This window comes from Schistocerca americana, chromosome 11 (genome assembly GCF_021461395.2).
Source record: "Schistocerca americana isolate TAMUIC-IGC-003095 chromosome 11, iqSchAmer2.1, whole genome shotgun sequence".
NCBI classification, from domain to species: Eukaryota; Metazoa; Arthropoda; class Insecta; order Orthoptera; family Acrididae; genus Schistocerca; species Schistocerca americana.
In genome coordinates this window covers 170,763,877-171,052,234 of record NC_060129.1, presented here as the reverse complement: position 1 = coordinate 171,052,234, position 288,358 = coordinate 170,763,877, and the positions used below count along the sequence as shown (strand labels likewise).

Genomic DNA, 288,358 nt, shown 5'->3' with positions numbered 1-288,358 from the left:
TTAAAATTCGGAGGAAATAAATACGTAAAGATAAATGAGGGTAGTGGGTCGAAGGATCAAAGAATGTTAGACATAAAGAAAATCAGCACCTCGAGAAAGAAATTGCAGTCTCTTCATGGCATTTCCTCTCAGTGAGCTATTGGAGATGAATATCCATTTGGAAATATTACGGTGAACCATGGCATGCTCTGTGATTTCATTTTCTAAAGTACTGTATGCAGAATATATGGTGGTGACATATCTTTGAGTGAGAATCAGCGTAAAGGGATTGTGTCAAACGTGACATTGAGTTGTGCAAAATGTGGTGCAGTTGCAACAACAATGACATCAAAAATGGCAAATAATAATTTATATGAGAACAACATAAGGCTAGTTCATGGTATCAGATCTATTGGTAAAGGAATGGAGGCAGGCAAACTCTTATGTGCATTACTTGACATTCCAAATCCTCCTGCAAAATTTATGACTTACAACAATGTTATTGGTACTGCTGTTGCTGAAGTTTGTGATATTTCAATGAAGGAAGCAGCTGAAAAAGCACTCAAGGACAGTGATGACAGTGAAAGTGGTGATATTTGTGCATGTTTTTGTGTCAACTGGCAGAAACGTAAACACACTTCATCAAATAGTGTCATGACAGCTACAATAATTTGATACTGGCAAGTTAATTGATGTAGAGATTGTAAGCAAGTACTGTAAAACTTGGGGCAGTGGAACTGAGAAAGAGGATGAACATTACTGTCATATTAATTATACTGGTCCAAGTGGTGGAATGGAAGTAGCAGGAGTTCTCAGGATTTTTAATCGTTCAGTGGCAAACAGAGGAGTCAGATACACATTTTAGGGGATGGTGACAGCAAGGCTTATGACTGTGTATGTGCATAACAACCCTATGGTTCAAATGTCTCAATTTCTAAATTGGAGTGCATTGGGCATGTCCAGAAGAGAATGGGGTCCAGGTTGAGAAGATAATTGAAAGAAAAGTAAAAAATAGTATTGGAAGATGGTAAGAAGATCGGCGGTAAACGTCGCCTATCAAATGCTGAAATAGATAGATTACAGAATTATTATGGCTTGGCCATAAGACGAAATGTAGGGCATTAAGAAAACATGAAAAAAGCTGTATGGGCTACCTTTTTCCACATTTTTCCGCAAATGAAAATCCAGTGCACGATCTTTGTCCGAATTATTCTGACACTTAGTGCAAGTACAGGAGAAGTGCCAGATATAACCACAAACATTCTTTACCTGCATCAGTAATGAATGAAATTAAACCCATATTTAGAGACGTTTGTAAAGATACCTTCTTGAAGAAATGTCTTCATGGGAAAATCCAAAATTTAAATTAATATGTGAATTCTGGCATTTGGAACTGGTTACCAAAAACTGTATTTGTTCAATTTACAGCCATCAGATTTGGTGTTTATGATGGTATTTTATGCTTCAATGATGGTGTAATTAGGAAACTGGGTGTTTTGGAATTGTTGGGCATAAAATCTAGTGGATATACTGCAAAATCCTTGGTGCAAATAGATAAAGAGAGAATCTACAAAGGAGATATTGCTAATTTAAAATGAACAAAAGAAGCCAGATGGAAAAAAGGGACCAAGAGAGGAAAAGATCAGTATGATTCAGATGATGCTCATTATGGTGCAGGAAAATATTAGCGGTAAGTAATTCTCATCAATAACTATACTAGAATTGCAATATTAAACTTTAAATGGATTTTTCTCAAAACTACATTTTTTTTACTTTCAGGTACCATTATTTGATAAACTAATGGGGTTAGAAACATCGAATTTGGCCAATTTGTACTGGAGATGTTAGTAAGTTATTAAAAGTAAATTGAGAACCGCTGAACAATCTGAAACTGTTTTATAATAATTACTGTACAAAAAAAGTTAAATTTTACTAGTAAATGAATTTTTTTTCTTCAAAACCATAAGAGGTATTATGTTTATTTTACTTGTAACTTGAGGTATGTATGTTACATATATGCAGTAAAAATGTCATTGTTTTATGACTTATAGTTCTTTTGAAAAATATACCTATTCAAAGGGTAAAATAGGGAAAAGGATAAAATGGGGATAAAATTGCCTTCTGTCTCCCCTTGATAACAGGTTAATCTACTTTTTATATTTTTCACATTCAATTATAGATTGTGGTTTCGTGTTTTTTAAATTGATATCTTAATTGTTCCTTTATCTTTCTATTTCGTTTAGGTGATTTAATAACCTCTGAGTCATATTTTTTAACATTTAATAGCGATAAATCATCAATAATTTGTTTTTTAACATGTTATGTTTAACAATAATATTGCTCTTAAAAGTTAAAGACAATTTAAAATTACTTAAAAATTATAAGTAAAATGCAATTGGTCTTGTGAATACAAAATGCAAATAGATAATGATGTTAAGGTATATGGGCATGAAACCCCAAATTATAGGATTACTGTAGAAAAAGTTATGACCAAAAACTTTAATAATGTGAAATAAGACATTTTAACAAAAATGACAAATTTTCAAGCTTTCACTTCTGGTTGGACATTAAAAACAATTTATGGAATACAGTTATCAATAAATGGTTATATTCGTTATGAGGTTCATCTTATGTCAAATTACGAGAAAAATCTATGCTCTTGAAGATTTTCCTGTTCAATAAAGAATGTAGTCACTCTGTGTAGTGTAGTTTTCACACCAACTCGTTTTGATCCACAAGCAGTCAAATAAAGTGTGCTCACAAATATCTACATTGTTTGAAGACTTGGAAGGTTAACTAGGGAGATGAACTGTGTGGCTTATGTGCATATGCAAATAAAACTCTTGTCAGGCACTGTCATTCCCAGACACTAAGGAGTCGAGCAACACAATTTTTACTTACTGCAATTGGCCTCCAACCTGCTGTCAGCTGCCTTTGTTTTCTTATCTAGCTAGTGGGTGTGGAGGCATGCTATCACCATATGTGTGTAATGACTGATAGGTGAAATGGCTACAGGAGGCAGGAACATCCGCATTTTGGGCTGTCTTACCTGATATACCTGTTTTGTAATTTCCTTTAAATTGTAATAGGTTATTTGTCAAGTTAACCAATTTATTCTCTACAAACTCATAATGTGCAGTTCTGACATACAGATGATTGTGGCTCAGTATATATAGGTTATACTTTTACATACATATATGCACAAAACTCTTCACATATCTGAGGGAATAACGATGTAGCCTGCATAGTACATCCAAAAGAAACACAATGCAGTGCATAATCATATTAGCCCCCCCCATACACACACTATATATATATATATATATATATATATATATATATATGTGTGTGTGTGTGTGTGTGTGTGTGTGTGTATTTTCATTTTAATTGAAAACTTGAAATATCTCGAAAACAACAAATTAAATTAAAAATAGCTATAGTTCCAAATGTTTGTGTTGGAGGGGGACATCCAACAAGACAACACTGACCTGTGACTCAACGTTGTGCGCGGGTGGTGAGGGCAACATTGAAATCTCCAATGGGAACCACTATTTTTTATTGCAGATTACGATGCTATGGCAAAATCTACATATGTTTTTTTTCTGACACATTTTCTGTATTTCACCAGGGATGGCACTGTAATTGGAGTAATAGAAATGGGTGTACAACTGTAATTTACACTATACTATGGAATGACCCACGAATATCCTATGGCTTATGGGACCCTGTCCCCAAACTGTGAGGATATGATAGGTCAGTATTTTATAATTTATAATTGAAATTCCATCAATATATTGAACAGGTGTCTACTCGATGCACCATTGTGGATGTGGCTCGAGGCGAATGCTACTGTCGTTTTCCGTTTAGAATAAGTGTTCAAACATAGTACTGCCAACTTCAATACACTTAGTGATTCATTTTTCAAATAGCTGTACACAGGACAGAAGCATATCCGCGGGAATGTCAGCACAGGCGTTTCTGATGCGGTCGGTCATGTCTAACTTGCTAGTACACCTTATCTTTCAAATATCCCCACAGAAAGAAATCTGACGACGTGAAATCCGGCGACCTAGCGGGTGAGTTAATAGGACCACCTATGCCGATCCTTCGACCAGTGTAAACTCGGTCTAATACCTCCCATATTTCAGTGCGACACCTATAATATTCTACACTGGCTGTGCCAGAGAACTATCTTCCCTTTCCGCAGACGTTTATCTTACATCGCAGGAGCAATGAAGGGTACGTAGCGACTAGAAAACAGAGCAGGTCGTATACAAGAACGGTTGCAGAACAGATCCACATAATTATAGTCTTGTGCCGTTGAGGTCAGTTGTTATAGATTATGTTTTGTTGTGGGGAACTAAATTCTTCTCCATAAAAGTGAACATGGATTCCGCAAACAGAGATCTTGCGAAATTCAATTCACTCTGTTCCTGCAGGAGATCCACAGCGCTGTACACAACGGCTCTCAGGCTGATGCCGTGTTCGCTGACTTCAGGAAGGTATTTGACGCCATCCTGCACTGCTGTTTGGTGAAAAAATACGAGTATACCGAGTACTGCACCAGATTTGCGATTGGATACAGTACTTCCTAACATACAGAACTCAACATGGTTCAGGGACAGGACTATTATTGCTTAAAGCGTTTATCTAGTAGAAACAATCGGAAGCTGATCAAGAATGTTTGCAGATGATATAGTTCTCCATAAGAAAGTAGCAACAGAAGAAGACAGTATCGATTTGCAGAGTGACCTGCAGAGGATTTATGAATGGCGCTTTCTCTGGTAGCTGACCATGAACGTAGGTAAATGTAAGATATTGTTCCATACATAGAAAAAGAAATCCACTACTGTACAAATATACTATTGATGTCTAATTGCTCTAATCGCTGGAAACAGTTTGCACCATAAAATATCTAGGAGTAACTATCGAGAGCAACCTTAGGTGTAATGACCACATAAAACAAGTAGTAGGAAAAGCAGATACCAAACGAAGATTCCGAGCAAGGATCTTAACAAAATATAAGGAAGTGGATTACAACGCGTTTGTTCCACCGATTCTTGAGTACTGTTCATCACTCTGGGATCTTTTCCACTTAGCACTGATAGAGAAGATTCACTGCAGAGCGACGCGTTTCGGCGCAATATCCTTCAGTCCATGGGAGAGCGTTACAGAGACACTCAACAAACTCCATTGTCAGACGCAACAAGAGAGGCGTTGTGCGTTAGGGGGAGGTTTTCTGCTGAAATTTCGAGAGACCACTTTCCGTGAAGAGTCTAAAAACATATTAGTTCCTCCCACATACGTCTCGGTAAATGACGAGGAATTTCGAGAGATTGGAGCTGAGGCAGCGACTCACCGACAATCATTCTTCCCACACGCCGTTCGCGAACTGAAAGGAGAAGGAAGGAAGGGAGGAAGGAGGTACGTTACTGGTAGTAACCGGAAGTAACCTCCACCACACACTGTTAGATGGTTCCAGGAGTATGATGTAGATGCAGACGAAGAGCAGAGGTATTTGAGCTCGAAGGAGGCATATAGACAGTAGTTTGTCCCTCGCTCTCTTTTTTAGTGGAACGGGATGGGGAATGCATAACAATGGAATTCTCCGCCCAGCAGCGTATAGCTGCTTGCGGATGTTTAAATAGATGTTGATCTAGAGCGAGAAACGCATTTGTAACAAATTATGGAAAGTGCATATTGCGCGTCTTTTGTTACAAACACACTGCTACGGGGCAGCGAAATTTGCGTTGCAGCAATTCATCCCCTGGGACTGGTGCCGAAACATTCGTAGTAGAGGTACAGCTATGCAGAGTCTGCTGGCAAGTGTCCAGCTGCCCCTTGAGGCGAGCGCTGGTGCCTCAGTAGGGAGCGTACTTCTCTTGGGAGGCAGTCTGGTCAGGTTTATGTTCTTCCTTCACTCACATGTTCGACTTGTCACAAGTGATCATATACAGCACTCAAAGGAAAGCGTTGCCGGAAAAGTCATCGAAAGGGTCGTCTGTGATACAGGTTACATAACCAGGAGGTTCAGCATGGTAATCTGTATGCAGATTCAGAAGATGGTTACCTACCAAAGACATCGCAATTTACTGCGAATGAATACACTGGCGGAAATGGAAGATGTAGCACCACAGAGCACCACTTTTGAGGAAACGTCCGTCATATAGCCAATATTAAAAGACTGCACTTTCATTCCATTTACAACTAACACCCATCCTCAACAACAGTGTCAGGTATGATCCCATTAGACACGAATATAATCTTGCATTCATTGCGACATGGAAACAAGAAGCCTCCGATTATCATCCCTAGGGATTTTTGCTGCGTCTAAAACTCATTCTATGTCAGTTTTTGAAGACTGTTGTCTGGAAGCTGTTGCGAAACTTCACATCTTCTAATCACACGCCAGACATATCCTCTGTGTGATACATAAGGGGAACCTGCAGGCAAGACAGAGATTGCCTGTTCCTCAATGTATGTATGATTTGAAGTGAAGTGTGAGGATTTGGATTATTCAGTTGGAATTTACATTTTTTTGGCCAGCTCGTGAGGGGTTCAACAACGAGGTTTGCAAGTCTTGCCAGACTTGCAAGCATCTGTCCTCCCTTCAGCAAATTACCAAATTGCTGTTGTTACCATACACAATAGCACCTCACGCCACGGGCATGCATGTCGAAAACCGCTGAAGAGGAGCAGAAATGATTAGCGAACAGTAAATGGAAGATATATTTCTCCAAGCGAAGGTAGACTCACTACTAATAATGTAACAGGAAACAGTCCAGCTCTCACAGTGTCAACCAAGATGAGGCAGAGGTGAAGGTATCGAAGCATAATGGAAGTGCAAGTGGGCGCTCGTGGTACAGAGCCTCTGGACGTGTGGCTTAGTGGATGTATGCCGCTGAGTCTGCCAGGTGCAGAGCGACTGCTATCAGTGTCTGACGGAAACTTGCAGTTCCGTTACCAACATCGCAGTGCCTGTGGGGTGGTACTGATACGTGATACCACACAGTCACACTCAATATCTCAGCTGACTCTATTCCTCCACCATGCTGGTGTCTGCGGTATGGTGACAGAGGTAAATCACGCAAGGCATTTCAAAATAACGCATCTTCCACTAATTTGTTCCCGACCGTTTGGTGCGAATACTTTTCTTGTATCCTCCACCTGAATTTCATCTTTAGTTATAGCTATATTTGTCAAATCTCTTAGGACATTCCTACAAAGCTGTCTTCATGTACTCCTGCTGGAAGGGAAGTTACTGCACTACAGCCGACTGTGCGGTCTGTCGCTATGATGTTCCTGTGTCCTTTCTACTCAAGTTGCTATAGTTGCCGACAGGCTGCACATCCATGTCCACTGACCATGCAGTGTTATGCCATCCCTGTGGAAAGTTCCAGTAATATTGCACGCTCCCATTCTGTACTGAAAAACTGAAATTACACTGCAGCGACGAAAGTTTGGGGATACTTCCTAAAGTCGTGTTGGGCCCCCTTTTGCCTGTTGCAATGCAGCAACTCGACGTGGCATGGACTGAACAAGTCTTTGAAAGTCCCCTACAGGAATATTGAGTCACGCTGCCTCTATATCCGTGTTGCCAGAGCAGGATTTGTGCACTAAATGACCTCTAGAATATGCCCCACAAAAGTCCGATGGGATTCATGTGGCGCAAAGTGCGTGACCCAACCATTGGCTCGAATTCTCCAGAATGTTATTCGGACAATCACAAACAATTGTGGCCTAGTGACATAGCGCATTATTATCCAGGGAAATTCCATCGTCGTTTGGGAAGATATAGTCCATTAACGGCTTCAGGTAGCCCGACAGAAGCATTTCCAGTCAATGATCGGTTCAGTTGGACCAGAGGATGTAGTCCATTTCACGTAAACACAGGCCACCATAATTATCACGCCGACACCAGCTTTCAGAGTGCCTTGTTGACAGCTTGGCTCCATGGCTTCGTGGGGTCTGCACCACACTCGAACTCCACCATCAGTTCTTACCTACTGAAACTGGGACTCAGTTGAAGAGGCCACGGTTTTCCAGTCGCCTGCAATCCAACCGATATGATCACGGGATCACGAGAGGCGCTACGGACGATGTCTTGCTGTTGGCAAAGCCACTCGCGTCGGTCGTCTGCTGCCATAGCACACTAAAGCCAAATTTCGCCGCGCCGATCTAATGGATACGTTCGTCATACGCCCCGCACTGATTTCTGCCGTTATTTCACGCAGTGCTGGTTGTCTGTTAGCAGTGACAGCTGTAATCAAACGCCGCTGCTCTCGATCGTCAAGTGAAGGGTGTCAGCCACTGCATTGTTCGTGGTGAGAGGAAATCCCTGAAATTTGCTGTTCTCGGCACAGTCTTTATACTGTAGGCAGCAGGATACTGAATTCTCTGACGATTCCCGAAATGGAATTGCCCGTGCATCTAGCTCCAACTACTATTCCGCGTACAAAGCGTGTTAATTGCCGTGGTGCGATCATAACCACGTCAGACACGAATCACCCGAGTACAGTTGGCAGCTGCGCCAATGCTCTGCCCTTCCACGCCTTGTGCACGCGACATTACCACCGTCAGTAAGTGAGCACATCGTTACCCCGTGCCTTGTCATCTCAGTGTAATTTCGCAGAAGGAGCAGGAATACTGGAGTGTGAGGCAGGTAGTGGTTGGTCAAGAAGTCCACGGTGAATAAGCTTAAGTTTGCGCCCATTAAATTCTTCATGTACGGATAGACATTCTCCAAGTTATTTCTGAACGATGAAGCCTTTAAAAAATCAACATAGGCTGTGAAATTCTATTACGCAAGGTGATCTTTATAGCAGACCGTAATCCCTGACCCCTCTCTCCCGCGTATTACCTACAGAGTAATAGACTCCAAATAAGCAGATTCTCAGATAGTGAGATAAAGGACGGTTTAGTAACATCTGGACCATTGCCTAAGAAATATGTGGCCATCAGGCTTAGGCTTCTACCGTACGATCTGACAGGAAGTTTTCCATCTGCTTTAGGGAGTTACGAGAAACTACGAACAAGAAAGATACGGATGATTTTCTTTCCTATCCTTAACCGTTCCGACTGTGCTTGCTTTGCCTAATAACCGCACAAGGTAGAGGGGGTCAGATCTCTTGCAGTGAGTTAACATTGCAGTCAGAGCGGCGGAAATAGCGACAGTGTGAGCCACGTAAGCCAGTAAACAGACTAAGAGGACTGACCACGTACTCGTGGCTGGGTGTATCACTTTCTCATCCCGCGTACTTATAACGTATCTCAAAAGACGGAAAGAAACTCCACTTACCATGTGCTCGAAAGCGAGGGGGACGAGCAGCTGAGAGAAATGTTTCACACGCAGTGAGAGCAGCTGCGCCGAGTCACTCCAGTAGTCAGAGAGGTGCTCCAGGAAGACCGGTATCTCGGCCTGGAATTCTGGACAAGAAGACAGACGACAAATTGGTGAAGAGGTCACTGAATCAGATTTCTATGCGAGCACAACATTCACTTTCTGCATTCACAAGGATACAAAGGGTATGAAAGTAAAATTTACTAAATATGTATACACTGTCAGACTACAGTCACACTACAGTATGGACACCTTTTTCGAACCGAAGCGATACACGAGTAGTATATATGTGCCTGTGACATATGTTGATGGAAATGGCATCTCTATGTAAGCTTACTTTTAGCATTTTAAACACTGGCGTCACCAGAACTAAATTCCAGGGGGGGAGGGGTAGTGGGGTGGGGAGGAAGGGGGACCAAATAGATAGGGTTACATCAGAAAAGATTTTAAATGCGAGATATCCTTGAAGAAAGTACAAAAATTAGGAGCTAAAATCACTTTTTGGAGCGTTGGTAAGGTCTCAGACCATATAAACTGAAGAAAAAAAAACGCAACACCAAGAAAGATTTGTGTGACATAAACGAAAGTAGGAGTGTTTCTATATCTTAATGAGGGCGCCTATTTCAATTTCGCGCCAGTCGCCTATGACGATACAAATTACATTTATTTAAATACACACTGTAACGGTTGTGATGGTCAGTTACCTTTGATACTGGATGTGGCAGATTGACGTTAGTCAAGAATATCTTTAAGGCGACAGACACGCTATTATCAACACCTCACTGAGTTTGTAATACGGCTATGGGAACCTGGATGTTCCTTTGTGATATTGCAGAAAGACTTGACAGGTAGGTAGGTAGCCACTGTACGTGACTGCTGGCCACGGTGGTCTCGAGACTGCACGGTCGCAAGAAGACTGGGTCCTGGTCGACCACGTGGCTCTATGGAGAGGGAAAACCATCGTGTTCAGCAGATGGCTGAAGGAATGTGAGCAGCAGTTGGAACAACGGAAACTCAATGACCTGTTACAAACTGGTTACTTCAAGGACAGCTCCGAGCAAAACTCCCTGTACTGTGTGCATTCTCCTCACCCCAAACCACCGCCATTTGCGACTTCAGTGCTGTCAAGAGAGAGCTCGCTGGGGGCAGGGTGGAGATCTGTCGTGTTTTCTGATGAGAGTTGGTTCTGCCGCGGTGCCAGTGACGGCCATGTGTCAGTCAGGAGGAGCCCAGAGGCCTGCAGCCAGCTTGTCTGTGTGCTAGACACATTCAGCCTACATCTGGTGTTATGGTAGGAGGTGCGATTTCGTATAGTAGCAGGAACACCCTCGTGGTTATCACATGCCTCTGACGCAAATTTGTACGTCAGTCTGATGACTCGACCTATTGAGCTGCCATTCACGAACAGCGTCCTAAGGAGTGTTTTCCAACAGGATAACGCTCGCTGTAGTGGCCGCAACATGCTCTACATAGTGTCGACATGTTGCCTTGGGCTGTTCGACCATCAGATTTCCGATCGAGCGCGTATGAGACATCATCACACCACGATTCCAGCGTCATCCTTACCAAGCTTTAACCATCCCTGCATTCAGTGAGCACGTGCAACAGGCACGAAACTCCATCCGACAAACTGAAATCTGGCACCTCTACAACACAATGGATGCTCGTTTGCATGCCTGCATTCTAAATTCCGGCAGTTACACGTTTATTAATGTACCAGCATTTCACATTTGGAATGGCTTTCGCCATGCTTACATTGAGCTGTTATCTACCAGCGCTAATCATCTAAATATGGTACCTAGACATGTATATTCCCGAAATTTAGTTATTCTACATTAAATAGGTTTTTGTGTTGCAATTTTTTCCGTCACTCTTATTCAGTAGCTTTTTAAACTTCTACAGCTTTCGAATTTAAGCCCAGATTAAAACTTGTTTTGTTATTACCTAGTACAAAAACATATATGATATTAACATATGCACTATCGAGGGTATGTGCATGATTAAAGTGTATTGCGTCCTAAACAAACATGGAAACCATTTCGAACTTCAAAATTTTTCAAAGCAAATAAAAGATTCGTCCATCCAAGATTTCGTCTCAGTCGCTTGAGTATAAAAAAAAGAGGCGGAGATCACATTTTTAAATATTGTATTAGTTTCATTATTAAAACCAGCTTCAGAAAGTGAAAATAACCCGTTACAAAACACAATGTACTTCATAGTTTCAAGTACAGACCTGCTGTTTACATATGCTTGTGTACATATCTCTGCATTTGAATACGTGTGCCGGCCGGGGTGGCCGAGCGGTTCTAGGCGCTAGCCGGCCGGAGTGGCCGTGCGGTTCTGGGCGCTACAGTCTGGAGCCGAGAGCCGAGCGGCCGCTACGGTCGCAGGTTCGAATCCTGCCTCAGGCATGGATGTGTGTGATGTCCTTAGGTTAGTTAGGTTTAATTAGTTCTACGTTCTAGGCGACTGATGACCTCAGAAGATAAGTCGCATAGTGCTCAGAGCCATTTGAACCATTTCTAGGCGCTACAGTCAGGAACCGCGTGACCGGTACGGTCGCAGGTTCGAATCCTGCCTCGGGCATGGATGTGTGTGATGTCCTTAGGTTTCTTAGGTTTAAGTAGTTCTAAGTTCTAGGGGACTGATGACCTCAGCAGTTAAGTCCCATAGTGCTCAGAGCCATTTGAACCATTTTTGAATACGTGTGCCTATACCAGTTTCTTTGGCGCTTCAGTGTAGTTCATAATAAGTTGAGCTACCCTATAATAGAATTAAAAATATCAGGAGCCCTTGTGTACTGAACATAAAAATTCAATCTGTACATCTAGTTTCATGTAAACAGAGAGAAAAGCTTAGGCAAGTGTTACTCAAGCATAACACTGCGTTTTCAAATGTATGGAAACATATTACTAATGCATTTTAAATGTAAGACTTTGGAAATATTTTTCAAGTACTATATCCAATGATGACCAGTTGCCAAGAACCTATTAAGAAACGATTCAACGAACGTTAGATTCGGGGATATTGTAACACGCAATACATATTTTTAAAAATCCACTGGCGGTAGCACTGAATTGTTATAGAATTGTAAGGCTGGTACTAGATGCTCATACTTTAAACAAAATTTAATGAGGGACAGCGCACAAAATATACAAAGTTATTGCAATAATTCAGAGGAGCTACTTGTTTCACATGAATCGTTCGATATAATTTGTGGTTACTCGAATTTTCCATTGGCAAAAGACTGAAGAAAATATGTGTTCCGTATATATAATGGATTTTCTCGTGGGTATGGAGTATTTCCGTCTGTCTTTAATACAGGGTGATTCAAAAAGAATACCACAACTTTAAAAATGTGTATTTAATGAAAGAAACATAATATAACCTTCTGTTATACATCATTACAAAGAGTATTTAAAAAGGTTTTTTTTTCACTCAAAAACAAGTTCAGAGATGTTCAATATGGCCCCCTCCAGACACTCGAGCAATATCAACCCGATACTCCAACTCGTTCCACACTCTCTGTAGCATATCAGGCGTAACAGTTTGGATAGCTGCGGTTATTTCTCGTTTCAAATCATCAATGGTGGCTGGGAGAGGTGGCCAAAACACCATATCCTTAACATACCCCCATAAGAAAAAATCGCAGGGGGTAAGATCAGGGCTTCTTGGAGGCCAGTGATGAAGTGCTCTGTCACGGGCTGCCTGGCGGCCGATCCATCGCCTTGGGTAGTTGACGTTCAGGTAGTTACGGACAGATAAGCGCCAATGTGGTGGCGCTCCATCTTGCTGAAATATGAATTGTTGTGCTTCTTGTTCGAGCTGAGGGAACAGCCAATTCTCTAACATCTCCAGATACTGTAGTCCAGTTACAGTAGCACCTTCGAAGAAAAAGGGACCAAAAACTTTATTGGGTGAAATGGCACAGAAAACGTTCACCTTAGGCGAGTCACGTTCATACTGAGTTGTTTCCCGCGGATTCTCAGTGCCCCATACTTCGTTCGAAATGCACTGTCGATTCACTTCTGCTGTACTCAATAACACAAAAAGCTTTCTGTTGAGCGGTCGCCATCTTAGCATCAACTGACGCTGACGCCTAGTCAACAGCGCCTCAAGCGAACAAATGTACAACTAAATGAAACTTTATAGCTCCCTTAATTCGCCGACAGATAGTGCTTAGCTCTGCCTTTTGTCGTTGCAGAGTTTTAAATTCCTAAAGTTGTGGTATTCTTTTTGAATCACCCTGTATATCGGTCTTTGCCATTTTAAGAGATATGGCGCTGTTACAGGGGCAGGAACCATTAGGGCAAGTGACATTTTACGTAGACAACATGAAGTTGCATGTCCTACTTGGGAAGAGTATTTTAGTTTTCTGGACAACGTATGAGATGAAGTAGGAAAAGGTGGCACAAAACTGAATTAAGAAAGTATGGCATGCACTAAGAATCAATTGAATTTCTTGCTCCATGTGTTTAGCAGAGAACGTATTTTAGCGAAACCATCCACGTTCTCAGTGACTGGGCTGTTTGAAACGTCAAAGAAAAAGCAACAACGTAAAGCCATGTTTGGCCTGTTTACGTCTGATCGGCGTTTTGTGGAAGGAGTCATTCTACGCTCCTTACACACATCAGTTGTTAAAAGAGGATAGCCCCTGGGTTCAGACTGAAGGATATCAGCCCACATTTCGAAAGCTGATAAATTGTTTCTTAAATAACCCGCTGCTGAATCACTCAGATTTTGAGAAGACTTCTTTTATTTTAGTGAGCTCTGATGCATATGGTATAAGAGTGTAGGTGTTTAAAATAAAAAAGAAGGGGATATTGAAGTGCATAAGATGATTGTTTTTACGACTTAATCAGGACAATCAGTGGAGCATAATAACGGGTATCAGATCTAGACGCAGTGGCCATCGTATTTGGAATGCAGAAATTTGAGCATTCTTTGTTGAGTCACCAAGTAAAAATATGCAGTGGTCTTAAAGCATTAACATTTTTGTAAACTTGTAAGTTGAAACATGCAAGGTGAGCAATGTTCCTGCAACAGTTCGATCATGAAATTAAAAACATATGAAGGAAGTGTACTTTGGCGTCCCACAGGTTGCCTAGAAATGCTGAGCTATATAAGGCGTCTGAAATTACATTAACTGAAAACGATTCGGTACTCACTTTAGCTATAAATTAAATCAAGGTGGAAAATGCTTTGAACAAAATATGTCAGTACTCTGAAAGAGAACAGAATAGGGTGATCATCGGAGATTAAAAAACGTCATTTGCGAGACCCTAATTATCTCATGGTAACACAATATTACATCCATCAAGGAATTTGGTTCAGGAGAACGAACATGGATTTGCCAGAACGGCTACTATGCTTCCCCTCCAAAAATCTGCGCTTTTAATAGACTATGTGAATTTACAGTAAGAGCATTAAAGGACTAAGAAATGTATTGCAAACTTCAGTGACACAGTAACTTTTGAAAATATGCGTTTTGAGTTAGAGACTAGTAAGTAGCATTGTGCAAAGGAATATGCAATCCCTTTAACACAGTGGAATTATTAGCATAGATCATTTTCGACCTACACGTAGTTCTAGAGGAGGGTGTTTTGGTCTACGTCAGGGGATTCAGTAAATACATTAAGCTATTTCCAGACAGAAGAGCTAATGCCACAACACCTACAGAAAAGTTGGGTAACAACAATTTTGTTGATTTAGGTATGCCTGAGAGTATTATGTTGAATAATGGTAAACAGTTTCGTGCTAAAAAATTTATGAAATGTTGTCGGGACACGATACATAATTATCTTAGGGGTTTCCTTTGGATAAATATGAGCGGTAGGGTTACAGGGGACTTTGCAGGAGATGTAGAGGAAACATTCCACATGGCGTAATAATATTAGGTATTTAGAAGGCATCCTTAACAACCACAAGCATGATGCAACAGTATTTGCACCACGCGAATTGACGCATGGTGCAGGGAATGGCAGTTGAATCTCAATAAGTGTAATGTGCTGCGTATACATAGAAAGAAAGATCCCATATCATTTAGCTACAATATAGCAGTTAATTCCATAAATTATCTGGGAGTACGCATTACGAGTGATTTAAAAAGGAATGATCATATAAAGTTGATCGTCGGTAAAGCAGATGCCAGACTGAGATTCATTGGAAGAATCCTAAGGAAATGCAATCCGAAAACAAAGGAAGTAGGTTACAGTACGCTTGTTCGCCCACTGCTTGAATACTGCTCAGCAGTGTGGGATCCGTACCAGATAGGGTTGATAGAAGAGATAGAGAAGATCCAACGGAGAGCAGCGCGCTTCGTTACAGGATCATTTAGTAATCGCGAAAGCGTTACGGAGATGATAGATAGACTCCAGTGGAAGACTCTGCAGGAGAGACGCTCAGTAGCTCGGTACGGGCATTTTTGGAAGTTTCGAGGACATACCTTCACCGAGGAGTCAAGCAGTATATTGCTCCCTCCTACGTATATCTCGCGAAGAGACCATGAGGATAAAATCAGAGAGATTAGAGCCCGCACAGAGGCATACCGACAATCCTTCTTTCCACGAACAATACGAGACTGGAACAGAAGGGAGAACCGATAGAGGTACTCAAGGTAGCCTCCGCCTCACACCGTCAGGTGGCTTGCGGGGTATGGATGTAGATGTGAATGCAAATTAATATGTAACCATGAACCAGAGCTGACTGACTTTTCTTGTTTTAATCGATATCTCATTAGGCAACAATCAAGCACAAGAAAGAGTAAATATAGGGGAAAGAGTGTTAGATGCGAAATGGTGATATGATGTAAAATCTATCACCTACCTCTAGTTTCAAAGTAGGACAACTGGTACTAGTAATGAAAAACGCAGAATGGCACAAACTAAAATGGATAAGCAGGTATATCAGCAACCATTCAGAATTGTACGAAACCCCACATGAATGTCTCTCGAATATCAGAAAATTTGGAAGGAATTGAAACTCGGGAACATTATAACCCTGAAAAAAATTATAAGTAACAGTAACTAAGAGTTTGTTGGGAAGGTGCTTCTACATGGTAGTTAACAGTTTGGCGACCAGTGAGATCTGATATAGATGGAACTTTATTTCCAAATTCAAGTTTCATACTTCCATTCATCTTTCGTTCTTGTTAATTACGCGTTATTTGTCTTTGTTTTTGACTATATTGACTAGAATGGCGCAGCTGAAACAGTTACCTGATACTGACCACTCTGATTCAAGACAGAAATCAGAAAAGAGAGTTTGCATCTGAGAACTACGTAAACAAATATACAAGTTGCAACAATAAAGTAATGTTACTGATGTGAAAAAAATGTTGCGTACCGTTTTAGTCAAGTTTAGTGTTGTCTCCTTCAAAGTAGTTCCAATCTGATTGCACACACTTTTTCCAGCGCTTCTGCCATTGATGGTAACATTTCTCGAACTCATCTTCTGTAATATTCTCCAAGACCCTCGTCACAGCTTTTTGACGGCTTGTTTTGTTTGAAAATGGTGTACCTCGACCGCCGTTTTGACTCTTGGAAATAGAAAAAAGTCGCACGGAGCGATATCTGGTGTCTGTGGTAGTACTGAAATTTGTTTTGAGGATAAAAATTGCTGTACTGACGGAGCAGTATGGGATGGCGCATTGTCGTGATGCAGCACCCAATTATTAGCAATGTTGGCACGGACACGAACAACTCTTTTGCAAAGTCTTTCTAAAATTTCTTTGTAGTAATATCGGTTAACTGTTTGTCCAGGAAGCACTCACTCTTTATGAACAGTTCCCTTGGAATCAAAGAAGCACACAAGCGTGCATTTCACTTTTGACTTTGACATGCGAGCTTTCTTGGTCTGAGTGATCCCTTTGAGCACCATTGCGAACTTTGGCCTTTTGTCTCTGGATCGTACTGAAAAAACCAACTTTCGTCACCAGTGATAACACGGCCCAACAATTCTGGATTCATTTCTGTTTGCTCTAACAGATTGGCTGCCACATTTTTCCATGTTTCTCGGTGTTGTGGTGTGAGATTTTTGGGGACCAATTTTGCAGGAATTTTTCTCATACCAAGATCTTCAGTTATTACTAGACGAACCGTTTCTCGATTGATGTTCAGTTCTTCTGCAATCATTTTCACAGATAATCTTCGATCAGATCGTACGAGTTCACGCACCTTGGCCAAGTTGACACACGTCCTTGAGGTTGATGGTCGTCCATTGCAGTCTTCATCTTCAACATTGGTTCTGCCTTCACTCAACATTTTTTGCCAACGAAAAACTTGAGCTCTTGACATAACCTCCTCTCTAAAAGCCTTCTGAAGCTTACCGTAAGTTGTCGACGCGTTCCCACCCAATTTCATGCAAAAAGAAATGACATACCGTTGCGCAATATTATCTGGTTCCATTTCCGTGACGAGAGACGCAAACACCTGTTAACTTATTACAGCACAACTCACGACTGAGCAGTTGCATCGATGTGCCACTTGGACTAGAAACATAGACCAAAGTCAAAGATACTGCAGGGTTGCCACATCTTGCAAAGAAAATCAGTCTCATTGCTTTATTGTCGCATCTCAGATATACATTTATATCTTATGTAGATAGTAGAGAATATGACGTGTATGGAGGCACAGACCCATATTAAATCAGATCTATGTTCGTTGCATTGAAGATGACGCTAATAAAAGCCTGAAGATGCCACTAAGTGTAGATATTAGGTATTACTTAAAAGAACTGAAGATGTGGCATGAAGTAGACGCCCCTCTACGTTGAAAGGGGTCAGTATAATGAAGAAGTATGGAGATATATTGGATAAAAATAGTATAAAACGTAGTGTATATTGAGGAGAAAAAGAGGTTTGGGGCAGTAGGGAGAAGTTTCCTCGGAAATGACTCAGGAAAACGCAGATAACTGCGGTGCGGCAAGAAGTGGTAGAGACAAATAAAGGGCAAGTACAACCAGAAGTAATGTCTCAGTTATATAAGGGACGATCAAAAAGTTTCCACCTGAAAGCTCTTGCTACAGGATATCTGCAGTGTAGCATGACTCTGACGCGGGTATAGAAGCACCCACATGTAGGCAAGGGACTAGTGTGCCATTTGTGTCTCTTCGAGGAGTGTGCGGTAAACACAGCCCCATAATCTATGTGTTCTCTGTCTTAGACAAGATTTACTTCCTAACATAACTTAAAGGGTACATTCCGCTTCATTTAACAATTATCTTAGCACCCACTGCTTCTCTTGTGTGGAGTGTATGGTCTAAACAGATTATTTCTTTATCGAATTCCTACGTCGTTCAGAAATCGCTACATCTTCTAAAGTTTTCACGCTAATTAAGGCCGTAGAAGTATGGTCTTTTCCGAATGCACTTCCGACCAGAAATCAATTCTGGTAGCTGGAGTCAGAGATCCTCGTTAATCCACCATTGTGAGTTCTTGTGGTGACATTTACTTTCATCAAAACTTTCATTGCCTAACGCATATTGCCTTACAAGTCAAATACCAATTTTATAGATTAAACTTGAAATATGTTTTAATATAAAGAATTTTTTTATAAAACTTTCGTCCCTTATTTCACCCCCTTAGAGGTTGCATTTCCAGAAAGCGTTTAAACATGAATTTCTTTACGTCTAACCAAGAAGCCAAATACAAATTTTGAGACATTTTATTTGAAAAATTCCTTCGTAATCAAATATTTCCAGAACCATTTTTATTCCCAATTTCGCCTCCTTATCGGCTGAATTTCCACAAACACCGAAACAAATTTTTTTTTAATTTCCAACCAAGAACGCAAATACAAATTTTCTTAAACTTAGCTTCAAAAAGGATTACTTAATGAAATACTTTCATAAAAATTTACATCGTCTGTTTCACCCCTTTAGGGACTGAATTTCCAAAAAACACCAAAAGACGTATTTCTTGTTTCTAACCGAGAATCCAAATACAAATTTTCATTAATTTAGATTAAAAATGCTTTCATAATGAAATAAATTCATAAAACATTTCACCGCCTATTTCACCCCCTTAGGCGTTGAATTTCCAAATACGTTGAAAACCGTATTTCTTTTTATTTCTAAGCAAAAATTCAACTAACATAGATGTAGCTTCAATAATTACTTCAATAGTTCTTTAATAACGATTGGTTTTTTTAAAAAGACAGTCACACACTATTTCTCCCCCCCCCCCCCCCCCCCCACAGGAGTTCAATTCCCAAAAGTGCTGAAACACTGTTTCTTTACCCTCTCCGAATTTCGAATTTCTGTCCATGGTGGTTAAGGCTGGGTCGTGACGAGTCAGTCACTCAGGACATGGCCCTTCATATACAGAGACAACAAACTTTCAAAGGAGATACTCACCAGTTTTGCTGAGGTTCTGGTCATTATGAAGAAATTCCCAATTGTAATCCAAGACAAGGCGATTCCTGTGGTTTATGGCTCTTGTGATCTGCTGTACAGCGTGCAGTAACTTTGTGAGGGTCGCACTCCTCAGCCGATCCGTTTGCAGTGTCTCCAGGTTCCATTCCATGTTATCCAACCTTGAACAATGAAATGCGGTCACCTGATGTAACAAGTGACATTTTGGTACTAGACCGTCTTTTCTTCAACAGAGCAATGAAACCAAACTCAGGCAGCCACTTCTCAAGTTTTTAGGTCGCCCTTCGACACTGACATCCAGGTCATTAGGTATGAATCAAGATATTAGACTGACTTATTCCAGCGTGAATTGTGAATGGTATGCGAGTCTGTTGACACGTTATGGTAAAGTGGGCGGTCTTTGTTGAAATACAAGAATACTTAGCCAGGCGAAGTGGCCGTGCGGTTAAAGGCGCTGCAGTCTGGAACCGCAAGACCGCTACGGTCGCAGGTTCGAATCCTGTCTCGCGCATGGTTGTTTGTGATGTCCTTAGGTTAGTTAGGTTTAACTAGTTCTAAGTTCTAGGGGACTAATGACCTCAGCAGTTGAGTCCCATACTGCTCAGAGCCATTTTTTGAACAAGAATACTTGTGCACAAATTCATCCAATACTATGATAGAACAAGTACAAACTCTAGTACAGATAGATCATTACTAACGTACTCCTTATAGAACATACAAACATATACATTATGTTGATTGGTGAATGTTCAAATTTCATAATCAGATCATAGCACTTGACGCAAGTCTTTCAGGCTAAGATTCGAAACATGCCGTTGACAGTTCTCTACAAGTGTCTGTTCCTGCACAGCACAGCCACATGCAACACTTTTACTATAAAGCCACCACTTCATCAAGAGGTGGCCATATCTCCCTTGCACCGCTCGGATGCAGCTGAGTCATGACCATTCACCACAACGAAGATCAGACTCTGCATGCTTCACCGTTGGTTTCTGAATAAGCTGCGCCTTTTGGGTGGATGTTCATTCCCACATTCTTTCTACATCTCGGTGACATCGAAGATAAATACGCAAATAAACACAAAGGGGCGTGTGTGACTTTCTTCAGGTGTGCAGTCAGTGGATTTATGGAATACGGTATTTAGAACTGAGTTCATACAGGGCTTCAAAAATTTGCACCTCGGTCGCTTTACATATCAGGTAAGCAGGAGCAATGTGGGATAGGACAGGCAACCATTGAGTGGCACTTGATCTGGCAGTGCCATTAACGGTTCTCAAGGCCTCATTGTGCATAATCGTCACTACATTTTCATGCTGTGGCATTTAATCCCCAGTCGTTTCCAGAAAATTGGTTTACTGTTGACCCAAACTTTGTCAGGTTCGTTAAGTGCAGCACAAATGACACAGATAGATAAAAGAAGACACCTACAGTAGGTGTTGCGGGAAGCAGTTAAAGGAGACTTTTATTTAATTTAGTAGCATCTGGAACTTGCCGCGTACCTCTTTATTGTGCAGATGTAACGCTATGATCTTTATTTTGTTTGGGTTTGGACAGGGTCAGCGCACTGGTCAACCACAGCACTGTGACCACCAAATTACTATCGATATGAAACTGTCCAGACTGTAGCAGCTTTACCTGGCGAGGAACGTGTGCTAGTCACACACACACACACACCATGCGGTATCAGTGGGCGAGCTGTCTGTGTGTAGAATGGGAAGGCACGCAGTCCATCTGAGTTCCTCCAAGGGCGGATTGTGATGGCCCAGAGGCTCGGCACGAGCATTTCAGAAACTGCACGACTCGACGGATGTTCCGGGAGTACTGCGGGAGTGTCTTCAATGCGAGGCGACGCTAAGGCGGAACCACATCCTGACATCCTACAACTCCAGCGCCTGATCAAACCAGAGCAACTCCCTACAGATCATCTTACCGCCCTCAATTAAACGGGAAAGCATAAAATTAAAAAGACTGAAAATCGAACGAGATATGAATAATGAAACAGACGTCTTTGCCACACCAAGAAATGGAGGAACACAGGCCTGATGGCCTGGATGATATCTGCAATATAGGAATAAAGCATTTTGGTACTACAGCATTGAAATGTAATGTACGGTTAATAAATAGCTGTATCACTAGCATGCACATTCCGAAACTCTAGAGGAAAGCCAGAGTGGTAGCCCTGCTAAAAACCCTACAGATACTCAAACTTCTCGCCTTTCTCACATTCGTGTCATCTCTATGGGGCCATTGAAAGAATACTTTTTGAAAGACTTTTTGTAGCATTAGAGACCAAATTCATACCAGAACCAGTAGGATTTATGCCTGGTGTTTGTGGTAAAATAGTCTCATTCAACATATAGAGGACGGCCTCCAACAGGAACAGATAATGGGACTTGCTTTTACAGATCTGTCGGCTGGCTATGATACTGTCAGTCACCAACGGCTGCTCATTAAGTTTTATAACAAGGACTTCCGAATGACAAAATTAGGGGAACGTCTATTTCAAAATAGACTTTTTATGTGACGCTACAAACAAGAAATAGGCACAGGAGAAGGCGAAAAAATGACACAAACACAAAATTGGCTCAAATGGCTCAGAGCATTATGGGACTTAACTTCTGAGGTCATCAGTCCCCTAGAACTCACAACAACTTAAATCTAACTAACCTGAGGACATCACACACATCCATGCCCGAGGCAGGATTCGAACCTGCGACCGTAGCAGTCGTTCGGTTCCAAACTGTAGCGCGAAGAACGGCTCGACCACTTCGGCTGGTCTACACACACACACACACACACACACACACACACACACACACACACACATATATATATATATATCGACGATATTGCCATGGGCTCACAAGGAAAATTGTTTGTGGTGTGAATTCTCAAAGACATACTATGGAGAATACTTCCGCACATCAAATCCCAGTAGAACTCTGATGTGTGACTTTCACTTTAAAAATAAAGACGCACGTACACAATTTAAAGTGGCGAGGCTGTGTCAAGAACTGAACCAGATGAACCGCTGAAATATTTGGGTCTCCAACTTAACAACAATGTGACATTTTGGACGTTAAGGGAAAAGTGTGTACGAATAATAACATCATCCAAAAATTCAGCGGCACGAAATGGGGAGTTAATCCTCAAATTCTGAGAACATCGACTCTCGTCTTATGTTTCTCTGCAGCTGAGAATGCGACAAATGCCTGGTACCACTCTGCAGTTGCCACATATGCCGAGGTGGCAAACAATGAGAAAGAGCGCGTAGTGTCTGTCTCCTAAAAACAAAGCTAGTTCGGCAAATTTAGCTAACTTTCGACATAGCTCGACCCATGAACAGAAGGTAAGTTGCAGTCCGATTATCACCGGCACCATTTATACGGTTACCAAATACAGCACAGGCTACTGATATCCCAGTGGAGTTTAATGCGAAGGACTAATTCTGTAAACGAGCCTCCTGAAATAGGATGAAAAATTTATTGCAAAACTGTACTGATCAGATGCTCATAAAGCCTGAAGAACCACTGGCTGCTGCGAATAATCTGTTGTTTCCGACATGGCAGGTGCTTCACCACTTAAGAACTACCATCACACCCTGCAATACCAAGCTGAGAAAATGGAGATTTAAGAAGAACAACTCCCGTGAATGTGCTACAACACAAGACTTAACGATATGTCCAAAAACAGGCAAAACGATCACAGTGGCATACATTATGATGGCAAATGACAAAGCCACCCATGTGTCTCAGTACTGGAAATTCATTTATCAGCCGGAACATTATGACTACCTGCCTTATAGCCTGTATGTTCACGTTTGGCATGGATAATAGTGGAGCCTTATCATGGTATGGAAGCAGTGAGGCCTTTGTAGGCCGCTGAACGGTTGAAACTACATCTGCACACACAAATCCCCAATTCCCGTAAATTCCGGGGAGGAGGCCCATGAGCTGCGACGCCACGTTGAATCGCATCCCAGATGTGTTCGACCAGGTTCAGATCTGGTGAGCTGGAGGGCCAGCAAACCAATTGGGACTTGTCACTGTGTTGCTTGAACCATTCCGTCACTATCCTGGCCATGTGACATAGTGCATTATCTAGCTGAAAAAAAAAAGCTGTCAGAAACATGGTCGTCATGCAGGGGTGTATGTGGTCTGCAAACCAGTGTACTATCCTCCTCGGCCGTCATGGTGCCTTACATGAGCTCCATTGGACTCACGGATATCCATGTAAGTGTTCCCTGGAGCATTATGGAGCCGCCACCAGTCTGTCTCCACCCCACAGTACACGTGAAGGAACTGTTCCCCTGGAAGACGACGGATTGGGGCCCTTCCAGCGGAGTGATGAAGAAGGTATCGGGATTCACAGATCATGCCACAATATACCACTGCGCCAAGTTCCAGAGTCGATGGTAGTGTGCCCATTTCAGTCGGAGTTGCTGACGTCGTTAACATTTGCAGGCACATATGCCCTCAGCTGTGGTGGCCTGTCACTAGAAGTGTTTGGTGCACTGTGTGTCTAGACACACTTGAAATCTGGCCAGCACTAAAGTTGGATGTTAGTTCCCCCACTGTCCGCTGCCTGTCCTGGTTCACCAGTCTGCACAGCCTACGACGTACGACATCTGTCATGATGGGTGGCCACCCAACCCCACGACGTGTGGACGTGCTTCCACCACGGTGTCGCCACATGTTGAACACACTCACCACTGCAGTCCCAGAACACCCGACAAGTCGTGCAGTTTCCGTGCTGAACCTCTGGGCCATCACACTCTGTCCTCGGTCACACTCAGGTATATCACGTGCCTTCCACATTATAAACATGCACAGAATACTCACTGATACTAGAGATGCACCGTGCATGTGTCGACTGGCAATTATTCCTCACAGGGTGACAGTTCCGTCGCCTGGGTGGGTTTATATCACTGGTAGGTCGGTGGTCATAATGTTCTGGCTGATCGGGTCTCTAGTACTGTTACCAATCTGCACACATAAGGTAAGTAAGTATTGACATAGAGCCTGATGTTATTGTAACTATGCTCCCAGGTCGTTGATACCAAACATGAACAACAAGGGCCCTAACACGATTCTGTGGGACACATTGCTAGTGACTCTTGGCATGCTGTCTGCAAACTGGCCGATTCATCGTTGCCCAGGCCTACCACACTCTTCCATGGAGCCATTCCTGACACCATCGAATGAGTACGGAGAGAGTTCTCATGATGGTGGACCCACACTTTTACCATATCTAATGCATGCTCAACCTGGTTCATGTAACAGCTGGAATGGTTGTTTTATTCCTGTGTGGATCAATATTTTAAGGATATTGTACATGTCGTTGTTTTACAGCTTGAAGACAACAAACATAATTCTTACGATTCTTATGGACAAACATTTCGATATTTGCACATCTATTTTGACAAGAAGGGGCAGTTAGACAGCAGGGGCCTCATAGCAGAAACCATATGGGCATTTGCCTGAAGTGATTTAGGGAAAACAGAATACTGAAGTCAGAATATCTGGCTGGTGAATAGAGCAGACTCGTGGTGTACTGTCTGTTCATCTCTTAGTGACAGACCTGCATACTCGACCAACACAATATCAACTGCTATCAACACTATGACGATGATGTTAGGTTTTAATTTCATGTACTATAACTTCCCATCAGCTTGCTGGAAAATATTGAGCTAACATCCCTCCACAATGAGTGAGCTGTTGGGCTCTGAGAGATGTCAGTATTTTTGGGTAAAGAACACTGAGATGAAGTTTTACATAAAAACAAAATGCAGATAGAAAGTTTGCTGTGACATGACTGTGGTGTACTATTATTATTTACTTTTGTCTCCTTAAGCAATCTATTGAACGTTTTTATTCCTCTGTACATACCCATGTTCATGAACACAGCAATTCCTGCTCTAATTAACTGACTGATAAATGTACTCACTACTGTTCTTGCTTCATGTTGATGATATGTTATTTTACTTGCAGCAGCAGACAGAATTAGTGATTTTGACAGATGATACACGTATTATTGTGAACGCTAGTAAAAAATCATGAGCAGAAAAAATAGTAAATTGTGCTTTTGGAAAAGTTACTGAGTTGTGGCCTCTAATGGGCTGCCTTTAAAATTTGAAAACACACTCACACACACACTTACCAACTAGTTTTGTACTGTAAAAAGCATCCTACCACTGATTAACCGAGAATACAGACCAGAAATAATTAACAGTCTAGAAGTTTTAATTTGTTAAGTGCCCATACTGATAAAAAGTTGAATGGGAAAACCCGTTGAGTAGACTTTAATGTTTAGGTTTACTGTTGCAATGAGAATAATTTCTAACTCTGGGGATATAGAAATCAGTAAGTTGAAATACTTTCCATATTTTCATTCAATGATGTCTTAATGGAAAATATTCGTGGCTAACTCCTCACAGGGGCAACAAGTTGTTCATTTCCCCAAAGAAAATAATTACAATTGTATGAGTGGTCCTCACACATACGTCCAGCAAGTATCCCTTTAATAATCTGAGAATATTAATCACAGCCTCATATTCATTTATGAACTTTAAAACTTGTTACATTAAAATGAATCCGAGTTTGAAAGTAACAGAGATATTCATAACACTAGGAGGATTTGCTTTGCCCTTCATGCAACCTTGGCACAGAAAAACTGAAATATACACCATCTGAAAAAATTTCATATCAGAGAAGAGTTTTTCAATGTAGATTCAAGATGTGTCTCCTTAACAACTCCTTTTATCCCATAGAGGAATTCTTCAATTGAGTAGCCCATAGTCATGTGAATATTTTGGTTCAAAAATTGTGTCCTATTTTGTGAGATGGTTCGCATCATCAAAACGTTTATTTATTTATTTATCGTGACTATGATGTATGGAACACGTCACTAAGTAACTTGACATGCTAGAGCCGTTTCTTTTTCTAATATATCTTAATGACAACTTAACAACTGCAGCAGATGACTCTGGAGACGTTTTTCTTGTGGATGGGATAGACACTATCTTTACACACTCGAATTAGGAACTGAATAATATAGTATACTATATTCAGGAGGAAGTAGCTTTTGGTTCATAGCGAACAGGCTGATAAAATAAAAGCAGGTACATGCACTTTCTTGTGAATGAACATGTATTTTCTGGTATTCAACTCCTACAATGGTGGTGTGAGTAATGCATCAGGACACAGTGTGTTCTCGTGTCTGGTGGTATACTATATTCTTAAACGACAGGCACTTTTTTTTAAGCCACCAGGTTTCTGACTAGTTTGGTGCAACTCACCATGAATTCCTCTCCTGTGCTAATCTCTCCATTTCAGAGTAGCACTTCCAACATTTGTCTTCAATTATTCGCTGGATATACTCCAATCTCTGTTTATCTTTGTAGTTTCTACCCTCGACAGCTCCCTCTAGTACCATAGAAGCTATTCCCCAATAACTTAAAAGATGTCCTACAGTCTTGTCTCCTCTTCTTGTCAGTGCTCGAATATATTCCTTCCCTCGCTGACTCACCCGAGAACCACCTCATTCCTTACCTCATCAGTCAGCCTAATTTTCAGCATTATTCTGTAGCACCACATCTCAAATGATTCGATACTCTTCTTGTCCGGTTTTCCGAAAGTCCATGTCTCACTTACCATACAATCCTATGCTCCAAACGTACATTTTCAGAAATTTCTTTCACAAATTAGGGCCTATGTCTGATACTGACACACTCCTCTTGGCCAGAAATGCTCTTTTCGCCAACACTAGTCTGCATTTGTTGTCCTTCTTTGCTGCGTCTCTCATGGGTCATTTTGCTGCCTAGGTAACAGAATTCCTTAATTTCATCTACTTCGTGACCACCAATTTGATGTTAAGTTCGTCGCTGTTCTCATTTCTGCTACTTTCGTCTTTCTTCAGTTTACTCCCAGTCCATATACTGCACTCATTAGACTGTTTATTCCACTCAGAAAATCCAGTAATTCTTGATCACTTTCATTGAAGACAGCAAGGTCATCAGCGAACGTTATCATTGATGTCCTTTCACCGTGAACTTTAATACCACTCTTGAACATTTCTTTTTTTACCATCATTCCTTTTACGAAGAATAGATTGAGCAGTAGGGCCGAAAGAGTACATCCCTTTCTTACATCTTTTTAATCCAAACACTTCACTCTTGGTCTTCCACTCTCATTGTACCCTGTTGATTCTTGTACATGTTGTACACTACCCAATCTTTACTATAGCTTACCCATATTTTATTCAGAATTTCGGACATCTTGCACCATTTGACCTCGTCGAACGCTTTTTCCAGATCAATAAATCCTATGAAAGTGTCTTGATTTTTTTCTTCCTTGCTTCGATTATCAACCGCAACGTCAGAATTGCCTCTCTGGTGGTTTACCTTCCCTAAAGCCAAGGTGACAGTCATATAATGGATTCTGCATTTTATTTTGTTTCTTCTGAATATTATTCTTGTCAGAAATTTGGATACATCAGATGTTAAGCTGATTGTGTGACAATTCTCGCTCTTGTCGGGTCTTGCAATCTTCAGAATTGTGTTGATGATGTTTGTTCAGAAGTCAGATGGAATGTCCTCAGACTCATAAATTCTACACAACAACGTGAATGATGGTTTACTTACGACTTCCCCAATGATTTTAAAAATTTCGATGGAATATTATCTATCTCTTTTGCTTTATTTGGTCTTAAGTCTTCCAAAGCTCTTTAAATTCCGATAGTAATACTGGATCCCTTATCTCTTCTATATCGATTTCTGTTTCTTCTTTTTTAGGTTAGAGGGTCTTTTTTAGGTTAGAGGGTCTCAGGAAACCACAGAAAAACATGTCTACAAGGGGGCAGGCAAAACACAGTAAGGCAGTTGTAGAAACAAGCGGTATTGTTGTTGTAAATTGTCGTAGCTGTTTGGGAAAGAACCAGAAGCTCAAATAGTTATAGGTACGGAAAGCTGGCTAAACCTGGAAATAAGTTCAGCCGAAATTTTTTCTAACGATCTTTCAGAAAGGATAGGTTAAGCACAGTTGTAGTTGAGTATTTATTGCTATCAGAAGTAGACCCCCCCTACTCAGAAGATATGTTGCTAAACAGTTCAAAGAAAACTTGACTCTCATTTCAAATAGGTACCCCACTCATGCAATCGTTGATGACTTCAATCTACCCACGATATGCTGGAAAATTTATACGTTTAAACCCGGCGGCAGGCATAAAACGTCATCCGAAATTTTACTGAATACTTTCTCAGAAAATTATTTTGAACACTAACTCAATGAGACCACTCGAAGCCTAAATGGTCGCGAAAACATACTTGACCTCTTAGCAACAATAGTCCTGGACAAATTGGGAGTATCATGACGGATACGGGGATCAGCGACCAAAAGGCAGTTTCTGCTAGGCTGAATACCGTGACACCTACAACCATCAAAAAGAAACGCAGAGTGTATCTATTTAAAAAAGCTGATAAAGAAGCTCTTAACGCCTTTTTAAGAGACAGCCTCCACTCTTTCCCATCTGGTCATGTAATCGTAGAAAAGATGTGGAATGATTTCAGAGAGACAGTATCGACGGCACTTGAGAGATATATACCACACAAATTAGTAAGTGATGGTACTGTTCCCCGTTGGTACACAAAACGCGCCATATCACTGTCGCAGAAGCAACGAAAAAAAGAACGCAAAATCCCCAAGACTGGCAAAGTTTTGGAGAAGTTCGAAATATAGCGCATACTTCAATGCGAGACGCTTTTAATAATTTCGACAACGAAACTCTGTCTCGGAATCCGGCAGAAAACCCGAAGAGATTCTGGTCATACATAAAGCACATCAGTGGCAAGACGCTATCAATACCTTCACTGCGCGATAACAACGGTGAAGTCACTGATGACAGTGCTGCTAAATCAGAGCTATTAAACACGGGTTTCCGAAACTCCTTCACCAAAGAAGACGAACTAAATATTCCTGAATTACAATCAAGAACAACTGCCGAAATGAGAAACATAGAAGTAGATATCCTCGGTGTTACGAAGCAGCTTAACTCACTTAAAAAAGGCAAGGCCTCCAGTCCAGACTGAATACCAGTCAGGTTCCTTTTGGAGTAAGCTGATACAATAGCCCCACATTTAGCTCACAGAAGGATCCGTACCTAAAGACTGCAAAATTGCTCAAGTCGCAGCAATACCCAAAAAGGGAAATAGGAGTAATCATCTCAGTTGCAGGCCCTTATCACTAACGTCGATTTGAAGTAGGGTTTTGGAACATATACTACACTAGAACATTGCGAATTATCTCGAAAAACAATATTTATTGACACATAGTCAGCACGGCTTCAGAAAATATCGTTCTTGTGAAACACAACTGGATTCGTGATTTCCTGTCAGAAAGGTCAGTTAGTAGTAACACAGAAGTAATATCCGGCGTTCCCCAAGTAAGTGTTACAGGCCCTCCACTGATCAATATTAACGAGATAGGAGAGAATCTGAGGAACAGTTGACCCCGAATAAAAAAAAGTGTGGAGTTATTCAAACGAGTAATAAAAGAAATCGGCTAAATTTCGATTACGCGATAAATCACACAAGTTCATTCAAGTAAATACTTAAGGATTACAATTGCAAATGACCTAAACTGGAACGATCACATAGATAATGTTGTGGGTAGAACAAACCAAAGACTGCGATTCATTGGCAGAACGCTTAGAAGGTGCGACAGGTCTACTAAAGAGACTGCTTACACCACGCTTGTCAGCCCTGTTCTGGAGTACTGCTGTGCGGTGTGGGGTCCTCATCAATTGGGACTGACGGATGACATCGAAATCGTTCAAAGAAGGGCACCTCGTATTATGTCGAAATTGAGGAGATAGTACCACAGACATGATACGCGAAATGGAGTGGCAATCATTAAAACAAAGGCGTCCTTCGATGCGACAGGACCTTCTCCTGAAATTTCAATGAACAGTTCCCTCCGTCGACTGTGGAAACATTCTGTTGTCACCCACCTACATAGGGAGAAATGATCTTCACGATAAGATAAGAGAAATCAGGTATCGCACAGAAAAATTTAAGTGCTCGTTTTCCTAGCGCGCCATTCGAGAATGGGACGGTACAGAGAGATAGCTTGAAGGTGGTTCGTTGAACCCTCTGCCCGGCACGTTATTGTGAATAGCAGAGTAATCACGTAGATGTAGATCTACCTCTTCCGAGCTCAGTAATTTTGCTGTCCATGTATCAGAACTCATCAGCTACTTCTAGTGACTCATTTCCTAATTTAGTTACACCTTTACATTTCACAGTTCAGACTGATTTGTTCACTTAATAACCTAAGGACAGGTAACTCTGTTTTCTACGATTTAATATCGTTGAGATATAAGACCATTTGAAAGAAAAGAAAATGAATTAACTTAACGGTACTCCGTGTTTGACAGAACATGACAGGAAAATCGTACTGCAAACACTTTCTTGGTGTTTGTTTAATCACAATGCGGCTCTCAGTTTGTAGGTCAGCGTCACGTTGACACTTGACGATGAGTTAAGGAGCTGAAAGCCAGTTTGTGATTAAGCGAATAACAGCCGCCGAACATCAGGAAGGTGTTTCCTTTATGATTTTAAAGCAAAGTTATGTCCGAATGAGGAACTAAGGCACGAGATTTATAAATATTCGGTGAAAAGTTGTCGTAGCCTCACTCATATACGAATGTCACTAGCAGTAAGAATAAACTTACGCTAACAAACTCTGCGCTCTTGTCCTGGCGCCCCAGGGGCGACAGAGCGGTCGCCGCGTCATCTTCCGCCAGTGGCGTCGTGGGAGGGGCATGGAGGAGTGTGCGACCGCCACACCGCTCTCCAGCACACTGTCGACATCCAGGACCTGGAGCCGGACTTTCGGACGCAATCATCTCGTGAAATGACATCACCAGGCTGAGGACACCCCATTCCATTCCTCCGAGGCAAAATACTTCGCAGTACTTGGAACCGAACACAGACCCCTTCTATACCAGGTCTGCAAACTGAGCATTGATTTGCTTTGGTCTTTGTAGAAAGACATTAACCTGTTGATAACTTTTCTGAGTGAAATTAAAAACAAAGTGGGCAATCACTTCTTGATTTCCAACATGATGCTCACTATTAGCCAAAGTAGGTGTACTCAAAAATTTTGCAAGCCTCATACAATTTGGAAAACGTGACATAAACCCACCAGACAAAATGTTGTTTACCAGCTTAACTGAGCACACGTGTCGCTTTGGAGTGCTACAGATGTTGCAGGACTGGTACCATGCAGTCACGTGACCCCCGCCACTGACTTCAGCCACAACACTGGGGTGGTAATCGCGGTGTGCTCGTGCAGGTCGCTTGTGACAGATCTGTAAATTAAGGCGGGTCGACGTGTAGGTCTTACGGAATGGCAAAAGTGATCTATCATTTTTGGACAAGCACATGAACAGACCATGAATGAAGTTACCCAAGGTACTGGTTTGTCAACGCTCACTGTGCATGTGTCTGGAGGGAACGGTGTACCAGTCATAGCGACAAAAGTCAGCGTAACAGTACTGTTCTTAAAGAGACTCTAACCGCCAGGACTGAGAACGACTGTCACTCTGAGTGAATGATGAGTCGTCTCACACCTTACACCAACTGCTGCTGTCAGTGAATGTGAGACGTGTGATATGTCATCTTACTACACACGTTCTATTCACAGTGATTAAGTTTGCAAATTAAAATATTGGTTAAGAGTAGGTAGCAGAGGAAACCTATACTATATGATCAAAAGCATTCGGACACCTGGCTGAAAATGACATACAAGTTCGTGGCGCCCTCCACCAGTAATGCTGGAATTCAATATGGTGTTACCCCAACCTTAGCCCTGATGACAGCTTCCACTCTCGCAGGTATACGATCAATCAGGTGCTGGAAGGTTTCTTTGGGAATGGCAGCCCATTCTTCACGGAGTGCTGCTCTCAGAGAGGTATCGATGTCGGTCGGTGAGGCCTGGGACGAAGTCGGCGTTCCAAAACATCCGAAAAGTGTTCTGTAGGATTCAGATCAGGATTCTGTGCAGACCAGTCCATTACAGGGATGTTATTGTCGTTTAACCACTCCGCCACAGGCCGTGCACTATGAACAGATGCTCGATCGTGTTGAAAGATGCAGTAGCCATCACCGAATTGCTCTTCAACAGTGGGAAGCAGGAAGGTGCTTAAAACATCAGGTGCTTAAAACATCAGTGTACGCCTGTGTTGTGATTGTGCCAAGCAAAACACCAACGCCTCCGAATTTTACTGTTCGCACTACACACGCTGGCAGATGACGTTCACTGGGCATTCGCCATACCATACACTGCCATCGGATCGCCATATTGTGTACCGTGGTTTGTCACTTCCACTGTTTAACTGTCCAATGTTTACGCTCTTGACACGAAGCGAGGCGTCGTTTGGCATTTACTGGAGTGATGTGTGGCTTATGAGCAGTCTCTCGACAATGAAATCCAAGTTTTCTCACCTCCTGCCAAACTGTCATAGTACTTGCAGTGGATCCTGATGCAGTTTGGAATTCCTGTGTGATGGTCTGGATAGATGTCTGCCTATTACACACTACGATCCTCTTCAACTGTCGGCAGTCTCTGTCAGTCAGAAGAAGAGGTCGGCCTGTACGCTTTCGTGCTGTACGTGCCCCTTCACATTCCCACTTCACTATCAAATTGTAAACAGTGGTCCTAGAGATGTAAAGGAGTGTGGAAATCTCGCGTACAGACATATGACACAAGTGATACCCAACGACCTGACCAAGTTCCAAATCCGTGAGTTCCACAGAGCGCTCCATTCTGCTCTCTCACGCTGTCTAATTACTACTGAGTTTGCTGATATGGAGTACCTGGCAGTAGGTGGCAACATAATGCACCTAACATGAAAAACGTTTGTTTTTGGGGGTGTCCAGATACATTTGATCACATACTGTATGTAGATGGATGTAAACCTTTATCAAAGAGAGGTTAGCGAAAACTACATCATGATCCAAACCTGGAATCAAAAGGGATTAGAATTTTGTTTCTAACTGCCTGATTTTCAGAATATGACAGCTACAAGAAATCATTGAAGCGCAGGAGGAAGACAGTGCCCACAAAAATCCCAAGTCATCGTGGCAGTAGTTTGGCTTGTCGTGTCAGGAGAAAAAATACTGTGTAGTTTGCAGAGACAGATACCCCCTGAGGTGCTAACAGGTGAAACAGTCACAGGCAGTGTAGAACTGAAAGGAAAAATAGTCCCTCCCACGTTGTCAGCGTTGGGAGGTACAAAAAATTATGTAATGGATGGTCAGGAGAGTGTTTCAGTGGGGCCATCGAATTAGGCCATTATAGTATGAAAAGCGTTATTTGTCCTACGGTGGACTGTCTGACGTCGCTGCTGCCAAAAAATGTGAGCAGAGAGGATGGCAACCAGCTCTTCAGTGAGAACGCGGCTGGTGTTGGAAGAAACTGGACAGGCGAATAATTGGTGCTTCACCTCTATGGCATAACAAACTTTTCTTGCTCATTCCCAGTTAACAAACCGCCATGAAACACAGTTTCATAGGAAGTGAGTCTGTTTGATATTGGTGAAGTATATTTTGTTTTGTGACAATCTACACAGACTTAAAAGATGAGACATAATGAGCAAAGCTAACGCAGTGCAATACACCACCACCCCAACTCGAAATGGTAAGTGGGACGATGTAGGGTGCCAAGTTGTCGACAGGTTGAATGTTGTGACTATATCATCGTGCGTGGCCTCTTGGTCATGATGACAGGCTTAAATCAGTTTGTGTCATGTTATTACTTGCCAGCAGATCCAAAATCATGTCGACTTTGTGGACTTAAGTCCCATTCGGTGGACCACTCAGTACAGAAGTATTGTTGCAAGATAGAACTGTAAATAAATCTGCACACATATGACTACCACTGTATGTGATGGGAGAAGCAATCCGTGAGTGCTGGTGGTAAGGAGGAGGGTGGAGAAGGAGGAAGTATAGCAAGGAAGCGGTGGGGAAGGGTGCAGTGTTGCTTGTGGGAACACGCAGAAATATGATGGGGACATGACAAAAAACAAGCTGTCAGTCTGCATGACAAACTGTGACCAAGAGGCAGCTGGACACCCAGTTGCTGATTACGCTGCCCAATACATTGGACCTCAATTCAGTGACTGCTTGACAGCCTGGGCCATCCGGATCCTTACTAACAGCACCAGCTTTTCCCTAACTGAGCAGGAGGGAACTCTCCTGCTGTTTATCTTACCTTCCCATAAGCCCCCTGGCCGAGCCTTTGCTATTCCTTTTGCTCCACACTCGCACCCCCTTCCTGCTCCCACTCCAGCTCTACACAGCCTTCTATTTCATCAATGCCTTCACTACTCTTTTTCCTCTCATCTCCCTTTGCCATTCCCCTTTCCCACCTGCTCAACTGGTAAATTTAAGGGAAGTTCAGCTCCATATGACAAACCTGAAGAGTCTTATGAACTCCAGAGGTCATTATCAATTTCTCAGGCGGTGTCACAAGGTGGTTACCTTGATGTCTCCTAGATGACCAAAGTTTCGTCTCGTCTACTGACTAATATTAGTGTCGGAAAATAGAGGTAGTAAAGGTAGCTTAGAAAACAAATATGAGAACTGGAGAAGAGGATTACACGTGCGACTATGGGTTGGTTCTTTCAGTGGCGTACGTACCCTTGTACGGAGCAAGAGCGAATGCAGTCGGCAGCGACGCCGCGGATGAGGCCCCTGGTGAGTTCCCTGGAGCTGTCCTCCTTGAGATGGCGAACCTCCGCGAGGGCGCGGCCGCACTCCTCGTCCTCCGCGGGCGGCGGCTCGTGGCCTCTGCGCGGCACCAGCCGTGTGGCGGCCGGCACCGCGACGGACGGCGCCTCCAGGTTCTCGCACGTTTCGAACAGATAATAATTTCCTGCGAAACGATTTTCAGTACCCATTAGGCTGGCACACTGACTGATCAGACAGGTTCTTGTTGACTACTACTGTGTAGACGGTCACTAGCAGCCATTGAAATTGCAACACAAAAATTCGACTCCACCGAGACCGAAGGTTGCCAGGTTGAACTGGTCGCTCTCATATATGCCTGGCACCTGGCGTCATCGTACGCGGAGCCATTTGCTACACAGTAAATGGCTGGCAAGTTTGACAACAATCGTTAAATTTCTGACATGTTAAGACCGGTCAGTGTTCTCTATCTTCGAGATCTCCATCATTCTGTCTTCAACAAAATATTAAGTTCCTGGCAGATGAAAATCGTGTGCCGGACGGAGACTCGAACTCGGGACCTTTGAATTCGCGGGCAAGTCCTCGATTGGTAGAGCAGTTGCCCACGAAAGCCAAAGGTCCCGAGTTCGAGTCCCAGTCCGGCACACCGATTTTATCTGCAAGGAAGTTTCAGGTCCAGAGTTCGAGTCTCCGTCAGGCACACAGTTTTAATCTGCCAGGAAGTTTCATATCAGAGTACGCTCGACTTGCAGAGTGAAAATCTCATTCTATGGTTCCCATGCTGTCCCAACGTACATCAATACAGAGAGTGTTGGGCTGTTATGTCCAGCACGTCCTTGCAGACCTCTCACCCGTTGAAAGCACCTTGTCTCGTGTTGCTAAGAAACAGGCATGTCAAAACTCACCAGCCATTGAGCTCTGGTACAGAGTTGAAGAAGGGTAGAATGTAACTATACCTGTCATCTAAGCTTTAGTTCGACTCAGTGTTCAGTCAGATCACAGCCACTGTTGATGGCACAACTGGAGGCTCTGTGTGCTACAGCTTGTATAGTCATCAGTCAGCTAACAACGTAATCATATAATCTGCCCGTATTCAGAATACACACAGAAAGTACAATTTAGTTATTTTCTGTACCTTCTGCTGTTACGATTCTAGTAACCAAATGTGGGCTTCTACATCCATAATTTAGCGACGACTTTGATGTACAGCAAACCAGCTACTTGGAACTTCCTGAAGGAATGATACTGCGAGCCGGACCGGGACTCGAACTCGGGAACTTTACTTTTTGCTCTCCGGGCTGAGCCACCCAAGCATGACTCGCGACCCCTCCTCACAGCTTTGCCTCCGCCAGTACTTCATAGAAGTTTTGCTGCTAAATTTACGGGCTTAGCACTCCTGCTTCATCCAGTTTTTCTGATTTTGCAAATTTTCTGCAGTTTTTGAGGTGTGACATGAATTACTCGTCTTTTTTAAACAAAAATCTTGTTCAATACTGCAGCATTTTCAAGAACAGTCTCAAATGTCATCATTCGTTAAAACACTTCAGCGTCGATTCTAATGATACTTTCAGTACCATACCTTTTATCTCCGACACATAACGCTTCAGCTTAGTGGAGCACTGTACACTTAAGCGCCAAAGAAACTGGTATAGGTATGTGTATTCAAATGCAGAGATATGTAAACAGGCAGAATACGGCGCTGTTGTCGGCAAGGCCTATATAAACAAAAAGTGTCTCGCGCAGTTGTTAGGTCGGTTACTGCCGCTACAATGTCAGTTAATCAAGACGAGTTTGAATGTGGCGTTCCTGTCGGCGCGCGAGCGATGGGACACAGCATCTCCGAGATAGCGATGAAGTGGGGATTTTTCCGTACGACCATTTCACGAGTGTACCGTGAATATCTGGAATCTGGTAAAAGTCAAATCTCCGACACCGCTGCGAACGGAAAAAGATCCTGGAAGAACGGGACCAACGACGACTGAAGAGAATAGCTCAACGTGACAGAAGCCCCACCGTTCTGCAAATTGCTGCAGATTTCAATTCTGCGCCATCGACAGTGTGCGAATCATTCAACGAAACGTCATCGGTATGGGCATTCGGAGCAGAGCGCCCATTCGTATACGCTTGTGACTGCACGATACAAAACTTGACGCCTCGCCTGGTCCTGTCACACCTACACTGAACTGTTGATGACTGGGAACATGTTGGCTGGTCCGAAGAGTCTCGTCTCAAATTGTATCGAGCGGATGGACGTGTGAGGGTGTGGAGACAACCTCATGAATCTATGGACCTTTGCTTGTCAGTAGGGGACTGTTCAAGCTGTTGGAGAATGTCTGTAACGTAGGGCGTGTGCAGTTGGAGTGATATGTGGCCCCTCATACGTCTAGATACTAGATACGACTGCTGTTGAGAAGAGATCTTCATGCTGTAGTACTCTTTCGGATTTATGGACAGCCCTGCAGGATTCATGGTGTCAGTTCCCTTCAGCACACCTTCAGACATCAGTTGAGTCCATACGACGTCATGTTGCGGCAGTTCTTTGTGCTCGCGTGGGCCTTACACGATATTAGGCAGGTGTACCAGTTTCTTTGGTTCTTAAGTGTAAAAGAAATGAGATGTTGTGGTTGGCATTGTTGTGGATAGGGAACTGTTTTCTAGGTTCATTTTCGCAACGTCTTTTTGTAATCTACATTGTTTTATGTGTGGTTAGCTAACATTTTGGGAGAGAGAACCTATATCCATGTTGAAACAGTAACGAAAGAACTGATCAGTGAAATACCTAGAAGTAGCGCTGCAAAGCGATGGGCAATGGAGCGAGCTCGCAAGGACGGTAACAGGTAGTAAGGCGAATGGTCGACTTCGGTTACAGGGAAGTGTAGCTCATCTGCAAAGCAGGCCGCGTATAGAAGAATTGTGCGGTCCATTCTTGAGTACTGGTCGTGTGTGTGGTACGTCCGCCAAGTCGAACTGTAGGAAGATATCGAGGCAAATCAGAGGAGTACTCCTGGAGTTGTTACCGGTAGGTTCGATAGACACGCGAGTGTTACTAAGATGCTTGGTGACCTCAAATAGGAACTCTTAGAGGGAAGACGATGTTCTGTTCGCGAAAACCTGCTGATAAAATTTACGAGTGGATCGGAAATGGCTAGTAGTGGCGGCCTGAACCCTCCTGCATTCGCCATGCGGTGGCCTGGCCAGTATCTATGTAGATGTAGATGAAATTCTTGTTACAGGCTACTTTCCCTTGAACTACACACGAGGAGTTCCTCCCTGCTTTGCGTATTCTACACGGGAAGAATGAAATACGTATGTGGCTCTAATTTAATTTCTGATTCCCAACTTTTTCACTGGATCGTCACCCTATATAGGCTTTCGAGTAATAGCTGAGACTAGTTTGGCCTTTACAGCGTTCCCCTGATTGTCTTACGCTACCCAGAGAAGACTGTGGCCATTGGAACTGCTCTCTTCGTTGTTGTTGTTTTCTTCAGTCCAAAGACTGGTTCGATGCAGCTCTCCATGCTACTCTATCCTGTGCAAACCTCTTCATCTCCGAGTAACTACTGCAACCTACATCCCTCTGCATCTGCTTACTGTATTCATCCGTTGGTCTCCCTCTACAGTTTTTACACCACACGATACATGATCCATCCATCTAATCTTGAGCATTCTTCTGTAGCACCACATTTCAAAAGCTTCTATTCCTTTCTTGTCTAAACTATTTACCAGCCATTTTTCTCTTGCATACATGGCTACACTCCACACAAATGCTTTCAGAAAGGACTTCCTGACACTTAAATCTATACTCGACGTTAACAAATTTCTCTTCTTCAGAAACGCTTGTCTTGCCATTGACAGTCTGCATTTCATATCCTCCCTACTTCGACCATCATCAGTTATTTTGCTCGCAATTAGCGAAACTCATCTACTACTTTAAGTGTCTCATTTCCTAATCTAATTTCCTCAGCGTCACCTGATTGAATTCGACTGCATTCCATTACGCTCATTTTGCTTTTGTTGATGTTCGTCTAATATCCTCCTTTGCTCTCTTCGCATGCCTTCGGTATCGCAACTTAGAGCTTATCGGTATGTATCTCATACATTTGACCAGTAAGCTGGGATGGGCTGTACGACAATTTTGTAAGGAAGCTCTTGAACAGACTAATTATTCGTTAGACACAGCTGTAGTCCCATACCAGTGGTTATGTAACGGAGCAGCATACGGACTTAATAGTTCGGCCCTCGGTGCATGAACAGGATGAATCACTTCTTTGTAATCTCGTCCTAGTATTTTCTCCAATGCAGTTTTTAAATTTGTAATTAGCAACATTCACTTTTTTCCACGCCTTGGATATATTTATCCCTACAGGCTGCTTCATTGATTCCATTCCCCGTTATCTCTCTCTGTAGGGACTCATGCTGATGGTTATGTGGAGCACGCAAAGAGGCAATTACGGTAAATTTGACCTTGAATCGTAAGAGTAGATGAAATCCCGGCATTTTTACCTCAGTACCCATAGCAAATGAAGTCATCTCAAAGCTGCATTGTATTTCCCAATTATATTTTAACAACACAACGATTCATTACATTCCGTCAAAAATGCAGTTTTTAGAGGTTCCTCTGGCTTTCCTAGGAATTTAAGTGAGGTTTCGTCACCAGAGCAAAACAGACCAACCATTTCTTCCTACGATTTCAACTCGTTACGATGTTTACATTTTTGATCTATCCTCCCTGAGATGACTAATCGACGATTAACGTAGTCAGTTAAATGATTCATAATTAAATGCAGCCTCACTAAAAGCTTCCAACATTCTGCATGTAAGGGTATGCTCTGTTTCTTGCACAGCATATAGATGACGCCGTCGCTCAGAGTGTTCAGGCGTCTCGGAAGCTGCAAGACACCTGCGACACTCAGTGTCTAAAATGCAGCGTGTCAGTGACTGGTCTGTCTCTGCAGCTGTTGCTGCCGCGTGACGTTCTGCGTGTAAGGTCCGGCGGCTCTGAGACTGCTCCGAGGCTTGTTGAGTTCGAGAAACTTTCGCAGACAGAGCTATCTTAGAAAAATACTCTAAATCAGACTTACGTTTACGAAGCATAGCATGAAATAAACGATAATCGGTGTGCATCTGGCAACACACGAACCTAATATATTCCAAAACTTAGAGATTAAAAGACATCCTACTAGTAGACGCAAAATACGCACCTCCAATCCGGTTTGCGACGAAAACATAATTCTTAAAGTGACGAACAAGCAGTAATATGCTGAAAGTGTCTCCGTTAACATCTGGGAACCTCATGTTGTAAGACCAAAGCAAATGAAAATACATTTCCTCCTAAAAATCAGGTCTGAAGGCGATACTCAGTTTTGCGTTATTTCAGTTTCACATACACTATGTGATCAAAAGTATCCAGACACGTGGTTGAAAAAGACTTACAAGTTCGTCGCGCCCTCAATCGGTAATGCTGGAATTCAATATGGTATCGGCCCACCCTTAGCCTTGATGACAGATCCCACTCTCGCACACATATGTTTAATCAGGGGCATTGGGGAATGGCAGCCCATTCTTCACGGAGTGCTGCTCTGAGGAGATGTATTAATGTCGGTCGGTGAGGTCTGGCACGAAGTCGGCGTCCCAAAACATCCCAAAGGTATTCTATGGGATTCAGGTCAGGACTCTCTGCAGACCAGTCCATTACAGGGATGGTATTGTCGTGTAACCACTCTGCCACAGGCCGTGAATTATGAACAAACCTCGATCGTGTTGAAAGATGCAATCGCCATCCCCGAGCCTACATCAGTGTAGGCCTGTGCTGTGATAGTGCCACGCAAAACAACAAGGGGTGCAAGCCTCCTCCATGAAAAACACTACACCATAGCACCACCACCTCCGAATTTTACTGTTGGCACTACACACGCTGGCAGATGACGTTCACCGGACATTCGCCACACCCACACCCTGCCGTCGGATCGCCACATTGTGTACTGTGGTGCATCACTCAACACAACATTTTTCCACTGTTCAATCGTCCAATGTTACACTCCTTTGGCATTTACTGGCGGGATGTGTGGCTTATGAGCGGCCGCTCGATCATGAAATCTAAGTTTTCTCACCTCCCGCCTAACTGTCATAGTTCTTACAGTGGATCCTGGTGCAGTTTGTAATCCCTATGTAAGGGTCTGGATAGATGTCTGCCCATTACACATTACGACTCTCTTCAACTATCAGCGGTCTCTGTCAGTCAACAGACGAGGTCGGCATGTACGCTTTTGTGCTGTGCGTGCCCCTTCACGTTACCACTTTACTGTCGCATCGGAAACAGTGGACCTAGGGATGTTAGGAGTGTGGAAATCTCGCGTACAGATCTATGACATAAGAAACACCCAATCACCTGATCACGTTCGAAGTCCGTGAGTTCCGCGAAGCGCCCCATTCTTCTCTCTCACGATGTCTAATCACTAATGAGGTCGCTGATATGTAGTACCTGCCAGTAGATGGCAGCACAATGCACCTAATATGAAATACATATGGTTTTGGGTTGTCTGGATAGTTTTGATCACCTAGTGTAAGTAAACTATCTATATTTTATTGGCCAATAACTTCCTTTTCATATAAGTTATATGCCCTGCTGCAGCAGGGAAAGGAAAGAAAACAACTGAGAAATGTTTGTATCGGACAGAAAAAAATGCGAATATGCCCCTGTTTAATTAAAAGACTCTTGACTGAAAACTAAATGCTATCTGCCCCACTCTACGTTCCTCAGCACCTCTAAAGATTTTGGCATGCATACATACTCACGCTCTTTTAAGCTGCGAGAGAAGAAGAGAGTGGCAGTGGCGAAGAGACAGAAAAGTAATAAATACTGAAAGATGGTAGAAAGTGGTTGTGCTATAGAAAATTCAAACGAGACAGTGGCAGTGTGGGGGGAACAGAGAAGCTCAGAGCCAGTGGAGCAGAAATGAGATTGACAGAACAGTTCTTTGAAACGAGTGAAGGAGACATTCCCATGGTGGGGGGCCGGGGGGGGGGGGGGTAAGTGGATGAGAGCCAGCGATATTAAGAGACAGAGTGAATGAAGTGTATGACAATGACAACAAAGAAGAGACACAATCAGTGGGGAGGAAGAAATAGTATATTAGCAATAAGAAAGAGCAAGAGGGAGACAGAGACAGTGACAGAAGGGTGTAGTAGTAGGACAGAATGAATGGGAGTGTGGCTGAGAGACAGGAGAGAATGACAGAGATACACAAAGTTATAATATCGATGATGGGCTGAATGGGTGGGTGACGAAGGGCATCTGGAAGTGGATGAGTATTAGCCGTTTGCAGGGGTGGACTACTGGATGTGAGCGAGTTGCAGGTAGTGGAACTTTTGGAAGTCTGAATGTCAAACAAAAAGAGCGAATATGTTCTCATGCCTATATTTTTGAGTAAAATTTTACAGGTGCAGAGGAAAGTAGCTGCTAACCCACTTTTGAGTGAGAGTGTATTAAGGAAAGCATATTTTGTGCTCCGATAGTAGCGATTTTTCCACTGCTAGTGGTATATTTCTTATAGCTTTCCCAGCGTAATAGCCGGCCGGTGTGGCTGAGCGGTTCTAGGCGCTTCAGTCTGGAACCTCGCGACCGCTACGGTCGCGGGTTCGAATCCTGCCTCGGGCATGGATGTGTGTGATGTCCTTAGGTTAGTTAGGTTTAAGTAGTTCTACGTCTAGGGGACTGATGACCTCAGATGTTAAGTTCTATAGCGCTCAGAGCCATTTGAACCATATGAGCCTGAGTAATAGTTTTAAACACGGTTCTCGGGCCTACCTTAGCATTTTATCATTGCGTCTCCACAATATTACGTCGTAAAAGTCGTACGGCTTAACCAGGTGGTGTAGCAGTTATTTTTAAAACTGCAGAAACCACACATACGAGTAGACCTCGGTTTCGCACTGTAACGGTTTAATCTGTAAACACTTGTAGTCGTCGACATCTGCTGGGGTGTCGTCTGCGTGATACTCACGTATACCATGTTTAAAAATGTGCATAATACTGCTAAAGATAATACAACTACCCAGCTTAAGAAAAAGATCGAAAAGATGTTTTACAAATACGAGTAGATAATATTGAAAACATTTTAGAAGCCGAAAAAAAGATAGTGTTAGAGAGACAAGGAAACAAGAAACATTAAGTGCTGAACAGCTACACAATTTAATAGGATTTTTTCCTTCTTCTTCTTCCCTGAGTTGACCACGTTCTCCTTCGACGTCCAAGCTATCTCCATACCAGATTTTATCCAAATTAGTTCAGCGATTTATTCATGACAATGTAACACACAGAGTTACTTTCACATTTGTAATATTTTTATGGGTTGTACGTTCCCTGTACTGTACCAGTTACATCTACATCTACATCTACATCTATACTCCGCGAGCCACCTTACGGTGTGTGGCGGAGGGTACTTGTTGTACCACTATCTGATCCCCCCTTCCCTGTTCCATTCACGAATTGTGCGTGGGAAGAACGACTGCTTGTAAGTCTCCGTATTTGCTCTAATTTCTCGGATCTTTTCGTTGTGATCATTACGCGAGAAATATGTGGGCGGTAGTAATATGTTGCCCATCTCTTCCCTGAATGTGCTCTCTCGTAATTTCGATAATAAGCCTCTCCGTATTGCGTAACGCCTTTCTTGAAGTGTCCGCCACTGGAGCTTGTTCAGCATCTCCGTAACGCTCTCGCGCTGACTAAATGTCCCCATGACGAATCGCGCTGCTTTTCGCTGGATCATGTCTATCTCTTCTATTAATCCAACCTGGTAAGGGTCCCATACTGATGAGCAATACTCAAGAATCGGACGAACAAGCGTTTTGTAAGCTACTTCTTTCGTCGATGAGTCACATTTTCTTAGAATTCTTCCTATAAATCTCAACCTGGCGCCTGCTTTTCCCACTATTTGTTTTATGTGATCATTCCACTTCAGATCGCTCCGGATAGTAACTCCTAAGTATTTTACGGTCGTTACCGCTTCCAATGATTTACCACCTATGGCATAATCGTACTGGAATGGATTTCTGCCCCTATGTATGCGCATTATATTACATTTATCTACGTTTAGGGAAAGCTGCCAGCTGTCGCACCATGCATTAATCCTCTGCAGGTCCTCCTGGAGTACGTACGAGTCTTCTGATGTTGCTACTTTCTTGTAGGCAACCGTGTCATCTGCAAATAGCCTCACGGAGCTACCGATGTTGTCAACTAAGTCATTTATGTATATTGTAAACAATAAAGGTCCTATCACGCTTCCCTGCGGTACTCCCGAAATTACCTCTACATCTGCAGATTTTGAACCGTTAAGAATGACATGTTGTGTTCTTTCTTCTAGGAAATCCTGAATCCAATCACAAACCTGGTCCGATATTCCGTAAGCTGGTATTTTTTTCACTAAACGTAAGTGCGGAACCGTATCAAATGCCTTCCTGAAGTCCAGGAATACGGCATCAATCTGCTCGCCAGTGTCTACGGCACTGTGAATTTCTTGGGCAAATAGGGCGAGCTGAGTTGTCCACCACCGCGTTGGCGTACGACTGAGCACATGTGATCATTCCGATATGTTTACAAGTTGTGACACCCAGGCATTTCTACGAGATGAGTGATTCCTATGTGTGAAGTGCGCGATCTTATACTTCTGAACATTTAATGTAAGTTGCCATTCTTTGTGCCAGTTTGAAATCATATCGATTTTCAACATATGGTTAGTTGTTTGTGCCGGTTCTTTCGGGTAGCACTTCATTATAGATAACTGCGTCATGTGAGGTTATTATCAATATTTTCCACTGCGTAATCAATATTCAATACGAACATAAATTTCTCAAAGTACAATCTAACACAAAGAAGAAACGACGCACCACGAAGAAATTATCCGAATCGGTAGATGTGGTGGACAGATATAAACAAACAAGTGATGACAAGCGAAGAAAAAAAAATAGATAGTTTTTTCAAGAGAAAGAGCTTCACAAACTGAGCAAGTCAGTAACGTGCTGTACACCCCTGGTCCTCATGCTGGCAGTTATTCGGCTTAGCATTGACTGACAGAGTTGTTGGATGACCTGCTGAGGGACATCGTGTGAAATTCTGCTCAGCTGGCAAATTAGATCGCCAAAGCCGCGAGACGGTGGGAGGGCTCTTTCCACAATGCTCCTTACGTTCTTTATTGGGGAGAGATCCGGCGACATTGCTGCCCAAGGTAGAGTTTGGCAAGCAGGAATACGAGCAGTAGAAATCCTCGCCGTCTGCGGGAGAGCATTATCGTGCTGAAATATAAGCCCAGGATGGTCTGCCATGAAAGGCGACAAAAGTGGGCGTAGGAAATCGTCGACGTACTACTGTGCAGTAAAGGCGGTGCAGATGGCTACCAAAGAGTTCCTGCTACGAAGAGAAAAGAAACGTCGCCCCAGACCACTCCTGGGTGCCGCGCCACGTGGCGGGCGACATTCTGGTTGGTGTCCCGCCATTGTGCGGCACGTCTGTAGACACGTCTTTGGTCTGAAAGCTCAGTGACAGGAGTAGAATCGTCTTCATTGATGAATTCTGCTTCGAACTGAGCCCCGATGGCCAGTGGAGAGGTGTCTGGAGGCGCCGCAGACAGTGGTAAGGTGAGTCAAACAACTGCTTGCATAAGGCCAGAGGTTGATCAACGTGTTACAGACTTGCTCAACTTGTGAAGTATTTTTTTTCAATAAATCATCCAATTTTCCTTAAACTGCAATTACATGTTTGTCTTTCTATATTCATCACATCTACCGTCCCATTCACATAATTCTTGGTGCGTCGTATTTATTTTGTAGTGTACTTCGCTATGATTACCTCTGCATCTGTCGAACTAGTCTCAGACCTAGCTGCGTTATTGCAGCCTGAATGATACCCCATCACAGTACTCTTTCTAGTAAATTTTGGTTTGATGACTACTCAAATTTATTTTAAGATAAGTAAACACCCTACCTGATATCCTGAGTCGTAGCCTTTGAGTTGACACATATATAAAGATATAGTCTGTTCATGCATGTCCCACATATTTCAGATTCTTTGCTGGTTGACGTAAAGAAATTCACTATGTTCATAAACAGAATGATCTTTAGGGAACATTACCACGAGCCTTACTGTACAAACTATGTGTTGATTACCCATTAGAAAATATTAACAGTCTTCTCACTGGTTTGATACAGCCCGCCACGAATTTCTCTGCTGTGCTAACTTCTTGATCTCAGAGTAGCACTTGAAACCTATGTCCTCAGTTATTTGCTGTCTTCCTATACACTTTTTGTCTTCTACAGCTCCTCTAGTACAATAGAAGTCATTCCCTCATGTCTTAACAGGTGTCCTATCATCCTGTTCCTTCTCTTTACCACTTTTTCCCCACATATTCCTTTCCGATTCAGCACAGAAGTTCCTCATTCCTCACCTTATCTGTCCACCTAATTTTCAACATTCGTCTGTAGCACCACATCTCAAATGCTTCAATTCTCTTATGTTCCTGTTTTCCCACAGTCCATGTTTCACTACCATACAGCGCTATACTCCAGACGTATATTCTCAGAAATTTCTTACTCAAATTAAGGCCGATATTTGATATTAAGAGACTTCTGTTGGCCAGGGATACCCTTTTTGCCATTACTAGTCTGCTTTTGATGTTCTCCTTGCTCCATCCGCCAACCGTTATTTTACTGCTTAGGTAGCAGAATTCCTTAACTGCATCTGCTTCGTGACCATCAATCCTGATGTTAAGTTTCTCACTGTTCTCATTTCTACTACTTCTCATTACCTCCGTCTTTCTTCGATTTACTCTCAATCCATACTCTGTACTCATCACACCATTCCATTCAGCAGATTGTGTAATTCTTCTTCACATTCACACAGTATAGCAATGTCATCAGCGAATCGCATCATTGATATGCTTTCACCTTGAATTTTAATTCCACTCCTGAACCTTATTTCCATCATTGATACCTCGAGGTACAGATTGAACAGTAGGGGTGCAAGACTACATCCTTGTCTTACACCCTTTTTAATAAGAGCCCTTCGTTTTTGGTCGTCCACTCTTATTATTCCCTTTTAGCTGTTGTACGTATTGTACACTCCTGGAAATGGAAAAAAGAACACATTGACACCGGTGTGTCAGACCCACCATACTTGCTCCGGACACTGCGAGAGGGCTGTACAAGCAATGATCACACGCACGGCACAGCGGACACACCAGGAACCGCGGTGTTGGCCGTCGAATGGCGCTAGCTGCGCAGCATTTGTGCACCGCCGCCGTCAGTGTCAGCCAGTTTGCCGTGGCATACGGAGCTCCATTGCAGTCTTTAACACTGGTAGCATGCCGCGACAGCGTGGACGTGAACCGTATGTGCAGTTGACGGACTTTGAGCGAGGGCGTATAGTGGGCATGCGGGAGGCCGGGTGGACGTACCACCGAATTGCTCAACACGTGGGGCGTGAGGTCTCCACAGTACATCGATGTTGTCGCCAGTGGTCGGCGGAAGGTGCACGTGCCCGTCGACCTGGGACCGGACCGCAGCGACGCACGGATGCACGCCAAGACCGTAGGATCCTACGCAGTGCCGTAGGGGACCGCACCGCCACTTCCCAGCAAATTAGGGACGCTGTTGCTCCTGGGGTATCGGCGAGGACCATTCGCAACCGTCTCCATGAAGCTGGGCTACGGTCCCGCACACCGTTAGGCCGTCTTCCGCTCACGCCCCAACATCGTGCAGCCCGCCTCCAGTGGTGTCGCGACAGGCGTGAATGGAGGGACGAATGGAGACGTGTCGTCTTCAGCGATGAGAGTCGCTTCTGCCTTGGTGCCAATGATGGTCGTATGCGTGTTTGGCGCCGGGCAGGTGAGCGCCACAGTCAGGACTGCATACGACCGAGGCACACAGGGCCAACACCCGGCATCATGGTGTGGGGAGCGATCTCCTACACTGGCCGTACACCACTGGTGATCGTCGAGGGGACACTGAATAGTGCACGGTACATCCAAACCGTCATCGAACCCATCGTTCTACCATTCCTAGACCGGCAAGGGAACTTGCTGTTCCAACAGGACAATGCACGTCCGCATGTATCCCGTGCCACCCAACGTGCTCTAGAAGGTGTAAGTCAACTACCCTGGCCAGCAAGATCTCCGGATGTGTCCCCCATTGAGCATGTTTGGGACTGGATGAAGCGTCGTCTCACGCGGTCTGCACGTCCAGCACGAACGCTGGTCCAACTGAGGCGCCAGGTGGAAATGGCATGGCAAGCCGTTCCACAGGACTACATCCAGCATCTCTACGATCGTCTCCATGGGAGAATAGCAGCCTGCATTGCTGCGAAAGGTGGATATACACTGTACTAGTGCCGACATTGTGCATGCTCTGATGCCTGTGTCTATGTGCCTGTGGTTCTGTCAGTGTGATCATGTGATGTATCTGACCCCAGGAATGTGTCAGTAAAGTTTCCCTTTCCTGGGACAATGAATTCACGGTGTTCTTATTTCAATTTCCAGGAGTGTATATGACCCGTGTCTCCCTATAGCTTACCCCTATTTTTCTCAGAATTTCGAACATCTTGCACCATTTTCCACTGTCGAACGCTTTCTCCAGGTCGACAAATCCTGTGAACGTGTCTTGATTTATCTTTAGTCTTGCTTCCACTATTAACCGTAACTTCAGAATTGCCTCTCTCGCGCCTTTACCTTTTCTAAAGCCAACCTGATCGTCATCTAACGCATTCTCAATTTTCTTTTCCACTCATCTGTATATTATCCTTGTTACCAAGTTGGATCCATGAGTTGTTAAGCTGATTGTGCGATAATTCTCGCTGTTGTCAGCTCTTGCCGTCTTCGGAATTGTGTGGATTATGTTTTTTCGAAAGTCAGATGGTATATCGCCAACCTCTACATTCTACACACCAACGTAAATAGTCGTTTTGTTGCCACTTCCCCCATCGTTTTTAAAAATTCTGATGAGATTTTATCTAGCCCTTCTGCCTTATTTGATCTTAAGTCCTCCAAAGCTCTTTTAAATTCTGACTCTAATACCGGGTCCCCTAACTCTTCTAAATCGACTCCTGTTTCTTCTTCTATCATATCAGACAATTCCTCCTCACAGAGACTTTCATTGTATTCTTTCCGCCTATCCGCTCTCTCCTCTGCCTTTAACAGTGGAATTCCCGTTGCACTCTTAATGTTATCACCCTTGCTTTTAACGTCACCGAAGATTGTTTTGACTTTCTTGTATGCTGAGTCAGTCCTGCCAACAATCATTTCTTCTTTGATCCTTCCACATTTTTCATGCAGCCATTTCGTCTTAGCTTCCCTGCACTTCTTATTTATTTCGATCCTCAGCGACTTGTATTTCTGTATTCCTGAGTTTCCCAGAACATTTTTCTGTTTCCTTCTTTCATAGATCAATTGATATATTTTTTTCTGTTACCCTTGGTTTCTTCGCAGTTACCTTATTTGTACCTGTGCTTTCCTTCCTAACCTTTGTTATCGCCCTTTTTAGGGATGTCCATCCCTCTTCAACTGTACTGCCCACTGAGATATTCCTTGTTGCTGTATCTATATGTTTTCTACCCAACATGGAAGTTTGACGCTAGTTCCGCCACAGTTCGCTGCCCGGCCTACGATGTCCGACACCCGTAATGAGGGGTGGCTGCCCAACCTCTGCACGTGGTTCCACTCTGGTTTCGCCGCGTTCTGAAGACACTCACCACAGGACTCCTCTAACACCCGACAAGACGTGCCGTTTCCGAAATGCTGGTGCTCGGCTTGTAGGCCATCACAGGCTGCCCTCGGTCAGACCCAGATAGATCGCACGTCTTCCCCATTCCACACGTGGACAGCAGACTCATTCATACTACATGCACTGTGCATGTGTCTGACCACCAGGTGGCGCTGTTGTCGCCTGGACGGCGTTACATCGATAGCAGATCGGTGGTCACAATGTGTTGGCCGATCAGTATATGACGAAGTGCTACTGGAAAAATATCTGCAGGAGTATGAAGGCAGGCTGACAACACGCTTTAAATGTTGATAGATGTTTCGACACAGTATGTACTAAATACAGGACAGTGTTAAACAGATAATTTTAATAGCCACTCACGTAGTGGATTCAGATCGCACGGAACAGGAGTATTTCGACTGGCTGTCTATACACGATAATATGGTGTCTATCAGTTAGAATTCCAGCGTTACCCGAAATATCTCGTACTAGAGCAGTATCTAATGCGAGCACAGAGCGTGTTGTCCAAATCGAAAACGTAGCTATTGTTCAGTGATTTGACTGGCAATTTGGAGAATTCGAGCTGGCTAGGCAGATGCATGCGAACGCCGATGGGAAACTTTTCAGAACGACAGAGATGAGATACCGGTACGTCAGTGGGCGAGAGGTCTGTTCAAGGCTTCATGAGAAACACCGGACTGCACCTGTGGCACCTGAACTGCCGCTCGCAGGAGCCCCAAGACTTGGCTCGTCTGTACGCTGGCGGCCAGCGGGGGTGGGTGCTGCCGACTCCAGAGCTTCAGTCCGGCCTGCTCTGCAGACTTGCAGCCTTTCCCGTCGACTTCCCGCCTGCCTTCCAACACGCTCTCACCTCCCGGAATGACACCCTCTTTACATCCCTCACCATGGCCTGTCTGCCCACATTCATACAGGAAAACAAAAATCCTCATCATTATAATGGACATACGAGGCGTGTTCAGTAAGTAACGCAACACTTTCTCTCTGCCAACAGTTATGTTTTATTCAGGGTACCAAGACACCATACTATTCCCCAGTTCTCTGGCTCCTAAACTCTATTTTTGAACATAACGTCGGTTCAGTGCGACACCCTTACGCCGCCTCATTGGGAGGGCCTCATGGCACCACTCTACTGGGTGATGACGGAGCCAGCCTCCTGCTGCATCGATAATCTCCCCATCATCCACGCACTGCTTCCTGCAGTGGTTATCCTTCATTGGCCCAAACAGATGGCAATCGGAATGTGTGAGTTCCGTGACGTAGTATGCACGAGGAAGAACAGTCCCATGAAGGTCTGTCAGCTCCTCTCTGGTGTGTAGACTTGTCTTACACAATCATGGATAACAACGGTGGAGTGTTTGTTGCTGTCACAAGTAGTTCAACTTTCCGCGAAATTGAAGTAGATGCTTCCAGTGAGCTAGTGTGGGCGGAGGTCATTGTTGGTAACCGGAATAAAATAATAACTGGATCCTTTTACCGACCTTCCAATTCAGATGATACAGTTGCTGAAAGGTACAAAGAAAACTTGAGTTTGATTTCAAACACCAACCCGACTCATACGATTATAGTTGGTGGTGACTTTAATTTAGCCTCGATATGTTGGCGAAAATACATGTTTAATTCCGGAGGTACGCATAAAACATCATCGGCAATTGTGCTAAACGCATTCCCTGAAAACTATTTCGAGCAGTTAGTTCATGAGCCCACACGAATACTAAACGGTTGTGAAAACACACTTGATCTCTTAGCAGCAAATAATCCTGAGTTAATAACGAGCATCAAAACGGACACACGGATTAGTGAACACAGGGTTGTCGTAGCGAGACTGAATATTGTAACACCCACGTCTTCCAAATATAAACGAAAAATATACCTATTCAAAAAAGCAGATAAACATTCATTTGACGCCTTCCTCACAGGCAATATCCACTCATTCCAAATTAATAATATCAGCGTACACCAGATGTGGCTTGAATTCAAAGAAATAGTATCGGCAGCAACTGAGAGATTTATACCAAGTAAATTAACAAACGACGGAGCTGATCCTCCTTGGTACACAAAACAGGTGAGAACACTGTTGCAGAAACAACGAGACAAACATGCAAAATTTAAACAGACGCAAAATCACCAAGATTGGCTATCTTTTACAGAAGCTCGAAATTAAGCGCGGACTTCAATGCGAGATACTTGCAATAGTTTCCACAACGAAACCTTGTCTCGAAACCTGGCAGAAGATCCAAAGAGATTCTGGTCGTATGTGAATTATGTTGCCGGCCGATGTGGCCGTACGGTTCTAGGCGCGTCAGTCTGGAACCGTGACACCGCTACGGTCGCAGGTTCTAATCCTGCCTTGGGCATGGATGTGTGTGATGTCCTTAGGTTAGTTAGGTTTAAGTAGTTCTAAGTTCTAGGGGACTGATGACCTCAGCTGTTAAGTCCCATAGTGCTCAGAGCCATTTGAACCATTTTTTTGAATTATGTTAATGGCAAGAAACAATCAATGTGTGCTCTGCGTGATAGCAACGGAGATACTATCGAAGGCAGTGATGCCAAAGCAGAGCTACTAAACGTAGTCTTCCGAAATACCTTCACAAAAGAAGACGAAGTAAATATCGCTGAATTCGAATCAAGAACAGTTGCCAACATGAGTAACGTAGAAGTAAATATCCTCGGAGTAATAAAGCAACTTGAATCACTTAATAAAAGCAAGTCTTCTGGTCCAGGCTGTATACCAGTTTGGTTCCTTTCGGAGTATGCTGATGCATTAGCTCCCAGCTTAACAATCACATACAACCGTTTGCTCGACGAATGATCCGTACCCAAAGATTGCAAAGTCGCACAGGTCACACCAATGTTAAAGAAAGGTAGTAGGAGTAATCCACTAAATTACAGGCCCATATCGTTAACGTCGATATGGAGCAGGATTTTGGAACATATAGCTTATTGAGTTCGAACATTATGAATTACCTCGAAGAAAACGGCCTATTGACACACAGTCGACATGGACTTAGAAAAGATCGTTCTTGTGAAACACAATTAGATGTTTACTCGCCCGAAATGTTGAGTGCTATTGACAAGGTATTTCAGATTGATTCCGTATTTCTGGATTTCCGAAAGGCTTTTGACACTGTACCACATAAGCGGCTTGTAGTGAAATTGCGTGCCTATGGAATATCATCCCAGTTATGTAACTGGATTCATGATTTCATGTCAAAGAGGTAACAGTAATTGACGGAAAGTCATCGAGTAAAACAGAAGTGATTTCTGGCGTTCCCAAGGTAGTGTTATATCTATATAAACGATTAGGGAGACAATATGAGCAGCCGTCTTAGGTTGTTTGCAGATGTCGCTGTCGTTTATCGACTAATAAAGTCATCAGAAGATCAAGACAAATTGCAAAACGATTTAGAAAAGATATCTGAATGGTACGAAAATTAGTAGTTGACCCTAAATAACGAAAAGCGTGAGGTCACCCACGTGAGTACTGAAAGGAATCCGTTAAATTTCGGTTACGCGATAAATCAGTCAAATCTAAAGGCCGTAAATTCAACTAAATACCTAGGAATTACAATTACGAAGAACTTGAATTGTAAGAAACACATAGAAAATGTCGTGGGGGAAGTCCAAACAAAGACAGCGATTCGTTGGCAGGTCACAAAAGAAAATGTAACAGATCTTCTAAGGAGACTGCCTACACTACGCTTGTCCGTCCTCTTTTGGAATACTGCTGCGCGGTCTGGGATCCTTACCAGATAGAATTGGCGGAGTGCATCGAAGAAGTTGAAAAAAGGACAGCACGTTGTTTATTACCGCGAAATATGGGAAAGTGTTACTGAAATGGTACAGGATTTGGGCTGGACATCATTAAAAGAAAGTCGTTTTCCGTTCCGACGGAGTCTTCTCACGAAATTTCAGTCACCAACTTTCTCTTCCGAATGCGAAAATATTTTATTGAGACCGACCTACATAAGAAGAAACGGTCACCACGACAAAATAAGGGAAATCAGACCTCATACGGAAAGATATAGGTGTTCGTACTTTTCGCGCGCTACACGAGATTGGAATAATAGAGAATTGTGTAGGTGCTTCGATGACCCCTCTGCCAGGCACTTAAATGTGATCTGCAGAGGATCCATGTAGATGTAGATGTAGATTTTTGTGACGGCAAACATGCAGAAGTCGTTTCTTCAGTTCACTGAATGTAGCGCAGTACGCTTCAGATTTGACCTTCGCCCCACGAGGGAGGAGATCAAACAGAATAACCCCTTCAGAATCCGACAAGACGGACGCCGTTACTTTACCAACTGACGGTATGGCTTTCAGTTTTTTCTTCAGAAGTGGGGTTGTGTGGCGCCACTCCATGGATTGCCGTTTTTTCTTCGTTTCGAAGTGATGAATCCAAGTTTCATAGCATGTGCCGATGTCCGACAAAAAATTGTAACTATCAGTTACGTAATGTGCAAGCATTTCCGCACAGACGGTCCTTCCATGAAGTTAAAATCTTCTGGGCTATTAGGCCACTTCATATTTCCTCTAAAATAATCGACGTTTCGACCCCTCTGCTGGGATCTTCTTCAGGATCTTCCCGTGTCCACTGCTGCTAGAACACTCTTTCTGTTAGGCGACGAGGAAGCCAGGAGGCGCACATCTTTGAGTAGTTCACCTGGTGGACGAGTGTGTCAGCGCTAACAACAGGGACGTCCAGTTCTGCAGCGAGATGTCTGAGTGTGATCCGTCCATCATCTCGAATGAGAGTGTCCGCACGTTCCAACACTGCAGGAGTCACAGCTGTGTGTGGACGGCCGGCACGCGGCAGATCCGAAGGTCTTGTGCGACCTTGTTGCGATGACGTTAGATGCCTCGCCCAACGACTCACCGTGCTTTCGTTCACTTGTAAGAGGTCCACGATTAAGGAATTTGTTGCTGGCGCACTCGAGCAGATGTAATTTCGATGGATTGCTCGCGGTGCCTGCGATATGTAAGCTATAGGAGAATCTCAGACCAAAGAGCAGTGTTGACTGCAGTAGGAACTGTGTAGCAGTAGGAGTAAGTAGTTGCTAGCGAGCAGTCTGGTCTGGTGTATCGTGTTGGCTGGGCCGGTCGTGGTGGAGCGATGGCGGAGCGTTGTAGTATAAGGTAAAAGCAGCCTCGCGCATTTGTAGTATTGTTATATCAAGTCCCATGTAAATGTTTAAAAAAAATCTCTTAATAATAATCTTTCTCATAAAAAGTAACTTTGACAATCATTCATTTCAATTTAAAGAATTTACTAATTTCTCCAATCCTTGGTCATCCCGATTATTGAAAAGAAAAATCATTTGTTTCTTTTTATACGTGACAAATCTATCGGCCAGAACTGCACTTGGCTGCGCCAGAAAAATTTCTTATAGGACCAGATATATACGCGTTATCCGGCGACCTAATTAAGGTAAGATTTTTCAATTTATTCAGAATGAATTTTCAGGGCCATGACGCAGCACTGCTGACGTCCAAAATTTACCAGTTTAAATTCACAGTCATTATTGAAAGGTTATAAATGAGCGACAATTTTATTGAGAGATTAGTCACATTTTTATTATTGTTAGGTTACGGAATTTATGTGTTGGTAGGTTACGCTAAATGTCAATGTTATGGTTACATTTTTTACTGTTGCGAGGTTTCGGAACTTTTACTGTTGAGAGGTTACACTAAATGTGAATCTTATTCATATTATTCTACTGTGGGGAGGTTACACACTGCCACATCACCGTAGACATTCTGCCCGCGCCTATGAGTATCTGCGACGCTCTGGTGTTCCGCCAATAGAAATGAGAAATTCTCACTGCTTGGAACGCACCTCTGTTACAGACGCCATTTTAAAGGCTACGTATTGTCCCCCACCACCTATCGGAGCTCCATGAGACAATCGGCGGGAATATTCCAATATGTACCATACAAAATTCCGTATTTTTTCAATCAAAATTTTCCGAGAAAAAGTGTGTTGCATTACTTATTGAACGCTTCTAGTGTAGTGGTTTTAATTTCTGTGATGCGCCTCTGAGCTGCATACGTTGAATATCTAGTCAGGTATATTTACCTGACGCACTGCGCCATTCCTTGTTTTTTACTCGTGTAAGAGAGTCACAGTGTTACAGTGTTTTTCCACGTAGACTTACACAGTCGACAGTAAGCTAATGCGATAGCTGATTTCTCAACAGTCTTCGGATCGGTTGAAACAATAATCCAGCAGGATCTGCCTTTATGTGTAGTAGTGTGGCTGACAAATGAGTACACGCCGGAAATGAAGCAGCAGTCAGAGCACTGAATGGCAGCAAGTGGACCCACAGTAAATAAAAAAAAAGAAAAAAATTATATTCAGCTGCCTAAAAATTTATGGTCAGATTATTCTAGCACGCAAAAGACATTATCCCCGCTAGTTGGGCTACGAAGGATACGAGAATATTTTAAAAGGGCGACTCAAGTACTCTTTAGAAAAGCACCAACAAAGAGCAATAAGAGCCCTAGACTGCAACGCTAACAAATACAGGAGAAGATTCAGTGTCTCTGGAAGCAAACAACGCTGAGCCCGTGAGAAGCGACCTCGGAGCCATCCGATAAAGCTTATCTCGGTTGAGAGATAATCTCGCGAGAGAACATTTAAGCTGTTTCGTACCTGCTCCGTGTTACTGTTCGTTGTGGTGATCCTCGCAGTCAGTAGCACTGCCGTGAAGTAAACTCACGAAGCGAGGCCCCTGATAGGCAGCTATCATCAACAGCCGAAACATTGGGATGCCATCGTAGTGTGTACTTTGCAGATAATCAGTGCGAGCTTTACAGTAATGTTCATGAGATATTAGTAAACTTGTAAATGCAGAAAGCTTCGAGGTCCTAATCGACACACAGATCTTGGCTGCATTGTGTCCAAGAGCCAGCGAACTCACTTCGCACGCAGCACAGCCCACTGCGTAGTTTGGTACGACTGCGTGGCCTCTCGTCTCATCACTGTCCTCGTCATTTGTTTGGAGAAGGCTGGAAGTTTACTGGATCGGAGTACCGTCGCAGTGGCTGAAAGACATTGCCTGACATTTTTTACAACATAATTAATCATTAATACTTGTAAGTAAGTAATTCCCGACGTTGCCCAAAATGTTTAATATCTGTCAAGAAATTGATTGGCCCTGTGACTTGTTGATACCCACAGCGAAATCAACCCGCTTGGGAAACAGCAAACAACTTTTTTTCTTCCTTACTGTTGCTTCCCCCTCCTCCCCCCCCCCTGCCCCCACCACCCGCCAACGTATGGGCTTTGGTTGGATCGTCAGGGGATACTATTTGCCGTGCTTCAGTCACATGAGAGGAAAAATTTTAGAAAAGTATTATAAAAGCTGGACATGTCAGTTGCCAAAAAAATTTACGTTTTGTACAATAAAAGACAGATCGACACTTATGCAAGTCAAAATACAAGAAGTTGATTTAGTAATTAATTAAATTACAGATACAGATGAATGGAAAATGAGAGTCGCATACGAATGTACAGGGTGAGTCACCAACTATTGCCACCAAGAGTAACTCCGAAAGTATGATAGGAGCTTAAAAGTTTGTGGGAGAAATGTTGCATGGGACAACGGTGGTCCTAATATGACGTTGGTTGTTTGTTACTAGGTGGTGTTGTGTCAGAGATATAAAGGTCAAATTCGTTTTCTTAAGTGGCATGCTATAGTTGTTACTTATTAGCTGACAGCGGCTATCGAGACGAATCGAATGACGTGTAACAGTAAGGTCTTTGAAGATCAACGAAGGTCAAAAACGCGGAATGAACGTCCATGTACAGAAGGTGTTCGAACTGATGACCATTGGTATCAAGTCAGTGGTGCAATCTTCTTATCATGGATTGAGTGGTATTCCTTCTCACTTCGGCACTTGTCGAACCACATGGTCTGACAATTCTCTCTCGCATATCTTCAGGTGTAGTAGGAACGTCTTTATAAACAATGTCCTTTATGAATCCCCACAAGAAAAACTCCAGATGTGTCGAGTCTGGCGAACGAGCCGGCCGCGACTCGTCTCCTCCGCGTCCAATCCAACCATCTGGGAATTGTCTCTGCAACTCGTTTCTGGCCATCAGCGAAAAATGTGTCGGACACGCAAAGTGTCGATACTACATTCTGTTCCTAAAGGTATTTCTTCCAATAACAGACCTAATGTTTCTTGCAGTAACGCGGTGTACTTCCTAACATTAGGATCTCATTCGATGAAATAGGGCCCTGTAATTCTGTCCAGAATCCCACACCGTACAGTCACCGACCACGGTTTTTGGTGTGCAACTTGCCGCAGCCAACATGGATTTTCAGTTGCCCAGTAATGTATGTTATGCCAATTAATCAATTTGCGCATACAATTCTTCATTTGAGGAAGAGAACCAGATTTGTAACTTTTTTATATCGTAAGATGGCATGCTGTTGTATATGCGTATAAATCAGTTCAAATGATACTTTCTTAAACTTTCCGTGTGACTTGATTATTTAATTGTTCAAATGGCTCAGAACACTATGGGACTTAACTTCTGAGGTCATCAGTCCCCTAGAACTTGCAACTGCTTAAACCTAACCAACCTAAGCACATCACACACATCCATGCCCGAGGTAGGATTCGAACCTGCGACCGTAGCGGTCGCGCGGTTCCAGACTGTAGCGCCTAGAACCGCTCGGCAACTCCGGCCGGCGATTATTTAATATTAAACTAAAAGTAAAGGTAGCTCAAGATAGCTTTAGCGCCCCTCCTTGAGGTTTTTCTGTATCCGCCACTGCTCGTGTGTAGGTATGTGTACAAGTTTCTGAAAAGAGCCACAGGTCGCAGTTGGTATTATGTATCTACAGGTTTCGCTCTCCAAATGACAATACCAGCTCTTGCTAAAAGTATATGTAGCTTACGTCCTCCCAAAGGTTCACTATGGGATCATGTAGAAATTTGAAGTAAATCGGCGAAGAACTTTTAGAGTTATTTCGCAAAAACCTTTCCTCTATATATACCACATACACAAGTATTTAAATCCAGATTACGAAATATTATGCAGACAGTGACCTTCCTCTTCCCTTGAAGGTAAAGTGTGCAAAATTTCATGAAGATCGGAATAATACAGTAGATTTGTGTGAATTACAATGAAACGAACACTATACACCGTGTATCATAATTAATTGTATAAACGCATACAGTTGAAAGTACACGATACTAGAAGCAAAAAAGTCTCAGGAAACATGGGGTCGATAATGGATATCTTAAGAACTACGAGCAGTTTTTCATCTTCGATACTATGAAGCAAACTTCTTCTACTGCAAGCTCTTTGCTTTCCACATTTTGGGAAGTAGTAGTACGGACCAAACCAAGAAAAGATGTCCAGAAAACATTGGCTCTAAAATGTACACCTTAAGAGCTATGAGCACGTGCTCATCTTCGCTACTTGGAAACACAACTCTTCTAATGAACAATTGCTTATAACTTTACAGGTTTGCATTTTATAGCCAATGTTACTGGACATACTTCCCAAAATGTGGAAAGCAAAGAGCCTGCAGTAGGTGAGACCTGCTTCACAGTATCGAAGATGAAGAATTGCTCGTAGCTCTTAAGGTATGCATTTACGACGCTATGTTTACTGAGACTTTTTTGCTTCTAGTATCGTGTACTTTGAACTACATGCGTTTACACTAGTAATTATGATCCACAATATATACACTCCTGGAAATGGAAAAAGAACATATTGACACCGGTGTGTCAGACCCACCATACTCGCTCCGGACACTGCGAGAGGGCTGTACAAGCAATGATCACACGCACGGCACAGCGGACACACCAGGAACCGCGGTGTTGGCCGTCGAATGGCGCTAGCTGCGCAGCATTTGTGCACCGCCGCCGTCAGTGTCAGCCAGTTTGCCGTGGCATACGGAGCTCCATCGCAGTCTTTAACACTGGTAGCATGCCGCGACAGCGTGGACGTGAACCGTATGTGCAGTTGACAGACTTTGAGCGAGGGCGTATAGTGGGCATGCGGGAGGCCGGGTGGACGTACCGCCGAATTGCTCAACACGTGGGGCGTGAGGTCTCCACAGTACATCGATGTTGTCGCCAGTGGTCGGCGGAAGGTGCACGTGCCCGTCGACCTGGGACCGGACCGCAGCGACGCACGGATGCACGCCAAGACCGTAGGATCCTACGCAGTGCCGTAGGGGACCGCACCGCCACATCCCAGCAAATTAGGGACACTGTTGCTCCTGGGGTATCGGCGAGGACCATTCGCAACCGTCTCCATGAAGCTGGGCTACGGTCCCGCACACCGTTAGGCCGTCTTCCGCTCACGCCCCAACATCGTGCAGCCCGCCTCCAGTGGTGTCGCGACAGGCGTGAATGGAGGGACGAATGGGGACGTGTCGTCTTCAGGGATGAGAGTCGCTTCTGCCTTGGTGCCAATGATGGTCGTATGCGTGTTTGGCGCCGTGCAGGTGAGCGCCACAATCAGGACTGCATACGACCGAGGCACACAGGGCCAACACCCGGCATCATGGTGTGGGGAGCGATCTCCTACACTGGCCGTACACCACTGGTGATCGTCCAGGGGACACTGAATAGTGCACGGTACATCCAAACCGTCATCGAACCCATCGTTCTACCATTCCTAGACCGGCAAGGGAACTTGCTGTTCCAACAGGACAATGCACGTCCGCATGTATCCCGTGCCACCCAACGTGCTCTAGAAGGTGTAAGTCAACTACCCTGGCCAGCAAGATCTCCGGATCTGTTCCCCATTGAGCATGTTTGGGACTGGATGAAGCGTCGTCTCACGCGGTCTGCACGTCCAGCACGAACGCTGGTCCAACTGAGGCGCCAGGGGAAATGGCATGGCAAGCCGTTCCACAGGACTACATCCAGCATCTCTACGATCGTCTCCATGGGAGAATAGCAGCCTGCATTGCTGCGAAAGGTGGATATACACTGTACTAGTGCCGACATTGTGCATGCTCTGTTGCCTGTGTCTATGTGCCTGTGGTTCTGTCAGTGTGATCATGTGATGTATCTGACCCCAGGAATGTGTCAATAAAGTTTCCCCTTCCTGGGACAATGAATTCACGGTGTTCTTATTTCAATTTCCAGGAGTATATATATATATATATATATATATATGTGTGTGTGTGTGTGTGTGTGTGTGTGTGTGTGTATGTGTGTATGTGTGTGTGTGTAGATTATTATAACTATGAAGATGTTTGGCGTCCCTTCTGTGGGTGATCCGCGATCTACATGACCGTATGCAGGCAGGAAGTCTTCTCAAGTACCGTTCCACCCCTCACAACTACGGCCTGCTGTAAGCACCACGCAGTCTGGCTCGCCATGTCAGCTAAGCACGTTCACCGGCCATTGGAAAACACTGGTAGCACTACAAACCACTGCTCGAAATAGCAGAGGGCACTGGAAAACTAATATAGCGACTGGAAACGGATGTAGCTGTTCAATGCACTGCAGTACATACCGACAGGAACTGAAAAGAATATACACTTGAGCGCCAAAGAAAGTGGTGTGGACAACACCGACATTGGGCCGTTGATGCCTGGAAACGTGTTTTCTGGTCGGGCGACTCTCGTTTCAAATTGTATCGAGTGGATGGACGTGTACGAGTATGGAGACAACCTCACGGATCCATGGATCCTGTACGTCAGCAGTGGACTGTTCAAGCTGGTGGAGGCCCTCTAACGACGTGGACCATGTGCAGTTGGAATGATATGGGACCACTGGTGCGTCTAGACACGACTCTGACAAGTGACACGCACGTAAGGATCCTGTGTGATCACCCACATCCATTCACGTCCATTGTGCGTTCCGACGGACTTGAAAATTCCAGCAGGGCAATGTGACACCCTCGCGTCCAGTATTGTTACAGAGCGGCTCCAGGAACAGTCTTATGAGTTTAAAATCTTCCGCTGGCCACCAAACTCTTCAGACATGAACATTACTGAGCATATCTGGGATGGCTTGCAACGTGCTGTTCGGAAGAGACCTCCGTCCCGTAGTACACTTACGGATTTACGGAGAGCCCTGCAGGGTTCACGGTGTCAGTTCCCTGCAGCACTGCTTCAGATACTAGTCGAGTCGACGCCACGCCGTGTTGCGGCATTTGTGCTTGCTTGCTGGGGCCCTACACGATATTTGGCAGGCGTACCATTTCTTTGGCTTTTCAGTGTAAAAGACATCAAAAAGGTGTTCATGCTCAACAGGTGTTCTGTGGGGGTTTCATGGAGAACACATTAGCGATAATCTGCTTTGCGCCGGTCGGTTGTTCTTTCTTTGTACGAACGTTCTGTCCCTTCAGTCTGCCGATGCCGCCTGAGAACGCTCGTACTGTCGGCATTAGGAGGCGCTTAACTGAGTCGCTGATGATACCTGCTCAGTACTGTCATGACAGACAGATCAATTGTAACACGCAGAATGCCGTTCGCCATTTTCGCTTATGACACGGAAATTTACATTTGGCCATCACTGCGCATGCACCGAATTCCGATGCCTTGCCCCTGCAAAAAGATCGCAATCTTCAACTACCTTCTCCAATTTCTTTCGTTCTGATTGATCTACACGGGTAATTTGCAGACTTTCCCAATTATACTTCAAGATATCGTCTCGCCTGAAAAACAGATTAGGCAAAGTCCATAGATCTGTAGACTTGAAACTGAGGTGTCGGTTTCGTCTAAAAAACTCAGTCCTAATAAACGTAGTCCTTCAAAGGAAACTTGAGTCTCATTTCAAACAGGCACCCCATACGTTCAACGTAGCCCATGTTCTCGATTGGTGTTAGTCTGCGCGTTGTCGTTGTTCCGGAAATTATAGGTGATGGTGACTTCGGTCTACCCTCGATACGTTGGAAAAAAATGTATGTTTACAGTCGGTGGCATGCAAGAAACTTATTTCGAAATACCACTGAATGCTTTCTTAGAAAACTATTTCCAACTGTTAGTTCAGGAGCGCACTCGAGGTGTCAATGGTTGTGAAACTATATTTTAACTCTTAGCAACAAATAATGGTGAGCCAATAGAGAGCACAATGGCGGATACACAGATTAGTGACTACAAGGTTGTTGTAGCGAGACTGAATACCGTGGCAGCCTATTCTTCACGGAGTGCTGCATTAAGGAAAGGTATCGATGTCAGTCGGTGAGGCTGGGCACGAAGTCGGTGTTCCAAAACATCCCAAAGGTATTCTGTAGGATTCAGGACATGACTCTGTGCAGCCCAGTCCATTACAAGGATGTTATTGTCGTGTAGCCACTCCGCCACAGGCCGTGCATTATGAACAGGTGCTCGATCGTGTTTTAAGCGTAAATCGCCATCCCCGAACTGCTCTTCAACAGTGGGAAGTACAAAGATGCTTAAAGCCGGCCGGAGGGGCCGAGCGGTTCTAGGCGCTACAGTCTGGAACCGCGCGACGGCTACGGTCGCAGGTTCGAATCCTGCCTCGGGTGTGGATGTGTGCGATATCCTTAGGTTAGTTAGGTTTAAGTAGTTCTAAGTTCTTGGGGACTGATGAACTCAGGAGTTAAGTCCAGTAGTGCTCAGAGCCATTTGAACCATTTTTGAAGATGCTTAAAACATGAGTGTTGGCGTGTGCTGTGACAGTGCCACGCAAAACAACAAGGAGTGCAAGCCCGCTTCACGAATAACACGACCACACAATAACACCACCGCCTCCGAATTTTACTGTTGGCACTACACACGCTGGCAGATGACGTTCACCGGGCGTTCGCCATACCCACACCCTGCCATAGGATCGCCACATTGTGTACCGTGATTCGTCACTCCACACAACGTTTTCCCACTGTTCAATCGTCCAATCTTTACGCTCCTTACACCAAGCGACGCGTCGTTTGGTATTTACCGGCGTGATGTGTGCCTTATGAGCTGCCGCTCGAGTACGAACTCCAAGTTTTCGCACCTCCCGCCGAACTGCCACAGTACCTGCAGTGGATCCTGATGCAGTTTGGAATTCCTGTGTGATGGTTGGATAGATGTCTGGCCATTACACGTTACGACCCTCTTCAACTGTCAGGGGTCTCTGCCAGTCAACAGACGAGATCGGGCTGTACGCTTTTGTACTGTGCGTGCCCCTTCACGTTTCCACTTGACTATCGCATCGGAAACAGTGGACCTAGGGACGTTTAGGAGTGTGGAAATGTCGCGTACAGACGTATGACACAAGTGACACCCAATCACCTGACCACGTTTAAGGTCGGTGAGTTTCGCAAGGCGCCCCATTCTGCTCTCTCACGATGTCCAATGACTACTGAGGTCGCTGATGTGGAGTACCTGGCAGTAGGTGGCAGCACAATGCGTCAAATATGAAACACGTATGTTTTTAGGGATGTCCGGATACTTCTGAGCACATAGTGCACATGCAAAATACATCTACTTAAAGAAGCAGATAAAAGTCCGCTTCACGCAGTCTCCACTCTTTTCGATCTCAATATCTAAATACAGACAAGACGGGGTTTGAATGCTAGGAAATGGCATGGACCGCAGTTGAGCGATGCTTATCAAACAGTTTCCCCATGATACACAAAACATATCAGAACGGTGTAGCAGAAGCAACAGAAAAAAACCACGCAAATTTTTAAAAGAAGGAAAGAACACCTAGATCGTCAAAGTTTTACAGAAGCTCGAAATTTAGCGGGAACCTCGATGGGATATGTCTTGAATAGTTTTCTCAAAATCTGAAAGAAAACAGAGAGATTCCGGTCATATGTAAAGTACAGCAGCAGCAAGACGCAATCAATACCTTCACTGCGCGTTAACAATGGTGGTGTTACTGATGACAGTGCCAGTAAATAAGAGTTACTAAACATCGTTTTCCGACATTCGTTCACTGAAGAAGTCGAGGTAAATATACCAGAATTCGAATAAAGAACAACTGTCAACATGAGTAACTTAGAAGTAGTTATCCTCGGTGTAGCGAAGCAGCTCAAATCTTTTAATAAAGGGAACTCTTCCAGTCCCGACTGTATACCAGTCAGGTTCCTTCCAGGCTACGCTGATGCAACAGTTCGGAACTTAGAAGTCGCATACAACCGCTCTCTCCACCGAAGATTCGTACTCGAAGACTGGAAAGTTGCACGAGTCACACCAAGACTAAGAACGGAAACAGGAGTAACCCTGTGCATTACAGATCCACATCAGTAACGACGATTTGCGGAATGATTTTGAAGATGCACTGTGTTCGAACATTATGAATCACCTGGAAAAAGGCGTTTTATCGAGAGATAACTAACACATATTCAGTAAATATCGTTCTTGTGAAGAAACAACACGCTCTTTATCCTCACGAAGTAATAACTGCTATCGAAAGGGGATGTCAAATTGATTTAATATTTTTATATTTTCAGAACGCTTTAGACACTGTTCCTCACAGGCGGAATATTATCAAATTACGTGTGTATGGATTATCGTCTCAGTTGTGCGAGTGGATTCGTGATTTCATGTCGGAAAGGTCATAGTTCGTAGTAATCGACGGAAACTCTTCGAGTAATTCCAAAGGAATATTTACAGGACCTCTGCTGTTCCTCATCTACATGAATCATTTAGGAGACAATCTGAACAGTCTACAAAGATTTTTTTCATCTGTATCTACATCTACACGGGTAAATCACATTTAAGTGCTTGGCAGAAGGTTCATCGAACCACTTTCACAATAATTCTCTATTATTCCAATCTCGTACAGCGCGGAGGAAACGCACACCTATATCTTTCAGTGCGAACTCTGATTTCCCTTATTTTATTATGGTTTTCGTAGATCAGCGTAAGCAAAATATTTTCACATTCGGAGGAGAAAGTTGCTGATTGAAATCTCGTGAGATGGTTCCGTAGCAACGAAAAACGCCTTTGTTTTAATGATTTCCAGCCCAAATCCTGTATCACTTCAGTGACACTCTCTCCCATATTTCGCAATTATACAGAACGTGCTGCCCTTCTTTGAACTTTTTTTATGTACTCTGTCAATCCCATCTGGTCCTTAGATCCCACACCGTGCAGCAGTATCCTAAAAGACGACGGACAAACGTAGTGTAGGCAGTCTTTTGAGTAGACCTGTTATTTGTTCTAAGTGTGTTGCCAACGAAATGCAGTCTTCGGTTAGCCTTCTTCACAACATTTTCTGTGTGTTCCTTCCAATTTAAAATGTTGGTTATTCTGATTCCTGGCTATATAGTTAAACTTAACGGTGCTTAGATTTGACTGATTTATCGTGTAACCGAAGTTTAACGAATTCCTTTTAGCACTCATGTGGATGATCTCACACTTTTCATTATTTAGCGACAATTACCAATTTTCCTACTATACAGATATTTTTTCTAAATCGTTTTACAATTCGTTTGGATCCTCTGATAACCTCATTAGTCGATAAACATCATCTGCAAGGCGGCTGCTCAGACTGTGGCTCTGAGCACTATGCGACTTAACTTCTGAGGTCATCAGTCGCCTAGAACTTAGAACTACTTAAACCTAACTAACCTAAGGACATCACACACATCCATGCACGAGGCAGGATTCGAACCTGCGACCGTAGCGGTCACGCAGTTCCAGACTGAAGCGCCTAGAACCGGACGGCCGCACGGGCCGGCGCTCAGACTGTGTCCCAAATAGTTTACGTATATGAGGAACAACAAAGGTCCGATAACACTACGTAGGGGAACGCTAGAAATCACTTCATTTTACTCGATGACTTTCCGTCAGTTACTACGAATTGCGACCTCTCTGACAGGAAATCACGAATCCAGTCGCATAATTGAAACGATATTCCGTCAGCACGCTGTTTCACTACAAGCCACTTGCTGCTGATGCTGTAATTTACTATTGTCGTAAAGTCATCAGATGATCAAAAACAATTTCAAAGTAATTTAGACAAGATATTTGTATGATTTCAAAAGTGGCAATTGACTCCAAATAATGGAAAGTGTGACGTCATTAACATGAGTAGTGAAATATGTCCGCGAAATTTCAGGAACACGATAAATTGCGGAAATCTAATTGAGTTAAACAATTAGAGATTAGGATTACGAGTAAATGAAATTGGAAATGTCACATAGGTAATGTGTGTGGGAAGGCTACCCAAAGGCGTCGATTTATTGGCAGAAGATTATAAAACTGCAACAGGTCTACTAAAGAAACTGGCTACACTACGCTTGTCCGCCCTGTTCCGGAATATTGCTGTATTGAGTGGGATTCTTACCAGGTAGGATTGACGGACATCGTAAATGTCCAAAGAAGGGCACTCGTTCTGTATTACCATGAAATAGGGGAGGGTGTGCAACGGATATAATAGCCGGCCGGGGTGGCCGAGCGGTTCTAGGCGCTACAGTCCGGAACAGCGCGACCGCTACGGTCGCAGGTTCGAATCCTGCCTCGTGCATGGATGTGTGTGATGTCCTTAGGTTAGTTAGGTTTAAGTAGTTCTATGTTCTAGGGGACTGATGACCTCAGAAGTTAAGTCCCATAGTGCTCAGAGCCATTTGAACTGATATAATACAGGAATTGGGGTGGCTGTCATGAAAAAAAAAATACGTTTCACGTTAAGACGGGTTCTTCTCATGAAACTGCAATCACCATCTTCCTCCTCCGAGTGTGGGAATATCTTTTTTGGCGCCCACCTACACAGAGAAGACGAGGAGAAATCAGGGTTCTCATGGAAAGATTTAAATGTTCATTTCTCCCGCCGGCTGTTCGAGAGTGGAACACTAGCCACGTAACTTGAGGGGACAATGTAGTTCGATGAACTGCTTAAATGTGAATTGCAGAGTGATCATACAGATGTAGACGTATGATGTACTCCTTCGCTGGTGGGCTGCGAACGTTTGACAGCACTACGTGTAAGTCAAACAGCCTGTTTGCAGATAATAACTGTGTACTGCGTAACGTCGAGTGAGTCGACGCTGTACGAAGATGTACTCACCGAGGTCTTGGCAGTACGTCTCCCACATCAGTCCATCGCCGTAGCTTATTTCGTCGGTGACGCTGGCGACGTGGTTGCAGACACAGTCGAGTATCGAGGTGTTGTTTGCTGCCAGCAAAACCAGCAGCGACGTAGCTACGCCCGCTGCGTCCATTGTCAGCTACTCACGCTGAGGTGGCAACGAACACACGCGGTGCGTACCGCAGGGAGCACTGACTGAGTGTGCGCTACGTGCAGCGGAAGAGTTTCCGCAGGAAGGTTAAACCGCAGGAAGCGTGACGTCTCCCACCCGTGACTCGCTCATTTTTCCCTTTACTTTATCAGTCATCAACTGTGGACACGCATTCGTCACAAAAGAGTATTTGTTTCACAAATACGCCTGCAACGTGGACTTAGGACGACATCGTGTTACACTAAGAGACTTGTAGCAGATGTCCAGGCGTACTGGTTTACTATTCCGACACAAAAATCTCATGACGTGCCAGTCTTTAATAATGAATTGGCAACTGATGCACATTCAAGTGCCAAAGAAACTGGTACACCTGCCTAACCATGTAAGGCACCAGCGAACACACAGAAGTGCCGCATGCACTCGACTAATGTCTGAAGAAGTGCTGGAAGGTATGAACACCATAAATCCGCAAGAGGGAGTGGAGATATCTTCTGGGTAGCACGTTGCAGCACATACCAGATGTGGTCAGTGATGTTCATGTCTGGGGAGTTTGGTGGCCAGCGGAGGTGTTTAAACCCATAAATGTGTTCCCTGTAGTAATTCACGACGTGTGGGACGTCGGTCGCATTGTCCTGCTGGAATTGCCCGAGTCCGTCGGAATGGAAAATGGACATGAATGGATGCAGGTCATCAAGCAGGGTGCTTACGTACGTGTCACCTGTCAGTGTCGTATATAGACGTATCAGAGGTCCCATATCACTCCAAGTACACATGCACCACATCCTTACAGAGCCTCCAGCAGCTTGAACCCTCGCTACTGACATGCAGGGATTTATGAGGTTGTCTCCATACCTGCACACATCCATCCGCTCGCTAGAATTCGAAACGACCCTCGTCAGACCGGGTAAAATGTTTCCAGCCATCAACAGCCCAACGTCGGTGTTGACGGGTCCTGGCGAGGCGTTAAGCTTTGTGTTGTGTCGTCACCAAGGGTAGACGAGTGGGCCTTTGGTTCCAAAAGCCCATATCGATCATGTTTTGTTGAATGGTTCGCACACCGATACTTGTTGATGGTGCAGCACTGAAATCTGCAGCAATTTGCATAAGTGTAGCACTTCCGTCACGTTAAACTATTCTCTTCAGTCGTCGTTGGTATCGTTCTTGCAGATGTTTTTCCGGTCGCAGCAATGTGGGAGATTTGATGTTTTACCCGATTCCTGATATTCACGGTACGCTCGCGATATGATCGTACGGGGAAAACTCCCCACTTCATATCTACCTAGAAGATGCTGTGTCCCATCGCTCGTGCGCCGACTATAGCACCACGTACAAACTCACTTAAATGTCGATAAGCTGCCACTGTAGCTGCAATAACCAATTTAATGGTTGTGCCAGACACTTGTTGTCTTATATAGGCGCTGCCGACCGCAGCGCCGTGTTCTGCTTATTTACATATCTATGTATTTGAATATACATGCCTATACCAGTTTCTTTCGCGCTTCATTGTAGATCTGCAAAGGGCGTTCAAAAAGTTTTGCACAGTGGTCGCTAATTTTTTTATTTTTTGCAGGAGGAGAATTAAATTTTTTGTGAACATACTTGGAACATTCAGCTATAAGTTGGTGTATAAAAGTATTTCCTTTTATTTACAGGTGAGCCATAATGGACCGTGAAGTAGATGTCAGGTGGCGACAACGGTCGATGATGGAGTTCCCCTTCCATACAGGCGATGACTCTGCCACATTGATTCACAAGATGTTGCTCCCTGTTAATGGGGAGGACAGTGTGAATCGCAGCAGTATCCAGAGGTGGTTGCAGAGGTTTAAAGAAGTTGATTTCTCTCTACTGGACAATCCACGATGCGGTAGACCATCGACGGCAGTGAGTGACGTGAATAAGGAGACCATTGATCAAATCATCCAAAATGACAGATGTGTGACGACACGACGCGTGACTCGTTTGTCATTGGGTAGTGTGGTATCACTGGTACAGTCACTAGGGTACAGAAAAGTCTCTGCACGTTGGGTGCCCAGATTACTGACAAGCGAAATGAAAACGATGAGGAAGAATGTGTGGTAGGGTCTCATGAAGACCTTCACTGAAGAGTGGAAACAGTGTCTTGACGGCGTCATTACACAGGATGAAACATGGTTGTTTTTGTCCGAACCTGAGAGCAAAGTCCAATCCGTGGGGCGGCGCATCCAGGTTCCCCTCGGAAGTAGAAACAGAGACTTTCACGAACAGCAGGGTGAAAGGTGATGGCCTCGTTCTTCTGGGATCAGTGTGGTGTCGTTTTCATCGACTTTTTGGAACCTAGCTCCACAGTTAATCGGGACCATTACTGTTTGTCAATGGTCAAGCTGCAACGTGCCATCAAGACCCACAGACCACAGCTTCAGCGTCAGTTCTTCAGACTACACCGTGACAATGCCAAACCCCATACAGTTCTTATGCCTCAGAAAAACATCAGGACAATGGGTTGGAAAATTGTTCCTCATCCTCCGTACGGTGCGGACTTGGCTCCATCTGGTTTTTACCTCTTTGAAGGCCCGCCTGCGCGGTAAAACATTTGATAGTGGGACTTATTTCCTGTGTCACGCGATGGTTAAAAGTCAATCCCCAGAATTTTACCAAAGTGCATTTACGTCATGGAAAGAACGTTGGGCCAGATGCGTCACAGCTGATGGAAGCTACATAGTGTAGGCTCAATGTAGAGCTAAATGTTCCAAGTATGTTCACAAAAAATTTCATTCTCCTCCTTCAAAAAATGAAAAAATTAGAGACGACTGTGCAAAACTTTTTGAACGCTCTTTGTGTATTAAATATATATTCGAAATTGCGAACATGGACAACCATAAGCTGTGGAGTGGAATGACGACAGTGAAAGTTTGTGCCGGACCGGGACTCGAACCCGGACGTCCCACTCGTCGCGAGTGGCCGCCTTACCATTAGGCTATCCGAGCGGCACCCGCGGCCAGCCGCAAACACCTGTTTGTTGTCAACCATGTGTCTGCAAGCTGTACTCTTACCTCCATCATATGTATTCCAACACAGGGGAGACGTTTCTGTATAAAGTCGCCTGCCTACAGTCGGAGGATGAATACGCCATTGCAGAGCCTGTGTTATTCCGACTTACGATGCAGGCACGTCGAAACGAGCTTCACGTCGTAATTCGGAATAACACAGGCACTGCAATATCGTATCGTTATATAAACCCGTCGATAACTGCGTTTGTATCAAAAATAAATTTGTTGATCAAAATCACTGTCGATCGATACGTTATGCAGGAAATACGCTAATGAGCGAACACATGACCACGATGGCAGTCCGGGAAGTTGAATGCCGCCAGGTACCGCTTAGTGTGTGTATATATTGTAGTAAGTGTGAGGTGTCGAGATGGCTACTATTGGCGAGAAAACTGCGCTACTAGGATATTAGTTGAAAAGACAAAGGCACCACATCAGCTGGGGGGGGGGGGGGGGGAGAGTAGGTGGTGGTTGTGAGGGGAGGGGTGGAGAGGGGGGGATTCCTTCGAAATGGAGAAAGCTGCACCCCTATAGTCGGATCTGAAAATCGCAACACCAAGGAGCAGTTCTGCAACTGAAACGTAAGTTTGGAGGCGTCTTTCTGCTTCAGTATGATGATGTCTGATGATGTCTATGCAGATTTAAGAGCAGTGCCAGTCGCACAAGAGTGTGGCTAGCAGCGCCACTATGGGGATGCAAATCAGGTTTCCTTTATATACTTTCTGCAACGTTCGTGAGCGTTAATTACCTTTGAAACTGTCTGCCCCCGGTAGCTGAGTGGTCAGTGCGACAGAATGTCAATCCTACGGACCCGGGTTCGATTCCTGGCTGGGTCGGACATTTTCTCCCCTCAGGGACTGGGTGCTGTGTTGTCCTAATTATCATCATTTCATCCGCATCGACGCGCAAGTCGCGAAAGTGGCGTCAAATAGAAAAACTTGCACCAGGCGAACGGTCTACCCGACGGGAGGCCCTAGTCACACGACATTTCATTTATCTTTGAAGTTGGACTTTGCCATTTGATGTTTGTCACTGGGGCTGAAAGAGGTTGTGTATTAGGGCTACAAGAAGGTCCATGTTCCTTTTGCAACATTACAGAAAAACTTGCCCCGAATGTTGCCACTGTACATCATTGTTGCCAGAAACGGTCACGACAATGTACTGCGGAGCCAATAAGATTGGACTCCAAACGGCCACGTGGAACTACAGAGAGGAAAAACAATTGTGTTTGGCGTATGGCTCTGGCGTACCGTACTGCATCTGCAGCGGCAGCTTGGGTGGTAGTTGGATACGTTATGGATGCCTTGTAGCGTGCATTCTACTACCTACAGACCAGCGACATTGCAGAGTTGAGTGGTGTCAAGCGAGAACTCAGTGGAGCGCAGCAGGGTGGAGGTGTCGTGTGTTTCCTGGTGGAGGCTGGTTCCACCTCGGTGCCAGTGATGGCTGGGAGTCGACTAGGAGGAGGCGACTTGAGAGCCTGCAGCCGACCCGCCTGCCTCCCAGACACCCGGGATTACGGTCTGCAGTGGGGCTTCGTGTGAAGGCTGGATCACTCTCGTGGTTACTCCATGCACCCTGACTGCTAAGTTGTACGTCAGTCTGGCGATTCGACCCGTTGTCCTCAGAAGCGGCCTCCGAGTTCTGCTTTGCTGCCGTGAGGCGATATGCGAATGAACTATTTACTGAACTTTGCATTCCGTTATAAATTCCCCAACGTTATTCTTATGCACTTAATGATACCAAGGTAATGCTGATCCTTATCTATATAAACGATTTCGGAGGCAATTGATGAATCGTCTGAGGTTGTTTGTAGATGGGCTCTGAGCACTATGGGACTTAACTTCAGACGTCATCAGTCCCCTAGAACTTGGAACTGCTTAAACCTAACTAACCTAAGGACATCACACACATCCATGCCAGAGGCAGGATTCGAACCTGCGACCGTAGCGCTCGTGCGCTTCCAGACTGAAGCGCCTAGAACCTCTCTGCCACTCCGGCCGGCTTGTTTGTAAATGATGCTGTCATTTACCATCTAGTAAAGTCATTAGAATATCAAAACCAATTTGCAAAACGATTAGAAAAGATATCTGTATGTTGCGAAAATTGGCAGTTGACCCTAAATAATGAAAAGTGTGAGGTTCTCCACATGAGTGCTAAACGGAATCGGTGAAACTTCGGTTAGACGATAAATCAGTCAAATTTAAAGGCTGTAAATTCAACTAAACACCTAAGAATCACAATTAAGAACAACATTAATTGGGAAGCACACATAGGAAATGTTGTGGGTAGGTGAGCCAAAGACTGCGTTTCATTGGCTGAAGATGCCACAGATCTACTAGAGAGACTGCCTACACCACGCTTGTCCGTCCTCTTCTGGAGCGCTGCTGTACAGTGTGGGATCCCTACCATTCAGAATAAACGGACTACATCGAGAGTGTTCAAAGAAGAGCAGCACATTTTGCATTATCGAGAAATGGAGGAGACAGTGTCACTGACACGATACAAGATTTGGGGCGGACATCATTAAAACATAGGCGTTTTTCGTTGCGGCAGAAATTTATCACGAAATTTCGATCACCAGCTTTCGCCTCAGAATGCGAAAATATTTTTTGACGCCGACCTACACGGGAAGAAACTATCATCATCATAAAATGAGGAGATCAGAGCTCGCTCAGAAGGATATAGGTGTTCGTTTTTTCCGCACGCTGTTTGAGACTGGAATAATAGAGGATTATCGTGAAAGTGGTTCGATAAACCGTTTGCCAGGCACGTAAATGTAATTTGCAAAGTATCCCTGTAGGTGTAAATATAGATTAAGGGTCTACTGCGAGTGATATTACGGACTTAAAAGGCCGTCTATGGTTCTTACACTTGCTTGCATAAACTGTGAGAGTAATGAATTTAATGCATGAAACTTCCTTGCACTTTAAAACTGTGTGCCGGACCGAGACTCGAACTCGGGACCTTTGCCTTTCGCGGGCAAGTGCTCTACCAACTGAGCTACCCAAGCACGACTCACGCCCCCTCCTCACAGCTGTACTTCTGCCAGTACCTCGTCTCCTACCTCCCAAACTTTACAGAAGCTCTCCTGCAAATACAGGAAGTTTGGAAGGTAGGAGACGAGGTACTGGCAGAAGTAAAGCTGTGAGTACCGGGCGTGAGTCGTGCTTGGGTAGCTCAGTCGGTGGAGCACTTGCCCGCGAAAGGCAAAGGTCCCGAGTTCACTCATCAAACAACAGCGGACAAGTGATACACTCGTTAATATTTCTGTCAAACTGATTTCATGCCTAGTGCATGTCCCACTAAGGTCTCGTTTTCAAGACCCAACGTAAAATGCCTCCCCCTTGTTTTCTAACACAAGATTTACTAAGAAGGTAGTAATAACTCAACATTATTGTAAAATGAATAGAGCACATCCACAACTCAAAATATCTACAAAAATAATAAAAATAATAATAATACCATAACTAGTAATAAGTAAAATTTCCACAAAATAACTTTTTTCTACTAATTTTCTCTGAAAATAACTAGATCGTACAATCAATGCTTATTCCCAATCCATTCTGCCACACGTACAGATGTAGTGAACAAAGACTCAGAAAAAGCTAAACTGCAACAGTAAACAGTGCAAGAAACAACTAACGAAATGTGACTGACAGACTCTCGAAAAATATATATAAAAAAAAGCACCAAATGAAATAATTACCTGGACAGTACAGTAACAGAAAAATAAAAGCAAAGAATGGATTGTCTCGTCTTTACAAGTAAAACGCAAACTGTAATTGTAAAAGGAAAATTGTTATTTTGTAAGGAAAAGTCTATATACGTTCAAAAAAAAAGTTCGAGTCTCGGTCCGGTACAAAGTTTTAATCTGCCAGGAAGTTTCATATCAGGCCACACTCCGTTGCAGAGTGAAAATCTCATTGTGGAATTATTTTATGCCTGTTTGTTTTTAATGTTGTTACTTTCTTTTTTATTACCACAATTTCTTTGCGATATAACTTGTGGCTATTTAATTCTCGTGAGCTGCTATGAAATTTTATTGTATGTATGTCTACTATCTTTCTTTTCTGCGATACATTCTTTGCTTTAGGAATAAACCTCATTGCCTTCAGATGTAGCGTCTGTGACTTAGATATGACGTCGGTCCAAGCCATAGAGTAGAAAAATCTCTGGAGTGTGCACTGCGTGATGCTCACGTTGTCAACATTAAGCAGAAATTATCACGTGATCTCGGCATGACTCTTTTTAAGAACAGTTCATCTTGCCCATCGAGTCCCGTCAAAACGTTCCACAATGCATTTCAAATGGCGGCATTCAGTCAAGCCGTCAACAGACCGTAACGTCTCGTCACGTCACGGCAGGTCAAGGTTTCCCGGGAAGGAAATGTCGACAGTATCATCGTCTGCTAACGTCGTAAGTTAACCTATTTTGCCGCATTCACGTGTATTATGGTAGTGGATATTGTGCTTTTGTATCTACTTAATCTTTATTTTTATTATTGTGCTTTATTTTCGTGGCAAATTGTAAATGTTTCATGCTGACTTGCAGGTTTTTTGCATTGGATGTTTTTACACAAGCAGTGTGAGATATCCGAAAGCGACAAACTTATTTAGGTTTGACAGTAACAGAACAGATGCCCACTATCCCACAGCGCAGAAATGTCGACGTTTTGAAATGTTGTTTCACGTCTTAGCACAAACGAAACTGATCAAGAACATGCCTTATGAGGTTTGCTTTGGCCATTAACAACCTTGTTTCCTCAGTGGCAATACTATACTCTCACACAGACTAAGGGAACTGACGCTACATGACGTGACAGACAGTGTGAACACACGCTGACGTGACGGTGCAGTGAGACGACGCCCGCTCATTTTACTCATCAAAGCTGAGAGAACAATTTAATCCTGGTATCGAATGCAAATTGCTAAGGTGTCTACAAAACACCTGTCCCAAATACGCACCACATACGAAGGGTCTCTGTCGGTACTAAGGATATGGCGGCATTCCAACTTTGTGGGACGTTTTACGGACAGACATACGCCGCCCCGAAAATCAAATCCGTCCATCCGAATGTTCACTCTGTGGTCAAAGCCGAGGGTGAAACGGGGCACTAGAATTCATTCACTGCTTTTTTACCGTTTGTGTATCATTAAATGAGGCGTCTTCGTCGTCCTTGCGCCAATGATATTCGTATCCTTAACACCAGTGCAATGCTGGCACGTTATGTTGGCTTCTCATCTCCCTAGAACTGAAATAGTAGAGGCTGCACGAATTCGAGCTGCTGATACGTTGATTCGTTTCGCTGTCGTCTTTGGCAAAGGCAAATTCTCGTAATTTTCTGTAGTATGGTATGTATGACACATGGACATGTTTCTCATTTAAACCTGTGTATGATGTGGGTATTCCTTTCGGCATGGTGTCACATTTTCATGCTATGAAGTGCTGTTTACACCTTGTAGACACAGAAAACACTGATCTTCCAAAGATGTATTTGTAAGTGTATTCACAGAAAACATAGTTCTTCCAAAGATGTATGATTTTATGTACCTATGATCTTCCTGTGAGCATGTGTTACGGTACAGGGGCATACAACCTATGCTATTCATCTTTGGGCGTTAGTCAATCAGTATCTTCCATAGTATATTTTCAGACCAAATTCACTACACATGTAACTACTGTACTAATGTTCATTCTGTGGCTCAATTATTTAATGACTGGAAAACATATTTGCTACCTGTTTGTCATATATTTAGACGATTTTGGATTTTCTGCATGCTGCACAACCATTTCAATAGATCTTAACGATGACTTCACTTAACAATGTCTAATTATACCGAATGAACGTGGTAATGACTTAAGAACAAAACCATGATATTAATATAGGACATGGAAGTCTGTACAGTCAGAAGGCGGAAGTATCATTCAAGAGCTGTGGTCGTCATTGCTTAATGCTGTGTTTCATTTCGGTGATATGTAAAGTACAGCAGTGAGCATCACTTACCTGTGACCTCTTACACAGTTGTGCATCGTGTTATCTGATAGGTTCGCCGACGACGAGTTCATCTAGCAGCCTACACATGAGCAATATCTCGCTGGCAATGTTACCAGCAGTTGTTGCTAGTAATTGGTCACAAAACACACAAGCGATTTATATAGCAATTTTAATCAGTAATTCGAACGCCACTACGTCTGGAACACCTGCTAACGGAAATTATCTGCAGTGATTAGCAAAACGTCGTATGTGGATTAATACTCGCAGAAAAACAAGAGTTGAAATTTATTAACGTTGTTTTGGGATGTTACCGACTGGAAATTGTAACATGTCAACTAAAATGGCGTTCAGACTTAAACTATCTGCTCTTCTTCCTTTCCCATTATTTTGGTATTTCTAACAAGGCGTCAGGATTAACACATTGCAGCTTATAAGTGTTATGGATATTTTATGCTGTACTACATTGTTGTCAGTTAATTTTTCTCAAAATTTCCCTGGAAAGAACTACTCACGACAAATCAAACCTATTCGTGAAAAATGCGTGTTTCTCCTAACTCATACACATTTTTAAGGCATAATATCCAGGAACCCATAACAGAGAGAAAAAAATCGTAGATGCAAGTCTGGAGAAAAATGCTCTTCAAAATCTATTGACACTGCTTTTACCGAAATTTCCACTGGAAATTAGATATATAGGGAAAAAGTTTCTGTCGCGATTTCGGCTGGTTTTTCGAATGTGACCACATGCACACGTCCGCTCTAATGTCGAGACCTTAGATTTTACAGCAGGGGTAAGTTAATATAACATACTAAAAATCTGGAACTACCGGAATAAATGCGATCGCGGATAATGGCATTGAGCTACAGGTTGTTCGGAATTTCCCGTTACAAACTTCTAATACTTGTAGAGGGGAGTAGGTACATAATATTTTGAACAAAAACCCATGGCCGAAAACGTACGGTTTGTTTTCAGCTGTTGAATTCATCCACTTCTACTTGAGGAATTGTATTATGCGTTGTTGTTGTGGTCTTCAGTCCAGAGACTTGTTTGATGCAGCTCTCCATGCAGCTATCCTGTGCAAGCTTCCTCATCTCCCAGTACCTACTGCAACCTACATCCTTCTGAATCTCCTTAGTGTATTCATATCTTCGTCTCCCTCTACGACTTTTACCCACCGCGCTGCCCTCCAATACTAAATTAGTGATCCCTTGATGCCTCAGAACATGTCCTACCAACCGATTCCTTATTCCAGTCAAGTTGTGCCACAAATTTCTCTTCTCCACAATTCTGTTCAGTACCTCCTCATTACTTATGTGATCTACACATCTGATCTTCAGCATTCTTCTGTAACACCACATTCTGAAAGCTTCTATTCTCTTCTTGTCTTAACTATTTATTGTCCATGTTTCACTTCCATACATGGCTACACTCCATACAAATACTTGCACAAACGACTTCCTGACACTTAAATCAATACTCGATGTCAACAAATTTCTCTTCTTCAGAAACGCTTTCCTTGCCATTGCCAGTCTACTTTTTATACCCTCGCTACTTCGATCATCATCAATTATTTTGCTCCCCAGATAGCAAAAGTCATTTACTACTTCAAGTGTCTCATTTCCTAATCTAATTCCCTCAGCATCACATGATTTAATTCGACTACATTCCATTATCCTCGTTTTGCTTTTGTTGGTGTTCATCTTATATCCTCCTTTCAAGACACTGTCCATACCGCTCAAATGCTCTTCCAGGTCCTTTGCTGTCTCTGACAGAATTACGATGTCATCGGAAAACCTCAAAGTTTTTATTTCTTCTCCATGGACTTTAATTCCTACACCAAATTTTTCTTTTGTTTCCTTTACTGCTTGCTCAATATACAGATTGAATAACATCAGGGATAAGCTACAATCCTGTCTCTTTCCCTTTACACCCACTGCTTCCCTTTCATGCCCCATAACTCTTATAACTGCCATCTGGCTTCTGTACAAACTGTAAATAGCATTTCGCTTCCTGTATTTGACCCCTGCCACCTTCAGAATTTGAAAGAGAATATTCCAATCAACATAGTCAAAAGCTTTCACTATGTCTACAAATGCTAGAAACGTAGGTTTGCCTTTTCTTAATCTATCTTCTCAGGTAAGTCGTAGGGTCAGAATTGCCTCACGTGTTCCAACATTTCTATGGAATCCAAACTGATCTTCCCCGAGGTCAGCTCCTACCAGTTTTTCCATTCGTCTGTAAAGAATTCGTGTTAGTATTTTGCAGCCATGACTTATTAAGCTGATCGATCGGTAATTTTCACATCTGACAACACATTCTTTCTTTGGGATTGGAATTATTATATTTTTCTTGAAGTGTGAAGTCTTGAAGGCCTGTCTCATACATCTTGATCACCAGATGGTAGAGTTTTGTCAGAGCTTGCTCTCCCAAGGCCGTCAATAGTTCAAATGGAATGTTGTCTACTCCCAGGCCTTGTTTCGACTTAGGTCTTTTAGTTCTCTGTCAAACTCTTCACGCAGTATCATGTCTCCCTTTCCATCTTCAACTACGACCTTTTCCATTTCCGTAATATTGTCCTCAAGTACATCACCCTTGTATTGACCCTCTATATACTCCTTCCACCTTTCTGCATCCCCTTCTTTGCTTAGAACTGGTTTTCGATCTGAGCTCTTGATATTCATACAAGTGGTTCTCTTTTCTCCAAAGTTCTCTTTAATTTTACTGTAGGTAGTATCTATCTTCCCCTCAGTGAGATAAGCCTCTACATCCTTACATTTGTCCTCTAGCCATACCTGCTTAGCCATTTTGCACTTCCTGTCGATCTCATTTTTGAGACGTTTGTATTTCTTTTTGCCTGTTTCATTTACTGTATTTTTATATTTTCTCCTTTCATCAATTAAATTCACTATATTTTCTGTTACCCAAGGATCTCTACTAGCCCTCGTCTTTTTATCTACTTGATCCTCTGCTGCCTTTACTATTTCAACTCTCAAAGCTACCCATTCTTCTTCTACTGTATTTCTTTCTCCCATTGTTGTCAATTATTACCTAACGCTCTCTCTGAAACCCTCTATAACCTCTGATTCTTTCAGGTTATCCAGGTCCCATCTCCTTAAATGCCCACCCTTTTGCAGTTTGTTTAGTTTTAATCTACAGTTCATAACCAATAGATTGTGGTCAGAGTTCACATCTGCCCCTGGAAATGTCTTACAATTTAAAACCTGGTTCCTAAATCTCTGTCTTGCCATCATATAATCTACCTGAAGCAGTCCAGTGTCTCCAGGCCTGTTCCATGTATACAACTTTCTTTCACGATTCTTGAACCAAGTGTTAGCTATGATTAAGTTATGATCTGTGCGAAATTCTACCAGGTGGGGTCCTCTTTCATTCCTTACCCCCATTCCATATTCACCTACTACTTACCCTTCTCTTCCTTTTCCTACTATCGAATTCCAGTAACCTATGACTATTAAATTTTCGTCTCCCTTCACTATCTGAATAATTTCTTCTATCTCATCATACATTTCATCAATCTCTTCGTCATCTTCGGAGCTAGTCGGCATATAAACTTGTACTACTGTGGTAGGCGTGGGCTTAGTGTCTATCTTTGTTACAATAATGTGCTCACTGTACTGTTTGTAGTAGCTTACCCGCGCTCCTATTTTTTTTATTCATTATCAAACCTGCTCCCTATTTGATTTTGTATTTATAACCCTGTATTCACCTGACCTGAAGTCTTGTTCCTCCTGCCACCGAATTTCACTAATTCCCACTATATTTAACTTTAACTTATCCATTTACCTTTTTAAATTGTCTAACCTACCCGCTCGATTGAGACGTAACACATTACAATTATTGGGTAACAGTTCGAAAGGAAGCATAACGAAACATCCACTTATCACTATAATACATTAGTTTGTATCAACACACTACGCCCTTCCTTACACGTCGGTGATTACATACAAGCATCGGAGTCATGCTGGCTTTCATATTCTTTGCAGCAACACCCTCATACTGAAATTTTTAGATCGCTATTTACAGCTCCTCTCAAAATACGGAAAGTAAAGAGCTGGCCGTAGAAGCGATTTGCTTCACGGTATCGAAGATGAAGAAGAGGTCACAGCTCTTAAGGTAAGTGCTTTAGAGCACACGTTTGCTAAGGCTTTTTTGTTTCGAGTGATTGCCGCTGGAATATCCGCGAATATCGAAGGTCCCTGCTGAGACACCTTCTGCATTTGTGTCTGTCAGGTATATTGTAGCGCTAACAGTAGCCCGGCAGTCATTTCAGGCTTCACAATATAGTTGGCGGCACTGCTGCACCAACTGGTTGTCACCAACCCGACACCACAGCACCACAGCTATCGATTCGTTCAGTACAGCGTTTTCGAATTCAGATCATTCGTGTGCCGCGCAAGGTATGATGAAGATAAAAATGTCGTCAGCGTCAAAGTAGGGGCCATCAAATTCGTAACACGTATTTCCTGATTCGCATATCGGAAAAACCCAAGCCACAAAAGGCATTCGATATGACCAGAAAGGCATGCTGTTATGGCATTGACGACAACACATCAAAGTTTTCTATTTGTTGTGAAAGACAATCAATAGTTACTGTATCGGTTCTGCCTATGAAGGTTGTAATGTATACTGACTATTGTGGAACAGGGAGAAACAGAGAGAGAGAGAGAGAGACAAAACGCTAAAAACTATCTGCTTTTCGAGCACATATGTGATTTATACATGTTAAATGGCGTAAGACAAATGTCACGAACTACATACGAACATTTCAGCTCATTTCCCACCTGATCTGGAGGCGAGTAACTCACACCGCAAAAATTCGCAACTGCGACTGGTTACCATCACAGCTGTCTCCGCTCTCCTGCTGACTGGTGAATTATTCTTACCTTTGCGCCGAGAAAACTTCCTTGTCCACACTGAGAACTGAAATTCAAATCTCGTGTTACCGATTTCTTTAAAAGAAAACTAGTAACTTCGAATTCTCTTTTTATGCAGGTGTCTATTACAGAACAACCATGACTAAAGCCGAAAAGGAGTAAATAAGATTTTAGAGCCGCGTTTGTCGACCTTTTCGACTCTTTGGCACACCAACTTACGTGACACCCCTGCATCTGACCATTTTTCGTAGATGCAGAAAAGCGAACACATTATGTTCATACAATACATCTTTTTTATTATTATGCGTGTAATAATGATGAGTGATTTCTCTCGAATTCAGCTATTCCAAGAAATGGTTTGGCGATAAATTTTTTGTGGTCAAGATGTTTTATCTGCGGACCACGGGAACAAAAAGGACTCCGCCCGAACACGCTTTGAAGGCACAACGGTTCCGACCAGCCGCCGTGTCATCCGAGGCTCACAGGCATTACTGGATGCAGGTACGGATGGGCATGTGGAGAGTACACCGCTCTCCAGGCTGTTGCCAGTTCTGGTGACCTGTGTCGCTGCTTCTCACTCGAGTAGCTCCTCAGTTTGCCTCACGAGGGCTGAGTGCGCCCCGCCTGCCAACAGCACTCTGCAGACCCGGACAGTGACCCACCCAGGTGCCAGCCAAGCCCGACCGCTTAACTCAGGTGATCAGATGGGAACCGGTGTTACCACTTCGGCGAGGCCGTTTGCTGGAAGATCAGAAGGCACTGAGGATCGTACGACACACCTGACGTGTATTTGTGTATATCGCGTCGCAGCGGCCGAGTGTTGTCTAACCGCAGTCTGGACTAACAGGTTACTCTCACCACACTGGTGCCCGTTTTCCTTATGCACAGCGACGGCAGCGCCCCAAGCGGACAGTAACCAGCACTCCTGAAGACGATAGGGGATGAGAGCCGGCAGTAGTGTGTGTGTGATGACTTACAACACAGTTTTCACAAGAGGCAGCGCGTGTAGTGCAGTAAAAATTAGCATCAACTAAAAAACTACGCCGTATTTGTCTCTCTTTAGTTTGCTAAAGACCTCGGGAGGTACAGAGTGGTACATTGAGCGGGGTTTACACGGGCACGTATCGGTCACGCACGTCGACTTACACATGTAAAGGTGCACGTGTGGACACCTAAAATAGCACGTCGTAGCAACTGGCGCACGTAGAAATGAAAACTGAAACCAGGTGTACCTAGTATCTTGGCTCGTTTTGACTTTAGCCATTTACCTACCTTCGTGCAAAATTTGAACCTATTTATACCAGTTAAAAGTACAGAAGCTGCACGTTTCAAAAAATTCCCGGATAAACGTGTTTTCTGCATGTTATTGCACACAAAGTGCTATCGGTGCAACTACAAATGGCACCATTAGCTGTGCACTAGTTTCATCCCAATTAAAATCTTCTGCAAAACGAATTAATAGCATTGCACAACTTGCCTGGGCGCCAGCTCGGGGTCGTCGTTCGCACCTCTCTTAATACAGTACACTGTAACGTAGCTGCAGTAAGACAGATGTCGAATGGCTACGCAAATGGCCGCCGGTTCCAAGTAATCCAAAGGCAGTTAACCCTATGCAGCCAGCTCAGACAGGAACCGAGCACCAACACCTCCCTCCCTCCCTCCCCCCACCCAGACACACTGTTACAGTGCTCCTGCGCTGTAACGATAAGTAGCCCGGGACGGGAGAAACAGTCTCGTAGCGAACGTAATTCAATGATTACTGTCAGTCATAACAAAAAAGTTAAGCGAACTGTCGATTTGAGAACAACTACGGCGATGGTACTAGTCGCACGTTACCCAGTATACGTATTGGCAAAAATGTTACTCCAATTCTATCCAGTTAATGAATTTTTCGCCCCTGTATTTTGCACGGCGCGTCTTTTTCAGTAAGCCAAAATTAAACCTCCTGGGAGATTAAAACTGTGCGCCGAGACTCGAACTCGGTCCGGCACACAGTTTTAGTCTGCCAGGAAGTTTCATATCAGCGCTGATTCCACTGCAGAGTGAAAATCTCATTCTGGAAGCCAAAATTAGACGCACCTGTGCAAATGTGTTTTGTTAGTTTGCTGAGGATGACAACCAGATTCGCAGTGTGTCTCAAACTAACCGGTGCTCTTTCACCCTGCACTCAACACAGAGCATTTTCATAGAGCAGGGTTGCCCAATCTGTGGCCTGTGGAACATTGATGCTCCGCGAGGACAGAATATGTGCTCCACGAAAAAATGTTTATAACATGGCCTTTTTTTCATGGACACCTTGACGATATTAATTTTTATTTCATTTTATTATGATTACTGTGTTATTAGTCATGAGTTAAATTGAAGTAATCACTGAATGAAACTAATCCTTCTCATTTTTTAAAGTTTCATTAACATTCAAAACAAAAAAGGCGTTCCGTTTAAAGTACCAGCATTCTCGAAGAGTTCCGTCAGAGGAAACGTTTGGAAACCCCTGTGTTAGATGGGTACTTGATATTACGTTGCAGTGTTTGTGCCACGCCTTGTCCGTCTCTGTGCTATATTCGGAGTAGATAAAAGTGAGGCAAAGTACCTTAGGTTTCAGAGCAGTGTGTTCTGTACGAAGCTTAACAGAGCGGCACTACGAATGTAACCCTACACGAAATGGGCAGTGGCGAAATACTCCGTGTTGGTGAAAGAGATGTAGGAGAGACGAGCACTACCGCAAAACACAAGGACAACAGACTCTTTCTCTCTCAGGAGTTTTCCATCTTCAAGATGTCCTCTATGAAAATGGGTAGGTCGTAGATTTGTGTTTACAGACAGGAAAAGTAATATCGTTGAGTTTACTGGATTACAGCGAACGACATTCTGTGCTCCTTCTTCTACATTCGAGGCATACGAGGGTTTGTAAGGGTGAGTGATGCGTGTAAGTAGAGTGCACAACACGAGGACATTAAGACAAGAAATGGAGAACGAAGCAGCCGGCTGCGGCAGCCCTCGAACTGGCAGGTTTGGACCGAAGTTCGCCTCGTGCGCAGCTGTGCGCCGCCGGTGTAGTGCGCTGCTTCGTGAGGAAAGCCTTCGTAGGGCGAGCACGGCGTGGCTGAGTCCGCGGGGGGCGCAGCCGGGAAGCTGCTCCAGCGGCAGGGGGGGGGGGGGGGGCTTACGTTCGGAGCAAGGTGCGGAAGCTTAGGGACGGTACGTTTTTGTAGTACACTCCGCAAACGAAAGTAAAGTAGAATAATACACATTACTTTGTTGTACCAACCAACTAGGAAAGTGTTTTCAAGGCCGTTCCGCTCCCCACACAGGGTGGAATGGACCTCGACCTTTTCTTTCTTTTTCTTTTTTTTTTAAGTTTCTTCGATGACACGTCTTAGAGGTGAGCTGGGATCCACCGTCCTCGCTGCCTGTGCCAGCACACGAGTCACCAGCCCACTGTTTGCTCTTCTGTCGGGCAATCCGTCCCTCAGTTGGAGTCCAGTACAATTCCTTGCGATATGTTCGCGCCGCATCTTCGCCGTCTTCGGATGTTTCATTTTCTGTAGAGTCAATTTGTTTTTCTTTTGTGTTCCTCTCCTGTAGGGGAAGATATGTTTCTTCTCCTTTCTTCTTCTCTTCTCCAGCCAGCAGCCTGATCTCTGCTCTATTCTGTTCAGATTCTTTAGTTTAAGTGGTTTCTTGGTCGCTTGTTGTACCTCATTCTCGTAGGCAGATGATGTGACAATAGCGGTTCGACCTGTCTTTCTCGTCACTCTCAGCTGCTCTGGATACTGGCGTGACATTTTCCGGGGTAAAACCAGGGACGGTTGACCCAGTGGAGTTACTTATGGACGAATTTGGAGCGTCAGGCGTCAAAGAACACTGACGTCTTTGCTCCAGCTCAGTATTTTGTAATCTGGCGCTGTAGTCACATTGCGCGAGTCCACGAGCTGCGTCTGGGGAGTCAGCGGGAGCGTCAGTGCGTGGGTTTTGCTGAACGGTCGGCTGAAGGCTTCTGGCTGGCGGCGGAATACCAGTCGTAGCGGCTGGTGGCAAGTCACCGCCTGAAAAGGCGTCAAGGTTCGTTGGCCAAACACCAGTCTTATGAAATCATTTCATTGCAGTTCTCATGTTGGCAGCAAACACGTAGGATGAGATTTGCCGCAACATACGTATTTCCCCGGGTTCTATCTTAACCACCACCTCAGTTGGTCATCATAATATGGGCATTTGGAGCCGAAGGCCCACAAACCTTTACGCCTGGCCTGGGCCCGTCAACACCGACATTGGACTGCTGATGACTCGAAACATGTTGCCTGGTGCGACGAGTCTCCATTAAATTGATCGAGCGGACTGACGTGTACAGCTATGGACGCTGCGTGTCAGCAGTGGACTATTGAAGCTGGTGGAGGCTCTGCAAAGGTGTGGGGCGTGTGCAGCTGGAGTAACGTGGAACCGCTGATACCTGTACATACGACTCTGACAGGTGACACATACATAAGCGTCCTGCCTTGTCGCCTGCATCCATTCATATCCATTGTGCATTTCGACGGACTTGGGCAATTCCAGCAGGACAGTGCGGCACCCCTCACGTCCAATATCGCTACAGAGCGGTTGCAGGAACACTTTTCTGAGTCCAAGCACTTCCGCTGAGCGCCAAACGCCCCTTAGTGAGCATATCTGGGGTGCCTTGCAACGTGCTGTTCAGAAGAGATCTCCACCCCCTCGTACTCTAACGGGTTTATGGACAGCAGTGCAGGATCCATGGTGTCAGGTCCCTCCAGTACTACTCCAGTCATTACTGGAGCCCATGCCACGTCATGTTGCGGCACTTCTGCGTGCTCGCAGGGGCCCTACACGCCATTGGGCAGGCGTACCAGTTTCTTTGGCTGTTGGGTGCATTATATTCTGCTACCTCAAATGCTCTCTACTGATTCATATATGAGATGTAGTAACAGAGTTGTCCTCCAGTGATTTACCACAGCAGGTTACCAAGCGTCTTCTGGCTGCCGCCATTTACTCTCCCATCGGCTGCTTTTTGTCTGCAAACAGAACATGCGATACTCGAAAGCTGGCTTCTAGAGGTAGAGAAATGAGAACTTCTTTCTTTCATTTGATAAAAAAGATATCTACAGATTCCTATAAGAAATGTAGTACATCTGCATAGGTACCCCTGAAGCCACCGTATGGTGCGTGGCAGAGGATACCCTGTACCACTACTTGTCATTTGCTTTCCTGTTCTACTTGCAAACAGAGCGAGGCAAAAACGACTCTCCATATACCTATTTATAAGCCCTAATTTCTCGTATCTTCTCTTCGTGGACGTTACGCACAATGCATGTTGGTGGCACTAGAATCGTTCGGCTGTCACCGTCAAATGCCTGTTTTCTAAATTTTCTCAGTAGTGTTTCTCCAAAAGAACTATTATATCGAGTACATTTTATTTCGAAAGTGAACATGCCCTACTCAAAAGATAGCTTTGGGAGGTAGGGAAATGAGTACTTCCTTGATTCGTGTGGTAAGTAATAACGTCTGGTTAGCATTTATAAAATTGCGTTAATGCACTCTACAGATTCCTGTACGAAACGTTGCAATAGGGTTGTTCTCCTCTTCTTTATCAGCAGGTTAACGACCTCCTTTTGACTGCCAATATTTACTCAGCAATCGACAGCCTTTTTCTTGCGTAGAAAAATGAGTACTTCCTTCTATCGGATGTTAAGTAATTAGATCTGGTTAAAATTTTTAATATTACATTCTGCTACGTCAAATAATATCTACAGATTGCTATGTGGAATGTAATTTTGAAAGTTTCCTTTAAAACAATTCCTTTCATTTTATTTGAGATTTCGTACTAGTTTCCTGTTGTTTAGCCTTCGCTGCATTTCCAACAGCGACAGAAACGTAATATAATTGCCTTGCAGAATGCGACATGTTGCATAATCGTTCTGAACATGTGAACTCTATTATTAATCTCTTTAATTAAATAAAGTTGTTCCTGTGCGTTAATGATCTGCCAAATAATGCTGTTCATGAAATGGTCTCTGTGCTCTGATAATTTTCGTAGCGAACAAACAGATCGTGAAATGAAAATATCTCACCTGGTAATTTAACCGCTTGGAAACGCAGTGCTTGGTGCTCTCTGCAAGCCAGTTGCGAATTTCTGACTACAGTTGCTGAGAGCCCAGTGCAATGCTCCAGACAGCAAGTACACTATTTCACACACATCACTGAGTGAGGCAGTCCTTAAATGAAAACGACTTGGATCGAGGTTGTGGACAATGCTCGTAGATGAAATGTCTCTTTAACCACCTTTTTTAAAAATTATCTGATGTATTATTACTCGTACGCAGTTCATATTACAAATTTATTGACGCTGACAAAGGACGAAACCGATACCAAACTCTCACTCTCATAAACGTTAGACAGATAATCAATAAACATGAAAAATACCTCACAGTGAAAATTACAGAATCTTTAATGAAAAATCTGAAGTTCCCTGATGTGGATGTCTCATTCAACGTGCGACTGCGGTGTCACTAAATAAGGAATGTTGCCTTCATTCCACCTCATACTCTTCCCTGATCTCATTTCATTCCAAATCACTGGTCAAGTCTTCCCCCCCCTCCCTGTCTCACAATATTCAGACACAGTTCACTTTAACTCAGACGCACCCACGCCCACCTCCACGGCTGCTCTGCCACGAGTCACCTGCTCGGCGCCTGCCTCGCTACCCCTCTGACGTCACAACTCCCGCGCTCCTCGCTGCCACGCAGACTCTGGCCAAAGACTGCCCGTGAAGAATAAGACACTCAAGATTGTCGTTTGGCGTCTCAGACACACATAGTACGTATAAAGTACTGAAAGGCAAATGAAAAACTCACAGAAGGTCGGAAGAAGAGTTTTAAGGAAAATACTGGGAGCTAAAAGAGATGATAATGCTGAATATACGTTAAGACCAGAGTGCTGTACTTGAAAACTGAAAAACTAAGTGATGTAATGTAGAAGAGAAGACTACAGTTTTTTGGAGGTATATTCGGAATGGACAACAACAGACTAACCAAACGTATATTCACATTACACTATAGCTACAAATCCTAGCCCACATGGTTCATAGAGAGTGGAAAGGACATGGAAAACGCTGGAATTACAATACACACAACAGAAAACAGAATACATTTCAGAAAGTCAGTACAAAAGGCAGAATTTCAGGAGGAAAAGAAAACAACTAGACGAGAGTGGACTCAACAAGAAAGGGAACAACACTCTAAAAGGAGGATGGAAATCTGGAAACTAAGGAAATCTAATACAATGAAGAGTAGCCAAAGTTGATTCATCGTACCCTCCAAATAGGTTATTTGAAAGAAGAAGAAGAAGGAGAAGAAGAAACTTACAGTAGACCTATTTCACAATCTATTTCGCTATCCCACAGCCTCTCCAGCCAGAATTTTGCTCGAGGATGTTTACACATGTCAACGATGGTACTGAAAAATTCGTCTGCGTAATATTACACGAAAATAGTAGTAAGCTAGGAAGTGGTATAGTATACTATAAATAAATATGTAGAGATAACAGAATATGCAATATATACATGTTAAGTGCGTATATATGCACTATAAAGAAGTTTTGTAAGTAGCAGTCGCTCATAAATTAATTTGCAAAAATCATCGCACATTTCGCGCTCAGCTGCACTCCAAATATAATGCTGATTACACTGGTGCTCAGGTGTATTTAGAATGCGCTACATTCCGTTTGAAGGCAGTGTGCACAAGTTAAAGAAAATTGTCCACTACATTTGTGTGCCCTAGTTATGAAGTCATTAATTGTGGGAAAAAATGACACTGACGGCATTTTTATTTGTCGTTATTCTGCGCAAAATGTCGTGAGACTGGCTGTGATTACGTCGTCTGCTTGTCGTAGCAAATGTGTATCGAAGCAATGTCTTTTCGTGGTTTTCGTACACGAAGCTGCTGGCTCGAGTGTACGCAGTACGCTGTGCAGACCACGCCGGAGTGTCTTCCTGCACTCACAGCGCTGTGGCGTCTGACCAGGTGAGAGCGTCGTACCCTGACTGCGTGGGAGGCGGCCGAGGGCGGACTCGGTGGGTGCTGCGCCTGTCCACAATGAACCCAGAGACCACCCAGAGCCAGACCGCTCACAACAGGTACCTCCACGTCACTTCGACAAAATGTCTGTGAAGCCACCTAAAATCACGGTAATCGATGTGGCATGCCGTCGTAAGGAAAACGTCCATAATACGTCCAACTGTCTCACTGTGCAGAGAATATCGCTACTCGAGTCCATCAATGTGCTGGTTTCACATATATTGTTACAATACAGTGAAAGAAAATAAATCTTTTACATTTATCTAAAACTCCATAAATTATGGTGAATTCTCAGATTAAAAAACAAAGAATAACAATCATTTCTTACGAATATTCAAATCATAATATACACTGCTGTGTCGGCAGTGACATGTCAGACAGAATAATCATAATCAAAATCGGTTTCACGCTGTGAGAGAAAAGAAACATTAAAATACAGTAACCACTACATGTACAATGCGTTGTCAGAGTATCAGTAGGCAAACATTGCCGTCTGTCTTCTTACTTTTCACACGAGCATGCATCTGCCACTCGTGTTGTTATGCAAGCGTACAATAATGATTTCTGCACCGTGTATGTTTTTACATACTCGAGTAGGTGCCCATACGGATACAGGCTAAACGGAAGGAAAGGAATGAAATGTGAACAATATTTCACTGCTGTAGAGAAAAAAAAAGAAATTATTACATCTGTCTTTTGCCTCTGAGTCACAAAACATAAAGCAAATGAAAATGTGTTCACAAAACCTATGCACGTGCCAATTACTTATAATTACCCCAAATGCAAAATTTTAGTGTTATCAAGACGACTACTTAATATCTATGAACAAGTAAAGTCAACGTGCACAATAAAAATAATTAAGAAATTATCTCTTTCCGATAAAGTCGATTAACTATAGACGAAAAATTATGTTATCCTGTGAACGAGAAGAAAATCCATTAGCGCAAGCAAAGTCACAAATTCATCAAACTACGTAAATGACAATCCTTCACGTTGCTGTTCACAGACAAAAAAATGTATATTTTTGAAAGGAAGTGTTTATCTTCCTGCAAATCTATAGCTTTGTATTATCGTTTTGCAACACCTTTTCTCAAACGATTACTACATTTCTTTTACGTTACATTTGTGGTTTTCCATCGATCCCTTGGAAAGGAGTCTCTTGGATGTGGAAAGAGTCAAATTTTTTTCTCACTCAGATACATGGATATTTCACAATTCTAATGAAGACAGAGTTATGAGCTATAATCCTTGTGAAGATGTTCATCGATGGAGTAGAAGGTGTTGGCCAACAGGAAGTTCTGTTGAAGAAATACTACTCGTCAGAGATACACACCAAAACACAATCAACAAAGAATGCAACTAGGGTAAAATCATCACGTAGTCCCTGAAAATCCCTAACATTGATATGCCACATCATATCATAAATAATAAACGTCTGGATAATAATCATAAAAAATTCGCTATTCTCACTTCATATTATCTCATCATAAAAATCCATAAATCATTGCTACACATACTTCATCTATAATTAAGCCTCAAGTCTTCACTTCACATACGACACCTACAATAAAATTCTTGCAGTCAGTGAAGAAACCCTGGTTATATCTCGGGGTTTGAGTATCTCAGTGCAAGACGCTGAAATTGAATATCTCCTCCGATTACTGACGGTACGTGTTATACCTGTGAAAAAATATATACTCTACCTGTTTTATCAGTACTGTCTGGAATCCGTTGTTGCATACTTCTGTACGTTACCCTGTAAGAGAAAATGCATTATGACGCGCAAAATTCGGTGTTATTCTTTCTCATGTTGCTTTTATATTTCGTGATGCCTTTGTCTTTGGCGAAAAAATCGTTTCTGTCTTCTTTTACGAAACGTCTTTGGTTTTAAAATGATGTATGCTAAATATCGGGGTCCGTTATGTTAGAACATGACATGGCACATGATCTGTAACAATCATTGTATCCATTACATGAAAGTCATGAGACAGTGAAAATAAACACGCAAAATGGCTTGTACTTATAGTACAGTATGAGAAAAAAATGTTATTCTCATTTACAAATACATGTGAATAAAAGGAAACCTGTAGGAAAAGCCTAGCTACTACGTACAAACGGTTGACGTCATAAGAAAATGAAGTAAGTCTTGCCAGAACGTAACTGTTATATATCGGTATGGAGGTGTCAGCATTAACGACTACAAAATAAAATAGTTGTTCAATGAAAGGTTTTATATTGGTGAGGTGATGCAAACTGTCGAAACTGTCATTCTGAGTATTTCGAGATGTAGTTCGGGATCCGTCGAGTCCGAAATGGTCCGCTATACAGGAATACAAATTTCTGACACCTGTTGTTTGATTTACAAGACAATGGGTGTGCTCCAACTAAAACTTTTTGTCCAGCTTCGAATTTTATACTGTGACTTACCTTGTTTTGTAGCATGTTCTTTTTCTCAACTGCCTTTTTTGTATTGGTAACTGCAGTGTCAGTCAGTTCACGAGGAAGTAAGCACTGTGACTTGGGGGATGAAACAAGATCTTTTACTTTGTCTGGCGGATTTTTGTTCTTCGAAACTAAATGTGCCGAGAGCGACGCTGAATCATTAGGAAATGAATTGATGGTGTGCTGAAATATCTGTCCCATTCAGTGCGTTGTTTGGTTCGTCTGTTGCTGCTTCACAAGTGTCTACCTTGGCTTCGATTCTTCATCTCCATTGTCGGTAGCAAAAGACGTGTCAGTGAAAAATTGTGTATTGTTTGTGTGTGGAAAAAGCTCTAATAAGTTAATTTCCTGTTCGTCCATTGAAATGATCTGCTGAAACTGTAATGCAACTTGCTCGTTATTGTTGCGTAGTGCAATAGAAGAGTCTTTAAAATCGAAAATCGCTTCATGTTCTGTCAAGAAAACCAAACCGAGCATAAATTCCGTTATTAAATGTGGGATGATCAAAAACCCTGCATAAAATGTGTGGCCATGAAGAGTAAATTTCAAGTGTCCTCTTAACTTTAGTCCTTTGTAACGGGATCGTAGAGCAAGAATTACTGGCATTGCGTTTATTACATGCTGCATCACAAAACAGTGTAACTGGAGAGCCGCAGTCAGCTGCTGCGGTGAAATTATGTGAGTCAGTTGGTACGTTTATAACCGGACGGTACACATTCATTTGTTGCTGTTTCTTTGTCCTGCAATAGCGTGTGTCTCATGTCTGCCAACGATATGATACGCTCTGTTACTGTGTTCATTTTGTGAAAATGTGCAAACTCGTTAAATCCTGAACTTTACTGTTAATCTCTTGAATTAAACAAAGTTGTCCCTGTGCTTCAGTGGTCTGCCAAATAATGTTGTACATGAAATGGTACCTATGCGCTGATCATTTTCGTAGCAAACAGATCGTGAAATGGAAATGTCTCACCTCGTAATGTAGTTGCTTGGAAACGCAGTACTTGCTGCTCTGCGCACGCCAGTTGCGAATTTCTGACTTCAGCTGCTGAGAGCTGACTGCCGATGCTCCAGCCAGCAAGTAAACTGTGTTGTACACACCACTGAGTGAGAGACTCCTTTAAACAAAAATGACTTGGACCGAGGATGTGGACAATGCTCTTAGGTGAAATATTCGTTTAGCAAACTGTTTTTACGTTATCTGATGTATTATTAATTGTATGAAATTGATGTTACAGCATGCATTGACATTGAAAAAGGACAACATTTATGTCAAATGCTTAGTCTCACAATTGTTAGAAAAATAATTGACAGACATGAAAATACCCTTACAGTGAAAATTAAACAATCTTTAATGAAAAATCTCAATTCCCCTCATATGGCTGTCTGATTCAACAATGAATCTAACTACGCGCGACTGCAGTGTCACAAAATAAAAAAATGTTTCCTTCATCCCAGCAGCGATGACCAACACGAGCACACCTTCCAGCGACACAGTTGCCCTGAGGAAAGACTGCGAGCGAATAATAAGCGACTCAGAAGTGTCTCTCAGCGTCTGAGACACACGTAGTACGTACAAAATCCAGAAGTGCAAATAACAGACTCCCAGCAGACCTGTCCAGTGACAGGTTTGTCCTCCTGCTCTTTCTCGGCAGGTTAAGCTGTGTGTTCTGGCTGCCTCCGTTTACTCTGCCACCTGCTGGGCTTTAACTCCAAATAAAGATGAGCTACTGGAAAACTGGTGTTGACATATGGCCAAATAAGTACTTCAGTCTTTCATCTGGTAAGCGATTACATCTTATTAACGATTTTAATATTACATCCTGGAACCTCGAATGCTGTCTACAGATTCCTGTATGAAATGTAGCAATGGGTTTGTTCGCCTTCTCTTTATCAGCAGGTTAATGAGCATCTTATGCGTGCCGCCACTTACTCTGCCATCGACTGCGTTTTGTTTGCAAAGCTGACTTTCAAATGTAGAGAAATGATTACGTCCTTCTTTACTCTGGTAAGTAATTACATCTGGCTACATTTTTAACATTACATTCTGCTATCTCAAATGCTGTCTACAGATTCCCTTATGAACTGCACTAATAGCATTGTTCTCCTGTTGTTTTTCAGCACATTTATGAATTTATTCTGGCTGCCACTATTTTTTCTGTCAACAATTGTGTTTCATTTGCAAAATGAAGATGCTCTGTCCGAAAGAACGCTTTTAAACACACACAAATCAGTACCTCCGTCTTTCACTTGGTAAGTAATTACATCTGGTTAACATTTTTACTATTACGTTCTATATACTAAAAGCATCACCTCGGTTCCGAGACTTCCGGAAAATTAATAGAAGCAAATTTCTCCACAGAACTGACAGAAATAGCTTCATTAAGACATTAATGGTTGATTGCTAATAAAGTGGAAATAATATAAAATCAGAAAATTGAAACTACTAACTTATTTTGGTCTTTCATTATTATGAGAATGTATATTAATTCACTTGATGGCTGCCAGACACAGAAATCCGTTTCGTTTTCATTTGATGTGGAAGCTGTAAAGCAAGAGAGACCGGCAATATCACGAAACATACACACAGGTCACGTGGAGAATGACCCCGCACTGTAACTCAGCTTGCTCTGCGCATGCGCGAATCTGGCAGCTTGGGCGCGCCAGGAAAATTTTTCTGGGTAGCATCTGGCTACTCGCTGCTGCTGCTGCTCATACGGCAAAAAGCCGCGTCTCAAGTGGCCAGGAGCGGGAGAAGGCACTGCTCATACGCGAATTCAGCTCTGCGCATGCGCACCAACGCGCTGGCAACTGCTCACAGGAACCTCGGGCTTCCAACGCAGTCGCGGCCGCGCGTGCGCAGTTGACTCCTGTTTCCTGGCGCTCCCTGGCAGCTGCTCACAAGGGAGCCTCCCCATCGCACCCCCCTCAGATACAGTTATAAGTTGGCACAGTGGATAGGCCTTGAAAAACTGAACACGGATCAAGCGAGAAAACAGTGATTATCACATCCACAAGAAAACCTAAATGGGGCAACGTAGAAGAATCTTTTTACCCATTCGCCAAGTGTGCAAGTTAGGTGGGTCAACAACATACTCCTGTCATGTGACGCACATGCCGCCACCAGTGTCGTATAGAATATATCAGACGTGTTTTCCTGTGGAGGAATCGGTTGACCTATGACCTTGCGATCAAATGTTTTCGGTTCCCATTGGAGAGGCACGTCCTTTCGTCTACTAATGGCACGGTTTTGCGGCGCGGTAGCCAAACACAGACACTAAACTTATTACAGTGAACAGAGACGTCAATGAACGAACGGACAGATCATAACTTTGCGAAAATAAAGAAAGTAAGATTTTCAGTCGATGGAAGACTTGAACCAAGGGCCTCTCGTTCAGCAGCTGCTCACGCTAACCACGGGACCACGGCGTATCTTGTATCCCATTCACCTTGATGTCGTGTGTGTTTCGCATAGACTACTATGTTTGTATATTTTACTAATTTTGTTCATAGTTCCACACAACTTCTTCCTGTTTTCTCGATTGATCTGTGTTCAGTTTTTCGAGGCCTATCCACTGTGACAAGTTATAACTACATCTGAGGGGGGTGCGATGGGGAGGTTCCCTTGTCAGACGGACGTAAGCAGCCGTAGCAAGACGAAAGGCCCCAAAAAATTGTCGCCAGAAATAGAAAATACTTTTTTCGTTACAGGCTGAACTTGATTCAATTTTTATGAGCGTATGACGCGGAATGTACAAAGTAGCTGTTTAGCGGAAGAGTGGAACTGTTTTCTGGCAACACGTCGATGGTTAATTCTGGTTGTGAATGGCGGTAGCTTTTTAGTTTCATTCCGTTCAGCTGAACACAAATCTAGAAAGAAGAGGAATTTGCTTCCTGAAAGCGGAAGAAAAGCGTGACGCATTACAACTGTAAGAGCACTTACGTTCCCATTTTTCCAGATGCCGATGAGTCTATCACTACTTTGTGTGTGGGTGACGTTGACCTTTCCACAAGTCCTGCACTTTCCAGCCGATTGACACAGGTAACAATGGACATTGAGCCATCCAGAGTGATAATGTGTATTACCCTGTATAGAAATGTGGGTGCAGATACTGACTCAAAATCCGCCTCTTTACGCCTCTCAATGAAAGCGTCCTTTTATCGCAAATTCAGAGACTGGTTTCATTGTTCACGGTAGAGTCACTGTGAACAGCGGTCCTATTCTTTACATATCAGACAAAACGTACCAACACCGAAATTTGAATTATACAGTTTTAAGACCTTCTTCTCGGTACCTTCTTTATTATCTTTCTAGACGTGAATTTCTGCGATGTTTTGGATGCGGGTAGTCCAACTTCGTCAAGCACAAATTCTTTCGCTCCTTATATCATTAGCAATATCAGAAACCATGTCATGCAAGATGTTGTTTCTGTCACTGACTGACTTTTCTATTGCTTCATCGGAATAGGTCCAAAGTGTGTACATTAAACGTCGCGACTATTGACGACCGGAGTTCACGTTATTCTGCATCTCCCTATTCATCGGATTGCTTTCCATCATGGCTACCAACATGTAAGCATTCCTTACCACACACTTCTCAGCACATTCTTTCATTCCATACACCAACGCTTTCCGTACTTGCGGCATGGAAATTTTAACTCTTAAATTTATTTCGGAAACATTTGCTGGTCATCTACGTCACTATCGTTGGCCGTTTCTTTAGGAGAGTAACTGCCTACGATTTCTTCACTTCGGAGAACCAGCAGTCGGTTTTATCGAGCATTTCATTCCCAACGAACCACATGCTGCACTATTCAAACGCTCATCTGAATGGTTAACAACAATTTTGTTCTTGACACAGTCCTTACAGGTGTTTGCCTTTGATGCGTGTTTCATTTTGATGCATTCAGTTGGCGCCAATCCTAAATCTCCGTAGCGAGCTGCGAAACATTCACGGCACTCCCTATGACCTGTGTGGCGAGACTGAATGCGAAGAATTTTTTGAGCAGGAATTACGCTCATGAGGTGATGGTAAGGATTTATTCTCTGCTGGGCGTAGTGTAGCTGTGGCTGTGGATAAATGACGAAACGTGTAAGCAGTGGGCGTGGCGCGAATTGTGTACGACGTGAGATCGACTTAACGGGAGTACTTTCAGTTCTGGAGGACACGGTGTGTGTTTTGCCGTAACCTCTCACACCTCGCTACAGCCGGCAGCTGGGTACAGGAGTGCGCTGTGTCGCCTCCACACAGGGTGTCCAGCACCACGGCGACGGTGTGGAAGATTGCGTGCGACGTGGTACGAAATGCTTAATGCAGTTACTACCGCAATACTGGGTATAAATAGCAGAGGACGCGAAAGAACAAGACTAAAGCCAACAGGCGCTCGCCATCCAGAGTAGCTTAACTAGGGTCGGCGGACGAGAATCGGTGTATTCAAAGAGGTACGGCCGCGTGGGCGTCTCTCCACACATACAGAATTCACAACTGTCGGCCGAAACGGGGCAATATTTTATCCAAGGATGGCCTTCCTGCAGTGTGTAGGATGCGGCAATGAAATTACGTGTGTGAGTGGTGGTGAAGTGTTGGTCTGTCTCTGCTGTACTCCACTCCGTTCCACCCTCGACTGGATTCAGGAGATGATGCTGCCGCTAAACTGGACGCTCACGCTTTTTGGAAAATGCCCATAATGCAGAAATATCTCGTGTTGGCACTTGAATGAGAAATGGAAACGGGGTGTCCTATTTGCTGTGTCAATTTCCTAGAAGTCTGGGCCACAAATCTGAATGAAGTTGTGAATTCGACAAATGCACTCAACTTCTGTAGTATCGGTACAACCATATTCGTTGTAGGTCTGTTGCCGACACCACGGGTGTTGCTTCCTTTCACGGCAGTGGCAGGCAGTGTGTGTGTCGGGCGGTCTGGCTGTGTACTCGGCCTGCCGTGTGCTGGAGACAGCGTTAGATCAGGGGGACTTTGTACCGACATACGTCGAGTAATGGAAACATGTCCGTATTTCACATACTTGTAACTGTGTAGTTTGTTATTGTTATGACACTGCGTACGGCTGACGTTTGCACAAGAAATTTCATATTGCAACGTAACGTTTTGTCTCGTAAGTGAAACAACTGTTGTCGAAATAGTGTTTAGTGTTAGTGCACCGTATACGGCCATTAGGTAGATGTAAGGTGCTGAGATACAACTACGAAATTAGTGGTAGATCGGGAGAAAACATCTTTGTAATATCGTGACATTAACTGCCAGCCGGAGGCTGGTGTCTGCAATCACGGCTGAATTTTGAATTGTTGAGTAGAACTGGAGCTCGAATCGCCAAACAGTGTTGCAGATTTTATATGCTAAGTGATAATCCCGATTTAGTTTCGGCCTCCCCGTCGCGTGGCCGGTCTTCTCTCTCTCTCTCTCCTTCTCTCTGCTCGCAGCGCCCCTACCGCCTGTTCCCGCCCCACCCGCCGCTTCTGCGCATGCGCGGCCGGATTCGCTGCCCGCATTCCGCGTCGCGCCCCCACCTACGACTTTCCCCGCGGCGTAAATGTCGCCCCCTGAAGCTACTTGTACGTGGATAAAAGTGCCGTAAGCATTTTGGCCTAAACTACCAGACCGAATGTTTACGCAGGTTTTCGTCACGTAGAGAGTAACGCAGCATGTCACAGGTGTGGATCGCTTCCCACAAAGAACTCTTTCTTTGGCTCGAGTGCCATTGTTGACATTCGGATCTCTGACATTTCTGTAGACTCTTCTCTCGTGTTCTGGCGTGCGCCGAGGCGCACTTGTATGGAAATCAGTGCCTTAAACTCATCGCTGTGATCCTGCAGTGTACTGCACGATGCTCTTCAACTCCTCCCACTGACACCCACGCTGTTTGTGCTGCAGAGGAAATTTTGGTGCTGACTGCTCAGGTAGTCTGAGGCCTGTTTCTCGTCGCTCTTGCTAGGCAGAACGACCTTCCCACCTTTCTTTGTATTCCTGTTTACTGTCGTCTTCAGAGATGCTGTAACGGCCTTGTGATCGCCGATTCCCAGTTCTACACCAACACATTCGAAAAGTTCGGGTCTCTCTGTTACCGGCAGGCCTAAGATGTTATCTTCACCAGTCGGTTCTCAGATTAATGGCTCGAGGTAGTTTTTGGGTAAAGCACTTGGATTAATTTATTATGATTTTCTGGCCCTACCACCAGTTTTAGCCACCTGAGTCTCCTTGTATACATGGCAACATTAAGTTTCCACCTAAAACTGTAACATGGCCAGCAAATTCACGAGAAATATTCTCCAGGTTCCCCTCAAACTGTTGCGCCGCTGTTGCTGCTGAGTCTATAGAAGCGTCCGATCACCACGTTTGATCCAGGTTTAATGCTTGTCTTGACGCAAATCATTTTACATTCGGGATCTCCACTGATCTCTCTAATGTAATCCTACTTCTCACTGCTTTAAGCACCAGCGGTCGACCTCTCTTTACGACCTACGTTGCGACCGGAATTTAGAACCTCGTTGCTACTGACTTGGCGTTTCACCCAGCTTTCCGTCCCTACTGCTGTGTGACCACTGTTACCGCTTATAAGTGAGATTAGTTCTGAGAACTTTCCACAGACGCTCCTGCACTTAACTAATACCGTGTTGAGACAGTGAGAACAATTCAAGGCCAAGTTCTCCAGATTATAGCGTGCTGCATGCGTGACGGCGCTGGATCGGTTGTAATAAACACGTCACGAGTTGAGTGGATTCTGGGAGCAATGGCCACCCAACGTCGGTCTGTCGCCAAAGGACGAAAAACCAGACAGAGCTCTTAACAGGCGAGTAGTCCGAAGATATTTCTCGCACCGTCCCTGAGGACTAACCTGCCACAGCATTTCACTTACCAAATATTCTACAGTCATCCGTTCCGAATCATTGATACATGGGAAGCATGTCAGTACAAACGGCAGAATTTCAGCTCCGTTCTCGTTTGGTTCCTGAGTTACAGTAAGCCTAGCGTGAGAATGAACCTTCTGAACTACAGTTGTGAAGGAGATTTTAGGAAAAGGAGGACAATGCAATTTCGTAATCTCAATACAGTTCAACAGAACTGTATAAAAATTAAATTTTGAACGGAAGTACGTGAAGGATACGCTCGGCACGTCTGCTAATCGTAATGGGAACTGATACTTTGAGCTAAAACTTATGACAGCTGTTAACTCTTGTGGGCGTAAAGTTTTTCAGTCGATTTCAAACTTTTTGATGAGAGTACAATACATTGGCGACTGCAACAGGAAAAGGCTGAAACACCTGTGGTACTCAGACTATCCTCCGCCACACACCAGAATGCATCTGTGAAGATATCGTATCATTTCAGACGTTTCTGATCGGTAAATTCTTTCAGAAAGGTGTTATTTGTCAATCAATTTTTAAGCAGTGACACAAACTCAGATGCGTTAGATATTATGTTCATTTGCATTATAAATACAAAAGCAGTTCTGGTGCAGCCATTGTTTCCATGTCTTAAGATAAGGATTAACAGTATCCAGGGCCAACATTTTAATCTGAGTCATTAGTTTTGTAGACAAGTTGCGTATATAAATGACATTCAAAACGGCCTGCTCTCTCGCAGGCAAATTGTTTGATGAACTGGCTAGAGGGGATTTCGCATCGTGTAGCGTGTCCTTCACATACATTTTTATACAGTTCTGCTGCACTGTATTGAGATTTACGCATTTCGGTATCAAATTTCAACAATTTCTCAGACACCAGACAGACACTTTCAACAACCAGTTTAAATAAATACGAACACGTTTCAAAAGATATCACTGTAGTTTCATCGCCAGATGTATGCTGTGAATGCCGTTGAGTTTGGTGATGGAAAGAACGCAAATGGAGTTCTGGGCTGTTTCCCCTCTGCTGAAGCGTGCCGTACCGTTGCAGTGCGCCGTAATACCAGAGAACAACAGACGAAGGCCGTTAAAGGAGCGTTCCGAATTTTCGGCAGTCGCCGTTCTTCAGCGCGCTCTAGCGCCGTCACCGCTCGCTGTCACAAAATCAAACCTGATTGGTGCGTTTTGTAGAAGAGTTTGGCTACTGTAATTTTGTTCAGGGTTTTCAACTCCGAGAAACGCATAGTCTTCGTGAAACGAACGAAAATCTGAGAAGAGAGTGAAAATTTTGACGCTTTCTTGATCTCTCGTTGTGAAGCCAGTCTGCTACAAGGCAGCAACCACGAAATTATTATTTAGTAGGCCAAAACACGTCATTAAAAGATCTTCCGCAGTTTCGTTATGGGACAACAACCAGTTGACTGGGCTACATTCAGTTGCAGAGGTGAAAGCAGACATACATAACGTTTTATTTTAAGAATCTGCCAAAGGAAAGAGGTCGAAAACTAAACTTTGGAATATTTGTAGTTATTTAGCTCCATTACTTTGTAGATTTTTCCATTTTCTTCGTTGGCGGTGCGATCAACACCGATTATGTTTATTTTTCCACTTCAGCTCTAAGACATTTTTTGCACAATTGGATATCCGTTGCGTCATTTGAAATACACTACATTTTCGAAATTACGGTTGAACCTTTCTTCACCTGATTGTTCTCTAGTCTCCTACAGATTGTCGCTACCTGTAAGAACTGTTCTATAACTGGAGATGCGAGAAAAACAAAGTATTTTTCCTAATATCAGCCTTTACTGTGCAGCTGTAAGTAAACATATACAGGGCTGATAATATTTCGTAATGATTTTCTCATGTACGGTCTGGGCCGTGCAGCACTGCATTCAGACTCAGTTCCGGAGAAATATTGTGCTGGAACAGCTGGAGGCTGTCAACTACAGACATATCAGTAAAAACACGAAATGTAGAAATTACCCAAAAACTAATAACGTAACACAAAATATTTCAAATATGAAACGATGTAAACAATCATGGTGCCAAGGTGGGCAATGTGTTTTGCCTTATAGCACAGCACTGTAGCTATCAACGCAGCGTGCGAAATCACAATAAATTCTTCAGTTCCTGCGTGGTGAGTCGTTTTAAGTATTTTACTCGTAGTGTGTAGGCGCGTCGCACCAGGGAGTGTGCTGACATGTGTGGTTGTGAGTAATTCACGGAAGGGTGTGTTGCTGTTGTGGATTAGTGAAGCATAGTTATACTTGGAACCTTCCTCTCATTTGTCAGTCGTTAACTTCAGTTCCTCTTTTTTGGTTTTTGACAGTTCTGTCATTATACACTCCTGGAAATGGAAAAAAGAACACATTGACACCGGTGTGTCAGACCCACCATACTTGCTCCGGACACTGCGAGAGGGCTGTACAAGCAATGATCACACGCACGGCACAGCGGACACACCAGGAACCGCGGTGTTGGCCGTCGAATGGCGCTAGCTGCGCAGCATTTGTGCACCGCCGCCGTCAGTGTCAGCCAGTTTGCCGTGGCATACGGAGCTCCATCGCAGTCTTTAACACTGGTAGCATGCCGCGACAGCGTGGACGTGAACCGTATGTGCAGTTGACGGACTTTGAGCGAGGGCGTATAGTGGGCATGCGGGAGGCCGGGTGGACGTACCGCCGAATTGCTCAACACGTGGGGCGTGAGGTCTCCACAGTACATCGATGTTGCCGCCAGTGGTCGGCGAAAGGTGCACGTGCCCGTCGACCTGGGACCGGACCGCAGCGACGCACGGATGCACGCCAAGACCGTAGGATCCTACGCAGTGCCGTAGGGGACCGCACCGCCACTTGCCAGCAAATTAGGGACACTGTTGCTCCTGGGGTATCGGCGAGGACCATTCGCAACCGTCTCCATGAAGCTGGGCTACGGTCCCGCACACCGTTAGGCCGTCTTCCGCTCACGCCCCAACATCGTGCAGCCCGCCTCCAGTGGTGTCGCGACAGGAGTGAATGGAGGAACGAATGGGGACGTGTCGTCTTCAGCGATGAGAGTCGCTTCTGCCTTGGTGCCAATGATGGTCGTATGCGTGTTTGGCGCCGTGCAGGTGAGCGCCACAATCAGGACTGCATACGACCGAGGCACACAGGGCCAACACCCGGCATCATGGTGTGGGGAGCGATCTCCTACACTGGCCGTACACCACTGGTGATCGTCGAGGGGACACTGAATAGTGCACGGTACATCCAAACCGTCATCGAACCCATCGTTCTACCATTCCTAGACCGGCAAGGGAACTTGCTGTTCCAACAGGACAATGCACGTCCGCATGTATCCCGTGCCACCCAACGTGCTCTAGAAGGTGTAAGTCAACTACCCTGGCCAGCAAGATCTCCGGATCTGTCCCCCATTGAGCATGTTTGGGACTGGATGAAGCGTCGTCTCACGCGGTCTGCACGTCCAGCACGAACGCTGGTCCAACTGAGGCGCCAGGTGGAAATGGCATGGCAAGCCGTTCCACAGGACTACATCCAGCATCTCTACGATCGTCTCCATGGGAGAATAGCAGCCTGCATTGCTGCGAAACGTGGATATACACTGTACTAGTGCCGACATTGTGCATGCTCTGTTGCCTGTGTCTATGTGCCTGTGGTTCTGTTAGTGTGATCATGTGATGTATCTGACCCCAGGAATGTGTCAATAAAGTTTCCCCTTCCTGGGACAATGAATTCACGGTGTTCTTATTTCAATTTCCAGGAGTGTATTAATAGTAAATAGGTTGCAGAAGAAACGAACCTTCCGTTCTCAGAGGTAGGCCAACATCTCTAATTACCATTGCCCACTGTCAGATAGTGTAATTGTCGGGATATATCTGTGAACGTACGTCACTTCAGAGGTTTCAAATCGGTAGATGATCTGAGACAGGTGTTACCTTGTGAGTTTTGAAACAGTTTTAATACAAAGTTGGATGCGTAAAATTTTGTGTTCATTTGCTCTGTAATTACCGTAAAACTGCTGGTACAGTGATTCTTTGCGAGGCTGAAGATAAACATTAACAACATTCAGGGCCAACGATTTAAACCTGTGTCATTTGTTTGCAATCAAATAGCACTTGTAAGTTTCATCGAAAACGCCACGCTCTCTCGCAGGCGAATTGTTTGACGTGGTGGCTAGACTGGATGTCGCATCGTGTGGCGTGTGCTTCACATACTTCCGATCAAAATTTAATTTTAAAACAGTTTTGCTGCCCTGGTCTGAGATTAACCTATTTACATATCAACATAAATTTTACCAGTTTCTCAGATACGAACCAGACATTTACATACACGAGTTTAAACAGGAACACGTTTCAGACTATTTGGCGTCCGGTTATTGAGCGATATGAGCAGTAAATTGCCGCGTGTTGGACGATGCGAGGAAAGGGGACGGAGTTCTGGGCTGTTTCCCCTCTGCTGTGGCGTGCTGTGCCGTTCCAGTGAGCCGCAGTAGCAGGCAGCACCAGGTGGACGGCGTCAGGGGCGTCCCGAACTTTCGGCGAGATGCATAACTTGGCTCTCTGTTACCTCCACAAAGTGTTTAATATCGCGGCGGAGGTGTGTAAGATTGTGTCTCATACGGAAGTCATAGCTGCACACACAGCAACGAAACGCCAGCTTACATGTGCCACATGTGGGGAAGATGCGGCAAAAAGAAGCACTCGAGTTAAATGTGATACTTCCCCATGACGTTTCTCCTCTGTCTCCAGTACAACTGCTGTTTCTAAGTAACTCATTTAAAATGAAAGTGGCAGCTATAGAAAGTTTTAAAAGAAAATATCGGCAACGAGAGGGTCTGTGTGGGTAGGTGCCACGCATCCATTTGCCGAGAATTGGCCAGGATTACAATGGGCGGTTGAACTTGCTAATAACCTGGACTGCGGGAGCAACACATTGAACTAAGGAGCATTCAGAAGTATTTGAAATTACTGGCTGCAATACACACACGTAAAGTTGTACTTCCAACTGGAGAAACATATGTTTCAAGTAGTATGAACAACAGTCTCGCGGAAGAATTAAATCAGCTGAGAAATGTTGAGATACTATTTACGCAGAAAGTTGCGAAGTAGCAGAAAATATTGGAATGTCACCTGAACTGAATGTAATGATTGATGACGGAGAGAAACGGCAAGGCAGAAGGAAACGCTTTGTTGATGAAGCATCAGGGGACGATTTAAACCATAGCTCGAGGAACAGTTTTCAGCTAAATGTTTGCCACGTTATTACACAGCTGTAGGGAACTTGACTGTACCGCGTGCAGCCACACGCAACACGGAGACATTTCGGTTCCCGTCGGACTATGTAAGCGAACACGATTCTCCGGTCCAAGAGCTTGTGGGAAACGACGAATCTTGCTGCAGTGTAGACGTTAATATCGAGGGTCTCGGAGAAGAAATTTTACTGTTGAAAAGATTCGTGAAGGCAATGTTGTGTCTGAGCATTTCTTCTGCGCCTTGTCAGTACCCTTTGTGAGTGAAGTGTGAGTGACGGCCTCACGGACTGTTGTGCCGTTTGGCTGCTGGCGCCTCACAAGCAGAGGGGCGGCTGACAGCTGTGGCAGGAGTCACGGAGTGGCGGGGAGCGGCGAGCTGCGTCAGCTGCGGCGCAGGGAGTGAAGTGAGGTGACAGCAACTGAGTTGACAGGCGTGCACACTCTCCACTACACTTACTTACTCGATGTATTGTATGACTCAAGGTAAGTGTAATTTTCTTACCTGTAGCTCCATGACTTGCGTTACCGTCTCAGCTGTCGCGTTGTGACCGATGAGTGTGGAGACTCGTGTGCGTCGTTGGGAAATTGCTTTCGTGTGCTGAAACTCGGGCCCCGGTGTTCTGTCTCCAATACAACTAGGATTGCTTTGCTCGTTGCAATCTTTTACGTCAAGTAGAGACAACAGTACCAGATAGAGAGGATTTCCTTCACATTTTGTATGCGTGTCACGTTGTGGTCTCATTGTGTTTAGTTAAACGTAGACTGACTGTATGGTTCCAGATGATGGTCGCATAATGTGTTGTGAATACTGCTACTAATATCTCATTGTTATTAAACACAACAGGTACGGTAGAGTAGAATGTTTGCTGAATATGGAGAAGTAAATTGAGTCTGATATCAGGAGCGAAAATTCTGGTGATAGAAGTGATACAGCGTTAATCTCGGTATGTTGCAAATTAGAATAGTCTGATGTAGCACCTTGCTGACTGGTGTGAAATACTTTTCAGCGATCAGATGTTATAGAGCAGTTGTGTTTGTTCACAATGAACTGTTGACTTTTGCCATGTTTAGTCTGGATGTGTACTCTTGAGATTTTCCTTGAGAGGAGGATTGTCCGTTGTTACCTGAATTATTTTGCTGTTATTTGGCGTTGTCTCAGTTTTGCTACAGCATTGCTTAGAGTATTTGTGTGGTGTATGCTACTGGAGGAGGGCTGAAATTAGTGAGTCACAATAGGATTGAGTTTTTTGGATCTTTATTTAAAAAATTACGAATATTGCTCTCGTACAAACTCTTTCAGTTCCTGTTTTTTTTGCACAGAGTTCGCTGGACTGTCTGCCTCATGACAGCATCTCCACCAGCCGCCTCCTGTTCCACTGCCTGGCGAGGTCCAGCGCTGTCTGCCCACCATCACCAGCTGTGGCCCCCCTGTCGGCCCCCGCGACGAGCAGCGCAGCCGCCACTTCTGCGCGGCCATTCGCTGCCGCGTAATGCAGCGGCGTCCACCCACCGTCACTCCTGGCGTCCACCGCCGCCCCCGCCCCCACCAGCAGCCTCGCCGCCTCGACGCCTCCCCTGGCTGCTGTCCAGTGCAGGGCGGTCCACCCACCCCCGCCCCTCGCCCCCACGTCGGCCCCTGCGGCGATCAGCGCCCTCAGCTCCCCCACTGCCCCGCGCTCAGCCGCCTGGAGCAGCCTCCTGCCCCTCTCCTCTGCAGAGAGGCTCCTGCACAAAACACACAAACTGCCACTCTCTGCTACAAACACACAACACACAGAATGCGGAAAACAGCCACACGAGGAAACAACTGTTGCGAATACAAATCTGTCCTGAAACAAATCTACCGTATTCCCCCTCCCACAGTACAAAACAGTGCGCAATTGTGTGGATGTATTAAATTACAGCAAATCTGTTCTACCCCCCTCATAAGAAAATGTTCATTCATCGTCCATTACAAATAGCATTATACAACCTCTGAAAGAATTTCATTACCACATTTTGTCACACTCATTCCTGCAAGTTGAAAGGTGGCTACACTGAGCCACAGCGCCAGAGATTGCGCCAAAGAGTTTTATTCCGCCGCCTCCACTGGCAGTTCTTGTCGAGATGTGGCAGTAGTCAGTGCTTGCTGAGATGTCGTAGTAAAGAGTTCTTGTCGAGAGGTCGTGCTGGAGTGTGCTTGTTGAGATGTGGTAGTAGCGAGTCGGTGTTGAGATGTTTTAGTAGGGAGTGCTTGTTCCATGTTTTATGCAGTTGTTTGATGGGCTAGACAGCAGATGTTGTTCTAATGGAGATATTGTAATGATTAGAGTGCTTTTCATCAATATATATGAAGGTAACAAAACTCGCTTTTTTTCTCATTATTTCAATGTCTTGAATAATGCGTCATTACAGGTTCAGTCAACAAAGCATCTGGCTTGTCTTCTTGTATTAGAGTGTAATTCTGGTTTTCTTGCGTAATTATAGTATTTCTATTTTCTTTAATTACTTCAGTATGAATGACATTTAAAATTTCTTGTCTTATTGAAGAAGAACTGTGCCAGATGTGTACGTTGAATCACACTTCCACACACAGAACAGCTACACTTGTGCTTTGTTGGCTTCGTAGATTTTATAGTTGCTGGAGACTTAATTAATTGTGTTAACGGAAATTTTCTTTCATTCTTTGTTGTTGTTCTATGCAGTCTTTGCCTGTACAAAATGTTCACTACATGAGCCCACAAGAGAAAACTGCTCTGTGTCATTATCGGTTTACATGCAAACTGACACTTCGATAATGCAAATACCAGGAATCGTGTTATTGTACATTACGCTTACATATTCAAATTTATTGTAATAAATCAAACCTCAGAAAGCAGCATCCTCCTTTAAATGACACGACAAAAGTTTTCTCACTTCGCTACTATCTGGGAATGCAATCCAGCAAGTAAAGACGAAATATCTCAAGTATGGTTTCAGTCACAAGTAACAAAGAGTCTGCAAGTTTTTTTTTATTTTTAGCACTTGATCTGAAAGACCATGTTTGCACACAAACTAACTCAGCTGAGAGCGACGCCTTCCAACTTCTGTGTTCACGATGGTTTGCTTTCCGATTTATTTCTCAACATCTTGTAACTCGGCCAATGCCTCAGTTCCCGAGGCTCGTTTGGCAAGTTTGTCTTCTGCCACCCCTGAGTACTGCACGCGCTGGAAGCTCCGTGCTGCGATTCCTGATACAGCGGGTGACGATGAGTGTAACGCAGAACAGCAGAAATCAGCGCAGTCGCTTCTGGACAAAAGGAGTTTCGACATACGGAACGAAGTGAAATAAAGTGTACTAAAAAGTACGACGTGTTCTGTCGTGAGGACCAGCTTTTCCTCCGACATTCCTTCAACACAAAATAGAGTGCTTCTGACCTATGTATTTTAAATTAGATTTCTGTTTCCTTAAAAATAAATAAGTCAGTAAGAAACACCGTTTAACACAAAAGAGCTTAAGGACGATACATTATGTTGTTCTTGCGTTACGCCTTTTTCTATTCAGTTTGCACACTGTTTCACGTAACTGTATGCACTGAAACATGTTGCGAAGTTCCTCTCGCAGTTTCCCGCCTCAGCGACGCACGCGCCGCCCCGCGGCCCGCTTGTGGCCGGCGTGCGTGCGGCGACCCACCCAGCGCCCGCCCGCCTCGCTTCCCTCTGCTGGCAGGTGGTGCGTTGTCTGTCCTCTTAGCCAGTTTACAGCATTCCTTTATTCACACGGCACGTCGCTACGATTCAAAAAAATTGGAAGGCAAAGTATTGGGAGTGGAGTTCGTGCTATTGTGGCTAACAATTGTCTGATAACTCACCAGATGTCCTTCACTTGAGCGCGTACGAACCTCGCCTGCTATCAGGTCGTAATTCTCTCACGTGCTGCCGACCACCCAGGTGGACTGCCTCAAGTTTCGCTTTGGTTGCTACTTTCCTGTTTACTGCCCTCTACCGAGTAGTTTTCACACTTGTTGGTAGGTGAGGGGTGCCGATGTTTGTCCAGATGGCCCTCCAGCCGTAGTGTGGCTACTTTTGTACAGTCACGTTTCCGCTTTTGCTTCTCATTAATTCCACGCACATGTTCTTGACTTTTACCATATTCGACGGCCAACTCTGGTTTGAGTATAACTGAGTTGGAATCAAAATTGTTCAAAATGATAAAAGCCATTGGCGACGTGCCGTACATCTGTGGGTGGATTCGAAGCAGTGGGAGTAATTTCGTCTGGTAAGTGCGGCGTGAGGGCCGCGTGTGTCTTCTTCCGCATGTCGTGTGTGGAACACACGAATATAGTTTCTGACTTTCTCCCAAAGTCGGTGAGGTTTCATCCCCCCCGTTTCCGCCTGAGATGGTAAACGTGTCAAACTTTATCTTAAAAATATTACCACAAGTTAGAAAATGACTCGCAGCTGACAGAAATCTTGCTGCTGTTTCACCTGTTATGGGTAAAACTTGTGCCACACAGTTGACTTTAGAGACCATGTACATATGTGCAAAGTGTGGCCTTTGGATGTCGTCAACTCTTCTCGCCCTATGTTCTTTGACTCCAACTGGCACGCTGGCAAGCACTTTCTTAGGGTTTGCAGCTGCAGTACGATTTACGTTAGACCTGTAGTCCAGAGCCAGAACTTGGACTGAGGTCTCGCGTGTTTCGCAAAGATATTCCGCACCCCACATTCATGATGTGTGCTTTAGTGTTGCTTAGCTTTGAACCTGACGCAAGTTGGTATTTGTTGGTGACCTGCAGTGCCTTCTGCGACTCGCTCTCGCCGGAGATCACGACACCCCGTCACCTGTGTACGCCCTACACACGATATTCTGGCGACATGTGTGTGTGTGTGTGTGTGTGTGTGTGTGTGTGTGTGTGTGTGTGTGTGTGTGTGTGTGTGTGTGTGCGTGCGTGCAGCCCTCGTAGCTGTTTCTGCAGAGCGGCTAGCAGGGCCTCAGCGGCAGTGGCGAACGAGGCCCTCCACACAGGACCACCTCGGCGCACACAACTCTTGAGTGCGAGCTGCCTGGTTAGCCGACCACTCACTGATCATGACTTGCAAACTGCTGTTCTTCAACATTATACCAATTACCTTGACAAAATATTGCAGAAAATCCAGTACGGTCATTGTTTCACGAAGGCACTGGTGACTCACCCTACCGAAAGCATTCCCGAAATCGAGCGACATTACGGCGCACTCGAGCGTGACAACATGTGCCGCAGCTACCATGTCGCTATATTCACGGACAGTTTGAATACTTTATCTGCCTCTACCCACCGTAGTTCGATACGGGCCAGTCACCTCATGCATTATCATTTTCACTCTCCAGCAAGAACGCGCACCATTAATTTTGTAACCACCATTCAGGACAATAACTCATCTCAAGAGTCCCTTTAGTCAGCCATAGTGCCAGCAGTGCTAGTGTTTTCAATACAGTCCTTAGACAGGTAGTGCTTTTTTATTGTTTTCTACAAGAAGTGTCTGGTAACCACAGTTTAGTCAGTTATCAGCCGCCTTTACTGGATTAGCAGTCTAGTTAAAAGTTGATTAACTCTCTACAGTAAATTGATTCCTTAGGACGGATAGGATGTGTGACCGCTGTGTACGGACGCAGGGGGAGCTGGCCACTGCCCTGGAACAGCTGAGCGTGTTGATGGCCGCGGTCAGCCGTCTTCAGGCTGCTGCCTCGGAGTGTAGCGGCAGTGGGGAGTCCGGTGTGTCGCAAGGTACACCCCAGGTGTTACACATGCGTCACCCACTGTCCCTGCTGTCGAGACATCTTCGCGGGTACCGGGCGCGGTTGGGCCACCCTCTCCCCGAGGGGAGTGGCGGGTTCAGCGGCGTTCGCGGCGCACGAGGCGGAGGGTCAATGTGGAGGCTGGCCGTGTGGCATCGCCCGCTCTGCCTGTGAGTGGACATGTGGCCGCTCCTTCAGCAAGGTCCGAGCAGGCGCACGGGGGGAGGGGTTTATTAGTTATTGGGAGCTCCAACGTTAGGCTTCGGGAAAAAGCGGAAAGGTCTGGGAAATAGGCCAGTGTTCACTCTGTCTGCTTGCCGGGGGGTCTCACCCGAGATGTGGAGGAGGCCCTGCCGGCGGCGATAGAGAACGCTGGGTGCACCCGACTGCAAACTGTTGCTCATATCGGCACCAATGACTCCTGCCGTCTGGGTCCAGAGGTCATCCTCAGTTCGTACAGGCGGTTGACAGAGTTGGTGAAGGCAGAAAGCCTCGCTCGCGGGGTGGAATCTAAGCCAACTATTTGTAGTATCGTTCCCAGAACCGATCGCGGTCCTCTGGTTTGGAGCCGAGTGGAAGGCTTAAACCAGAGGCTCAGACGATTCTGCGGAGATCTGGGGTGCAAATTTCCCGACCTCCGCTATCGGGTGGAGAAATGTAGGGTCCCCCTGAATAGGTCAGGCGTGCACTACACGCCGGAAGCGGCTACAAGGGTAGCGGAGTACGTGTGGAGTGCACATGGTGTTTTTTTTTAGGTTAGAGAATCCCCTCCCTAGGCCCGACAACACGCCTCCTGAGACGCAGCAAGGTAGGAGTAGGCAAAATGCAACAGGGAATAACAATATTAATGTGCTAATAGTAAACTCCAGGAGCGTCTACAGAAAGGTCCCAGAACTGCTCTCATTAATAAACCGTCACAACGCTCATATAGTACTAGGGACAGAAAGTTGGCTGAAACCGACGTATATAGTAATGAAATCCTAAATTCAGATTGTAATGTATACCGCAGAGACAGGCTGGACAGTGAAGGGGGAGGCGTGTTTATAGCCATAAGAAGTGCAATAGTATCGAAGGAAATTGACGGAGATCCGAAATGCGAAATAATTTGGGTGAAGGTCACGGTTAATGCAGGCTCAGACATGGTAATTGGATGTCTCTATAGGCCCCCTGGCTCAGCAGCTGTTGTGGCTGAGCACCTGAAGGATAATTTGGAAAATATTTCGAGTAGATTTCCCCACCATGTTTTAGTTCTGGGTGGAAATTTTAATTTGCCGGATATAGACTGGGAGACTGAAATGTTCATAACGGGTGGCACGGACAAAGAATCCAGTGAAATTTTTTCAAGTGCTTTATCTGAAAAGTATCTTGAGCAGTTAAACAGAGAATCGACTCGTGGCGATAACATATTGGACCTTCTGGTGACAAACAGACCCGAACTATTTGAAACAGTTAACGCAGAACAGGGAATCAACTATCATAAACTGGTTACTGCATCGATGATTTCAGCCGTAAATAGAAATATTAAAAAAGGTAGGAAGATTTTTCTGTTTAGCAAAAGTGACAAAAAGCAGATTTCAGAGTACCTGACGGCTCAACACAAAACTTTTGATTTAAGTACAGACAGTGTTGAGGATCAGTGGACAAAGTTCAAAACCATCGTACAACATGCGTTAGATGAGTATGTGCCAAGCAAGATCGTAACAGATGGGAAAGAGCCACCGCGGTACAACAACCGAGTTAGAAAACTGCTGCGGAAACAAAGGGAACTTCACAGCAAACACAAACATAGCCAACGCCTTGCAGACAAACAAAAATTACGCGAAGCGAAATGTAATGTGAGGAGGGCCATGCGAGAGGCGTTCAATGAATTCGAAAGTAAAGTTCTATGTACTGACTTGGCAGAAAATCCTAAGAAATTTTGGTCTTGTGTCAAAGCGGTAGGTGGATCAAAACAAAATGTCCAGACACTCTGCGACCAAAATGGTTCTGAAACAGAGGATGGCAGACTAAAGGCCGAAATACTAAATCTCTTTTTCCAAACCTGTTTCACAAAGGAAGAATGCACTGTAGTTCCTTCTCTAGATTGTCGCACAGATGACAAAATGGTAGATATCGAAATAAACGACAGAGGGATAGAGAAACAATTGAAATCGCTCAAAAGAGGAAAGGCCGCTGGACCTGATGGGATACCAGTTCGATTTTACACAGAGTACGCGAAGGAACTTGCCCCCCTTCTTGCAGCGGTGTACCGTAGGTCTCTAGAAGAGCGGAGCGTTCCAAAGGATTGGAAAAGGGCACACGTCATCCCCGTTTTCAAGAAGGGACGTCGAACAGATGTGCAGAACTATAGACCTATATCTCTAACGTCGATCAGCTGTAGAATTTTGGATCACGTATTATGTTCGAGTATAATGACTTTCTGGAGACTAGAAATCTGTGTAGGAATCAGCACGGGTTTCGAAAAAGACGATCGTGTGAAACCCAGCTCGCGCCATTAGTCCACGAGACTCAGAGGGCCATAGACACGGGTTCCCGGGTAGGTGCCGTGTTTCTTGACTTACGCAAGGCGTTCGATACAGTTCTCCACAGTCGTTTAATGAACAAAGTAAGAGCATATGGACTATCAGACCAATTGTGTGACTGGATTGAAGAGTTCCTAGGTAACAGAACGCAGCATGTCGTTCTCAATGGAGAGAAGTCTTCCGAAGTAAGAGTGATTTCAGGTGTGCCGCAGGGGAGTGTCGTAGGACCGTTGCTGTTCACAATATACTTAAATGACCTTGTGGATGACATCCGAAGTTCACTGAGGCTTTTTGAGAATGATGCTGTGGTATATCGAGAGGCTGGAACGACGGAAAATTGTACTGAAATGCAGGAGGATCTGCAGCGAATTGATGCATGGTGTAGGGAATGGCAATCTTATCTCAATGTAGACAAGTGTAATGTGCTGCTAATACACAGAAAGAAAAATCCCATATTATTTAGCTACAATATAGCAACTCAGGAACTGGAACCAGTTAATTCCGTAAATTATCTGGGAGTACGCATTAGGAGTGATTTAAAATGGAATAATCATATAAAGTTGATGGTCGGTAAAGCAGATGCCAGACAGATTCATTGGAAGAATCCTAAGGAAACGCAATCCGAAAACAAAGGAAGTAGGTTACAGTACGCTTGTTCGCCCACTGCTCGAATACTGGTCAGCAGTGTGGGATCCGTACCAGATAGGGTTGATAGAAGAGAGAGAGAAGATCCAACGGAGAGCAGCGCGCTTCGTTACAGGGTCATTTAGTAATCGCGAAAGCGTTACGGAGATGATAGATAAACTCCAGTGGAACACTCTGCAGCAGAGACGCTCAGTAGCTCGGTACGGGCTTTTGTTGTAGTTTCGAGAACATACCTTCACCGAGGAGTCAAACAGCATATTGCTCCCTCCTACGTCTCGTGAAGAGACGGTGAGGATAAAATCAGAGAGATTAGAGCCCACACAGAGACATACCGACAATCCTCCTTTCCACGAACAATACGAGACTGGAATAGAAGGGAGAACCGATAGAGGTACTCACGGTACCCTCCGCCACATCATCTAACTTGAAACTAACTTACGCTAAGGTCGACACACACGCCCATACCAGAGGGAGGACTCGAACCTCCGACGGGGGCAGCAGCGCAGACCGCGCGGCGAACGGTGGAAAGTATCAACACCAAGGCATCAGACGTGACGAAAAGGGAGATCCGAGTTCGAATCTCAGTCCAGCACCGATATTTTGCACATCTCATGCCGAAATAAAATAAGATTCAGCTGCCCAGTGATCTTGCACGATGAGTGGCACATTCATCAAAAAACACTCTCGCGTAAGAAAGGTTACTGGTGACTGACTTTCAACCTGGCATGGTTAGGTCTCTGTCATGGCCCACCCTAGAAGGACTCTCGCGCAACAAGTAGCAAAGTGACGTCTCGTATGTCCGTTTGGAAATTTCGACGTGTTATTCCGATCCGAGGTTAAACACGTCGACTGAAGAAGTTGCTGGCTCATCTGGAATAGGAGAAGAAATTCCTGAAGAGTCCGTTCATAGTGACCTATCAAAATTACGATTGAAGGGCGCAGTGGTGTATTATGAAAAGCTGTTGACGGAAAATATTTTAATTGCATCGACATCTTCGGAAGAAATCTCTCACGATGCTATGTTATTGGCCGCAGAACTTTATAATAATACACTGGAACTTTTGGGCGCAGAAACATTCGTAACTGAAGAGGAATTAATTGACGCTCATGAGGATTGCGAAGAATGTGAGGAGAACGACGAACAGTTCGAAGTGCCACAAAATGATTCGTCTCCAGACGAATATAAACAGTCACCGAAAAGATTTAAAGGTAACATGATTCCCTTTGCCTACAAAGTCAAAGTCGTGAATATTGCTAAGGCGCACCTCACGTGGTCCTTGGCGACATTGCAAAAAAAGCCAATTGATGCGAAAAGAATATCTTTCACAATGGAAGACAAATTTATCCATTCGCGTACCACCACTTTTAAAATCTGAGGCGATAGATTCGTGGACCTACGACCGTTTTGTGGAAGCAAGACAGCAACATCAGCAAGTTGCGACAATGGACATTGGCTGCGGCTGCACAATTCGTCGATTTCAAATTCAAGGCGTCTGATCGATAGGTCACGGCATTTAAACAGAAGCACAGAATTTCACAACGCAAGCTCACGAAACTGGTTTCGAAAAAAGAAGCGGCGTCAATGGAGGCCATCCAGGCGTCTGCGGATGCCTTTCGTCGGCAGACGTGCCGGTTAATCCCTCAATACCACGACGAGGATTATGCGATAAATACTGACCAAACAGGTAAGAACATGTTTTGTGCGTACAAAATGTTTTTACCGATGTAAAATATATCAATTCAAATTTAATTATAGAAAAATATATTTACATACACATTCGAATATTGTTTAATATTAAAAATACTATTGTTTTAGGATACCAATATCAATCTCACTGAAAAAGTAAGTAAAACAGTTTTCGTGAAAAAGTCGGATTTGAATAAAGTGACGCATTCGTACACCGCACAATATTCAATAACATTATCCGGAAAACTGCTCCCACATGTCTTCATATGCTTACAAGAAGCGACCGGTCATTTCGGACCTCGTATTCACTAATTAATAGATGGCTATGGCAATACTTATACGAACGTCATCGTAACATCATCGCAGTCCGGAAAAGGAACAACAGTTTTATACATGGATTTTCTCCGCAAATGTTTAAAATCTTTCGTCGGGGAGAGTAAATATTTACTTCTCATTGACTCTTGGGGAGGTCAAACGATTCCGGAGACATATGATGCAATTTTTCAAGATGACGGAAATATGCCAACTTGGTCTCTGAAAGTCATACCTCAAAAATGCACTTCTTTGGTGCAACCTTGTGATGTTTACTTTTACAGGCAAGTTAAAAATTTCGTAAACCGCTTGCAAAATTGCAGCGCATTGTAACAGGAGAATCGTGAAATTAATTCCCGGGAAGATTGCATCAAAATTCATTCTATAATTTTCCATCAATCATCGTCACCAATATTCCGAGACATGATTCAGTATGACTGGTTTGCCTCAAAATTATCAGAAACTAGAAACATTTTCGTAAATATTAATGGGGCATGTTTTTGTACAGATTTATTGCGAACGCCCGTTTTTATATGTTGCGCAAGATGTCGCAAAATTACTGCTTTGTTTGTTTTTACGATAATTACCACTGTGGTTCTTGTTTATCATTATTATATGTATAAAAATTGAATTGAATTTTTCCCACTCGACTTTGTTATTCTGATTAAAAAACCAATGTTTCTCCTCATATACTTTACAATGGAAAACCCGCTGCCATGATTTGTGTTGTTAGACAAAATGAAAGAAATGACATAAATGAGGTGGCAGATAATTGCAGTCATAAATTGCAGTGTTCACAGAATGAGTCTTTAGCAGTAGCACAAATTAGCACCTTCACTGTTACCTTCAACCGGTGGCAGTTCAGCACACACATTTTCCTCTTCTGCAGCCTGAAGTTCATCATCATTTCCCAGACCCAAATTAATCATTCAGTAAATCCTTGACGTGTGTTCCTTCCAGGGTAAATTACGTGGACAGAGGAGCAGTCCCGAACAGCGACATCGCAAAGTCCTTCACTGCCTTGTTATGTTTGTCAGTTCCAGCCTTCTAAACGCATCCTTGGGGAGTTCAAGATCTTCCTTTATATCAGACACCAGATGTTTGCCGTCATATTCTTGTATCTGCTGTACTACTGATTTATTTTTCATGTGCGACTTGCAGGTGAGGTTGGGGTCGGGAACCCAACCCATTCCCTCTCTACTAGGAATCCAGTTCCTAACCAATACCCATTCTTTTGAAGACAATTCGGAGCATGTTGCCACATTTCTTATAGTGATTCTGATATTTAAGTATTTTCTCGAATTCATTTTCCGTATTTTCATGCTTCCGTCTTTCAGCTAAAATCACCTTTGCTGTAACTTTTTTGGAGTTTAAAAGCTTTTTGCTGAGATAACTTAGTTCAATATTATACTCCCGAATGTGTTTTAGCTTAAAACTTATTTTTTGTATATTTATCGGCGGCTCTACACTTTCTGGCCTGACAATGTCATAGTTTCGCTGTAGTGCACCCTGGATCGTTACACATTATGCCCCATGTTCGTTTAACATACAATGCCATCGCTTTAAACTTTATGTCAGACCCATTACTCCATTGCTTGGATCCAAAACTGCTGTCTTCACCGGCACTCGAAACAATTCCCCTATCCACAAGAACTTTGCTAAAGTGCACATGATCGCCTTCTCCACCATTGATGGAATGGGGAGAACCTGTGCTATGTAGTAGGCATTGGATAAAATATACGTGTTGATAAACAGTATTCTCTTGAACTGGTCTATGCTACGTTGACAGTTTTCAATCAAAGCTCCCTTGATTTTTCTTGCCACCTCCCGCCAACTTATTGCGATCATTTTTAAAAGGGAAGTTGTCAATGCTATTCCAAGGGCTTTGCTTTCATTAACATGGTTCGCCCACTCAATGCGCAAGTTAGCAAGCCGCTTTATATCTAGAAATTTATTTTTGTTTCAATTTACCCTCGGCACCTGATGCGGAACAGTATTTTGCAAGTACCATCTCTAGTTGCGTCACATCTGTTTGGTCTCTGATGATTACGCCTGCATCGTCAGCGTAAGCGCCTACCACGGTCATGGTAATGCCTGTCAGCCTGTGCTGTGGCTGTCTCAAGAAAGGTTCCAGCGATATAACGAACAGGAGCATGGATAAGGGGCTTCCTTGGGTAACACCCCTTTTTATTTCAATTTTTTTTGTCACTTGACAGCTAACAGAGATTTGTGCAGTAACGCCCATAGCCACGTTCTCGGGGATGTCGATGGTTTTTGGCAGGAAGTCCATTCGACGCATTGTCTCTATCAGGTATTTGTGATTAATTTGATCAAACGCCTTATGGACGTCTATGAAAAGCAGTCCACATTTTATGTTACTTGCCTGCGCTAGCGCAATGGCATCGCGACACAAAGCCGCAGTTTGTAAAATCGTCCTTCTGAAAGCACAAGTCTGCTGTTGGCCTATGATGTCGGCGGTGCATGGTGTAAAGTGCTTGTTAATTACTCGAGCTATAATTCTATAATCCGAATTTAAAAGCGAAATCGGCCGTAGGTTACTTATTTTTTTGCAGCCTGTGTTCTTCGGGATCAACACGATTTTGCATTGTTTCAACTCTGCAGGCACTGGCTTCCCCTATAAGACTTCATTGACAATTTCGGTGAACTTTCTCCTATTAGGGTCCAAAATCGTTTATAGAATTCAATGGGCAGTCTGTCAGCTCCTGGAGATTTCCTAGCGGGGGAGCTGTACACGATTTCCAATACATCTTCCTTGGTGATGTCCGAAGAAATGTTATCATCATCTCCTCGCGATATTCGTGGAAGATATGCACCAAAGAGCTCATCGTATTCTTCTTCGTTTGTTTCCCCTGACGCATACATACGTTCATAATACACTGAGATATCTCTATTTCCTTCTGGGTGGTGAATATGGTACCATCATCGATCTGAAGTTCATCCACGAAACTACTACTATTCTTGGCGTGTCTGACAAGGTGGTACAGTGCAGCAGTCTCATCTTCAGTGACTGACTCTGCTTTGCTTTTCATTTCAAGTCCCTCCAGTTACTTACGTTTCAGACTTGATAATTTTGCTTTTATTTGCTTGATGTCTTTTAATCTTGTAGGAATTGCATCTGTCTGATCGTAGAGTTCCCTTAGCACGCTGTAGTAGAATTCTACAGTCTGTTTCCTTTCTGTGGCCATATCTATACTGAAAGATATTAAAACTTTCCTTAACTTCGGTTTCGCTCGTTGGGTCCACCATTCTATCACACTTGGAAAGTTGGTCAGTGAACGGAGACATATTTCCCAAGCTCTGGTCAGGGCATCTTCTAAGTCTTCTTCTGATAATAACGAAATATTTAGATTCCACTGGCTTCTTACTCTTCTGGTAGGTTGTGGTGTTAAATTTACGCAGGTCAACAACACACTGTCATCGGAAAAACTAACGGGAACAGCTTCTGTTTTCAGTACTTTATCTGCTAAATTTTCCGTTACGTAAATTCTGTCAATTCTACTACATTAATTCGCAACAATGAGTGAAGTTCACCATTGTTGGTTATTTTATTTCCCACGCATATTTTAAATCAACAACGAGATGTCTCAAGTCTCGTGAGTAATTGAAGTTGGGGATTTGATCCTTTCGACTCAATACACAATTAAAATTTCCCCCTATTAAGTTGGAGGGGGTGTTTCCTCAGTAAAGAAATGACGCTTTCAATAAAGAATGTGGCTCTTGCAGCTTTATTACTGCTGCCAGAAGGAGCATATGAACTGACCATAGTGACTCCTGCTACGTTTATTCCAATACCTCATCCCGATTCTAATTTATCAACGTTATGTACGGGGATGCCTTCTCTAACTAAAATGGCCGTGCAACACTCGTTTCAGTGGAAATATTGTAAAAATCGACGTAACTGGACAAATTTAATTGTGGGAATACCACTTCCTGTAGGAGAGCAATATCCGTCGCTGACTCATACAGAAACTGTTTCAGAGCAGCTATTTTAACATCCGACTGTATCCTATTAATGTTTAGCGTGGTAATCATATATGACTAACTTAGGGGAGTGACCTCTTTTCCCGCTAGTCTATCATTTGATGCCACTCCATGCCGGATACTTCCTGAGAATCTGACTGGAGACCACCGTCCCGGTTTGCATTACAACCTTTCTTTATACTTTTCTTGCGATTTGCATTGAGTCTGGCCTTCACCGAATGTCTGCTCCGCCCACCCCCTGAGCAGTTTTCCACTGAGGGCAGTGTCGGTGGATCTGAGGGGCAGTCGTGTGCCACCATCTCGTCTCGTCTGCCAAAGGCGGCGCACACGCAGTTTGCGAACGTTCTTCCAACGCCCCGTCACTTCTATGATCACTTTCGTTTGCTGTTTGTGTGTTATTGCTGTAAAACTCCGCTTCTTCGCCTTGGGATTTGGGCTGTGACGTCGCCTGTTGTTGACAATCACTCGCTACCTCGTCACGTTTGGTTTCAGTTGCATCTGCGAGTGAATCTGTCTGCGCTGGTCGACGTACGGCTACTGCAGCGCGGGGCTGTGGCGTCACCGAGACGAGCGCATTGCCATCTACCGGCGCGCCCAGCGCTACAGAGTGGGGCTGTAGTGTCACTTTGACCTGTTCCGGTGATGGTGGCGGGTTCGATTTGTCTACTGATGCACTTGACTCAAGAGTTTGAATCTATGCTGACAATATTGTCTGAAACAGTAGTTCCCAGTACTGTTTTCTGAACGTCACCTACAGCTTTCAGCGACAGGCTGATACCTTCTTCATCTGTGCTACTGCCGTTAAAAGTTAGACGTCTCTTGTTAGTGGCTATACTACTTTTTCCAGCCGGATTGTCTGCAGTGTCTTTCCTGAGTGAAGGTGGAAATGCTTCAAGAGTATTTTGTGGCCTTTCGTCCACATTTCCCGTAATGCTGGAAAGGTGACCGCCCGTCATTCATTTTCGGTCACAAGATCAGCCAGTGATAACCTTTTACGCTGTAGTAAATTGTTCTGCAATACAAACACTTTTTTTGGACAGTTTTGCCGGAGATGCCCACTTTCATATGTGACAAATCAAAGTCTGTCCATTGTATATAACGTGCGCTCTGTAGCCACAAACCAAAATATGAGATGGAATGTTCTGTTTGACATGCATATCGACAGAACAAATCTATGCTGGCTTGACCATCGTTCATTACAAATTTGCCTGATGTCACCTTATTTAGATAATACGTCTTTTAAGTAGCAGTTTTCTACCTCAGGGGGCAAATTAAATTCTCTGACTTGTTTATAATCAACATCAGCATTTGAAATGGTAACTCTACTCACCGAATTATCGCGATGGCGGAATTCGGCTATTCCTTCAAATTTCTGCAAAATCCGTTCCAGCACCAACGAGGAAAGCAGCTTCACAAAAAAGCAGTATTGCTCCAAGTTATAATAAGCAGTGTGCGTCTGGTCCGAAGTAACGCCAATAACGTCAACGATCCAGTCACGAGTTTCCAGTTAACTTGGCTGAACATTACGGCCTGCTTTGTCAAATCCAAATCTTGGGGTAAGCTTTCTGGGAAACGTGGTTGCCATGTCAGCAGTTAACAGCTCGGGAAAACAAGGAAACTAAAATGCTGCATCACCAGAATCAGTTTTACACAACACTGTAACGCGGAGACTGAACGTAAAGTCGTAAAACCCAAACAGAAGCGCCACAGCGCGCCCGCTCAGGACGGCCGCAAAAGCCGCTATTCTGCTATTCTGGTCCCAGACAAACGAAACTTTTGTGTAATTGCTTGTCGAAAGGCTATGAACGATAATGGATACCGCCCAAAGTACAACTGTCCGTATCCAAATATATTTTTAAATTATTTAGCAGTGCGAACCAAACTGCGATCTCTGTTTACGTTGCTACGCAGAGATACGATCTACGATACAGGGGTTCACTGATGTCGCTTTGAGTACTAAAAACTCAACGGAATTGCCCATTGCTCTGCTTCTTTCGATGCGTTGTATTTACATTTGACTTTTTTTCCTGGAAGGGTAATCGGAAGTTTGCGTCAATGACAGAGTTACCGCCACAATCTTATCTTTACGGATACGCACTAACATTGAATTTACTTGCGTTATTGCAGTGCCTGTGGTATTCAGAATTACGATGCAAAGTTCCTGTGCACCTCCGAAGGAACGGGCGAAGCGGCGACTACAGGTGCTATGAAATACGAGAAACGCTTCCGCAGTCGCGAATACGGACAACCGTCAGATGTACAGTGGAATGACGACAGTGAAAGTTTGTGTCGGACCGGGACTCGAAGCCGTGTTTCCCGCTTATCGCGACCGGTCGCAATATCGTATTTATTCGCCGACATCAGGCAAACGACTTGCAGGTAAAATGCCTCACTTGTACAGATGTACGAGCACACGCTGTAGCCGCCGTAGTGCCTGTTCCACTGGAGACGCAAGCATATGCAGCGGAACTTCACACTGTGATTCGGAATAACACGGGCTCTGCAGTGTCGTATTCAGTATATTGTACAACAAGTACGTGTAGGTGAAACTTACACCAGTTGTCTTAGTAACGTTACTGGAACCTGAATAAGCGTTACTAATCCGTACAAATATAAAAATACCAGTTATTGCTATTATATACGCGTGCCCTAATTGCTTTGTACATTAGTATTTGCAACGACAGAGTCCAATGTTATTTACACTAATGGGAAACATCTAATATTTTCTGGCATGAAACATTTTGTGAAGATCACATCAACAGCTATAAATTGTTTGCAGGCACGTGTTTGAGATGGACAATGTTATGTAGAAATTGCCCCCACAAATCAAAATCTTTGAGTGCAACTGTGTCAAACAGAAGAAAAAATTGTATTTGGTAATGCAAGCTGCCAGTCCTACCTCGTACATTATGTTCGAACTTCGCCCAACGCAGTGCTGTGAGTATGTACTAACTTTAGAGTGTCTTTGGTCCTTGCGGGAGAGTTTAAAATTTCAACTTTCCTCGGCGCTAGCGGCAACAATCATTCGCTGAGGTAGCGACAAAGGTCTGTGGGCTGCATTACACGGGGAATTAACGGAAAAGTCAACTCGGCTTCTGCATTACTACCACGTGAATTTGTGATTAATCTCTGAATGTGCTCACAATCAGTAATGTGTCACTATTCAAGTATGGTGCTGGTTTCGTGATTTTGTAGATAGTGTGCTGGCTTTCTAGTGACATGGCGGAATGAAATGATACGATCATTTGGCATTGTTGGGCGGGAGGCCCCCGCGTGGGAGTTGGGTCGCCGTATTGCAAATCCTTTTCAGTTGACGCCAATGATGATGACATCATGATGGACACACAACATCGTCTCGAAGCAGAGAAAATCCCTGACCTCGCTGAAAATCAAACCCGGGACTCCGAGCGCGGGAACCGAGAACACTACGGCAAGACCACGAGCTGCTGACGCTTGGCGGAATATAGGCGGACGCCCGGGTTGGCGGTCATTCAGTGATAATGCATAACGCACCTAAGAAATGAATAATTTAAGCAGTGCTGGTGGAGCGAGGTTTGCCATCCAACAACATTATAAAAGGCGCGGAAGAAGAGTTTGACGAAAAGTGTAGGGTGGATGGACAGCATGAAACATAGGAATTTGAGTATAGCAACTGCGGGATCGCAACAGCTTATTTTCGGCGCTACCGGAGCATAATCTAAAACTGTCCCGTGGACCTCTCTACTCAAAATAAAAGGTAATTCCCAGAAAATGTATGCATAAACACAGTCTTTGGACTAACCAGCTGTCACGATGAGAACAAGATAAACTGAAAGCATCACATTCACATGTATCGTACTTTGGACTTCTTCAGAAATGAAAACAGTCACACGACCATGTGTCATGTATTAAAAAGGTCAAATTGGAAATGAGTGTGCAGACATGCGGATGTGCTGATCATGTGCGCACATGTGCGGCAGCAAACGACAGTCACATCTGTTATTAGACGTTTGTCCTAAATGAACGGCGGCGGCTCCATTTCCCTGTTTATGTGGTACAAGCAACACGGCAACACACCCAGTCCCGTTTACCCCTGGTGTCCAAAACCTTGACAGAAGTACTGAGAAATGGCAGGTACTGCGAAAAAGCAAAGGACTCACCTCAGGGCGAGTGGCGGACTGCAACGCATTCGCGTCTCTCTAGGCGGAGGGCTGGCCGGCTGGCCTCGCCCGTTCGTCCAGTCAGTGGGCAGGTGACCGCTCCTTCAGCAGGGCCCGAGCAGGCACACGGGGGCAAAGGCTTGCTGGTTATTGGGAGCTCCAACGTTAGGCGGGTAATGGAGCCCCTTACGGAAGCAGCGTACAGGGCTGCAAAGAATTCCAACGTGCACTCTGTTTGTCTGCCGGCGGGCCTCATCCGAGATGTGGAGGCGGCCTTGCCTGCGGCTATCGAGCGTACGGGGCGCAGTTGCCTGCAAGTAGTTGCTCACGTTGGCACCAATGATGCCTGTCGCTAGGGTTCTGAGGCGATCCTCAGTTCGTACGGGCGGCTGGCGGATTTGGTGAAGACCGCTGGCCTCGCACGCGGGGTGCAAGCAGAGCTCTCTATTTGCAGCATCGTTCCCAGAGTAGATTGGGGTCCATTTGTTTGCAGCCGAGTGGAGGGTCTCAACCAGAGGCTTCGTCGACTCTGTGACGGTCTTGGCTGCAGATTTCTAGACTTCCACTTTTGGGTGGGGAATTTTAGGACGCCCCTAGATAGGTCAGGGGTGCACTACACAAAGGAAGCGGCTACTCGGGTAGCAGAGTACTTGTGGCATGCACATGGGTTTTGTTTAGGCTAGGCAGTAGTGCGAGGTGTCCTGATGAACGCTCACCAGTCGACGTGCAGGCAGAGAAATCAGGACGCGCTCTGTGTAAAGACACTTCAGCTATCAAGATATCAGCAGTAAGTTTTCAGAGTGTTCAGAATAAAGTTCCTGAATTTACTGCCCTCCAGGAAGTGTGTGGCGCGCAAATTATTCTCGGGGTTGAGACCTGGCTGAACCCCAAGACAGAAAGTTCTGAAATATTTAGTGAGGGTTGGAACGTGTATCGGAAAGACAGATTAGACACCATACTAGGTGGTGTCTTCCATGCAGTTGACAAAAATATTGTGTCTACTGAGGTCGAAGTAGAGTGTGATAGTGAAGTTACTGGACACGTTTAACAGGGCTAGGGGAAATAAAGGTAATTGTGGGGTGTTATTACCGGCCACCAGGTCCCACCGTAACAGTTCTAGAATCATTCAAAGGGAGTCTACATTCTGTATCGCAGAAGTACCCGGATCATGCAATATTAGTCGAAGGCGACTTCAACCTACGTAGTATAGACTGGGATCTCTATGGATTCATTACAGGTGGTACAGACAAGCCGTCGCGTGAATTACTTTTCAACACATTATCCAAAAACTGTCTTGAGCAGCTGAATCGACAGCCAACGCGTAATGGAAATATTTTAGATCTGGTAGCCACAAACAGACCAGACCTTATTTATGGTGTCAGTGTTGAGACAGGGATTAGTGATCATGATGTTGTCATTACGACTATGGTTACGAAAGTTAAAAAGTCCGTCAAGAAGGCTAGCAGAGTATTCTTACTAGAAAGAGCAGATAAGCAGTTGTTAGCATCCCACTTAGTAAATGAATCGACTTCATTGACTTCCGGTACGATGGACATGGAAGTATTACGGGCAAATTTTAAACACATTATAAATCACGCATTGGACAAGTGTGTGCCGAAAATGTGGGTTACGGACGGGAAAGACCCACCGTGGTTTAACAGCGCAATTCGGAGAATGCTCAGGAAGCAAAAGCAGTTGCACTCACGGTGCAAGAAAGATCGGGAGAATGAGGACAGGCAAAAGTTATTAGAGATTCGCGCTGCTGTAAAAAGAGCGGTGCGCAAAGCATTCAACCACTACCACCGTCATACCTTAGCAAAAGATCTTGCTGAAAACCCAAGGAAATTCTGGTCTTACGTAAAATCGGTAAGCGTGTCGTAGGCTTCCATCCAGTTACTCACTGATCAGTCTGGCCTGACAACCGAAGACAGCAAAACGAAAGCTGAAATTTTAAATTTAGCATTTGAGACATCTTTCACGCAGGAGGATCGTACAAACATACCACCGTTTGAGCCTCGTACAGATTCCCATATGGAGGACATAGTGATAGACATCCCTGGGGTTGTGAAGCAGCTGGATGGGTTGAAAATAAATAAATCGCCAGGTCCTGATGGGATTCCGGTTCTACAGAGAGTACTCTACTGCATTGGCTCCTTACTTAGCTTGCTTTTATCGCAAATCTCTTGCCCAACGTAAAGTCCCGGGCGACTGGAAAAAAGAGTAGGTGTCGCCTGTATGTAAGAAGGGTAGACGGGCAGATCCTCAAAATTGCAGACCAATATCCGTAACGTCGGTTTATTGCAGGATTCTTGAACATATTCTCAGTTCGAATATAATGAATTTCCTTGAGACAGAGAAGTTGCTCTCCATGAATCAGCATGGCTTTAGAAAGCACCGCTCCTGCAAAATGCAACTTGCGCTTTTTTCACATGATATCATGCGAACCATAGATGAAGGGTATCAGACGGATGCCATATTCCTTGACTTTGGGAAAGCGTTTGTCTCGGTGCCCCACTGCAGACTCCTAAGGTATGAGGATATGGGATTGGTTCCCAAGTATGTAAGTACCTCGAAGACTTCTTAAATAATAGAACCCAGTACATTGCCCTCGATGGTGAGTTCATTGGAGGTGAGGGTATCATCTGGAGTGCCCCAGTGAAATGTGGTAGGTCCGCTGTTGTTTTTTGTCTACATAAATGATCTTTTGGATAGGGTGGATAGCAATGTGTGTGTTTGCTGATGATGCTGTGGTGTACGGGGAGGTGTCGTCGTTGAGTGACTGTAGGAGGATACAAGAGGACTTGGACAGGATTCGTGACTGGTGTAAAGAATGGCAGCTAACTCGAAATATAGATAAATGTAAATTAATGCAGATGAATAGGAAAAAGAATCCTGTAATGTTTGAATACTCCATTAGTAGTGTAGCGCTTGACACAGTCACGTCGATTAAATATTTGGGCGTAACATTGCAGAGCGATATGAAGTGGGACAAGCATGTAATGGCAGTTGAGCGGATGGTCATCTTTGGTTGATTGGTAGAAATTTGGGAAGATGTGGTTCGTCTGTAAAGGAGACCACTTATAGAACGCTGGTGCGACCTATTCTTGAGTACTGCTCGAGTGTTTGGGATCCCTAACAGGTCGGATTGAGGGAGGACATAGAAGCAATTCAGAGGCAGGCTGCTAGATTTGTTACTGATAGGTTTGATCATCATGCGAGTGTTACGGAAATACTTCAGGAACTCTGGTGGGAGTCTCTAGAGGAAAGGGGGCGTTCTTTTCGTGAATCGCTACTGAGGAAATTTAGAGAACCAGCATTTGAGGCTGACTACAGTACAATTTTACTGACGCCAACTTGTATTTCGCGGAAAGACCACAAAGATAAGATAAGAGAAATTAGGGCTCGTACAGAGGCATATAGGCAGTCATTTTTCCCTCGTTCTGTTTGAGAGTGGAACAGGGAGAGAAGATGCTAGTTGTGGTACGAGGTACCCTCCGCCACGCACCGTATGGTGGATTGCGGAGTATGTATGTAGATGTAGATCTATGTTCTCAGTTGTTTAAAAATGACTGGGTACTGCAATTCTTTTTTGTAGCCATTGGTGAAAACTCAGTGTGTGCTGTGCCACCGAATAATAGGCAGCCAACGTAAGTTTTCAATTGAAAGACACTACAATACATATCACAAAGACGAGTATAGTGTACTCAACAGTGAAGAACGGCAAGCAAAATTAAATGTCCTTAAGAAAATGGATGAGACACATCAACTCGATTTTACAGTACGTCAGAGTAGCTGATACTTCTTAGTTTCTTGTGTTACATTTATGTCTATTTTACTGTATGCTGTACAATGTACTGTTTTCAATTTTCCAGAATGACAACCACACTATATCTTCACTGCAAGCAAGTTTTAAAATCGCATTAAGAATTGCGCAATCTGGGAAACCCTTTTAGGAAGGGGAGTGTTTGAAAGGGTGTCTCACTGATGCTGCAGAACTTGAGTGTCCCACGAACGTTAGCAGGTTTCAAGAAATCAGTCTATCCAAACAAACAGTGACAAAGACGTATCAGTGCTATGGCCGGAGATGTGCACAGGCAGCTAATAAATAAGGCAAAAGACTTTGTTGCTTTCTCTGTTATGCTCGATGAAGCAACAGATGTTACAGATACAGCCCAAGTTGTGATATACATACGAGGTGTCGATAACGCACTTTGTGTAACAGAGGACGTTTTGGACTTAGTACCTTTGAAAGGGACTACTACAGGTGTGGACTTACTCCAAGCGATTGATGGTGTCGGTATGGATTGAAATCTGTGAGTCTCAGTGACCACAGATGGAGCACCATCAATGCAAGGCCATCGGAGAGGACTCATAGCACAGATGCGCCAAAAGCTAGGGCGCACAAATGGGACGTATGAAATTCACTGCATTCTGCATCGAGAGGCACTTTGTGCAAAATCAGTAATGTTAGCAAACGTCATGCAAATTATTGTGCATACTATAAACTACCTGAAGACACATGGGCATAAGCATCGCCAGTTTCGGCGGTTCTTGGAGGAATTAGGAGCGGAGTACGGCGACATAGCTTACTATACTGAAGTAGGCTGGATCAGTTGAGGTAAAATGCTGAAAATATTTTTTGATTTACGTTTGGTCATAGTAACATTCTTACATGAGAAGGGAAAAAGTGGACCTATGTTGGAAGACCCTTGTTGGATATCAGACCTTGCATTTCTTGTGGACATTACGTCTCACATGAACAGCCTGAACATCAGTTTGCAAGGTGAAAATAATTTCTGACACGTTGGAAAAAGTAAATGCCTTTGAAAGGAAGCTTGCGCTTTGGGAGCGCCAGCTAATGACAGAAAACACTGCACATTTCCCGACTCTTGGACTGGTCCATGAAAGTGCTAGATTTCAAGAATACATATCAATAATTGTAAAAATTAAGGAACAATTTCGAGCACAATTTGCAGATGATACGAGTTTGTCTCCTGCCATTGGCCTCTTTGCTCAACCGTTCTCGTCGTCAGTTGAAGATGCTCCGAATGTTCTACAGAGGGAACTGATCGACCTACAGTGCAATACAAGACTGAAGGACAAGTTCTTTGAAGTGGGAAGTTCAAAAGAATTCTACGAAAATTTTTCACAACAAGAATTTCCACGCCTGCACAAAGATGCCGCGAGACTTATGTCCATGTTTGGGTTGACATATGTTTGTGAAAGGTTTTTCTGGGTGATGAAAATGAATAAATCAAGGTTTCTGTCAAGCGTAAGTTATGAAAATCTACACAACTGCTTGCGTTCGTCAATGAGCTAATCCTTTACGCCCGATATTAACTATATCATTCCTCATGAGCAGTGATAAACGTGTTTGGATTTATTCCTTTCATAATTAAAAATTATTGTTTACTAACTGTGCATTATTGCATCATTCTGCTCCATGGTACACTATTATCAGGAAAATTGCTCATTAAACCGATTGTTCCAATGTATACTTACATTTAGGGTTTTTTTAATGTGTGAAGGGCTACGCTCAGCTAAAGTCGATAAACAATAACCTTCATCTAATTGTCTGTTATTATGCAGATTTTAGACGGAACTGATAATAGTATTGAAATAGCAGGTGATCGAGAGGTCTGCGGTTATCATTCTGTTCAGAGGTCAGTGAGACAGAAATTATGTGGGTGTAACTGAGGGCACCGAGAATTAGTTATAGGAAACCTTGCATTAGTTTAATGTTATTTGAAATCATGAATAAGGTTCGCTGGAAGTCACTGACTGCTCTCTTTCTTAAATACTAGATCAAAAACATTACACGTATTTGCGTGCTGTCAGTCAAGCTGCCTTAATAAAAACCCACGGTTGTTAACTGTATTACTTGTCTTACTGGGTTAAACTGGTAACATAAAAGTAGACGTCTCAATGAGTAGACTGTGACGGTATTTTAAATGTTTTAATACGCAAAATACCTCCCCATGGTTGGCTTGCATGCTGTGGAAAGAGCACTAGAATGCACTGGTACAGAGTACCCCAGCAAGTGGATAAAGCGACATCTGTGCATAGAAACGTGCACTATATGAACGCTGGCGGCTGCGGCATGCACGCTGTGACCCAGAAGTTGCACATGTGCAGGAGCACCGCACGTGTGCAGAATTTCTGGCCGGCTCTGAGAAAGCGGAATTTATTACTATCTTAGAAAGCAACAGTAGATCATTTTCGGCTAACCCGGACTGGCTCAAAATTTTGGATACTGTATTGCAACTCTGGATCCATTCTTTGTGGAACCGTATTCGGTACCTTTTTCTAAAAAACAGGCCGTACAGAATGAAACAGATAAGATTATGGAATGAGGAGTGATATAACACAGTAACAGCGAATATATCAGTCCACTTATCATTGTAAACAAGGATGGAGGAGTACATGTGGCCATTGATGCACAAACTCTAAACAAAGTAAAAAGAGAGGTGCACAGGCCTGAAAATCTGGACAAAATGTTGCAAAAATTTCATAATGAGGTATTTAACCAGTTTCCACATGACTGCTGGCTATTGGCAAATCCCATTAAGTCTAGAATTGCATGAATATAAAGCAATCCTGTTTACTGGGAAATGTTATCGATACAAAGTAGTTCCATTTGGGCTGAATACCTCTCTGGCAGTGTTTATTAGAGCTCTGGACTGTGTTAGGAGAGGAGTTGAGTTCCAGGTTAACTATCTATGATTTATTTATCTACAATGAAAACTGGCAAAAAAAGCTCCAAATTGTTGCTCTTCAAGCAGGAGGCATCACTTTAAAATTATAGAAATGTGAACTTGTAAAATTAGAAATTAAATTCTTGAGCCATATAATTACTACTACCATCATTAATAAGGACCTGGAGAAAGCTACGTGCCTTAGAAAAATTTCCCCCACCAAAAAATAGGAAACAGGTGTAAGCCTTTTTAGGTTGGTGTGGATTTTACAGAAAATTTGTTAAGGGGAAACCCTTCAACAATCCACACTTGAACAATCTATAAAAAGATTTAGTGCTTTTGTTTGGACAGATCAGAGTCGGCAGGATTGTGAATCTTTAAAGATTAAACTTTGACATGATAATGTTTTACATCACCCAGTACTGTCAGAGACTTTCAATATGAATACTGACAGTAACACCTATGGGATTGGTATTGAAATTTTCCAGGAGATAAATGGTACAGGAAATTTAGCACATAGAACTATAGCTTTTGCCAGCAGGGCATTGACAGGAAACAAAAGGAACCATACCATATCAGAGGAGATAGCCTTGGCCATATTATGGGACCTAAAGAAATTTATAGGTTCACACATTGACCACAAAGCTCAAACATTCCTTAAAGGTTGTTGCCTTCTAAATGGCAGGCTCACCCAATGGGCTTAATACCTGGAACAATTTCATTATGAAATCTGCTATGTAAAGGGTACAAAAAATTATGTGGCAATGAATTGTCCCAATGGTACTGATGTACCCAAGGAATGCAATGGAGATGGAACTTTCCAAATTAATTACATGAAGAAGATCAGGCAAAAATGAATCTGAACAGATTTGCAAAACCATGCAATATCATCAAAATGAGCAACCAAATTGGAAATCTGTATAAGTAAATTTTGATTTTTAAAAGTATCTTGTATAAGAGGAAAGGCTTCATTACTGAAGAATGGATGGTGTGTTGGCCTACCCAATTTGATACAGATGTCAGATTATTTTCACTAGCATTGGGCCGAAGGAGTGTCTAGATAAATTGGCTAGTGTTATAGTGATTGCCAATAGTACGAGTCGAAAGGTAACTGAACGTATTAGGTCTTGTGACATCTGCCAGATAGCTAAGGTAACCAATAGAACTAATCAAGGCCCAATGCAGAACACGTTACCTAAAGATACCATGGATTTACTGTCTGTGGACCTGTATGGACCCCTCCCCACAACTTCTGGTAATTGTAAATGTATTTTAGTGATTTCGGAAGTATTTTCTACATTTATAAAATTGTATCTCCTGAAAAAGGTGACAGCAATGTCAGTATTCGATAGGATGATTCAGTATTTGAGAACCATTGGAAAACCCAGTGCAGTACTGCCCAATAATGGCCCCAATTTAATTTCAAAACCTGGAAAGATGGAATGGAGCAGAATGGTGTAGAAACTAAATATATTAATGAAGACGTTGCCTCATGGGTTTACTGAGTTCACACCTGGGGAAATTCTGCTCAGTACTAAGAGCAAATGTTTAAATGAGGAAAAACTAGAGTTCCCACCGTTTACAGATTTGGGATTAGCCCAGAAGAAAGAATTGGTAAAAGAAAAAACAAAGCCGAAACGAGATCTAAAATGAGCAACCTGAAGTTTTCCATGTTCAAAATTGGAGACTATGTTCTTCTGAAGACCCATGAATAATCAGGTGAACTTAACCACGAAATTTCTAAATTTATGTATATATAATGGGCCATTCACAGTACAAGACACACCTCACAACAATGCCTACTATTTAATCTACCCAGAGTCGAAGAAGCTCCTTGATGTCCATAATGTAGTGGATCTCAAACTGTATGTACCTAGGAATGAATAAATGAAGAAATCATACCAGACTAAAAATGTGTATTATGCTGTAGATGAAATGTATCTATCTTATGAAGCTACCATACTGTATTTAACTGTAATTTATGTTCCTATAAAAATGTTGTTACCTATGTAAAATTGCTGTTACTATCTTAGAAGTTTCAGATTCTAAAACCTGTTGTAAAATATGTGAAACCCTGTACTGAAAGGGCTACAAGCAAATGTTGCCAAATTGAAAAGAAATGTGGAATGCCTTAAATACAGAATGGGCAGCATAGAAGACTTGCCAAAGTGGGGAAAAAAAACTGTTTATAATAGACTGCCAAAACCCAAAATGGGCAGCCAATTGATTAATGTGATATGTAATTTGTTAATGTTGTCAAATGCAGTGCAAGATGCTATTGCAGGTAGCAAAATCATTTTATTTTCATATCTGTTAGTGTTGTATGTGTTTTGCTACAGTTTTCAAAGAGGGACTGTGTTTCAAATAAAGGCAGTAAGAAAACGATAGTAGGTTCAGTTTAAATATGTTTGTTTATGTAAATATCAAAGAATGGACTACTATTATTAGAATCAGCATTGATAGTTTCCTCCTTCGTAAATTCGAAATCATGCTATAGGATGTGTTGCATGTACAATGTCAAATTGCTTGTGATATTTGTAGGGGGTATAGTTTTATGTGTATACCTACATTTCTTAATGCTTACAAAATGCTACTCAATATTCTTGGCAATACAGATAAATTTTGGTTACTACTCAACTTACTGTTTCACAAAATGAGAGTCAGATGTGACAGGTGTAAATAATTGAATAATGTTGCTTATGTCTTGTTTTGGTAATTACGTGTATAGAGTGTATAGTGTTTTAATGTGTTTTGCAATGTATTCTTTTCATGCTCAACTCTGGATGAAGTGATTATTATTTTTGACTGCTTGGCACCATTAAGGTGTTATTGATGTTTGCGTAGCAGGAATCTTCAGTGAACCATGGGGCATATGTAACATCCATTTTTGACCTACTTTGTATTGATATTTCTATTTGTAGAGTTGCTTATGTAGAGTGCTGTATCTGTCATATGCAGAGTGTTTTTTTACCTGTCACGGAAATTCTTAGACAATGTATACATATTTCAGTTATGTGAACTTTTTGAACAATGTTCAATTTATGCTTATGAATGAAAATAACTCCCGGAATGATTATTATATAATGTACTGTAAATGACTTGGTCCATAGTTAGGGAATGCAGGGTTGAATGTAAAAAATGTGGGGAATCCCTGCAGCTACAGAAGTAGCCTGGCAGAATGGAAAAGGTGTCGTTCACGCAAGCGGCAACTCGTCCCTTGCGACGGCTAAGGAGTCTGGCTTGAGCAGTGCTGTGGTTAATATCTCGCTAGCAGTAGCAGAACATTGTAGTTCATATTTTTGGAGTATTGAGGCAGAGGAACTTAAAGAGTGTTACATATGGACCTCAGATGCTGCATTTGGTGATACCATGTATAAAGGCATTGTTTTTGGCCCTGCAAAAATATAATTCAGAAGGTCTATAACAGGGCGGGGCCAACAGTACTGCGATGACTACATCGCTGCCATGTTAACAGCCACTGCAAATCATGCCACCAGTGGCAGTGCCACCAGCCTTCCAGCAAAATGTTTATATTTGGCACTCTGTAAATGGACCAGGTATTTGTGAAATTTGGTTGATTTTAATAATAATCACGGTATTGCTAAAAGCTCTATCTTGCACCTGTGATTATCCCAAATCACAAACCTCACCAGGAATCCTATCCTAGTGAATTTAATTCCGAGTGAGCTAATTTATTATGAAAAGACTATTCAGCAGCCGTAAAAATAGTTGTGATTGCTTTCTAATGTGTGGAGTTATTGTGTTTCAAGTTCAGTTTAATAATTTGAGAAATACACCACTTCCAGTGCATTTTTAAATCGATCTGCATTACTTTTCTTAAATACTTTGGCTTACTTAAAAGCTGTCCAAAAATAGTAAAGTTGTTAGTTAAAAGAATAATAATAATAATAATAATAATAATACTAATTAGAAGTGAAAAAGATTATTAATTGTTGCATTTATGCACTTTGATCAGAATTACAAAGTTTTATTACTGTTCATTCCATGAGAAGGTGTTTGAACTTTAATTTAATGGTGTTGGCATTTGCCCACCCAACTATATTTTGAGAAGGTTAAAAGACTACTTTTCAAAGCACATTTGTTATTTGAAGAGTTATAGTTTGTTGTGCTTCGCTTAATGAATAATTATTGATGAGAATACTCACCATTTTCCATACACACTTGTGAAGATTTGTTAATGAGCGTGGCTCTTCAAACCATGAAACTTTGAGGCCCTCGTGTACTAAACTAGTTAGTTAATGAAGCAAAGCAAAGGTACCTCCACAGCCAGTGTAGTTAGATTTGCATTCTGTTTAATTGCTTCAAACTGTGTCCAATAAAGAAATATTTACTGCATTAGCTACTTAAATGTAAGCTGGGTAACGTAAAGGTATAGAGACCGTGTACTAGCAATGATGTTGTATGGTAGGATCATAATAGACCTCCTGATTTAAATCAATCATTTCATGCTCTGCCCTGTTTAGTATTGCTATTAGTATCATGTGTGTTGGTGACTGGTTCTATTAACTGCTGCATCTAGTTCATTCAAGGCAGGGCTTAACTTTTAAACTTTTTGGTGCCGTAAGGCGCCCCCTTCTATCACTCCCCCCACTGACCACAGAGAGAGACTTGTGATAAGACTTACAATGAGAAATTCTTTCTTAAATACAGTTCTGAAATTCAGGTTTGTAAACCATAATATCTTATAATCAAAAACATAACACCACAAGGTTCCACCACCTGCCGTACCAGTGTCACTTTGCTCCATAGTTCTGCTTCACACGTATTGGCACCAAGTCATACTCACGACATCACGTTTTCAAATGCTGCCAGCCACAACGTTCAAACAGTTTCTTTGTAGCTGCTCTATGAACGTGTGTTCAGTATTCATCAACAAGGCATTTAGCAGTTAATGACTAAGATATTCCTGCTCCATCTGGGTCTAGTACAATTTCGATTTCCCACGTCTTCACGCAATGTTAATTCTGTGAGCATTTTGTACCATAGCAGCTGATCGTTGCGTCGCGCCTGAGTTGATAACAATGCAAGATAAAGTTAAAACATTCCCCCCTCCCACTTCCTCACCCTGAGGCTGCCGTAATCTTTCTCCTCTCCTCTCCTCTCCTCTCGTCTCCTCTCCTCCCCACATGTTACACTGCCATGGGAAAAGACTATATGTAATGTTCTTTAGTCAGATTTTGTCATTTGAAACTTTCATGATAGTGAGTGAAAAAGAAATCACAAGTTTTATTTATACAGGTAATAAATAAATTCCCTTCTGAATGTAAAATGTAACTAATAGACTAAAAATATATATGACTTAACTTTTACACTCGTAAAAAATTTAGTTGTTCCTATGTTACTAGCCAAAGAGAAAGGTCTTTACCATTTAATTAACATGAGACCCTACGTGTAAAAACTGAACTGAAAAAACACTATTGTTCCCAGAATGAGATTCCCACTCTGCGGCGGAGTGTGCGCTGATATGAAACTTCCTGGCAGATTAAAACTGTGTGCCGGACCGAGACTCGAACTCGGGACCTTTGCTTTTTGTGGGCAAGTGTTCTTTATGTTATAATAATCAGGAAATGATAAACTCGTCATAGAGATGGCAGATTTGTTCTTTTCCATAAGCCCATAGTGTCTTAACTGAGAAAAACACACTTCATGGGTAGCCACTGCAAACTGAATATTTATTTATTAAACCACAAAAAATCAAAAGGGACCTGTTATTATAAATGTTAACACATTTGCTGCAATCTGACCGAAAAATGTTTTACATGTAGAATACATCTTGTAGGAAAAGCAATCAATGCATTTGGCATTGGGAGAGAATTATTACAAAAATAAACATGCACTTATATTAAAATCAGCTTCACAGTGAAGTTGACCATTTCAGTCAAAGTCGCACTTATAACAATCATCCATCTTTGGCGAATATTTTACAAAAATGTCAAAGCTTCTCGAGTTCCATTATAGCTCTGTTAAAATTACTTTTTCATTTCCAATAACATACTGTGTATATAAAAAGATTAGTTTGTACGTTAAACCATTATTTAAACAATTTTACTTCAGCGGGCTGCACGAAGATGTTATACTGTTTCAAACAGCAGTTGAAAACTTCAAGAATCCCACATCTCAGTAGATTTTTAGCTCGATTTGCCGTTCAACAATTAAACCGCTAATGACCAATAAACTGAATCGGTGGGATTGAGTATCGATCTGTTAACTCATATATGATAAAATTACAAATGATTCCAAATCAAGAATATCACATTAATAATAAATTGTACCGAGCGTTAATTTTGAGATTACAGTTTTGTAGTTTGAAATATGAATTTAATTTCCCTTCACTCATAAAATAACAAGTCCTGTCAACATGCAGTATATATCTTTGACCTAAGGGTATACAACTTTGTTTAAATATTTCCCTTTAAATTTTATTACACTTTCAACATAGTGTATTAACTTAAAATGACAAACATCTGTTATCCTGACAAAAGTCAGTGGCATATGAGGAGTCAGTTTATACAGAATATACATTGTGTATTTATTGTTAAAAAGTACCTTTTTAGGATGTATTATTAACTGAACTCATAGTTTTAACTAAGTTCATACTCAGTGGCTCAAATAAAGGAAGAAAAAGTAAGCATTGTGAAATTATTTTAAACACAATCAATGGAGATGGATTACGAAAAACATTTCCATAATACAGAATTATCCTCATTATACACTTTATCACTTTGTGCTTTTGACTGTAGCAAGTGCAGAATGATATCCCTTCACCATCCAAGACGCCCATTTTCATATCTAGCTACAGGTGGTCCCAGAAGTCTGATGCGTAATGAACTACAAACAGTGCAGATGTAGAGTGACGATCTCGGTGGTGTCATAATTAAGTTCATTGCAGAAATGCCACGTTCACACTCTGCAATCGACACTGCAATGCTGTTTATTATTGATACAAAATTTTTGAACATTGGTGGCTGTACAAGAACAGTTGGCACTTCTCCACTTAGTAGTGGTTTCAGACCCTGTTTGTACTCCCTGAAGTCCTTCATTATTTCAGAGGGCTATTAATCTTAAATCTTTCACACATTCGAAAAATCTCATTTTCTCCATAAGTGATCGATATGTTTTTAGGCCACAATTTCAGGTGAATGGCCTTCATGTAGTTCATATCATCATCGTAGCTTTCAGATGCATTCACTGTTGATAGCAACCTGGATCACAAATTATTTGCCAAGCTGCGATTAAACTATTCATCAGGAATCTTAGAAATAATTGTTCTTTGAGAAAGTTTAACACATTGAAAGTTCATATTTTCCAGTGCAATGTTAGCTACATTTGCATGTTGTCCCATTGCATCAAACAGACTTTCAAACACTTTTAATAAAAGTGTAATGTCGTCGTGAGCTTGAGCAAGGTTAACACTTGATCTTTGAAGCTGTAGGGATAGATCGGCCAACTCTTCTAAGGCATCAGAGATTACAGCTAGGTTGGAGACGAAAGTTGTAGATGACAATGTATTACAAAGCCCTTTGTAAGAAGACCGTTGTTTTGAGTCTCGTTTCATGTCCTCTGATACTTCTAAAAAATGACTGTACAGAGCCCTGCAATCTTTCCACACAGCTTTTACTGCCAATAAACTGGAGGCCACCCAACGAGTGTCAAAACACATGACCAATTTTTAAATTTCTAGCTCCAAACCTTTAGCAGCAACTGCCAACTCACTGCTGTTTTTCGGGGAGCAGCTGAAGATATTTCTAACTTTATCCATGAATATTTTAAAGTGATTAATTCCCACCACTTCTTCTATCGTGTCATGCATGGTGAGTTCTGAACGATGATTCAAACAATGCCAGATGAATAAGTTTGGAAAACATCAGCTTTGCAAGGTCAGACTTTTTTCCTAACACGACAGAAGCTCCATCGCAAGTCAAAGCGATTAAATGGTCTTTCAAAAACTCACAGCCTAGTCCTAGTGATTCTAACTGCTTTAAAAGTTCTTTCAAGATATCAGATGCTGTTGTGTCATTTAGCCCAAAAAGTCGCAAAGAAATTGTCATGGCGTTTTCCCTTTTAACAATGTTCTGAACTAGACAATCAAAGCTTTTTTGTGTGAAAGTGAAGTGGCTTTATCCAAAAGAAGTGAAAATTTGGAGTCACTTTTTATTAAATTATTTATTAGATCTGATGTCATCTGGTCAGAAATATGAATCACTATATTAGATCAAGCAACATTTGAACATAGTATTCGGCCCATATCCAAACCAATTTTAATTTGGAGATCGATTTCTGTCTGAAACTCATTAAACAGTCTATTTAACTTTGCTTGCTTTTAAGCTGTCCAAAAATACGCTCAGTAACAACTTTTTGTTCCTTTACTGTGGAAGCGACGGAGTTCTGAATGTGATATTTTTCTGCGTAGTCTGGATTTTGTTTGCTAAACCGTGAGCTTCAAATGTGCAGTGATCAAACAGTTTTTTCCTAAGAGACGTTATTTGATCATGTCCCACATGAGCTTACAGTTCCTAAAAGCCATTGCTCACTCAGTTTTAACCGTTTTGTTTTTTCAGCACCTAGTGTATATCTACAAACTTGGCCTTTTTTTAATAATCAACCACGCGTTTTTAGCTTTATAATCTGTACATTGTTCGACAGACCGACAATCTGGCTTTTCATCATCATTACAATTATCAATACTGTCTATAGATGTTTTGTCTGTATCCATATCCACCAACTTATAGAAATTTTCATTTTGCAACAATGACATAGGAGAAGGATTGTCTGCTTTGTTGTTTGCATCTTCTTCTCCAGCCACAGCTGACGTCATGGATTCTACATCTAAACTGTGGTTTTCATTGCCCTCACTAACGTTTTGTCTTTTAGGTTTAAAGAAGTCACTAATTTTTGTAGAGATATACATTACTATTAAACTCTCCTGTCCACTGAGTCACAATGTGTAAATAAACACTACGAACAAACCAAAACAATGCTGTCGGTTCTGAGCAGAACAACTGCACTGCAAGCGATTGACGTACAGAGAGTGATTGAGTAATATTGTTGAACGTGAATTCCTGAAGTGCCTGTTGGATTGTTTGTTGGCTTCTCTGTGAGGCAGCGATGGCTAACAAGGTAAACTGATTCAAATTGAAAAAGCCATAGACACGACCTGTCTGAATCGTGGACTAAAAAGACTGAATTCACATAGAGACATACAGACAGGCAACTGTAATGCGAGAACCACTTATGGGATTTACTTGTTTCTTTCTTTAACTCACAGATATATTCATTTACTATCTATTATTATATATTTAGCTACTTTAGGTAGCACAAGAAATAAGCTGTGGCTATAATTGTAAGTCAAGTCGCAAGAAACTGGGCTGCCGTCGTGCTCCTTACACTATTAGAGCAAAATCATTTGATTTTTTAATGAATTGTAGACCTCAAAAAGAACCACAAAAAGTCAGCAAGAGCATATGTTTGTCTTTCACAGTAGAGTCACACTCAATTTTTCTGCTTTGTGGGTGTTTAAACAGCTGACTTCAGAAGACAAAAATCATCATTATTCTTCAACCTTAATCTTTTATTTAGGTACATCTTTTTGAGCTCTACAGTTTGGTACTACATAACGTGATATAGTTCTTATGGATTATGTAATGTATTTCAAGAGAGCATGCTGGCAGAAAACATTTTTACTTCATATAGCTGATGACATTTAAACGGCTGAACAGACTTTCAGAAATATAGCTAAAAACCGTCCCCATTAAACCAGCTTTCAAATAAAAAAACGGCTTTAAAATTGGAACTTTCGTTTGAGAACTATGTTGGGGCAGACAGACAGACTTAAGGGTCAAACATATACATGTCCGTTCTGCATTGGGAGTTCAAATTTGCCCCCTGTGGGAGCTCCCCTCTACTATATAGCTTCAACCATGTTCTAACAAGGGTGCGGGCAGATAAAGACAAAGGTCAAGAGTGCCGTGGGCAAAGGGACATATCGGGTCGCAAGGCTGCCAACTTTTAGTCATGTTTGCTCCATTCGCACATATGATTTTTAGCTGTGACGTAAATTACAACATGGAATAAAATGATTTCGTGAAAGCACATTATAAAGACGTTCAAATTCAAACATGGCTTACATTATTTATTTCTCATTAACACACATAACATGAGATGTTGCCTTGCTACTACATTGCTGAGGTTGTTGGCAGTCGTATACAAAAGGCAATATGCACCAAAAATCACAACTTTAGAATGATACTCCAATTATCTTGGGTATACTGTACGTGCGTACACACACACACACACACACACACACACACACACACACACACACACACACACACACACACACACACACACACACACTCTCTCTCTACCTCCTGCCCGTCGCATCATGTTGGCGAGCCATTGTCATGTTCACTTGTGCTGGTGCAGCGGAAAATTACGGTTACGGTTTGATTTAATACACATGTACTACTTCAAATCTCCGGTACTGTACTGTTAAAAAAAAGGGGGGGGGGAGAAAAGAGAGAATTAGAAGAAATGGAGTTTCTGGGAGGTGCCAGAATGCATTGTGGCCAAAATTAAGCCCTGATTCAAGGTACATGTTGTTGTTAGGCATATGCTACAGTTTGCAATCTTATTGGCCATTTGTTTGACCTCCAAATTAGTATTACATTTATCTGCAAGGTTACGTTGCTCTGGTGTAATGTGAACAGATATAAAGAAACAGGTGCGTGTCAAGGAAGGTTAGGTTAGCCTTAGCACTGCCTTCTGCTTTATTACATTGTTTGACAAGAATTCCTAATTAGGCTGGCGACTGATATTAATACATAACTAATATGTAATTAATAAGACTTGCTTTTGTGCTGGAGAACATCTGTTCCTCACACAAATGTTAAGTGTTGGTTATACTCTGCTGGAGTGTTTTGGAAACGAATCCCAGTCTGTTTGTCCTGTTCCCATTAGGTTATATTGTGGTCACAACTTTCTCAAAAATTCCTCACAGCGGTTTAAGGTTAGCACTGATTGCCTTTTATGGTTGGCCACATTACCGCTAAAAGCAGTCCCTTTGGAGGGGCCCTCCTGCACAATTCCACCACATGTGGGTGGCTGACTTTCTGCAAGGCTGTGCCCTGTATTCTGTGACATTTGTATGGCTGCTTCAGTATCTTGGCATTTTCAGCTCTTCAGGAGGAAGGCAGAGCTTTAGTTGGTAAAGACTTTTCCAGCTGGAGTACATCACAACCAGACACACACTCTGGAATCAGGTATTGAATTGTAAGGTGTATCCAGCAACAGATGTGCACTCTGAGCACAATTCAGGTATGATAATGAGTGAACTAAATTTTAAGAGAACTGTTATGAGAATTCAGTGTGTAAATAAATAGGATAGCGAAGTACCCAGGAATGGAATGGGAATTTTAACTTCTACGAGGCTCTAGACAACGTGATAATGGACGGCAATCAAGCGAGTATCCACATTTGTCTGCATAATCCGTGAGACAGGAGTCATAGCAACAGAATGCCAGAGAAACACCATCCAGATACTACAGAAGCAACCAAGCACTTGTAAGTGCAATAGCTAAACAGCTCATGAATAGAGCTTTTTGAAAAAATAACAACAACATGAAGAAGAATGGAAGACAAAGGTGATTATCTGTTTGAGGAAGATAAATTTGGAGTAAAGGATCCAGGGATAGTGGAAGGAATGTGTAAGAAAAATCAAGGTATCTTTATTGGATTTGAAGATCTTTACATGACATTTGACAGCATGAAATAATGAAAGTGTGTGAAATTTTTTTTAAAAGGTACATATAAGATATATTGAACAGCAGGTAACATAGAATATGTACAATAATCAACAAGAATTGGTATTCTGAATTAAAGATTGTTAAAGATAAGGATGCAGGTAATCTCCACACACGTTCAGATGAACACTGAAGAATCATTGGTGGAACTGAAGAAACTTATAGCAATTTAATTAAAACTGAAGTTGAAAAGGATATCACTGATAAAATTCACTGGTGATATTTCTGTGTTCACCGAAAGTCAGACTGAATCACCAGAATTGGTGAATGTAATAAACAGTTGAATGAGTGCCAAATCAGGATTAATGAATGGAAGAAAGAGGAAAGTATTGGGGTGTGGCAGAAGTAACATTGGTGGCAAAGTTTACAAAATTAAGGACCACACAGTAGACCACTTGTACAGACTCTGGTACATGTGATGCTAATTTACACTGAGGGTCAAAGCACGGTTGTTATAAGGAATAATGTAGCATGGAAAAACAGGAGATTCCCCGCAAAACAAAGTTACTAATATCAAAGATATGCCTTAATTTGTGTTAGACATACCTGAATGTATGCTTGGAGCAAAGTACTGCATAAAAATTAATCATGGATTATGGAAAAAACAAGAGGGGAATCGGAGCATTCTAAATGCGGTGCTATTGACGGATGTTTAAACTAGGTGAACTCGTAACAGAAGAACTATCGAACATCTCTGCAGAATAGGTGAGGATAGTGTGATATGTGGAAAACTGTGACAAGTACAAGGGTCAGCAGAGTAAGTTATATTTGAAGGCATCAGGGAATAACCGCTGTGGAACTAGAGGTGGTTGCTGAGGTTAAAAACTGTAGGGAAAGACAGAGATAGGAAGGCATGTAACTGTGGACTCTGGGAGCTCATGGCACTGCAATTCTGCTGCTCAGACAGACAGACACATTGTCAACAGAAGGCACAGTTTCCCCTTTGCATGTCTGTGGTTACCGAGACTGGCTGTTACAGCAGACTACAGTGGGGCAACCAAGGTGGTGCACACCCTGGCAAGCTGAGGCTCTGCTGGCGTTTGCTTCTGTTTGGTGATTGCCGAGTATATTTCTTGTTACTAACAGAAACTATAGCAAATTATTGGGTTCTTTCTCCTCTCTCATTCCTGACAAGCACCAAAAATGGTCTCATAAATGTGTGTGTGTGTGTGTGACCTCTGCTAGACCATTCCAATACATCTAAAGTAATAGACATTTATCTCATCTGACAGTGTTACACATTCAGTGCACTCATACTCTCCCCATCACTAAATTTTCTGGGCATGACATTGTCTGAATTATTGAAACTTCCTGGCAGATTAAAACTGTGTGCCGGACCGAGACTCGAACTCGGGACCTTTGCCTTTCGCGGGCAAGTGCTCTACCAATTGAGCTACCCAAGCACGACTCTCATTCTGGAAACATCCCCCAGGCTGTGGCTAAGCCGTGTCTCCGCAATATCCTTTCTTTCAGGAGTGCTAGTTCTGCAAGGTTTGCAGGAGAGCTTCTGTAATGTTTGGAGGGTACGAGCCGAGGTACTGGCAAAAGTAAAGCTGTGAGGACTGGGCTTGACTCGTGCTTGGGTAGCTCAGTTGGTAGAGCACTTGCCCACGAAAGGAAAAGGTCCCGAGTTCGAATCTCGGTCCAGCAGACAGTTTTAATGTGCCAGGAAGTTTCATATCAGCGCACACTCCGCTGCAGAGTGAAAATCTCAGTCTGAATTATTGTTGGCATTGGTTTGCTGGTCTTGATGAATAAGACACTGAACTGTTGAAAATAACTATTTTTCCTACCAACCTATTCTTAACTAACCTCTCTTCCATGGTACTATGATCTAGTCGTGGGGATACCACCTCTGATTGTATGTTTTGATTTTATTCCCAGTTCACTTTGCTGACCCTCATTAAGTCTAGACTGAGCATTTACACTTTGCTTTTCAGTATTTATATCTTATCTACCATATAATGTTGTGTGCACGCGCGTGTGTTTTGAGGGAACTCACCGCATTTGAGAGACAGTGGCCTCATCAGGTGGAGGAGTCGTGGGCCGCGCAGCAGCAGGTGTCTGGCGAGGTGCGCTGGCAGAGGTGGCGGTGGCAGCGGTGGTGGTGGTGGTGGTTCTGGTTGTGGTTGTGGTTGTGGTGCTGGTGGTCCTCAGCTCTGTAACGACTGGTGCACTGCACATACAGAGAGGCAGGGTGTGAGCTGGCTGGGCGTGTCCTCGTGGGGATGTGGAGGTGGCTCACTATGGCCAGCACTGCTGAGGGACCATCCACACAGGGGATAGGGCTCCAGTTAATACAAATGAATTACCAGTAAGCTAATAACAATCAGTTGTACCATCCGAGCTTTCCACGGCAGTCGCTCAACCCCGTACAACAGGTAGTTCAAATCTAAGTGCAGCCAGAAGGTACATACAACGCCCAATACTTGCACAAAACATAATTACAGAATTACTGGACAGGTTAGCTCAGGTGCTGTCGCCATCAAAACTATCCAAACGGCCTGAATTCCACTCCACCTAAATTGTATGATGATGATGAAGTCCCATATTCCTTGACAGAGTGTAGGGGAACGACGAATGCACCCACATAATGTTACTGTCTTGCAGTTCCTCTGATCTCTTTTCGATATGGGCATTTCACTCTACAAAACGATTACTAAAAGACCCCACTTGAAGCAACTGATTTGTAACACTGAGTCCACAATCAGACTAATATCACGATAATGTGAATATCGAAACCTGTTATAATTAGATGGCAGCTTGTAAACTCAAGTTTATTGCAATAAATGACTTTTTGGAAACTAAGTTTCAACTTGAAATTAAGTGACGAAAACATTTGTATTAAGACTACCATCCAGGATTCCAACTGAGCACCTATTGTCTCTGTTAACTAAGTACGAAAGATCTTAAATATCATTTCAGCCACAGGTAAGCATGTGTGTATGTGTGCATGTTGGAATGTTGAAATGGCTTCGCATTGTGTTCGATGATTCAAACCTAGCAACTAATAGGATTGTTAACTAAGTGCAGTAATACATTACATATCCAAATATAGCAATATGAGAATCTGAACTGTCGAGAAAAAGTATTTTGTTCCTTTACTGGGATCTGAATCCACCACCTCCCGTTGTTTTCTAACCACAAATACATGTTAAACATCTGCTTAGTTTAGCTGTAGCAGGATGTGCCCATATATGAACTGGAAATAACCTAACGGAACATTCTGTGTGGGGTGGGAATCTATCCCTGCATGCTGCATGCACCATCGTTGTTGACTGCACACAAGATAATGTTGATTATCGAATTCTTTTTCGCCACTTGCTACGAGGTACGTGTTTTAACTTTTCAAGCAATCATTTAAAGTTTTGTGTGACAGACTTGAAATCGACACCAGCTGTCATAGTTGACAAGACATGCAGAGGCGATAAAAATCAAAATTGCTTTTCTCCTCTGGTTTTATGTGCATGACACAATGAAAATCTTTGCAGACAACCATGAATACAATGGATGCTAATAACTATGGACATATCCGTGGGAAGAATTTCTTAACACAAAAGAGCTTCATTACACCAGATGTGTACTGTTACATTCTGTGGACTCACATTAGCCTCTGATTTTACATTTTTTTGTCAGGACCAAACATTTTTGTTTTATGAAGGTGGAGCCAAATAGTTCAAATGTCCATCCAACCATCCTGTTTTAAGTTTTCCTTTATTTTCTTGAACTAAGCAATGCAAATACTGTGACCATTCCTTTGAAATGGCACTATCTATTTCCTTTCTAACATTTGAGAGCTGTAGATTCTACTTTGTCTCTAATGGTCTTGCAGTCGATGGGATGTTTGACACTTAATTACTTCTTTCTTTCTTCCTCAACATTTCCTATTGAATTAAAGTGCCGCATGATGGCTAATTGGTCACATTTCATGACATTTGGCAGTGATCGATTGAGCCATACTGGTAAACCACCACATCAAAACAAACCAACTGCAAATGAAAAAATTATTTCCTGACGTAATTTCTTTGACACACTTACCACATACACACACACAAAATAATACAACAAAACGAACACATTTCCAGAATACAAAAGGACTCACAAGCTGAAAACTTACACACACACACACACACACACACACACACACACACACACACACACACACACAAACGCATGCACGCACAAATGCGTACACAAACAGATCACAGATACTTCAATAATTACACTCGAAAGTTTCGCAATAACATTCGATATTTGGCAAAAACATTTGACAGTCGGCAACAGAAACCAAAACATTGCATTGCAACAATCTTTCAGTTCATAGTGCTGTGGAATGTGGGAAAAACTGCAAATTGGCATTCATAAGAAGAACACCAAAAATGCAATGGGAGTGTAATATGTAAGAAATTGTCCACACAACCTGTAAGTACAGTTCAAAACATTACTACTTTTCTACTTAATAGGAAATACCAACCACCAGAACTGTTTATAACCTATAGGCACAGTGACAAAAATGTAAATTAAATAGCTAGCATATGTACATATTCCAGGCCACTGATAACACCTTGCAGAAAATAAACTCGAAACGCGTATGGCACTAAAATTGTGTTTTATTCAGTTGCTGTCAGATGGTCCATAAGTAAAAATTATGAATATACTGAGATGCACAAAATACTTCATGCAGCATTTTCGAAGGTTTAAACAACAATCCTTATGACCTTCAAGTGTACAATATTCAATAAGTCACTCCAAGAATATTTTATAGCTACAAATAAAAAATTATGATTGATAAATATACTTATTCCAACCTGCATGACAACACGTCAGACAAAAGTCTATGATATTATGCATGAATCTACTTGTTTCAATTAAATTATGGATGGTCCTTTTAGGCTACATGCATCAATGTAGTATGCTACATGAGGAAAAATGATGGACTTTCTTACGCACTTGCACAGTACATTTTTAGGCCCCCTTTTTCCACATGGAATTTATATGGAGGGATTATCTGTGCTACATAAGCTACATTTACTGAAGACAAGCCTCATCTTTGCCAAGATTGACGGTGTTAATAATAACAGAAGAAATTATAATAATGAATGATCTCTTCAAAAAACTATTATAGTGGATAAACATGGCTGCTTAGTAGCTTAATACCACTTTAAAGTAAAAAATAAATTCCTTCTGAAATTATAATAAAGGGAAGCCACTTCAAGAATAACAATTGACGCATTCTCAAACAACAGTCACTGCCTATGATTGACTTCCTTATATATCAAATGACCTCTCTTCTTTTAGTAAAATTATAAGCCTCTATCACAATAATAAAGAGCTAGAAAATAATTAACGTTCCTTGACACAATGGCACACTACTGCAGTTATAAATGTGACAATGGAGAACATTCTGGAAGTTTGATTGATACTTGTCGCTGAGTTTATTTTGTACGATCTAATGTTGGTGTAACCTAAACTCTTACAAGATCACAGCAGCTCAGGTGGGAGAAAACACTTCCTGCAGAAATTTCTGTAGCCTACAATAATGCCAGTAGTGCAGCTGACAATTATGCGATTTTATTTCAGTGATTACAAAAACAACTCAAGTACACATTAGGTAGCTGAGGCAACTAGTGACCATTGATATGGATTAACAAGGAAAAGAATGTTTTGTAAAGGCTGTAATGAACCTCCAGGGAAACGGAACGCTCATCCAGTGACGAGCATCCTTCGTTAACAGCAAAACAGTGGCACTGCATTGAAAGTAGTTTGGTGGTCTGTTAAAATTGCTCTGGCTTCATTTGCTTAAGCTCTATATTCGAGTCACTGATCAGCCAAACACTTGACTAGTATTAACAGACCCTCTTTGCTTCCAGTGACTTCTGTTTAACAACATAAGGTTCCACTTTCCTTCCTAATCTACAATAAAGCCGACACTCCTTCACTACCTGCTGGAGGAGAGTCGGTGTATGTTGGGCCATGACAGAGGCAGACGTCCGGCTAGTGGAAGCTCACCATTAACCTTTCTTGCACCAGAAATTTTACTTCATCCCTGAAACAATTGTCATGTAAAGTCACAGCACACTTATTTGAACTTGCAATGTTGAAAATGTTGGTGCTGAACTGGGAATCTAACTTGGATATCTCTTTCTGCCATCTTTAACACTTTTCGGACAATACAGTTCCATCGTTTTGTTGGGTCCCCAACATTCCATAGTTATCGAGGTTTCAATGAAAGGGGAAGGTCTGGTTTTAAATACTGGTTGGGTACAAAAATTTTCGCTGTGTGATTTCACGTTGTAGCATTCGCACTGCAAATAACATGTGGAAAGCAATTACGATTTTTAGCATTTGTGCATGCTAACATCAACAATAACAATTGGTGCCAATTTTGACTATGAAACAGGCAGAGAACGTTTTATCCTATCATTTCAGATTTATAAATTCCACTCCTAGTGGCTGGTGGAAAAGTATTTGACAGGTGCGTAGCCAGTGGTGATAGCACATACAGGGTTAAGAGTCCCAGTCAGCACAGAACTTTTCCTCGCATAGTTTCTAGTTCAGACATGAGCATATCTCACTGGTGGTGAAATGAACTGACATTGTGTATCTATATGTGGCTAGAAAACAACATGATATATGCTGGGCTCGAAACGCAGCAGGGGAATACTTTGGTGTATAATCATTTCAGTTACATCATCCCTCTAGCGGTGAAAAATTTCGATACATAAAATTATAACAGTTTATTGTGCTTCATTCACAATCCCTGCCCAAAACAAAACTTTATGCCCCATCATATCAAGTTTGAAAAAGTGCATATGATGTCACATGCAGTTAAAATGATAGTTAAGATCTGTAGTGACCGGATTGGAGTCCTGGATCGCAGTCCAATACAAAAGCATGTAGTTTGAAGCTGAATCTTGCTTTTTGAAATCTCATTTATTGTAATTCACTTCAGTTTACAAGCACTGAGGACCGTCATCTCTGGTAAAGGGCTTTCTGATATTTACATTACTGTGGTATTGGTTTTCATATGGACGATAATAGACGAAGTGCAAGAAAGTTATGTGCCTGCATACAAACCAGGTGGAACGCGGTTCAGGAAATTTGGCTGCTTCTGAGCATGGTAACACACGCATATAAATTTGACAGGCACGACACTCGTCTGATTGTCAAACATTTCGTATTGTAATTAATGTGATACTTTGATCATCAGACATCGTTCAAAGCCTGTCTTAAAACTGGTCTTTGAAAGGTACAGCTAATGAAATGGTTGACAGCGTGTTTCAAATTGAGCTGGAGAAGGAAATCAGTACAGCGGGCAGTAAGGCACGGTGAAACTCGTGATTTGACAACAGAAAGAGGCTGTGGGTGTGCAACAGTTACATGTCATAACAGTATTACCACATTCATCTCAATTTCATTAATTAAATACGGTTGACAGGAATTTAAGTATTTTTCAAGTGAGCATCCTCACAGTGTAAGCACACATGAAACCATGGGGTAGTTAAAGTAAGCTGTGTCATTCCCCAGTGATGGAAAAACACACACTAATGTGTGTGTGTGTGGGGGGGGGGGGGTGATGAGCAATGTTTGTGATTGATGATGTAAGTTGTGCTGTAAACTTGCTACTGAAATAAAATTAAGTTTGTCCTCCACAAACAGTAGGTATGAATGGTAAATTCCGTGAGAATCTGAAGTCTATCTAGAAGGGCTGGCATGGGTACAAGGGGGAGTAGGATGAACATGGGATAGTGAGACATCCTCCCCAAAAAATGGGAAAACACTGTATCACTTCACTGTGTGAAGTGGACACTGTATGAAGTAAAAAATAATTCTGCTTACATGTGGTTTTATACGTCTTATTTTAATTATTAAAATCATATGTACCTGTGGTGTATAAAATTTGTGTGTAATACTATGTATAATTTTGAGAGGCTGGGGGGGGGGGGGGGGGGGGTGTCAAGTGGAATCAGTGAAAGACAGAGGCAGTTCCAGAACCAAACATTGTATATCTGTCTGTAACTGACACCCAATAGTGTGGGAAGTATGAGGCAGTGAACTAGGTGAAGATCACGACAAGAATCTATTATACATCATCAAGAGAATTTTTAAAATGTACACAAAGATAACTGTTAGTAAAAAGATTCCCGTTAACAAAAATTTTTTCAAACATAAGAGTTTGAGTCATTTCCCACAGCGTGCATAACGAGTTTGGAATAATGTAATGTTTTACATTTTTTTCAAGAATGTAAATAACAATTGTAATATGTTTATTGCTTGAACAATGAATTTTGATGTTAATCTTTATAGAATAAAAGAGAAAGACACTGAATGATTTACAACACTGGCTCTATGTTCATTACAATTGGTTCAGGGAATGCACATAGTGTCATCTCAAACACAAGATTTCTGATATAGTCTGTCTGTAAACTCAAGAACGAGCAGCACTTTTGGTGGGGGAAGTGGCCTTTCCCGGAAGAAACCTGCCACTGGCCTACAGGGCAACCCAAAATCAGTTGCCCATTACCTATCTAGCAGTCTACTTCGGCGTGCAGTCATATACGTCGTTTCTGTTCGTGGGATCTTAGTTGCCAATCTCAGTCAGTTGACTCTGTGAACTCACCGATATACTTCAGTATCCGGAAGTGACGGATAATCGCCCTGCATTTGCAAGAAAATGTGCAGAATACGAAGAAGATACTTGCGCAGAACGAGAGTTCGATCGTCTCTAACGTTATTACAGCTTGTGTTTAAAGGAGGCTACACAAAAAGAACGGTTGGCTAATATTTCCAGTCCCAATCAAAGGGCTGCAGTTTATGCACACGTCAGCCTCGCCAAAATAGGACGCATAAGGAAGGTACGCGAAAACAAGGCGCTTGGTTTATTGGAATCGCTGCAAAGGTCATTTGACAAACGATGGAGGACTTTTACATAAACCGAAAAATAATGCCCACATTACGGAAATTACTCACTGGCGTTGTAACATTACGAGTCAAGACAGCTGTAACGGAACTTCAATAGCGTAAAGTTATCGTTAAAAACGCACGCCGCGCGATTTGTTACGATTTGGTCGGTCATAATAGTAGTAACATGCTTTTGAATACAATTACAATATAACGGCGATACCTGTCTAGCGTTATTGGAAATAATATGTAATAAATTAATGAGTAAGGTAGCCGATCCTATAAGAAGAGGTAAAATTGGGCATATTAAGGTGTTTTGCTTTATATCGACTAAGCCGATGATACGGCGTCTTTTTTTTCTGTTTACTCTTAGAAGAAAAAAAAAAGAAAACAAGTAACGAAGTGCTAATTGTGCGTTGTGAAAAATTTAGGGGCGAATTTTAAATAGCTACAGTGTATAATCAGACTAACAAATGGACATTCAGTTACGCGAAATAGCGGACAGTGAAATGTGGTCATTAAATTGAGTACACCTACAGGGTGGTCAATTCCAGGATAAGTCTATTCGCGTCTCACGAGGCATGCGGTATTGAGACCGTTTTTTTTTTATTATATCACGGAGAGCGGGCTTCAATTTATAAAAAGGAAAAAAGCTGTATCATTATCATTGACTGTTGGTGTTATGCAACCAAAACTGTTCATCAAAGGGTTTCGGTGAATGAGTGGTGAATGCGAAATGAAACTGTGAACGAAGTTATGTTAAATAAAGCAGAAGAGACAAGACAGTTTGGTCGTATCTGTTATTATTCCATAAACCGTAACATTTATTCTCGTTGTACGAAGCCTTTATAGACGATCGTTATGACAATTTGCTTTGAAGGGATCTCGTTACGAGTTAAGTTTTGGGGACCTGGTCAACAGGGGATAGTTCGTAGATCTTAACTACTGCAGCTATTCTGGAATCAGGTGCTACCGTGACCGTTGTGTGTTGTCTATGGCTTAAGGTCATCATATCTCATTCTCCAAGATCGACGCGCCTTTCCTCTTGGTATAACTGTGTCTCACGGTAACCACGACAACGCCGACGGCGAAGGAAGATACGGTAGAGCGTGAAACAAAAAATACATTTTCGTTGCAGAAAGATGTTTTACACAAGACATTGCGTGAAATTGGATTTACCTGGAAATACTTTTCAGACGTGTTTAGGAAGACAATGACAAAAAAAGCAGTGCGAATCGAACTAATACAACACACGTAATTATAAATTTCTGGTTACTTTTTAAGCACTCTTCGTGTTGCGAGAATTGTTAAGTTTTAAGGCAGCCCTTCAAAGAAAACTTCTACCTTTTAGTAGAAACACAAAGTAAGAACAAGCCTTAAATTCTACAGACTGATGCACTATATCTGGTTCGTCTTACGAATAGAGGAACATACATTCATATGAATAGGCATTCGGTTCTATGATTGTAGTAGAATCCTGACTTCCGTTCTTACGTTAATATTATTTACTCTATAATGTTTTGTTTTCCTTATAATCTTAACGCATTTGTCTAAAAATAAACGCAGACGGGACGTATGTGTACACGGCGTCGTCACAGATTTTAAGCGCGCGCCGCGGCAAGGCCGGTACTACGTTGTGGAACAGCCTGTAGAAGCGCCTTGTGACGTAGCAGGGTAGGCAGAGTGGGGACTCGCGCGCTCACTCTTCAGTTTACCGACAGACTATATGCCACATAGCACATAAAATATTACGTAAGTATTAAAACCTAAATGAAAAATAAATGATCATTTATCAGTGTTAGTAGCTAGTAGACTTTTATGGACATATACAATTGTAAAATGGTGCAGAATAAAGGTAACTCTCGACGCAGAGAGACTTCAATGCTCACAGAAATCAGAGGCACAATAGCAACAACAATGGATGGGATAGATAATGTCATAAGGTGTGCCACAGGAGAATGGAAGCCTGTAGTGTTCATTGGGTGGCTTTAGTAAAGCCATAGATCCACTGAAACAAACACACACACACACACACACACACACACACACACACACACACAGGGGTGGACACCTGTTCGTTGAATACACAGTAAGGCACGGTATTCTGTGTGTCACAGAAGGGAACGTATCCAAGCACTGCGTGAGCTTTATGTAATGCTGAGTACAGAGGCGAACAAAATGAGGTGGGAAGACTCAACTTTATGGGACCAGCTGGAACTGCGCTGCAAGAGGTGTGAGCAGCCAGACACTGCGGCACCGATGCTTACTTCACCTGGTTTTCTGAACATCTTCCATACAAGCCCTCACAGCAGAGCATTCTTTTATATTATGCGTCTTTAGAGCAATTAACATCTTCCGTGTACTATCTGGATTTGGAGAGAACCAAGAATTATCTTGGGATAGTTACTGGCATATGGCTTGCACGTGGAAAGAAAGTGACCGACAACTACGTAAGAGCCAAAGCTGTAATACTAAGGTGTGAATAGTGATTACTCTGATAATCTGCTTTTATACAAGACGAAACTTCCACAGGTCAACATCAGCCATCTAAATTTGTAAAAATGTTACCACCATCCTCTATAATCATTCTGCAGTACACTACCTTGCTCGAGGTGTCGATTGTAAGTGACTTTGTCATCATCTTCATGCAGTGTGGCACTATTCAAAGGTGTCTCAGTGTCATCAGCCACAGAGGCAATGGACAACTTTAGAGACCACTTCATGGGAACAGGGCTACAGCAACCCGTACAGGCTGCCGGTTGCAAACTACACCCGTCACTGTGTCTGAGCCTATGCTGGGCAATACAGCTTTGTGTCCACAGCAGTCTGCCTCATGCTCTATTCACACAGTGAGTGTACCCTCTGTCATGACAGTTGATGCTAAAACCTAAACAACCACTTTCTGTATACATGTAGTTTAATATAATGCCCACAAACTGGCTCTTTGATGTTTTTTGTTAGCTAACATACCTGGTAATGAACACTGTTCAGTTTAGGGGTTCACTGAAACTGCTACACGAGGGTAATGATAGCATTGTGAGCTATCGTGAAATGACTGTCTATGATGGTGTATTTTACAGCAGACACACATCTACGAAAATTCAGTGGGAAAAATTACACAGTTGGAAATACACACACCTAGAACCGAGAGACACGAATGAGTGGGTTGTCTCACACTTACCTGGTTTGTGGTGGTGGATCATACAGCAATCTGCTCACTTCGATCAAGTCCTTAGGTTGATGAAGCATCGCATCTGCCCACCCCTGAGTGGCCATCACCTCGTGGGTACGTGCCTTAATAAATTCGATGGCGGCTCGCCTGAGGTCACTGCAGGAGTGGCGGACTGCGAGGACGGCCGCGGCCGCCGCGGTCTCGACGGTCAGCTGAGCGGCCACCTGCCGCTCGCACTCCGCCTTCAGCCCCGACGCCCCGTATTTATCTGCTGCAGCCAGCAGCTGGGGGGCCGTGCCGGGCAGCTGGGGGGCCCGCTGGGTGTACAGGTAGGAGACCAGCTGCCTCAGCACCGGGCCCCCGATGTCGGCAATCCTCACCACGCCAGTGCTGGCCTCGAGGGTGTCGTGGGCGAACATGGCCGCGAACACAGGGCTCCTGTCCGCCAGGACGGCCCTGTGCACCACCAGCCGAGTCTCACCTGCCTCGAGTATCACCATGGCGTCGTCCCCGGCGTCCAACAGGTCCCCCAGGTCGACAGCCACCGTCTCTGTGATGTCCTTAACTGCTTCCATTGCGGACGATTCTGAAACACGGCAACACGGAGCAGCCCTTTCAGCATACAGGTGACTGACGATACCTCTACGAGTGACAGCCACACCTGTCTCCAGCGACAGTTGATAAATACAGGGTGAGTCACCTAACGTTACCGCTGGATATATTTCGTAAACCACATCAAGTACTGACGAATCAATTCCACAGACCGAACGTGAGGAGAGGGGCTAGTGTAATTGATTACTACAAACCATACAAAAACGCACGGAAGTATGCTTTTTAACACAAACCTACGTTTTTTTTTAAAATGGAACCCCGTTAGTTTTGTTAGCACATTTGAACATACAAACAAATATGTAATCAGTGCCGTTTGTTGCATTCTAAAATGTTAATTACATCCGGAGATATTGTAACCTAAACTTGACGCTTGAATACCACTCCTCTGTTGTTCAATCGTCTGTATCGGAGAGCACCGAATTACGTAGGGATCCAAAGGGAACAGTGATGGACCTTAGGTACAGAAGAGACTGGAACAGCACATTACGTCCACACGCTGACACCTTTTTATTGGTCTTTTTCACTGACGCACATGTACATTACCATGAGGGGTGAGGTACACGTACACACGTGGTTTCCGTTTTCAATTACGGAGTGGAATAGTGTATGTCCCGACATGTCAGGCCAATAGATGTTCAATGTGGTGGCCATCATTTGCTGCACACAATTCCAATCTCTGGCGTAATGAATGTCGTACACGCCGCAGTACATCTGGTGTAATGTCGCCGCAGGCTGCCACAATACGTTGTTTCATATCCTCTGGGGTTGTAGGCACATCACGGTACACATTCTCCTTTAACGTACCCCACAGGAAGAAGTCCAGAGGTGTAAGATCAGGACAGCGTGCTGGCCAACTTATGCGTCCTCCTCGTCCTATGAAACGCCCGTTGAACATCCTGTCAAGGGTCAGCCTAGTGTCAATTGCAGAATGTGCAGGTGCACCATCATGCTGATACCACAAACGTCGATGCGTTTGCAGCGGGACATTTTCGAGGAACGTTGGCAGATCATTCTGTAGAAAACCGATGTATGTTGCAGCTGTTTGGGTCCCTGCAATGAAGTGGGGACAATGTTTCAAGCGTCAACTTTAGGTTACAATGTCTCCGGATGTAATTAACATTTTACAATGCAACAAACGGCACTGATTACGTATTTGTTTATATGTTCAGATGTGCTAACAAAACTAACGTGGTTCCATTTAAAATAACGTAGGTTTGTGTTAAAAAACATACTTCCGTGCATTTTTGTATGGTTTGTATTAAACAATTACAGTAGCCCCTCTCCGCACGTTCGGTCTGTGGAATCGGTTCGTCAGTATTTGATGTGGTTTAGGAAATATATCCAGCGGTAACGTTGGGTGACTCACCCTGTACAGTCCATCTTTAGTCGGTTCCAGCAGTATCACACCCTTTGTGTCCGACTGATGCCATTGGTGAATAACAGCAAATCTTTAATAATACCATTTTCAAGCTTTACCTATTCTTTCAGCATATTTCATTTGGAGAACAAGCTCCAGAAGCGGCAAGGACATGATTTCGATCTTTTTTTCTACAGTGCAATGTTATTTGGTATGGAAATGGTTTGAAATAGACGTCTACCAAAATACTAAATAGGCTGTACAGAACTATAGTATTACTCTATTCAACGAGATGTTCTCTTTACTTCTCCTGTTATTCAAGAAAACAACACTGTTTTATGACCTGAATCTGTATTATTCGTCATTTAACAAGCAGTCATGCGTGTACCCTTGCAGGAGTTGCTTCACACAGGGGATGAAGCCCGTGCGTCGGGAGACTGACGTGCGTTCACAGTGAAAGGTCGTGAAGTGGGTTCAGCCGAGTACGTAGTTCAAATTGTCATCCACCAGGGTACAGTAGCGGACAGACACATTCAAGAAACAGTGAATTGTACTGTTTATTTCTTGAAGGATTTTTCTTTTATGGTTGTACAGTTTTGTGTATGTTTTTAGTAGTGTGGATGATGTGTGAATGTGGTCTAAAGTAAATATGTAGATCACTGTTATAGTGACAAACGCCGTACGAAGTAACGTGAGAAATTCTTAATACACTGTGAATGAAGACGACGGGGAATTTTGTATTATAGTGTGTCAAGTATGTTTATGGTAAAGGGAAGCTAATTTCAGTGTAAATGAAAACAGTTAATAATGTAAAGTATAAACAAAGTACCAGAATGTTAAATATTTTGGAAAAAAGTACAGTTCGAGTGTGTTGTTTATTGATTTGTTAGTCATGAAAAAAGCGCGCTAACACAGGAGAATAATATTTTTGTATTGGCCTTAATGCAGACTGAGCAATCACAACAGAGTATTCTTCACGCATCTCTTCTCTTGCAAACGGAGAATGCTTACACCAATCCAAGAAGTCAGAGCCCAGGCTTTCAATGGTACGGTCGTGTGTAGTATGAGCTCCGAAGGAAGTAGTCGTTTGCCAGTTTCATGTCTGCATGTGCTACATGTCTCAAAAGTGCTTTACAGTGAAGGTAAATAAATTCATTCATAGCGGCATCAACGAGCAGCAATACGGCAGGGCAGCGCTACCAACTTACACGACAAGCGGGGACCCTGAAACTGGGACGGCGGCAGACGGAGGAGGTCTGACACTCAGTTTCTGCACGCCGAGGCTGCAGCATTCGACGAAAGATGAGTTTGTTAGAACTGTTTTGTTTGTGTGTGTGTGTGTGTGTGTGTGTGTGTGTGTGTGTGTGTGTGTGTGTGTGTGTGCGTGCGCGCGCGCGAGCGAGCTGCAGACTGAGTAACATGGTAAGTGATAAAGATTTTGTAAATACGAAAAAAGAAGGATTCTCATTCAGTGGAAGTGCTTCACAAACTAGCACGCTTGAACAGAGAGGAGTAGATGTTAAAGTAAAAGAGGAGGTTTTTGAGGATGTTTCTTTGTTATTTACGGACGGTGAAGTAGACTTTGCTTCAAGTACGTCAGTTGATGTAACTAGTGGAGACAATGAAGATCCTGAAAGTCACATTAAGCCGGCCAGAGTGGCCGAGCGGTTCTAGACCCTACAGTCTGGATCCGCGCGACCGCTACGGTCGCAGGTTCGAATCCTGCCTCGGGCATCTATGTGTGTGATGTCCTTAGGTTAGTTAGGTTTAAGTAGTTCTAAGTTCTAGGGGACTGATGACCACAGCAGTTAAGTCCCATAGTGCTCAGAGCAATTTGAAAAAATCACATTACGCATGAAATCGGTAACAATCAATTGCGTGATGACAATATTGGTAGTGTTACTGAATCAAATGTGGATACCAAATTCATAATAGTACCGAAGGAAAATGATAAACAGGGAACAGTAAAGCAGAAAATAGAACAAAGAAGATATGTTTGTAGCATTAATGGATTCTATGAAAGATGGACATACTAATTTGGCTGAAACAACTGATCAGAACATCAATGGAAAACTTGAAAAGCAGACTGCGGTTTTAAAAGATATGTGGGAAAATGATCTGAAGTCATTAGAAAGTAAAGTGGATGGCAAAATTTCTGAAGTTGAGAATAACTGCCAACAATCCACTAGAACTGTAGAAAGTGAATTAACAGATGCCTTGAAAAAAGTTGCTATTGGAAACAAAGAAAGGGCAGATGTGATAAAAGAAAGAGTGCAGAAACTAGGTCAAAATAACGGTGGTAGAGTGTGTGTGTGTTAAGATCACAAACTGTTAGGCAGTAAAATCAGTTCTGAATATGCCAAATGTATGACTGAAGTAAAAAGTGTGTCCGACTGAATGGGCGAGACAGAAGAAAATGTTCTTCAGCTAACTAACCAGGTAGAAGAGGTTGAAAATAAGTCTGGTGAGCACAGCAGTAGATTATGCCAAGTTGAAACTAACCTCAGATATGGAACAAACAGTAGTGGGTGTAGTTTTGTAGCAGCATTATCTGAAATAATATACGTCGCTAACAGGCAGTTTTGATTGAACAGAAAATGTACATCCAAAAGAATTTTGGAATGACTTCGAAGGAGTTCTACCTAGTTTGTGACCAGACAGACAAAAAATAGGGTTCATTACCTCTCAATTCTAGGAAGAGGCTAGAATTTGGGGGGTTATTGCTACTAAACAGTACGATATTCTATATATATTTAAAGAGGCGTTTTTTAAAGAATATTGGGGGCAAGCAAAAACAAATGGAGTTGCTAAATAGCTTCTGGGCTAGGGAAACGTTTAATGCCAGGAAAGAAAGCTTAAGAAAGTTTGCGTTAAAATGGACGACAAACTTTTCATATTTAAACAACAAAGCCGAGACAGAAGAAATTGTTATGGGCCTGGAAGGTAAATTGCCCATGAACTGGCGAAACAAAATTATTGCAGCGCCTAGGGATGACGTTTATAAATTCATTGCTGTTTGGAGAGAGTTGACAAGTTGTTCCATGAGGAGGAGCATGCAAATCGTAACATCAGACCACCAAATAATGCAGAAACGCGGCAGAATGCAAACGTTAACAGAATTGGTGTGAGCCCCGGAAACAGCGGCAGGTGGCGCTACCCAGCAAATGATAGGCGAAATAATGGGGAGCAGGTGCTCAATTATCGGCCGTATTCTCCGGTGCGAGAGGATGATGATGCGCCAAGGTGACAGCAAATGGTGGTAAACTTAAGAAATGGTACAGAATCCGTTAAACTAAATGCCGTCTGTGAAAGGGCTAGCGTTTACAAGATGGGAAGTAGTAATTTGAACCCGCTAGCAAAACCCTTTGTACGTGTTAGAACTAAACAGGCTGGGACTGTGAGTGAGGAGCAGAAGAAGGTAGTAACAACAGACGAAACGAGCTATATACACACATCTGTACATTTAACGGAGGTCTAGGAGATTTTTTGGACAGACATAAAAAAGCACTGTATTGCAGACGAAACGGGTGATGAATTAGCGGAGAATGTCCTTAGCAACCAAGTTGAAGTCTAGTCATGTTCTGGGGTAGGAATAAGTAGTACAGAAGCTGCAGAATTACAAGAGATTGGTGATGTCAGTATAGAAGAAATACTATTGTCTATAAATGACATTTGTGAGGCTATAAGGGAGAGGCAGGAAAATTGTGACCAAAATGGCGGTCAGCCAACTAATCATGAAAGAAAGAAAGAGAGAGAGAGAGAGAGAGAGAGAGAGAGATTGGGGCGGTGGGGAAGGAGAACACGGAGAATGGCGAAACGCCGGAAAAAATTTTTGAGCTGTCATTAGTGAACAGAATAAATAGTATGGGGGAGAAAAGTGATGTGGGTAATTCTGCAAAAATCTGTGTAATTTCTGGAAACAGGGAAGATTTCGATAGAAGAGAGGTTGTGAACGATTTTTTGGAGCTAGGTTCTGACACCAGCAATGAAGGGAAGGTGTTGAGTCAACCAGTAATCAGTCTGCAAGTGTGTAACGAAGAAGTGCAGTGCTTGGCAGATAGTGGCAGTGGTTTACGTGCTGTGGGTAAAAGTTTGTTCGGATCGTTGCCAAATAGAAATGAAGTTGTAATAATGCCAGTAACGGGGCTGCAGATAATTGTAGCTACAGGAAAAGTTGAAAACCTGTTAAACAGGAAGTTCTGTTGCGATTGAAAATAAATGGTGTACTCCATGACTTCCTTATAATCGCTGATCTATGTATAAAAATGCCAATTGGCGTAGATTTCTTTAACCAGTACAAAGGGAGATTAAGTTTTAATGAAAATGTATTTTTTGAAAGTAATAGAAAATGACTTAACATTTAAACTAGTTGCCCATCCAGCGGAAATAGTAATTTTATTTCCTCAAAAATGTGAAGGCACGTTTTCACAAACTCACTTTGGACTAAAAAAAGGAAAAAAAAAACAAATGTGCAGGACTAGTGGTGTTTACGCTGACCCCCCCCCCCCCCCCCCCCACACACACACACACACACTTAGCGTTAAATGAATGTTGATTTCGTTCTGTAGAATTTTACTCCTTGTTTTCCACATGGCTAATTTGCGTAACAGAAAAAAATGTTACGCGTAGAAAATTCTTTCTACATCTACATCCATACTCCGCAAGCCACCTGACGGTGTGTGGCGGAGGGTACCCTGAGTACCTCTATCGGTTCTCCCTTCTATTCCAGTCTCGTATTGTTCGTGGAAAGAAGGATTGTCGGTATGCTTCTGTGTGGGCTCTAATCTCTCTGATTTTATCCTCACGGTCTCTTCACGAGACGTACGAGGGAGCAATATACTGCTGGACTCTTCGGTGAAGGTATGTTCTCAAAACTTTAACAAAAGCCCGTACCGAGCTACTGAGCGTCTCTCCTGCAGAGTCTTCCACTGGAGTTTATCTATCATCTCCGTAACGCGCTAACAGTTTCGCAAACCGTCGACTTTTACACGCATGTTCGGCACAAACTGTTCTCCTGGTTCACCGATGACATTGTAATTCTGTCAGAGACAGCAAAGGACTTGGAAGAGCAGTTGAACGGAATGGACAGTGTCTTGAAAGGAGGGTATAAGACGAGGATAATGGAGTGTAGTCGAATCAAGTCAGGTGATGCTGAGGGAATTAGATTAGGAAATGAGACACTTAAAGTAGTAAAGGAGTTTTGCTATTTGGGGAGCAAAATAACTGATGATGGTCGAAGTAGAGAGAATATAAAATGTAGACTGGCAATGGCAAGGAAAGCGTTTCTGAAGAATAGAAATTTGTTGACATCGAGTATAGATTTAAGTGTCAGGAAGTCGTTTCTCAAAGTATTTGTGTGGAGTGTAGCCATGTATGGGAGTGAAACATGGACGATAAATAGTTTAGACAAGAAGAGAAAAGAAGCTTTCGAAATGTGGTGCTACAGAAGAATGCTGAAGATTAGATGGGTAGATCACATGACTAATGAGGAGGTGCTGAATAGGATTGAGGAGAAGAGGAGTTTGCGGTAGAACTTGATTAGAAGAAGGGACCGGTTGGTAGGGCATGTTCTGAGACATCAAGGGATCACCAATTTAGTATTGGAGGGCAGCGTGGAGGGTAAAAATCGTAGAGGGAGACCAAGAGATGAATACACTAAGCAGATTCAGAAGGATGTAGGCTGCAGTAGGTAGTGGGAGATGAAGAAACTTGCACAGGATAGAGTAGCATGGAGAGCTGCATCAAACCAGTCTCAGGACTGAAGACCACAACAACAACAACTACGAAAATCTTGTTTCGCTAGCTGTCGATAACTCAAGAAATTAATACCAATGGAGTGAAAAAAATAAGAAGGGAAGTATAAGTACTGATATATCGCCAAAGATCGAGTTCCCTGTGTTTACGAATTAGCAAAATATTCTCCTTGTGCGCTATCATTCGCCAACCTTTCGTCTCGATGTCTCGAGCGGTTTAGGAGATACGAGAGATGTTGCGCGTATTTCATTCTCGCGGGCGTGAGACTGGAAGTGAGCGCGCTACATAGGATCCGTTTTCTCGAGATCGGAGGCAGATAGAGACCTCCTCCCAAGTCTAAACAAAAATTCAGCATGTTGGCTAAATTTCAAACGCAACAACATATGGTTTAACCAAACGCAAAATCATAGCGACCCTTATTTTTCATTGCAGGCTTTTCGAAGTTTGCGTAGCGTCTTACTATAATGTGTATATCGAAATAAGTATGACAATTAGCGAGATGATGGGCACTTGGCCAGGAAGCTGCCATATAACGCTACAAGCAAGTAAAAAATGAAATATTTTTACTGAGTAGTTTCTGCAAAATCGTTTGAGAAAGATTACAGTGTGCGCGCGCTTCGTTTCTGTCAGCGTGGAGCGCCGTCAGCCGGCGCGTGCAAAACACGTGCACGCGTCTCGACCTGCGCTGGACACGCGTGATTCGTGCGCGTCGCGCTGTAGCGTCGTGTCGCGCCTAGGCCTAAAGACGGCCCTTCCTCAGCAACGGGCGGGCTGGCACCAGCGGGGCTCTGGTGGGAGTGCCGTGGACTCGGTGGCGGCAGGAACGCACTGCGGAAGCGTGGAGCAGGAAGGAGGACGCCGACCGCCAATCGACGAACCACATTCACCACAAAACCGTACAATTTGTGTTGTCAAAGTACGCCAGCATGTCAACAATTACATTATTTATACGACCTGAAGGAAACTGTTGTTCCACCCGTAAACCGTAAATTTTAAGTGGTCCCAGTGTTTCCTGTTACGAATGTACCGGTATACTCTCGTCTGCATAATCGTTAATTCGTTACATCGCCCCTTACGCGTAGCAATCAAATCTAAACATGAAGTACTAAAAACTAATATTGCGATGCATAATGTAGCAGGAATGAGCTACCACCTGCATCTTCAAACCTAAGGCCACTTTACGGTGTGTGGTGGAGGGTATTTCGTACACCGAGGCCATTCTACTCTGCGCCTCGCTGGCTTCCCGCCCACCCCCGCCGACTATCGCCAGCGTGGCCGCGTGACGTCACCTCCCGCCGCTGCCGACCCTGGACTGGCGACACGCACTTATCTGCACCCACCGCGCGGACGCCCGCTTCCTGCCGACAAACCGCAGTGCCGCAGTGCAAGCGTGTCTCCTCGACGCTTTCAGGCCTGCGGCGAAATGAGCGAGACGAGAAAATTCGAGAAACTGCAGCCTACACACGGGCTTAGCGCCGATGACGCCAGCCACGTACCACTCGCGAGCGGCACAGCCAAGGCGGATGCGAGCAGTCAGTGGTACCAGAGTACCCTCTGCCACGCACTGCCACGCGGCTTGCCGGCACGTACATACAGACTTAGGTGTTAGACTTGCAAGTTTGCTGAAAGTCCTACAGCGGCATGAGGTACAGCGCAGAGGTCTCACAAGTCACAACCAGTATAAACCCCACCCCACGCCCGATTCTGTCAAGACTACAACTCGCACTTATACTACACGTGTAATCGATTACTTTACAAATGCGCCACTGTCTCTAATATTTGACGTTATGCATGGAAGCGAGAGAAACTTTTGAGAAGGTTTGAGATAATGTTGAAACTTTGTTGCAAGTTGCCAAGTGCTGTCATTCCCAGACAATGGATGAACGTATCGTGGGTTATTTGGGCTCCACGAGATGCGATGGCAATCTCCGTATCTGTCTCGTTCAGCGTAATACTTGTCTCGCTGTAAGAGGGCTTTAAACACAAGTTTGGACCTCTTAGCGAGCAGTTTACGACATAACTTTTAAATTCACCCGATAACAGCGTGAAATACTGAGAATAAAATTTTTGTTGCCTCCAGAAGTCGTTTCAGGCGCCTTAGTTAACGCCATAGGTTCACCTACGTAACCATTTGTAAGAGGCTTGTACAGACGACGTGGGCCATTTCTAGTTTGATGTAGGCTTGTCGATATAAATGAATTTTATTTAGCCAAGACGGACTCCGAAGTATCCTACTTACGTCACCAGGGTACTTTCACAGTTTCACTTCTAAACATGGAATAAAATTTCCAAAATGAAATTTTCGCTCTGCAGCGGAGTGTGCACTGATATTGAACTTCTTGGAAGATTAAAATTGGGTGCCGGACCGAGGCTCGAACTCCCGACCTTTGCCTCTCGGGAGCAAGTGCTCTACCACTTTTTTTTGCATTTTGTTCGTTGTTGATCGTTGTGTTTGTTCGTTGCGGACGTCACATGACATCCGGTCTGGTTCGTTTGTTGATCCTTGGACTCAGTTTTTTTTTATTGCACAGGCCAAACAGGTCTGACGGAACACGCTGAGCTACCGTGCCAGCTTACCTGAGCTACCGAAGCACAACTCAAAACACCTCCTCATAGCTCTACTTCCGCAGCAGAGCACTTGCCCGCGAAAGGCAAATGACCAGAGTTCTCGACTCTCGGCGCGGCACACAATTTTAATCTGCCAGGAAGTTGCGTGCAATAAAATTTGTTTCGCGAGAGGCCGTGTCTGAGGGAACAAGTAATTTTCCTTCATTTCTATTCTATCACTTAGTAGCAAGCTGAGTTTATTGTACCTAAATGAGTTGTGTTGCTGCCTTTTCAGATCACTACAACGAAAAAATTTGTTTGTTTTGAGAGTAAACTGAGTACATGCTGTCAATTGTAACAGCTGTCTGTACTTTGCGGCTCTTTATACTGAATTCAACTATTAGTACCGGCAATAGTTGCAACATTTTTTGCAAACAAATCTCGCACTCTTCAGACAGCACGGGGCGATTGCGCGTCGTCCCCACCTGCTGCTGCGCCCACACGCACACTCGCCCCCCCCCTCCCGTAGGAAAGCGACTGAGCGCCGCCTCGCTGCCCCACAAGCGGCGGGCCGGGCCGGCCCGGGGCAGCGGCTCTCAAGTCACGTGACCCCTCCGCCGCCAGCAACGCCACGACCTTGGCGCTTCGTGGCAGCGTTTCATTCCCTTCTCCGAGAAGCGAGCACACGCAACGCTTACTGCGACAGAACGCTGCCTAACGAATGAACACCTCCGTCGCTCGCTTCTCCCTACGTCATCGCCTGTATTTTCCGTAGTTATTTTGATTTCAGTCTTAACCGAGAAGCTCATAGGTCACAAGTACATAACGTAATTAATTCGCATGATCTGGCCATTCATCTTATAGCGTTTCAGTTGACTGCCTGCTGCCCTGGTGTCCATGCAACAGCTTAAAATTTTCTGTCTGCTCCTATGTACTGCGCAAAGTACGACGGTCGAAATGTTTATTTTGCAGCAGCAGTTTTTGCAGTAAGCGGTAGTAATATTTAACAGTTCGTAATAACAGTGTGTCATCTGTGCTGTGATTGGCTGAGGCAGAACACACTGAGCAGTCGTCGTATCCGGTTTCATACTATCGGCGCTTTGGTGCCACATTTGCTCACTTTGTATTGAAACTTACGTCCAAAGCAGAAAAGGCCACCGAACACTCGATATACCTGCGCAATTTCTTACAATACAACGGCGCAAAATAACCGAATATCAAAACGTCATCCCCGTAAGCTGCAGTTACTTTAGGGTCAAATACCAAGTTTAATTTCCGCCGCTTCAGTGTAAGGCCAACACTGTGGATCACCGCACAAAACTGTTGACGTCATAGTAGTTTTGTATAGTCCTGCCTGAAAAATTTCGTTCCAGAAAAGCCACGTTCATAAACTTTGGCATCAGCTGGAAACACTGTACTATTCGTCATGTAAAGAGTGGGTATTGCATCTCATAATGCGAGAAAAGACCCTACCACACCAATTACTACACTTTTTTCAAGACCTTCCCAGTGACCTCTGCTCGTGTCGAGACAGTATTTGACTGCCGTGTCCTCTACAGAGTCCTGACTACTGGACCGGCGTAAGGGGTCGTGGGTTCTCTCCCAGCAGTTGCTTTCCTGCTCAGAAATCCGCGCCCCGCCGTGGTGTGTCAGAACGTGGCGGCATCTGCTGGACCGCCGACACACAGGACGGGCCCGGGAATTATTTTTGCATTTTTCATTATTATTCACTATCGTTGTTGGTTCGAGTGTTTAGTTTTGCTACCAGTCGTTCTCAGCCGACGGTAAACTGCTATAAAGATAATAAACATCAAATAAAAATTTGATTAATAAAAAGATAAAAAATCAGCTCCTTATTCTCATATCAAGTAGACAGACTTTCACCCCAATTAATTCTGAGCCGACAGGTAAGACTGCGTACTTCCGCAGGTGATGTACATCGAAGATACCCCTAAAGTGTAGATACACTTCTCGTCCAATTTCGCATCAAGAACTTACTTACATTTTACCATGCAATATGCAACAAAGTTTTCCAGATGAATCATTCATATAATTTATGCGACACAACATTTTCACCATGTACATGATTACGGCGCGATTCACTCTTAAGAGCCTGGCAGAAGGTTCATCGAATTACCCTGCGACTAATTCTTTCCCGTTATACTTTCCCAAGAGCGCGCGAGAAAAATGCACACTTCAAGACGTTCCACGACAACTTTAATTCTCTTGCGATGGTCATTTCACTATGCAGCGAAGTATTCTTGTATTGGCAGGACAAAACTGGTGACTAAATTTCATGAAAAGATCTCGCCCCGACGAAATGGCCTTTCACTTATTGTCATCGCAACTCGCGTGTCATATCCGCGACACTTTCTCCCCTACTTAGTAATAAAACAAAACAAACTGTCCTCCTTTGGACTTTTTCGAAGTTCTCAGTCAATCGCATCTGGTAAGCATCCCTTCACCACAGCAAACATTCCGAACGAGGAGACGTCAAGGGATCACCAATTTAGTAATTTAGTAACTTGGTACAAGCGTGGTGTCGGCCGTCTCTCCAGTAGCTCTATTGTATCTACTAAGTGTTCTGCCAATAAAATGCGCTCTTTGGTTCGCCTTCACAACAACATTTTCTATGTGTTCTTTCCAATTTAAGTTGTCCGTAATGGTAATTTCAGTCGGTTTTGCATAAACCTTAACACGTCATTATGTAGCATCAGTTGCCAGTATCCGTACAAACAAGTTGCCGTCTCCAAATCATTTTGCATTTGGTTTCCATGTTCTGCTGACCTTACCAGACGGTAAATGTCATAATTTTATACAGTCTAAAATGGCTGCTCAGATTATCTAGTAAAGCAATTACGTACGTCAGGAACGGAAGAGGACCTTCAACACTTCCTCGGAGCACAATAGATGTACCTTCTGTTTTACTCGATGACTTTCCTCGAATGACTACGAACTGCGACCTTTCTGCGAGGAAATGACGAATCCAGTCGCACAACTGGGAAGGCACTCCCTGGACACGCCGTGTCAAATGGTTCAAATGCCTCTAAGCACTATGGGACTTAACATCGGAGGTCATCAGTGCCCTAGACTTAGAACTACTTAAACTTAACCAACCTAAGGCCATCCCACACATCCGTGCCCGATGCAGGATTCGAACCTGCGACCGTAGCAGCAACGCGGTTCCGGACTGAAGTGCCTAGAACCGATCGGCCACAGAGGCCGGCGACACGCAGTTCGATTACAAGTTGCATGTGAGGCCCGCTGTCATGAGCCTTCTCGAAATTCATAAATATGGAATAGATTTGAGATCCTCTGTCGACAACGCTCATTATTTGGTGTGAAAAAAGAGCTAGTTGTGCTTTACAAGAAATTTTTTCTGAACAAATCGCTTTCTTCGAGGTAACTCATTTTCGAAATTATTCTGCAGATTGATTCCAGTGATGTGAGGCTGTCTTTCATCGCATTACTCCCATTTCCTTTCTTGAGTATTGGTGTGACCCGTGCGACTTTCCCGTCTTTAGCTACGTATGTTTCTTCGTGTGAGTGGTTGTACGGGGTTCATCGGACGTGGCTTGATGCTGACTAATTACTTTACCAAAGTAGAATATTCAACAAGTAGAAGATTAATCACCTTTAAAGTATCACTGCACTGTTATGTTCCACAACAACGTCTGAAGCAAGAGATCAAACTGGTAACTGTATCTTTCAGCATCACTCAGTACGGCTGTAAATACGCATACAGAGGCCGGCAGGTTATGTGGGGGGTCAGCATGAAAATATGACCAGCGGCTGTCTTGAGCACCAGTGGGCAGAGTTCGGCAGCACTGTGCGACACGCTTCCGGCACGGGTGCGCCGGCCAGAGTGGTGACGGAGGGCCGACACCCGCCGAGGTTCCGCACCAGCGTTAGGAGGCAAACACGGCTCCACTGCAAAACTACGCGCGGCCAAAACCCCACAGCAGAACTAAATTAGAGTAAGGAGAGCCTTATGTGCAGCATTCAACGAATTTAGAACTCAAATCCTGTCTACCAACTTGACAGGATGTACTGGTACCAGGAAGTTTTAGTCCCACTTTAAGTGAATAAATAGGTCGAAACCATCTGTCCACCCCAACCCCCCTGTTTTACACTTCCCTCCACTACTAAATTGGGGATCCCTTGCTGTCTGAGAATGTGTGCTGTCAACTGATGCCTTCTTCTAGTCAGGTTGTGTCACAAATTTCTTTGCGCGGCAATTCTATTCAGTATCTCATTACTTACGTGATCTACACATCAATTCTTGTGCATTCTTCTGTAGCACTGCAATCTAAAACCTTTGTTCCTTTCCTGTCTGAACTTTTTATCGTCGACATTTCACTTCCAGAAAAGGCTACCACTAATACTGTCAGGAAAGACTTCTTAATATTTAAATTTATATTCGAATTTTAAACATTTCTTTTCTTCGGAAACGCTTTTCTCGCCCTTACCAGTGTGCATTTTATATCTTCTCTACTCTGTCTACCATCAGTTAAGCATAACTAGGAAAGGTCACCTACTACTTTTAACGTCTTTTCCTAAACTAATTTCGTCAAAATCGCCTAATATAATCTGGCTACATTGTATCGCTTTTGTTGATGATCTTGTATCTTCCTTCCACGACACTGTCCATGAAGTTTAACTTCTCTTCCAATTCCTCAGAAAACCTCAAAACCTTGGATTACAGAGAAAAGCCCAAAATACTAAACGTCCTTTCCCAAAACTGTTTCACTGACGAATATTGGTCCGTAGTTCCGCCTTTAATAATCGCAAAATCGTCAAAATAGCAGATATCGAAAGATGCGACCATGTGATAGAAAACCAAGTGGAATCGCAAGAGAAAGTGCTACAGCGCTTTTTCTGAGAACTGTCTTGAGCCGCTATTTCGGGAACCCACACACATTGGGAATGTTTTAGACGATGAAACTACAAAGTGACCTGACGCTATAGATATTGTAACTAAAGGACAGGAATTAATTATCTCTATTTCAACGTAGGGACGATGGTTACTGAAGCTAACACATGCTTCACGAAGCCTAGGAGAATATCTATGATGGATATAGTAGATAAGCAGGTATTAGTATCTTAAGACAATGAATAGGCATCATTTAATTTCGATATGATGGACGTGAAGGAATTGTGGACAAGGTGTAAAATAATTGGAAATTGCGCTCTGAAGCAGTACGAGCCGAGTGAGTGGATTAAGGGTGGTTTAATCACAAAATTGCGGAAAACCCAAAGCATACAACTTCCATGTCATAACTCACTTTGCCAAGTACCTGAGAAAATTCTAATCCCACGGCACAGCTGGGGTGTGATCCAAAAGGAGAAAGTAACCTACTTCCAGCCGCTTTACGGTGTGTGGTGGAGGGTACTTTCAGCACCAGGGCCTTTCTGCGCTCCGCCGGCGCGCCGCCTTCTCTGCCGCACATTCCCCTTCCCCCCCCCCCCCCTACCCCTTTCACCCACTACTATCAGTACTTTTCCGCGGGTGTGGCCGCATTGCGTCAGCTGCTCGGGGAAGTCCCGGCCTCTGTGCAGCCCGGGCTGGCCGCAGCGGACGCAGATGTCTCCACCTGCGGACGGCCGCTCCCTGGCGGCAGACCGCTCTCTCCCGGCGGCTGTGTTGTGTGTCTCCCCAGTGTCCAGGCTTGCGGACACAGTGTTTACTTCCGCGCCTGTCTGTCAACAGGACGCCAGCCACACCCGAGTATTCTGGCTGTTGTGTCGTTTGTGCCCCGAAAGAGGCTTCCAGCGCGGAACCTTCACTCTTGCCAGCTGAGCTAGCCGCCCACGCCTTAACGACACAGCTTTAAACATGTCCAGATACGCAAGCTTCATCTGTCGTGCGTTACAAAATTAAAATGTCAGCAAGTTTTACAACAGTATACGCAACCCTGCAGCGTTCACGGTTCATTCTGTTACCTCCTTCATACGGAAGATATGCAAGCGTCACATCTGACACACTAAAAAAGCTTACAAAATTGCAATTTGTGATGTTTTTCCCGATAGACAATCTGTTTGCGTGTGAGAAACATAACCTCAGTAGAAACGTTACCACCGATCTGTGGTTCATCTAGCTTGGAAAGAGTTTTACATTTATTGTGAAATTTATTCCCATTTCGCGAATCCGAATTGACGTCCGCTATTTGCGAAACATGAAACTTTTTGCCGGAGCGGGACTCGAACCCAAATCCCGCCCAAACTTCCATGTGCCACAAACGGCTCACATAAATCCAGATTCGTGAAATGCGAATCCATTTCGCTTTATTTACGCAGCTGTAATCGTGAGACGAGAGTGTATGCATCTCCCAAGGGCAGTGTAATGTGATACAGAGATGGTATTGACACAGCCATTGTAACCATCGAGTTCTATTTGTTTCAGAGTATCTAGGCGTTACTTTAGCTCGATTACGGATCTAGTTGAATACACTGGAATATGCAGTTGGAACTATCGTGCACTGACGGAGACGGAGACTATTGGGTTAAGATTTCCCACAGCAGTCTTGTCAGGGCGCGAACAAGCGCATACGTCTGTGACGTGGGCCACTTGTACTTTGATAGCGATTTGTCTCTACTTCGAAATTACGCTGTCTGCTTCGCGAGCGGTAGTTTCAGCTGTCATTCCTTGCACAGAAGGACGCAGATTTCATTTCCATTCCGAGCTCAGCAGCAAACTGCACTCGTGAATGACGCTAGCAAGACAGTGTCATACACATTGATGTCTTCTGATGTCAAACGATGTGAAAACGGCGTCTTCCTTATAGGTAAAACACAGCACATGTCGATAATTTTGAAATTCGTCTCTGCTTGTACGTATTTAAACTGATGTCTGCATGTAACTACCGAAAACAGGAATCACGTTTTTGTGAATAAAGTTAACACACTAGAGAGAACAAGACGGGCTGCATGTCGTACAGAGAAGTGTGCCCGCCGATATGCAGCATCTAACACCATAGCTCTAATGCTCTACTGATTCATTTTGCCTTTTCTTTTATTTAATGTCAGATCGTTGAGTTTCTGTAAATGATGTTTGATTGAATCGATGACAAAATTGTATAGTCCTTTCTTTGTAAAAACTCTGATGTCATGGTTTGATTCTATGCAGTGTAGTGTATCTACCATTTAAATTATTTGTCTCATTCGGAGGGAGACGAAACTTAATGTATATAATTGTAATTTTGTTTAAATAATTTTTTGTAGAAATGTCAATATATGCTAATGTTCTGTTTTTTTAAACGTTTGTTTGCTGTTATGTAAACTACTGACCTTCATTTAGGGTTCTTAAGTTATTTGAAATGTAAAAGGTGTTGTGGTTCCCCTCGGGAACGGAACTCCGTAGCACGCGCTAAACGTGGTGGGCATGGACAGAAAGGTGGAACCAAGAGTCAGTCGGGGCCGAGCTACCAAACTGTCAACTGCTCATGTAAAAGTTGTGTATTGTGCTGGTACCGAGAGAGGCTTTCCATGGCGCTTTCCAATGCCTCGGATGGATGGATGGATAAAGAGCTGGAACTATTCTTGAATTTGTATCTATCATCGCCACCAAGAAATGACAGGGCCCAGCAGTTCTACCTGCAAATCCACGTACCTACATGCAATCGCCACCACATTGCGCAGCCACTGAAAAGGAACCAAGGAATAGTAGAAGTGTATGGTGAAGGATCAGCTCATTGGATGTTTTAGTGTGGGCAAATACAAGGTAACTTATACTCGAACTCTCATACCTACCTTGATTTTTTTATCCTTAGTCACACAACCTCTTAGGGTCCTTCCCATTCTAAAGTGATTACCGAGTGTCTTTATTGAAAGAACATTTAAAGCTCAGTGTTTGAGCAGAACTGAGTAATACAGTAAATAATGCTTGCTGAAAATAATTTCTCTATTAAAACTGCTTATTAAAATTTTATTGCCAACTTCTAAAGTGAAAGTCCTCAAAACTGAGGCTTATGAAGTTTGCTTAGTAAATGATGACAGTGCAGTCTGTTGAAAATCAACCAAAGGCGAGCTATTGTCTTATAACCACATCGAGTTGTGTTCTACTGCAGTAAGAGTTGAGAACTAATACTATTGAAGGTTACGTGTTCATACTTGTTAACGCCTTGTTTCTTTAGTGTATTGAAATTGTGTTTAGTATGCTCTGCTACAGTGGTCATGATTAAGGGCCCCTCTCCACTCAAAGTAGTTTCTACTATTCTTGCTATTCAAGTGAAATTCTGTACAATACTGGGTTCCTCTTGTGTATTGAAAGTGACCGTTAATGGTGTAACAGGAGCAACAGTTTGTCTATTGTGCTCATGCTAGATAACGATACATAGAAAGTCCACTTAAAACAATTTCTTTGTTCAAAAGACAGTGAGGAGTAATCTGTTGGTTAATTCCATTTAATTTTCATTTTAAGTAGAAAGGTGCTTAGTAGCGAAAGACTTAATCTACGCAGAGTAACTAAATTTGCTGTGGACCATATCCATATTTCATGTCAGATAGGAATTTGTTTGAAGAGTAATATTAAATCTGTGTCCAATTTACGATTCTACAGTCTTCAAGGTAATAGTGTGTTTTGTTATCTGTTATATTTATGCAAATGGTTTGTTCTGATTTGGTAGCTCCAGCCTTAACGTGAACGTGCTGTATTCAGGTGCCAGAGTTCATTGCACTCGCGTGTGGCGAAGTATAGGTTGTGTTTGTCCCGTGAAGTTACTCACACCTATTTTGTTGAACAAGAATGTCAATCGTTCTCTTGCCTAATTAGGCTGGCGACCGTTTTCTTTATTCTTTGAACAGTGTAGATCGGTAAGATATTGTTTGTTACTGTTTAAATATTTACGTAATTTTGTGTTTCACTTCCGATAAACCACCTCCGTTAGGTACAACACGGTCAACATATCAAAATTCCTGTCAGAGGGTAACACTGCTCTGCTTCTTATTACTATAATTGCTTGAATAAAAATAATTTCATTATACGAACTGCGTCCAGTTTTGAGGTTATGGTATAACAGTAGGTGTATTTGACAGAAGTGTTATACGTGGCTTTTCCGGGACAGGACTGTTTGCTCTTCTGGGGCATAGCACGTAATATACCAAATTTGGTATGATTGCACACGCTACGTACAACCGGTTGCAGTGTTACAAGCAGCCTGTGTCGGCAGCTTCGGCAGCATTTGGTCTGGACTGGGGACACGTCACGACGCTGCAGAAACAGTCTGTGTGCGCCTCGCGCCGCCCTGTACCACGTGTGGGGCAGTCGCCAACGGCACTCTTAAACCTGAACTCCAGAAAGTAAGTTGCTCATACACGAACGCTACTGAAGAAGACATGAGATAATGTTTTCCTAGCAGAATATATGAATCAAAATCAACTGACAAAGTATTGGCGCATTTGTGGACGTCACGGACACACGCACTCTGAGAATAGAGATTGGCCAATGGCGAGTGTCTCAGAAACAGCCACTCAGCAGCGATCCGGTAACATTCTCGCTCGCCACCCTGTCGTGACACGGGAATATTACTATCCGTGAGTCCAGCAGCGCAATTCGCCTGGAAGAGCTGAAGAAACTGGCACTCGCCACCCCACTGCGTGGTTCGGCCTCTGCCAGCCCGACTGCCGTCCCTCCACTCCTGAGGGCGTGGAGCGGCTCCCACTCCCTCCCTCCCTCCCTCCCTCCCACAGCACGTCTCTGCGCTCAGCGTCCCGGGCAGTTTCCCCGTCGGCGCTATGCGACACGGCGTTTTACCGCGGGGGAAAATGCGCGGTTTGCCGGCAGGGGAAGCTGTCAGGGCGTAGGCGGGAGCGCGCGCATTTCCCGCCGCGGGCAAATTGTTCGTACGAAGCGCTGTCCCACAGGACACTTTCTCCCGGCAGAAAACGCGCGGATTTGCGGTGGCAGAACCGACTGTCAGTCTGCTGTGTGGAGCGGGACAGGGTGGACGACGACGTCGTTTGGCTGTCGCTGTGCGCACTTCCGGTTCTGAAACTATACGGCTGCTTGAGCAAGAAGAGGAGGACACCAACATTTTCGACGAAGAAATGGCTGCAAAGAAGAGAGGAGAGTCTCTCACCCAGAAATGTTGCCAGTTTTAGAGTGTGGTGATTTCGACAATTACCTAAGAATGGATGGAGAAACTTACCAGCACTTGCTCCCCCTTCGTGAGCCCTTTACTACAAAGACGGGAGACACAGATAGGGAGAGCTGCGGCACCGCATCAGAAATCAGCACCAGCATTAAGGTACTTAGCTACTGGCCCTACATACCGTCATCTGCACCACTGTGTTGCTATTTCACAACTGGGTCTCTCGAAAATTATGCCAGATACTTGTGCCGCAATTTTCTATGCTTTGATAAATGAACACATGGAGGTAGGTTGTAAATTAAAAAAAAAGGTTGACGTTATATGTAGCTGTGTTTTTCCTTCCTATGTTACAGTTCCCAAGGTCTCAAGAGGGATGGATTTACAATGCAAAAGAGTTCCGAAATGTCTTGATCATATCGACGGCGAACACGTGCGCATTAATCGTCCCTCCTCCTGGAGAGTGGTAACTACAATGGCTACTGCAACATGGTGCTGCTTGCAACAGTAAACGCAAATTACGAGTTCACTATGGAGGCTTTGGAACCAATGACGGGATACCTGATGGTGGCGTTGTGCGAAACACAGTATTTTGCAACAAACCGAAGAAAAGTAAGTTAAGAATACCGTGTGAATCTTGTGTCATAGGTCACAAACTGCCGTATGTTTTTGCAGGAGAGATGCCTTCTGCGTAAGGCACGATTTTATTGATCCCTATCAAGGTACTAAATTCTGAGAAGGTGGTTTGCTATTATCCCCAATCCCGTTGTCGAAGAACTGTGGAGAACGTGTTTCCGACTCTCTCTTCCACATTCCAGTCCTTTAAAAATTGATGCAGAAAATATGCAGAATGCGGTGCCTGCCTGCTGTGTACTCTGTAACTACTTACGACGAAGATGCGGCCAGCTCTACGCACCACCAAGCACGTTTTACGCACAAAACCCGGAGGAAGGTGCTTCTGCTGAAGTAGAGGTACCAAGTTCTGAATATTGCCACGATTGGATGTGGGGAGCAGTCCCTTCAGGAAAACTAATAACAGAGTAGTCTACGCCTAATCTTGCCGTTATTGCACTGGAAATGACAAAATTCTACCGTCGTTGTAGACTGGACGTGAAAATTTACACTACTCTTTAATCGTGTCATTTGAACCTCAAGTAAAGAAGTTTGTAAGTGACAGCGTCAGTCGTCCATTCTTTCGTAACAAAGGATGCTATTAACGCCCAAGCACGACTGCGGCAAATTTTTTGCACAAAAAGCCACACAGAACTCGAGGCGTTTCGGAGAGATCCCTTGTGCTTTGCTTTGTCAGCACGCCATGGACTTCTCACGCAAATTTTAACACAAGAACAGCCAAACAAAGCACTGCAGCGTTGCATAGTACAAAAAAAGTGTTGTGTCTGATAGCTTCCCTTTCATCAGCTAATCTCAAAGCAGGAGACGTGACGTCACAGATGAAAAGAGAAATATGCAATATTTGATTTCACGAAGCAAAACATCACCACAAAACTTCGAGAATCCGCCTGCTGCTAATCCAGCCTTCGCCTCAGTCTAACCGAGGTGCAGGGGAGCGCAGCAGGTCTCTCGCTCACCACAGCGTTAGTTCCATAAAATTGTGAAAATACCGAAATGAAGAAGGTTGTATACATAGAAGAATCCTGGAGATACTAGAAGGTATCAGATAGATTATATAATGGTAAGACAGACATTTAGGAACCATGTTTTATATTGTAAGACATTTCCAGGAGCACATATGGACTCTGACCGCAAGCTATTGGTTATGAACTGTAGATTAAAAACTGAAGAAACCGCAAAAAGGTGGGAATTTAAGGAGATGCGACCTGGATAAACTGACTAAACCAGACGTTGTACAGAGTTTCAGGGAGAGCGTAAGGGAACAATTGACAGGAATGGGGGAAAGATATACAGTACAAGAAGAATGGGTAGCTCTCAGGGATGCAGTAGTGAAGGCATCAGAGGACCAAGCAGGTAAAAAGACGAGGGTTAGTGGAAATCCTTGGGTAACAGAAGAAATATTGAATTTAATTGATGAAAGGAGAAAATATAAAATGCAGTAAATGAAGCAGGCAAAAAGGAATACAAATGTCTCAAAAATGAGATCGACAGGAAGTGCAAAATGGCTAAGCAGGGATGGCTAGAGGACAAATGTAACGATTTAGAGGCTTATCTCACGAGGGGTAAGATAGATACTGGCTACAGGACAGTTAAAGAGACCTTTCGAGAGAAGAAAACCACTTGTATGAACATCAAGAGCTCAGATGAAAACCCAGTTCTAAGCAAAGAGGTGAAAGCAGGAAGGTGGAAGGAGTATATAGAGGGTCTATACGTACTTAAGGACAATATTCTGGAAATAGAAGCGAATGTAGATGAAGACGAAATGGGAGATACAATACTGCGTGAAGAGTTTGACAGAGCACTGAAAGACCTAAGTTGAAACAAGGCCCCGGGAGTAGACAACATTCCATTTGAACTATTGACGGCCTTGGGAGAGCCAGTCTTGACAAAACTCTACCATCTGGTGAGCAAGATGTATGAGACAGGCGAAATACCGTCAGACTTCAAGAAGAATATAATAATTCCAATTCCAAAGAAAGCAGGTGTTAACAGATGTGAAAATTACCGAACTATCAGGTTTAAGTCACAGCTGCAAAATACTAACGCGAATTCTTTACAGACGAATGGAAAAACTGGTAGAGGCCGACCTCGGGGAAGATCAGTTTGGATTCCGTAGAAATGTTGGAACACGTGAGGCAATACTGACCTTATGACTTATTTTAGAAGCTAGATTAAGAAAAGGCAAACCTACGTTTCTAGCATTTGTAGACTTAGAGAAAGTCTTTGACAATGTTGGCTGGTATACACTCTCTCAAATTCTAAATGTGGCAGGGGTAAAATACAGGGGGCGAAAGGCTATTTACAATTTATACAGAAATCAGATGGCTCTTATAGTTGAGGGGCATGAAAGGGAATCAGTGGTTGGGAACGGAGTGAGACAGGGTTGTAGCCTCTCCTCGATGTTATTCAATCTGTATATTGAGCAAGCAGTAAAGGAAACAAACGGAAAATTCGGAGTAGGTATTAGAATCCATGGAGAATAAACAAAATCTTTGAGGTTTGCCGATGACATAGTAAATCTGTCAGAGACAGCAATGGCCTTGGAAGAGCAGTTGAATGGAATGGACAGTGTCTTGAAAGGAGGATATAAGATGAACATCAACAAAAGCAAAACGAGGATAATGGAATGTAGTCGAATAAGTTGGGTGAAGGAAATGAGACAAAGTAGTAAAGGAGTTTTGCGATTTGGGGAGAAAAATAACTGATGAATGTCGAAGTAGAGAGGAAAGCGTTTCTGAAGAAAAGAAATTTGTTAACATCGAGTATAGATTTAAATGCCATGAAGTCGTTTCTCAAAGTATTTGTATGGAGTGTAGCCATGTATGGAAGTGAAACGTGGACGATACATAGTTTAGTCAAGAATAGAAGCTTTCCAAATGTGGTGCTACAGAAGAATGCTGAAGATTAGATGGGTAGATCACATAACTAATGAGAAGGTATTGAATAGATTTGGGGAGAAGAGGAGTTTGTGGTACAACTTGACCAGAAGAAGGGATCGGTTGGTAGGACATGTTCTGAGGCATCGAGGTATCACAAATTTAGTATTGGTGGGCAGCGTGGAGAGTAAAAATCGTAGAGGGAGACCAAGAGATGAATACACTGAGCAGATTCAGAAGGATGTAGGCTGCAGTAGGTACTGGGAGATGATGAAGCTTGCACAGGATAGGGTAGCATGGAGAGCTGCATCAAACCAGTCACAGGACTGAAGACCACAACAACAACAAACTGAAAAGAACGCAGCACCACAACCATGTCGGCATGACGTCACGGGTTCTGATTCGCAAGTCGATTACAGGACACGCAATGCTAACACACGAAATAGCGCCCGACGACTGGTTGCTTTATAAATGAGTTAACGCGTGTGATATCCTACGTTACGCATGTATGAGAGGAGTTTGGGAACGGTTTGAAATTATTCTTAACGTGTGTTTGATGTGGACAAGTGCTCTCATTCTGAAACACAGTTGGATTACAGTGTGGCTAGTTGACACTCCTTTTTAAACAAAAGGAAGTTTCTCGCGCGACTAAATGTTCGACATGCCAATCTCCCAGTGCGCGCGCATGTTTATGTGCGTGTGTGTATGTGTGTGGGGCGGGGTGACATTAGGGGAAATTATCTCAAGTGTTTGAAATGTTGTCTGAAGTTGGTTCCGGGTCGCTAACTGCCATCATTCTGAAGTACTGGGTGAATGACGACCATGTATTTCAGAACTCTGAGTTACGTCACCTCGAGACACGCCAAGTTTCCAGCTGTGATACATCCCATTTTCTTAGCAATCACGGAGACCACAAGAAGAACTGCACCACAAGATGATTATTTCTACACCAAGCCAGGTATTTCCATCGCAGCTCTTCAACATATATCAGAACAACCATCAGATTTCATAAAACCATACTCAACATTAAGTTCAATAAACTATGTTTGGCTTCTAAAATTGTACCTAACTATATAACAATAACTGTAAACAACATGTCACCAGCAGCACAGCAGACAAAACGTAAAGCAGAAATCATGTGAATAAAACAAGAAATCCGGTCTCTGTATTCCAAAAAACTGACTCTGAATATTGAATTATACAGATTGCATATAGAACTAGCTAATCACATAACACACCCACCATTTTTTGATGAACTAATGTACAGGGTTAGAGCATACACAGATACCATAATAGGCAGGAAACAGACAATCCAACAAAAGAAACTCACAAAAATGTTAAATCACACAAACACCCACCATTCCCACCACCGATACAGCAAACACACCTTTCACAAAGGAGTGATTAATCTAACAGACATAAAATTATCTGAACAAGAAAGCAGCCTACTTGAAAAGGGTCCCAAACATAACATTAACACAGTGGTGTCACACAGGACAGTAGAAAATATAACAGAAGCTGAAAACATCATAAAGCAACAAGAAAGACTAAACACACATGTATTCAATGCAAACCTAACAAGAGAACTAATTGCTGAGGAAATAAACATAATCAAAGAGAACAAAACCACCATAAAAGAAAACACTAGGACTCCTGAAGAAAAAGCCTACAGAAAACTACAGAATAAATTAACACAAGAAAATGCCACCATCACAAAATCTGACAAAGGTAATTCAATAGTAGTCATAAACAAACAGGAATACATTCACAAAATATTAGAACTCATCCAAAGCAACAACATCACAGAATTAACCAGTGACCCAACAAACCGATACCAAAGTGAGTTACAGAAAACCATGAGAAACATAGAAACAATTTTCACAGAAACACAGATTAAAAAAATGATACAGTAAAATCCCAAGGCCCCCACCCTAAAATCATTGCCTTAAGTTCACAAACCCAGAATACCCATATGTCTTAATAAACTTCAATAAAGCCACAAAACACCACTTCACCAAACACACTCTGCTACAGACAATATACAAATACACTGACAACAGAAGTCTTAGACAAAGTAAGAAATGAAAACATACCAAACACAGCAACATTGGTTTCATTTGATATAATTTCAATGTACACACACACCCCAACAGAAGAAACCATCAACATAATAGAAAGAAACCTCCAACTGCAAGGAAACATACCCACAACAAACATACAAGAAATATTAGCCATACTCCAGCTCATCACAGAACAAAACTACTTCACATTCAATGACAGATTTTACTCTCAACAAGATGGACTACCCATGGGATCCCCAATCAGTGACCTCCTACCTGACATTTTCCTCGGTCAGATGGAAAAACAAATCTTTGACAAAATAGTAATACCAAAACAGTACAAAATAATATATTGGTACAGATACATAGATGACATAATTTGCTTAATAGATGAACCACTGTTTCGCATAAAAGAACTTCATGATAAACTCCATCCACCCACAAATACAATTCACCATAGAAACACAAACAGATGAAAAACTTCATTTCTTAGATCTCACTATACACAAGAGAAACAACAAACATGAATTCACAATCTACAGAAAACCCACACCCACCAGCACCATTATTCATAACCAATCCAATCACCCCATACCTCACAAACAAGCCAGCTTCAGATATTTACTTCACAGGCTGAACAAAATACCCACAAACAAGCATGACTACACACAAGAACTGAACACGATAAAGCAAATTGCAAAGGAGAATGGATATGACGCAAAGAGAGTAGACAAAATAAACCAGAAAATACAGAAACAAACAGCAGATAACCATCAAACACACACATCACCCCACAAATCAGCAGGCAGTAAGCAACAAATGGCACATAATGACTTGCAACAACAAGGTCACACACAGGGTGGGTAATATACTAAAGAAACAAGGACTCAACATAGCATACAGAACCAACAACACAATACAGAGCAGACTCGGAAGAAATATCACCAACACTGACAAATACAGCCAGTCCGGCATCTACCAACTTACTTGCAACTGCTGTCAATCTGTATATGTGGGCCAAACATGCAGGACCTTCAGAACCAGATATAATGAACACCTCAGAGCACTGAAAAGCAATAGCACACACTCAACATTTGCAGACCACCTGGTAGCACACAACCACCACCCAACAACTGACCTTCACATCCTAAAAACTAGCAGCAGCCTACACCAAAAATTAGCTACAGAGGAAAACTACCACATCCAAAAATCAAGAGCCCAAGGAAGCAAAGTACTCAATGAATACACATCACTGTGCAACAAAACCCTCTTCGCTACAATAGAAGAACTATACAAGTAACACACACACACACACACACACACACACACACACACAAAATCCTCTCTCTGTATCTGCTCCATCACACACACACACACACACACACACACACACACACACACACACACACACACACACAAAATCCTCTCTCTGTCTATCTGCTCCATCACACACACACACACACACACACACACACACAGACACACACACAAAATCCTCTCTCTGTCTATCTGCTCCATCACACACACACACACACACACACACACACACACACACCAAATGTAATTGAAGCTCGCGCGCCTCACCCAGCAGAACACGCTACGAAACAAATGAACGCCACACAGCCACAACAACACGTAATGGCAGCGAAAACTCCGCCCATGTTTTGACAAACTGCATTGCCACGCGAACAAAGGCACAGAAGTAAGCCTATTTACTTCGCCAACCATACAGGGAAACGTACCACAACTTCAAAACTGTAAGTTACGGAAAGAAAACGCGATACAGTCTTATTTCTGTTCGTAAATGCATAACAAACAAAAAATCGTAAGACAACACACAAATGTAATACTTACTAATGTAAATCCACCCGATGACGGAGGTTTAAACCTTCGAAACGCGTCGTGGAAATAAATAAAACGGTGACTGGTAACAGTGAACTTGTTGTTTCATTTAATGTCAGCAACAGTCACGGTTAAGCCTAACCTAAAAATGTTCGCATTTAAAATAAATTACGTTTTGCTGTTTGCAGATGACAAGTTGTATATTGTGTAGCAGAACAGCTACCAAAATAAGTGGACACATATCATGTAACGCATGTTACTCATGATTACACCCACTTTTCGCCAATTAAGTTATAAATGCAACTTTTACATAATGTTGTAAACGACACAAATGTTAATATGTCAAGAACAAATTTACAGTTAAAAAGAGACATAGAACCCACTGACGATAGCACAAAAGTGCTGAAACATGCATGTGTGAAACAAAGAAGAAAGGTGTCTTGCATAAGGCGGAATTTCTCATCCCATTTTCTTAGCAAGCACGGAGACGACAAGAAGAGCTGCACCACAAGATGATTATGTGATACTTTCCTTACTGCGTGTCAGGTTATACCTCTTAATCAGTACATTACAACATTTTAGATGTTTAAAGCCGGCCGAAGTAACCGAAATACGCAAGCTATAATTAACGAGTTCCCGTTATCAGCTTTCGTAACTAGGGCGCCATTATTCTCCAGTTTACGATTAAAACTTTTCACGGTTCTATAACGTAATGCTTTGATTGAGCGACAGACAATTCATTTCCTAAGATTTCACAGAATTCTTAGCCTAACCGCGTTTGAACATTCTTTGGCGTTTTGGTACACTCCAAACCTAATTTAAGGCCTGCTATGAAATTGTCTACCACGTGTGGTTCTTTAATCGCAGGTGCGATATTGAATTTCAGCCCTTTGGACAGTAACTGGGTCTTAGCTGTTGGAAATATTATAAGTTTTACTAATAACACGTTCACAGAACGTGGGTTTAAAACTTTATTATTCGAACATCCTTGTTGGTTACCTCTGATAACACCCTTACACAAATTTGACGCTTTTTCGCATGACTTGCAGCGTGTTTCTTCTTTCTGTTTACCAATGAAATCATTGGCCAGTGCCCAAAAATCATCTATTCGATAATTTTAAGACTTCGAATAGTGCATCAATATTTCAAGATACAACAAGTAAGCTTTCTCGTTTAACCCATCTTTCTTTGTATACAATTCCGCAATTCTGTTATTGAGGATCTGAGCTATGAATTTCTTTTTGAAAGTAGGCGATTTGAACGTGACCCCGAAGCTTGTCAGCGGATATTCCATGCCGCAAAACACAATCTTTCTTTCCGTTGAACGGACAGCACGGCTCTTATCAGAGACCCATCTGAGAAGAAATTCGCATGTTCTAGGTCAAAATGCGAGTAGATTTTTGTTTTGTAGAACATCTTCACATCCCCCCCCCCCCCCCTGGGCTCCTCCCCCCCCCCCCCCCCCCAGAGAGACAAAACGCGACGTTGTTAAGGCGGTAATGAACGGAAGAATTTCGGAACACTGACTGCTTCTAGCAGGAAAGAGAGGCGGTGAGCCCCACACAGCGTATCCCAGACCGACTCGTGTTCACGGTCGGTGCAGCAGTGTCCGCAGTCCGTGGTTAGCGTCCCAGGTTCGATTCCCGACAGAGTCGCTAATTTCCTTCTCTCGGGGTCTGGTTGTTTGCGCCGCCCCCGTAACTTCGGCTCATCTCACCGCCGAGCAGGTGGGCCAAGTCGAGTGAAACGGGACGGCTTTCTCCTACCGGCCGAGCAACCCCGGGAGCAAACCTCCCGGCCAACACCGCCACCTCATTCTGTTTCCATGGCTCCGCAGCTCAGTCGGTAGAAACTAAACTCTTGTAGGACCACTCGTGTGTGTGTGAGTGTGTGTGTGTGTCCGCGCCAGTCCACAGACAACTTTTACTATATATCTAAACAGGAACGAAAAATTTATACAATTACTGTTGTCAAATTATGCCAACACGTACACTTCTGTATGATTTATACAAGCTGAAGGAAACGTTCTTCTGCCTGAAAACTTCCTGTGGCGTACACATTTCACGCCCCAGTGTTTTCCGTATCAGCGTGAAACATCTTTCAAACGATATGAACCACACAAAATGTACCGCCATGAATGTACCTGTATACCCTCATGTGCATAACCGTAATACGTTGTAGTGCTCTTTTCCAACACACTTCTCATCTATGAATCAAATCTAAACATAAGCACCACAAAATTAATGTCTTGATGGGGCATGCAGTAAAACTAAGTAACCACCTACAGATTCAAACCTCACACGACTTTGCGGAATATGGAGGGAGGCACTTTTTGTTCACCGAAGCCGTTCTTCGCTGCGCCGTGACGTCAGTCTCGCTGCTGCCCCCCCCCCCCCCCCTTCCGCCCACTGTCTTTCTGACTGCAGCCGGTTTCCACCAGCCTCGCCGCGTGACGTCACCCGCTGACCCTGGACTGGCGACCCGCAGTTGTCTGCACTGCGCGGACGCCCGCTTCCTGCCCACAAGCCGCTGTTCCGCAGCGCCAGCGCGTCTCCTCGAAGCTTCCAGGCTTGCAGCGAAATGACGACGACGACGAGAAAAATCGAGAAACTGCGGCCAATAAAGACGCCTTACGGAGGATCACCCCACCCACGCGCCATTCGTGGGCGGAAGAGGAACCTAAATTTTCCCTGTCTGTTCCGTTGTGCTGCGCCGACTACGATGGCCAGAACTTATTTTATGACGGCTGTTTTTTGCAGTAACCCTTATATATTTGCGCTGCTCACTTTCAACAGTTCCCAGTAAGTGGCTGTTGTCTGCGCTCTGATTCGTTGATGCAGAGGAGACTGACCGGTCGCCGTATTCGGTTTTACACTACCGGAGCACTGGTGCCACATTTAGTGGCTTTGTACTGAAGAAAGAGCAAGGAAAAAAATCCCTCGAAATCCCTTAGTTAAATATACGAATTCTTACAATCTAACCGCGCAAAATATCGTTATATGACGTCATCCCCGCACTCTGCAATTACTCTAGGTTCAAATACCAAGTTTAATTTCTGACGCTTCAAACTAAGCACAGTAAGAAACTAACTACAGTAAGGTCCGCACTGTGGATCACCACACAAAAACTGCCAAGAGTGGACGCCATCGTTTTCTTTAGTCCTGTCTGAAATATTTCGGTCGAGAAAAGTCACGTCAATAAATCTTTGCGTGAGTTTATAAAAAACTGCACCGTTCATCATGTAATGAATATATTTTTAAAGCACCTACATGAAAGAGGCTACAAAGATGGTAGTAATTCTCTTTTAGCCAATTTAGAGACTAACCGTCCATAGATATATTTTTCATGTTCTACGTCCATCTAGGTGGTAACTATTATTTGCATATTTTTATGTAAATAAGTAAAAAAGAGGAAATAATTTGTACACGCGGTAAGTATAAAGAAATACGCAATACTAATTTCTGTAGGAGAAAAAGAAAGAGAAACAGCTGTTTGAAACTCATAGATAAGGAGACAAAAATCCCTGACTTGCCGGTCGTCTTGTTTCCTTGGAGTTGGCAAAATTTACACGACAGAAGAAAGAAGGCATGAAGGTCGGGGACATATTTTGATAAACAGTAAGCAGAACGATATTTGCTATCAGCAGATTTGCCCAAGTATTACGCATTTTAATCGTCAATAAAAGAGAAGAAAATTCATTGTATCTGGTGTGCAACTCAAGAGACAAGCAAAGGTCCTGCAGTGCTTTAGAGAACGTTACTTCACCTACTGTGGCATTTCGTAACTTGTACTCCGAATTTTACGTACGGAAAGGAACGACGCTTCAGTGATACTGTAAGCGAACTAAGGGTAGGTAGGGCGTGAATTACAAGTTAATGAACAGCAACACTGACAGCTCACCATACACTAGGTATTTACGTGTTAAAACGCACTTGTGTATAAATTTCTCAGCATTATTTTGAAAGAAGAATAAAGCCACTGATGCAGTGGTTTCCGTACTTGGCTCTCCACATAACGAACTTCAACATCCAATTTTAGAATTCAAACACACTCGACGTATTAACGATACCTGCGTCTTTGTATACGTCAGTTACACGCGGAACTGCATCGTTTACATGTACGTACATAATTAACTTGTGTACCACAGAGGAGTAATATGGGTTCAGTAGAAGTAGGCATATACTCATCATTTACGTACATTATCTTTCATTGCTTACGGAAAAATTCGCGACTCTAAGGTACACAGTGTATGTACTGGGATTAAAGTCAGCACGTGAAGTGTAACCAAGCGTGTTCAGAAAGTACCAGATTCGGTGAATTAAATATTAGGCGGTGCAGTGATTAATTGTACGGGCACAGAAGTACTTTGATGGTTAACATTTCGCGGGTGTTCCTGGAGGCACATTACGTGTACGTTATTGAAATAATTCGTAAATGCAATGTTGTCAACCGGACTGACTAAGAATTTAAAGACTTCTTGGCCTTGTGTAAAATGAGCAAGGGGATCGAGATCATGAGTTGGGCTGCTCAGCACCGTACTGGTGCAGAAACTAAGGACGACGGGTAAAAGGCGAGACAGAGGGCTACCATGAACGATTCACTCGTTTCCAGAATTCGAATTTTTCCGCAGTATTAGATGTACGAATATGATTGCATGCCATTACGAATTCAGCGCCTTGCCAAAATGCCGACAAGGCAAGGGAAGACTTTTCGTGTGTTGTAACATGCGAGGTATTTGACCAAATGTGGCAGGTGCAAAAAACCGTGTAAGGGGTGGGGGGGCTGAACGAGATTTCTGTACGCAGTCCACACAAGTCAACAGCACGCAAAAGCCACGAACTCTGAACACCGCAGCAAAGTATGTGGAAGACAGTGCGTCGGCGGTTACACTCCAAACCGTACCGTCTGGATCCCTTACAACAATTAAAAGCGGACTGTTACGGCCGGCGCCTCCACATTTGCGCCACATTGCAGGGATCAATTGAGGATGGACATTTCGCCCCCACGCTGATTTCAGCGACAAAGCAACTAACACTTTACTGAAAAAGTTTATCTCCGCAATGTGAGAGTGTGCCGTACTGAAAAACCTCAGGTAATTTCGGCGCATGAAGGAGATTCGCCGAGGGTTAATGTATCCTGTGCTGTGTGACAGGCGAAGATGAATGGGCCGTTTTAATACTGAGAGACAACTGTGCCGGATACATCTTACCTCGATATGTTGCAGTTGTGGTTGTTTGGACTACTCATTCCTTCAGGGAGCATCGATGTTTGTTGCTACCTAAACGACGAAATTTCGCATCGCTGGATTGGCCGTAGGCGGTTAACGCAAGTAGTGATCAGCTTGTAAAAGCAGTTAACAATCGATGTTTGAAAATCTGAAGCTGGTCACGGGTTTGTGTAATTACTGTGTGTGTGTGTATCGTAATTGCGGTTGTCTCCTATATTTAAGTCATAATGTTTATAATTGTACTACAGCCCTGTTTCTCTTAATGTTTATTTTCGAAAATCTAGCGATTAAAATAGGGTTTCATTGCACTGTGGCTGACTCAAATGAACTTGAAATATTAGCAGAAGGCCACTCCATCACTGATTACACAAAGTGGAGGCCATACTGGATGTTACCGAGAACTCGCGCCACAGGTATGTATGCACGATGATCTTCAGAGCCATTTTGTATCTTTTTAGACCACTCGGCCAATGGGCTTGCGAAAATTTGAAAGGGCGCGAAACACAGCAACGTAACCGTGAGACGCAGTACAAAAAACAGACAGAAAAACACCGCGGGCGGGAGAGCGCGGTCTGTACTCGTCCGGAGAGTGGGGGCTGCCGCGGGGCGCCGTGCTGGCCGGCCGGCTGCACAGGTGTGGACCTGCCTCCACACTAGGGGCAAGCGGGCCCAGCACTGAACCTGCCGATTCCAACTGTGCGTCACCAAAACGGACATACAACACTCTTCGAAAGCTAACATGCGTGAAATACGTGCCACACAAAAATTGTTACTGTAGCATTCCACTTCTCTCGCTCCGCTGAGTGACAACCATACTGTAACCTGACAACCTGTACCAGAATTCTGGCCAAGTAACGGATCACTTTTCCACCACAACACTCTTTACAGAAAATAATATAGCAGCCACGCGTTCTGTTGTATCCGTGAGTGTGTGTGACGTCACGCAGCGCACCATTACGCCACGGGTCAATGTCGACGGCCGCTATCAGCAGCTGCGAGCTGCTCCAGTTTAGGCAGCCGCCTGTACTGGAAATACGGGTACTGGCAGAGCCTTGATGCCTTGAGAAAAGTGAAACACACGACGGAAGTCTGAGAAAACTGCAGATTTTTTTCACTGATTAACTACTGAATGGTTTATGACCACATGGGCCACCAAGGCGACAGCGAAATTTTCACGAACTTTTTTTTTTCTCCGTCTGAGACATTCAAGTACCGGGTGCTTGTAAGTAAAATGAAGCTACTGACCCAAGTCGACTGTGGTCTGTGAGTATGGCAAGGCAGCGTAACACTGTAGACATGCTAATGCGTTAACGCGAAACCAGTTGGCGCCGGAGGAAATCAATTCCAATACCAGGTGCGAATCTGTCACTGTGCAACACCTCGCGGAAGTCTCCGGTGCTCATACTGAACAAGTTCTGCAAGTGGCGGTTAATAATATCGACATTCTGCCTTTCTCACTTGTTTGTCCCTTCCTGTGCACGTTCCGTTCCCAATCCATTACATATGGGAACATTCCTTCCAGTGTAAATAGGTTCCGCAAGGGCGCATTAGCACACCAAGTTTCGCTGCCATACAGCAGTCACAGCCCACGATGGACCTCAGAGTGGCTCAACTTGAGACTACAAGCAGCCAGTGGTAGGGCACCGTTCCTCCTGCACGCAGGCTACCCTCAGCCACGTGTCAGGGCGACACGTCGCCGCCGTCTCCACGCTGAGTCACGTTTACTGCCGGCCCAAGTATCATGTGAGACACCACAATGTGAAATTTTATGCGGCTATCACATTTTACTGGTGGACAGAACACCCAATGAATTGAAAGCACCCGGAAACACTGTACACATTCCCAAGTCACGAGTGACCTTACTCCCTTATTATTGGATATCTATGTGTGACCTAAAGAGCTGATTCCACACAATCGCGATTAAATGGAGACCTTTTTAGGAAACACTTTTGGCTGCCGCTGCTGTTCATCCGTGAACGCCACAGTTTTCTACAATTCAGCAAATCTTATCTCGCTACACACGATACGCTTTGAACAGGTCTTTAATACGGCGTGCATCAATTGCGTTGTATATTTTGTGATAGGCGAGTATAAATACGAAAACCACCACACATAGTTCCATGTCACGAAAGTGAAGGGCATTTAGAGCACCGATTCCGGGTTGCTTTTTATACATAAAATTCGCGCAACTTTTATCAAATCATCGTGTCCCTCACGTGTGACGACAGTCACTTGTCCGTGACGTCACGCGTTCTTTGCTTGCAGTGGATGAGGGGAGCACACTGAACAGTCGTGTTGATCTACCTGTTTCCGGAGATAAAATTGTCAATTTTATGGTTTTGGTATTCAAATTTGCGTTTTACGACGATGTGCAGTCTAACTGACACATGGCATTTCTGAACTCTTCAAGACGGGTCGTCTTCAGTACTTTGTCACGCCGAAGTGTCTGTAAATGCGACGTCAGTGGCCACCGACGATTACGAAACTGTGACTTACCATCAATAACGGTTAAGGCTTCTGTAACAGTATCTGGCTAAACGAAATAATGTTTACTGTAGGTTTCTGTCAAACATAATTAGAAAATGCCCCCACAAATGTTATAATTTTGACGTGATTCAACCCTCTGACGGAAACTAACAACAAATCTACCTCGACTCTCGCAACTGTTGCACTGGAAATGGCACAAATTAAACCTAGATTCTGCCGCCGTTAGTGCCTGCACATAGAAATCTACACTGCACTTTAATCGTGTAATTTCAACGTGAAATGAAGAAGCTGGTAAGTGACGGCGTCAGAATCACCGACCTTCATCCTTCCCTCACATAATACATGACTGAAGCGCAGGCCGCACACAACACGGCGCGCCTCACAGGTCGCTGACGCGTTGCTTTGTCGACACACCGGGCTCTCTCATCATAATCAGACAAATAGTAACACGAGAACAGCCCAACAAAGCGATGCAGCGTTGTAGAGTGCTAAAAAAAATTTCATGAGCACATCACAAACGAGGAGACGTGACAGAGCGATAAAAAATACGAAATGTTTATTTCGTTAAGCACAAACATTACGATAAATTCTCAAGAATTCGCCAACTACTACGCAAATGGTTGCCTGTTTGTAATGAGGGTGTTGGGGAAAGCTACAGATTGCTCGTTGAGCATAACCTTAATTCCAGAAAATTGTGAAGATACTGAAATGAACGCGAGTGCTGCGTCTCATCGCCACAAGCGTGTCGGCGTCACGCCACGAGTTGTGATTCGCGAACGGATTTCAGGATCGGCAACGCCCACGCACGAAACAGCTTCTTACGTCTGATTACTTTGCGGACGAGTTTACGTGTGTAACATCTGACGTTAAGCATGTAAGCGAGATAAAAGTTTACAAACGGTTTGAAATTGTTCTTAATGTGTTTTCGAAAGCAAGTGCTCATTCTGAAATACTGGGTAAACACGGTCTGCTTAATTTGCGCTGCTTTTTAAATAAAAGCCCGTTTATCGCGCGTCTAAATTTTTGACACGTCATGTCTACTGAAGTGTGGGCCGTACGACGATGTAATTTTTGCAGATACGCTACGGGGTGTGGGGATACTGTCTGCAAACTGCGTCGCGAATAGCTAGGTACCGATAAACTACAACGATACGTCTGATGCCTAAGTTGACTCCATGAACAGCGACAACGTGGCCGGAGTAGGGGGGTAGCGGAAAAATCTCTCCAGTTTTGGTAGTCTTGCGTGCAGTTTCTTGGGAGTCGGTAACGGCCCTCATTCTGAAATACTGTCCGACTAACGTCCGCGTATTTCGGCGCCCTTAGTCACGTTACCTCGCGAGCAATGTAGCGGTCGTAATTTTTCAAAGTATGACAAAGTGTTAGACAAGAGCAGTAAGTGAGTTACGCGACAAAAACCACACAAAAGCGTGCAGAACATCCGCCGCTCCCATAAATTCCTGCCTCACCTTTCTGAGGTATTCCCGTGCAGACACAAGATACACAAGCTCTGTCTGGGCAGGCAGGACAACGTCGCACGCTGCTTCCCTCCAGGCTGCTGCGTCACAACTGGACCGCACAGACAGCCGGCTGCCCCCCCCCCCCCCCCAGCGCTGACGTCACGGAGCGCTGACGTCACGGGGCGGCGTTGCCAGCTGGCGCGGTAGGCGAGGGAACGGCTGCAGCAGGGCGTCTACGTCTGTGTCGGCACTGCCGGACCGCCTGCGTCCCACCCACGCCACAGTCTGTTATCTCGAGCCGCGCTATACAGCTGGCAACACACCCCCTTCGCCTGGCGCCCCAAAAACCGGATTTCGTCGACCGATTTCCCAGTACCGCTTTTGGTGAACGCAAAGATGGAACAAAGACGCTGCATTTTGGTCACGGGATGAGGAGAGGTGTCAACACAACATCTTCCGTCATCGTGCTGAGTGCCAATGACTTACGCGCGAGCTTCGCGATTCGTATCGATCATTTGCTACTCCAGAAATGACGGACGAGTGTGACAAGTTTTCGTTAAAGAACGTTACAGGGATATCAATGCTGAGGTCATCGGCGCCTGGGCTCACGTACTACTTACTCTAACTTAAAATAAGTTACACTCAGCACGACACACATTTACCCCTAACGTGTGGACCAACTGAAATCATTCTGTGATTTCGTTGATACTCGATACGGCAAAGTTCTAGGTAGTATTAAAACTAGATGGTTGTCATTGTTGCCAGGAGTTACAAAAGTTATTGATATGTATGAACCTTTGAAATCTTGTTTTCTATCTCAGAATACGTGTCCCACATTCCTGAAACGAATTTTCGAGAACCCACAGTCACTTCTTCGGCTTCATTTCACACAATGCCCATTGAAAATGTTTTTTAAATTCAGTCCAAAAGAGGGAAATAACCACGGTTTCAGCTTGCTTCAAGAAATAATACCATTTTAATTAACTTGGAAAAGGAAGGTACTTTCACTCAGTCAAAATACGAGCCTTTCACCAATTCTAAGACACTTTTGTGACTTGTTTGGAAAAGTAGAGTTCTCCACTCCAACCTCTGAAATCATTTCATTGGATAACACCAAAAAAAAATACTGTTTCTTGGGCTGAACTTTTAAATTTTCTCATAATTCTTAAGGCAGTAGACTCATGTGCAACATTTCAGACGAGATAGGATGCGTGAACAACATTGTATCCCAGAAACTTGAGGAATTGGAAAAAGCTAATTTGGAAACAGTTAAGTGACTGTGTGATACATTCCACACACTTAAAAGTACAGGTACTTCATGTAAAAATATAGACACGCTTGTGAGTTTTGCTCCTGCCGTACTATACACAAATATTGTTGTGGAAAGAATATTTTCCACTGTGAAGTCCCTTTGGAGGGTGGAATGTGTAGTGTTAGAACCACTTCATTCCCCACACGTGTTGTGTGTCTCATATTAGAGGCCAAAACCGAACATAAAATTCTTTGTCAAGTACAGAGTAGAGGTGTTCTTATTCGGTAACTGTACTGTCTAATTATTGGATTTATAGTGAATTCTTGCAACGGGCCTTTGTCCTCAAAAGTTGACTGTCTAAAGTATTTTGCTCTCTGTCCCAGTGTACTTAAAAGCAGAATAAGCAAGCATTCTTCAAAACTATATAATGTATGGATGGTCAGTGTCTGCATCAAGTAAATCCTACCCCATATTTAGCAGATTGGGTTCCGCATTTGGAGGCTGCATTCGAGAGACACGTACCATATGTCGAAGTTTAAGCACCATTTAATATTTTCGTGTGTTTTAATTCAGACGTAAACGTCGAGTGGCTCTTTACATACCACCTCACAGCACCACTCTGCTTCCTAGTCAAGATCCCTAAAATCATTCAGTTCTTATCCTCCCTTAATAGCGATTAATAAAATTGTAATGTGTTGTTTTGTGTATCCAGTATGAGGATATTTCATTCCTTAGCTCATACAACAGCCTGACAGGTGGTGGTTTTCTCTGCTCTTTTTCCAGTACTTGAACGAATTTCAGCCACAATCTAAGTTTGTGTGTCTGGTGCGTGCTCAATGAAACGAAAACGAAAATAACCTCTGTTTGCCTGGTGGCTGTTGGTATTTGAAGTCAGGAACAGGTTTCATTCGGAGAACAGGTAGCCTTCATAATGGCGAGACCCTTTTGCACAGGATTTCGGTCACCCCAGGGATCTTATGTTGATGCTGTGACATTGTTAGGGTGTACTAACACGTAAATTTTATTTTCTACAGATCTCTCACAAATACTTCATTGTGGTTGATCAGCGTTGTTGCTTGCTTTATGAAAGTGTCGTCTTTGTTGTCTGTTTTGAATTTTGTGTGAAATGTGTTTATGGTACTCCGGGAGCTTTTCGTCGTAATCCTTTTCATTGTGGAGTTTTTTAAATGTAATTAATGCTCGTGTGACGATTTTGCGCTGGGAATTGCCTGTGAAGCTCATTTTCATTCTACTAGGTTGCTTGTGATGAATGCTCTTGTTTAGCCAGTGTGATGAACTTAGCAAAAATTTAGCATGTTATTTAAGTGAATCTGTTTCAGATAATGTTTTTTTCTGTATAAGATTTTCATTTGCGTTATTCGAAAGTAATTACGTGTAGTCGCTCCAAAAGCAGTACGAGGAGAAAAGAAAAAAGGTGGTGAGTAGACGAAATGCCTAGAAAAGAGACTTCGAAGGTACAGAGAAGTGTAGGGACATATTCTCCCCACTTTTAGCGACGAAAATGTGCAAAATGAAACAGTAGGTTCCTCCGATGCGAGACAAATGAGTGAGCCAGACTTCAGTGGTGCAGCGGAGATGTTTAGATTTAAAAGATGTGCACAGCCTGTTCCACTCACAGCTGGCAGTGTTTCGGGTCGAGTGCACAATTTACTAAGTGTGAGTGCGGGCGAGGCTGAAGCAACGATAAGTGAACAGAGGGCAGCAGAGCATGTAGCTCTGAGCAGAACATGACTGGCCAATTTGGCCACGCTGATAAAAAGAATGAGCACACAGCGAAGAGTTAAAGGCAGACTGCAGACTTGCTGGCGTCAAAGGAGGAGCTAAACTGAGATTTAGTTGCCGAATATGGCACCTCAATGACTACAGTAGAATCACTGAGCTCAGAAATTGATGATGATACGGAAGAAACGTTCAGAACTTAGCAATCAAAATGAAGGACGACACAGCGCAATTTGAAGAAGCTAAGGTCATCGGTCTCTAGACTTACACACTACTTAAACTAATGTAAACTAACTTATGCAAAGAACAACACACCCACACACCCGAGCCCGTGGGGGGACTCGAACCTCCGGCGGGAGGGGCCGCGCAATCCGTGACACGGCGCCTCAAACCTCGCGGCACTTGGAGAGGTAGGAAACCGGTTGAGTGGGATAGAAGGCGAACAGAAAAGAGTGAGCGGGAAAGGCTGGTTGCCAGGTGGCTAGAACAGGAGCATGGGGGATGTGACTGATGGTGATCATAGGGAATTCTTTAATCTACTAAAACAAATGCCGATGTTCACTGGCAACATACAGGGTGGCGCACGAAATGTGTTACCATTTTGTTTTTGAATATGAACTTTACTGTCAATACGATCTGAAAGGAACATATACTATAATCAAGAGTCGTCCATGGAGATTTGTTCTAACTCGGCGCATACTCAATATGCCCACCATTTCGTTTCCGACCTTCCTTCAAACGAATACTGAAGTTAGTGATTACCCTACGGCACATGTCTTCCGTAATTTCACTGCAAGCTTGAAGAATAAGTCTTCTGAGCCCCATTAAATCAAGTGGACGTTTCGGGGAAATTTTTTCCTTTAGGAACCCCCAAAGAAGAGAGTCACATGGATTAAGGTCTGAACTATTGGAGTTTTTACACGAGCATTTCGACGTGCGGATCATTTCACTCAGGTTTCCAGCTCGCTTCAATCACGGACAAAATTGGCCCCCCAATGGCAGACATATTGAGCATGTGCTCATTTAGAACAAATCTCCATGGACGGCTCCTCATTGTAGTATATGTTCCTTTCCGATTGTATTGACAATAAAGTTTATATTCAAAAACAAAATGGTAACACATTTCGTGCGCCATCCTGTATGTAAGCCAAGTACGGACATTATCGAGACACTTGGGAGCGAATAAACAGCAGGAGTTTTGGAACTGGAAAGTACAGGTAAGGAAACGCTCGATGTTGCAAATACAGTACATGCACAGAACCCTTAGGCAAATCATAACAAATACCTACAGGCAGTCCACTTAAACTGGAATCTTTAACATTTTACAGGAATCCACAGTACTTGCGAGCTGAAATGAGAAACAACATTAGGTAATTTTGAAAGAGAAAATGGGAGCTCAACTTGGAATCGACCGAAGTACACGTAGGAACAACTGTGGATGAATAGGCCAGGTCGAGAAAGTGCAGAAGAAATCTACAGCAGAATTCCTGTGCCTGTGATGAAACGAAAATTAAGATACACTGCGATGAAAAAAGAAAATGACAACGAGAATTGCCCGAAACTACGGAAGACGCTGTGATAATTCGATGCTAAACAGCATCTTCTACATTTGCATCTACATCTACATGCTCTCCAAACGACCGTGGCAGAGAGTGCGTCCCACAGTACCAGTTGTCAGGGTTTGTTCCTGTTCCATTCACGTATGGAGCGCGGGAAGAATGACTGAATGCGTTTGTACGCTTAGTACTTATTGTAATCTTATCCTCACGATCCCTATGTGAGCGGTACGTAGAGGGTTGTAAGTATATTCCTAGCATCACCACCATCTAAAGCCGGTTCTTGAAACTTTGTTAATAGACTTCCTCGGGATAGTCTGGGTGTGTCTTTAAAGAGTCTGGAAGTTCAGTTCCTTGCGTACTTCCGTTACACTCCTACGCGTCAAACAAATCCATGACAATTCGTGCTGCCCTTCTCTGTATATGTTCAGTATCCCTTGTTAGTCGTATTTGGTACTGGTCCCACACACTTGAGCAATACTCTAGAACCGATGGTACGAGTGATTTGTAAGCAAAGTCCTTTGTAGGCTGACTGCTCTCCACCAGTATTCTACCAGTAAACTGAAGTCTGTCACCTGCTTTACCTATAAATTCCATTTCACACCAGGTACTTTTTATGTGTCGGCCGATTCCAACAGTGACTCCATGATATAGTCTTGGCATACTATTTTTAATTTTCTGGAGGCACAGTTTTACATTTATGAACATTTAAATCAAGTTGCCGTCTTTCAACCGCTTTGAAATCTTATCAAGATCTGAGTGAATATGCTGCTTCTTTCAGACAATACATCATAGATAACAGGATCATCTGAAAAAACTATGAGGTTAGTATTAATATTTCGTCTTCCGCAGACATAGCGATGTGGTGTGATCTTGCAGCTGTGTTAAGGGCAACCTACAGTTCTCAGGAGTTTCTGAAAACGTGACGTCATTCTGACGCCAGAAGTTTTGCATTCATGTGGACCAGGCTGTGGATAAGTGAGGGATTAAAACGTTGGCAAGAATTAGCTCTGAGACATACTGAAAAAGTTGTGCCAACTGCTTTTGCTAATACGCCTTCGTTAACATCAAAAGTGAGACCACTTACTGACTTACAAGCAAAAAGAATCTTAAGCCAGCCAGCACAGAATCCAATAACCCGCTCATTAACGTTTCTCAAGAAAAGTTACTTTTTTTAAAAAAATCTGAAAACTGACGTGTAGAGTTGGAGTCAGAAAAAAAGGGGCGGGGGGGCAGCCATTCTAACTAGTGAGGTAAACCATCAGCTCACTCACCTTGCGTCCAGTAAGTAAAGCCGTTTCGAAACAACACAGCTAGCATCTCTCGAAAACACGTCACTATCTGTAGCATTTGGTATAATAAAATGAAGAAAAGCGTAATGTAAGTGGTTCAAGAGGTACTTTAATGGGAGATTTTTGTCTGGGAAAGAAGTGGCCTAGAAAAACTAGCCCGTAAATTGTCTTTTGTACACTTCACATATGGCTACATTTTATGTATAGCTGAGACTACGCCACCTTTTTATTCTGTTGCAAATGTGTCAGTCAGTTCTATGCTTTTTATTTTGAATGGCAATTTGCTTTGCCAGATGATAAACGTGTGAATATTTATTAGCATTTGCGAGTTTCACACTTAATACGTAGATTTGTAAATTGACAATGACAACCCAGAACTGATACGCACACCTCCAGAGAAAGGGAACTACTATATGTACACAATATCGAATATTTAAGAACTAACTGCAATTAACGTAATAAAGAAGTCCCAGAACCTTTACAAACGTGAAGGTGAGATGGTAGGACGCGAAGTCACCTCCATAGCTACCCTCTGCTCTGTAACTCAACGCTTACAACCGCTGCCTCACAATCAACCGCTGGAAGATCAGCCCCCGCACCGTAAACTGAATGTAATGAAGGATTTAGCAGCCGATACTTCCTTACATGACGTCTGATTATAAAACATCCGAAAGAAAGTGACGTGTTTTTACAAAGCTTCCATGTACCGTTGCCTTGAAACTGTGCTGTTTCATAATACGGAATTTAGGGCCTCATATCCAGTAGCAGCAATGACAAATGATTACTTTTTTTGATGCATAAACAATTATAACGGTCACGTGCAAATGTCGTCAACTCACGGGGTAACAGTGTGATAAGTTTCTTTTTTTTTTTAACCAGTCTTGACGGCCCACATGAAGTCTGGTCTTCCGCCATTTCCTTTTTTTTGTCTTGACAGGAACACAGCCGACCAAGCGAGCAGAACCGTTGTTCCAGCTCCAAGTACTGGAGACACTGTCCAATGCTCTTACTGCATGCCTGGACTGCACAGTTGCGAAGGACGTCTCCGTTTCGCAATACCTATGTACCCTAAAATGTATCACAGAGTTTCGTGGTGTGCAAATGTCCACATTTCCTCCTCCTCCTCCTCTGTCGTGACGTGCTGTTCTGCAGTTCGCCATCGTTAGGCAGTGGCGCGTCACAAAGCTTCGCGCATTAGTTGCAGTACGTTTGACAGCGTAGTGTCTTGTTATTCCTCGCGACAAATCCCTTAACTCTGCTCCATATCAATTCTGTCGGGTTCAGACTGCAGTGTTACGACCACAACTCTAAAAATAATCCATTTGTACAGCGTGCTCGACGCCATCAAAATTGTCTTCCATCTTTCTGCGACATTTATCACTCTGGCTCATGTGATACCACATCTGTCCTACAAAACAATGGGCATATTCAAACAGTACTTTTTAATTTTTCTCCAAAAAATTTAATCACGTAATGTTTTATCTTCAACCATCTTTTGCAATCTTTTATAATATATCTGTAATTAAGAATGTATACTTGCAATGATCACCAGAAATTTTCGCTTGATACGTAATTGTAAACTACGGGATGTGCATTTTTCTTAAAATTGGTGATGCACAAGTTAATTGCCATATATGGCTCAAAACCATATCAACCAAAACCACTAAAAATAAACGCAAAATATATCTATTTAAAACAGCAGATAAAAATTCGCTTGATGCCTTCCTAAGAGAGAGTCTCCATTCCTCCCAAGCTAATTATGTAAGTGTAGACCAGATATGGCTCAAATTCAAAGATACAGTATCGACAGCAATAGATTCATACCATCTAAGTTAATAAGAGACGGGACTGATCCATCACGGTACGCAAAACACATCAGAACACTGTTGCAGAAACAACGAAAAAAGCATGCCAAATTCAGAAGAACGCAAAATCCCCAAAAACTGGCCAAGTTTCACGGAAGCTCGAAATTTAGTGCGGACGTCTATGCGAGATGCTTTTAGTAGTTTCCACAATGAAATATTGTCTCAAAGTATGGTAGAAAACCCAAAGAGATTCTGGTCGTATGTAAAGTACAGCAGTGGCAAAAAACAGTGAACACCGTCACTGCGCGATAGCGATGGAGAAGTTACCGACGACGGTGCCACTGAAAAACCACAGCAGCTGTCAGCATGAGTGGCATAAAAGTAGGTATCTTAGGTGTTGCGACACAACTCGAATCTCTTAAGAAAGGCAATTCTTCCGGTCCAGATGGTATACCAATCACGTTCCTTTCAGAGTATGCAGATACAATACCGCCTTTCTTAGCAGTCGTATACAACCGCTCACTTGACGAAAGGTCTGTTCCTAAAGACTGGAAAGTAGCACAGGTCACACCAATACTCAATAAAGGAAATAGGAGTAATCCATTTAATTACAGACCCATATCACTGACCTCAATCTGCAGGAGGATTCTGGAGCACATACTGTACTTAAACATTATAAATCACTTTGAAGAAAATGACTTATTGATACATAACCAACACGGCTTCAGAAAATATCGTTCTTGTGCAACACAGCTGGCTCTTTATCCCGATGAAGTAATGAATGCTGTCGACAAGGGATCTCAGATCGATTCCATATTCCTAGATTTCCAGAAGGCTTTTGATACCGTTCCTCACAAGCGAGTATTAATGAAATTGCGTGCATACGGAGTATCGTCTCAGTTGTGTGATTGGATTCGTGATTTCCTCTCCGAGAGAGGTCACAGTACGTGGCGATAGACGGTAAATCATCGAGTAGAACAGAAGTGATATCAGGCGTTCCGCAAGGTAGTGTCATAGGCCCTCTGCTGTTCCTGATTTACCTACATGATCTAGGTGAGAATCTGAGCAGCCCCCTTAGATTGTTTGCAGATGACGCTGTAATTTACAGTCTAGTGAAGTCAGACGATCAACTCCAACTACAAAATGACCTAGAGAGAATTTCTGTATGGTGCGAAAAGTGGCAATTGGCACTAAGCAAAAGAAAAGTGGGAGGTCATCCACATGGGTACTAAACGAAATCCGAGTAATTTTGGGTATACGATAAATCGCACAAATCTTAGGGCTGTTAATTCGACTAAATACCTAGGAATTACAATTACGAGCAACTTAAATTGGAAAGATCACATAGATAATATTGTGGGGAAGGCGAAACAAAAGACTGCGCTTTGTTGGCAGATCACTAAAGAGACAGCCTACATCACACTTGTCCATCCTCTGCTGGAATATTGCTGCGCGGTAGGGGATCCTTACCAGGTAAGATTGACGGAGGACATCGAAGAAGTTCAAGGAAGGGCAGCTCATTTCGTGTTATCGCGAAATAGGGGTGAGAGTGTAACTGATATGATACGCGAGTTGGGCTGAGAGTTACTGAATCAAAGGCAGCCTTGATTGAGGAGAGATCTGTTTACGAAATTTCAATCTCCAACTTTCTCTCCCGAATGTGTAAATATCTTGTCGACACCCAACTACGTAGGAAGAAATGATCATGATAGTAAAATAAGAGAAATCAGAGCTCGAACGGAAAGATATAGGTGTTCCTTTCTTCTTTTGCTTTCTCTCATTCGAGAGTGGAATGGTAGAGTAGTAGTATGAAAATGGTTGGATGAACCCTCCCTCTGCCATGCACTTAAGTGTGAATTGCAGAGTAACCATATAGATGTATATGTGGATGTGATGAGTTTCATATTTAAATGCTTTAGGTATTCAAACCAAACAAAGAAAATTACGCACCACGTGGAGCGCAGAACCGCCGCCCGCCGGCACACACGATGGTCAGTCTACGACCGTGTCTATCACGCCACGCATGTAGTTAACACCTCCCTTATTTCTGATACATAGTCCTACTCTAAAAATTCAAAAGCTGATTTTTGTCTGTAACCTTGTGAAGAACATTAACTACTTGTTTCTCGCCATTAACTGTGTTCCACGCGCCTCTTTCACTACGAAGCAGGAAGCAGTGTCGTCCATTTTCGCGGTACGTATGAACAGCGAGACAATCAGAGCACAAGTAGTGGTTACAGAGACACTGTGACTGTACACAATTTTTAAGATAAAAGTTACGTAGGTAAAGTACGATTATGATAGACGTTGATGGCTGTTAATACGTCAGAATCTCTGAAAGGTTCTTCCACACTGACATAGTAATAAGCTATCGAACACTTAAGTTGGACCTACTTCCATGGGCGGAGCACCACCAGTGGTAAGAGAGCTACGGCTGCTGACCAGTCACCGCGCTTGCGTTTGTTTACATCTGGTTTGCTCTTATGATGAAGTACACTCTTTGACATAAAACTTGACCGGCGGCCGGCCGCTTCAGAGGCTAAGTCCGCGCCGATCGCGACATGGGACAAAAAAACTGGCCAACTCGCTAATTCTCTTAAGTCCGGTTATCTGCACAATCTGGCAACACTGTAGACTGCGGCACTTCCTGGAGGAAAACTTGTCCCATGATAGAGAAACTCTAGTCTGATTACGCCTGTGGTCTAGCGGTAGCGTGCGTTGTTTCTGTTCATAATGTCAGTGGAACAAGAGCAGCTGGCATAAAACATTTTTATAGCCTCTTCTGTCTGAATGCTGAAGACGTGAATGTAATGGTAGCGCAGATTCAATCTATTTCGCTTTGTGACACACCGATATCAAAATTTTATTCAGTAACGATTTTGCGGCAGATTTCCTGCAGACTGTCCTCCTCTGGACGCCGTATGCGGCAAAGCTCCGGGATCCATTTGCTGGCTACTGGCAGCGGCCGTGGCGACAGCAGCGGCGCTGCACTCCCCCGTTCTTTATCGAAAGCGCCTGCTACCGCTCATCGCTTTTGATGATTTAAAACGCTTTATTATTAAATGTTGCTCCACAGAAAATTTCTACAATTTCCATTCACGCTCAAAAGCAACGGAGACAGACGCCCTGATTAGTAGGCGGGTATTATATTACATTAATCGGCAAGAGCCGAGTATGGCCCGAAATTAATTTTATAGACTGGGACGAAATTAAACCACCTCACTACATTCGATGAATTTATAAATGCTTCATACCTCGTTTCTTTTCCTTTCAAACTCAATTATTTGTGCAACTTTTGGTCAATGTTTGGATGTTTTCGTCAAGCCAGAGTGAGCGTCTGTGGTGTAAAGTGTATTACAGTTCTTGTTTCATTCCTTATGGTAAGTCTATGCGATAAACTGTGTGAATACCTTGCAATGCATGCTCTGTAGCAGTGCAGGAACACGGCACATTTGGAGTTCCATGTATGGGTTCATGAAGTATTTATTGTTGATCGGAAGTGATAGTTAAGGTCATCAGATTTAAACCAGAAAAATTTGTCTTTTTGAAGGTTTCAGAGAACGGAAAGGAATTGCTAACGCCGGTGTTAGAAAACGTCTACAGTTAAATGCTATTGCAAAAATTTAGAAGAAGGGAACTACATTAATGAACATGTGCACTTCATAAACAACCTTCTGACATGTTAGACCTATATGACGAACAAAGCTCAAATTTATATCGTTGACAGTCGGTTTGAATCTTTTCAGGGTCTATTTTACAGTGAAGCACCTTGGAATTCGCAAAGCAGAAATCCATGATATTAACTTAATTTACTAAGTCGAAATCGGACGAAGATTGATGTTTAAAGGCATTCTTCAGATTTCGCATAAGAAATTTTTACTAGCAGTTTGCAACTCCATTAATTAAAATGGAAAATAAAAGGTTGTACTCAGCGGCTTCTACCGTGATTCGAACTGCTATGTCTTATAGTACAAGCACTGCAACGCACAAGGGAATCTCTGAGCTAACGACACACTGGCGGCCAGAGGCGGAATATAGTCACTGCGATGTTGCCTGAGCCTCAAAACGCAACCTTAAACACACGAACACAGGAGGTGGAGATTACTGTTTTAACGTCCCGTCGACAACGATGTCATTAGAGACGGAGCACAAGCTCGGATTAGAGAAGGATGGGGAAGGAAATCGGCCGTGCCCTTCCTAAGGAACCATCCCGGCATTTGCCTGAAGCGATTTAGGGAAATCATTGAAAACCTAAATCAGGATGGCCGGGCGCGGGATTGCACCGTCGTCCTCCCGAAAGCACACACAAACAGGTGTTACTTATGTGAAGAACGCCATTCTTGGAGTCCAGAAATTAAATATACTTTCTAATTGTCATCTTGCAGTGGATTATATCGTACGAGTCTTCGATGTGGAAAACGAATGTCAAGTGAATTTAGCGAGGTAACGCCGACCTACACCCGGGAGTAAATGCACTATCAGAGTGTTGACAAATACTTGCTACGACGCTGCCATTTCTAGGCTCTCTGACGAGGCAGCTCTTCAGCGAAATGCTTGCCGTGATTCTCCGATACGGTTCTTCAGAGTGGAGACGCGCGCGCACGTTTGGTTTTTATGCGGCGTTCTCCCCTGATGGTTTCTGACGTCGCCTTCTGGGCTATGTATACATATGAGACATTCAATTATCATTAATCCAGAATGATACAAGTTTCAGCTTCCGGTGTGGAAGAAGGCTGTTGACGCCGACATTATATCATTTCAACGTAGGGAAAGCAAAACGGATCATTCAATGTTTCTCATTCAACATAAAGCATGTGAGATAATTTTCCGTAACGTTCATAATCATCTAAAAATACAAACGAAGTAAAAATACACCGGAAGCTTATTCGAATTGAATATAACGCTTTGCACCTCGATGTCGAATTTGTCCACTTGCAATCTTTTGCAGCATACACATAGAATGTCATGATTACCACGAGAATGAAGATGTATGTTGGTAAGGATGGAAGCAAGAAGAGACGCAGTCAACAAATATTCTATTCCTCATGGCATTCATTTCATTTGACACGTAAGAAGAGGTAAAGCGGGAATTTACTTTCGTTAACACGAAAGATATGCCGCACATATTGATAACGAGGAAGTCTGCGTCTTCATACGTTTCCTCCTTGAAATCTGTATGCTCTATTATATACTAAGTAGCCCGATCATTGTTTCAGTAATGTTACCCTCTTGTTTGACCCCGTAACGATGAACAGATTCCAAATGCATGTCTCCCTTCCTGGGTTTTTTTGTGTTTTATTGCTTGGAATTCCTGAAGCAGACCACTGTGCCTTCCCCCCTCGTGGGTTAGGTCTCAAAACTAAACCGCTTTGTATCCAATGGCATAATTTATTCAGACAGCATCAGCATAAGACCATCAAACAAAGCCTTCCATTTACAGTTGCAGCACTCTAACCAGCACTGACCAAAGTGTAATCCACGGTCATGGTCCTAAATTACCAGCTGTCTGCTACTGTGGCAAAGTCCGTACTACACTGTCGATTCCGCAGCACCATTTTATCTGGTAACACTGTGTAGTTGCACAGTTGTGCTACCAGGTCTGTCCTCACACTGTCAACTTTATGTATCTCACTTCTCCTGTAGCGTAGATCACGAGGAGCCGAAGTAAATGAGTGTATTCTGCATGACGTAACATTCAGTATTCCCTTCTTTCATAGCCACTCTTCATGTGCATCGATACCAAATAGGAATGCGAAAACTCTTGCGAGTGAGAGAATGGCAATAACAATCGTAACAAGAACAAGCAAATAATGAATGATGTTTATTCCAACGCAGAACGAGAATGGCTTTAAATATAAAAATCTGTATCTATATCTATATCCATATCTATTGATCTTTGAGTTGGCACAATGCAAATATATTCTTAGCATTTAGTTACTGAATTTAGTTCTGGATGTTTGCAGAGAAAAGGAAAAGTCGGTACTTCTCGCTAGTGTAATATAATGTGAACCAGCAACTACCCTTTCCTTAGAACACGACTCAAGCAGGTCCTCAAGTAGGTAGCAAGGCACTGCTGCATTCTGTTCCCTGACATTGCTCTGATGACGGTTAATGCAGATAGTTCCGATTATGAAATACAAAACGTATTGCAGGTTAGTTCCTAGGATAGTAACATTAAATCTGCGTTGTAGACGGCTCATGAACGTGACGACTATCCACATTACTCATCAATATAAAAAGACAATATTTAGGGAATTTAGCAGGATTACTCAAAATGAATTCTGAAATTGGGTGACTGACTGCACAGGTGCTAAACGTCGTCAAGAGTATACGATGTCCTAATCGCATTAGGAATATGAAGATCGTCTTCGACAGCTCGCAACTTTCACATTGCTATCGCCACCCTACTCCAGACAGCCCTCGGTGGAGTTGCACGACGTTGCCGATGTTATGGAAGGCCTTCAAACGACAACAGACCACATATTGAAAAATACAAGCGAATTCTCTTGCAGCGTAAGCTTATTGTAACTAATCTAAAAATTATTGGAGAGGAACATTGTCCTATTCAAAAAAAGTAAAATGTTACACACTGTTGACGTCAAACGGACATTATCTATGTCCTGTCTTGTGTCCTACTCATCTATAATATCAAGTGTACTATGAAAATGATTATATATAATGGATGATAGGGTAATGCATTGATACCAGATGGTGGGGGCCGGCCGGTGTGGCCGTGCGGTTCTAGGCGCTTCAGTCTGGAACCGCGTGACCGCTATGGTCGCAGGTTCGAATCCTGCCTCGGGCATGGATGTGAGTGATGTCCTTAGGTTAGTTAGGTTTAAGTAGTTCTAAGTTCTAGGGGACTGATGACCTTATAAGTTAAGTCCCATAGTGCTCAGAGCCTTTTGAACCATTTGAACTATTTAACACAAAATGACATTAAAAATTAAAGTTATTCACGAGCAGCTAGTTGAGAATATGTATGAACATTAAATGACACGACGAACTGAAATATGACGAAGAGTTCAGCGCTCACTGGGAATAGAGCCCCACACATATCGTTGTTGACTACACACAAAGAGACGTCAGCTACCGAATTTTTCTCCACCAGCTGCTCAGAATAGCATCTTGAACTTACAGTCATCTCGCAAATAGTTCTGTGTCTCACTGGGAGTTAAAAACGTCAGATATCGTTAGTGTTGACAACGAATGAAAATACATTAAAAATCAAAATTATTATCCACCAGCAGATAGGTGTTCTCATGATAGAGCTTGATAATACATAATTAAATCTTTAGTGCCGGGCCAGGATTCGATCCCATTCACGCGTAATATGTGAAGGTATTGAGGAATCTGCAGTTTTGGACAAACAACAAATTGTAGCCGAGCTGTATTGCCACGAAGGGATCAAATTCCGCGTTAAGGGCGGTCTGAGTTGCATTCCCAGTTTAGAACCAATTTTATCGACATACAGAAGCTCAAATAAAAGATGGAATAAGTGTCCTGTGACCATACATAGCGTTTGTGTCGTCACTTGAAATAAATAACTAGTATAAGAAAGGTTACTGGTGATAGAGTTTCTACATGTCGCCACTCCAGACTTTATTGTGGTTCAAGCTACCGCCTACTTGGTAAAGAAGGAATATCATCTTTAATGTGAATTTTCAGACCACGCAGCCATTATATCTCCTCACTTGGTGTAGCCAGGAGAGAATGGAATCTGTCTCTCCCTATCTAAAATCATTGACGGAAGTGGGAATCGAACCCAGACCATAGGTATAACAACCTACCATCCGTCCAACAGACCACGAAATCCTCTTCTCTGCGAGTCATTTTTCTATCTTAACGCAGTTGCGCCACACTGGATGAGAATTCTGACACACAGGCTCCCTGTAGTAATTTGCAGCATGTTCAGTAAATTCATTTACTTGGTTGACCGAATCACTATGAACTAGCTGCCTCGGCTACCCAGTGCATACATTCGACTATTTTGTAATCACAGAAATAAAATCACGTAACTGCCACCTACACACAACTGCCAACAGTGTAGGATGCAGAAGTTTAAATAGGAAGTGTTCCTTTCCACTTGAGCTATTCTATTGCGCTATCTGTTACTAGAAAACGTCGTTCAGTCCAAAAGAAAAGCTGTAACTGTTTGTCTCTCAGAAGTCAAGACCTGGCCATATGCATAATCTCACAGTGCTGTGGAATCCAAAAGTTCTGGAGGAATAGTTACCGAGCTCTGGAGCTGCTGTAGCTACGTGTCAGCTTGTAGCATAGATAAGATGTCGCGAGTTCGAATACATTCAGTGCTACATTTTTTAAAACGCAATTCTGCTCTCTGCTGAAGGTATCAATCTAATGGAACTTTGAACATAATTCCCTTCACTTCTCAACCCAAAGTAGTCGCATGTGGAAAAAGGGCTAACTACTGTGACATTTTGTTCTATTCAGGTTTAATAGACAGCAGGCAGCAGATGCATCTCGAAGATGTGCAGGGAGAGCGCATCGTGCCATAATATGTCAGAAAAGTATTTTCTATATTAGCCGTCGTGTGGTAGTGATATTTTATTCTTCTTCAAACTTTGTTTGACAGCTTTAACTCAGAACAAGTTTTCTACATGCATGTAATCAATAAACTGCATGTGCATTGTCAGACTGTCATAGGTAACATCTGAGAATTCGCATATATCGTTGATGATTAATTTCTCTCTCATGTTTACTATTGTTTTAACAACACTAAAGGAAACCTTACGAAAATTGTGCACTGTATTATAAGAAATGAAATAAAACTAACCATGGTAACCTTACGACGAAAGTATCTGTAAACAAGCATGCCTCTATCGACACGAATTAGTAAAATACTACTCACTTAGATTTTGATTGGGTCTGTGCTTAATTGGTATGCTGTGTCATACTCAAGAGGTATGCAGATGTGGCATTTCATAAATATAGTTACGTATTCCTAGAAACCCAAAATTCGCTTGTCAGCAGCGGAAAGAGGCCTTACCTGTTGTGCAGCATTGTAAGTTTTTCAACATTGCACTATGAGCTGAAAGCATTTTCTTGCGATTTCCTTATTGATGTTTGATCTGACTGCTTGTAGCTCTTTCACAGAAGGGATAAAAACGTTACAGTCAGTGAGACTGGAACTGCGAACCGTATCAGACGCTTTTTCACAGCTCAGCACGTTACCACAGAGCTGGCGAGGAGGTATGGGTCTTAGCTTCCTATTAGGAGGGCAATAGTAACTAGAACTCGTAAACCGCTATTTGAATGTCGAGATTAGTTGCGGTTTCCACCTGCAACGACTTTCCTGGGCTGGAAACCGTAAATTTTCAATCTTTTGTTACCCTGCAAGCGATAATAACTCGGATTATTCAATGGAAATGACAGGTAAAATCAAGTGAACTTTGAGGCTTAATTCCGTGCACACCAGGAAGTAACTCGTCGATCAGAGTTGCCAAACATACGTTGCCTTGTTGCCAAATCTCAGTTACAGTACTAGCAGGAAGAAGACGAACCCATGTGATCCTATAGCGGTCTGGGAAGTGACCATAGCTAGTGTCTCCAAGTCACGGCTGCTACGGCCTGGAATACGTAATGCGTCTGATTCGCTTTCTGTAACTAGGTTTAGGGACTGGAGCGTAGTTACTAATAATACTCAGAACTGACTGCAAACTGAGCATCATAAATCAGTAACTCTCATTGTTGTTTTTATATTTCCTTCGTAAGTGTACTCAAAACTAAGAAAGTCATTCACAGGCGTTTTCGTGCCTCGCCGATAGTCGAGCACAACATACAAATAAAAATAAAAAAGAATGTGTGTGTGTGTGTGTGTGTGTGTGTGTGTGTGTGTGTGTGTGTGTGTGTGTGTGAGAGAGAGAGAGAGAAATAAAAAGCAATGAGAGAGAGTGTAAAAAATTGTTTTAAAGAAATTGAATCAAGGTATTTAAAGAAATCTTTCATTAAAATGACACGTTCCATATCATTACGAAATGTCGTATTCATGATCTATGGAACAAGAGTTAATCTAATGTAATCTAATCTAATCTAATCACATCATATTGATGATTAGCCATGAAGAGTCATGAATTACCGAAATTTTGGCCAATACCAGTAACCAAATCTAAACTTGAAAATAAAAGACGACAATTTTTGTAATAAACCATGACTCCTATCAAGACCCTTTCGTCCCTGTTATCGAACCACGAAAGATGTCTGATATACCTCCATTCTGAAGTAACAAAGTGTGCATGCATTTAAAGATGAAGTGCATGATGTGAAGTTCTGTGACGGAGATACGAACCCAACACGTAAGCCGATTGTTAACTAAGAAAAATCAAATGTTACGTATCGGTTTTTCTTACGAGCCGCTAGGTGTCTGAATCTAATATAAGGATACAAACTTTGGTGCCTAAGCGACAATCGAACTGCACACCTACCGTGCATCCACGAATATACACTCCTGGAAATGGAAAAAAGAACACATTGACACCGGTGTGTCAGACCCACCATACTTGCTCCGAACACTGCGAGAGGGCTGTACAAGCAATGATCACACGCACGGCACAGCGGACACACCAGGAACCGCGGTGTTGGCCGTCGAATGGCGCTAGCTGCGCAGCATTTGTGCACCGCCGCCGTCAGTGTCAGCCAGTTTGCCGTGGCGTACGGAGCTCCATCGCAGTCTTTAACACTGGTAGCATGCCGCGACAGCGTGGACGTGAACCGTATGTGCAGTTGACGGACTTTGAGCGAGGGCGTATAGTGGGCATGCGGGAGGCCGGGTGGACGTACCGCCGAATTGCTCAACACGTGGGGCGTGAGGTCTCCACAGTACATCGATGTTGTCGCCAGTGGTCGGCGGAAGGTCCACGTGCCCGTCGACCTGGGACCGGACCGCAGCGACGCACGGATGCACGCCAAGACCGTAGGATCCTACGCAGTGCCGTAGGGGACCGCACCGCCACTTCCCAGCAAATTAGGGACACTGTTACTCCTGGGGTATCGGCGAGGACCATTCGCAACCGTCTCCATGAAGCTGGGCTACGGTCCCGCACACCGTTAGGCCGTCTTCCGCTCACGCCCCAACATCGTGCAGCCCGCCTCCAGTGGTGTCGCGACAGGCGTGAATGGAGGGACGAATGGAGACGTGTCGTCTTCAGCGATGAGAGTCGCTTCTGCCTTGGTGCCAATGATGGTCGTATGCGTGTTTGGCGCCGTGCAGGTGAGCGCCACAATCAGGACTGCATACGACCGAGGCACACAGGGCCAACACCCGGCATCATGGTGTGGGGAGCGATCTCCTACACTGGCCGTACACCACTGGTGATCGTCGAGGGGACACTGAATAGTGCACGGTACATCCAAACCGTCATCGAACCCATCGTTCTACCATTCCTAGACCGGCAAGCGAACCTGCTGTTCCAACAGGACAATGCACGTCCGCATGTATCCCGTGCCACCCAACGTGCTCTAGAAGGTGTAAGTCAACTACCCTGGCCAGCAAGATCTCCGGATCTGTCCCCCATTGAGCATGTTTGGGACTGGATGAAGCGTCGTCTCACGCGGTCTGCACGTCTAGCACAAACGCTGGTCCAACTGAGGCGCCAGGTGGAAATGGCATGGCAAGCCGTTCCACAGGACTACATCCAGCATCTCTACGATCGTCTCCATGGGAGAATAGCAGCCTGCATTGCTGCGAAAGGTGGATATACACTGTACTAGTGCCGACATTGTGCATGCTCTGTTGCCTGTGTCTATGTGCCTGTGGTTCTGTCAGTGTGATCATGTGATGTATCTGACCCCAGGAATGTGTCAATAAAGTTTCCCCTTCCTGGGACAATGAATTCACGGTGTTCTTATTTCAATTTCCAGGAGTGTAGCTTAAGTTTCAGTTGCTTACTCATGAACAGTTAGATGTGTGCGTGTTTGACCAGAAATAACGACACCTGTTGCCATTGTTGGAAACACATGAACAGACATTGAAATTGCGCGTTAATTTTCACTAGCAGGTGGGTGTGCACTTGATAAAGCTAGAAATGAAATTATGAATATTTTTGTACTGGATCAGGTTTCAGACCCACATACTTACCTTTGGAGGAGACCTAGAGAAGATTGCAGTCTTGGGAAAAGGAACGAAATGACTGAACTATACTGTTCCGAGAGATTCAGATCCTCGAAAGAGGAGATACGAATTCGAATCACAGTCCAGCACCAAATTTTTAAACGTCTCTAGTTCAATCAAGTACAAGTAAAATAAGAGCCCTGTCCCTTTAAATGGCTATAGGTTCATCAAATAAAATAAAATTTTCTAATGTAAGTAAGCTTACTGGCGACTGTATTTCTGTTTTCCATGACTTCCGCTGTGTCATTTCCCAACGTAAACCGGCTCTGCCCAGTTGGTAATGAAGGAACGTGATGTTTAATGCGGATTCTGGATTATAACGTCTTTCTCTTGAGGTTACCAGAGGTAAAATAAATCTGTTTGTGCCTCTTAAAAGTAAATGCCTGAACCCACGCATTGCACCTGTGATAGCTCGTTCCACCATACCATTGTGGCCACATTACCCAGCCCCAAGAGTGTGCTGTAACGGATGATGTGCTTAGCTTACAAAATTAGTCACGGTGGAAAAAATGCGAGTCTATTAAATGGTCGAGTAGAAGAAAGCTTCTGACGCAGAGATTATGCTATTCTCATGTCATCAGGATGTAAAGACTCTTCTAGGCATCATAGGCTGGATGTGAAGCCATTTTGATTTTTCACAAATTCAGCAAATTTCTTAGTTCGAGAAAATTCACTGTGAAGTGTGAAGTTGCCGGATAATTCGATTATTACTGTTATTATTACTATCATTTTATTCATACCGCTGCTGTAACACAAGTGCTTGAACATCATTTAATGCCTTTTGGTCACTATAGATGTAGCTTCCCATGAACAGGTTCTTTCCCTGTCTACGGAATCCTTTCATGTTAATATCAAACACCAGCAATTACTCGTAGATTACTTTAAAACTAAAGTAATTGACGAAGACGTTACTTGGTAACTTGACGACGTTTAGCACCTGTGCAGTCAGTCACCCAATTTCAGAATTCATTTTGAGTAATCCTGCTAAATTCCCTAAATATTGTCTTTTTATATTGATGAGTAATGTGGATAGTCGTCACGTTCATGTGCCGTCTACAACGCAAATTTAATGTTACTATCCTAGGAACTAACCTGCAATACGTTTTGTATTTCATAATCGGAACTATCTGCATTAACCGTCATCAGAGCAATGTCAGGGAACAGAATGCAGCAGTGCCTTGCTACCTACTTGAGGACCTGCTTGAGTCGTGTTCTAAGGAAAGGGTAGTTGCTGGTTCACATTATATTACACTAGCGAGAAGTACCGACTTTTCCTTTTCTCTGCAAACATCCAGAACTAAATTCAGTAACTAAATGCTAAGAATATATTTGCATTGTGCCAACTCAAAGATCAATAGATATGGATATAGATATAGATACAGATTTTTATATTTAAAGCCATTCTCGTTCTGCGTTGGAATAAACATCATTCATTATTTGCTTGTTCTTGTTACGATTGTTATTGCCATTCTCTCACTCGCAAGAGTTTTCGTATTCCTATTTGGTATCGATGCACATGAAGAGTGGCTATGAAAGAAGGGAATACTGAATGTTACGTCATGCAGAATACACTCATTTACTTCGGCTCCTCGTGATCTACGCTACAGGAGAAGTGAGATACATAAAGTTGACAGTGTGAGGACAGACCTGGTAGCACAACTGTGCAACTACACAGTGTTACCAGATAAAATGGTGCTGCGGAATCGACAGTGTAGTACGGACTTTGCCACAGTAGCAGACAGCTGGTAATTTAGGACCATGACCGTGGATTACACTTTGGTCAGTGCTGGTTAGAGTGCTGCAACTGTAAATGGAAGGCTTTGTTTGATGGTCTTATGCTGATGCTGTCTGAATAAATTATGCCATTGGATACAAAGCGGTTTAGTTTTGAGACCTAACCCACGAGGGGGGAAGGCACAGTGGTCTGCTTCAGGAATTCCAAGCAATAAAACACAAAAAAACCCAGGAAGGGAGACATGCATTTGGAATCTGTTCATCGTTACGGGGTCAAACAAGAGGGTAACATTACTGAAACAATGATCGGGCTACTTAGTATATAATAGAGCATACAGATTTCAAGGAGGAAACGTATGAAGACGCAGACTTCCTCGTTATCAATATGTGCGGCATATCTTTCGTGTTAACGAAAGTAAATTCCCGCTTTACCTCTTCTTACGTGTCAAATGAAATGAATGCCATGAGGAATAGAATATTTGTTGACTGCGTCTCTTCTTGCTTCCATCCTTACCAACATACATCTTCATTCTCGTGGTAATCATGACATTCTATGTGTATGCTGCAAAAGATTGCAAGTGGACAAATTCGACATCGAGGTGCAAAGCGTTATATTCAATTCGAATAAGCTTCCGGTGTATTTTTACTTCGTTTGTATTTTTAGATGATTATGAACGTTACGGAAAATTATCTCACATGCTTTATGTTGAATGAGAAACATTGAATGATCCGTTTTGCTTTCCCTACGTTGAAATGATATAATGTCGGCGTCAACAGCCTTCTTCCACACCGGAAGCTGAAACTTGTATCATTCTGGATTAATGATAATTGAATGTCTCATATGTATACATAGCCCAGAAGGCGACGTCAGAAACCATCAGGGGAGAACGCCGCATAAAAACCAAACGTGCGCGCGCGTCTCCACTCTGAAGAACCGTATCGGAGAATCACGGCAAGCATTTCGCTGAAGAGCTGCCTCGTCAGAGAGCCTAGAAATGGCAGCGTCGTAGCAAGTATTTGTCAACACTCTGATAGTGCATTTACTCCCGGGTGTAGGTCGGCGTTACCTCGCTAAATTCACTTGACATTCGTTTTCCACATCGAAGACTCGTACGATATAATCCACTGCAAGATGACAATTAGAAAGTATATTTAATTTCTGGACTCCAAGAATGGCGTTCTTCACATAAGTAACACCTGTTTGTGTGTGCTTTCGGGAGGACGACGGTGCAATCCCGCGCCCGGCCATCCTGATTTAGGTTTTCAATGATTTCCCTAAATCGCTTCAGGCAAATGCCGGGATGGTTCCTTAGGAAGGGCACGGCCGATTTCCTTCCCCATCCTTCTCTAATCCGAGCTTGTGCTCCGTCTCTAATGACATCGTTGTCGACGGGACGTTAAAACAGTAATCTCCACCTCCTGTGTTCGTGTGTTTAAGGTTGCGTTTTGAGGCTCAGGCAACATCGCAGTGACTATATTCCGCCTCTGGCCGCCAGTGTGTCGTTAGCTCAGAGATTCCCTTGTGCGTTGCAGTGCTTGTACTATAAGACATAGCAGTTCGAATCACGGTAGAAGCCGCTGAGTACAACCTTTTATTTTCCATTTTAATTAATGGAGTTGCAAACTGCTAGTAAAAATTTCTTATGCGAAATCTGAAGAATGCCTTTAAACATCAATCTTCGTCCGATTTCGACTTAGTAAATTAAGTTAATATCATGGATTTCTGTTTTGCGAATTCCAAGGTGCTTCACTGTAAAATAGACCCTGAAAAGATTCAAACCGACTGTCAACGATATAAATTTGAGCTTTGTTCGTCATATAGGTCTACATTTCAGAAGGTTGTTTATGAAGTGCACATGTTCATTAATGTAGTTCCCTTCTTCTAAATTTTTGCAATAGCATTTAACTGTAGACGTTTTCTAACACCGGCGTTAGCAATTTCTTTCCGTTCTCTGAAACCTTCAAAACGACAAATTTTTCTGGTTTAAATCTGATGACCTTAACTATCACTTCCGATCAACAATAAATACTTCATGAACCCATACATGGAACTCCAAATGTGCAGTGTTCCTGCACTGCTACAGAGCATGCATTGCAAGGTATTCACACAGTTTATCGCATAGACTTACCATAAGGAATGAAACAAGAACTGTAATACACTTTACACCACAGACGCTCACTCTGGCTTGACGAAAACATCTAAACGTTGACCAAAAGTTGCACAAATAATTGAGTTTGAAAGGAAAAGAAACGAGGTATGAAGCATTTATAAATTCATCGAATGTAGTGAGGTGGTTTAATTTCGTCCCAGTCTATAAAATTAATTTCGGGCCATACTCGGCTCTTGCCGATTAATGTAATATAATACCCGCCTACTAATCAGGGCGTCTGTCTCCGTTGCTTTTGTGCGTGAATGGAAATTGTAGAAATTTTCTGTGGAGCAACATTTAATAATAAAGCGTTTTAAATCATCAAAAGCGATGAGCGGTAGCAGGCGCTTTCGATAAAGAACGGGGGAGTGCAGCGCCGCTGCTGTCGCCACGGCCGCTGCCAGTAGCCAGCAAATGGATCCCGGAGCTTTGCCGCATACGGCGTCCAGAGGACAGTCTGCAGGAAATCTGCCGCAAAATCGTTACTGGATAAAATTTTGATATCGGTGTGTCACAAAGCGAAATAGATTGAATCTGCGCTACCATTACATTCACGTCTTCAGCATTCAGACAGAAGAGGCTATAAAAATGTTTTATGCCAGCTGCTCTCGTTCCACTGACATTATGAACAGAAACAACGCACGCTACCGCTAGACCACAGGCGTAATCAGACTAGAGTTTCTCTATCATGGGACAAGTTTTCCTCCAGGAAGTGCCGCAGTCTACAGTGTTGCCAGATTGTGCAGATAACCGGACTTAGAGAATTAGCGAGTTGGCCAGTTTTTTTGTCCCATGTCGCGATCGGCGCGGACTTAGCCTCTGAAGCGGCCGGCCGCCGGTCAAGTTTTATGTCAAAGAGTGTACATGCTACATACGAACCCCGTAGCCCCACCCTTTATTTCGCATTCATGTTCATTGTCTTACCCGTCTCACAACCATACCACCTTATTCCATACCAACCTACAGCTCTTGCTGTGCTACAGAGTACTGAAAGCTTGTTCACAACAAATAAGTAGGATTCTCAGCCACACATGTATTTTTCCAGATAGACTGAAACACGCTGTTGTTCAGCAACTGCACAAAAAAGGGGATAGGTCTGATGCTAGCAACTACCACCCAACCCCACCTCTCATAGCTTTATCCAAAATTCTTGAAAAAGTAATGTATTCCGGAGTAGCATCACGTATCTGTAAAAATGAAGTACTAATCAAATGTCAATTTGGTTTTCAGAAAGACTTTTCAACAGAAAATGCTATATATGTGCTTTCACTGATCAAATATTAAATGCACTGAATAACCGAACTTCATCCATTGGAATATTTTGTGACCTCTCAAAGGCTTTTGATGGTCTGAATCGTGAATTTCTTCTAGACAAGCTTAAGGATTGTGGCATGAGTGGGACAGTGCACAAATGGTTTAATTCATATTTAACTTAAAGAAAGCAGAAGGCTGAAATTAACAGTACAAATGGTCTGCGAAAACCAGCAGAGTCCTTTAACTGGGGAGGTATCAAGAACGGTGTCCCACAGAGTTCACTCTGTTTCCTTATTGGTCTTAATATACATTAATGACTCGCCACTCTATATTCATGAAGATGCAAAGCTAGTTCTTTTTGCTAATGATACAAATACAGTAACACACCCAAGGAAATCGTAAATAATGTCTTTCACAAAATTACTAAGTGGTTCTCTGCAAGTGGACACTTATTAAATTTTGAGAAGAAACAGTGAATATAATTCTGTGCAGTAAATGGCATATCAACCCTCATAAATATAGGCTATGAACGCAAGTCTGTTGCTAGGGCAGGGTATTCAAAATTTCTGGATGTGTACATTGATGAGAAATTGAATTTGAAGAAACATCAATTATCTGCTGAAATGATTAGGTTGAGCTACTTACGCTACTGGGGTTATTGCAAAATATTGGTGATGAACATCATTAAATTAGCCTACTATGCCTATTTTCATTCACTGCTTAGACATGGTATCGTATTTGGGGGCAATTCGTCACTAAGAGGAAAAGTATTCATAGCACAGAAAGGTGTGATCAGGCTAACAGCTGGAGCCCACCGAAGATCACCTTGTGGACGTTTATTTGATGAACTTGAGATATTCACAGTACCTTCGATGTACATATATTCATTTATGAAATTTGTCATTAATGACCCACCCCAATTCAAAAGTAACAGCGAAGTGCATAGCTACAACACTAGAAGAAACGATGATCTTCACTACTCTGGATTAAATCTCACTTTGTCACAAAAAGGTGTGAATTATGTTGCCACAAAAATATTTGGTCATTTGCCAAATAGCATTAAAAATCCGGCAGATATCTAACCAACATTTAAAAGAAAAGAAAATTATGGAAATACGGAAGCGTCCGATCCCGCCCGTCTGCTTTGACCCATGACGTCACAAATATGGCGGAAACGACCATAAAACACGATTCCAATATGGCGCATATAAAGTCGCTATGTACACATTGTGAGGACGAAAATACAGCGAAAAACTAACACGCACACTTTCCACAAGAAGCGTAATGACACTAACGGGACAAGTGCGGGAAATGGGGTGTTTTGGGTGGGGGGGGTGGAAACAATATAAACTAATTTAGACACCCACCCCCATACAAAACAACACAAAAAGACGAAAAAACAGACATCACAAAACTCCCCAAATACCACTAAACAGTATCATCTGGAATCGGACACTTCCCTTGACCTGTATAGCTCAACAGCAGCTCCCGATCCCATAAATTAGGAGCAAACACTTCCTTTGGCCTATATAGCTCAAAAACATCTCCTGATACCAACGTACACAGCCACACATCGGGATCGAACACTTCCCTTGACCTGCGCACTTAATTTTATCCGTCATATCTACTCCTGAACAAAAACAACCGATTAATTTTACTAAAATTACCACACGACGTACAGCGAACACTAAATTAACCTTCACACAAAATCGTTAACTCACTGAAACGAATTCCACTACAAAAACAGCTGACACACTAACAATTCTGGATAATGAGTAAAAGCAAACTGAGCCCATTACACCACACGAACGAAAACCCTGATCATACCATCAGAGAGCACAACAAACCACAACACGACGACATCTACAAACACGCCACACACAAACCAAACTCCGCGCCGTCATGACGTCACACACAACACCCTTACGTCACGGCTCAAAGCCGACGCGTGGGATCGGACGCTTCTGTCGACCCTCCTGAATGACAGCTCCAACTGAATAGATGAATCTTTAGACATGAAGTATTAACTATAAAAATATTTACTATTTTGTGTAAAGAAAACTTAGCCCTTCTTTGTGAAAGTTTGTCTACAAACACCTGCATTGCCAGTTTTCATTTACTTACGCAAAAGACGATGAAATTACTCTTCACGTATTAATGTCAAGAGATCCGCTTGCCGTGATATAAACTGTGTATTCCTTCCTCTACGCAACAGCAACACACTTTATACTGTAGGCAACTACAGATTTAACAATGCGTTCTTCTTAAAGCCGCAACAGTTGAATAATTCTTTATTTGTCCTAATAAAGTATTACTCAGCAGCATCCGTTTGTTTTGACAGGAACATGTATGTGAATCTTCAGTTTCTCCCAGCTTATTTTTTGATGGGACAGTCCACAGGTGAATTGCCTGTTCGTAGTGTCCTGCGTGCACGCTATGAACCGAAAGTACAGCTATGGACTGTTCCATCAAGAATATATATAATAGTTGAGTTCTGCAGCGAGATTTGTAGCTGATACTCTGTATTTTGATATCGTTCTGAGCAATGACAAACACGTATCAGAAAAGATTCTGAGGATGGCTGGTTTTACTGCCAAAGTGTTTCAGTACTGGTCCTTTAGGTGGGGCACTGCTTCACACATCCAGATACCCCCTTAGCAGAAAACCGACTACTTTTTTGGTAAGTGTACGGCACAGTCACTGCCTGGAGATGCACGATTATTAGCAGAAGTGAAGACGAAGCCCGTGACGCCGGGAATTTTGACAACTTTTCTAGCAAGAGGATCAATTTTAGGTCAACGTAATAATTCATTAATTTCTGCACTTACACGTATAGAACAAAGACGAAATGGAGGGTAACATTATCTGTCTTACTGACTACCCAACAGACTACCTTGTCACCAAAAACATTTCTCTAGAAAAGTGAAAATACAGAAATTAAATGGAACAGCGTTCTGTACTAAAACACATTTGCGTGACTTAACGTGCTGACGATTGCTAATGCAGGACTGGGAGAAAGAAGCTAACAGATTAGTTGTACTAAATTCGGCAGTTTTCGTGGAGCTGACTGCTTCGGGAAATACCGGATTCAATGCTCCACTATGGAACTGTCAAAATGCGTCTAGCTTGGTTTGATTGCAAACCATTAGGAATAGGATCAGGCTGTACCACGGTCTACGCACTATCCTGACGTAAAGTAATTGTTTGATTCGTCAATAGTCGAAGTTGCCATAGCATCTTATCTACTTGCAGAAGCAGTGTTCCGTCATTCTGTTGTGTTATTCCTAACACGCAGAATAATTCTTTTATGGATCACATGTGTACAAATACGAACCTGTATTTCGGAGAAAAAAATTCAACAAAATGGCGCGAATACGAGTAGAAATCTCGTCCGAGCCTACGCTTTTCTCTCAAGCCTAAAGTCCGTAGAACAGCAGAATTAATAGGAATGTCGGTAGGACTTTAAAATAACAAGGTTTGTAATACGAAATTCGTTAGTATTTTGAGAGCGTAATAACCGAACGCGGTTTGCTTTATACGCGATAGTCTCCATAGTGAACCTAAATGAAACCTTGCAGCTACCATAACTTTGCAAAAACAAACCAAAAGAAAACAAAGAAAATACTTCAACACTACGGGAACGCATGAAAACAGTCGTCCTTACCTTATTAAGGGTGTGGGTGTAGCAGAAGAAATTCTCGGCGCAAAAACAGCAGCTCGAAATCCCAACGCAGAACGTCACACTGGACACGACTCGCTACAAATGCGACAGACTCCTGAAGCGGCAGGGCTGTGGCACGCAGTCAGTGCTGCCAACGGCTGCGAGGCCGCCAGGTACCAACTGCAGCCTGCTACGGGGGCCTCACACAGCGGGCAGCGCTTCCAGGGACCCCGCGCAGAACATGCGAATGTAATACGAAGACGGTCGTCCTAATTTTGTTATTGCGGACAAGCTGAAAAAAAATAAAGTAACATGTTTGTGAAAGTACTTTTAACGTAATGTAATCCAATTCTACGCTCATTGTGACACTGCTGTGGCCACTTGAGTACCTCTCACAAGGGAACCTCCCCATCGCACCCCCCTCAGACTTAGTTATAAGTTGGCACAGTGGATAGCCCTTGAAAAACTGAACACAAATCAGTCGAGAAAACAGGCAGAAGTTGTATGGAACTATGAAAAAAATAAGCAAAATATACAAACTGTGTAGTCCATGCGCAAGATGGGCAACATCAAGGAGAGTGGGAGCTCAGGAGCGCTGTGGTCCCGTGGTTAGCGTGAGCAGCTGCGGACTGAGAGGTCCTTGGTTCAAGTCTTCCCTCGAGTGAAAAGTTTAGTTTTTTATTTTCAGGCAATTATTATCTGTCCGTCCGATGCGAGGTAACTGCGCAGTGGTATGGGGACGCCACACCTAAACAAACATCGAAACACACGACGTCAGTCGACTACAGCGCACGGAGGAGAGAGTATTCCTGCTAACGAGGCTCCCTGGCTGGCAGTTGACTGTTCGCTACTTTGGACGAGAGTGCATTAAATACGTGAGATGTATTCCGTGGGCAATATGAATTGAGCAAATATAGCTCGCGACTTCAATAACAATCGCACGGTTTTGCGGTGCGGTCGCAAAACACAGACACTAAACTTATTACAGTGAACAGAGACTTCAATGAACGAACGGACAGGTCATAACTTTGCGAAAATAAAAAAGTAAACATTTCACTCGAGGGAAGACTTGAACCAAGGACCTCTCGACCCGCAGCTGCTCACGCTAACCACAGGACCACGGCGCTCCTGAGCTCAGATGCTCCTTGTTGTTGCCTATCTTACACATGGACTACTCAGTTTGTATATTTTGTTTATTTTTTTCATAGTTCCACACAACTTCTTCCTGTTTCCTCGATTGATCTGTGTTCAGTTTTTCAAGGCCTATCCACTGTGCCAACTTATAACTAAATCTGAGGGGACTGCGATGGGGAGATTCCCTTGTCAGAAAATTATGCCCGCACCGGAGTCGAGGGAACCAGGGTTTTTAAGATACCGACGCGCTACAGTACCGTTTATTGTCAACACATGGCTGTTACCCATGAATATATTCGGTTCATTGCTTCTCAGCCCCTGTCCGCGCCATTCCTACTCATTGCTGTGGATAACAATGAAGCATTACATCCCACTCGTCAGCAGGTTGTTTCCCACAGAATGATTGTTTTATTGTTGTCAGTTGAAACATATGCCTGCCGTACTTTCCCACTTCACGTGTTGTGTGTGCAGTGTGTGTGAAGATACAGTATTTTTCCCCGCCCCGTGGAGTTCAAAGTGCCAACAGGGAAACCTTTCCTGAAAGGAACAGATTTAAAAAATACGATTCACGTGCTCAAAAGATCAAGAAAAAGCTACAACTGAACAGTTTTTGAACTCACAAAAAGGCGCTCCCGGAAAATTTCTCCGACCAACAACGTCAGACAGTGAGACTTAAGCGTGCTTAAAAGGCCATGTCGTTAACAGCAGCCTCTCATCGTGTGGTGCTTCAGATGCAAATGAACACAAGCACTGGAATATGGACCTCCCGCTGTCCCACATTCGGGTAGGCCTACTGCTAGCAGCTGTGAAGCAATCAGGAGTTTGGACCCAGGCACTTGGCCTAATAGGTTAACATCCACAATGACAAATGAAATTTTACATAAAGGCCCTAATAACATTGTAAGTTTTGAGTATCCTTTAAACGAGAATGGAAGAAAATTTTCAACTCATTATTAACATAAGAAGTTTACCAAATTGAGAAAAACAATGATCGTAAATGGCTTAAGTATTCGAAACCTACCGACAACGTTCTTTGTTTTTATTGTAAACATATTCGATCTCCTTCAAACAAGATATCAGGCGATGGACTCTGTGGCTGGGTTCATTTAGGAAATCGGCTTCAAGAGCATGAACAATAATTTAACAGCATAAACAGTACAAGAAAGTGGGTAGAATGCGAGGTAATTTGAAACAACAAAGTGGTATTGATCATACTGACCTTGAACTACTGGAAAAAGAGAAAGAACATTAGCGTCAGGTTCTAATATGAATTATACTCACCATCAGGTACCTACTTCAAAGCAATATTGCCTTAAAGGGAGGCAGCGACAAGCTCTATCAAGGAAATAACGGTAGTTTTCTTGGTTTGATCGAAAGACAGCAGAATTTGACCCCGTTTTGCAGGAACATTAGAGGTGGGAAAAGGCTCAAGTAAGTCATGACCATTTTCTTGGAAAAAAACATTCAGAATGAACTCATAAATTTGTTTGCCAACAAAGTAAAAAACAGCATTGTTAATTCTGTAATCGAAAGTAAATATTTTTCTGACGTGCTTGATTGTACTCCTGATACATGCCACAAGGAACAAATGACATTGATTGTTAGGTCTGTAAATTTATCAGAAGACGCAGCGACTGTAGAAGAACACTTCCTCGACTTCCTGAGCGTCACTTCAACAACAGGAGAAAGTTTGACCGAAACCGTTTTTTCGAAATTAGATGAACTAGGGCTCGATATTCATGACTGCAGAGGCCAACGTTATCGAATATGAAAGGTTATCGAACTGGTGTTCAAGCCAGAATATTAAGGTGCAAACCAAGAGCATTTTATATGCCATGTGACAGCCACAGTCTTGTGTTATCAGATGCGGCGAAATCTACTGCAAAAGCAGTCACATTTTCTGGTGTAATTTAAAGAATATGCATTATTTTCAGTGCATCCACTCAGAGATGGGAAATCTTATTGCGCAGGGCGCCAACTTTAACAGTGAAGAATTTTTCAGATAGTTGATGTCAAAGTATGGTGTAGAGTGTCAAAGCTGTTAAAGTGCCAGACGAGAGAAGTCAGAGGCGCCCTTCCTGAGGTGAGCGACGGCGCTGTTGAATCGAAAACAAAGAGCGCAGCTCACTCGCTTGCTGTGGACGATTTGAAAAGCTTCGAGTTTATTGTAGGCGTTCTCGTATTGTACGGTCTTCTCTTTGCCATTAGCGCAACAATTAAGGCAGTTAAAGCAGCAAACGTTGACGTGAAAGTAGCAACTAAATCTCTCGAAAGTCTAATTACGTTTATTGGGAATTTCCGCGAAGGAGTTTTCGTTAATGTGCAGTTAACAGCGAAAGAGATAACTGAAACTTCGCAGACTTGACCAAAATTTGGAGAAAGGAGAACTGGCGAGAAAGGCGAAGCAATTTGATTATGAAGGTGACGATTTGGTTTGCATAGCTCAACCGTCAGAGGAGACATATAGGATCGATTTTTTCTACCCTGTCGTTGAGACAGTGTTAAAAAGTTTGAAAGAGAGGTTTCGGTAAATGGCTAAGTATTACGGAGTACTCGACTTTTTGTTTTCTCTAGACAGTTTAAAATACATACAGGACGAAGAATTGAAAAAGCCATCAAAAACCTTGAGAAAGAGCTAAGTGTAAACATAAACTGAGAATGTTCGAAAGACATTGTTGCTTCAGCTCTTTTGACAGAAATGTGCTCAGAGAAATGGGGCCGGTTAACGTGAAAACTCCTACGTTAGTACTGAAATACTCGAATGATTCTGCAAACCCGTTTCACAGGATTTACATCGCCCACAGTATTTAGCCAGCCGTGCCAGGAACTGTCGCCTCCGCTGAAACAAGCTTTCCACGTTCAGAGCTCGTCAAGAATTATTTCCGAAGCGGCATGTCGGTCATGTTGTCAATAGAACACGGCGTGGTTCCAGAATTGAGTTCTGAAGATACTATTCATGAATTTGCTCTTCAAATAGCGAGGAAAAGATGTTTTGTGTATACCCTTTGTGTTTATAACCTACAACTCACTCAAATTCTTGTGAGACAAGGAGCAGAGTCGAGTGATGAAAACATTGAAGCGTATATCCTGAACAAAATTTGTGAACCTTACCTGATTTTGAATTCCATTGAGTTGGAAGGATTCCAGTAGCAGTCTTATTATTAACATGTTTTAATAACCATAACTATTAAGTTTTCTTCTCCAATTAACTATTTTCCTACAACGACAGTAGGTCCCCTGCGGTAACAGTCTGCTGATGCACTGGTACTGCGTTAATGACGGAAGTTAGAATTCTTTTGAACGTCACGGAGATATGTGAGCTGTGTTGGAGGGGGGACTGAGAGTTTTGGGGGGGAGGGTGTGGGAGAGCCCCTCGCAGAACTTGGGCACACGTCCCCACGCCGGCTGAGGCCTGCTCACCCGCTGCTGGCTCTGGAATTTCCTGTAAGCAGGCTTTCACGCCACCACTACTTTGTCTATTCGCACTACCCTTCTCTGTACGCGTTCAATATTCCCTGTTAGTTCTCTTTGTAATGGATCCCACACACCCGAGCGATAGTCTAGGATGGACCACACGAGTGTTTAGTAAGGTGTCTCCCTTGTAGACTCACCGCATTCATCCAGTGTCTCGTCCACTCTGCCATCTAGTTTACCTACAACTGAGACTATGTGATACTTCCATTTTATATCACCTCAGTGTGCCACACCCAGGTCTTTGCACGAGTTGACTGATTCCAGAAGTGACTCATTAATATTACAACAACCTTAGAATACGGCGTTTTTGCGTGTTTTTAAGAGCACAATTTTGTACGTAACTTCTCTGCCAAACAGACTGAAGTGGATGGCAGGGTGTTCGTGGAGCCACCATCACACGATTAGCCTTACATTTCTTCCCGCTTAAAGCAATTTGTCAAATCCTGCTTTACTTTGAAATCATGTGAAAATATGAATAAATATTTGTACAGCTTCTTTCAGACACTCCTTCATTATAGATAATGTATCATCTGCACGAACTGTGGCCTGACTCTTAACATTGCCTCCAAGGTCATTTGCATACGACGTGGACAGCAGTGCATCTCTGAGGCGTGTCTCAAGCTACTTCCACACCTGTTGGTAAGTCTCCTTCCCAGATACCATGCTGCGTCCTTCAGATACCTAGACATATAGACAGGCAGATGGACAGAGACGGGGAAAGTGGGGGGAGGGAGGGAGAGAGACAGAGCTGGAGACAGAAGCGCCTCATTCGCGTGCAGGGGGCGGCCTCCGCCTCTCCCCCCTCGTGGTGAATGTCGCCCCAGTCCGACAAACACACTGCCGACACTCCTTCCCGCTCTCTATACACCCCTGACAGCAGCGCTCCAAGCGGACACTAAGCTATAGTTCTGAATGCGATATACGAGGAATGCGAATATCATCATTTATATTCATTTGTAACAGGGAACGTCTGTAATTCTGTAAAAATCTGCAGTAACTAAAACATTACACCTCCTTTTTTTTCAAATTCCTAAGGACCGTGGGAGGTATGAAGTGGTACATTTCGGGACGTTTTACTTACGATTCTCTTGTAAGTAACAGATATTTAATGAAGGACGTCGTTTTCTTACAAGGGAATCAAAAAGGCTAGTAAACAGCGGAAGACTTGACCTTCAGCAGAAAGCCGTCGTATATTCATTCGACGACGTGAAGTTTTGTTCACAACACCTCCAGTCGGATCAATGAACGCGAGACATGGGAAACTTCTATGGAATGCAGTATCTGCGTTACGTAAGGTACCAAATAAGCCAACACAACTGTTGATGAAATGAAAAACACACAAATGTGGTAATAATACATAAAAAACAATGAAACTTTTCCAACACGGATCACATCAATTCCACAACTGTTGCTACATCTCTGCCAAGAACGGCAAGAATATTACAACAGATTCGCTCTTGAAGCAAAAACAATTACATTGAAAGAAATATTCGTCTATTAGAACATCGATAGAAGTGTAAGAATCTGTGAATCATTACGCTGCATATAAAATTGTTACGTGTCAAAGAGACTGTCCATCATGACAGGAACAGAGAGCAAACGAGATATATTTTCTCATGCTTCAAATATGTGTTTACGTTCTCTTCCTTTAAGAGGAGCAAGGTGCAGTTATACAAATTATTGCTTCACGAGTAAATTGTAGGTTACGTCACAGAATCACCTCGGTCGGCGCTTTGGCGCGAGTTTTTCAAACTGGGCGACTGTTATTAGAAAATAGTTTCCAGCTTTCCACAATAACGATCTTTTTATAAAAATAAATATAATTCGTATTTGTTTCGATATTCTGGAGTATAGTATTGGTGGAATCAGTGTATGTGCAGCTTTGTCGAACGAATTTATTACAAAGTAGATTTTGAATGATACTGTTCAAAGCATCGTGTTCCACAAACCCCAACTTCTTACTCTACACAAAACACACGTGCTTTTCTTCTCGCTTATTCCCGACTGGCAACACACACGCGAAAGACTGTGTGTGTTATTCTGGAAGATGTCGTCCCACCAGACGTGTCGGCACCGACACCTGTCAAGGTTCCATGCTGAGAGCATCAACTGACATCGATACTGCCTCTTTCTGTGAGGTTCATTTGAAACTCAACTCTTCGGAATTTTGCACCATGTTGGTTGTACAACAGGTACTGATTCAGAGCTGCTACGTCCATGAAATGGTCAAATCGCTGCATATATATTTTCGAAGACGTTTGCTCGTGGCCGAATAACTGGTCCCGTATTGGTCAGCTAATCAACGCCAGCCGTTCACTCGCTGCACTCCAGTATCACTCCAGGTTTCCACTGCACTTTTATCTCCTCAGTCTGCCGCAGCTCGCCGCTTTAAACACAGGGAAGCGTGTACACGTCTCTGCTGTCTCGCCACCGCACTGCCATCAGCTTCCCTCTGTAAGAGGTCTTACATTTACCTCTCTCGACTCTTGCCTCCTTCGAAGCCTTTGGCATTTCTTTCCCGTTACTAGCCGGCCGCGGTGGTCTCGCGGTTCTAGGCCCGCAGTCCGGAACCGTGCGACTGCTACGGTCGCAGGTTCGAATCCTGCCTCGGGCATGGATGTGTGTGATGTCCTTAGGTTAGTTAGGTTTAAGTAGTTCTAAGTTCTAGGGGACTGATGACCGCAGCAGTTGAGTCCCATAGTGCTCAGAGCCATTTCCCGTTAATACTAACAGTTCCAATGCAGCCACTGCTTTTAGAAATGAGAAAATCGAACCGCTCATTAATAATATAGAACCTGTCGGTAGACAAAGTATATCCATTGTTAAAAAAATCGGTGAAGCAGACTTTAGACACTAGAGGATATTCACTATACTGTGGCTTAAACACAATGTCTTTTCCACTGCAAGTTACAAAGTGTCACAAAGAATCGCTACCTGCTTTACACAAGCGAAACTATTTAATATCAAAGCGAGATTTATAGACGTCCCGCCCTTCCACAATTAACAGCGATTCATGATGGCATAACTCATGTGCGGGAGTAAAAAGCCTCCTCAAATGTTTTCTATAGATGGTCAGTGACAGATCTGTATCTACACAATTCAGCGGGAATACAAGAGTCATTTTGAATAAACACTCTTGTCAGTAAAATGAAGGAACCTCAATTAGTACATTTCAAAATTCAGTCTTTAAATAATCCCTGAGAGGAATAAGATAGCGAATAAAGATTACAATTCCCCAATACTTTTTTCTACCCATTTGCGAACACACGATCGCTGTTGTAATTTGTCCAGCGTGTGCGTTTATGAACTGTTCAGCACATTTGTTCGTCTTGCTCGCCATCTTTGTAGCAAGCTGTCATAAAAAAGTTTTGCTATTAAGTGATTGTGCAGGATCTCCAAAGAAATTTTTACATCTAAATTTCCTGTCGAACGGAATTTACTCCTAGCTACACTGCAATTAGTGGACCACGAAATTACCGAACCGGAACCATTGTAATCAGTTATAACTTCTTGTCTGACGTCCCCTTCACATCCTGACGTTTCTGAGTCATTGTCATTGAGTATCATCATCGCTCTCTTCACCACTACTCCACACTCCGTAGCTTTTATTTATTTACTTTTTCACTCATCACTCTTCTGACTGGTCTGATGCGGTCCGCCAACCTCTCCACCTCAGAGTAGCGCAGGCAGCCCAGGTCCTCAAATGTTTCCTGGGTGTACTCCAGTCTCTGTTTTCCTCTGCAGTTTCTACCCTCTACAGCTCCCTCTAGCACTGTGCGAGTTATTCCGTCATGTCTAAACAGCTGTCCTACCATCCTGTCCCTTCTTGTTGTCATTGTTTTCTCCATATATTCCTTTCCTCGCCGACTCTGCTGAGAACCTCCTCATTCCTTACCTCATCAGTCCACCTAATTATCAACACTCTCCTGTAGCACCACGTCTTACATGCTTCTATTCTCTTCTGTTCTGGGTTTCAGACAGTCCGTGTCTCACGGTCGTATAAAACTGTGCTCCAAACGTAAACCCTAAGAAATTTCTTCCTCAAATTAAGGCCTATTTTTCATACTAGTAGACAAGCCAACATCTCTTTTTCTCAACACATACTAATCGTACGGGGGTAAATGAGGTATCGTTAGAAAGTTTTTTAACCGGCTTCTGTCATTCCATATTAGTATTGCACTAAAATTTTGCTACTTGCGGAAAATTTACGATAAAGGAGACTTTCAACTGTCACACGCAAAAGGGTATCGCGGATGGTGAGCTTCATACCTATATTCTACGAAGCTATTAAACAGGAATAAGAGTCTCCCTCTTCATACCACCCTGTTACAAAAATAATTTTATTTCTTGTAAAGCACTTATTAACTGGACAGTTTGTATACAGCACTGTCACAGATAATGTGTGTGGCCGCTGCAGTTATCCGCTATATCTGCCATTGTACAAGTTGACTTTCCTAATCGAGTATACCTTCTGAAACGACAGACATACCTGCCATTGCCACCTTCAATTCTGATTTACCTACAGCCACCATGATCTAACGTGCTCACTGTAAGTGAAAATGTCTCTCGAGAGGAAGTTCCAGGTTACGTGGATGCTCTGACAGTCCCTGACCTCTGCCACTCGTACAAACCGGGACAAACAGTCCGAGTGCAAAACACATTTCTGGAAACATGAACGTATCATACATAATCCACGACTATTATTTCACGTCGTTCGGTTAGTTTTTAAAAATGTTTCCTCTTATTCCTCCAAGTACCCTTATACCAATGACTAAACAAACTTATTCCAAATTCTGACATTATTTAAAACTGTAACAGCGAGCGTGTTTCGCACAGGTCCCGTGGTTATGTTGTGTATTCCATCGTCTTTGTCATGGATAAGTCGGGGATTTTCCACCCGATTCTAGATAGCTTTCACAAGCTTTATGGGACCTTTATAGCAATTCCAAAGTGCTTGAGATTTTAACATGGCTGCATCATAAAGTTTTTGTACAAGTTACTTTCAGGTATCGTCTTAGTCACAACCCTTTTAGCTATTTGGTGTAATGTATCTGACCTCTCTCCCGCCTTTCTTCACTTCCTTTTGATGGCACTATTCTTTATCAGATTCAGGTACGGTTTACATTGATCAAACAGTAAAAATGTAATGTGTACTCAGGACTAACTGCCGTTCCTAATACCTAGGGTCGTGGACATCTTCACTTGACAGGTACGCCTTTCGTGCTTGAGAACTACCAAGTGTGGTACCGACGTCGCAAGACAGAAAAAACGCAAAATCGTGACTGGCGATGTCCTTACTGGAGCTGGAAATTTAGCGTGGAATTCTACGCGAGATGAATCTAATAGTCCCCACAAAGAAAGTGTGTCTCGAAAACTGGCAGAAAATGAGAGAGTTTCAGGTCGTAGTAAAAGTACACCAGTGTAAAGACACAGCCACCACCTGCACTCTGCGGTAGGAATTCTGATGTTTCCTATGAAAGTCACTGAAAACGGTTCCCCAAATTCAGCAAAGATGATGAAGTAAGTATTCCAGAATTTGAGTCAATGACAGCTACAGATATGAGAAACTTTTAAGTCCAGATCCTCAGAGTAGTTAAGCAGTTTAAATCACTTAATGAGGGCAGGCCCTCAGGTCCAGATTGTACACCAGTTAGTTTCCAGATGTAACTGTCCCGTACTTAGCAATCGTATACAATCGCTTGCTCGAAGAGAGACCCGTACCTAAAGACTGGAAATCGGCACACGTCGCACCATTACACAAGAAGGGGATCAGGAATAATCCGCTGAATTACGGACCCATATCACTGACGTCAATTTGCTATAGGATTCTGGAACACACACTATGTTTGTAATCAAACTGCACGCCTACGGAGTACCGTCCAAGTTGAGCGACTGGATTCGTGATTTCCTGTCAGATAGGTCACAGTTCGCAGTAAATGACGAGACGTCATCGACTAAAACAGGTGTCCTACCTGGCGTTACCCAAGAATGTGTTACAACGCCCACTGTTGTCGTTAATCTACATCAGGGGTGTCCAACGCACAGTGCACGAGCCGCATGCAGCCCAAAGCAAGTGTATAAATGCTGCCCAAGAATTCAACACCTCTCACGCTATCGAAAAAAAATCCGTTTGTGTGAAGTTACGATAAACAAAAGTTTTCAATTTGAAACACTCGCCACACGAAGCTGCAAAGTACAAAATATCTGTCTGATGCGAGAAGCGGCAGTTGACACGATCCACACGGGTACTAAAAGGAATCCGGTAGTTTTCTGTTAGACGATAACTCACACAAATCTGGAGGACGTCAATTCTGCTAAATACCTAGAGATTACAATTACGAACAACTTAAACTAGAACGATCACGTCGATAATGTTGCAGGGAAGGCTAACTAAAGTCGGCGTTTATTGGCAGAACACTTGCAAGATGCAGCAGGTCTTGTGAAGAGAATGCCTACACGAAACTCGTCCATTCTCTTCTGGAGTGTTGCTGTGCAGTATAGGACCCTTACCAGATGGGACTGACGGAAGACACAGAAAAGTTTGAGAGAGGGGCAGCTCATTTCGTGTTATCGCGATATAGGGCCAGAGTGACACGGATATGATAGGCGAAAATATTTTGTTGACGCCCACCTACACAGGGAGAAATGATCACCGTGGTAAACTGAGAGACAACACACCACATTTAAGTGGTCGTTTTATCCACGTGGTGTTCGAGAAAGGCACGGTGCAGACAGAGTGCGGAGATGGTCCGGCGAGTCCTCTGCCAGGCACTTAAGTGTGAATTGCAGAGCAGTCGTGTGGAGGCAGGAGTGTATGTAAGTGGGACAGGGGTAACCAGGAAATGAAAAAAACAGTTAGAAGACATTGGTTAAATGCCATTAAAACACGTTAAATTTATTTTCATGGCAACACACAAATTGTAAGTTATTTTCACTTAAATTTTGCCAAGATACAGAAGAAGTACAATGGCTTTTATACAGTGAAATAACCGGTGCATTGAATTTTAGACGTATTCGTACATTGTTTCTGCTCATCAGGACCACACAGGTGTCCCTGCTGAATTGTTTACATTGGCCGAAGACGGACAAAAGGAAGTAATATCACCATAAGGACTCACCATTTCGAAACAAAGGTGTTCAATTTCTTTCCGTTTCCTCTTCCTATCTGACATCGTTGAAGCTCCAACAACAAATTAAACAACAATTTTGTTCAACAGTTCTACTTTACCCATCCTCTGCAAGACAACTATCTTGCTGACCGTGGACATAAGCACGTTCCTTCTCTTTGACGTCCCTCTATACTCGCAACAGATGGGCCAATAGAGGAAACTACACAACTCGATGTTGACTTGTTAACTGCCACTGCACTTGGATCCCTGTATGCCAGTGGCTGTATTTAAATTTAATGTTTGTCACCATCGATTGTTCCCTCTGCAGTATCCAATGCTATATAGTTACTCAGATGAGCGACATATCTGAATCAAGGAGGGTCGGGCAAGTGACGTTCCGCTGTCTCCGCACCTGTAACCACCTGCCTCCCTCGGGACAGGAATCGTTACATTCTTCTTGAACTCTGCGGATACGTTGCTTGCCTCATATGTCTTGCACACCAGGGGGGGGGGGGATGTTTTATCCTGGCTGGCGTAGCCAAGCATCTTAGTGACTCTGAGGGAATGTCATGTACTCCGCAGACCTTGGGTCTTTTAGTTGTCTTTTGTATCGTGAGGATTTGAAAGCAAAGTGCATAATACGTGTTAGTGGTTAAATGACAGAGGCCGTAGCCTTCCGGCGCCAGAGTCACTTTGCCTCCAATCACCGAAGGATCGCTCACATGTGGAGCTGTAGACAGTCGCCCATAAAGCGAGTGAGGCCACCTGCAGCACACTGATCATTCATCCCAAGACACACAGTGATACAGCTGAGCACCACAAGTCACATTTCTGGACTCGTTTAAGGTACTGTAATACGATTTGCCTCCATATTAAACACTGTGAGAAAGGCTTCAGTGAACGACGTATAGTCTCTTTTCATAGTTATATTAATCGCAGGGATATCGGCATCAATTTAGCTTTTTGCAATAGGACTGTTGTAGTTTCTGCTGTTAGTATCGTAGTTCTGAAAGAGACCAAGTCTACAGCATTTCGCTCTTCAAAATCTAGTTAGTACTTTCGGAGTAAATGCAGTATTTGTAATTTAGGGTTAACCAGAGGCGTTAAGTAAGTAATGCAGCACATTTGTTTTTCTCCGCCAGTTTCGCTTGAAAAAAATGCAGAATATGTTGTGCGGAATCGTGGAATACTCCCGCTTCAGCCGTCACAGTTTCATGGAGTTGCGACAGGTGGTGGTACGATACGCAGACTTCAAAATGGCGTCTGAAACGGAGGCGCGTTCCCAGCCCAGAGCCGCCACTGACGGAGGCCTGGCAGTGAACAAAAGCACGGGGAGTCGGCGCGCGAGGCGTCCGTCGTCTTCACAGCGAAGTTGCGCAAACCCGTCCGCTGTCCCGTGTGGCGGCCGGGCGGCCACGCACAGCTGTGCTTCCTGCAACATCAGAACGTGCGGACTCTCATTCGAGGTAAACGGAAGGTCAGCGTCAAGCAGGTCGCCGCTCAGCTGATCGTCTGTGTTGGTAGCGCTGGCACACTCGTCCACACTCATACACAGTGCCGACTCAGCTTCGCCAAGCCAGCCCCGCAGACGCACGATATGCAGGTCTAGACACCTGCTTGAGAAAATTTACGTACATTCTGTACACACCGCGGCAGCCCCCGTTCCATGGTACACACCCGTGGCGTCATGACACCGACACAGGCGTCGTGTTCAATACGACCTACTTTGCAACGCCACACGTACGAAGCCCTTACAATCGACAGAACTTGTCCTTAAACTGTTATCACTACAACAATTCGCAACGTTTATCAAGTTTAAGCATTTTAAGATCGTACTTTTTATTTTGCTACAGCTTTAACACATTTTTAAAACGTGTAAATGGTGTTCATGTAATCCATCGTTTGGAATACGCCGCGTGACAAGCCTCGACAATCGAATCGCGCAATCTCTGTTGCCAAACTATTTTCGGTCCAGTCACTTTTCCTTGTTGCGACATCTTACACATTCCGGCCACGTACTTAAACAGTACCGTAGTAGTCTTGATGACGGCAGAGGAGAAATGTATAATTTGTAGTCGCTCGTATGAAATGTGGTGACCGCACTCACAAGTGCTTGACTAGTCCACAGCAGAAAACTACTAGGAACTGGCGCCATTAGTCCGAACAGAATTGCTATGCTAGAACTACTGTGTACTACTGAAATCTTTAATTTCTGTTTAGTATACTGACTTTATGTACCAAAGCGTCTCTGGTATTCACAGCAGTTCTGTGAATGACGCATACTACGACTTCCTTGTTTCGTTCGGACCGGTGCTTCGATGTAAGTATAGAAACTTCCAGCTGCTAGTAAAGTTTTGCTGAGCTTATCCACATATGCGTCTTGAGGCAATATTTAGCAGGTTTTAGTTTAGTTAAGACTGGTGACATATGAAGCTACGTTGTCTTCTGGTCATAAGAAACTGGTAGCACCCGCTTGTTCCGACAGATTATGCGTAACCGCTCGCGCACGTACATCACGACGCCACACAGATTACGTTACTCTTGTAACTACACATTGAGACGAGAAAGAAAAAGAACCGCCTGATATCACCATATTTAACGACGTCTCATTAATTTTTGTGCTTGTCATTCAGCTCCCGCTGTGTGTACTGCTTCATTTGGGAGGCTTCTTAGTAACGGCAGCAAACTTTTGCCAGCGGCTCAGTCTCTGTTGCCAAACCAGAGACGCTATCAAGCCACGTCGCCCTTGCAAACAAAGCGATAAAGCAATTTGACAAACTCGTTTAAATATTCTGTTTCTATGTTCCAGTGCTTCGGGAATAGACTGAAATGGCGTTGTCTTCTCTCCCTTTATCCAGAGAGAACAGTCTTGCGATTTGACAATAGAAAGGAAAAAATCTTTCACTGGTCTGTAATTCGTCGATACCAGACGAACGAACAATTAAAATGTCGCGGAGTTTGTAAGCTGCCGCGAAAACAGCCGTGGGCCGAGAATTCCGTTACAGCTGGGAACGGAGCTGCTCGCGGCGACATTGTTGCGTCAGACGCTGTCCGTGTCGTTGCCGAGTTGAGCTCGAGTAACAAATCGATATCAGGGCGAAAAACTGCACCGCCTTTTTCTCCGTGACCGCATTACTGCCAGGGAAGGTGTCGATGTCTGCGACGCTTTTCCCACACACGGAGACGTAATGAATTCCGGCGACTTTCTCTGTACTCAGTCGGCGCTAAGACAATAGCCGCAGCCAGGCTGGAACTATATTGTTGCGGAATCTGTTTTGTGCGGCGTCTCTGGTCACAGAAACCGTAATTCCGTTTTCTTACGTATGCCTCGGTATTCCGTTGATAACACTACTGCAAATGATTTTGTCTAAGACAGTAGTGTGAATTGTTGTCATTAGTTTAGTCACGTAGAAAATTACTGAACATGTTAGAAATATGTGACGATTCCGAGATTTTACTGTTCCCTATGCTTTAGTTGCGTTACGCGTATTCGAGTCTCGTAGTATTACTTCGCATTTTCAAATGAGTTTACGTGGGTCGTCCAGCAGTGACAACGTACGTGGCGCCGACAACTCCTGCCGGTCTAACCAGCATCTGGAACGATACGCAGACGGAAGACGTGTACTCCACAGAAGCCCTGTGTAGGCTCTTCTGCCGACCGCTGAACGCCTCACACCACTGTAGACAACTGTGGCGTCACAACGTAGACATACTTGAGATATTGATTAACACCGAGTCTTCACCGTCATATCTACCTCTGAATCGACGTACAAACCACTGCGACGAGCATGGCAGAGAGTGCTTGTCACCGTAACACTTGTCACAAGTTTTCCCCTTTCCAGCCGCACATGATGGAGAGCGGGCAGAGTGTTCGCTTGGGCGCCCCCGTGCTGCAGTGCTGTGCTCAGCCCGACTCTGTACCGACGGCCCTCACCACGTGTTTCCTCTGGTATGCGTATAATCATCCCTTCCCAGTCTTAACGAAGCATAGTTGTACTTGGAGCCTTTGTCCTCATTTATCTATCAGTCGTTAACTTCAGTTCCTCATTTCTCGTTCTTGCCTTTTATGGATACGCTTGCATACTCGGTGCAGAAACATTTTTATGAAAACTGATAAGATAGCCTCTTGTACTGCACGTCGCTCGCAAGCACGGTAAATGAAATTTCGTTTTTGACAGTTTCATCCTTACCTCAATAGTAATATGTTGCAGAGCAGATGAACGTTCCATTCGCACAGGTAGGCCAACAAATGTAATTACCATCCGGACCAGACGAGATACCCTTAAGATTCTACAGTGATTATGCTAAAGAACTTGCCCCCTTTCTATCAGCAATTTATCGTAGATCGCTGGAAGAACGTAAAGTACCTAGCGACTGGAAGAAAGCGCAGGTAGTTCCCATTTTCAAGAAGGGTCATAAATCAGATGCGAATAATTATAGGCCTATTTCGCTTACGTCAATCTGTTGTAGAATAATGGAACATGTTTTGTGTTCTCGTATTATGACGTTCTTAGATAATACAAATCTCCTTCATCATAACCAACATGGATTCCGCAAACAGAGATCATGTGAAACTCAGCTCGCCCTATTTGCCCAAGAAATTCACAGTGCCGTAGACACTGGCGAGCAGATTGATGCCGTATTCCTGGACTTCAGGAAGGCATTTGATACGGTTCCGCACTTACGTTTAGTGAAAAAAATACGAGCTTACGGAATATCAGACCAGGTTTGTGATTGGATTCAGGATTTCCTAGAAGAAAGAACACAACATGTCATTCTTAACGGTTCAAAATCTGCAGATGTAGAGGTAATTTCGGGAGTACCGCAAGGAAGCGTGATAGGACCTTTATTGTTTACAATATACATAAATGACTTAGTTGACAACATCGGTAGCTCCGTGAGGCTATTTGCAGATGACACGGTTGTCTACAAGAAAGTAGCAACATCAGAAGATTCGTACGTACTCCAGGAAGACCTGCAGAGGATTAATGCATGGTGCGACAGCTGGCAGCTTTCCCTAAACGTAGATAAATGTAATATAATGCGCATACATAGGGGCAGAAATCCATTCCAGTACGATTATGCCATAGGTGGTAAATCATTGGAAGCGGTAACGACCGTAAAATACTTAGGAGTTACTATCCGGAGCGATCTGAAGTGGAATGATCACATAAAACAAATAGTGGGAAAAGCAGGCGCCAGGTTGAGATTCATAGGAAGAATTCTAAGAAAATGTGACTCATCGACGAAAGAAGTAGCTTACAAAACGCTTGTTCGTCCGATTCTTGAGTATTGCTCATCAGTATGGGACCCTTACCAGGTTGGATTAATAGAAGAGATAGACATGATCCAGCGAAAAGCAGCGCGATTCGTCATGGGGACATTTAGTCAGCGCGAGAGCGTTACGGAGATGCTGAACAAGCTCCAGTGGCGGACACTTCAAGAAAGGCGTTACGCAATACGGAGAGGTTTATTATCGAAATTACGAGAGAGCACATTCCGGGAAGAGATGGACAACATATTACTACCGCCCACATATATCTCGCGTAATGATCACAACGAAAAGATCCGAGAAATTAGAGCAAATACGGAGACTTACAAGCAGTCGTTCTTCCCACGCACAATTCGTGAATGGAACAGGGAAGGGGGGATCAGATAGTGGTACAATAAGTACCCTCCGCCACACACCGTAAGGTGGCTCGCGGAGTATAGATGTAGATGTAGATGTAGGTCATGTCCACTGTAATGCACAGTGTCTGTCGGGATGTATCTGTGAAAATATCATGTAATTTCACAGGTTTCTAATCAGCAAATGACTTCATACAGGTGTTATCTTGTGAGTTTTCAAACTGTTGTAACACAAAGTCAGATGTCTTACGTTTTATGTTCCTTCGCTCTATAACTACAATAACAGTTCTGGTAACAAGATTCAGGGCGAACATTTTAATCTGATTGTAAAATGTAAACTTCCACGCCCGTAATTGTCATAATTAATGAAATATTCCGGGCTATAATGCCGTTGTCGAAGGGATTTCACTTTAAAGCACGACGTTTCGTCCCCATGTGGGGAGGACATTTTCAAGAATGATCGTAGCTTTGTTGTTGGTCTACTGTTGCTCTGCGACAGACGACGGCATGTCTAGGGACCGACTGTTTCGTCCAGGCCAGTGCTTCGATATAAACATAGAAAGTTGTAGTTGAGATCTAACTCCTGAAGCTTATGAACGATCTGTTCTCGAGACAATAAGTCAAAGCGAATACTGAACAAGTCGCAGGCTTATGAACACGTTTCAGAGTTAGACTTGAGAGCTGTTCCCGATGGAGTAGCTTTGCGGCCAGGCCTGGATTTCCTCTGGCAGGGCTGAGCGCTCAGCGGCAAAGGGGGTACCGCGGCAGGTGGCAGCGGGTGTCGCCCCAGTGCCCACGGAGCTCTGCTGGAGGCTCGCCTACTCTGGAGAGGGCGACTCTGGAGAGATGTCAAGCCCTGTAATTATTCCAGAAACGATGTGTCCAATAAAATGTCAATCACAATTGTGTGAATAAAAACGTAGAAGTTAAAAACTATAGCAAAACTAATGAAATTCCAACTATTTATTTAGTCAGGCACCATCAATCTGGTGGTGGATAGCAGCATGGAGCCAAAGGTATCTAACCAACAAACAAAATGACGGTTTTATTACGTAAATGTGTCGAGCCATTAGAGTCCTCAACATTCACACAACAAAATGAAGCAGTACAGCATTGTTTTCTGTGTTGATTATTTCACTTTTCTCTAACGCAGTCTGAGGGAATTTCGCCTGTCTCATACATCTTGCTCACCAGATGGTAGAGTTTTGTCAGGACTGGCTCTCCCAAGGCTGTCAGTAGTTCTAATGGAATGCTGTCTACTGCTGGGGCCTTGTTTCCTCTTAGGTCTTTCAGTGCTCTGTCGAACTCTTCACGCAGTACCCTATCTCCCAATTCATCTTCATCTACATCCTCTTCCATTTCCATAATATTGTCCTCAATAACATGCCCCTCTATGGACTCTCTATATTCTCCTTCCACCTTTCTGCTTTCCCTTGTTTGCTTAGAACTGGGTTTCCATCTGAGCTCTTGATATTCATGCAAGTGGTTCTCTTTTTTCCAGAGGTCTCTTTAATTTTCCTGTAGGCAGTATCTATCTTACCGCTCGTGAGATAAGCCTCTACATCCTTACATTTGTCCTCTAGCCATCCCTGCTTAGCCATTTTGCACTTCCTGTCGATCTCATTTTTGAGACGTTTGTATTCCTTTTTGCCTGCTTCACTTACTGCATTTTTATATTTTCTCCTTTCATCAATTAAATTCAGTATCTCTTCTGTTGCCCAAGGATTTCTACTAGCCCTCGTCTTTTTACCTACTTGATCCTCTGCTGCCTTCACTATTTCATTCCTCAAAGCTACCCATTCTTCTTGTACTGTATTTCTCTCCCCCATTCCTGTCAATTGTTCTCTTATGCTGTTCCCGAAACTCTGTACAACCTCTGGTTTTTTCAGTTTATCCAGGTCCCATCTCCTTAAATTCCCACCTTTTTGCAGTTTCTTCAGTTTTAATTTACAGTTCATAACCAATAGATTGTGGTCAGAGTCCACATCTGGCTATATCTCGCGAAAAGTCCACGGGGATAAGATTGTAGAGGCCTACCGGTAATCTCTCTTCCCGCGAACCATACATGACTGGAACAGGAAAAGGGGGAAGCGACACCGGTTCACAAACTACCCTCCGCCACACACCGTCAGGTGCCTTGCCGTATACACTTTAAACGCAGACGTAGAGCCGCAGACCTGCGGTTTTCCTCAGAGAACAGCTCTCCTCACTTGTTTTTAGCAGTTTTCTTTAACAAACCGAATCAAAATTAGATGAATATGATGCAGTTTTAATTTCAAACGAGTACGGTGTGCAGTTCTCATGAGCAACTGCTGTGGAAAATGAAAGCGTCTCAGCAGTTAGTATTCTCTCTATCCTAGGTCATCAGTCAGAAATTTTCTCTCGTTTCCAATTCCCGAGAGGTTGACTTGGCTATTATTTTTTACAAAGCCATGTGATGTATGAATAACATTGAGAACGTTTTAGATGGCGAGTCGCCATGCGAACGTTTCACGGCGAGGTGTCAGACATGGTGGGGCGGGTATGCACAGCTGAACACAGCTAATGTGTTCCATTAGGAGGAAGCAGCCTGTGCTATTCTGTCATCAGCAGTAAAGACAAGTGCTGTCCACAGATGTCTCGCATGTGGGGGCTGCGCCTTGGAGTTCTGTTAGGTCGGTATAACAGTGACTGTATACTCGGAAATAGAGGCAGCTTTCACCTATGTCCGGCACCGGATTGCGGCTGCGCTCTCACCCAGTCGTGTCAGCCCCTGTGTCTTGGTGAACACGTACTTGGATAGGAATTTCTCTGGTGTCAAGTATGAAAGGGATGTCGCTACCTCATGCCTGAGGGAACCTGTGTGTAGTTTGACAGCTGACGGCTGCATCACTTAGTGGGGATTGGCGCTAACCTCCTGTGCACTCTACTGGACAGGGGTGGCGGGCAGTGTCTGCTCGTTGATTGTGTGTCTGCTGCATTACTTTGCGAGCCAGCCTGTGAGCTGCCCTGTTCATTATTTGGACAGTTTACGAGTACTGGGCATGTCTACACATCACTGTGCTGCATCACTTAGGAGGAGTCTGCATGTCTGTACTGAAATTATTTTGGTAAATTAGGAGTTGTTTGCGTGTCTGGAGAGCGTTGTTTAGGAGTAGTTTACAGATCTGTGGGCTGTGTGGCGTGACCCCAGGCATGTCAGAGCGTGTGTTTTGTGTCAGTGTGATAAATGTACTCCATCCCTAAATAAAATATTCCAAAATAAATAGAGTGCACTCCTTCCCTACTCTCCCCAGCGCAAGCTGAGTCAATTTCGCGCCATTTTCCCCCTATAGACCACCATCTCGGATTACGTCACAGGAGGGATGACAGCACCCTCTCGTGACACGAATGTGTACAGTTCACTTGGAGTCTAGATCTCATAGCGGAGACACTGCTTGCAAAATAAAAACTCATGTCCCGCACAGGCAGTGTCATTTTCCCCCATTTTACACCCACCGTCTTGGGTTATGTCATGAAAAGGATGACAGCGCTCTCTGGTGGTGGTACTGAGTACTAGGTCCTGACCTAGTGGTGAACACACTGTTTGAAGCCATATTGGATAACTGTACTTGCATCATCAGCTGATGTAATGGCTGTCATCTTGGACAGCACCCTCCGGTGGTGGTAGTGTGTACTAGGTCAGCTGGAGTGCGGACCTCCTGGCGAACACACTGGATGGTGGTGCTGTCTGTGATTGTTTAAATAAAGACTGGTGCATGATTTCGATACTTGACGATTAGCAAGCATGTTTGCAGAGTATTTTAGATGGATTATTATTTTGACAATTTACGAGTTGTTTGGCTCTCAGGACGTAAATGTACTGCATTATTTACGAGTGGTTTGCATGTCTGTGGGCTGTGCAATGCGTTATTTTGACAGTTTGCAATTAGCAAGTGCAAGTGTATATCATTATACATGAGTTATTTAGGAGTAGTTTGCGAGTATGTATGCTGTGTGGCATGTCAGAGCATGTGTTCTGTATAGCTTTGACAAATATACTCCATCCCTAAATAAATTGTTCGAAAATAAATAAAGTACACTCCTTCATCTCTCCAGCATCCCAGTGCAGGCATAGTCCATTTCCCACCAATCCCTAGGAAGAGGTGGCGGTCAGGTGACTTAGGTTAGTGGAGGTGAGCTTTGTTTTCTGCAATTTTGTTAGGTTGGTAGAGAAACCCCAAGTGACCTTTCTTTACAGCCAAAATTCAAACTTGGCGCCAGTTCATAGGAAGAAGTGGCGGTCGGATGACTTTGGTTAGTGGAGGTAGCACAAGTTAGCTGCCTTCCCGCGATTTTCTTAGCTTAGTGGAGATAACCGCCGTGTGATGCATTATCCTGCTGGAATTTGAACTTCCTGACAGTTTTCTCGGGGAGGGGGGCGTTTCACTTTCCCGCCAAAATTCCAACTTCCCACCAAAATCCGTCATTTTGGATAGCGTCACTGCCGACATCTTGGATGACTTCATGCGCTGTTGCCAAGTCTATACGCTGCTATCTTGGATGACGTCATCGCCGCCAACTTGCATATACACTCCTGGAAATTGAAATAAGAACACCGTGAATTCATTGTCCCAGGAAGGGGAAACTTTATTGACACATTCCTGGGGTCAGATACATCACATGATCACACTGACAGAACCACAGTCACATAGACACAGGCAACAGAGCATGCACAATGTCGGCACTAGTACAGTGTATATCCACCTTTCGCAGCAATGCAGGCTGCTATTCTCCCATGGAGACGATCGTAGAGATGCTGGATGTAGTCCTGTGGAATGGCTTGCCATGCCATTTCCACCTGGCGCCTCAGTTGGACCAGCGTTCGTGCTGGACGTGCAGACCGCGTGAGACGACGCTTCATCCAGTCCCAAACATGCTCAATGGGGGACAGATCCGGAGATCTTGCTGGCCAGGGTAGTTGATGTACACCTTCTAGAGCACGTTAGGTGGCACGGGATACATGCGGACGTGCATTGTCCTGTTGGAACAGCAAGTTCCCTTGCCGGTCTAGGAATGGTAGAACGATGGGTTCGATGACGGCTTGGATGTACCGTGCACTATTCAGTGTCCCCTTGACGATCACCAGTGGTGTACGGCCAGTGTAGGAGATCGCTTCCCACACCATGATGCCGGGTGTTGGCCCTGTGTGCCTCGGTCGTATGCAGTCCTGATTGTGGCGCTCACCTGCACGGCGCCAAACACGCATACGACCATCATTGGCACCAAGGCAGAAGCGACTCTCATCGCTGAAGACGACACATCTCCATTCGTCCCTCCATTCACGCCTGTCGCGACACCACTGGAGGCGGGCTGCACGACGTTGGGGCGTGAGCGGAAGACGGCCTAACGGTGTGCGGGACCGTAGCCCAGCTTCATGGAGACGGTTGCGAATGGTCCTCGCCGATACCCCAGGAGCAACAGTGTCCCTAATTTGCTGGGAAGTGGCGGTGCGGTCCCCTACGGCACTGCGTAGGATCCTACGGTCTTGGCGTGCATCCGTGCGTCGCTGCGGTCCGGTCCCAGGTCGACGGGCACGTGCACCTTCCGCCGACCACTGGCGACAACATCGATGTACTGTGGAGACATCACGCCCCACGTGTTGAGCAATTCGGCGGTACGTCCACCCGGCCTCCCGCATGCCCACTATACGCCCTCGCTCAAAGTCCGTCAACTGCACATACGGTTCACGTCCACGCTGTCGCGGCATGCTACCAGTGTTAAAGACTGCGATGGAGCTCCGTATGCCACGGCAACTGGCTGACACTGACGGCGGCGGTGCACAAATGCTGCGCAGCTAGCGCCATTCGACGGCCAACACCGCGGTTCCTGGTGTGTCCGCTGTGCCGTGCGTGTGATCATTGCTTGTACAGCCCTCTCGCAGTGTCCGGAGCAAGTACGGTGGGTCTGACACACCGGTGTCAATGTGTTCTTTTTTTCAATTTCCAGGAGTGTATATGGCAACAATGCAGAGTGGCGCTGTATTCCCTTTGTCCCAATACTGGTCTTCTTTGGTGCAAATAGAAAGGGAGCAGCCATGATTAGCAGCGCAGCAGCATTAACGAAACTAACCTAGCAGGTTGATAATTGTAAAGATATAACTATAAATAAACAACTCATGCTTCATAAATGTAAAACGACAGTAGTACCAAAATAAACAAAACTATGACTAAATTGTGGATAATAATTGACTTACCCTTGTGCACAGTTGTGTATAATCCTCTGAGAGATCGTAGTCGCCAGCCGTAGTGGCCGAGCGGATCTAGGCGCTTAGTCCAGATCGGCGCGACTGCTATGGTCGCAGGTTCGAATCCTGCCTCAGGCATGGATGTGTGTGATGTTCTTAGGTTAGTTAGGTTTAAGTAGGTCTAAGTTCTAGGGGACTGATGACCACAGATGTTAAGTCCCATAGTGCTCAGCGCCATTTCAAAAATTTTGATGGTAGCTTGTTTTGTACGACTAGCATGGCAGGTTTGCGGGAAAGGAAGCGTATTAGGTTTTTCTTCAATTCCCTTTATTTAAACAAACTAGTAAGATGACTGCAGATGATGTTAGCATGATGTGATGTAAGTACTGCTACCAATGTGATGTTGTAATTGAACACAAAAAGTGTATGTGTGCTAGAGACACAGAAGTAAATTCAGTCTGAGATCGCAACTGAAAATACATTCTAGCTGCACAGCTTATATGTCAGTAAATTGAGTATGGTGCAGTTTACGCCAATCTAAGATAGGACCATACATGCTGCCAGCAAATAGTTTCCAGTAAGCTGATAATGTAGGGGACTGGTTCAAACAACAAACGGTAATAGAGTTGGGTGATGTACTAGACAGCCACCAATATTCCGGAATTTGTACCTTCAAAGAGATTGGGAGTTTACGTTTGGAAATAGACGAGATTGTGAAAGATGTCGGCAGCATTCTTGTAAGTTGTATGGATACATTATATTCCACGAGAAACACAAGGTCGAGAGAGAGACGTTGTGTTTCTTAGCAGTAGACTATTTCTCAATAGTTGCAGTGCTATTGCGAAGATTTCTGTCACAGTGTTCACAGTTCATACTAATTAATGGAAAGTTATTGAGTGAAACAGCAGTCATTTCCAGTGTTTCCCAGGGTTATGCTGTTCCTTATCTATATAAACAAGTTAGTAGACAATCTGAGCAGCCCTCTTAGGATGGTTGCAGATGATGCTGTCATTTACCATCTAGTAAAGTCATCAGAAGATCAAAAAAATTGCACAACGATTTAGAAAAGATATCTATATGGTGCGAAAGTTGGTAGTTGACCCTAAATGATGAAAAATGTGAGTTCATCCACACGAGTGCGAAAAGGACTCTGTCAAACTTTATTTAGACGATAAATCATTCAAATCTAAAGTTCGTAAATTGAACTAAATACCTAGGTATTTGAAAATAAGTTAGAGAACCATATAGACAGTGTGAATATAGTGATGGGAGATTTTAATGCACAGGTAGGCAAAGACAGAAAGAGATTTGAGCAAGTGTTGGGATGTTTTGGATATGGGGGCAGAAATGAAGAAGGGGAAAGACTCCTGGATTTGTGCCAGAGGAATGGAATGAAACTAGCAAACAGCTGGTTTATGAAGAGAGAAAGTCATGTTATCACCAGATATAGTTCGGATAGAAGAACCAAGAGTGTAATTTATTATATCCTAGCAGACAGGGAATTGGGAGAGAGAGTAACAAATGTGAAGATAATTTCTAGTGTGAGTGCAGATGGAGATCATAGATTACTGGTGGGACAATGGAAAATGGATCAATGTGTGAAAAATAGAAAACAGTAGAAAGTGATGAGGATATGGAATTAGAAACTGAAGGAGAGTAAACATGCTGACAATTATAGAGAATTAATCACACAAAAATTTCCAAAAGAAGTTTTCTGCGATGTAGAAAAAGAATGGAGTTTATTCAAAGACACTTTAGTCGAAGTAGCACAAAAAGTATGTGGTAGAAAACTTGGAAAAGAAAAAGCAGGACAGACAAGTTGGTGGGATGATACCACAATCCAAGCAATTAGAAGAAAAAATGGAGCACGGAGAAAGTGGTGGAAAACTAAAAATGACGAGGGCCATATGAGATATGAAGAGGAAAAGAAGAAGTGCAAAGAAATAGTGGAAACAGCAAAGAAAAAGGTATGGGAAGAGTTGACAAAAATTTTTGAAGAAGATGTGAAGAGCAATAAGAAAATGTTCTATAAAATGATGAAAAATAAAGGAAGGCTTATGAAATACCAGTAAAGATGGAAACAGAGGAAGTTACTGTGCTTGAAGATCCAGGGAATATAAAAGACCTCTGGAAAGAACATTTTAAGAAACTGTTAAACGCTGAGGAGCAGGTACACGAGGTAACAGCAAATAATGGAGAAACTGAGAGAAGTTGGGAAGCAGAAATAGGACAAATTATATAGGAAGAAACGGAAATAGCTGTGAAGAAGATGAATGGGGGGAAAGCCGCAGAACCTGACGACATGATAAGAGCAGCAGGTCTGTAGGGAATGCAGTGGCTGTGTAGAGTACTATCAAGTGTATGGAGAAATAGTACAGTACCTGACGATTTGAGAAGAGGAGACATTGTTCCCATCTTCAAAAATGGCAATAAAGGCTTTCTAAAAACTACAGAGGAATAGCCCCTATGAATCATACAGCCAAATTTTTGACAGAATTTTACTAAATCGAATATGTGAAAAGATAGAAAAGGAGCTGAGTGAAGAATAGCATGAGTTTAGGAAAGGAAGAAGCACAACCGACCTCATATTTTCTATCTGTCAACTGATGGAAAAAAGTTGGGAATATAACAAAAGGGTGATAATGGTTTTTATCGACATAGAAAAGGCATATGACTCACTTACCAGGGAAAGACTCTGGGAAGAAATGAAGAAAATAGATATAGAAGATGGATAAATTAATGTAATGAACTGTCTACCATTTTGAGGGGTTCTCCATTCAAAGTAATACATCCGTTGATCCCTTGGTCTCTTCCAAATACCATTACTTCACTCTGATCTTTATTTATTTTTAATCCATACCTTTTCATTATTTCCTTCCACACATCGAGTTGTAACTGTACATGTACCTCTTTATCACCCCATATTACCATATCATCTGCAAAAATAATCTTTTTGTCTTTTTCTTTTACTATATCTTTAAATGCCCTATTCATTTCCTCCATCACAACATTAAAAAGTGCAGGAGATAGAACACTTCCTTGCTTGAGTCCTTGTCTTATTTCGAAGTATTCAGAGTTCCCCAATGATGTTCTAATTCTACAATAGTGTCCTTTGTACATTATTTAGGGAGTGAAATATCTAGTGATGGAAGAATAACCAACGAAATTAATAGGAGGTTACAGAAGGGAGGCAATTTCTACCAAACAATAAAACACCTGATTTGGAATAAGGAAGTTTCAGAAAAAGCAAAACTCCTTATGTATAAGGGTTATTACTTCCCTATTGTTACTTATGGAGGAGTAACATGGACAATGACAGGAAGGGTCTGGAGCAGACTGCAACCAGGGGAAATGAAATTTCTCAGAGCAGTTATGGGAAAAACAAGAATGGGCAGAGTAAGGAACGTAGATATCAGAAAGGACCTTCAACAAGAATGTATGAGAGAAGACTCTGAAAAAAAGATATTAAGATGGTACGAGCATGTTAAGAGGATGTGTGGGCAGAGACTCCCCAAAATTATGGAAGAACTAAAGATGGATGGAAAAAAACCTAGAGGGCGCCCAAGAACACGGTGGAAAACGGGAGTGAAAATATCTGTGGAAAGGAGAGGTGTGACCTGGCAGCATGTGGAGGAAGAAAAGTGGTGGGAGGACTGAGCCAAATGGAGAGGACTCGTCAGCACCCAGAACTGGCAGTAGCTGGAGCGGGATCCAGATATAGATAACATCATAAAATGGAGAGAACACACAGGAAATGTTGTGGGGGAAAGCGAACCAAAGATTGCGTTTTACTGGCTGAAGATACAACAGATCGACTACAGAGACTGCCTACACTACGCTTGTCTGTCCGCTTTTGGAGCGCTGCTGTGCGTGGTGGGACCCTACCAGATAGAATTAACGGACTACATCGAGAATGTTCAAAGAAGAGCAGCACATTTTGTACTATCAAGAAATAGGGGAGCGAGTGACACAGACGTGATGCAGAATTTCGGGCGGACATAATTAAAAATAAGGCGTTTTTCGTTGTTCTAGAAACTTCTCACGAAATTTCGATCACCAAGTTTTTCCTCCAAATGCGAAAATATTTTTTTGACACCGACCTCCATAGGGAGAAACGATCATCATCATAAAATAAGGAAATCAGAACTCGCTCGGAAAAATATAGGTGCTTTTTCGCGCCCTGTTCGTGATTGTAATAATCGAGGATTATTGTGAAGGTGGGTAGATGAACCCTTCGCCAAGCACGTAAGTGTAATTTGTAAGTGCCCGTGTAGATGTAGAGGGCTCCAAGAACTATGGGACTTGATATCTGAGGTCATCAGTCCCCTAGACTTAGAACTATTTAAACCTAACTAACCTAAGGACATCACACACATGCATGCCCGAGGCAGGATTCAAACCTGCGACTGTAGAAGCAACGCGGCTCCGGACTGAAGCGCCTAGAACCACTCGGCCACAGCGGCCGGCATGTAGATGTAGATTACGAGTTTACTACGAGTGATATTGTAGTGGACTTTGAAGGCCAGCTATGGTTCTTTCACTTGCTCGTGTAAACTGTGATAATAATTTATTTAATGCGTGTATGTTTTTTATGTTGTTACTTTCTTTTTTGTTACCCCAATTTCTTTCCGATGTAACTTGTAACAATGTAATTAATCGCGTGAGCTGCAATGGGATGTTATTGTATGTATGTGTATTATCTTTCTTTTCTGAAATACATTCTTTGATTTAGGAATAAATCTCATTGCCTTCATATGTCGCCTCTAAGTAGCGTCTGTGACTCAGATATGAAGTCGGTGAAAGCCACAGAGTAGAAAAATCTCTGGAGTGTGCATTTCGTGCTGCGCATGTTGTCAACATTAAGCCGAAATTGTCACATGATCTCAGGATGACTCTTTTTAAGACCAGTTCACCTTGGCCGTGATGTTCTGTAATGTCAAGTCATAACATTCCACAATCCATTTGAAATGCCGGCATTCAGACAAGTCATCAACAGACCGTCACGTCACGTCACTGCAGGCCACGGTTTCCCGGCAAGGAATTGTCGACGGTATCATCGTCTGCTATCATCGTAAGTTAACCTATTTTGCGGCGCTCGCTCGTGTTATAGTAGTTGATCTTGTGCTTTTGTATCTTCTTAATCTTTATTGTATTATTGTATGTTGTTATATGGCAAATTGTAAAGGTTTAGAATTATTTCCACTGGATGTTTTAACACAAGGAATGTGAGATATCTGGAAGCGAAAAATTATTCAGGTATGACAATAACAGAACAGACGCCCTCTTTTCCATAGCACAGAAATGTCGATGTTTTGAAATATTGTTTCACGTCTCAGTATTTCAACAAACAAAACTGATCAAGAACATACGTTATGAGGTTTGGTTTGGCCATTAATAACCGTAGTTCCTCAGTTGCAATACTACACTCTGACACGGACTAAGTGAACTGACGTTACATGACGTGAGAGACAGCGTGAATACACGCTGATGTGACGCTTCTGTGACGTGATGCCCGCTCATTTTGCGCATCAAAGCTGTGAGAATAGTTTATTCTAGGAATCAAATTCAAATTGGTAAGGTGTTTACAAAACACCTGTCCCAAATACACAACACATACGAAGGGAACCTATCTGTACTAACGATATGGCGGCATTCAACATTTATGGAACGTTTTATGGAGAAACCTACGCCACCCCGAGATCACATGTCCGCGGTGGCAATGTATGTCGACAATAGAAAATAAATTCTGTGCATCTGAATCCTCACTTTGTGGTCAAAGCCGAGAGTGAAATCAGACACTAGAATTTATTCATTTTTTTTCTGTTAATGTATCATTAAATGGGGTGTCTTTATCGTCCTTGTGCCAATGTAATTCGCATCCTTAACACCAGTGCAGTACTGTCCCACAATCGTGGGTTCTCGTCTCCCTAGAACTGTATTAGTAGAGACTGCGCGAATTTGAGCTACTAATATGTTGATTCATTTCGCTGTCAACTTTGGCACTCAGGCCATAGGCCTGACACTCTAGTGGTCTGCAACATATTGGTTACAACGCAAAATATTTTAATAGCAAACTTTCGCAGTTCTCTGTAGCATGGTATGTATGACATATGGACGTGTTCCTCATTTAAACCTGTATACAACGTGAGTATTCTTTTCCGGATGATGTCGTATTCTTGTTCTGCAAACATACTGTTTACACCTTGCAGTCGCAGATAACACTGTTCTTCCAGAGATGTATTTATTTATAAATGTATTCACAGATAACAAAGTTCTTCCAAAGATGTTTGATTTTATGTATCTACGATCATCCTGTGAACATGGATTGTCCAACATAGACATGTTATTCATCTTTGGCCATGTCAACCAGTTTCTTCCGTAGTACATTTTCAGATCAAATTCATTACACATGTAACGACTGTACTGATGTTCATTGTGTGCTTCGATTGTTTAATGACTGGAAAACATAATTGCTACCTGTCTGTCGTAGACTTAGACCATTAAGCACTTTCTTGCTGCTGGAACATCCATTTTAGATCTTGACGATGCCTTCACATACACTATGTGATGAAAAGTATCGGGACACCTGGCTGAAGATGACTTACAAGTTCGTGGCGCCCCCCATCTGCAGTGCTCGAATGCAATGTGGTGTTGGATTTGTTATAATTTACAACTCCAAATGGATTACAAGCTTTCTCTTTAAAGTACTTTAATCACGATATGGGATCGTAGTAACTTTGAAAATTAATTGTAAATGCTCTTGGGAAATCGTAAATTAAAAAACAGGAGAAAAGTTGTGCATAATTCGGGCAGAACTTGCTCAGTCGTATTCCTCGCTAAACTCCAGTCGTGGCAGAGATCTCGCTCAGACGTCGACTTCAATTCTCCAGTCGCGAGACTGGAGTGAGAGTGGCACTGTTGCAGGGACGCCGACGGTGGGGGAAATGGAAGAGAAGTTGATCTCGACAACCCAAAGTGAAAGGATTGAAGGTTAAAGAGAAAAGGAGCAGAAATAAACACGCAAGCACTATGTATGTAACACGACGTTTTTGCTGATTGACAATCCAGTGTTGGGCACCTTTAATTGAAAAGACCCTAAGTAAGTCTTGGTACCACGCGACTCTGCCAAAAGCCCGTAGAAATTCACAGGTATAAGATATAAACCTCGGAAAAAAGTACATTGCATCCTGTGGGGTACACGTTGGTCAAAAGTAGTGTTGCTGTATTTGGGATAGAATTATACATTTCGATTTGCAGCTTCAGAGTGCATAACGTAACAATTTCTGAAACAGACTTTTGCAAGTCCACTATTGGCTGCCAACCAGTGGGAAAACTTTCTGAGCCGAATTACCTCAATGAGTGTGCGTCATCATGGTTTGGTGCAACTTACAAAATCGCGAACTTCCGTCGTATGAATAGGACGGAGAGTCTACTTTATATTCTAAATTTTGGAGAACATTCCCAGGTTCGTAGAAATAAAGCGAGTCGGAGAATACACACCGTCCGAGAACGTCCTCAGCTTGAGTAAAGGTGTGGGGGAGGTCGCTCAAAACAAAGAGCATTTCATATCAGTAAAATAGAGGAGCCTATCACAAGTCGAGAACATTCTCTGTTTTTTGAAGTGATCTCTGTATCATACATCGAACTGAGTAAGTTCTGTAGAGGTTAATTTTTACCGACTTTTCGGCGGTAAAGGCAGAGTTTATATTGCCTGGAAGGTAAGAAGGTATACGTAACCCGAAGAAATACAGGAGAGGAAAACTATTGAAGCTCATACGGGTTTCCCAATAAAAATCATCATTTGCCTGGCGCATTTCCTTCGAGAAAATCATGAAAAAAGAGAGGAGTGACCTTCCAAACGAAGTGAAAATTAAAACATTTTTTCAAACTGATGTACGAGAAGACTTTGGTATACACAGAACAACTGTGCCGCTGACATTTCCGGATATTCATAATCATGTCTTCTCACAGCATAAGTCTAATATCTTGTTACGTTAGAAATGTAGGCGAATCAGAAGAATTATCAGCTGGTTGACTACAAACCTAGCGACCTGTTTCTCGTAACGAACCCCACAGGCGATCGCTTGCGTCCTTGACACGAGAGCAGATCATTCCGCGTCGTATTCAATCAAAATTATCTCGTGTTAGAAAGCTCTGTCACAGTTCTGGTTTGGAGTAGATGAAAAATCGCTTAAATTTAAGATTTCATTCACATAATGTGTTCACCTAAATTCAGTAACAGAAGAGGTTCCCGCATATCGTTAATTCGATAAGATCGCAGAAAACGCATTTTTCTAAATTGTCATTAATCGTCTTAATAGTTCTTTGCCCCACGTAAAAGTGAAATCGATCGTAGTGCAACTCTTCCAGAACACACTGATCCCAGTTCCATCTTTGTACACTAAATGATTAGCCTGCTTGAGCGAGCTGAATGAAGTCTGGCGTTACCCGTGCGTTCTGTGCGTGACACGGCGGACGACACACACAGAGAACCTTCTCAGGGAGGTGGGGAGGCAGTGGGGAGGAAACTCTCTCGTCGGAGAATACGCTTCCAATTTTTCATTCATATGAAACTGCGAACTTTCTCAGTGAATACTCTTTTGCTCTGAGAATCTGCTCTGGAGAATAACCTCACGGTTTGTCCCTATGAATGTGAAATCGAAGGGCGTAACCACGATATAAACTAGTGGAATTGGGTGGGAGAGGGGGGCAAGTCACAGTATTATCGAAGGATAGGGAGTAGGCAAACCAGGCATCATTTCCTCATAAATAAAACGGAAAACTGGTGACAAACGGCTTTCAATAAACATTTTAAACACATAACAAAATAATTTGAATTCTTGGATCGGACTCAGATTTTTCTGATACTTCCTTTTCTAACATCCTGCCAGTAGGGTGACAAGGGGGCATCACCCGAAGGAGGACATCACCCCAAGGCCGGCGTCGCCCCAAAGTAGTTCACCCCAGACCAGGACGTCGCCCCAAAGTAGGTAGACTCCAGATGACGCAAGTGCCACACCCCTTGCCACACACCCCTGGCGGGAGGTTTGAAATTTGGCGGGAAAGTGCCACGGTTCCCTCCCTCATCAAAATGGCGGGAAGTTCAAATTAAAACAGGATAATTCATCACACCACGTTTATATCTACTAAGCTAAGAAAATCACTGGAAGATAGATCACTCTGGTTACCTCCACTAACCTGTCACCTCATCCTAGGAGCTGGTGGGAAGTTTGGATTTGGGCGGGAAGATAGGTCAATTGGTCTACTTCTGCTACCCTACGAAAATTGCGCGAAAGAAAGGACACTTGGATTAACATAAGTCATCCGACTGCCACCTTCTCCTAGGGATTCGTGGAAGAAGGCCTCAGCTTGCACTGGGCTGGTGGAGAGAGGAAGGAGTGTACTTTATTTATTTTGGAACAATTTATTTAGGGATGGAGTATATCTATAACACAGATACAAAACACACGCTCTGACATGCTTGGGGTCATGTTACACAGCCTACAGACACGTGAATCACTAAAAGACTCTGCAAACGTGATTGCTAATCACCAACTGTCGAAATCATGCACCAGTCTGTATCTCAACAATTTGAGGCACTACAGCCGTCCAGTGTGTTCACCACGAGGTCCAGAGCCCAACTGAGCTATTACACAGTACTGGCACCAGAGGGCGCTATCATCCTTCTTATCTTTTCGACCACTTTCTTGGATTAGATTAGATTAGGTTGGTACTTGTTCCATAGATCATCAACACAACACTTCATAATGATGTGGAATGTGTCAGGTTAATAAAAGGTGTCTATACAAGATATTACATTAGACAAAATATTACATGACACTCAATATTTTTAATTTCTCTTTTTTGTGGGGGTTGGGAAAATTATCCACTTAGTATATCCAAAAATTCGTCTAATGAGTAGAAGGAGTTGCCATTAAGAAGTTCTTTTAATTTCCTTTTAAACGCGATATGGCTATCTGTCAGACTTTTGATGCTGTTAGGCAAGTGACCAAAGACTTTTGTGGCACCATAATTTACTCCCTTCTGAGCCAAAGTTAGATTTCACTTTGAGTAGTGAAGATCATGCTTTCTCCTAGTGTTGTAGCCATGTACACTGCTATTACTTTTGAATTCGTTTGGATTGTTAATAACAAATTTAATAAGTGAATATATATATTGTGAGGCTACAGTGAAGATATCTAGCTCTTTGAGTAAGTGCCTGCAGGATGATCTTGGATGAGCTCCAGCAATTATACTGATTACACGCTTTTGTGCAATGAACACTCTTTTACTCAATGATGAGTTACCCCAGAATATGATGCCATACAAAAGCAGAGAATGAAAATAGGTGTGGTAAGCTAATTTACTCATATGTATATCGCCAAAATTTGCAATGACCCTAATAGCATAAATAGGTGAACTCAAACGTTTTAGCAGATCCTCAGTTTGTTTTTTTCAGTTCAACAGCTCATAAATGCGTACACCCAGAAATTTTGAATATTCTACCTTAGCTACCAATTTCTGATCAAAGTCTATATTTATCAATGGTGTCATTCCATTTACTGTGTGGAACTGTATATACTGTGTTTTGTCAAAGTTTAATGAGAGCCCATTTGCAGAGAAACACTTAAAGATCTTTTGAAAAACATTGTTTACAATTTCACCAGCTAATTCTTGTCTGTTGGGTGTGATAGCTATAATTGTATCATCAGCAAAAAGTACCACCTTTGCATCTTCGTGAATATAGAACGGCAAGTCATTAATATATATTAAGAACAGCAGAGGACGCAAGACCGAACCTTGCAGCACCCCATTCTTGATTGTTCTCCAGTTTGAGAAATCATCAGTTTTTTGCATATTATGTGAACTGCTTATTTCAACTTTCTGCTCTCTTCCATTTAGGTATGATTTAAACCATTTGAGCACTGTCCCATTCATACCACAGTACATAAACTTAACTAGAAATATTCCACGATTTACACAATCAAATGCCTTTGATAGATCACAAAAAATTCCAACAGCTGACTTCTGGTTACACAGAGCATTTAATATTTCATTGGTGAAAGTATATATAGCATTTTCCGTTGAAAAACCCTCCTGGAAACTAAACTGACATTTTGTTTTAAACTTTATTTTTACAAAGGAGTGAAGCTACTCGACATTACATTACTTTTTCAAGAATTTTGGATAAGGCAGTCAGAAGAGAGATTGGGCAGTAGTTGTTGACATCACACGTATCCCCTTTTCTATGCAGTGGTTTAACAATGGCATACTTCAGTCTATCTGGGAAAATACCCTGTTCAGAGAGTTATTACATATGTGGCTAAGAATCTCACTTATTTCTTGGGGACAAGCTTTTATTATCCCACTGGAAATGCCATAAATTCCATATGAGCTTTTATTCTTGAGAGAGTTTATTATCTTCCAAATTTCAGAAGGAGAGGTGGGTGGAATTTCAATTGTATCAAATGGTGTGGGTAATGCCTTTTCAATTAACTAACCTGTAGCATAGCTAAGGATCTAGGTCAGGCTGGAGTGTTGTATGTTTTAACATAAGTGATGTTCAATTGCCAGAATTGGAATTACTGGTCTTCCAGTTAAATATTGTTGTATTGTGAATTTAAAAGGGATACTAAAGAAATGTGATAAACACTGTAAGTGAATAATGTGAACTTTGTTGCTTCCTGTTTTAGCAGCAGCATAACTTATTTTTTTATTATGTAGATACTGATGAAATGTTACCAGAGTGTTTTATTGGTCTGTTGTCCATGCTGCCCTGAAGCTTTGATTGTGATGACAAGCTAAGCTGTAGCATAGCTAAGGATCTAGGTCAGGCTGGAGTGTTGTATGTTTTAACATAAGTGATGTTCAATTGCCAGAATAGAAATTAGTGTTCTTCCAGTTAAATATTGTTGTTTTGTGAATTTAAAGGGGATGCTAAGGAAATGTGAAATACACTGCGAGTGAATAATGAGAAATATGTTGTCTTCTTGTGTTAGCTGCATTATACACCGTTTTTTTTTTTTTTGTTATGTAGTTCCTGATAAAATGTTGCCAGAGTGTTTTTTTGGTCTGTCTGCCAGAGCTCCCCTGAAGTTTAGGGTGTGATGATAGACTAACCTGTAGCATAGTTAAAGGTCTATGTCAGGTTGGAATGTTTTGTGTTAAATATTAGTGGTGTTCAATTGCCAGAATACAAATTACTGGTATTCCACTTAAATAATGTTGTTTTGTGAGTATAAAAGGGATGCTAAGGAAATGTGAAATACACTGTGAGTGAATAATGAGAACTCTGTTGTCTTCTTGTTTTAGCATCGGCATACACTTATTTTTTTATTATGTAGTTACTGATGAAATGTTACCAGAGTGTTTTATTGGTCTGTTGTCCGTGCTGCCCTGTAGTTTTGATTGTGATGAAAGACTAACCTGTAGCATAGCTAAGGATCTAGGTCAGGCTGGAGTGTTGTATGTTTTAACATAAGTGATGCCCAATTGCCAGGATAGAAATTACTGGTCTTCCAATTAAATATTGATGTTTTGTGAATTTAAAAGGGATGCTAAGGAAATGTGAAATACACTTATAACTGTAGCATAGTTAATGGTCTGTGTCAGGTTGGATTGTTTTGTGTTTAATATCAGTGAAGTTCAATTGCCAAAATAGAAATTACTGGTCTTTCAGTTAAATATTGTTGTTTTGTGAATTTAAAAGGGAAGCTAAGAGAATGGGAAATACACTGTGAGTGAATAATGAGAGCTCGGTTGTCTTCTTGTGTTAGCAGCACCATACACTAATTTTTTTTTATTATGTAGTTACTGATGAAATGCTACCAGAGTGTTTTATTGGTCTGTTGTACATGCTGCCCTGAAGTTTTCATTGTGGCGAAACTTTAACCTCTAGCATAGCTAAGGATCAAGGTCAGGCTGGAATGTCGTGTGTTTTAACATAAGTGATGTTCAATTGCCGTGATAGAAATTACTGGTGTTCGAGTTAAATACTGTTGTTTTGTGAATTAAAAAGGGATGCTAAGGAAATGTGAAATACACGGTAAGTGTATAATGAGAACTCAGTTGTCTTCTTGTGTTGGCTATATTACACACTGATTTTTTTTATTTAGTTCCTGATAACATGTTGCCAGAGTGTTTTATTGGTCTGTCTGCCAGAGCACCCCCGAAGTTTAGGGTGTGATGATAGAATACCCGGTAGCGTACTTTAAGGTCTTAGTCATATTGGAATGTTTTGTGTTTAATATTAGTGATGTTCAATTGCCAGAATAGAAATTTCTGGTCTTCCAGTTAAATATTGTTGTTTTGTGAATTTAAAAGGGATGCTCAGGAAGTGAGAATACACTGTGAGTGAATAAAGAGAACTCAGTTGTCTAATTCTTTTAGCAGCGGCATTCACTTATTTTTTATTATGTAGTTACTGATGAAATGTTACCAGAGTGTTTTATTGTTGTGTCGTCCATGTCGCCGTGAAGGTTTCATTGTGATGACACACTAACCTGTAGCATAGCTAAGGATCTAGGTCAGGCTGGAGTGTTGTGCGTTTTAACATAAGTAATGTTCAATTGCCACATAGAAATTACTGGTCTTCTTGTTAAATATTGTTGTTTTGTGAAATTAAAAGGGATGCTAAGTGTAGTAGCCACCAGAAAGATCGCGGGAGGCGCACATTGGTACGGCGCGTCATGGACGGTAGTTGCCGCAAGTAGAGTCCCGTCCACCAGAGGGCACGCGAGAATTCGGACGCGCCCTCTGCCGGCGTAACAACAAGAACAAGAACAACAACTCCGGCAGCACAGGCCGTGCACAGTCAGTCAACATCGGGCATGCCTAGGACATAGTCCTGGTATACGCTATGTGAAGTGCGACGTAACGTGAACTGTGTTACTACACAATTGGCGACGAGTAGGGTCGTTCTTTCGCGTGTTGCGTCGTTGTTCCGGTTTCGCAGTTTCTCCACGGCATGGAGGGTTTGGTGCGGGTTTTGGTTGCACAGCAGACGGAGCTCATGGCCACCATGAAACAAGTGCTTCCGGCGTTGCTCTCCACGCCATCTGCTCCGGCGCCGTTCCCTCCTCCCTTTCCCCCGTATGACGAGACGGCGGAGGTTTGGGACGCATATGAACATCGCCTTCGGCAGCATTTCCAGGCGTTTCATGTTGCCGATGCGGAGGTATGTCGTGCTCTCTTCTTGTCTTGGATATCTCCCTCGCTGTATCAAGTTTTGCAGCAGCTAGCGCCGTTGCAGGAACCCTCGTCCTTGTCTTTTGACGCATTGTGTTCATTGCTGTCTTCATATTATTGCCGCCGCACGCATGTTGTGGCGGCTAGGGTCGAGTTCTATCAATGCAAGAAACAGCCCCATCAGTCTTACCAGGCGTGGGCCGCTACCCTGCACGGTCTTAGTCGCAAGTGTCATTTTGTCACGTAGCAGTCGCGGGAGTCGTATGCCCATGTGATGGTACGGGACGTCATTGTTCATTCGGCTCCTGATAGGGAGGTCCGGCAACGGGCCCTGCTGTTAGAAGACCCTTCCCTCGAAGAAGTCCTGTCCATTGCTCAATCGTATGAAGTCTCTCACGCAGCAGGTCAACACCGGCCGCCGGCCCCTGTTGCCGTCCAGTGCGTCGTGCTATATACATCACGATCGGTCAAAGTGCCCCCAGCGTTGGGCCGTTTGTCGCAAATGTAATAAAAACGGTCACATTGCTAAAGTTTGCCGCTCAGCCTCAAAAGAATCGAAGGAAGCAAGTACAGAGGACGTGGACGTTGACATTCAGGAAGTTTCATCGGGCCAGGCTCCCGACGCATCGGCACGCAAACTCTTTGTCGAGGTGTCGGTTCGGTCGCGCCGGTTACAACTGCAAGTAGATACGGGTGCGGCAGTTTCGTTGTTGAACGCACAAACGTATTCCGACCTTGGATCGCCCCCGTTGGCGCCAGTTTACCGGCGTCTTTGCGGTTATGGTAAACAGTTCATTCCCCTACTGGGTCAATTCACTACTGACGTGACTTACAAATCAGTCACTCGGCCTATTACTTTTATTGTTGTCAGTGATGCGAGCTCCGCTAACCTTTTTGGCCTGGATGCCTTTCAAGCTTTCGGTTTCTCTATCGCTGACACCATACAGTTGGTCTCCGAAGACGTTCACTCATTGGAATCTTTGATCTCAGACTTTCCAGATATTTTTGAGGCGGGCCTGGGGCGTGTTTCAGACTTTGAAGCTCACTTAACGTTGAAGGCGTCGGCTCGCCCGCGTTTTCTACGCACGAGGCAGATCCCCTTGGCCCTCCGCCCTCAGGTAAAGGAAGAGCTAGACCGGCTGACTGCCCTAGGGGTCGTTCTTCCCATTTCTTCCAGTGAGTGGGCTTCGCCCCTCGTTATTGTCAAGAAGCCCTCGGGAAAATTACGTCTTTGTGGCGATTTTAAGGCCACCATTAATTCCCAATTGGTGGTGGACACCTATCCTTTGCCTCGTGCTGATGAATTGTTCTCCGCCATGGCGGGAGGCCACTATTTTTCGAAAATCGATCTGTCAGAGGCTTATCATCAGATACCACTTGATGAGGACTCCAAACGGCTGGCAGTCGTCAACACCCCGTTTGGCCTTTACCAATACCAGCAGTTGGATTTTGGAATATCCAGTGCCCCGGCGATATTCCAGCGTTATCAAGAGCATGTCACGTCGACAATCCCTCATTGTATTAATTACCTGGATAACATAATTGTCACGGGCCGCAGCACGACGGACCACTTGCACAACCTTCGCACCCTCTTTCTCAAATTCAGGTCTGTGGGCTTGCGTTGCAACCTGCATAAGTCAACCTTCTTCCAACCGTCCATTGAGTATGTGGGCTACACCATATCTCGGCACGGCATCCAGCCACTAGGAAGTTTGGTCCAAGGTATCGTCAACCTTCCTCGGCCCACTTCGCTGAAGGAGTTACAAGCTTTTTTAGGCAAGATAGCCTATTACCACCGGTTCATTCCCAGGGCTTCCACTATAGCCCACCCCCTGTACTGCCTTCTGCACAAGGGTGTTCCTTTTGATTGGTCGCCTGCATGTGAGCGAGCATTCACCTCGTTGAAGGGCCTCCTCACGTCAGCCCCTTGTTTGGCTACTTTCGATCCCCATAAGCCGTTGGTCCTGGCTACGGATGCTTCGTAGTATGGGGTGGGGGCGGTCCTGGCCCATCGCAACGCAGATGGTACCGAGCAACCACTGCCGTTTGCGTCGAAAACGCTTAGTCCCGCGCAGGCCCATTACTCCCAGGTGGAAAAAGAGGCTTTGGCCATTGTCTACGCTGTTACCAAGTTTCACCCTTTCTTGTATGGCACGAAGTTTCAGTTAATCACTGACCATAAGCCGTTAATATCGTTATTTGGCCCCGCCTCTCAGATTCCGGATAGGGCGGCCCACAGACTACAGCACTGGGCCTTGTTCCTCTAAAAGTACCATTATGACATTCGTTTTCGCCCTACAGGCCAGCATGCCAACGCCGACGCTCTTTCCCGTCTTCCGGTGGGCCCGGACCCTACATTTGATCGAGAGGAGATTATGTGTTTTCATTTGGATGTGGCGTCCCGCCAAGCGGTTGATGGCTTCCCGATAACTAGTTCTCGAGTCGCCAGGGAAACGGCGGCTGACCCGGTTCTCCGGCAAGTAGTTCGCCTCCTTCAGCAGGGGTGGTCGTCCCGCCCTCTGCGCCAGGCCTCGGACCCTCTTCGTAATTATTTTCTTCTACGAGACCGCCTCTCGGTCTTGGAAGGAGTTCTCCTTCTGGCTACCGATGATACAGCTCCTCGCGTGGTTGTTCCTGCAAGTTTACAATGGGAGGTCCTCAAGTTATTACATGCGGGGCACTGGGGTGTTTCCCGTACTAAAACCTTGGCTCGCAGACATGTGTACTGGCCCGGTATTGACAGAGAAATTGAGCACTTGGTGGCCGCCTGTTCCCAGTGTGCGAGCCAACAAGCATCTCCCAGGGCAGCGTTCTCTTCATGGCCGCCGGCAACCCAGGCGTGGGAACATGTTCACATTGATTTTGCGGGCCCGTTTCTCAACGGCTTTTGGCTCATTGTCATTGATGCTTATTCCCGATTCCCATATGTGGTTCGCTGCTCCTCAACCACTTCAGAAGTTGCAATCCAGGCACTAGCAAAAATCTTTTCTGTGGAAGGTCTGCCAATCACCCTGTTCTCGGACAATGGACGGCAGTTTCTTTCGCAGACCTTCCAGGATTTTTGTAGGCGCTTCGGTATTCGGCACGTTTGCTCTCCCCCCTTCCATCCACAATCGAATGGTGAAGCTGAGCGCATGGTGCGCACCTTTAAGACGCAGATGAAAAAGTATGTGCACGAATTTCCTGCAGAGGAAGCATTGACGTTTTTCTTGACGGCATACCGGACCACACCAATGGGAGACCGCAGACCCACAGAGCTCCTCCATGGGCGTCAACCTAGGACTCTGCTGCACCTCCTCCAGCCTGGTCCTCGCCAGTCTTCACAAAACGGAGTACCTGGCTTTCCACTGGGTATGTCAGTCTGGGCCCGTGGGTTTGGTCGCAATCCACATTGGATACCGGCGGTGGTCCTGCACCGACATGGCCGCCGGCTCTATACCTTGCAGGTGGGGGACCGGGTGGTACGTCGTCACCAAAATCAGCTACGTCCACGTTTGGGCACCCACCCTCCGACCTCTCGGACACCGGCTTCCCCATTGCCGGCACCTGTATTGGTTTCACAGGGGATGTTACCTCCTCTCCCCGCTGTGACTCTGCCACAATGCGATGGTTCTCAACCTTGGCAGCCTCCAGTGGCTCCAGCACCGTCATCGCCGTCATTCGAGATGCCCCAGCGAGAGCCGGCCCCCCTAGCCGGCCCGGTTTCCCAGGGGGCTAGTTCCCCTGTGGTCGTCCCTTCCCCTTCGTCCCTGCCACTGGGTCTTGCCCCTCCTGAGGTGGAACAGGATCCAGAGTTCGACAGCTTGTCGCCCATTCTGTCCCGGGCTCCGGTTGTGGGACGACGGGCACCTCTTCGTGTGGGTCACTTCCAGCCGTATTCGAAGGTTCCGGCTCGAGGGTTGGCAGATCCGCTCGACTCCGGCCATCCAATGGATGTGGAGGTCATCGCTCCTGCACGATGCTCCACCTTCCGACGCAGTGGATCACAGTGGCTTCACCCCCCGAAGGAGGAGGAGTGTAGTAGCCACCAGAAAGATCGCGGGAGGCGCACATTGGCACGGCGCGTCATGGACGGTAGTTGCCGCAAGTAGAGTCCCGTCCACCAGAGGGCACGAGAGAATTCGGATGCTCCCTCTGCCGGCGTACCAACAAGAATAACAACAACAACTCCGGCAGCACAGGCCGTGCGCAGTCAGTCAACATCGGGCATGCCTAGGACACAGTCCCGGTATACGCTAAGTGAAGTGCGACGTAACGTGAACAGTGTTACTACACTAAGGAAATGTGAAATACACTGTGAGTGAAAAATGAGAAACCTGTCGACTTCTTGGGTTTAGCTGCATTATACACCGATTTTTTATTATGTGGTTCCTGATACAATGATGCCAGAGTGTTTTATTGGTCTGTTCTGCCAGAGCTCCCCTGAAGTTTAAGGTGTGATGATAGACTAACTTGTAGCATAGTTAAAGGACTATGTCAGGTTGGAATGTTTTTTATTTAGTATTAGAGATGTTCAATTGCCAGAATAGAAATTACTGGTCTTCCAGTTAAATATTGTTGTTTTTTTAATTTAAAATGGATGCTCAGGAAATGTGAAATACACTGTGAGTGAATAATGAGAACTCAGTTGTCTTCTTGTTTTATCAGTGGCATGCACCTATTTTTTGGTTATGTAGATACTGATGAAATGTTATGAGAGTGTTTTATTGGTCTGTTGTCCGTGCTGCCCTCAAGTTTTGATTGTGATAACAGACTAACCTGTAGCATAGCTAAGGTTCTAGGTCAGGCTGGAGTGTTGTATGTTTTAACATAAGTGATGTTCAATGGCCAGAATAGAAATTATTGTTCTTCCAGTTAAATATTGTTGTTTTGTGAATTTAAAAGGGATGCTAAGGAAATACACTGTGAGTGAATAATGAGAACTCTGTTGTCTTCTTGTGTTAGCTGCATTATACATCGATTTTTTTACTGTGGTGCTCCTGATAAAATGTTGCCAGAGTGTTTTATTGGTCTGTCTGCCAGAGCTCACTTGAAGTTTAGGGTGTGATGATAGACTATCCTATAGCTTAGTTAAAGGTCTATGTCAGGTTGGAATGTATTGTGTTTAGTATTAGTGATGTTCAAATGCCAGAATAGAAATTACTGGTCTTCCAGTTAAATATTGTTGTTTTGTGAATTTAAAAGGATGCTAAGGAAATGCAAAATACACTGTGAGTGAATAATGAGAATCCTGTTGCCTTCTTGTGTTAGCGGCCTTATACACATGTTTTTCAATTATGTACTTCGTGATAAAATGTTGCCAGAGTGTTTTATTGGGCTGTCTGCCAGGGCTCCCAAGAAGTTTAGGGTGTGATGATAGACTAACCTGTATCATAGTTAAAGGTCTATGTCAGGTTGGAATGTTTTGTGTTTAATATTAGTGATTTTCAATTGGCAGAATAAAAATTACTGGTCTTCCAGTTAAATATTTGTTGTTTTGTGAATTTAAAAGGCATGCTAAGGAAATGTGAAATACACTGTGAGTGAATAATGAGAACTCTGTTGTCTTCTTGTGGTAGCTGCATTATACACCAATTCCTTTATTATGTACGAGGGCAGTTCTATAAGTAATGCAACACATTTTCTTTTTGGCCAATTTTGGTTGAAAAAACCGAAAATTTCTTGTGGAATATTTTTAAACATTCCCGCTTCATCTCGTATAGTTTCACTGAGTCCCGACAGGTGGCAGCGCTGTACGAAGCTGTTGAAATGGCGTCTGTAACGAATGTGCGTTGCAAACAATGGGCAGTGATCGAGTTTCTTTTGGCGGAAAACCAGGGCATCTCAGATATTCATAGGCGCTTGCAGAATGTCTACGGTGATCTGGCAGTGGACAAAAGCACGGTGAGTCGTTGGGCAAAGCGTGTGTCATCATTGCCGCAAGGTCAAGCAAGACGGTCTGATCTCCCGCGTGCGGGCCGGCCGTGCACAGCTGTGACTCTTGGAATGGCAGAGCATGCGAACACACTCGTTCGAGATGATCGACGGATCACCATCAAACAACTCAGTGCTCAACTTGACATCTCTGTTGGTAGTGCTGTCACAATTGTTCACCAATTGGGATATTCAAAGGTTTGTTCCCGCTCGGTCCCTCGTTGTCTAACCGAACACCATAAAGAGCAAAGGAGAACCATCTGTGCGGAATTGCTTGCTCGTCATGTGGCTGAGGGTGACAATTTCTTGTCAAAGATTGTTACAGGCGATGAAACATATGTTCATCACTTTGAACCTGAACAAAATGGCAATCAGTGGAGTGGCGCCACACCCACTCCCCTACCAAGAAAAAGTTTAAAGCCATACCCTCAGCCGGTAAAGTCATGGTTACAGTCTTCTGGGACGCTGAAGGGGTTATTCTGTTCGATGTCCTTCCCCATGGTCAAACGATCAACTCTGAAGTGTATTGTGCTACTCTTCAGAATTTGAAGAAACGACTTCAGCGTGTTCGTAGGCACAAAAAGACTTCACACAAGTCTTCGAACCCGAGAGGAGCTCATAAAACTTCATGCACCCTACAACCACAATCCCGCACCATCGGATTTCCATATGTTTGGCCCAATGAAGGACGCAATCCGTGGGAGGCACTACGCGGATGATGAAGAAGTTATTGATGCAGTACGACGTTGGCTCCGACATCCACCAGTGGAATGGTACCGTGCAGGCTTACAAGCCCTCATTTCAAGGTGGCATAAGGCCGTAGCATTTAATGGAGATTACGTTGAAAAATAGTGTTGTGTAGCTAAAAGATTGGGGAATAACCTGGTGTATTTCAATGCTGAATAAAACAACCCCTGTTTCAGAAAAATGTGTTGCATTACTTATTGAACTGCCCTCGTAGTTCCTGATAAAATGTTGCCAGAGTGTTTTATTGGTCTGTCTGCCAGAGCTCCCCTGAAGTTTAGGGTGTGATGATAGACTAACCTGTAGCATAGTTAAACGTCTATGTCATGTTGGAAAGTTTTGTATTTAATATAAGTGATGTTCAAATGCCAGAATAGAAATTACTGGTCTTCCAGTTAAATATTGTGGTTTTGTGAATTTAAAAGGGATGCTAAGGGATTGTTAAATACACTGTGAATGAATAAAGAGAACTCTGTTGTCTTCTTGTTTTCGCAGCGGCATACACTTACTTTTTTATTATGTAGTTATTGATGACATGTTAGCCGAGTGTTCTATTAGTCTGTAGTCCATGCTGCCATGAAATTTTGATTGTGATGACAGACTAACTTGCAGCATAGCTAAGGAACTAGGTCAGGCTGGAGCGTTGTATGTTTTAACATAACTGATGTCCAATTGCAAGAACAGAAGTTACTGGTCTTCAAGTTAAATATTGTTGTATTGTGAATTTAAAGGGGATGCTAAGGGAATGGGAAATACACAGTGAGTGAATAATGAGAACTCTGTTGTCTTCTTGTTTTAGCAGTGGCATACACTTATTTTATTATCATGTAGTCACTGATGAAATGTTAAGTGTTTTATTGGTCTGCTATCCATGCTGCCCTGAAGTTTTGATTGTGATGCCAGACTAACCTGTAGCATAGCTAAGGATATAGATCAGACTGGAGTGTAGTTTGTTTTAACATAAGTGATGTCCAATTGCCAGAATAGAAATTACTGGTCTTCCACTTAAATATTGTTGTTTTGTAAATTTAAAGGGGATGCTAAAGTAATGTGAAATACGCTGTGAGTGAATAATGAGAACTGTGTTGTCTTCTTGTGTTAGCTCCATTATACACCGATTTTTTTTTAATGTAGTTCCTGATAAAATGTTGCCAGACTGTTTTATTGGTCTGTCTGCCAGAGCTCCCCTGAAGTTTACGGTGTGATGATAGACTAACCTGTAACATAGTTAAAGGTCTATCTCAGGTTTGAATGTTTTGTATTTAATACTAGTGATGATCAGTTGCAAGAATAGAAATAACTGGTCTTCCAGTTAAATATTGTTGTTTTGTGAATTTAAAAGGAATGCTAAGGAAATGTGAAATACACTGTGAGTGCATCATGAGAACTATGTTGTCTTCTTGTATTAGCAGCGGCATACACTTATTTTTTTATTACGTAGTTACTCATTAAATGTTACCAGAGTGTTTTATTGGCCTGTTGTCGATGCTGCCATGAAGGTTTCATTGTGATGAAAGAATAACCTGCAGCATAGCTAGGGATATAGGTCAGGCTGGAGTGTTGTAAGTTTTAACATAAGTGATGTTCAATTGCCAGAATAGAAATTACTGGTCTTACAATTAAATATTGTTGTTTGCTGAACTTAAATGGGATGCTAAGGAAATGTGAAATACACTGTGAGTGAGTAATAAGAACTCTGTTGTCTTCTTGTGTTAGCTGCATTATACACCGATTTTTCTATTATGTAGTTCCTGATAAAATGTTGCCCGAGTGTTTTATTGGTCTGTCTGCCAAAGCTCCCCTGAAGTTTAGGGTGTGATGATAGTTTAACCTGTAGCATAGATAAAGGTCTACGTCAGATTTGAATGTTTTGTATTTAATATTAGTGATGTTCAATTGCCAGAATAGAATTTATTGGTCTTCCAGTTCAATATTGTTGTTTTGTGAATTTAAAAGGGATGCTCAGGAAATGTGAATACACTGTGAGTGAATAATGAGAAGTCTGTTTTCTTCTTGTTTTAGCAGTGGCATACATTTATTTTTTTATTACGTAGTTACTGATGAAATGTTACCAGAGTGTTTTATTGGTCTGTTGTCCGTGCTGCCCTGAAGTTTTGATTGTGATGACAGACTAACCTATAGCATAGCTAAGGTTCTAGTTCAGGCTGGAGTGTTGTATTTTTTTTAACGTAAGTGATGTTCAATTGCCAGAATAGAAATTACTGGTCTTCCAGTTAAATATTGTTGTTTTGTGAATTTACAAGGGATGCTAAGGAAATTGAAATATACTGTGAGTGAATAATGAGAACTCTGTTGTCTTCTTGTGTTAGCTGCATTATACACAGATTTTTTTATTATGTAGTTCCTAAAAAAAATGTTGCCAGTGTGTTTTATTGGTCTTTCTGCCAGAACTCCCCTGAAGTTTATCGTGTGATGATGGACTCACCTGTAGCGTAGTTAAAGGTCTGTGTCAGGTTGGAATGTTTTGTGTTTAATATTAGTGTTGTTCAATTGCCAGGATAGAAATTACTGGTCTTCCAGTTAAATATTGTTGTTTTGTGAATTTAAAAGGGATGCTAAGGAAATGTGGAATTCACTGTGAGTGAATAGTGAGAACTCTGTTGTCTTCTTGTGTTAGATGCATTATACACTGATTTTTTGATTATGTAGTTCCTGATAAAATGTTGCCAGAGTGTTTTATTGGTCTGTCTGCCAGAGCTGCCTTAGAGTTTAGTGCGTGATGATAGACTTACCTGCAGCATAGTTAACCCTTTCAGACCTGGTGGTCACAATTGTGTACATAAAGTTTGTTCACAAATATTTCGCTGACAAGATGTGTCAGGTTCATCCAAACCCACTTTTCACATTTGTTTATGTTTCTTTTAGCCATGCTCCAGCAGCTGCGGCTCTCTTGTGAGCCACATAGCAAAATATACTCTCTGGTGTTGTCTCTCTGTGGGAAGCCATTACTCATTGACTTTATTTCTATAATAGTCCTGTTGTGGGTTTTGTTTATGAATGTTTTGTGTGATTTCCTTCTTTTGGAAACATTAGACATTGTTTCAGTGGAATTTTCAGCAATTTAATTCACTTCATATTTGTGTTACGTATCAGGTAAGACTAATGTACACATTTGTGTACAACAGGTTCTTAATGGTGTAAAATAGGAAAATAACCTAAAATATGTGTCAGCTATATTTGCATGGCTATGGTAGTTATGTATGGAAATATTTCAATTAACTTCAGTATCAGCAGCAAGAAAGGAGAATAATTGACCTGTACATACGATTTTATTTTATATTGCTGGCTTTTGTCTTACAAATATGGATAACGAATATCTTTCTGTGGAGAAAGATTGGGACTTGATTATGGACATAATTGAAAATGGTCTCATTTCTGACATTAGTTTGTGAGGAGTGTATCACTTATTGAAAGGCAGGCTCCACAAATAGTAAGACGTGTTGGAGCAAATAAAGTGGGCGTGAATGATGTGTGTAGAGACACCATATCTGAAGATGAAGATGATGGTGAGGTGGTGGATGATGAAATGAACTTCTTATGCAATGAAAACAACCCAGACTTGAATAACCTGTGTGACAACATGATGGTGACACCTAAAGAATCCATAAAATGGAAACGCAAGCCTCTAAGTACCATTGCAGAGACATACAAAGCTCCAAATTTCGAAGAGTCTCTCTTGTGTTCTCCAATGCAATACTTCAAAAGATATATACCAGATGATTTTTTCACTAGCATGGCAGCACATACTCATATTTATGCATTACAACAAGGCAAAACCTCATTCAAGCAGACAACTCCTCAAGCATAAGAGATGCTATTTGGTTTGCATATATTGACTGGCACATTGAAATTTCCAGATTATAAGTGCATTTGGATACAAGCATGAAGATAGGTGTATTTTGGGAAAACACGTCACGAGACAGATTTTTAGAATCACGAACAAATTTACACTTGGTGAACAATCTGGAAAAGCCACCTGAAAATAAGTATAAATTTTACAAAGTCAGGCCAATTTACTCAGTCATTCGAAAATGCTGCAGTGAACTACCTGTAGAAGAGAATGTTGGTGTCAGTGAAGGAAATATTCCTTTCACTGGGAAGTTTTCTGCAAAGCAGTATGTCAAAGGGAAACCAAGTCCATGGGGAATCAAAGTCTTCATGTGAAAAGAGTGGAATAGTGCCAGATTTCCTTTTGTATCAAGATATCAATGCATCAGGTACTGTCCATTTAGATTCAGATTCTTTATTAGTCATTCAGCATTATTACATGCAATAGGCTTCGTCAGTTCACTTAACCTATTAATTTTATAAAATAAATTTTTACATATTTAAGTTGATATTGGGCATTTCTAAAAATTCTTCTAATGAATAGAATGGATTAGTTAACAAGAAGTTATGAACATTGTCTTTAAATAATTTGGCAGGCTTGATTGACCCATTTTTAGACAGTTTGTTATATATTTCAAATGCCATATACTTATGACTATTGTTAGTTTTAGATAATCTATTTTGTGGCAACAGCAGAGAAGTACACGTTCTTGTATAGTAGCCATGCCTTTCATTTGTTACACTTAAATTAGGTAGTTCAGCAAGTATGTAGTTAACACTGTCAAGAATATATAAATTAATTACTGTTAAAATTCTATATTTAATGAACAAACGTTTACAATGTGTTCTATTATCTACCTTAGCCATTACTCTGATTGCTTTCTTTTGGATCACCATAATTTCATTTATTTTTCTGCTGTTTCCCCAGAGTATTAACCCATACCTTAAAACACATTGAAAAAAGGCAAAGTACGCTGTCCTTACATACTCAAATGTCACACAACACATCAGTCTCTTCAACAAATATATAACTCTTGACAACCTAACATGAGAGTTCCATGTTAGACTGTTGTCAAGTACAATACCTAAAAACTTTGCCTTTTGTTTTTCTATTTTTGTAGTCTTTGATAGACTGAACCACATATTCTGGGTCTTTTCGTCATTTAATAGCAGACCATTGGCGTTAAACCATGATGTTGCATTTTCTTTTGCCAATTTCATATCACCTACAAGGTTATCAAGTTCATGGTTTACAGATAGAAAAGTTGTGTCATCTGCATAGATATATGTCTTTACATCTATATTTCCTGGTAAGTCATTTATGTGTACAAGGAAAAGAAGTGGTCCCAATTTAGATCCCTGTGGCACACCGTGATGAACCTCGAGTATGTTTGACAGATGACTTCCGAAACTCACCACCTGCTTCCTTTTATTGAGGTATGATTTGATGAGTTTTAAACTTTTATCGCATATTCCATAGTCCTCAAGTTTAGAGAGCAGAAGTGATACTGGAATTAGTGAAATTGGTCTGTAGTTTGCAGGATCTGATTTGACACCCTTCTTAAAGACTGGAGTTACCTTGGATAGTTTGAGAGGATCAGGAAAAAACCCTTCTATGAGACACAGGTTTATGGAATATGTTAACGGTGCTGCAATGCAATGTATGATTTCTTTCAATAGATTGTTTGACATATTATAAATATCTGTACTGTATGAATTTTTCATTTCTTGGACTATTTTAAGAACTTCATGTTGGCATACCTCTTTGAAGTGTTTCAATGATGATCTGGCCCTATTATGATTTAGGTTTGCTCTCCTCAGATAATCTATACATGTTACATTGGGTTTACTGATCAGCTTTTTGATTTCATCAGCACAGCTTACAAAATATTTATTGAATGTATCTGCTGGTATTGGGACTGTCTTGTCAAAGTTTTTGACTTCACCTTTAACAGTATTAATTACTGACCAGGCTGTTTTGCATTGGTTTCTACTATTTTTTATGAAATTTGTGTTGTATCTTAGTTTCGCCAATTGCAACTCTTTCTTATACAGTTTCTTAGTGATTTTTTCGAGATCCTTAATTTCATTAGAATTGTTTACTTTGGCAAGGCGCTTCAACAGCAGTAGCTTATTTTTTAGATTCTCCAGTTCTTTGGTGTACCAAAATTTACCCTTTCTTGTTTTATGGTATTTCTTTTGAACAAGATGGGCTTTTAAAATACCTGTTAAGTAATTGTGGAATGTTTCATAAACTGTTTGGGCACTGGAATCACAGTTTTGAAATAATTTGTCCCAGTTTGTTATGCTCAGCTGGTGTGTTAGTTTTATGAGATTGTGTTTTGTTAATATTAAGGTATTAGATTTTGTTAACTTTTGTGCAGCCTTGCTCTCATCCCCTTTTATAAAATGTCTTAACTCTACTGTTAACATGGAGTGGTCTGAGAAAACAAACTCCTTTACCTTGGTGGAGTACATATCACGAGCACAGTTGAGAAAAGCATTATCCAAGCACGCTTGTAGTCTTGTTGGTTCTGAATTTACATGATGGAAGTTGTGCTGCCTTAGCATATTCAGTAACTTATTTACACTGGGTTTGTTACATGTTACATCAAAGCTTGAATTAAAGTCTCCCCCAATTACAGTTACATACTGTTTCCATTTCGTTATGTAGCAGAGTACACTCTCTAAATTATCTAAAAAAGTTTTATCATCTGAGTCAGGGGAATGGTAGATACATACTATGATAAGTTTCATTATATCACATATGATCCCGGTAGTTTCAAAGTGTTTCTCTACACATGCCCAACTAAGATCTAGTTCTCTACACTCTATTTAATTTGAAACATAGATAACAGTACCACCATTACGGTACTGAGATCTGCAAAAACTGTTTCCATATTTATAACCTTCTGGTACATAGTATTGTATTTGTTCTGGTTTAAGCCAATGTTCTGATAGACATAAGAAAGAATACTTATTCTGTGGCAATGACACCTCCAGAATTTCAACTTTATTTTCAAGACCCTGAATGTTTGTGATTTATCTGTGAGTTAGCAGGCTGGTTTTTCACATTTTTATTTTCTTCTTGGCTTGAAACCATAAAAAATTATTACTGAATGAGACAGATGTATTTTTCCTTTGGCTCCTCCTTAAGCGTTGCTGTGTTGCTGCTCCAGTTGTTGTTGGTTCTGCTGCTGTTGCTGCTTCTGCTGATAATGATGGTGCTGCTGCTGTTTCACTTATTTCTGGTGTTTGTTGTTCCATAACTGCTGTGCCTTTCTGTGAATTATTAACATTTGGAGTGTTCACTTGCATTAATAAAATTTCAAATTTGTCTTGGAGAGGTGTAGCTTCACTGACACACAAAACAGATCTAGAAAGAACTTGCCTTTTTCAGATGATAGAACAATAATGAAACAAACCAGAGGTTACTGGGAAGAAATCACTAGTGCTGATGACATTACCATGTGTAAGTGGTTAGACTATAGGTCAGTTGTATTGTATTGAAACTTTGTTGGTAAAGGCTCAGTGGATAAAGTTGAGTGTTGGGACAAAAAACACCATAAATATGTGACAGTAGAAAGACCTGAAATAGTGAGAAGATATAATCATGCAATGGATGGACTGAAAAGAAGAGGGGGCGTCTGTCTGATGAAGAACTGGCTTCAGACATGAGAGTCATACCAAGAAGAAGAGAAGAATTATGAGCAGCTACAGATATACGGTTTGATTCCATTGATCATTTGCCTTTGCATGATGTAGGAGCTCCAATTCGCAGCAAATTTCCAAAATGTACAGGGCGTTCTAGAATTCAGCACAGAAAATGTAAAGTAAATTTATGTCTCCAAAAGGACAGAAGTATTTTTTGCAGTTTCATACGAAACTTTAAAAATCAGTGTTTTGACCATTGTTGTTTAAATAAGAACTGTAATTTGGAATTATTTTTATTGTTTCTTTTGTTTTAAAGGGAAATAAAGAGTGGCATACTTGATCCGTAGTGTAAACTTCAGTAATGTATGACATGAAGCTCGAGACCTGATGAACACAATTGTGTACATTAAATATCTAGAAAACTAGAGATCAGGTGAAATTTCTTCTTAGAAAAATGTTGTCAGGAGGATCACCTGAATGTAAAAATGATGTAAGATATTTTTTTTAATAAGTAAATAAAAAATCAGGTCTGAAAGGGTTAAAGGTCTATGTCAGGTTAGGTGTTTTGTGTTTAGTATTAGTGATGTTCAATTGCCAGAGTAGAAATTACAGGTCTTCCTGTTAAATATTATTGTTTTGTGAATTTAAAAGTGATGCAAAGAGAATGCGAATTACAAAGAGAGTGAATAATGAGAACTCTGTTGGCTTCTTGTTTTAGCAGCAGCGTGCACTTTTTTTTTATTATGTAGTTACTGATGAAATGTTACCAGAGTGTTTTATTGGTCTCTTGTCCATGCTGCCCTGAATTTTGATTGTGATGATAGACTAACCTGTAGCATAGCTAAGGATCTAGGTCAGGCTGGATTGTTCTAAGTTTTAAAATAAGTGACGTTCAATTGCGAGAATAGAAATAACTGGCCTTCCAGTTAAATATTGTTGTTTTGTGAATTTAAAAGGGATGCTAAGAGAATGTGAAATACACTGTGAGTGAGTAACGAGAACTCTGTTGTCTTCTTGTTTTAGCAGCGGCATACACTTATTTTTTTATTATGTAGTTACTGATGAAATGTTACCAGAGTGTTTGATTGGACTATCGTCCACGCTGCCCTGAAGTTTTGATTGTGATGACAGACTAACCCGTAGCATAGCTAAGGATCAAGGACAGGATGGAGTGTTGTATGTTGTAACATAAGTGATGTTCAATTGCCAGAATAGAAATTACTGGTCTTCCAGTTAAATATTGTTGTTCTGTGAATTTAAAAGGGACACTAAGGAAATGTGAAATACACTGTGAGTGAATAATGAGAACTCTGTTGTCTTCTTGTGTTGACTGCATTATACACCGATTTTTTTATTATGTAGTTCCTGGTAAAATGATGCCTGAGTGTTTTATTGGTCTGTTTGCGGAGCTCCCCTGAAGTTTAATGCGTTATGATAGATTAACCTGTACCATAGTTAAAGGTCTATGTCAGGTTGGAATGTTTTGTGTTTAATATTAGTGATGCTCAATTGCCAGAATAGCAAATACTGGTCTTCCAGTTAGATATTGTTGTTTTGTGAATTTAAAATGGATATGAAATACACTGTGAGTGAATAATGAGTCCTCTGTTGTCTTCTTGTTTTAGCAGCGGCATACACTTAGATCTAGGTCAGGCTGGAGTGTTGTATGTATTAACATAAGTGATGTTCAATTGCCAGAATAGAAATTACTTGCCTTCCAGTTAAATATTGATGTTTTGTGAATTTAAAAGGGACACTAAGGAAATGTGAAATACACTGTGAGTGAATAATGAGGACTCTGTTGTCTTCTTGTGTTAGCTGCATTATACAAAGATTTTTTTTTTAATATGTAGTTCCTAAAAAAATGTTGCAATTGTGTTTTATTGGACTGTCTGCCAGAGCTCCCCTGAAGTTTAGGGTCTGATGATGGATTAACCTGTAGCATAGTTAAAGGTCTAGGTCAGGTTGGAGTGTTATGTGTTTAATATTAGAGATGTTCAATTGCCAGAATAGAAATAACTGGTCTTCCAGTTAAATATTGTTGTTTTGTGAATTTAAAAGGGATGCTAAGAGAATGGGAAATACGCTGTGAGTGAATAATGAGAACTCTGTTGTCTTCCTGTTTTAGCAGCAGCATACACTTTTTTTTATAATATAGTTACTGATAAAATGTTGCCACAGTGTTTCATTGGTCTGTCTGCCAGAGCTCGCCTGAAGTTTGGTGTGTGATGATAGACAAACCAATAGCATAGTTAAAGGCCTATGTCATGTTGGAATGTTTTGTGTTTAATATTAGTAATGGTCAATTGCCAGAATTAAAATTACTGGTCTTCCAGTTAAATATTGTTGTTTAGTGAATTTAAAAGGGATGTGAAATACACTGTAAGTGAATAATGAGAACACTGTTGTCTTCTTGTTTTAGCAGCGGCATACACTTACTTTTTATTATGCAGTTACTGATGAAATGTTACCAGAGTGTTTTATTGGTCTGTTGTCCACGCTGCCCTGAAGTTTTGATTGTGTTGACAGACTAACCTGTAGCATAGCTAAGCATCTAGGTCAGGCTGGAGTGTTGTATGTTTCAACGTAAGTAATGTTCAATTGCTAGAATGGAAACTACTGGTTTTCCAGTTAAATATAGTGGTTTTGTGAATTTAAAAGGGATACTAAGGAAATGTGAAACACACTGTGAGTGAATAATGAGAACTCTGTTGTCTTCTTATGTTAACTGCATTATACAAATTTTTTTGTATAATGTAGTTCCTGAAAAATGTTCCCAGTGTGTTTTATTGGTCTGTCTGCCAGAGCTCCCATGAAGTTTAGGGTGTGATGATAGACTAACATGTAGCATAGTTAAAGGTCTATGTCAGATTGGAATGTTTTGTGTTTAATATTAGTGATCTTCAATTGCCAGCATAGAAATTACTGGTCTTCGAGTTAACCATTGTTGTTTTGTGAAGTTAAAAGGGATGCTAAGAAAATGTGAAATACACTGTGAGTGAATAATGAGAAATCTTTTGTCTTCTTGTGTTAGCTGCACAATACGCAGGTTTTTTTATTATGTAGTTCCTGATAAAATGTTGCCAGAGTGTTTTATTGGTCTGTCTGCCAGAGCTCCCCTGAAGTTTAGGGTGTGATGATAGACCAACCTGTAGCATAGTTAAAGGTCTATGTCAGGTTGGAATGTTTTGTGTTTAATATTCGTGTGTTCAATTGCTAGCATAGCAATTACTGGTCTTCCAGTTAAATATTGTTGTTTTGTGAATTTAAAAGGGATGCTAAGAGAATGTGAAATACACTGTGTGTGAATAATGAGAACTCTGTTGTCTTCATGTATTAACTGCATTATCCACAGATTTTTTTAGTATGCAGTTCCTGAAAAAATGTTGCCAGTGTGTTTTATTGGTCTGCCTGCCAGAGCTCCCCTGAAGTGTAGTGTGTGATGGTAGACTAACCTATAGCATAGTTATAGGTCTATGTCAGGTTGGAATGTTTTGTGTTTAATATTAGTGATGTTCAATTGCCAGAATAGAAATTACTGGTCTTCCAGTTCCATATTGTCGTTTTGTGAATTTAAAAGGGATGCTAAGAGAATGTGAACACACTGTGAGTGAATAATGGGAACTCTGATGTCTTCTTGTGTTAGCTGCATTATACACAGGTTTTTTTATTATGTAGTTCCTGATAATATGTTGCTAAAGTGTTTTATTGGTCTGTCTGCTAGAGCTCTCCTGAAGTTTAGGGTGTGATGATAGACTAACCTGTAGCATAGTTAAAGGTCTATGTCAGGTTGGAATGTTTTGTGTTTAATATTAGTGTCTTCAATTGCCAGCATAGCAATCACTAATCTTCCAGTTAAATATTGTTGTTTTGTGACTTTAAAAGAGATGCTAAGAGAATGTGAAATGCACTGTGAGCGAATAATGAGAACTCTTTTGTCTTCTTGTTGTAGCAGCGGCATTCACTAATTTTGTTTATTACACGGTTACTGATGAAATGTTACCAGAGTGTTTTATTGGTCTGTTGTCCATGCTGCCCTGAGGTTTTGATTGTGATGACAGACTAACCTGAAGCGTAGCTAAGGATCTAGGTCAGGCTGGAGTGTTGTATCTTTTAACATAACTGATGTTCAATTGCCAGAATAGTAATTACTGGCCTTCCAGTTAAATATTGTTGTTTTGTGAATTAGAAGGGGACGCTAAGAGAATGTGAAATACAAAGTGAGTGAATAATGAATTCTCTATTGCCTTCTTGTTTTAGCAGCGGCATACACTTATTTTTTTATTATGTAGTTACTGCTGAAATGTTACCAGAGTGTTTTATTGGTCTGTTGTCCATGCTGACCTGAAGTTTTGATTGTGATGACAGACTAACCTGTAGCATAGCTAAGGCTCACGATCATGCTGGAGTGTTGTATGTTTTAACAAAAGTGATGCTCAATTGCCAGAATGGAAATTACTGGTCTTCCAGTTAAATGTTGTTGTTTTGTAAATTTGAAAGGGATGCTAAGAGAATGTGAAATACACTGTGAGTGAATAATGAGATATCTGTTGTCTTCTTGTGTTAGCTGCATTATACACATCTTTTCTTGTTATGTAGTTCCCGTTAAATGTTGCCAGAGTGTTTTATTGGTCTGTCTGCCAGAGCTCCCCTGATGTTCAGGGTGTGATGAGGGGCTAACCTGTAACATAGTTAAAGATCTATGTAAGGTAGTATGTTTTGTGTTTAATATTAGTGATGTTCAATTGCCTGAATAGAAATTACTGGTTTTCCAGTAAAATACTGTTGCTTTGTGAATTTAAAAGGGATGCTAAGAGAATATGAAATACACTGTGAGTGAATAATGAGAACTCTGTTGTCATTTTGTGTTAGCTGCATTACACACAGTTTTTTTTATTATGTAGTTCCTGATAAAATGTTGCCAGAGTGTTTTATTGGTGCGTCTGATAAAGCTCCCCTGAAGTTTAGGGTGTGATGATAGACTAACCAGTAGCATAGCTAAGGATCTAGGTCAGGTTGGAGTGTTGTATGTTTTAACATAAGTGATGTGAAATTCCCAGAATAGAATTTATTGATCTTCCTGTTAAATATTGTTGGTTTGTGCATTTGAAAGCGATGCAAAGAGAATGTGAATTGTAAAGTGTGTGAATAACAAGAACTATATTCTCTTCTTGTTTTAGCAGCGGCATACACTTATTTTTTTATTATGTAGTTACTGATGAAATGTTGCCAGAGGGTTCTATTGGTCTGTTGTCCATACTGCCCTGAAGTATTGATTGTGATGACAGACTAACCTGTAGCATAGCTAAGGATCTAGACAAGGCTGGGGTACTGTATGCTTTAACATAAGTGATTTTAAATTGCCTGAAGAGAAATTACTGGTCTTCCAGGTAAATATTGTTATTTTGTGAATTTAAGAGGGATGCTAAGAGAATGTGAAGTGCACTGTGTGTGAATAATGACAACTCTGTTGTCTTTTTGTGTTAGCTGCATTATACACATAATTTTTTTTATGTAGTTCTTGATAAAATGTTGCCAGAGTGTTTAATTGGTCTGCCTGCCAGAGCTCCACTGAAGATTAGGACGTGATGAGGGACTAACCTGTAGCATAGTTAAAGGTCAATGTCAGGATAGAATATTTTGTGCTTAATATTGGTGATGTTCAATTGCCAGCATAGAAAACACTGGTCTTCCAGTTAAATATTGTTGTCTTGTGAATTTGAAAGGGATGCTAAGGAAATGTGAAATACACTGTGAGTGAATAATGAGAACTCTCTTGTCATTTTGTTTTGCAGCGGCATTCACTAATTTTTTTATTATGTGGTTTCTGATGAATGTTTACCAGAGTGTTTTATTGGTCTGTTGTCCATGCTGCCCTGAAGTTTTGACAGTGATGACAGACTAACCTATAGCGTAGCTAAGGATCTAGATCATGCTGGAGTGTTGTATGTTTTAACATAAGTGATGTTCAATTGCCAGAATAGAAATTACTGGCCTTCCAGTTAAATATTCTTGTTTTGTGAAATTGAAAGGGATGCTAAGACAATGTGAATTACAAAGTGAGTGAATAATGAGAACTCTATTGTGTTCTTGTCTTAGCAGCGGCAAACACTTATTTTTTTATTATGTAGTTACTGATGAAATTTTACCAGAGTGTTTTATTGGTGTGTTGTCCATGCTGCCCTGAAGTTTTGATTGTGATGACAGATTAATCTGTAGCATAGCTAAGGATCTAGATCATGCTGGAGTGTTGTATGTTTTAACATAAGTGATGTTCAATTGCCAGAATAGATATTACTGGTCTTCCACTTAAATATTGTTGTTTTGTGAATGTAAAGGGATGCCATGAGAATGTGAAATACACTGTGAGTGAATAATGAGATATCTGTTGTCTTCTTGTGTTAGCTGTATTATACACAGATTTTTTTGGTATGCAGTTCCTGATTAAATGTTGCCAGAGTGTTTTATTTGTCTGTCTGCCATAGCTCCCCTGAAGTTTAGGGTCTAATGATAGACTAACGTGTAGCATAGCTAAAGGTCTATGTCAGGTTGGAATGTTTTGTGTTTAATATTAGTGATGTTCAATTGCCAGCATAGAAATTACTGGTCTTCCAGTTAAATAATGTTGTTTTGTGAATTTAAAAGGGATGGTAAGAGAATGTGAAATACACTGTGAGTGAATAATGACAAGTCTGTTGTGTTCATCTTTTAGCAGTGGCATACACTTATTTTTTTATTATGTAGTTACTGATGAAATGTTACCAGAGTGTTTTATTGGTCTGTTGTCCATGCTGCCCTGATGTTTTGATTGTGATGACAGATTAACCTGTAGCATAGCTAAGGACCTAGGTGAGGCTGGAGTGTTATATGTTTTATAATAAGTTATGATCAATTGCCAGAATAAAAATTACTGGCCTTCCAGTTAATTATTGTTGTTTTATGTATTTAAAAGGGATGCTAAGGAAATGTGAAATACACTGTGAGTGAATAATGAGATCTCTGTTGTCTTCTTGTGTTAGCTGCATTATACACAAATTTTATTATTACGTAGTTCATGATTAAATGTTGCCAGTCTGTTTTATTGGCCTGTCTGCCCGAGCTCCCATGACGTTTAGTGTGTGATGATAGACTAACCTGTAGCATAATGAGAATTTCACTCTGCAGCGGAGTGTGCGCTGATATGAAACTTCCTGGCAGATTAAAACTGTGTGCCCGACCGAGACTCGAACTCAATACCTTTGCCTTTCGCGGGCAAGGCAAAGGTCCCGAGTTCGAGTCTCGGTCGGGCACACAGTTTTAATCTGCCAGGAAGTTTCATATCAGCGCACACTCCGCTGCAGAGTGAAATTCTCATTCTGGAAACATCCCCCAGGCTGTGGCTAAGCCATGTCTCCGCAATATCCTTTCTTTCAGGAGTGCTAGTTCTGCAAGGTTCGCAGGAGAGCTTCTGTAAAGTTTGGAAGGTAGGAGACGAGGTACTGGCAGAAGTAAAGCTGTGAGTACCGGGCGTGAGTCGTGCTTCGGTAGCTCAGTTGGTAGAGCACTTGCCCGCGAAAGGCAAAGGTCCCGAGTTCGAGTCTCGGTCGGGCACACAGTTTTAATCTGCCAGGAAGTTTCATAACCTGTAGCATAATTAATGGTCTATGTTAGGTTGGTATGTTTTGTGTTTAATATGAGTGATGTTCAATTGCCATATTAGAAATTACTGGTCCTCCAGTGAAATACTGTTGTTTCGTGAGTGTAAAAGGGATGCTATGAAAATGTGAAATACACTGTGAGTGAATAATAAGTACTCTATTGTCTTCTTGTTTTAGCAGCGGCACTCACTAATTTTTTAATTTTGTTGTTACTGATGAAATGTTACCAGAGTGTTTTATTGATCTGCTGTCCATGGTGCCCTGAAGTTTTAATTGTGATCACAGTCTAACCTGTACCATGGCTTAGGATCTAATTCAGGCTGGAGTATTGTATGTCTCAACATAAGTGATGTTCAATTGCCAGAATAGCAATTACTGTTCTTCCAGTTAAATATTGTCGTGTTGTCAATTTAAAAGGGATGCTAAGGAAATGTGAAATACACTGTGAGTGAATATTGAGATGCCTTCTTGTATTCGCAATGGCAAACACTAATTTTTTTATAATGTAGTTATCGATGGAATGTTACCAGTGTGTTTTATTGGTCTGTTGTCCATGCTGCCCTGAAGTTTTGATTGTGATGACAGACTAACCTGCAGCATAGCTAAGGATCTAGGTCAGGCTGAAGTGTTGTATGCTTTTTCATATGTGATGTTCAATTGCCTGAATAGAAATTACTGGTCTTCCAATTAAATATTGTTTTTTGTGAATCTAAAGGGAAGCTAAGGAAATATGAAATACACTGTGAGTGAATAATGAGAACTCTGTTGTCTTCTTGTGTTAGCTGCATTATACACAGATTTTTTTATTATGTAGTTCCTGATAAAATGATGGCAGAGTGTTTGTTTGGTCTGTCTGCCAGAGCTCCCCTGAAGTTTACTGTGTGATGATAGACTAACCTATAGCATAGTTAAAGGCCTATTACAGGTTGGAATGTTTTGTGTTTAATATTAGTGATGTTCAATTGCCAGTATAGAAATTACTGGTCTTCCAGTTAACTATTGTTGTATTGTGAATTTAAAAGGATGTGAAATACACTGTGAGTGAATAATGAGAACTTTGTTGCCTTCTTGTTTTAGCAGCGGCATTCACTATTTTTTTTATTTTCTAGTTACTGATGAAATGTTACCAGAGTGTTTTATTGGTCTGTTGTCCATGCAGCCCTGAAGTATTGATTGTGATGACAGTCTAACCTGTAGCATAGCAAAGGATCTAGGTCAGGCTGGAGTGTTGTATGTTTTAACGTAAGTGATGATCAATTGCCAGAATAGAAATTACTGGTCTTCCAGTTAAATATTATTGTTTTTGTGAATTTGAAAGGGATGCTAAGAGAATGTAAATTACAAATTGAGTGTATAATGAGAACTCTTTTGTCTTCTGGTTTTAGTAGCGGAAGACACTTATTTTTTTATATGTAGTTACTGATGATATGTTACCAGTGTGTTTTATTGGTCTATTGTCTATGTTGCCCTGAAGTTTTGATTGTGATGACGATCTACGAAAGTAGCGGTTTGAGTAATACCTGGAATGTACGTCATTTTTTAGTATAAAAGTCTGTGAATCGGCGGGTAATAAAACTCCTGTACTTGAACTAGCTGCTAAAAGCGACATTCGAATGAGAGAGTGTTCTCAGACAATAAACAATAAAGATAAATCTGTTACTGTGATGCAAACGAACATTCGCTGCATTAGGAACAAAGTATTACAATTAGAACATTTGTGCAGTATTGAAAACGTTGATGTTGTTTGTATCTCAGAACATTAGCTGACAGACAATCAAGTACAATATTTTGTTCCTCAGGGGTATGCTGTTGGAGACATTATGTGTAGAAGTGAAAGAAAGAATGGAGGTGCCCGCATCTCGTGGTCGTGCGGTAGCGTTCTTGCTTCCCACGCCCGGGTTCCCGGGTTCGATTCCCGGCGGGGTCAGGGATTTTCTCTGCCTCGTGATGGCTGGGTGTTGTGTGATGTCCTTAGGTTAGTTAGGTTTAAGTAGTTCTAAGTTCTAGGGGACTGATGACCATAGATGTTAAGTCCCATAGTGCTCAGAGCCATTTGAACCATTTGAAAGAATGGTGGTGCCCTAATATTTGTTAAAGATAGTATAATGTTTACTAAAATAGATGTTAGGTCTTACTGTGCAGAACAAGATGGAGAATTTAGCTGTATAAGACTAAACGTAGAGAATACCATAATTGTTAGCTTATATAGATCACCAGGAGGAGATGTAAATACATTTTTCGAAAGATTTGAGCAGCTTATGAGGAAAATACTAAAATCTAACATAAAACTAATTATCTGTGGCGATTTCAACATTGAAATGGCCAACAGTGATGAACATGTTACTAGAACATTTTTTAATATCTTAAGATCACTAAATTTACAACGTACAAATTACACACCAACACGGGATAAGGCGTGCTTAGATAATATTATAGTAAATTTTTCTAGAGATAAGTACGATGTCAGACTTGCCAGTGGAGCCCTAGCTGATCATGAACCATTGATTTTAACATTCTCCTGTGATCAGTTGCCTAAATCAGACAAATCAGTCAGAATCAAGTCTAATGCCACATGGGTAAGAGGGCAGAAAGATGAATATATTAATTTATTTATTGACAGAATATCTTATGTTAACTGGGACTTTGTATACAACACACAACCTGGAAAGGGTGCTGGTGAAATGGTGGTTAACAAATTCCTGGAAATACTCGTAGAGTTATGGTACTCCTGCTCACCATTAATCAAAAGTAGCCCTAAACATAAACAGAAAAACAAACAGCTAAAATGGTATACAGATGAGCTAGCTCTCACTAGGGAGGAGATGCTCAGACTGTACAGAATATATAAAAATTCTTGTAAACAAGCTAGATAACACTTCTTATAGAGCTTATCTAAAATGTAAAAAAATCTACAAAGACAAACTGTCCTTGGCCAAAAAACAAGCATGTGATCATTACATTGAAAGTGCTCCGAACAAATGTAAAGCAGCATTGGATATCATCAACCAATATAATTCACAAACCCATACACAAGATGCAATGCTGGTCCCAGAAGAAGTAAATAATTACTTCCTAACCTCAGTGAGTGAGCTGAAAAACAAAATCAAGCAAAATGGCACTTGTGCACTCGATCACCTTTGTGCTGTGCCCCATAGTATGTATACTTTCCACTGGAATGTTGTCACCCCAAAGGATATTGTAAAAGCTGTGGCAAGGTTCACCAACTCCAAAAGCATGGACTGTTATTGGTTTTCTAATTACCTAATGAAAAAAATAATACACCTTATCTGTCAACCTCTTTCTTTTATTTTTAATATGTGTTTAGAATCTGGAGTTTTCCCAGATGCACTCAAAACTGCTAAAGTAATACCGGTCTTTAAAAAGGGAGATAAGCATCTGCCCCAAAACTATCGACCAGTTTCTAATGTCCCAATTTTTTCTAAAGTTTTTGAATATGTAATGTACAGTCAACTAAATAACTATTTTGATAAGCATGATCTCCTCTCCAACAGACAATTTGCATATCAGCATGGTAAAAACACCACTACTGCTGTCACTGAAGTTGTTAACCAGGTGTTAACTGCATTCGAAAATAAGGATCTAGTGTCAGTCGTACTGTGCGATCTTAGCAAAGCCTTCGACTGCATACCATCTAACACCCTACTTGCAAAACTGGAATTTTATGGCATACACAAACCATCTTTGGATGTAATCAAATCATACTTAAGTAACAGGAGACAGTATGTATCAATTAAAAATAGATGCTCCTCACTGAAGGAAGTTCGGACTGGAGTGCCTCAGGGCTCGGTCCTAGGTCCTTTTCTGTTTATCATTGGAATTAATGACTTACCTTACCATGTAGGAGCAAATTCAGTTTTGTGTTATGCAGATGATACAACGTTGCTCAATACACACCATGACACAACAGAACTGCATCAGGCAACACAGGAAAAACTAGAACTAGTAATGGATTGGTTTTCTTCTAATGAACTCCTGTGTATTCCTGATAAAACACAAGAGCTAATTCTGGGTTTAACTACAGCTGTTGAAAGCAAATCAATAAAATTATTAGGATTCCACATTGACTCAAAATTAAACTGGGAGGAACACATTAGCCATATCTGCAAGAGAATAGCAAGAGTGTGTCGTCTCATCTGGAGACTGACAGATATAGTCACTGATTAGTATCTAAAGGTGGTATATTTTGGCCTCTTTCAGTCACACATTTCCTACGGCATATTGTTATGGGGACATTCTTGCTTTGTCAGTGAAATTCTGAAAATTCAAAAAAAAAGTAATCAGAATAATAAGCAAAGCTAAGCCCAAGGAACACTGCCATCCGCTCTTTATCAAGCACATGATATTAACTGCGGTGAATCTATACATCTACACAGCCCTGCTTTGTGTCAAAAGCAACTTAAATGAGTTTGAGACCAGAGAGAACATACATCCCCACAACACCAGAGGCAAACTGGACTTTGACATACCAAGACACAGACTCACAAAGACTGCAAACTCACACAAAATAATGAGTTTAAAACTCTTCAATAAACTTCTAGCATCTGCTCGGACACTGACCAATAATATTTTCAAACGTAAGGTATATGACTGGCTTCTCAAACACCCATTTTATAAGATAACAGAATATTTTGAAATAAGCATTGACATTAGTATATAAGAATATTCCTAAAAGAAAAGGAATTAAATTGTAAAAACTTTACTGTAAAGTTGTTGTTAATTGTATATTTAATGTTCAGACCTATTCCGCTGTAAGTGGTCAATGGTGAATAAACTGAATACTGAATACTGAAGACTAACCTGTAGGATAGCTAAGGATTTAGGTCAGGCTGCAGTGTTGTATGTTTTAACATAAGTGATGTTCAATTGCCAGAAAAGAAATTACTGGTCTTCCACTTAAATATTGCTGTTTTGTGAATTTAAAAGGGATGCTAAGGATATGTGAAATACACTGTGAGTAAATAATGACAACCCTGTTGTCTTCTTGTGTTAGCTGCATTATATACAGATTTTTTTATTTTGCATTTCCTGATAAAATGTTGCGAGAGTGTTTTATTGGTCTGTCTGTCAGTGCTCCCCTGAAGTTTAGTTTGTGATGATAGACCAACCTGTACCATAGTTAAGGGTCTATGACAGGTTGGAATGTTTTGTGTTTCATATTAGTGATGTTCAAATGCCAAGGTAGAAATATCTGGTCTTCCAGATAAATATTGTTGTTTTGTGAATTTAAAAGGGATGTGAAATACACGTTGAGTAAATAATGAGAAGTCTGTTGCCTTCTTGTTTTAGCAGTGGCATACACTTATTTTTTTTATTATGTAGTTATTGATGAAATGTTGCCAGAGTGTTTCATTAGTCTGTCTGCCAGAGCTTCCCTACAGTTTAGTGTGTGGTGATAGACTGACCTATAGCATAGTTAAAGGTCTAGGTGAGGTTGGAATGTTTTGTGTTTAATATTAGTGATGTTCCATTGCCAGAATTGAAATTACTGGTCTTCCAGTTAAATATTGTAGTTTTGTGAATTTAAAAGGGATGCAAAGGAAATGTGAAATACACTATGAGTGAATAATGAGAACCCTGTTGTCTTCTTGTGCTAGCTGCATTATACACAGATCTTTTTATTTTGTAGTTCCTGATAAAATGTAGCATGAGTGTTTTATTGGTCTAACTGCCAGAGTACCCTTGAAATTTGGTGTGTGATAATAGACCAACCTATAGCATAGGTAAAGGTCTATGTCAGGTTGGAATGTTTTGTGTTTAATATTAGTGATGTTCAATTGCCAGCATAGAAATTACTGGTCTTCCAGTTAAATATTGTTGTTTTGTGAATTTAAAATGGATGCTGAGATTGTGTGAAATACACTGCAAGTGAATAATGAGAACTCTATTGTCTTCTCATTTTAGCAGCTGCATGCACTTATTTTTTAGTATGTAGTTACTGATGAAATGTTACCAGAGTGTTTTATTGGTCTGTTGTCTATGCTGCCCTGAAGTTTTGGTTGTGATGACAGACTAACCTGTAGCTAATTAAGGTTCTAGGTCAGGCTGGAGTGTTGTATGTTTTAACATAAGTGATGTTCAATTGCCAAATTAGAAATTACAGGTCTTCCAGTTAAATATTGTAGTTTTGTGAATTTAAAAGGGATGCTAAGAGAATGTGAAATATGCTGTGAGTGAATAATGAGAACTCTGTTGTCTTCTTGTTTCAGCAGCGGCATACATTTCTTTTTTTACTATTTAGTTACCAATTAAGTGTTACCAGAGTGTTTTATTGGTATGTAGCATAGCAAAGGATCTAGGTCAGGCTGGAGTGTAGTATGTTTTAACATAAGTGATGTTCAATTGCCAGAATAGAATTTACTGGTCTTCCAGTTAAATATTGTTGTTGCTAATTTAAAAGGTATGCTAAGGAAATGTGAAATACATTGTGAGTGAATAATGAGAACTTTGTTGTCTTCTTGTGTTAGCTGCAATATACACAGATATTTTTATTATGTAGTTCCTGAGAAAATGGTGCCAGAGTGTTTCTTTGGGCTGTCTGCCAGAGCTCCCCTGAAGTTTTGTGTGTGATGATAGACTAAGCTATAGCATAGTTAAAGGTCTCTGTAAGGTTGAAATGTTTTGTGTTGGAATGTTTTGTGTTTAAAATTAGTGATGTTCAATTGCCAGAATAGAAATTACTGGTCTTCCAGTTAAATATTGTTCTTTTGTCAATTTAGTAGGGATGTTAAGGGAATGTGAAATACACTGAGTGAATAATGGGAACTCTGTTGTCTTCTTGTTGTAGCAGCGGCATACACTTATTTTTTTATTGTGTAGTTACTGATGAAATGTTACCAGAGTGTTGAATTGGTCTGTTGTCCATGCTGACCTGAAGTTTCGATTGTGATGACAGACTAACCTGTAGCATAGCTAAGGATCCAGGTCAGGCTGGAGTGTTGTATGTTTTAACATAAGCGATGTTCATTTGCCAGAATAGAAATTACTGCTCTTCCAGTTAAGTATTGTCGTTCTGTGAAGTTATAAGGGATCCTAAGGAATTGTGAAATACTCTGTGAGTGAATAATGAGAACTGTGTTGTATTCTTGTGTTAGCTGCAATATACACAGATTGTTTTATTATGTAGTTCCTGATAAAATAATGATAGAGTGTTTTATTGGTCTGTCTACCAGAGCTCCCCTGAAGATTAGTGTGTGATGATAGAGTATCTTATAGCATAGTTAAGGTCTATGTCAGGTTAAAATGATTTGTTTTTAATATTAGTGACGTTCAATAGGCAGAATAGAAATTACTGGTCTTCCTGATAAATATTGTTCTTTTGTCAATTTAAAAGGGATGTTAAGGGAATGTGAAGTACACTGTGAGTGAATAATGGGAACTCTGTTGTCTTCTTGTTGTAGCAGCGGCATACACTTATTTTTTTATTGTGTAGTTACTGATGAAGTGTTACCAGAGTGTCTTATTGGTCTGTTGTCCATGCTGCCCTGAAGTTTAGACTGTAGTGACAGACTAACGTGTAGGATAGCTGAGGATGTACGTCAGGCTGGAGTGTTGAATGTTTCAACATAAGTGATGTTCTATGCATGAACAGAAATTACTTGTCTTCCAGTGGAGTATGATTGTTTTGTGAATTTAAAAGGGATGCTAAGGAAATGTGAAATACACTGTTAGTGTATAATGAGAACTCTGTTGTCTTCTTGTTTTAGTAGCAGCTTACACTTATTTTTTATTAAGTAATTATTGATGAAATGTTACCAGAGTGATTTCTTTGTCTGTTGCCCGTGCTGCCCTGAATT

The 288,358-nt window shown here is 42.7% G+C and overlaps 2 protein-coding genes across 3 annotated transcripts; both read right to left on the bottom strand.

The window, feature by feature from the left end:
- Positions 1-35,371: 35,371 nt before the first annotated feature.
- LOC124553481 lies at positions 35,372-68,345 on the bottom strand. The gene is made up of 2 exons (XM_047127337.1): positions 68,148-68,345; positions 35,372-35,622 (listed from the first exon to the last, which is right to left on the bottom strand). Exons 1-2 carry the CDS (start codon positions 68,299-68,301, stop codon positions 35,372-35,374), a joined length of 405 nt encoding a protein of 134 aa, XP_046983293.1. The 5' UTR covers positions 68,302-68,345.
- A 38,761-nt stretch (positions 68,346-107,106) lies between these two features.
- LOC124553664 (neurogenic locus notch homolog protein 4-like) lies at positions 107,107-221,122 on the bottom strand. 2 transcript variants are annotated; one of them, XM_047127546.1, is made up of 4 exons: positions 221,014-221,122; positions 155,509-156,085; positions 145,429-145,602; positions 107,107-107,593 (listed from the first exon to the last, which is right to left on the bottom strand). In XM_047127546.1, the coding sequence occupies exons 2-4, from the start codon at positions 156,072-156,074 to the stop codon at positions 107,209-107,211; spliced, it is 1,125 nt and encodes a 374-aa protein (XP_046983502.1). In that variant the 5' UTR covers positions 156,075-156,085; positions 221,014-221,122; the 3' UTR covers positions 107,107-107,208. The 2 variants fall into 2 exon arrangements, with proteins under 2 accessions (XP_046983502.1, XP_046983501.1); XM_047127545.1 differs by lacking the exon at positions 221,014-221,122 and adding an exon at positions 192,446-192,577.
- Positions 221,123-288,358: the final 67,236 nt, after the last annotated feature.

Bases quoted from the DNA above. Each gene is read 5' to 3' on its own strand.
- LOC124553481 (XM_047127337.1), bottom strand. From the start codon at position 68,301: ATGGACGCAGCGGGCGTAGCTACGTCGCTGCTGGTTTTGCTGGCAGCA. The intron at 35,623-68,147 runs GTGAGTACATCT...ATCGTTTCGCAG, and splicing joins GACGTACTGCCAAGACCTCG to GAAATTATTATCTGTTCGAA.
- LOC124553664 (XM_047127546.1), bottom strand. From the start codon at position 156,074: ATGGAAGCAGTTAAGGACATCACAGAGACGGTGGCTGTCGACCTGGGG. The intron at 145,603-155,508 runs GTAAGTGTGAGA...CTGTATGTGCAG, and splicing joins GATCCACCACCACAAACCAG to TGCACCAGTCGTTACAGAGC. The intron at 107,594-145,428 runs GTGAGTTCCCTC...TGTTTTGTGCAG, and splicing joins GCCACTGTCTCTCAAATGCG to GAGCCTCTCTGCAGAGGAGA.